This window comes from Rhinopithecus roxellana, chromosome 6 (genome assembly GCF_007565055.1).
Source record: "Rhinopithecus roxellana isolate Shanxi Qingling chromosome 6, ASM756505v1, whole genome shotgun sequence".
In the NCBI taxonomy this organism is placed as follows: Eukaryota; Metazoa; Chordata; class Mammalia; order Primates; family Cercopithecidae; genus Rhinopithecus; species Rhinopithecus roxellana.
In genome coordinates this window covers 134,353,767-134,642,124 of record NC_044554.1, presented here as the reverse complement: position 1 = coordinate 134,642,124, position 288,358 = coordinate 134,353,767, and the positions used below count along the sequence as shown (strand labels likewise).

The window sequence follows — 288,358 nt, the reverse complement described above, 5'->3', positions numbered from 1 at the left end:
TTCTAGCAATTTACTGACACAATTAATGTCAGGATGGACTTACTTTCTTGCACGCACATACACACGTGCAAGTTCTGTATTTGCCACCCCAAGCGCATGACTGCTGAATTGTGCTTTAAGGAACTTTCCATCACACCACGAACATGTCACATTGTTAGGTTCCTGTGATCACTGTGAGGAAGAGGAGGGGGAGGGGTCCACGGAGGCTGTAATGTCTAGACTCTTTCTTCCCTGTCTTCAGTTCACCAAATGTAGTTCAACCGTGGACAAAGGGGCTCTTTGAAGCGTCCTTTAAATTTTTAAAATGTTGTGTTTAGAGATAGGATTTTGCTTTTTTGCCCAAGCTGGTCTTGAACTCCTAGCATCAAGTAATCCTCCGATTCCATCCTCCCAAAGTGCTGGGATTACAGGCATGAGCCACCACACCAGGCCTATATTTATTTATTTATTAGTTTTTTGAAACAGAGTCTCAGTCTGTCACCCAGGCTGGAGTACAGTGGCACGATCTCAGCTCACTGCAACCTCCATCTCCCGGGTTCAAGCCATTCTCCTGCCTCAACCTCCGAGTAGCTGGGACTGTAGGCATATGCCACCACGCCTGGCTAATTTTTGTATTTTTAGTAGAAATGGGGTTTTGCCATGTTGGCCAGGCTGATCCTGAACTGCTGACCTCAAGTGATCCGCCTGCCTTGGCCTCCCAAAGTGCAGACATTACCGGCGTGAGAGATTACCGGTGTGAGCCACCATGCCCTTCCCCTAAATTTATTTTTTAATTGTCAAATTGTTACCAGCAGTGAATCCATATGGGTGTGCAACAACCTCAGTTCTTGCCTCCTCAAAAGAAAGAATTAGCCCAAGGGGGCATAAGGTAGAGTGAGAGGCCAAGGCAAGATTTACAGCAGGAGTGAAAGTTTATTAAAAAAGTTTTATGGCGAGAATGAAAGAAAGTAAAGTACACTTGGAAGAGGGCCAAGCGGACAACTTGAGAGAGTCAAGTGTGCTGTTTGACCTTTGCCTTTGGGTTTTATACGTTGGTATGCTTCTGGGGGGTTTCATCTCCTCCCCGATCCTTCCTTGGGTTGGGCTGTCCGCATGTGTGGTGGCCGGCCAGCACCTGACAGAGGGCGCATGTGCGGTATGGTTACTGAGGTTGTACGCATGCTCACTTGAGGCGTTCTTTCCTTAACAGCGCAGTGCTGCTGGAGGAAGTTTATATACCACTTAAACTCCGCCATTTTGCAACAAAACAAGGATAGGAGGTATAGTCAGGCTTTACCTGGAGACCTGGGTGGTGTTAGAGCTGAGCTCTAGGGCTAGCCCACAGAAGTTTGTAAAGTGACGCTAATTATTTAATTGGGCATGAGAAGCAGAAAGAACACATTACAGATTTCTGAGAGATACTGCATTTAGCCAGCTAGAAGTTCTAATTCATGGCTTCAGGGTGAAGATCTGGTGAGATAAGGGCATTGTGGGAAGGCAGGACCACTCAGCACAAAGCCAGGAGCCAAGGTGAGGGCTGGAGAAGCCAGGCAGGGGTCTGGGGGTTCACCCTGGTGGCGATGGAGGTAGGGGCTGTGGTAGCAGCTTTCTCTGGCTTGAATCATATCAGCCTACAGAAAATGGCAAAAGAAGGGAAATCGGAAATTTTAAGGGATTTGCCAGTTTTTTGTGAACTGTTGTGGTGGAAGCAGGGGCTATACGGTGGAGCTAAGAGAGAGATGCCCCTGACCCAGGTGACCAAGGGAGATTAGAAGGCAATGGGGCTTCCATAGGAGTTGTTACAGTAGTTAGGCAGATATGAGTAGGGCAGGAGCGGACCTCTGCCCGCACCAGGAATGTCAGGTGACCATCAGGCGACGGTCAAGCGGTTGTTAGGCTGTCTCTCTAAAATAACAATTGGTCGCAGCGCCAGGGAAAGGTTGTCTCCCAATAGATAGAAACACCTGAAATTGGTGATTAGCAACTTACCAATAAGATCTCAGGAGTTGGGTGACTATACCTCCTATCCTTGTTTTGTTGCTGATAAATAAGCTTTTAATTGATCTTGCAGAAAAATTATTTTTCTATTTTTTTTTCTCTTTTGCCTTCGTATCTTGAGTTGTGCCATGACAAAACACCACCAACCCCATTTTCCAAACCTTACATGGAGGTCCTCTTCCCCCTTCTCCCTGTGTGCCCAGCGTGGTGTGAAAACATAGCCTGAAGATATTCTCGCCAGCTTCTTTCTGTAAGGTTCCCCACCCTTCTCCATCAGCATTCTTAATGCCACAGGGATTCCTTCCAGCCCACTTTGGAGTGGTTTCCCTCAGGCCACAACATTTGCTGTTATTTTATGAATAAAACTTTACTGGCGCTTGGTGAACTGAACCAACAAGTACTATTTTTAAAATAAATACAGAACATAATACAACAGCCAGCAGTGTTTCTTTTTTTCTTTTTCTTTGTTTTTTGAGACGGAGTTCTGCTCTTGTTGCCCAGGCTGGAGTGCAATGGTGCGATCTCGGCTCACTGCAACCTCCGCCTCGTGGGTTCAAGCAATTCTCCTGCCTCAGCCTCTCAAGTAGCTGGGATTACAGGCGTGCGCCACCACGCCTGGCTACTTTTTTGTATTTTTAGTAGAGACGGGGTTTCTCCACGTTGGTCAGGCTGGTCTCGAACTCCCGACCTCAGGTGATCCACCCGCCTCGGCCTCCCAAAGTGCTAGGATTACAGGCGTTAGCCACTGCACTCGGCCCACTGGCAGCATTGTTTTCTAAAGGGCATTACAAACATTGCCCTGTTGGTATTAGTAAACATTTGTTTTAAAGGCTCAATTTTATCAGAAGAAACCTAGAAACAGAAACTGAAATGGTGTAAAAGGCTCTACCCTATGATTATTTGGTTTTCCCAAACGTAATTTTTTTTCTGGATCTACATACATTAGCTATTCTTTATTCTTTGAAAATAGCACTTTAACTTAGTGTAACTACCTAATCCCCATTTACTCATGAGATTTAGAAGAGAGGACCTCAGAAGGAAACGTTATTCAACTTAAAACAAAAATCACTAAGTAAATGATGCTTGAAGCAGATAAAAAACCAGCTAACCTACTTCCATTAATTAAGAAAGTAGAATCAATATACAAGTGTTTGCTAATTTTATTCATTTTTTTGGTCAATTACATTTATGATATTCAGTGATGTCTATTTACAATAATGTATGTGTATATACATATATATATATATGCAGACCCTTTTAAAGAACAGGTTCTATAATTCCCCAGATCCCAATATGGCCAACATAGCTAGCATATAGAATTCCTGATTTCATGGGTACTGTTTCCTAGGGTGAGATTAAAGTATAGCTAGTAGATTCAAAGATAAATATTAAGTGGAAAATATAAGTGGTAAACAGATATGACAAAAACCATGAGGATGGTACAAGAATGTCTGAAATTGGCTGGGCGCGGTGGCTCAAGCCTGTAATCCCAGCACTTTGGGAGGCCGAGACGGGCGGATCACGAGGTCGGGAGATCGAGACCATCCTGGCTAACGTGGTGAAACCCCGTCTCTACTAAAAAAATACAAAAAACTAGCCGGTCGAAGTGGCGGGCGCCTGTAGTCCCAGCTACTTGGGAGGCTGAGGCAGGAGAATGGCGTGAACCCGGGAGGCGGAGCTTGCAGTGAGCCGAGATTGCGCCACTGCACTCCAGTCTGGGCAACAGAGCGAGACTCCACCTCAAAAAAAAAAAAAAAAAAAAAAAAGAATGTCTGAAATTGAGAAGGCCCTGCTCTCTTTTTCATGCTGCTTAACACATCATGATTAAATAAATAGTGTGATGCCTGATCCTCATCCATCCTTCCTGCGTGTTTTTTCTTTTTTTTTGGAGACAGAGTCTCTCTCTGTTCCCCAGACTGGAGTGCAGTGGCTCAATCATGGCTCACTGCAACCTTCGCCTCCTGAATTCAAGCAATTCTCCTGCCTTAGCCTCCGGAGTAGCTGGGACTACAGAGATACACCACCATGCTTGGCCAATTTTTGTATTTTTAGTGGAGACAGGGTTTCCATGTTGGCCAGGCCAGTCTGGAACTCCTGACCTCAGATGATCCACCCACCTTGGCCTCCCAAAGTGCTGAGATAACAGGCGTGAGCCACTGCATCTAGCCCATCCTTCATGCTTTATGTCAAATGATCAGCCACAGGTATAGCAAGTTAACTTCGTGACTTGCTCACTGTACCCCGCTCTCTCCTGCAGAGCTGGAGCAGTGAGGCAGAATCCACCTGCTAGACTAATTGTGCTGTGTTTGGGTATCAGAAAAGGCCATGGAGCATTTATCTGTCCAGTGGCCACTGAGTTGATTTGGGTTTGTTTTGCTTTTAAGAAAGAGGAAGAGGGTGGTAGTGATCTCCTCTCCAAGAACCCTGAGCAGCTGACTTTAGGGTGTCACGGGGTCTTGCCGGCCTGGAAGCATTTCAACACCAGGCTCAGGCCCCTGCAGAGCAAATCCCATGACTCCAGTCACTGTTGTGCCAGAATTCTGTTGTGGGCAATTCAGTTTAAGTAAGCAAGTCTTGAAACATCTTTTTATGTTACAGGGATTTTATGGGAAGAGAGGCTTAATTCTGCAGGATTTGATTTACGTTAGTATTAATAATTTTTGATTGATTATTTTTTCTAGAAAGGGTATGAGATGACTTATGAAAATATATACAGGCTGGGTGTGGTGGTTCACACCTGTAATCCCAACACTTTGGGAGGTCAAGGTAGGCGGATCACTTGAGTTCAGCCTGGGCAACATAATAGCTGGGCATGGCGGTGCGCACCTGTAGTCCCAGCTACTCAGGAGGCTGGGGGGGAGGATCACTTGAGCCCAAGAGGTGGAGGTTGCAATTAGCCAATATCACACCACTGCCCTCCAGCCTGGGCAACAGAGCAAGACTCTATCCAAAAAAAAAAAAAAAGGAAAGAAAACATACACGATAAGATGAAGCTTTAGCCAAATGTATGAGAAAACAGAGGCAAAAGGGAAATGAGGACAGGAAAGAGAAAATGGAGCCACAAGTGGAGACTCTAACCAAAATGTGTGCTCTACGGGCTCTGTGCTTACTGGCAGTGCTAGCAGAGTTGGTTCTTAGTTTCCTAATAGCAAGATAATGAAGGCAGCAGTGAGCTCTGTGGCTCACAGTGTCCCTAATTTTTTTCTTTTTTTGAGACAGAGTCCTGCTCTGTCACCCAGTCTGGAGTGCAGTGACACAATCTCGGCTCACTGCAGCCTCCGCCTCCTGGATTTAAGTGATTCTTGTGCCTCAGCCACCCAGTATCTCGGACTACAGGCATGCGCCACCATGCCCGGCTAATTTTTGTATTTTTAGTAGAGACGGGGGTTTCACCATGTTGCCCAGTCTGGTCTCGAACCCCTGGCTTCAAGTTATCCACCCACCTCGGCCTCCCAAAGTGCTGGGATTACAGCCGTGAGCCACCGTGCCCAGCCGCTAGTACTTTTTTCCTGAAAAGAGAATACAACTGCTCAGGAGAAGGCTAAGCATTCTATGTGCTGAGATCAGAAATTTCTCATGTACATGTAATGCCTTCAAAAGGGTCCTCAGTGAATGCCTTTGGATGGACCACAGTGACTTTTCAGGGCTGTTTCATATGATGTCCTCTTGCAGAGCAGGGCGCTTCAGGCCATAGTGAGCATGGGAAATCAGTTCTACAGGGAACCAAGATGATACCCTTTGGGGACACATCTCAGCTTGTTAGCTGAGTGGGTTTTGGAGGGTCCGATGGATGGTCAGACCTATTATCGCTGAGCAAGCTCTGCAAACTCTTCAGCATCAGTGAGTTCAGGAAAGCATATGAATAACTGTTCTGGGCTTCAGTGCTGTATGCTTAAAGGTGCTGAGCGAGAGTCAGGGTCAGGACTAGCTGCATGAATTGTGAGATCCAGGGTAAAATGAAAATACTGGGTTCCTTGTTCAAAAGTTAGGAATATCAAGATGGTGACAATAGAGCATTAAACCAACCGAAGCTCCTTTCTACGAGTGAGGCCCTGTGAGACTGCACAAGTCACACCTCTGTGAAGCTGGCTCTAGACAGGAGAGATAACCTCATGAAAAGTCCAAGAACCTGGTGAGGACACAGCCTAAAGAGAAGGCCAAGCCAAGCTTCATTCTGCTGAGCCCCAGACTGCACACAGGTAATTCCCCAAGCTCCTGAAGACAATGTCTCTCAAATCCCAAACTCGGGTGTGTAAGGAATACTACTTTCTTTCTCATAACAAGTTAATTTTTGGCTCCACACCTCACATTACAAGGCTGACAGAAAAGTAAATGGGTAAACAAACCCCCACCACCAATCACATTGTAAAACCCAGTCCCCCCTGCAGTTTTTGCATAGAAAGCTTTATTATTTCAGTTATTCAGGGTGTTTCCCCATAATGATCTCCTGTAAGAAATATTGGGGAGAACAGGGACAGTGGCATGTAGCCCCACTTGGTCTAACAGAGTGTTTTAATGAGACCTGGAGGAGGAAGGTCAGTCTCTGGGTGACAGGCAGCCGCTAGTGGGAGGATCCTGCCCCATTAGATGCTTCTCTGCCACTTCAGACCCGGGTGGGCCCATCTCCGCCTCCCAGGCTAGATGTAGCCAGGCCCCAAAGCTTAGGACATTTACAGGAGGTCTAGAGCAGGAACCACCAAAGAATCAGAAACGTTCGTTCATTCAGTGCATGTTTATTGAATACCAGCTAGGTTAGGCACTGCTCTTGGGGCTAGGGAGACAGTCAAGAATAAAACAGACCCAAATCCCTGCTCTTGTGGAGCTTGTGTACTACTTATGGAAGACAATCTGTTTTTAAATGAGTCAACCATATTGTATCTAGGAAAATAATAAGTGCTATGTTAAAAAAATAAATGTGAAAGGAAATGGGTTATACTAGGTGTGGATATTACTGTTACCAATAAGGATATCAGTGACGATCTCACTGAAAATGGGCGTTTGGGCAAAATATGAAGAAGTCAGAAAGCGAACCAAGCAAATTCCTGGGGGAATGGTGTGTGGTGCACAGGCCCTGAGGTCAGAGGGCCTGGTGGGCTTGAAGCACAGCAGGAGACCGTGGGGACCTTGAGCAGAGTGGGGTTAGTACTAGGGGTTGAGGTCAGGGAGGGAGCAGTGGCTGCAGCAGGACTTGTAGAAGGATTAAGTGGCTTATTAGAGAGGAATGAAAATTGGAGTTTAATTTTGGACATTTGATATTTGAGATGTTTATTATCTATCCACATAAGTTAGGGTTAGGTTACCCATATGGAAAAAAATGGACATCAATCAGAAGTTAACTCTGATTGAATCACAGACCTGCATGGAACTAAATACAAAAGCTAAAATTACTATTAAAATTCTTGGAAGAAAACAGATGAAAGTCTTTGTGACTTGGTAGAAGGCAAGGATCTCCTATATAGAACAAATAAAAGCACGGAATTTTTGTACTAACTTGATAAATTGGACTTTATTAACATTTAAAACTCTTCCTCATTGAAAGGCACCATTACGAAAACAAAGAGACGGGCCAGATGCAGTGGCTCACACCTGTAATCTTTTCACTTTGAGAGGCTGAGGTGGTTGGATCGCCTGAGGTTGGGAGTTCAAGACCAGCCTGGCCAACATGGTGAAACTAAAAATACAAAATTAGCTGGGCATGCTGGTGCACGCCTGTAATCCCAGCTTCTCGGGAGACTGAGGTAGGAGAATTGCTCGAACTTGGATGACAGAGGTTGCAATGAGCCGAGATCGCGCCACTGCACTCAAGCCTGGGCGACAGAGCAAGACTCTGTCTCAAAACAAAAAACAAAAAACGAAAACAAAAAAAACAAGAAAACAGACAACCCAGAAAATGGGAGAAAATATTCACAACATAGAAAACTGTTACATCTTCATAATAAGACAAATAACCCTTTGTTTTTAAATGGGCCATCTATTTGAACAGGCACTCACACAAGGATGTATAAAAATGGCCAATAAGCACATGAAAAGATGCCAATATTATTTGTCGTCAGGTATCTGTAACTTAAAACCACCATGTGATACCATTACCCATTGATTAAAATGGCAAAAATTTTAAAATTTACCAGTACCAAGTGTTGATGAGGACGTGGAGTAATTAGACATCCAACCATTGCTTGTGGAAATGGTACAGCTGCTTTGTAAAAGTTTGGTGGTTTTGTAAAAAGTTAACCATGCACCTACCTCCAGTAAGACCTGGACTTTCCACTAGGTATTTATCAAAGAGAAATGAAAAGATATGTCCACACAAAGACTTGTCCACAAATGTTTATAGCAGATTTATTTGTAATAGCCAAAATCAGGGCGAGGGTGTGGACCCATCAACAGGTGAATAGATTAATAATTAGATATACCCACACAATGCAATACTGTTCAGCAATATGAAAGAGCAAACTTCTAATACACACAACAACATGGATCCATCTCAAAATGATGCTGAGTGGAAGAAGCCAGGCACACAAGCATACATATGGCATGACTTCATTTGTGTGAATGAAAACCAATCTACATTGACAAAAACATCGTTGGTCCCTGGGGCTGGGAGACCCGGTGCAAAGTGACACAAAGATGTTTTCTATTTTGATTGTGGTTGTGGTTTCATAGGTGTGCACAATTATCAAAATGGATTGAATGTATGTTTACTGTATGTAAAATAATACACAATGGAGTCAATGAGAAAAATAGCCAATTCTATAGGCCCCTTCTTGACCTCTCCCAGACAAGCTTTTACCCTTTTCACTCCAGACCTTTTGCTAATAGGCTAATGGGACCATAGACAAAGGTCTCCCTTTGGATCCAAAAAGGAGTATAGTAAGCTGGACAGTGGCTCTCAAGTTGCTGGAGTTTTTTGTGTTGTTTTAAGTACATCTAGGAACATTCTACTATGAGATCTGAGAAGGTTGTATCCTAGCCTAGAACACAGCCTGAGGCAAAAGCTTGCATGCTAATGTCTTACTGAAATATACAATCCAAGAGAAGCAGGAGTGATAGAAAAGGAGAGATGGGTCAGGAAAAGAGGGAGAACAGAGAGCAAGGGAAGGACTGCTGAGCTTGTCACAGCTTGCAACAAACACAGCAGGTTGCTCATTCTCACAGGACATCTCAAGAGAGGCCAGAGAAACCTACTGCATTTGAAACAGTCTGTTGTTGGGGAGGAAAGGCGAGTCACTTATCTGCTGGCTTCTTTTCATCTTCTCTCAAAATCCCCATGGGGCATCAGCTTCCCAATACTGCTCCACGTTGTGGAAGCCGAAGCCTCTGTCAGTGGGCTGTGCACATAGGCACTCCTTGGTCTGTGGTGGCCGAGTCTGTGGCCAGGGCTTTGCCACAGTGGGAGGAGTGGGATCTTTCACTGAGACCACTTAGGCTCAGAGGGAAGGTCACTAGGGTCAGCAGGTCTGGGAGGATGCCAGGCTGGTCTGGTAGAGTTGGGTGCCTACAGTCTGTGCACAGAAAGCTCCCTATATCTGGGTGTCTGGAGTTTCCAAAAAGGGTGATGGAACCAGAGGGACACTGCTGTGGTGGCGTTTCCAGACCCAGTGAGACTGACAAGAGTAGGTGCACTAATTGGAAACAACTTTACCCTCTTTTGAGTGTTACCAATTCTACTGGGTTGAATAGTGGCCCCCCAAAATTCATCTTCACCCAGAAGCCTGTGAATGGGACCTTATTTGGAAATATGCCCTTTGCAGAGGTAATCAAGTCAAGATGAGGTCAAACTGGATTAGGGTGGCCCCTAAATCCAATGACTGGCGGTGTTTTGGCCAGGCACGGTGGCTCACACCTGTAATCCAGCACTTTGGGAGTCTGAGGTGGGCAGATCACCTGAGCTCAGGAGTTCAAGACCAGGCTGGCCAACATAGTGAAACCCGCTCTCTACTAAAAATACAAAAATTAGCTGAGCGAGATGGTATATACTTGTAGTCCCAGCTACTTGAGAGGCTGAGTCACGAGAATCACTTGAATCCGGGAGGTGGAGAGAAATTTGGACAGAGAGACACAGACACCCAGGGGAGAAGGCCATGCAAAGCCAGAGGCAGAGATTGCAGGGGTACATGTACAAGCCAAGGAACACTACAGATTTCCAGGAGCCACCAGAAGCTAGAAGAGGCAAGGAATAATTCTTCACTAGGGCCTTCAGAAGGAGTATGGCCCCGCCAGTACCTGGATTTCAGACTTCAAGTCTCCTTGAACTAGGAGAGAATAAATTCCTGTTGTTTTAAGTCAGGTACTTTGTTATAGCAGCCCTAGAAAAACAACACATCTCCCACTACCATTAGTATCACATCCCCAGTGTGCTGGCTTACATCATCAGACAGAAGCCGGAGGACATCCCACAGGCTTCAGCCTGCAGACCCTAGGAGGAGGTGTAAAAAACTAAGGATGGATAATGTTTACTTTGGGGATTCTTGCTATCCGAAGAAAGAGGTCTAAGGCGAAGCAGAGCTAGGTAGAAATGTTCTTCCTTCCTAAGGGTTCTGGATCTGGGGTAGAGAGGAGAGCAAAGGAGAGACAGTGGAGAGATGGAACCCTGGATGCCAGGGGGGCCCCTGTCTGAAGTCAAAGACTCAAGGGGACTCCTTGACTTAGGAACGCCTCAACACCTTACCAGAAACCTGCAGCTCAGAGAATGCACTCTGTAAGAAATCAGGGAACGCTGGGATGTGTGGATTACTGGACTCTGAGCAAATGACTAAAATCAAGCATTGCACCCTGGCCAGAGAATGTGGACACCCAGTAGGGCCAGGAATGTACAGACTAAGAGTGTCAGAGTGACTGCACACCACCAGGTGGCTTAGCAGAGAGGGAGAGGGAGAAAACAGCCCACCTCACTCCCCGACCTCACCCCCACCCCTACTCCTACCCTGAGAGCTTTGCCAGGCCAAGAGGCTGCTTCAGGAGTGGACAGAGAAGATTGCCTGGGGTGAAGATTATTCAAGAGTAATTTGGATAATAGAAGTGTTCAGGCCGGGTGCAGTGGCACACGCCTGTAATCCTAGCACTTTGGGAGGCCAAGGCAGGTGGATCCCGTGAAGACAGGAGTTTGAGACCAGCCTGGCCAACATGGTGAAACCCTATCTCTACTAAAAATACAAAAATTAACTGGGAGTGGTGGTGCACCCCTGTAGTCCCAGCTACTCAGGAGGCTGAGGCAGAAGAATCACTTGAATCTGGGAGACAGGTTGCAGTGAGCCAAGATCTTGCCACTGCACTCCAACCTGGGTAATAAGAGTGAAACTCCATCTCAAAAAAAAAAAAAAAAATGTTCAGGGAAACCCTGGATGTGCCCAGGAAGTACACTTCTTAAAGGGTGCTTTCCCTTGAAGAGGGAAGCATAAATTCTGCTCACATCAGGCAAATATGTAGGGAATATTTTCTTCCTGTGAACATGAGTGCAAAGCTAGAAAAGATTCCCACACTTGCCCACTGGCCCCATCCTGCCCACTTCTGAGAACACAAGCTATTTCCAGAGCTCAGTAATACTACAAAGATTTTGTCAACAAGTAAACCAGAAACTCTAAACCTCTCAGCAACTTGTCAAAAGCATTAGCCAACGCTGAACACTGCCCCCCGCCCTGCCGCCACCCCCCATCCTGCAGAGGGCAGCTGGGAACAGCCAGGGACAGGGAGGACCGGGAGAGCCCCTAACTGCGGTGCGTTATAGGCTCTGAGCTTAGGGCCCATGGCTTTGTCAAGGGTCTTCAAAAATATTCATATTAGAACCCTGGAAAAGTATAGAGAGGCTCCAAATACAGAGAGACAACTGGGTAGAGGCAATTAATAAATGTTTGGGGAATATATTCCAACTTCGTCACTGTTACATTTAGTATTTACAAAAATTTCCTTCCATTTGAGGTGAGTGGTAGGTGGGATGGAAGGAGACCTACCTGGGGGTAGGGGTAGACATCTCCAGAGGCCCAGGTCCTTCCCAGGAAGAGTGGCCAATTGATCTAACTGATGGACAATGGACCTGTGCACAGTCCTACAGGGGCCCTCACTAGGCAGTGATAGGAGGTGATACTGGCTCAGGAACCATGCCCTGTGGAACTATGGGCATTAAGTGCTAACTGGAGAGGGAATAAATGGCAGCGCTAAGCATAGCTGTTTTTTCTGGTCCAGGATGGCCCCAAGTGACAGAGATATTGCTGATATATTTAGCCAAAAACATGGTTCACTAAAACTACCTATTCAGAAATTACTCAGACAGGCATTCCCTCTGATTTAGAGTCCATTAATTATTTTGTCTTCTGGAATGAGCCATCCAGCCTAGGGCAGTGTTATGACTGAATTGTGTCTCCCCAGAATTCACATATTGAAGTCCTGCCCTGCAGTGCCGCAGAATGTGACTGGGTTTGAAGATAAGATCTTTAAAGAAGTGATTAAGGTGAAATGAGGGCATATGGGCGGGCCCTAACCCAGGGTGACTGGTGTCCTTATAAGAAGAGACTAGGACACAGGCGTGTGCGTACATAGCGAGAAGGAGGCCATCTGAAAGCTAACGAAAGAAGTCTCAGAACAAACAAACCCGCCAACACCTTGATTTCATACATCAGCCTCCAGAACTGTGAGAAGAAAATTTCTGTGATTCAGGGATCCCAGTCTGTGCTTTGTTATGGCAGCCCTAGCAAACTAGTACAGGCAGCATCCTGGTGGCAAGAGATCACTTTGTTGGGAGCATCAGACATGCCTCAGGCAGGATCAGAAGTTGCACAGAGGCTTAGAGCTTGGGAGTAAATGGGTTTTAGTTTTCAGCTTCCCTGCTCAGGTCTACTAGCGGAAATGAAAACATCTAGGATCACTCCTTAGGGCTCCCAAGGACCCTCTCCTGGAGGGATTTAACGGAACAGAACCCAGGAGAGAAGAGACAAGGGACAGCCAAGGGGCATATTATTCCACACTCGTGGAGCTCAGGAACAGTGCTACCTATGGCACTTCCTATTGATTGATATTTGAGAAGAAGCCCAGGCAAAATGGATGCAGCTAGGAAGCCTTGCTCAGTGTGCAGCTAAATTGAGGACACATTCCAAGATGCTTATTGGCCAGTGGCCAAGGCCCCTCAGCCAGACCCCAGATGCCAGAAAAGGAGACCATGACCCAGGTAGTGTGCCCAGAGCAACAGCTGGGCAATTGTGTCTGGCTGTGAAATTCCAGTCCCAGGTCAGCACTGGCCAACAGGCTGCTGCACTTAGATGTTATAGCCGGGGAGGAACCTAGTCAGAGTACTGTTATTTGGTGAGGGAAGCAGGAGCCAGAGCCTGAGTTACTCTGAGAACATGTCCCCACAGCCTCTTACCAGCGGGGGAACTGGAGAATTGGTGGAATCCAGCCAGCCTCCAGACAGCAACAGCCTCATCAGAGTGCTGACAGTGTTCCGAGTGTACCCCCACCCACTCACCCTTAACCTCTGCAAAGAGAAGGTTTGGGACAATTAGTGGGTGGAGAGCCCAGTGACCCCCAGTTTTGGCTAGGAGTGGATCCCCTTCCCATAGAGTATCAGGGGCAACCAACCTCCTCCCCCAGAATCCTCAGAGGGCTGACTTCAGGAAGAAGGCAGCAGGGCTGGGTCAGTGATAAAGCTAATGTCATGGAAGGAGAGAGAAGTTTTCTGAGCAGGGAGGACTCCACTGTGCAAAGTATAGGAGCCAGGGACAGCTTCTCACAATGCGTATCAGGAAACCATCTCATTGCAACTGACCTACGACTGGCTCAGTGCATTCCAGGAGACCACCTCCCACGTGGCCCAGTAGGACCACCAGCTCTAATCTCACTAAACATGGGGCAGGGGCAGCCCCACCCTTTAAGAGTGGGGAGGTTGTGGCTAAAAGGAACTGTCTGTCCCTTTGCCCATTTTGTCCCTCCACCTCCTCCCCTGTCTGCTGGTGGAATGAGCATATCTTTCAGGATAATAATCTATAGGAGGTAACCAGTATTAGAAAGAGAGAATTTTGTTAATGTTGAAGCTACTCCAGTCTGAAGAATGGAAATATCTGTGTGGTCACCAGTCTTGGACACAAGGGCACAGCATGAAGCCAGCACGGGATGAGACAGAAAATGGGGGTTAGAGGTGGACCGAAGGGAAGAGATTACAAGCACCTGATGGACACAGACTCTCTATGGATTTGCCTCTTCTGGACAGTTCATATAAAGGGAGTCATACGGTGTGGGTCAAGATATGTGTCTAGCTTCTTTCATCCAGGGTAATGTGTCCTTTTTGTTTTTTGTGTTTTTTTGTGTTTTTTTGTTTGTTTATTTGTTTTTTGAGATGGAGTCTCGCTCTATCACTCAGGTTAATCTTGGCTCACTGCAACCTCCACCTCCCAGGTTCAAGTAATTCTTCTGCCTCAGCCTCCCAAGTAGCTGGGGCTACAGGCGCCCACCACATCACTCAGCTAATTTTTGTATTTTTGGTGGAGATGGAGTTTCTACTAAAAACCCATGTTGGCCAGGCTAGTCTCGAACTCCTGACCTCAGGTGATCCACCCACCTTGGCCTCCCAAAGTGTTGGGATTACAGACGTGAGCCACCACGTCTGGCCTCACCCAGGGTAATGTTTTCAAGGTCCACCCATGCTGTAGCCTGTGTAAGCTCTTCATTCCTTTCTATGACTGGAAAATAGTCCATGGTGTGGATATGCCACATTATGTTTATCTGTTCATCTGTTGATAGACATTTGGGTTGTTTCTACCTTTTGGCTATTGTGTATAGTGCTGCTATGAACATTCATGTACAAGATTTTGTTTAAACTCCTGTTTTCAATTTATGGGGGTATAGGAGTGGAACTGCTGGGGCATGTGGTAATTTTATGTTTCACTTCTTTTTTTCTTTTTTTTTTTTTGAGACGGAATCTTGCTGTGTCACCCATTCTAGAGTGCAGTGGCACAATCCCGGCTCACTGCAACCTCTGCCTCCCAGGTTCAAGCAATTCTCCTACCTTAGCCCCCCGAGTAGCTGGGATTACAGGCATGCACCACCATGCCCAGCTAATTTTTGTATTTTTGGTAGAGATGGGATTTTGCCACATTGGCCAGGCTGGTCTCAAACTCCTGACCTCAGGTGATCCGCCCACCTCGGCCTCACAAAGCGCTGGGATTACAAGCATGAGCCACCACATCCAGCCATGTTTCACTTCTTTAGGAACCACCAAACTGTTTTCTACGGCAGCGGCACCATTTTACATTCCCGCCAGCAATGTATGAGGTTTCCAATTTCTCTACATCCTTGCCAACACTTGTTATTTTCCATGTTAAAAAATTGTAGCCATGCTGGTGGCATGGAGTGGTATCTCAGTATCTCATGGTGGTTTTGATTTACATTTCCCGATGAATAGTGATGTTGAGCACCTTTTGTGTGCTCTTTGGCCATTTGTATATCTTCTTTAGAAACACGTATTCCAGTCACAGGTAACGTTTGAAGAGAGCATTTTGATTATATACCCTCAGACTAAAGACAAAAAAGAACTGTAGCAGATATTAAACTCTATTAGCAAGTTGGTTTTTCATACAGGGTTGAAAATTCTAAAACTACTTTCTTTATATTCCAGGGTTAAGCAAACAAATGTTTTGTTGTTGTTGTTGTTGTTGTTGTTGTTTTTGAGATAGTGTCTCACTCTGTCGCCCAGGCTAGAGTACAGTGTTGCGATATCAGCTCACTGCAACCTCTGCATCCTGGGTTCAAGCAATTCTCATGCCTCAGCCTTGCAAGTAGCTGGGACTACAGACACATGCCACCATGCCCAGCTAATTTTTGTATTTTTAGTAGAGGGCTTTGCCATGTTGGCCAGGCTGGTCTCGAACTCCTGGCCTCAAGCAATCCTCCTGACTCGGCCTCCCAAAGTGCTGGCATTACAGGCATGAGCCACTGCACCCAGCCACAAGCAAGTATTATATATATTGAGGATAATGAGAGTCACGTTTCTCACTTTTGAACAGTGGATTTACAAGGATGAAAAGGGGTAAGATTTGAATGAGTCCTGTGATATTAGATTGGAATTGAAGGTATTGGTGTGAATGCAAGATTTTTAATATAGAGAGAAAAATAGAATTACGTGTGGTGCAGATACACAGACACACACACAAATGACCTACAAGCAACGACACCCAGTAGCCATTAGCACACCTAGCACCAAGATCACAATTTCTAAATATCACACTGCACTGAGAATTAGGGCTCTTTGGGGAAATATTTGACTCCTTGGCTGGGCCAAGGAAAATACAAGATAAGCCTGGATCATGACAAAAAAGTAAGGGCTCAGTAAATCTTGGGGCCATTTCAAAAGAATGCAGGAGCTAGCTCAAAGAGACCCCACTGGCCAAATATAGAACAATTAAAATAAATAATCACAGTAATAAATTTTAACTCATCAAATAAAATAAGAATCTATCAGTCTAAAGAACAACAAAGTTGGAGGACTAACACTATCTGATTTCAAGTTGTATTATAGGCAGGGCCCAGTGGCTCATGTCTGTAATCCCAGTATTTTGGGACTCTGAGGCAGGAGGATCAATTGTGGCTAAGAGTTTCAGAACAGGCAGGGCAACATAGTAAGACCCCATCTCTACAAAAAATATAATAAAATAAATTTTAAAATAAAGATGTATTATAAACCTACAGTAATCAAGACAGTGCAGTGTTGGCAAAAAGACAAATAGATCAATGGAACAGAATAGACTCCAGAAATAGATCTATACGTGTATGGACAACTGATTTTTTTTTTTTTTTTTTTTTTTTTTTTTTTTTTTTTTGGAGACAGGGTATGGCTCTGTTGCCCAGGCTAGAGTGCAGTGGTGCAATCTTGGCTCATTGCAACCTTCACCTCCTGGGTTCAAGCCAACCTCCTGCCTCAGCCTCCCAAGTAGCTGGGACTACAGACTCATATCACCACACCCAGCTAATTTTTGTATTTTTGCTAGAGACAGGGTTTCTCCCTGTTGCCCAGGTTGGTCTCAAACTCCTGAGCTCAAGTGATCTGCCTACCTCAGCCTCCCAAACTGCTGGGATTACAGGTGTGAGCCACCATGCCTGGCCTGACAACTGATTTTTTTACTAAGGTGTGAAGACAGTTTAGTGAAGAAAGGATGGTCTTTCCAACAAATTGTGCCAGAACAACTGGGTATTTATATGTATAAACTGAACTTCGAGCTATACCTCATATTATATATAAAATGAATTCAAAATCAATTATTTTTTAAACAGCTCTGTTGAGGTATAAGAGACAATAAGCCATACACATTTAAAGTGTACAGGTTATATCCACACCCATGAAGAATGGCGTTGTCACTCAGATAAGGAAGACTGCAAGTACCAGTCAAGTTTCAGTTGCAGAGAACAGAGTCCAATCGAGCTACGCTAAGCAGTAGGAGACATTTTTGAGTATAAAATGAATTACAAGATCATTAAGAGGGCCAACAATATAGCTGCTAGACTCAGTATCCAGGAACAACTCTTGGAGACACATCACAAAGCTTGTCGCCAAGGGAACTGCTGTTCCTGCCACAATCAGCAAGCTGCCTCTGCTAAATTGGGAAGCCACCGCTCCCTCCACCAGCCTCAGAGTTGTACCACTTCTAGTGGGGTCTTCACTAACAAAACAGACACATATGTCTTGCCTCTCCTCCTCAATAAATCAGTTCCAAATTCAAGTCTCATGTCTGATTGTCAAAAGCTAAATGACAGGCCAGGCATGGTGGCTCACACCTGTAATCCCAGCACTTTGGGAGGCCAAGGCGGGTGGATCACCAGGGGTCAGGAGTTCGAGACCAGCCTGGCCAACATGGTGAAACCCCCATCTCTACTAAAAATACAAAAATTATCGGGGCATGGTGGTGGGCGCCTATAATCCCAGCTAGTCGGGAGACTGAGGCAGGAGAATCACTTGAACCCAGGAGGCAGAGGTTGCAGTGAGCCGAGATTGTGCCATTGCACTCCAGCCTGGGCCACAAGAGCGAAAAAAAAAAAAAAAAAAAAAAAAAGAAAGAAAGAAAAAGGAAAAAGAAAAAAAGCTAAATGACATCTGGAACCCTGGCAGCAAGGAAGTCTGGAAAATGTGTTTTTTTAGCTTTCTGGCCTCTGCAATATTGAAAGGCTTTTTTTTTTTTTTTTTTTTTTGAGACAGAGTCTGACTCTGTTGCCCAGGGCGGTGGTACAATCTTGGCTCACTGCAACCTCTACCTCCCAGGTTCAAGCGATTCTCCCGCTTCAGCCTCCCGAATAGTTGGGATTACAGGCACCATCAGGCTTGGATAATTTTTGTATTTTTAGTAGAGACGGGGTTTCACTGTGTTGGCCAGGCTGGTCTTGAACTCCTGACCTCAGGTGATCTGCCCACCTCAGCCTCCAAAAGTGCTGGGATTACAGGCATGAGCCACCACACTCAGCCATGGAAGGCACTCTTAGAGGGTGGTTGGGATAGATGTTGAGAGAGTTAGTCCACAATATCCGTCATGCTGCGGATGGAGTCAGTTTGGGAAAGAATATCTGGAGTTCAGTTTTGAACACTATAAATGTAAGGTGTCATTTCGATATATGACTAGAGCTGAGCAGTCGGCAGGGAAGTAAAATGCAGTGTAATGTAGTAGTAAGAGCACAGATTCTGGAACCAGTCTGCTTGGTTTCATATCATAGCTACATCATTTATTAGCTGTGTGACATTGAACAAGTATCTTAACCTCCCTGTGCCTGTTTTACCAGCTGTAAAATGACAATAATAATGTTATTTAATAACCATTTATTTCAGTATCTTCTCGAGTAATGTTGTTATGAGAAATTAAATGAGTTAATGTTTGTAAAGTGTTTAAAACAGTGCCTGGCACAAAATAATCAATGTATATGTGTTTGCTATGATGATAATAATACTAATAATAATTTTAATTAATAATGGTGTATTATTTTAATTAATAACCTAGCAAATACATATACACAATACACGCACTGCTTATTTTATTGTTGTTACTATTATCTATATATCTGAAGTTTAGGAAGAAAGACTAGGCTGGAGATAAACATTTTTGGGGTCACCAGCACGCAGCAGGCTTTTAAAGCCATGATACTGGATGAGCTCACCTAAGGAGTACATGTAGCTAGAGCAGAGAAGAGATTGGAGCACTGTGACATCCAGAGGTCAAGGAGATGAGAAGGAACTAGCAAGGAGACTGAGCAGGAGGGACAAGGAGAAGTGGGTTCCAGAATCCAGGAAAAAGGATTACAAGGATGAGGGTGACCAGCAGTGCCTGATGGTGCTTTTAGTTGAAACAAGATGAAGCCCGAGAATGGACCATCAGATTTGACACCATAAGAAGGTCATGGTGACGAGCTGTCCAATGGGAAGGTGGGAAAGAAACCCTGATTGCAATGGTTTCAAAAGGGGATCGGGGAGAGGGCGTGGAGGCAGCAAGCATGGCCATTCTTTTGAGGAGCTGCACTGCAAAGAGAAGCAGAGAGCTGGGAGAGTAGCTGACCAGCAAGAAAATGGAAACCTCAGTCCTACAACCACCAGGAACTGAATTCTGCTAACAAACATATATGCTTGGAACAAGACCCTGGGATCTAGAATGAACACAGCCTAGCTGACACCTTAATCACAGCCTGTGTGATGCTGAACAGAGGACCCAGTTAAGCTATGCTCAGACTTCTAACCCATGGAGATTGTGAGATAATGAATTTGTGCATTTCCAAGCCACTAAATTTATGATAATCTGTTATGTAGCCCCGGGTAACTAATACAATGACTAAGCATAATGCAATATTAAGGAATTATTGTTAACATGTAACTGTTGTAAGTTGGAGTTATGAAAAATGCTCTTTTTTTAGTGATGCATGTGAAAGTACTAAGGAAGTATCTGTGATTTGTTTAAAAATAAAGGTAAAGAAGGCTGGGCGTGGTGGCTCACATCTGTAATCCCAGCACTTTGGGAGGCAGGCAGATCACTTGAGGTCAGGAGTTTGAGACCAGGTTGGCCAACATGGTGAAACCCCATCTCTACTAAAAATACAAAAAAAATTATCTGGGTGTGGTGGCGCAGGCCTGTAGTTCCAACTACTCAGGAGGCTGAGGCACGAGAATCACTTGAACCTGGGAGACGGAGGCTGCAGTGAGCCAAGATGGTACCACTGCACTCTAAACTGGACGACAGAGCAAGACTCCATCTCAAAATAAATAAATAATGATAAAGAAATAAGTAGGGTCAAGTGTGGTGGCTCACGCCTGTAATCTCAGCACTTTGGGAGACCGAGGTGGGTGGATCATCTGAGGTCAGGAGTTCAAGGCCAGCCTGGCCAACATGGCAAAACCCTGTCTCTGTTAAAAATACAAAAATTAGCTAGGTGTGGTGGTGCATGCCTGTAATCCCAGCTACTCGGGAAGCTGAGGCAGGAGAATCGCTTGAACCGGGAGGCAGAGGTTGCAGTGAGGCAAGATCACGCCATTGCACTCCAGCCTGGGTGACAGAGCAAGACTCTGTCAAAAAAAAAAAGAAAAAAAAAAAGATAGAGATAAATAAAGAAAATGTGAAGAAATATGGTAAAATGTTAATAATTATTAATCCAGGTGATGGATATGCAGGAATCATTGTACTGTTTTATGTCTGAAATTTTCATAATAAAATGTAAATATACACATAATGATGTGTGTGTGTGGGTGTGTGTGTTAGAGAAAAAGTGAGGGCCTAGTCTTAAGGCCCCTTTTTCCTCCTCCTCCTCCTTCTTTATGTTGTTTCCTGATTGCCTTTTTAATTTACCTCCCTTACAGGTCTGTCCCCTTTTGGCCAGCTGTCTTTCTGAAGATTGTACCTCTGAGAGCATATTTTCATAATCCCCTCCTCATAGAAGTTGTATTGAGCCTTTAATCTCTAGCACTGTGTGTCATGGAATCTGGTGTGAGCTGACCCAGAAGGACAGCCACCTCCTCTCAGTAGGTCTGGGTGAGCCCCTGGGGGCTGAAGTGTCATTGTACAATGGCCCTTATTCACAGCAGGGCTGCCTTTCAGGGGGCCTGGTGTGCTCTCCTGGTGCCAACCCCAGCTGTCTTTCTCACCATTCTGAGCTCTCCTCTGCCACCTTGGCCCAGGCCTTAATTCTTTCTCAGAAATCCAATTCCTTCGGCAGAAGCCACGTGTTCCGCTCAGGCCCCATCTGACAGCTGTGGCCCCTGGCCCAACCCCACAGACATTCAGTGTTCCCTTTCACAGGCCCTGGTGTGTTCCTGCCAGAAAAGTCCACTTCCTTTACGATTCTCTTTTTCATGGTGTCACTTTTTTTGGCCTTGTGCATCATGCCAATTCCTTGCACACTTGATGAAAGGATTCGGGGCAGAGGACTTGAATCAATGGGGTCTTTTTATTTTTGAACATCAGTAAACAGCACAAATCAATTCAATGAGTTCAGCCCCCTCAGTTATTTTCGTGCTTACTGCGGTCTATGCCCGGCATTAAATCCCACTGAAAATGCCTCTTGTCATTGCCAGCTAATGAAGAATGTCGCTCTTTTTTCTGGGTTTGAACACACTCCAAAACATTGGCCTGAAAGATCAGTTTAGCACTGGAAAGCCCTGAATGTAAAATCTTTAACTTTCCCTCTTAAACAGTTCATTGACATTATTCTAATCATCTTCTTTCCTCTGCATTTTATTGTACTCACTGGCAGTACTTTGATCTGTTTGGTAGTGCAAAATGCAGTCATTTATTTTCAAGACTTAGGAAGATATGCCAAAATCTTTCCCACTGATTAAGTTACAAATTATATAATTAGAGATTAAAAGGCACAGTTAACCTGTTGACTTGTCATAGTTGTACCTCCATCAAAGTGGCCCCTTCTCACCTTTTTTGGTCATTCTCAATATCCAGGCCCAGAAAGGACAGTTCACAGCATGTTTAGTGGCACTAGCAAAGAACATAGACTGGCTGGGTGTGGTGATCACCCAGTGATCACACCCGTGATCCCAGAAGTTTGGGAGTCTGAAGTGGGAGGATCACTTAAACCCAGGACTTCGAGGCCAGCCTGGACAAAAAAATTTAAAATAGTGAGACCCTGTCTCTACAAAAAGTGAGCTATGATTAATATACCACTGACCATTTTTAGTCAGAAATGTGGAGGGGCATGTTCTTTTCTTTAAAAAAATGCATATATATATATATATATATATATTTTTTTTTTTTTTTTTTTTTTTTTTTTTAAGAGACAGAGTCTTGCTCTGTTGCCTTGGCTGGAGTGCAGTGGCGCAATCATGGCTCACTGTTGCCTCTATCTACCTCCTGGGCTCATGTAATACTCCCACACTGGCCTCCCAAGTAGCTGCAACTATAGGCGCACACCACCATGTCCGACTAATTTTTAAATTTTCTGTAAAGATGAGGTTTCCCCATGTTACCCAGGCTAGTCTTGAACTCCCTGGGTTCAGGCAGTCCTCACACCTCAGCCTCCCAAAGTGCTGGGATTATAGGCGTGAGCCACTGTGCCCAGTCTATACCAATTACCTGAGAAATAAAACCGCAAGAAAAAAAAATCCTGAAAAAAGTATTCAAAACAAAATCTGTATATTGTCCCCTGTAGTACAGAGTGCCTCATTTTGTTTATTTATTTATTTGTTTATATTTATTTTTGAGACAGAGTCTCACTCTGTTGCCCAGGCTGGGGTGCAGTGGGCGTAATCTTGGCTCACTGCAGGCTTCACCTCCCAGGTTCAAGTTATTCTCGTGCCTCAGCCTCCCAAGTAGCTGGGACTACAGACGTGAGCCATCATGCCCAGCTTAGTTTTGTATTTTTAGTAGATACGGGGTTTCACCATGTTGGCCAGGCTGGTCTCGAACTCCTGAGCTCAGGTGATCCACCCGCCTCGGCCTCCCAAAGTGCTGGGATTACAGGCGTGAGCCACCTGGTGGGCTGCCTCATCTTTAACAAAACAAAACAAAACAAAAAACTAAACTTTTGTTCCCATTTGAAGTATCAAGACATGAATTAAGTGGTGCAGGCAGGTGGCTTCACCAGATACTGCTAACATCTAGTGAGGCCCTCCTCACAGTGAGAAGGTTCAATGGCGAATTCTGGAACCAGACAGCAGGGATTCAAATGCCAGATCCAGTACTTACTAGCTGTGTGATCTTCGACAAATTACTTCTGTCTGTGCCCTAGTCTCCTCATCTATAAAATCGGAACAATTAGAGTACCTACGCCAAGGGGCTGTCGTGAGTGTGTAGAATGCTGTTATTGTCCAGCATATGAAAAGCAATCGTCACAGTCATCATTATGTCCTGGGTGGATGACAGTGACTTTCCCATCCAGCCTTCACAACGTTGCCAGAATGGTCTTCCTGGAAGTCTGCTCCTGTCCTTCCTCACATTCCTGCTCCCTAACACAGGATCTGCCTCTCCTGCTAGCAGGATGTCCCCAGGTGATAAACTACTTTCACTCAGAAGGCAGGAATGAGCAGGAAGCCCCCAGGTCACAACAGGAAACTGAGCTGCTTTTTCAAGATGTTCTTCAATTTTTTTTTTTTTGTTTTTTTTTTGTTTGTTTGTTTGTTTTTTTGGTTATTAACCTAGGTGAGGAGAGTTGAGTTCATTTCATTCCTCAGTTCAAGGTACATGTTTGTCATTAGTCAGCGTAAGTCCCTTCCCTTGCTTTATATTTTATTTATTCTCTTTTATCCACTTTCCTTACTCCCACATCCGCCTACCCCACCATTCTGCTTCCAAGTATTTGTTTAAAGGGAGTGTTGTGGTGGTGAATGCCTGACTTCAAGTTACACAGCTGATGAACGGAGTGTTCCCCACACAGTCTTAAGATCCATGCTGCCATGAGGACTTCTCATCTTCTCTTCTGACATCTGCCTGCAACTACCTGGTGTGCATCCCTATATTTCACTCTCTCCTTCCCAGGTGACAGACACCCAGGTTGCCTCCATTCATCCTCTGCAATGAACCAGGGAAAAGAAGGATTTCTCAGAAGATGGTACCAGGAAATCTTGCTACTATGTGGATAAAAATATAGCTGGATCCCCACCTAACACTCCATATAAAGTGAACTCTAGGTCAGGTCGATTAAAGATCAAAATATAGGGCGTAGAGGCTCACACCTGTAATCCCAGCACTTTGAGAGGCCGAGGCAGGTGGATCACCTGAGCTCAGGAGAGTTCGAGACCAGCCTGGCCAATATAGTGAAACCCCATCTCTACTAAAAATACAAAAATTAACGGGCGAGGTGGCATACACCTGTAGTCCCAGCTTCTTGGGAGGCTGAGGCACCAGAATCACTTGAACCTGGGAGGCGGAGTTTGCCGTGAGCCGAGATCATGCCACGGCACTCCCACCTGGGTGACAGAACGAGACTCCATCTTAAAAAAAAAAAAAAAAAAAAAAAAAAAAAAAAAAAAAAGGCCGGGCGCGGTGGCTCAAGCCTGTAATCCCAGCACTTTGGGAGGCCGAGACGGGTGGATCACGAGGTCAGGAGATCGAGACCATCCTGGCTAACATGGTGAAAACCCCGTCTCTACTAAAAATACAAAAAACTAGCCGGGCGAGGTGGCGGGCGCCTGTAGTCCCAGCTACTCGGGAGGCTGAGGCAGGTGAATGGCGTAAACCCAGGAGGCGGAGCTTGCAGTGAGCTGAGATCCGGCCACTGCACTCCAGCCCGGGCGACAGAGCAAGACTCCGTCTCAAAAAAAAAAAAAAAAAAAAAAAAAAGACCAAAATATAAAGCAATGAGATTACTAGAAGGAAATGTAGGTGAATGAATATCTCAGTGACTTAGGGAAAGAACCTCTCAGGCAAAACTTCAGATACATACAATTCCTTGAACATTTCTTCCATTCAGATTGGTTTTCCAGTTCTCTCTCACTTCTTGGTCAGCCCTTCTCAACGGCTGAGAGATTATCTTTTGTTTAAGGATAAAAGTGGAAGAAAATCAAAACCTTGAAGCCTGCATTTTCTCTACCTTCAGTATTGTGTCTTTTTTTTTCTTCTTCTAGGTTTCTCCTTTGCCCAGAACAGAGGTCAGCAAACTATGGCCGTGAGGCAAATCCAGCCCACCGCATATTTTCGTACAGCCTACTAAGAAAGGTTTTACATCTTAATTGGTTAAGTCAGAGAAAGCAAAATAAGAATAATATTTCGTGACACATTAACATTATGTGAAATACAACTCTGACTGTTCATGTGTTTGATTGGAACACAGACTGTGGATGGCTGCTTTCTCAAAACTGCACAGTTAAGTAGTTACGACAGAGACCATATGGCCCACAAAGCCAAACATATGTACTACCTGGCTCTTTGCAGAAAAAAAAATGCCAACCCCTGAACTCTTGTGTGCCCCTTGAGGATGGAAATCATATCCAATATTTGTCTTATTTCCCTGACTGCTCAGCACAGGGCCTGGCAGGTAATTGGTGCTATTTCCACCACTGTGGACTACTTTTGGTTTCAAGTAACAGAATACCCTACCGACAGGATTTTGGTTTTCATATAACAAGAACTCTAAAGAGAAAACTGGCACTGCTTCAAACTCAGTGGCGTTGGATCAGGGCCTTGAGTCAACGCCTCTTCCCCCTGCCCACATGGTTTCAGGATGGCCACAGCACCCATCTCCTTGGATCATTTCCTCATACAACCTTTGTTGAAAGACAGAACATGCACAGCAACATGTGCAAATAACTTGACCTAGTAAACAAGTCAAGGAGGAAAATAATCCTTGGAGCCCCAAAGCAGACTTCCTCTCATGGCATTAGCCAGGAGCGGATCACATGCTCCCTCACACTAGGGTCTGGACCCCTTCCCTTGAGAACTAGAGGTTTCCACCCAAAACTCCAGCAGCATCAGGGAATGAGGAATCAAGAAATGTCTTTGGGGTCGGCAAAGAAAAGTATCTGCCCCAAGGCTGATTAATAGGGAGGCTGATTTCTGACTTTTGAAAGACAACCCAGAAATTAGAACTATTTTTTATGCGCAGAACCAAATTTAATTCCAACCTCTCCTGAGATGGGTAACTCATTTTAAAATAAGATAATTTCTTGGTGGGGCACAGTGGCTCATGTCTGTCATCCCAGCACTTTGGGAGGCCAAGGTGGGCTGATCACTTGAGGTCAGGAGTTCGAGACCAACCTGGCAAACATGGCAAAACCCTGTCTCCATTAAAAATACAAAAGTTAGTGTGGGATTACAGTTGTGTGTCACCACACCTGTAATCCCAGCTACTCGGGGGACTGAGGCAGGAGAATCATTTGAACCTGTAAGGCGGAGGTTGCAGTGAGATTGCACCACTGCTCTCCAGTGTGGGCAATAGAAAAAGATAATTTCTTTTTTTTTTTTTTTTTTTGAGATGGAGTCTCGCTCTGTCGCCCAGGGCGCAGTGGCCGCATCTCAGCTCACTACAAGCTCCGCCTCCCGGGTTCACGCCATTCTCCTGCTTCAGCCTCCCGAGTAGCTGGGACTACAGGCGCCCGCCACCTCGCCCGGCTAGTTTTTTGTATTTTTTTTTTAGTAGAGACGGGGTTTCACCATGTTAGCCAGGATGGTCTCGATCTCCTGACCTCGTGATCCGCCCACCTCGGCCTCCCACATTGCTGGGATTACAGGCGTGAGCCACCACGCCCGGCCAAAAAAGATAATTTCTTCAAGTTGTTTCATATGGTTTTGAAACCATAGAAGCACAAAAGTTAGATGAGTAGCTTTTATAAGTTCTGGGTGGCCTTTTCTAATCAAACTCAATGTTCCACAGTCAGGACTCTTCTGCTGCTGAACAGTCACATGGTGTAAGGCTGTAAGTGGAAGAGTGTCCCATAGGCCTTGTGCAGTAAAAGCTCTGCTCTTCATCATCATGGTTGACTCATCAGGACCATCAGAGTCATCTCTTGCAATAGTTAAGCAATCAAACCTACAGTTTGAGCTATAGTAATGGCATATAACCAAAGTACACAATCAGTGTCGAAAAGGAAGACAGGGATGTGAACACACAGGTTCCCAGGAGACGCGGAGCCAGAGCGCAGCATGGGATCCCAGCCCTGGTGAGTCAGAGCCCACGAGCATGCCCTGGCAGGTAGCCCGTTTGATTCTCCCAGCTCACAGGTTGCATGCTTTGCCTGTGACCCTCTGCCTACAAGGCTCAGCAGATGAGCAAATGAAGGCCCAATCAAACAATAACTAACAAGAAATGCAACATAGGCCGGGCGCGGTGGCTCAAGCCTGTAATCCCAGCACTTTGGGAGGCCGAGGCGGGCGGATCACAAGGTCAGGAGATCGAGACCATCCTGGCTAACACGGTGAAACCCCGTCTCTACTAAAAAAATACAAAAAACTAGCCGGGCGCGGTGGCGGGCGCCTGTAGTCCCAGCTACTCGGGAGGCTGAGGCAGGAGAATGGCGTGAACCCGGGAGGCGGAGCTTGCAGTGAGCTGAGATCTGGCCAGTGCACTCCAGCTTGGGTGACAGAGCAAGACTCCGTCTCAAAAAAAAAAAAAAAAAAAAAAAGAAATGCAACATAACTTTTAAAATTGGATGTCTCAAAATGCATCCCAGCACTTTAGGAGGCTGAGGTAGGTTGATCACTTGAGACCAGGAGTTCGAGACCAGCCTGGCCAAAATGGTGAAACTCCATCTCTACTAAAAATAGAAAAATTAGCCAGGCATGGTGGCGGGCACCTGTAATCCCAGCTACTCAGGAGATTGAGGCAGGAGAATCGCTTGAACCTGGGAGACAGACGTTACAGTGAGCCGAGATCATGCCACTGCATTCCAGCCTGGGTGACAAAGCTGTCAGGAGAGAGAGAGAGAGAGAGAAAGAGAAAGAGAAAGAGAAAGAGAAAGAAATAAAAAGTGCCAACTCCATATACACCATGGAATACTATGCAGCCATAAAAAAGGATGAGTTTGCGTCCTTTGTAGGGACATGGATGCAGCTGGAAACCATCATTCTTAGCAAACTATCACAAGAACAGAAAACCAAACACCGCATGTTCTCACTCATAGGTGGGAACTGAACAATGAGATCACTTGGACTCGGGAAGGGGAACATCACACACTGGGGCCTATCATGGGGAGGGGGGAGGGGGGAGGGATTGCACTGGGGAGTTATACATGATATAAATGATGAATTGATGGGTGCTGACGAGTTGATGGGTGCAGCACACCAACATGGCATAAGTATACATATGTAACAAACCTGCACGTTATGCACATGTACCCTAGAACTTAAAGTATAATAATAAAAAAAAAATAAAAATAAAAATAAAAAAAAAAAGTGCCAACTTTACAGAGAGCTCTGAGATGATGGTTTTTTATACCTTTTTAAAATTTCCTTGCTCTGCTTGTTCCTTACCAGCGTTTCTCAACTTTTTTTCAGCCTGTGACTTTGGTGGAATCTGTCTCCCCACTCTCCCTGTCCTGCTCTGACCATCCCATCTGACCCAGGTATGAACACAGAGTCCATCCACACAGTCCTCCCCAAGAGGAACTTGGAGGAAGTAGGGGCGATGGTAAGAAATTACAGACATCTACGGGGCAAATAAAATACTGTTTGCATAAAATACTGATTGCAATTGCTTTGACCAATCAAGTGCGTAGTCCTGATTTTGTAGATGTTTCCTAATGTCAGAAGACTGCGAAGAATTGCTCAAAAGAGCAACAAAAAACATCTAAACTTTAAAACATCAACTACTGCTATGAACCAGCGTCTGTCTATATGTCCGGAAATTTAAATATAACCAAGAGGGTGCTGTCTGCATCAGTCAAATATTGCACCTTTTGTGACCTCTTGTTACCTGCTGCCCAACACACACACTCACTCACTCAAAAATCTTAATAGAATTTCCATTTTGTGGAGAATAGGTGGAAAGGAAGGGAGTCAAGAGAGCTGTGGCAGCTTCCCCCCATAGCCCTTTCCACCCTATCTGCAGGTTCCTGGATAGAATGACATGGGAAGCCCTGATGCTCGGCCCTAAATCTAACTCTGCTCAGAGGTTTGGCTCTGGAATGTCATCCTGTTTCGTTTTATACAGCTGTGCACACTCTTTACTGCATTGTATTTCTTTTGCCTCTATTTCCATATTTAGCGTTTACTTAGAGGTTCTGAGCAAAACTTCCATTTCATTTGCAGTCATTCCATTGTAAAGAATTAGTGAAATTAATATTTAGCTATAAATATTTGAGCTTTTGAATTCACATGATTAATAAAAGGGAAGTAAATAAATGTGCAAGAAAGTTATTGTCCAGGCCCAGTGAACTAAGAAAACTCTGAAGGTAGAGGGCAAGATGGGAAACTTCTGGAATGTAGCCTCTTATAAAAAAGGATCTGCTATAACAAGAAACAGTGTGTTGTTATATATATATATTTTTTTAAGAGTGTGTTTTTATATAGGAGAGCTGAGGTATATATCTCATTATATTTATGTAAATATTCTCTATGAGAGCATGTTCTAAACATTTTCAGAATTTCCCCATATAGACTAAAATCAGAGAACCTTGCTGCTCTTTATGTGCATGAAACTTTAATTTGTTTTATAAATTTCTTGTGAGAATAGGAATAGCCTGTCTTACTGAAATAAGGTCTCCAAGCCTCAACCAATTCATAAGAATGTTTCAGAGCCTACTCTATGCCTGGCCCTGTGGTGAGTCTGTAGATATTTCTGTTTAAATCATATCATCTTTAATTTAATGAATGGAAAGTGATTGGAAGATGTGATGCACTGCAAAGGAAGTAATATCAGGTATGTGGTATTCTTGTCCAAAACACATAACCTGAATCTACATCACACAACTCCAAAATGAAGGGCACTCTATTAAAAACCAGCCTATGTTCTTCAAAAATATTAATGTCATGAAAGACAAAGTTAGGAATGTTCCAAATTAAAGGAGACGAAAGAGACATGACAACAATATATAAAGCATGATCCTTGATTGGATCCCGAATTAGAGGGGGAATTGCTATAAAGCATGTTATTGGGATAATTGGCAAAATTTGGGGATTAGATAGTAGTATTGTATTAATGTTAAATTTCATGATTTTGATAACTGCACTGTACTTACATTAAGAGAATGTCATTGATCTCTGGATATAGCAGCTGAAGAAAATAAGAGTAAAGGAGTATGATGTCCGCAACTTATAGTTCATTATAAAACTAATAATAAGTATATATGCTTACATACACACATATATGTAAATTAGATATCGTGCATATGTGGCAAAATTTTAACATTGGTAAATCTGGGTAAAGGATACATGATAGTTCTTGTACTATTCTTTTTTTTTTTTTTTTTTGAGACGGAGTTTCACTGTTTCGCCCAGGCTGGAGTGCAGCAGTGAACTTCGGCCTCCCAGGTTCAAGCGATTCTCCTACCTCAGCCTCCTGAGTAGCTGGGATTACAGGCACCCACCACCACACCAACTAATTTTTGTATTTTTAGGAGAGACAGGGTTTCACCATGTTGGTCAGACTGGTCTCAAACTACTGACCTCATGATCCTCCCGCCTCAACCTCCCAACGTGCTGGGATTACAGGCGTGAGCCACCGCGCCTGGCCCTCTTGTACGATTTTTGTAACTCTTCTGTATGTTGGAAATTATTTCAAAATGAAATTAAATTTTATAAAATTGTTGGTACATACCCTACACTTGTCCTGAAATTAGTTGCCTTGCAAGATTTTACTCTTGGCTAACACTTAAACATTATCTTGAGCAAGGCACTGATGACTAGGTTGAGATCAAAAAGTTTTACAAGCAAGTTTTGCAAGATTTATTTCTACTTTGAAAAGAAAACTGGAGACGGACAGTCGGGTGTGGGGAGTGATCATTAAATCAATTATGTGTGATGGGAACTCCGCCTCTACATTTCCACTTCTTTATTGCCACTCCTGGGAAATTGGTCAGAGAAAAAAATACAAGATGCACATGCAAATATCTTCCCTGTGATACTCACTTTCCATAAAAATCAGGCACAGCCCTGTCCCCCGGCCCACTGGAGCGTGTCACCCTCAGAGCTGGGAGGCCTCAGCACTTTCCTGGGCCAGGGTTTCCACACCTTTCCCCGCTGAGAGAGGCCCAAGCTGTGGCCCCTCCAGAAGCCTTTTGTGTCCCTCCAGAACTGCGCCGTCCAATACAGTAGCTGCTGGCACATGTGGCTGCGAGCCCCTGCGATGAGCTGGTCTGAACTGTCATGTGCTGTCAGTGCAAAACTCACACTGGGTTTCAGAGACTTTGCGCCAAAAAAAAAAAAGATCTCAATAATTTCATATAGTGATTATATACTGCAACTACAATGTTTTAAATATATTGAATTGAATAAAGTACATTATTTAAATAATTTCAGCTGCTGCTTTTTATTTTTTATTTAATGTGGCTACCTGGAAATTTAATATCATTCACATTTCTCTTCCACTATGAAATAGTTAAAAAAAAAAAATCATATACGTGGTTCCCATTATGTTTGTATTGAGTAGCCCTCCCCAGAAGCAGATGAAACTGCACAGCCCCTTCCTCATGCCCTGGCTGCACACCCTGTCATGCTCTGAGAGCATCTCCCCCTGCTTCTCCAGCTGGCTGCTGCCTCCTACAGCACTACAGGCTCCACAAAGCCAAAAGCCTTGTTCTCCTTGGTCCCTCAGTTTCCAGCATTGTGCCTGCCATAGCTGATCAAGGGTGTTGCTGAGTTCATCAATGTTCATTCCTTTATTATTATTGAAGTAAAATTTATGTAACATTAATATTATATTAATATTAGTGCTATATAAATGTGTATGTATATATAAATTTATACATATATAGTACATTTTTTTTAATTGCTTTTCTAGAGACAAGGTTTCACTATGTTGCCCAGGCTGGAGTGTGGTGGGTATTCACATGGCTCACTGCAGCCTCCAACTCCTGGCTTCCAGCAACTGCCCCTGTCTCAGCCTCCCAAGTAGCTGGAACCACAGGTATGTGCCACCATGCCCAGCTATTATTAACCATTTTAAAGTAAACAATTCAGTGGCATCTTGTACATTCACAATGTTGTGATGCCACCACCTCTATCTAGTTCCTAAACATTTTTATTATTCTAGAATGAAATTCCATACGCATTAAGCAATTACTCTCCATTCCTTCCTTTCCACAGCCCCTGGCAATCACCAATCTGCTTTCTGTCTCTATGGATTTGCCTATTCTAGACATGTCATATAAATGGAATCACAGAATATGTGGCCTTTTGTGCCTGATTTCGTTCACTCAGCATCATGTTTTTGAGTTTCACCCATGTTATAGCATGTATTACTACCTCATTCCTTTTTGAAAATGTTCCTTCTTTTAATCATATTGTTCTCACTCACTTGGAGTGCTCTCTGCCTAGCCTCTTTTGTGCTTAGCCAATTTAACTTTTCATTTAAGAACTAGGCCGGGCATGGTGGCTCACAGCTGTAATCCCAGGGCTTTGGGAGGCTGAGGCAGGAAGATTGCTTGAGGCTAGGAGTTTGAGACCAGCTTGGGCAAGATAGTGAGGCCTCATCTCTACAAAAAAGAAAAAATTAGCAAGGCATGTTGGCCCACACCTGTAGTCCCAGCTGCTCACGAGGCTTGAGTCGAGGAGCTGGAGGCTGCAGTGAGCCATGATCATGCCTGTGCACTCCAACTGGGCAACAGAGCGAGACCTTGTCTCTCACAGAGCGAGACCTTGTCTCCAAAGCAAAAACAAAATAAACCATATATGTATATATGGTTTTATAGTAACTAAGTCAAGTTATACTTCTTCCATAAAGACCTCTCTGTATTCTCTATCTCTCTGCACTCCTGTAGTTCTGTCTTTATGACTTAGTTTTGCTGCCACATGATATTTAGGATTTATTTTTAAATACTCCAGTAGATAATGTTACTGCAGAAGGTGGACAAAACAAGATTGGCCATATATTGATGATCACTGAAGTAGGTGAGGAGTACATGGAAGTTCATTATGTTAGTCTATTTTTGTGTATGTTTGGAAATTCCTATAATAAAAAATTTAAATCATGTCTCATACTATGCCAACCTTGAGGGTTAATGTCTTATCTTCACAATGAGTGCCTATGCTCCTAAGATTGTTGTTCATGACTTGTAGATGATGGCTACTGTAGAAAAGAGGACCTACATCGGTGCTTGCTGAATTGAACTCTATCTTAGGTGCCAAAAATTCCATTGAGAACAGCTGGATTTAGGTATCAGAATAAAGATACAAGGTGCTATTCTAGCTTTTGTTTCCTGGCCTTTATTCTACAGTCAACCTCCTTTTGATTTCTGCTCTAGCTTCTTCTCTCATGGGCTTATGATTAAGCTTCAGTGAATGCCTGCAGTGCCCCTGCTCCAGTGTACTGGAGGCATTTCTGGATAGCCCATAGTTATCATAAAATGAAGAACCATCTGGGTATGGTGGTGCATGCATTTAATGCCAGCTATGAGAGAGGCTGTAGCAGAGGATCACTTGAGCCCAGGAGTCCCAGGAGTTCAAGGCCAGGCTGGGCAAAGTAGCAATATCCCATCTCTAAGTTAATTGATTAATTAACTGGAAGCCAAGTTTGCATTCAGATTTCTATGTTGGTCCCTCCCTTTTTTCTCACTCCATAGATCCCATTCTGCTTCTCCCACTATGTCTCCCTGTTCTATGGGCACTAAAGGTAGAAAAGAAAAGAGCACATTCGCCATTGCTTTCACATCTGCACAATGACTGTTCGTGTCTTACTCTCCTTCTACAGTGTAATTCACAGAAAGTAGTCTAAAAACAATAGTAGGATGAAATATTGTGATCATCCACATTTTTCTTTTCCTTTTTCTTTTTCTTTTTTCTTTTTTTTTTTTTTTTTTGAGATGGAGTCTCACTTTGTTTCCCAGGCTGGAGTTCAGTGGCTCAATCTCGGCTCACTGCAACCTCTGCCTCCCAGCTTCAAGCAATTCTCCTGCCTCAGCCTCCAGAGTAGCTGGGATTACAGGTGCCTGCCATCACACTCGGCTACTTTTTGTATTTTTAATAGAGATAGGGTTTCACCATGTTGGCCAGGCTGGTCTCAAAACCTCCTGACCTCAGATGATCCGCTCACCTTGGCCTCCCAGAGTGCTGGGATTACAGGAGTGAGCCACTGCGCCCAGCCATCATCCACATTTTTCTATACCTATTGCTCTTTGTCATTTCAAATGGAGCCAGTAATTCCATGAGAAGAGTCCTTTTTTAAAAAAATGTTTGCAGCCAGCACTCCAAGAAGAAAGCCCCTTTGCCTGCATCCAGTGTCAAATTCCTGCAGGTGAAAAAACAGGCTAAAAACACAGTAGCCATTGTCACTGCAAAGGTGACTGAAAAGGATGCACTAACCTTTGTGGGTTTTTTTTTTTTTTTTTTTTTGAGACAGGGTCCCACTTTGTCACCCAGGCTGGAGTGCAGTGGTTCTATCACGGCTCACTGCAGCCCCGACCTCTGGGCTCCATTGATTCTCCCACCTCAGCCTCCCGAGTAGCTGGTGCTATAGGCATCCACTACTATGCCTGGCTAATTTTTTTTATTTTTTGTAGAGATGGGGTCTCACTATGTTACCCAAACTGGTTTTGAACTCCTGAACTTAAGCAATCCTCCCGCCTCTACCTCCCAAAGTGCGAGAGTAATTTCAAAGCTTAGTAAACCTGGAAACAAGGCATTTTAATTACCCATTCATGCAGAGAATACCCAGACAGGAGAGACTGAAGAACTATACACAAAACAGAAGTCTCTGAGTCATTGGCTAATGCTTAAATCTGAAAACCATGACTCTGATTATGACATGTTAAAACGCCCACATTGGGATAGGGCAGTCACATGCACTGTCTCTCTCTTTGAACTGATTCCTCTACCTGTAGTTTGTTCTTGCCTTTCTGTTCTGCCAAATATCAAAGCTTTGTTTCAACAAGTCTGTAACCTGTGAGAGGTACTTTCTATCACTGCTTCCATCACATGCTTTCTTCAAAAATAGAATTTGTTGAGCTGGTGCAATGGTGTGCACCTGAAATCCCAGCGACTTGAGAAGCTGAAGAGGGGGAATTGTTTGAGCCCAGGAGTTCGAGTCCAGCCTGGGCAACATAGTGATACCTCATCTCTATAAAAATAAAAATAAATTGTTTTTACCATGTCATCTACTGTATAACTGTGCTAGACAGAATAATGGCCCCCAAAGATTTCCACATCCTAACCCCCAGGACCTGTAAATATATTACATGGCAAGGAGCAGATGAAGGTTACTAATCAGCTGGACTTAAGGCAAGGAGATGATTTCAGATTATCTAGGTGGGCCCAGTATAATCACGAGGGTCCTTGTGAGTGGGAGAGGGAGATGTGGGAATCAGTGCCAGAGGGCTACAATGCTGGAGACAGAGGGGCCAATGAGCCAGAAAATGTAGGCAGCCCCTAGAAGCTGGAAAGGCAAGGAAATCAATTCTGCCCTAGAGCCGCCCTGCCAACACTGTGATGTTAGTCCAGTGAGGCCATTTCACTCTTCAGCTTCCAGAAATGTAAGATCATAAATTTGTGTTGTTTTCAGACTCCAAGTTTCTGACCACTTGTTGGGAGAAAAGGATCTTAACTAATTTTTATAATCTTGCTTAGAAACACCAGTTTGAATTGAGCAATTTCTAAAATTAAAGATGTTAATTCCTTTTTTTTTTTCTTTCCCTGAAAAACTAAGGAAAAACATTTTAGTAGGAGAGTAATTTCAGAGCTTAGTAAACCTGGAGACAGTTCAAACACCAGTTTAAACTGAACAGTTCCTAAAATTAAAGATGTGAATTCCTTGGCAGCCTGCGGGGATTCCTGGGTGTGGTTACTGCCTGCCATTTCGAACATCTCCTTTCTGGTGGCTGCCTCAGTCCTCACAGCCCAAGTATCCCTCCTCAAGTCGGGACTGTGGCCACCAGGAGGAGTGTCAGAAGCCAAGAGAAGACAATTTGGGGCATTTCTCAAAAATTGACTATTTGCTTTCCTCAACATCATTTCCAAACAGAATAATTGTATCTGTAATTCCAGATAATTGAGATGTTTCCCTTTTCATTTCTCAATTGCCTTAAGGCCAGTTGATTAGCAACCTTCATCCTCCCGAACCATATAATATATTTACCAGACCTGGCGATGAGGATCTGAAGGGAACGATTTTTCCTTCTTTTTCTTTCTTTTTTTTTTTTTTTTGAGACGGAGTCTCGCTCTGTCGCCCAGGGTGGAGTGCAGTGGCCGGATCTCAGCTCACTGCAAGCTCCGCCTCCCGGGTTTACACCACTCTCCTGCCTCAGCCTCCGGAGTAGCTGGGACTACAGGCGCCCGCCACTGCGCCCAGCTAGTTTTTTGTGTTTTTTAGTAGAGACGGGGTTTCACCGTGTTAGCCAGGATGGTCTCGATCTCCTGACCTCGTGATCCGCCCGTCTCGGCCTCCCAAAGTGCCGGGATTACAGGCTTGAGCCACCGCGCCCGGCCTCTTTCTTTTCTTTTTTTTTTTTTTTAAGAGATGAGGTCTCACTCTGTTGCCCAGACTGGACTCAAATTCCTGGGCTTAAGCAATTTTCCCGCTGCAGCCTCTCAAATCACTGGGACTTCAGGTACACATCACTACACCAGCTCAAAAAATGATTTCAACAAAATATTTCAAACTTTCTTTACAGTATAATTTTATCTTTCCAAAGCAAACAAACAAGCTTGAGAATATTCTTTACCCAAAATGGCCCTGTCTCTGAGTCCTACACAGAGTTAACTACTTTATATATTGTCAACCATCGATTATCAGGAGACAGATTATCCAACTTGTAGTTCTTTGGAGTCAAGATCATTCTCTTGTTCTCTTATTCACCTCTGTCCAGCTGCCTACATTTTGACTCTTGTCCTATCCGTGCCCCTTCTCCTTGATTGTGCAGGGAAGGAAAAAAGACATAAAAGTTGATTTGATCATTGTGTCTCCCTAAACAAAATGAAGGTTTTGTTACAGAAGAGTTTAAAACTTCCAATTTATTTAGAGATGGAGTGGCTAATCTGGCCAGAAATATGAGCCATAACTGTGTCTGCAACAAAGGACAATAATACCTTTGAAAATGTTAATAGCCGGGCGCAGTGGCTCAAGCCTGTAATCCCAGCACTTTGGGAGGCCGAGACGGGCGGATCACAAGGTCAGGAGATCAAGACCATCCTGGCGAACACAGTGAAACCCCATCTCTACTAAAAATACAAAAAAAAACCTAGCCGGGCGAGGTGGCGGGCGCCTGTAGTCCCAGCTACTTGGGAGGCTGAGGCAGGAGAATGGCGGAAACCCGGGAGGCAGAGCTTGCAGTGAGCTGAGATCCGGACACTGCACTCCAGCCTGGGCGACAGAGCAAGACTCTGCCTCAAAAAAAAAAAAAAAAAAAAAAAAAAAAAGAAAAGAAAATGTTAATAGTAGCTTTTCCTTAAATTGTAAAGGTTTTTTTTTTAATTGTAAAAGTTATGTGTTTGTCATAAAAAGCAAATAGTGCTGTAGGCAGTTGAAGTGGGAAGATGACTTGAGGACAGGAGTTCAAGACCAGCCTGGGCAGCATAGTGAGACTTTGTCTCTACAAAAAATAAAAAGCAAATAAAAAATTAGCAGGGTGTGGTGGCGTATGCCTGTAGTCCTACCTACTTCGAAGACTGAGGTGGGAGAATCACTTCAGTCTAGGAGTTCGAGGCTGCAATGAGCTATAATCATGCCACTGCACTCTAGCCTGGGTAACAGAGTGAGAGCCTGTCTCTTAAAAAAAAGAAAAATGTTTTTAAGTAATTTAAAAAGCAAATAACTGTCTACATTATTCGCTTTACATTACATGAAACTAATAAGTATTTGCATTATTCCTTTACTCATCTATATTTAAAAATTGTTTTGTTTCGATTATGAATAATGTGTTCCCTTTGTTGTTTTCCCCTTCATATTTGCTTCAAAGGCTGTAAAAGGTACTCTACAGAGTTGTGTGCCACCTTAGGGATGGAAGTCAGCCACTCCTGCTGTATGGATTTTAGTTTCATAGGCTATTTCCATTCCTCCTTGACACACTGAACCATAAATCAATACCCCAAGTTTTACCCTCACCTGTACTGAAAATGGCCATGTGAATGTGAGTTTGAGAAAGGTCACATATGGTAAAGTTTTCATGTTGCCACATTTTCTGCATATTCTGTAACCAGGAATGATATGACTGTATAAATTTATGTTACAGACACACTTGTTTGTACATTTAATGCCTGCTTTCTATAACACAAAAAAATACACAGAACATTTTATGCAATTGGCCCTGAGTAATGCAACACATAAATGCTTTGAAAGCAGTTACCAAAAATTATGCAGGTTATTACAAAAGTTATATGGAATTGCACAGATATTCTAAATGTGCTTTTGAGTAAATTTCTCAGCTACCAGAGGCCTGGGCAGCTGTTTCCAGCACATCCTGGCACAACATTCATGTTATCATCCACTTATGTATTCCACAATTTCAAATGATTGATGATACACCTCCTCCATCTTTGCTTCCTCTTGGAGGAAAAAAATATACAAGCAATCACGAGCACAGGAGGAGGTGGACAACTACATCATAGGAAAGGATGCATAACTGTGAACTCTAAACATGAGCTGGGTGCTTCATGCAGTATAGGAACCAAGTAAGTTGATAATCAGTGAGGCTGGAGGATTGAAATTTTATTTGGTAAAGAATATTGAGCCAGACACGGTGGCTCACACCTGTAATCACAGCACTTTGGGAGGCCGAAGCGGGCAGATCACGAGGTCAGGAGTTTAAGACCATTCTAGCCAACACAGTGAAACCTGCCTCTACTAAAAATACAAAAAATTAGCCAGGCATGGTGGTGGGCACCTGTAATCCCAGCTACTCGGGAGGCTGAGGCAGGAAAATGGCTTGAACCTGGGAGGTGGAAGTTGCAGTGAACTGATATCATGCCATTGCACTCCAGCCTGGGTGACAGTGTGAGACTCCACCTCCAAAAAAAAAAAAAAAAAAAAAAGAATATTGAAATAAAATCTATAGGAAAAAACTCTCCTTGAATCTAGTAAATGTGGAATCACAAAATTGAAATAATGTGCATCTGAAAAGTGAATAAATAGATGCCAAGGAGTGACTCATAAGCACATGAGTTGTAAGAGGCTGAACTTGAGAGACCAGATCAGGCAATGCCGCTTAATACCATCACATGATCCTCCCCGAGGCCCTGTATTTAATTAAAATAGAGAGGGAGGCACTACAGATGCCAGAAGAACACTGTTGCTTTGGTGGATGGGCCCAGAGGAATTCAGAGTTAAACCTTGAGTGCCTGCGTCCGTGAGAATTCAGCATGGAATGCCTCTACTATTTCCTGGGATTTCTGCTCCTGGCTGCAAGATTGCCACTTGATGCTGCCAAACGTGAGTAACCCTCAATTTCTATGTTTAACCCATTCTCTGGCCATTGGCTGAAATGATGGCTAATAATATCCTCTGAACTAGAGGTTGGACTGAAGTTCTTCAGGAAGCATTCATCTCTGTCTCACTCATCTTTTCTTCTGCAAATTGTTGGGAAGGCTGAAACTACAGCAAAATGCCTCCAGCTCCATTCTTTGCTTTCGGCTCATGGAAAGTAAAAACCATGCAGCCCTTGTCTTGTGAAGTTTTTTTTCCATTGCAGTTGTAACCCATTCTTGCCAGACAGTAGTTGGTGGAGGGTTGGACAGCCTCCGGTCACAGAACAAAGCAACTCCATTAACTAAACTGTGTCCAGCTTCCATCCAAAAGGGTGGAGACCTCACGTGAAACGGGGTCTCCAATCTGGAGACAAACTCACGAATCTTCCCAGCCCAGAAGCTATTGCTCCTCCTGCGGGGCTTCCTCACAGACCTGCAGGAGCTTGCTGGGAGAGGAGCTGAAACCCGGGCTCTCTACCCTGGTCACGCAGGAGAGGCCAGGGCATTTTTAACAATACTGATACCCACGCAATGAAACCGGAATATTTGGGAGTGGGGTCAGAGGATCCTTGTTTTAAAAGTTCCTATTGGGATCTGCCTATGCAGCCACGGTCCAGACCACTGAGTCAGTGTGCAGATTCGCGAGAGGAAGAGAGCTGAGTCGCTGTGACCCTGGGCCTGGGATTGCGGGGACGGCACGGGGCGGGGGAAGAGGCCAGAGGCGCAGCGGCTTCTGCTCGGAGCCGCAGAGGCCTGAGACGTGGGCCGCACTCCGGCCCACAAGACCCCGCGGCCGCGCCCTAACCCTCGGGCTCCCGACTGCGACTGCAACCCGGGAAAACGCCTGCGTTTTTGGAGAGTAAGCCTCATCACAAGGAGCTGATCCGGTGTCGGCGTGTAGCACGTGCCGGGCCCGCAGTGCGCTGCGCTTCCTCCTAGCAGCCCGCGGAGCCCGGCGCTGTGATGGTCCCGCTTCCCACACGAGGACGCGGGCCACAGAGTGGGCAAGGAACTTGCCCCAAGCCACACAGCGGGTAAGCTGAGGAGACAGCCTTCCATCCTGACCTCTGTCCTTCCTGCCCAGGTTTGGGGTTGGACAGGCTCGGGCTTCCCGCCAGCCTAGGGGCTGGGTCTCCAGTGGTTTTGCTCCGTTTCCTCATTTCCTTCCAAACGAGGAGTTTTCGTTTCCTCGTTTGCAAAACTGGGTAATTGGGTTCTTGTGAGATCAGCTGCTTGGCGTGGGAGAGAGACATGCATGGTGGGGATTGTTCCTAAGGAGGCAGACCTGCACCCACACTTAGGATACCTCCCAGGACAGGCTCCTTTAAAGACGAAGGAACACGGAATAGACGAATAGACCCGATGGGGGACACTTGCCCTTATTCCAGCCTCTTTCAAGTCCACTTCGCTCTGCTCAATAAAACAGATTAGCAGGAGGCTGAATCCGCACTGTTAGCTCGAGAGGAGTCCTCAACCTCTTAAGGCAGTGTAACAAAAATCAGCCATTCACCGGGTTCACCTTGCTCTGGACTAAATATTCTGCCCAGAAAAAATAAGGGCAGGCAGAATGTAGCAGTGTATCAAGCACTAAAGACTTCCTGCCATTTTCCATTCGTAGCCCTGAAGGAAGGGGAAGGTGTGGACAAGGTAGCTGGCGGCAGCCCAGCCACCACCTCTCTGCTGGTGGACACAGCAAGGAGGCCAAAGTGTGGAGGGAGAGTCAGCTGCAGCACTGGGTGTGACCTCAATTTACCTTCACATTTTTGTATTTGTTGTAGAAATGGGATCTTACTATGTTGCCCAGGCTGGTCTCAAACTTCTGGGCTCAATCCTGCCTTGGCCTCCCAGAATGCTAGGACTACAGGCGTAAGCCACCTCATCTGAATGGGTTTATTTAATTTTTTTAATTTTTGCAGACACAGGATTTTGCCATGTTGCCCAAGCTGGTCTGGAACTCCTGGGCTCAGACAATCGCCCACCCTCGGCCTTCCAAAGTGTTGGGATTACAAGCATGAGCCATTGCATCTGGCCTTTATTTTTAAATTCAACTTTTTAGTGTGAGGTATTTATAGATTCACATACTGTTGTAAGGAATAATACAGAGAGATCCCCATGCACCCTTTACCCAGTTTGCCCCAGTGGTACCATCATGCGAAACACGGCATCACAGCCCAGATATTGACATTGATACAGTCAAAACACAGCAGAGCTCCATCATCAAAGTATTCTCATGCCCTAGTATAGCCAAATCCACTTCCCTCCTTCCAACCCTCACCCAGTTCCTGACAACCACTAATTTCGTTTCCATTTTTATCACTTTGTCATTTTCAAAATTCTATACAAATGGAATTATCCAGTATGTAACCTTTTGAGATTTGCTTTTTTTAAAACCCAACATAATTTCCTGGAACTTTATTGATTTATTGAAGTAACTGCATCAATAGTTTGTTCCTCTTTGTCACAGAGTAGTATTCCGTGGTATGGATGTACCACAGTTTGCTTAACCATTCACCCATTAAAGGACATCTGGGTTATTTCAGTTTGGGCTGTTATGAATAAAGCTGCTATAAACATTCATGTGCAGATCTTTGTGTGAATATCAGTTTCGTTTCTCTAGGATGCATGCCAAAGGGTACAATTTCTTGGTTATATGATAGTTGCATGTTTAATTTTGCAAGAAGCTAACAGAGTGGTTGTACCATTTTACATTTCCACTAGCAATGTGTGAGCGATCTAGTTTCTCTACATCCTTGTAAGCATTTGATGTTGTCACTGCTTTTTAGTTAAGTCTTACTGATAGGGATATAGTGATATTTCACTACTGATAATGATGTTGAATATCTTCTAGTGTGTTTATTTGCCACAAGATGAATGAAATGGTGAAATATCATTTCATTAATTTTTACTAATTTTTCTAATTGAATCCCGTGGTTTTCTTATAGTGAGTTTCAAAAATTCTTTATATATTCTAAATACGAGTCCTTTATTGGAAGTGTGGTTTGCAGATAATTTCTCCCAGTCTGTAGCTTGCCTTTTCATCCTCTTTCATGTCATGTTTCAGAGAGCAAAGGTTTTTTATTTTAATGAGTTCCAATTTCCTTTTATGGGTTGTGTTTGTGTCAAGTCTAAGAATTCTTGCCTAGTCCTAGATCCTGAAGATTTCACCTAGGCTTTTTGCTATTTTACAGCACCATATGTTGAAAGGCTATCTTCCCTCCATTGGATTGTTTTTGCATCTTTGTCTAAAATCCAGTCGGGCACTGTAGTGCTTGCCCGTGGTCCTAGCTAATCGGAAGGCTGGGGCAGGTAGATCACTTGAGCCCAGGAGTTTGAGTCCAGCCTCAGCAACATAGTGAGACCCCCATCTCTTAAAAAAAAAAAAAAAAAAAAAATCAGTAGCGCATGCTTGTGTGGATCTATTTCTGGATTCTCTCTTCCACTCCATTGACCTATGTGCCTATCCCTTGTAACTCTCCTTTTAAGTTTGTACTTTTCCTTGACTTCTGACATTTAAAATCAGAAGAGAAATCTGTGTTTTGATTATGTTCCTGGAAACAATAACTGTCTTTCAAGATCTGAGGAAGAGGAAGACTCTCTGGAACAGTGGAAAGAACTTGTCCTGGGAATTGAAAGATGTGAATCTTGATTTCTACTAAAGATGACCCTAGGTGAATCATATCATTTCCCTAGGCCTGAATTTCTTCATATATAAAATGAAGGGATTTGAACTAAATAATCTTAGTTCTTTTCATATGACTCAAGTGAATTTCCAATTACAAATATTTATTGATAAACACAAATGTCCTCCCCTCACTTATTATCTATTTCCAAATAGGAGCAATCTCATAGAATCACAGGACATTTGGCTTTTGTCATATTTGAAGGCCCAGATAATACACATGGCCTGAGGTCACACAGTCTGTTTAATAACAGAACCAAGGCTAGAAAACAGGTTCCATGACTCCTACTTCACTGCTCTTTCCCATTCTCTCTGCCTCCCGGAGAAGAAGGGAACGTGTTGCTCCCTTCTCCTACCAGAGAAGAGGAATAGAAGAAATAGGTCAGAGACATGCATCCAATATGGCTTCTCTGAGCACCCACTAAATACCACATCTCATGGAGGATCTCTCCCAGGATTTAAGAGAAGAACAAGACAGAGTTTCTGTCCTCCGAGAGTCTATAGCTAGGCCAAGACATAGAACCATAGAAATTAATTGGAGAAAAGTTTAAGACCATTGGCTGAGGAATACAGACAGTTGAGCTTTGGGCTGTAACAAAATAGGCTAAGACATTTATTATCTTGGTCAGTCCTGAGGTAAGCAGGACTAGAGCAATGGCTCAACAGTTTCATTGAGGGTTCCATTTCTTTTTATCTTTCCACTCTGACACCCTTAATGTGTTGACTGTTTCCTCAGATGTGTGTCCTCATAGTTAGATATGACTGTCATAGCTCTGGCCATCACATTATTACACTACCATCTCCAAAATCAATTCTGAGGAGGAAAAATTGAGTTTGTTCTCACATATCTCTTGTTATAAAGAAGGAAAACCTTTCTTAGAAGTTCCCAAAAGACTGCTTCTCAGCTCTCATTGGCCAGTATCAAATCATCTATCTGCTCCTGCCCAAATTGTAAGGAAAGCTAGGAAGTGATCTCTGGAATTTTGAACGGTTAGAGTAGAAACTCTGCCAGCAAAGGGAAAAAAGGAGGAGTGGTGTAGGCAGGAAATAGCTTCTTGGAGGCAACCAACCAGTCTGCTACAATTCTCAAAAGAGAGAGCATGTGACCACCAGGCTGGTCAGGCAAAGCAAAAAGACAGACACTAACTCAAGATTAGAAATAATTTTAAAAGAACTGTAATATTACAAGCCTAGAGCAATCACTCAGAACAAAATAAGTGAAAGAGGTGTCACTAACAAGCTAGTTGTAGAGATAAAATGGAATCCAAATATAACTCCAAAGAGTATAGGAAAAGAAGGAAAAAAAGAACAAGTGGAACAAATAGAAAACAAATAACAAGATGGTACACTTAAATTTCATCATATTGATCATTACATTAAATGTGAATTATCTAAACACTCCAACTAAAAGGCAGAGATTGTCAGACTGGATTTTTAAACATCCAATTACATGCTTTCTATGAGAACCTTACTTCAAATATAAAAATGCACAAAGGCTTAAAATGTAAGGATGAGTAGAAACATACATCAATCTAAACATTTTTTAAAGTAAAAGAATGGAAAAAGATATACCAAACACTAAGCATTCATATCAAAGTATTCTTTAGAACAAGGGATAATACCAGAGATAAAGAGCATAAATTCCTATTGAGAAAAGGGTCAGTTCATCAAGAAGCTGTAACAATTCTAAATGTATAGTATGCACCTGACAACAAAGCTTCAAAATTCATACAGCAAAAACTGGAAGAAGAAACAGGCAATTGGAAAAAACCACAATTATAGTTAGAGATTCCAAGATTTCTCTCTTAGTAACTGAAATAACAAATAGAGAAAATCAGTAGGAACACAGAAAACTCAAAAAACAGTATCCACTAGCTTGACATAAATGACATTTAAAAAGAAAACACTCTACCTAACAAATGTGGACTACACAAAGTTTATGGAACATTCACCAAGACCATTAAAAAGCTGCTTATCAGTAAACTTCCTGGTACTAGTACAGGTTGCTTGGAATCTTGAAGGCATTCCTGAGCCTGGCATTCCTTTAGCCAAGTGAGTAGTTCAGAATGGGAAAAAAAATCCAAAAATCTGAAGATTTTTGGCATCAGTGTTTTCCTAATGGTATTGTATCAAATTTAAATATTCAGAGGATGTGTATTGAGAAGCCAAGTGATGGCTAAAAAATATTGACTTTGAAAATTTTTCTTTGACTCATTTAAAGTTCATAAAGACATAGGGTCTGAATGCTTATAATCAAGATATTTCCAGTAGACTTCCTTTAAAAAACAAAGCACTCTCTGTTTACTTGATGCGCTAAATATATTATGTATGTGCTTTTCAACAGTAAGAAATAAAAAGTTTCTGTGAGGTGATTACTAAATGAACAATGGAATTTGTTTTTCGAATATTGATACAGGATTTCATGATGTGCTGGGCAATGAAAGACCTCCTGCTTACATGAGGGAGCACAACCAATTAAATGGCTGGTCTTCTGATGAAAATGACTGGAATGAAAAACTCTACCCAGTGTGGAAGAGGGGAGACATGAGGTGGAAAAACTCCTGGAAGGGTAAGTCAAAAGATTCAACCCAAACACCTGCAATTTCCTACTTCAGTAAGTCTTGTAGATGGTAAAGCCTTTTAGATCACATGGCTCACGTCATTTCCAAGAATGACAGTGCTCTCATTACCAAGTGGGGGGCACCTGGACTTGGCAGTATTTTCTTTAGTCCAACACTATCACTTCCTAAGCCACAAATAATCTCCTTAGAAATTTCCACATTGGTAGCTCTTGGAATACTTTTGAAGAGTGAGCAGATTTAGCTTTAAACCTATTTAACCAACCTGGGAATGGTCATCTTCAGAAACCCAGTCACCCCAAAGCCATTTTTACTGTCTCAAAGGTGTGGCTTATCAGAAACTGAAAATCTTTCTTTTTAGATAAAAGAATGCATCCTTCAGTCATTGGTTTTGAGATTTAAAAATACAAACGTTTAAAACTTGTCTCCTTAACCCAACTGAGCTGATTTGTTTTATTATCGTAGGTAAATGTTCTTGCTATGATTAGAGAATTCTTAATTGGTCTGATTTATTTTTTAATTTATCTTCTAGAGTGTTGTACTCTGAAAGCTTAAGTGAGGAATACAAAATATAAATTTAATATATTATAAAGAGGCATGTGGGTCCTCTGGTCCTTATTAATAAAGTTACCTCTAAATGTTTATGAATGAAAGGAGAAAGATGCTGGGTCATTGAGTCCCACTTTTTTTTGTCCTAGGAGGCCGTGTGCAGGCAGTCCTGACAAGTGACTCACCAGCTCTCGTGGGCTCAAATATAACATTTGTGGTGAATCTGGTATTCCCTAGATGCCAAAAGGAAGATGCCAATGGCAACATAGTCTATGAGAAGAACTGCAGAAATGGTAAGAACACAGTATTTTAAACTACTGGAGACCCGTTTTCTAAACCTTAATGGTCACAGGTGCTCCTGTAAGTGCCAGATGCTGCTCTCGTCCCTTGCCACTGCACTCCATGAGCTGGATAACAGAGATGGTGAGTGTGTGGTCCTACCCAGAGCCTTCATCAACATCAACGTCAGCCAGCTCTCCCCTGCTTGGAGCCCTCTTCAAAAGCCACATCGCCACCCCCTGCTTTTCCTTAGTGTCCAGTTGATTGGACAGAGAATACCTCGTTGAGTCTCAGATTTTGCTTTTATTACTTGGAACTCTTGGCTATTCAAAGAATAGCCAATTTGACAGATGTTTGCTGATCAGTCTAATTTCGGCTGACAAGGATTTCTTAAGCAAATGCTGTGTAGCTGGCACAAATGCTAAAATGTGTATATTTTGGTTTTGCTTTGCTCTTAGTGAAAGAAATAAGCTCCCTGTCCATGTTAAAGAGGACCAAAGGCGCAAATACATCAAGGGAAATTATCTTATCAGAATGGTACATGCTCAAAAAACAGAGCTAATGGCCAGGCGCTGTGGCTCACGCCTGTAATTCCAGCACTTTGAGAGGCCGAGGCAGGCGGATCACCTGAGGTCAGGAGTTCAAGACTATTCTGGCCAACATGGTGAAACCCCATCTCTACTAAAAATATAAAAATTAGCCAGGCATGGTGGCAGGTGCCTGTAATGACAGCTACTCAGGAGGCTGAGGCAGGAAAATTGCTTAACTCTGGGAGGCAAAGGTTGCAGTGAGCCGAGATTGCGCCACTGCACTCCAGCCTGAGTGACAGAGCAAGACTCCGTCTCAAAAAACAAAACAAAAAAAAACGGAGCTAATTATTGAGATTCTTCAGTCAGTAACAAGGCTATTTAATAATGAATTTATGATTTTATTATTTAGAACTTTTATTAAGCTGTCAATATATTCGTTTTTTATTAATTTTTTATCTTCCTGTGGGAAAAACATTCAATTCTGTATGGAAAATATTTTATATTTAACATGAATTAAGCATTTAATATTTCATAACATTTTTTTTTTTTTTTTTTTTTTTTTTTTTTTTTTTTTTTAGACGGAGTCTCGCTCTGTCGCCCGGGCTGGAGTGCAGTGGCCAGATCTCAGCTCACTGCAAGCTCCGCCTCCCGGGTTTATGCCATTCTCCTGCCTCAGCCTCCCGAGTAGCTGGGACTACAGGCGCCCGCCACCTCACCCGGCTAGTTTTTTGTATTTTTTAGTAGAGACGGGGTTTCACCATGTTAGCCAGGATGGTCTCGATCTTCTGACCTCGTGATCCGCCCGTCTCGGCCTCCCAAAGCGCTGGGATTACAGGCTTGAGCCACCGCGCCCGGCCTCATAACATTTTTTTCTCTTCTTTTTTTGAAACAACTTTTTTTTTTTTTTTGAGATGGAGTTTCACTCTGTCACCCAGGCTGGAGTGCAATGGTGCAATCTCGGTTCACTGCAACCTTTGCCTCCTGGGTTCAAATGATTCTCCTGCCTCAGCCTCCCAAGTAGCTAGGATTACAGGCACCCAATACCATGTTCAGCTAATTTTTGTATTTTTTGTAGATACGGGGTTTCACCATGTTGGCCAGGCTGGTCTCGAACATTTGACTTTGTGATCCACCTGCCTCGGTCTCCCAAAGTGCTGGGAATACAGGCGTGAGCCACCGCGCCCAGCCAGCGTTTGTCTTTCTATGCCTGGCTTATTTCACTTAACATCATGACCTCCAGTTCCATCCATGTTGCTGAAAATGATGGGATTTAATTCTTTTTATGACTAATATTCCATTGTGTATATATACCACATTTTCTTTATCCATTTATCTATTGATGGATACTTCATTTGGTTCCATATCTTGACTGTTGTGAATAGTGCTGCAACATAGGAGTACGTACATCTCTTTGATAGATTGATTTCCTTTCTTTTGGATATATTCCCAGCTGCCTCATATGGTAGCTCTATTTTTAGTTTTTTGAGGAACCTCCATACTGTTTTCCATAGTGGTTGTACTAATTTACATTCCCACCAGCAATGATATACTGTTAGTGATTTGTATTACCTTTTTTGAGAAATGTCTATTCAGATCTTTCACCCATTTTTTGATTAATTTTTTATTGATACATGATAATCATACACATTTCTGGGATACATGTAATATTTTGATACATGCATACAATTTATGGTGATCAAATCAGGGTGATTGGGATATCCATCACCTCAAACATTTATCATTTCTTTGTGTTGAGAACATTCCAAATCTTTCTCTTTATTTATTTATTTTTTGAGATGGAGTTTTACTCTGTTACCCAGGCTGGAGTGCAGTGGCGCAATCTCAGCTCACTGCAACCTCCGCCTCCCGGGTTCAAGCAACTCTCCTGCCTCGGCGTCTTGAGTAGCTGGGATTATAGGTGCGCGCAACACGCCTGGCTAATTTTTGTATTTTTAGTGGAGACAGGGTTTCACATGTTGGCCAGGCTGGTCTCGAACTCCTGACCTCAACTGATCTGCCCACCTCGGCCTCTCAAAATGCTGGGATTACAGGTGTAAGCCACTGCACCCAGCCGAAATCTTTCTTCTAGCTGTTTTGAAACATACAACAAATTGTTGTTAACTATAGTCACCTAGATTCAACAATTTTAGCACTTTGTCATATCTGCTTCTCTCCATGTATCTATAGCCATATGTAGATATAAGGATAGCTATATATATCTATCCACATCTAGAGAGAGAAAGAGGGATTTTAAAAATCATTTAAAGCATCAAAAATAGCCAAATATAATATGCAAACCTTGATTGGGGTGATAATGGTGTCAGGGCTATGTAGGAAAATGTTCTTATTCTTAGACATATGTGCTGGAGTCTTTACGAATAAACAGTCATGATGTCAAGTGTGTCCGGAAAAAAAACTACAGATAGAGTGTGTCAAAATAAAAAGATAAACTCTCAGTTTGATTTGAATAGGATTATGATTTGAAAACCCAATAGGAAGAAAAATACATTAAATGATATCTCTACATTGGACTTTCTTGAATAATTGCTTTGTATAAAACTTTCATTGAAATATAACAAATTCAGAAAAGTGCACAAGTCATAAGCATACTATTGGATGAATTCTACATATTAAGTGTTTAGTTGTCTAACTACTTTTAAAATAGTTATAAAAAATATGAAAAAATGTTTAATTCAGTGATGCACGCACATTGGGTTTTCTGAACCCAGATAACACTCATAGCTGGTTTCTTTCTCTGTTTAGAGGCTGGTTTATCTGCTGATCCATATGTTTACAACTGGACAGCGTGGTCAGAGGACGGTGATGGGGAAAATGGCACCGGCCAAAGCCATCATAACGTCTTCCCCGATGGGAAACCTTTTCCTCACCACCCCGGATGGAGAAGATGGAATTTCGTCTATGTCTTCCACACACTTGGTTGGCTTTTACAAACCCCTAAGCCTCTTCTTTACCTTTCCTTAAAATTTCAACCTTCTCTTTTCTTACTCTATAATTGGGAATGATAACACAGAGAGTTAATAGCAGTCACCCTGCTAACTTTCCTTAGCATGGGTGAACGGTGAGAGAGAAAAATGAAATCCTGGTTAACCTTGCCAATCTCCAGGACACTGAAGAGTTAAAAAGAGAGAAAAACTAAAATATTAAGCTCTTTTTCAAAAAAACAAAACCACTTTTTTTTTTCTGCCTAAAACCATAACAAGAAAAAATACTAACACTTATTTATTTGAATGGCACATGGAGGCTGGGCATATGGTTTACACCTGTAATCCCAGCACCTTGGAAGGCCGAGGCAGGTGGATCACCTGAGGTCAGGAGTTCAAGACCAGCCTGGCCAACATGGTGAAGCCCCGTCCCTACTAAAAATATAAAAATTAGCCAGGTGTGGTGGTGTGCACCTGTAATCCCAGCTACTCAGGAGGTTGAGGCAGGAGAATCACTTGAACCCAGGAGGTGGAGGTTGCAGTGAGAGGAGATTGAGCCATTGCACTCCAGCCCGGGCGACAGAGTGAGACTCCATCTCAAAAAAAAAAAAACAAAAAAAAACCAGAATGGCACATGGATGAGCATTCATTGATTTCTTCTTCTGTTTTTTTATGTTCTCTAGAGAATTTTTAAGATTTAAAGAAGCATGTGCTATTTATTTGTAGGAAATCCTCAGAAAAGATACAAATAAAAAATAAAAATTATCTGTAATTAACATCAGAGATTATCATTGTTAATTATTATGGTGTTTTCTTTGCTAGTATTTATTAAGTTCATTATTAAGATCACATACACATTTTTGCTTACTATCATGAGCATTTAATGATATGATTTTTTAAATTTTTATACATTGTTTTAATGGCTGCACAATATTTCATTGTGTAGAAATAAAATAACTACTGTTCTGCTTTGACCTAGCCCATTCTGTCTTTTTTTAAATTACAAATGGTATTCATTTTGCTTTATTACTGGGGAAATGATTACTTTTAGAGAAGCAAACTTAGCTTATTATCAATTAGGCTGCTAAATTCTTAGTTTAAAATGTCACTAGGTGCCACCTGACACTGCATATTTGAAAACTGCTACCAATTGAGCAGCCTCCAGATTTCTAAATGTTTCATCTTTCATCACAGATTAGAAAGCACTCCTCTTCCTTCAATTAACTTATTTACAAATCAGGACAAAATATTAACAATACATACCCATTGAGCAGAGTAAAGCTATGTCAAATATTATGCTCATCTATATAAACCAGTTGCCTTAAAACTGACTTATTTTTCACTGCCATTGTGACCCCATTAGCCAACTCACCAAACATTTCTTTGACTTGTCCCTCTCATGACAGAATTCTGACAGTTTGCATGGAGTCACTTATGTTTACTAACACTCCCAGACTCTTTAGCCTAGTAAACATTCCAATAACTTACCAGATCAACTGTCTGTCTTTAAAATCAACCTTCAGCCTAGAACTTGCTCTGTTGGTCTAACAAGACTGCCTTGAATTTCTGTCTCCCACTGAGGTCTCAGAGTTAACTGATATTCTCCCTCAGCTAAGTATGGTCTCACCTCTCAGAGCTGAAACTAACATTTGCTTCATGAATAACGCCTGAGAGACACCCCTTCCCCTTATAACTTCTGAGGGAACTACCCCTGCACCTCAAAGTGGAGGAGGATTCCAAATCACACATCCCTTGAGAGACCAGTATGTTTTTCTCACACATTCGACGGTGTGATAAATAGGGTCTTGAAACAGCCCGGTCTCGAAAGCATTCAATCTAAGATACCCAGTCAGTGACAGGTCTAAACCAGGCCCCCTGGCAGGATTAGAAAAGTTCTTGATTTGGGAATTATAGTAAGAGGAGTTACAGAGTTTTAAAATTTGTTTAAATGTCCTTGAGCCCTGAAGGAGAGGAATTACTTCCACCTGTTAGCTAGCAGGAGGGAGGGTTGGAGAAAGAAAAGGAATGACTCAGGGGTGTTCTAGAAAAGTGCCTGTGGAACCGCTCTATTCTGTTTTATGTCTGCCATCCTCTATTTCATCACTTACTGGATTTTTATTTTTATTTTTTTGAGACAGAGTTTCGCTCTGTCGCCAGGCTGGAGTGCAGTGGCATGATGTTGGCTCACTGCAATCTCCGCCTCTGGGTTCAAGCAATTCGGCTGCCTCAGCCTCCCGAGTAGCTTGGATTATAGGCTCGTACCACCACACCTGGCTAATTTTTTTGTATTTTAGTAGAGACAGGGTTTCACCATATTGGCCGGGATGGGCTCCATCTCCTGACCTCAGGTGATCCGCCTGCCTCAGCCTCCCAAAATGCTGAGATTACAGGCATGAGCCACCACGCCCAGCTACTTGCTGTATTTTTATATACAAATACTATTAGGAGATGGAGGATTCCAGTCCCCTTTTAAAAATCTGCTTAATAATATAGCGGAAATAGTAACAAAAATAAGGTAGGTTATTGGATAAATAATTTTTTAACTCTTCTGGACACCTCATCATTTTATTAAATGTATTTTCTGTAGGGAAAACATGTATTTCAAGTGCCAAATACTTAACACGAAAAGCATTTATTTGTAAACTAAGGGCTAACTGTATTATGCCACTAAACAGCTTTTTAAATTTTAACCAACTATATACAATTACATGTGTATAACTGTGGGTTTGTTTCATAAGATTTCACATTAAAATGAGCACCATCTCCCTTTCTGAAGCAGCACCATAGGCCCATCCTATTTTCCCTACTCAGAGCAATCTATAAATGGTTGTAGCTAGTCTTTAAGGAACAGCTTTCTATAATGATGATTTAATGCAGCCAATAACTAAAAATTTCCATCCTCCCAAAGGTCAGTATTTCCAGAAATTGGGACGATGTTCAGTGAGAGTTTCTGTGAACACAGCCAATGTGACACTTGGGCCTCAACTCATGGAAGTGACTGTCTATAGAAGACATGGACGGGCATATGTTCCCATCGCACAAGTGAAAGATGTGTACGTGGTAACGGGTGAGTGGTGTGAACTCTAACTGAGGATGAGGCACTTCATTCTGTTGACGTCAATGGGTTCAAAAAGAGTTAAGGCCAAGTGTTCGGGGTTACGTTACGATTCATCTGGGCCCCTATCTAAGCTTGTATATTTAATTAGTTGTAGCTCATCTGTTTTCCAGAATAGCATAGGAAACCCCAGATAACTTGCATGTGAAAAGGAAAATAATGCTAGATTATCCCTCATTTTAATATTTTAACCTAAAAGCATCGTCGAAGTCCTCCACTTACAATCAAGCAGTCATGCATTCTTTCTTTCTTTGGGGGATGTATATTTTAGATCAGATTCCTGTATTTGTGACTATGTCCCAGAAGAATGATCGAAATTCATCCGATGACACCTTCCTCAAAGATCTCCCCATTACGTTTGATGTCCTGATTCATGATCCTAGCCACTTCCTCAATTATTCTACCATTAACTACAAGTGGAGCTTCGGGGATAATACTGGCCTGTTTGTTTCCATCAATCACACTGTGAATCACACATATGTGCTCAATGGAACCTTCAGCCTTAACCTCACTGTGAAAGCTGCAGCACCAGGACCTTGTCCGCCACCACCACCACCACCACCCAGACCTCCAAAACCCACCCCTTCTTTAGGTAAGGTTTCGCAGTGATCTTTGAGGGGGGCTCCTTAATGGCTAACAAAATATTCACATAGGTCATATTATTAAATCCCTCCTTAAGGGGATATTGTAAGGACTCTGCGGTGATTACATTTTGTACCTGTTGATTTTTTTTTTTTTTTTTTTTTTTTTTTTTTTTGAGACGGAGTCTCGCTCTGTCGCCCAGAGTGGAGTGCAGTGGCGCAATCTCGGCTCACTGCAAGCTCCGCCTCCCGGGTTTTACGCCACTCTCCTGCCTCAGCCTCCCGAGTAGCTGGGACTACAGGCGCCCGCCATCTCGCCCGGCTAGTTTTTTGTATTTTTTAGTAGAGACGGGGTTTCACTGTGTAGGCCAGGATGGTCTCGATCTCCTGACCTCGTGATCCACCCGTCTCGGCCTCCCAAAGTGCTGGGATTACAGGCTTGAGCCACCGCGCCCGGCCACCTGTTGATTTTTTAAAGCAAATTTATCACCATTTTACATCTATAGAACACAGAAGAAGGGAGAATGTATTTAAAGTCACTTTGCAAATAGAATTCAGTGACTTATAGAAAGCTCTTTGACCTTCCTCATTTGCACTGGCCCCTGCTATGTGTACACACTCTGCTCTCTTCTAACCTGTCACATTTTTGTTTATCTGCCATTTTTTATGGCTATGAGAAGGCACAGTGGCACCTTATAAATGATCAGGCCGTTTCTATGTTCCTTCCTCTCCCCTGCTAATTTCTTTCCCTACCCTGCCCACACTCACCCAGTGTCCATGAAAACACAGCTGTACTTGAAAGCAATTTCCAAATGGTCCAAGAAAGAATGCAGCTTGAGAGTATTTCTGGGTTAGCCAGCTGCAGTGATTCCTGACATTAAAATTGTGCTGCATCGTATGTTTATTGTGGCACTATTCACAATAGCAAACACTTGGAATGAACCTAAATGTCCATCAATGATAGACTGGATTAAGAAAATGTGGCACATATACACCATGGAATACTATGCAGCCATAAAAAAGGATGAGTTCATGTCCTTTGTAGGGATGTGGATGAAACTGGAAACCATCATTCTGAGCAAACTGTCACAAGGACAGAAAACCAAACTCCACATGTTCTCACTCACAGGGGGGAACTGAACAATAAGAACACTTAGACACAGAGCAGGGAACATCACATACCAGGGCCTGTGGGGGGTGAGGGGAGGGGGGCCAGGATGGCATTAAGAGATATACCTAATGTAAATGACGAGTTAATGGGTGCAGCACACCAACATGGCACATGTATACATATGTAACAAACCTGCACGTTATGCACATATACCCTAGAGCTTAAAGTATATAAAAAAAAGATTAAAATAACTAAATAAAAATAAAACTGTGCTGCATATAAGACATGAGTAATTCAATACCACCCTGTATTAAAAGTCTGGGGACATTCAAGAAGTCCTTAAGAGTCCACTTTGGGTAGCACTGGCTTCCATCTGATTCCCCACGCTACCCCATGCCATCACCACCCTTTCCCCACTGGGCCAGTTGCACTCAGCACCCCAGGATCCCGGGGATAGCAGTAGGCTGACATCCTCTCACTGGTCACAAGAGGGCGTCATGGACCAAGCCCAAGACGGTCCATCATGACGTCTGGGGCTTCTTCTCTTGTTTTTACAAAATCTTGTTTGTTATAAATTATAAAGTTTTATAATAAGATGTTAGTAATAAAATGAGAGCTTGTTAAATCAAGCATATCTAAGTCAAGACAACACAAGTTATCACTGATTTTATCTCAAAAATGCTTTAAATTATAAAATTTATGCATGTTCCTTAGTAAAATTAAAACAATATAGATGTCTAGAGTAAAAAGCAAAAGTCCCCACTCATACTCTCCTCCCAAGAGTTAAACCCTGTTAATAATTGGGAGGATTTCTTTCCAGATCTTTGTCTATGCATTTATAAACATATACTATATATACACATAGGTTTGTTGTTTTGGTTGTGTAAACGGGTTCATTTACACAAGAGGGCTATTTATACTGTTTTACAATTTGCTTTTTTTCTAATTTAACAAACATTATAGACATCTTTCCATTGTTAATACATGTAAATCTATCTCACTTTATCCAGTGGCTGCATGGTGTTCCATAGAATGTATCTACTATCATTTATCTCACCATTCTTTTTTTTTTTTTTTTTTTTTTTTTTTTTTTTTTTTTTTTTGAGACAGGGTCTTGCTCTAACACCCAGGCTGGAGTGCAGTGGCACAATCTCAGCTTCCTGCAACCTCCGCCTCCTGGACTCAAGTGATCCTCCTGCCTCAGTCTCCCGAGTGGCTGGGACTACAGGCATGCACAACCATGCCCAGCTAATTTTTTTGTTTTTTAGTAGAGATGGGGTTTTGCCATGTTGCTCAGGCTGGTCTCCAATTCCTGAGCATGGGTGATCCACCCACCCCAGCCTTCCAAACTGCTGGGATTATAGGCGTGAGGCACCGTGCCCAGCCCACCATTCTTTTATTGATGGATGATTAGATTATTCCTAATTCCAACTACAACTATAACTGTATTGAACAACTTTAAACATATAGCTTCATTCAGCCAGGCACGGTGGCTCAAGCCTGTAATCCCAGCACTTTGGGAGGCCGAGACGGGCGGATCACGAGGTCAGGAGATCGAGACCATCCTGGCTAACACGGTGAAACCCCGTCTCTACTAAAAAATACAAAAAACTAGCCAGGCAAGGTGGCGGGTGCCTGTAGTCCCAGCTACTCGGGAGGTTGAGGCAGGAGAATGGTGTAAACCTGGGAGGCGGAGCTTGCAGTGAGCTGAGATCAGGCCACTGCACTCTAGCCTGGGGGACAGAGCAAGACTCCGTCTCAAATTAAAAAAAACAACAACAACAACAACAACAAAAACCATATAGCTTTATTCTAGTAATCCTTTAGGAGAAGCAATTTCTTTATCTACAAGTATTAATGATCTATCTTCTTTACAAAAAAGAGGACCAGGTATAAAATTCAAAATAAATTACAGATGCCTTTAATATTTAAGTTCCAGAACGGTAAAAGACTTAATGTTAGGTTGTTTAATTGTAGTCTACTTTGAATTTCATTTTTATTAAACTAGCTTGTTTTTCTTATAAACTATTTATATCATAGCATGTGTTAAAAATATATTTGAAGCCAATGAAAAGTTATTTAAAATTTCTGTTATAATTTATCCCTAGGTGAGATCATAAGATACAAACTAGCAGGCCAGGCACGGTGGCTCACATCTGTAATCCCAGCACTTTAGGAGGCTGAGGCAGGTGGATCACCTGAGGTCAGGAGTTCAAGACCAGCCTGGTCAACATGGTGAAACCCCATCTCCACTGAAAATATAAAAATTAGCTGAGCGTGGTGGAGAGTGTTTGTAATCCCAGCTACTTGGGAGGCTGAGGCAGAAGAATTGCTTGAACCTGGGAGGTGGAGGTTGCAGTGAGTCGAGATCGCACCATTGCACTCCAGCCTGGGCGACAAGAGAGAAACTCTGTCTCAAAAAAAATAAATAAAATAGAATAAACTAGTAACCCCTACAAGTTAGTTAAGTTTTATTGCAAAGGAAAGCTGCCTGGCTTTATCTAAAGATGTTAGATCAATCATAATCAACCCCAAAATGCCTTAAACTAGCATCTCTCTTAGGGAGAGCGAGAAGGGACATTTCTAAAAGGTCTCTTCCAGGGAGCATTTCCAGCTATACAGGCCATATTAAAGGGCTTGGATGACTATTATATTATTGTTTGGCCAAAAAATATGTTCTCTCTGCTTTGGTAAGTGGCTTCATAATAATGCACAGCCAAAAATAGAAATGAAATGCAAATGCAGGAGTGAGGTAGAAGCAAGTCGAAGAGGTGACTCAAGTAGGTGGGTTTAAATCCGATGGCAGATGTGTGTGTGCTATTTTTAAGTCACAGAATTCTCTTCCCTTAGCTAACAGTGCTATTATTCGTTTTTCAGACTTGTGAACAAATCTGAAAAAATAAAAAAACCTTTTGTAAGACTGATGCTAATTACTGTAACACTCTCTCTTTATATAAAATAACATCATATCATAGAGAACTTTCCTAGAGAATCAAGAGCTCTCACACCATTCTCTGGGCGACAGGGACATAAATACTGAATTAAAGATGAAGCTGACCTTCTTTCTCATCTGTCTTTTAAGGTGTGCGTTTCTCTCCATTAGCCCTTGAATCATACCTTGACTTTATAGACACAATGTTTGCAAAGCTCTATGTGCTTTTTTATTTTTTTTGAGACGGAGTCTTGCTCTGTTGCCCAGGCTGGAGTGCAGTGGTGCAATCTCGGCTCACTGCAACCTCTGCTTTCCGGGTTCAAGCAATTCTCCTGCTTCAGCCTCCCCAGTAGGCAGGACTACAGGCATGCGAACCACCAAGCCCAGCTAATATTTCTTTATTTTTAATGGAGACTAGGTTCCACCATGTTGCCCAGGTTGGTCTTGAACTCCTGGCCTCAAGTGATCCACGTGCCTCAGCCCCCCAAAGTGCTAGGATTACAGGTGTGAGCCACCATGCCCGGCCTCCATATGCATTTTAAAGGCATTCTATCTAAGGTAGAATCATTGACTTTTATTATTTGGTCATTTTTTAAGAAAATAAGTTTTATTTCATTTTTAGCACTAAAGTATATGCAGAGCAAGAGAAGTTTCATTTTAAAATATGGCAGGGTCATGATTCTGTGCTCTAACTTGACAACTAAATTCTGCCTGTCAAGAACTTCAAAATAAGAAATTGTATGGTTTTCTGGAGAAGAGCTACTGAACTTGAATGCCCCGCACAAACAATCCTATTGCTATAGAGTAGATCATTTGAATCTCAGGACAGTCAGAATGACTGTTTTGTCATTTCCAGAGGACCAATGTGAAACTCAGGGGACATTCCCAAGAGGCTGCCACAGCCCTTCCTGCTGGTAAACCACTGCATTCAGTCTAACACAGTGTCCAGGCCTTTCTGGGCTTTACCTGAGCAGCATTTCTCAAAGTGTGTGCCATGGAGCATTCATTTCTGGACCTGTTCTGAGAACTGCTCTGAGAAACCTGCTCTGGGCACAGGAAAATCACAGGGATGTTTACCCGCTGACGGTTCTGAGATGCCCTGGAGAAATCTCCCAGCCAGCTTCACTCACATGTCACTCAGTTAGAAATGCAGCTCTTATGAGGCTTTGATGTCCTTCCCCAAGACTGAGTCCGCTTCACTTATCTTTTGAAATTAAAAAGAAGATTATATTTTCAGTATCGTTATTTTCTTTCTAGACTTTTTTTTTTTTTTTTTTTTTTTTTTTTTTTTTTTTTTGAGATGGAGTCTCACTCTGTTGCCCAGGCTGGAGTGCAGTGGCATAATCTTGGCTCAGTGCAAGTTCTGCCTCCCAGGTTCATGCCATTCTGCCTCAGCCTCCCGAGTAGCTGGGACTACAGGCGCCCACCGCCATGCCCGTCACCATGCCCGCCACCATGCCCGGGTAATTTTTTTGTATTTTTAGTAGAAACAGGGTTTCACCACGTTAGCCAGGATGGTCTCGATCTCCTGACCTTTTGGTCCGCCCACCTCGGCCTCCCAAAGTGCTGAGATTATAGGCGTGAGCCACTGTGCCCGGCCTCTTTCTAGACTTTTTATCTTGCTGAAGGAGCAGCGAGGTCTTAATTAGAGCCTGTTAAATTGTAATTAATAGGGCATTAGATTCTTTGCTCTAATTATATTCAAGGCTTGTTTTTCAAAAATGTCTTGTATTCCCTCCTTTCCTTCCTCACATCTCTGCTCATCACAGTAAGACTTTTAGAATTTAGCTTTGGAGCTGTGAGACATCCAAACAGGGAAAGAATGATCTTTTCCCATATTACTGGAAGAAAGAAACTGTGATTTATTAAGTACTCCCTCTGCAGCAGTGATAAGCAGCAGGTTTTATATACTTTATCTCATTTAAGCTTCATAGTTCAGCCCCCAGAGGACAGCAAGTATTGTTCTTATTTTACAGATGAGCAAATAGAGACAAAAACAGATTAAATGATGTGCCTGTGGTCTCAAACAGCTAAAAACAAGGGGAACTGGAATTTGAGCCCAGAATACCTGCTTCCAAAATTAAAATATAACTTCATCTATTATGGCCAGGTTTATTTCTTCATGACCATTGTATCACACATTTTAATACAGTTTCACCCTTTAATTTGCTTCTTTTGTTCACACAAAATGTGAGATTATGCTTCCTTACATAATTTAGCAATTATAATACCTTATAGCTCTCACATCTGTGTAAATTATGACACATTTAGTTGAAATTTCTATAGCAATTTCATAGTATAGCATTCCTGATATTTTTCTAAAAAGCAAATGGCAAATGTTTAGATTTTTTATTATATCATGTGTATCTTTTACATTCGTAGCAACTACTCTAAAATCTTGTTATTCTAACACCCCAGGACCTGCTGGTGACAACCCCCTGGAGCTGAGTAAGATTCCTGATGAAAACTGCCAGATTAACAGATATGGTCACTTTCAAGCCACCATCACAATTGTAGGTAAGGCTGAAGATGAAGACCGGTGAGGAGGGATGTTAGACTCCACCTAGGGTCACCCGCTCCCTTTGCTAACTCTGAAGGGGTGGAGGTAGGTGGTAAGGGCACCCTCTGCTTGTCTAAGATGACACCACACATTCAAGAGCAAAGACCCTACTCATTTCCAAATTCCCACCTGCCTCCCTGGCCTTCCTTCCACATCCTGGTGGAAACAAGCCTACGGTGAAGGCCACATGCTAATGAGCCTGCCCTGGGCCTGTATTCCACCTCTGCAGCCCAGCCATCTGAATGGGATGTGTAGGGTAAAGGAAGGCTAGCATCAAGTTCCCACAACTTCCACTGTCTTCCCCTAGTTAATTTTCACAAAGTCACACTTGTATGTGAAAAGGGGAAAGAGCAGGCCACCACACATGACTGTGCATTTGGGCACAGCCCTAAGGCATACAACAGAGAAGACTGAGGGGAACGGAAGCCCAACCTGTGCTCACCGATTCTGGGAGTGAAGATGGAGGTGGAAGCCCAAGCAGTATCCCTTGAGTCCAAGCCGCTTGAGAAGCTGGCCAAGGCCTGAGCCTGGGGCTGCGTCTATCCAGGATTACCTTTTCCTGAAACACCTTCCAGGATGGAGTGCTACTTTCTGATGCACACACAGGCTCTAGAAACAAAAATCTAGGTTGGACTGAAAAACAGTTCAGTTTGACTTTGAAAATGCTGCATGGATATGTATCCTAAGCTACGGGGGTAGATTGCCAGATCTGGTAAGTTCCTGTATGGCAAGAAGGCTGTCTTCCTTTTTTAATTTTTTTCACTTTCTGATGTATTAAGAGCTGTACCTTAGTCCATTCAAGCATCTATAACAGAATTCCATAGACTGGGTGGCTTATAAACCAACAGCAGGAATTTATTTCTCATAGTCCTAGAGGCTGGGAAGTCCGAGTTCAAGGTACCAGCACATTCGATGTCTGGTGAGGGCCCACTTCCTGGTTCATAGATGGCAGATGGCAGTCTTCTTGCTGTGTCCTCATGTGGTGGAAAAGGCAAAAGGGTTCTCTGGGGTCACTTTCATAAGGGTATTAATCCCACACATGAAGGCTTCACCCTCATAACCTAACCACCTCCCAAAGGCCCCAGCTCCTAATGCTGTCACCTTGGGGGTTTCAACACATGAATTTCTGGGGGACACAAACATTCAATCTATACCAGAATGATTGTTTGGCTTTATCTGATTTCTGTTGCATTTTGATGTGTTTTTCTCTGGGGGTTATTTTGTTAGAGGGAATCTTAGAAGTTAACATCATCCAGATGACAGACGTCCTGATGCTGGTACCAGGGCCTGACAGCTCCCTAATAGACTTTGTTGTGACCTGCCAAGGGAGGTGAGTATATTATCTCCGACAGAGGCATGGGTCAAGTGAGGACCTCAAGTCTGAACAAAGGCATTGACCACCAGATACCTCTTTTAAGTTGATTTGAATTCCTATTTACTGGTAACCTTAGACAGGAAGGACCCTAGGAGGTGCTATCTAGCACACACGTGTTTTGCTACAGTTGAGCAATTGAGAAACCTTTAACAATTAAGCTGAATAATAATTATGATAACTGTTTGAACACTTAACTGAATTCTTAACACCTTATACCTGTTCTCATATTGAATCCTCACAACAATCCTATGAGCCTCCCCATTTTACAGATGAGGCAACTGAGGGCCCCAGTGGTCACAAAACTTGCCTACCAATGGAATGCTGGTAGCCAACAGAGGGCAGCTCACAGGAGAGCTCTTAAGCTTCCAGGAAGCTGCCTATGCTAACATTAATAGCAACGCCTGATAATCCTCTCTCTTTAGAATTTACAAAGCTCTTTCCAGTGCATTATATAATTTGGTTTCCTATGATTTGGTCATGACTACATGTAATAAAGTAAATACAAATGAATGAATATATAAATACTATATTGACTAACTAAATATACATTAACAAATCATTTGCATATAATATATAAATTACTTGATTAAAATATATATGTGTGTAAATACATAAATTAATCAGGAGAATGAGGTGGTATGAAGATGTGGCCTTATTTGGTAGAAAAGAAGAGCTAAGAAGCTCTCCACCTTGGGGAGAGGACCAGAATGAGGGTAAGGGTGGCAGAAAATAGAGTGAAAGCTGACCCAGGGAGTGAAGCTGCTGCCAGAGGCCTGGCTGGTGAGAAGAGGGACAATCCCCATCCCAGACCCCGGCCCATGAGCCCAGCATCACAGCCTGGTCTCTCCATCCAAGAAGGCTGCCATGAGATAGTGGTCAGGACAGCAAAGGCAGGTAGCCTAGCATCAAGGACAGATGAGTCAAACCTCTTCTGTTCAAGTCCCAGCACCACCCCTGGCTGCTTATATGACCTGGACTCATTAATCTCTCTCCCTGAGATGGTTTGTCATCTGTTAAACTGGGGTAATGTTACTTTCTTCAAAAAGCTATTGAGAGAGGCCGGGCGTGGTGGCTCACGCCTGTAATTTCAGCACTTTGGGAGGCCGAGGCGGTGGATACCTGAGGTCAGGAGTTTGAGACCAGTCTGGCCAACATGGTGAAACTCCGTCTCTACTAAAAATACAAAAATTAGCCAGGAGTGGTGGTAGGTGCCTGTAACCCCAGCTACTCGGGAGGCTGAAGCAGGAGAATCTCTTGAACCTGGGAGACAGAGGTTGCAGTGAGCTGAGATCATGCCATTGCACTCCAGCCTGGGCAACAAGAGCAAAACTCTGTCTCAAAGAAAAAAAAAAAAAAAGCTGTTGAGAGGAATAAGCAAGATCATGTCATATATCTAAAACTCAGAGCAAAGGTCTCTGAGGAAAGATAAATAAATAAATAAAACTCAGTGCCCAGCACATAATAAGTCCTGCAAAAACAACTGCTGCTGTTGCTGTTACACTTCTACAGGAACCTAGGCAGGGCCAACTATGGCATTTAATAATATGTCTGCCTAACACTCAAGCTATCTGCATCTTCGAACATTCTAGGGATTTAGAAGGAATGTAAAAGGAGTGAGCTGGGCTTCACGTGGTTTTCATCAGCCCCTTCCCCTGGGGAGATCATTTTTTTCTCCTCCACCCCAGGGCCTCACTTTCCTGAGGATGCAGAGAAAGGCATAGCTCAGCACACAGGCTTGCTTAAGAGCAAATCATAAGATTAACAATTTGGCATTTTATAGTTTGAGTAACAATGAGGTGGAATTCCATTTCACAGAAATGTAATGACTTTCCCTTTGTAAAATGGATCTGACCTTCCTCTCTCCCCCTCTCTGTGCCCTGTGCGCCCTCGCCCACCTCCCCTGTCGCAGCATTCCCACGGAGGTCTGTACCATCATTTCCGACCCCTCCTGCAAGATCACCCAGAACGCAGTCTGCAGCCCTGTGGATGTGGATGAGATGTGTCTGCTGACTGTGAGACGAGCCTTCAATGGGTCTGGGACATACTGTATGAACCTCACCCTGGGGGATGATACAAGCCTGGCTCTCACGAGCACCCTGATTTCTGTTCCTGACAGAGGTGAGGTTTGTTTTATGACCATATGAGCATTTCATACTGCAGGTAAAGTGTGTATCCCATACTAAAGCTATTTAGGCCTTTGTTGTCAATGTTTAATTTTATTTCAGTATAAAATTCATTGAACTCTTATTAATAAGGATCTGAGGACTGGCATTACAATCCAATAGCAAATCTACTTAGGGAAGTGATGAGACATCCCGTGAAATAGTGGTCAAAGAAAAGCCTTTTGATGAAGAAAAATCAGCTGTGATCATGGACCAGTAACAATGGGATATGATCACTGCACACTTGAATAGATTTGTATTTCAAGGAGAAAGTGTAAAGGCCAATATCAAAAAATAGCAATGTTCTCCAATGAAGCAACAACAAAGGAAAGGCTGATATCACATTTTCATGAAAATCCACCTGAGCAAAGATATGAAGCCTGGAAGAGAAATGAGACACAAGCTGTTCTCCTCAGTCCCTTCTAACTTACTATGCATCCTCTCTTTCCCTTCCCAAACTCCACTGAGCATTACGGGACACAGTAACAAACCAGCTTATTATTCCTCACATCTTCACCAGATAAACTACTCTTTTCCCTCTGAATGCTTGGAAAGGTACAACGTTAACAAAGAAGACAAAGGAATTTCATTTAGAAATTTGCATTTACTGGTGGCATCCAACTTCCCCCAACCTCCAAATTAGGGCTCTACCCTAATGGCCCTCACTAACTGTCACAGATAATCAACTTTGTTGTAAGATATTACTTGTGGCTTAGAAGAAGTGCTACGTGATAGGATGAAAGGGAAAGATTAAGTTGTATAGATATTACAGCAGCAGTCCCCAACCTTTCTGACACCAGGGATCTGTTTTGTGGAAGACAGTTTTTCCGTGGAACGGGGATGGTGGAGGATTGTTTCGGGATGAAACTGTTCCACCTCAGATCATCAGGCATTAGAGTCTCATAAGGAGCACGCAACCTAGCTGTCTCGCATGTGCAGTTCATGATAGGGTTTGCACTCCTATGAGAATATAATGCCGCCGCTGAGCTGACAGGAGGCAGAGCTTGGGCAGTAATGCTCAGTCGTTGGCTGCTCACCTCCTGCTGTGCGGCCCAGTTGCTAACAGGCTGAGGACCCCTACAGGTACTGGCCCGCAATCTGGGAGTAGGGGACCCCTGCATTAAAGCACTTACTTCACTCCTTAATTTGAGTATTGTCAGGTACAATCTAATAGCTCATTCACTTATAACCCCTTTGAACTTGAAGCCTATCTCATAAGGTAATATGTTCTTAAACATATATTTCCGGCCACAAAAACAAACAAACAAACAAAAACATATGTTTCTGGTTGGGCGCGGTGGCTCACGCCTGTAATCCCAGCACTTTGGGAGGCCAAGGTGGGCAGATCACTTGAGGTCAGGAGTTCCAGACCAGCCTGGCCAACATAGTGAGACCACATCTCTACTAAAAATACAAAAATTAGCCAGACATGGTGGCAGGCGCCTGTAGTCCCAGCTACTCAGGAGGCTGAGGTAGGAGAATCATTTGAACCCAGGAGGCAGAGGTTGCAGTGAGCTGAGATGAAGACACTGCACTCCAGCCTGGCCAACAGAGTGAGACTCCATCTCAAACAAACAACCAAACACAACAAAAAAATGTAAAACAAAATTTCCTCATTAATAATGCAGTTTTAATCCCATTAAAAGAAGAGTTTTAATCCCATTAAAAGAAAATAATCATACACCTAATTATCTGTGTGAGGGCTTGTTGTTGGTGATATCCAAGGTGCAGATTTAAAAGCAAAACCAACAGTGCAAGGGTGCCCTGCTTCCTGCCAGGGGGCGGAGGGTGGATCAGGGCCTGGTTGGGGAGCTGAGGAGGGTGGGGACTGGAGAAGGGAACTGAAACCTCTGCATCCGAGTGGCCATGGACTTTAAAGTCACCATCAGAAGCTGCTGATGTTATTCCTCCAGTGTTGCCACAGCTCAAAGGTTGGTTAGAATTACCTTTAGAGTCTTAATTCATTCTATTAAGCTTCCTCTGCACTGGCAAACCACTGATCTCTTATGTGAATTAGATGTTTAGACATTTGCTTTCCTTCAATTCTTCTTGTAGTGAGTGATAACTTTAGGTGGGACCCGAGTCATTTTCAAAAGCCAAATAAAGAAAGCTCAGAATGCCAGGCACAGTGGAACATACCTATAGTCCCAGCTAGTCAGGAGGCTGGGGTGGGAGGATCCCTTGAGCCCAGAAGTCCAGCCTGGGCAGCACGGCAAAACCCTGTCTGAAAGAACGAGAGAGAGAGCGAGCGAAAGAGCAAATGAGAGCTCAGAAGGAAAGTTTTTAATTCAGTGGGGATTGTAGCTTAATAGCTTGGGTTTCAAAGGCAGAATTTCAGAAATAGATCATTCTTCAAAGGCAAACCTATAGACTTTTAGCTGAAGTGACTTTTATATATCGATTCAATGGATATTCATGAAGCACCTGTAATTCTTTCAACAAATATCCCTGAGCATCTACTCCATGCTCAGCACAGTTCTAGGCAGAAGACACAGTTCTAGACAGAGTAGAAACCAAGACAAAGAAGTCCATGCTTCTGTGAGCAGTGACAGCTGTTAACAAGAAAAACTTTAAAGGTGGTGATTTTTTTTTTTTTTTTTTTTTTTTTTTTTTTGAAGCAGGGTCTTGCTCTGTCATCCAGGCTGGAGTGCAAGGGCAATCACGGCTCACTGCAGCCTCGACCTCCTGGGTTCAAGCAATCCTCCCACTTCTGCCTCCTGAGTAGCTGGTACCACAGGCATGCGCCACCATGCTAGGCTAATTTTTTAATTTTTTGTAGAGATGGGGTCTCACTATGTTGCCTCTGCCTCCCAAAGTGCTGGTATTACAGGCATGAGCCAGGGGGAGGGCACTCCTGTAAGGGGGCATGGAGGTCTGAAAGAGCAAGGGGAGTATGGCCAACTTTCAGGATTTTTAGCACAGCTGGAAGGTAGGTGGTGAGAGAGGAAGCTGGAGGCACGACCGCCTGATCACGGGAGCCCTTCCCCATGGTGGCGCTGCCGGATCAGCCAAGACCTGAGCAGGTGTCTCCAGGACGTGACATCTCCCCACAGGGCCCTTACCACAGTGTTCCAGACATGCTGACTCATTCTGTAAATAGAAGATAAGCTGACCCAAAGACTATGTATTATTTAATAGAAAAGATTACTGAAAGCCCAGAGGGAGCCATGTATCTTCTGTGACAGCTCCCTTCCTCATTTATTTAATGGCATTATAAGCGTCATGTCCTCTAGGTGGAAGACATAACTAATATGCTCTTGCTTCTGTTTTAAGACCCAGCCTCCCCTTTAAGGATGGCAAATACTGCCCTGATCTCCATTGGCTGCTTGGCCATATTTGTCACTGTGATCTCCCTCTTGGTGTACAAGTAAGTTTTTGGTTCCTATGCTTTATATCACTATACTGTGTGGTCAAAAGTGAATATATCCTATGTAAATGGGCCATTTTTCCCTTTTTTGTTTTTAAACATTTTGTGTGGGCCAAACTGGCCTGTTAATCTTGCTGTGGTTTGTTTTTTAATCCTAAAAATGCTACCAGATCTCAGTAACTTTACAAAATTATGTCAGCTTAATTTTAACATGATAATCTCAAATTATAGTGAGCAGGCACATTTCTTGCATGAAGAAGAATAAATAAATGTACTTTCATAAGACACCAGTGTCTTGCAAACATGTTAAGTGGAATGAATCCTTTTATACCTGACATGAAAAAGATTGTAGAAAGTAATATATTTCAACTGAAGATCTTTTAAAAATAACTAACCAACAGATTGTTTTCAGAAAACACAAGGAATACCAACCAATAGAAAACAGTCCTGGGAATGTGGTCAGAAGCAAAGGTCTGAGTGTCTTTCTCAATCGTGCAAAAGCCGTGTTCTTTCCGGGAAACCAGGAAAAGGATCCGCTACTCAAAAACCAAGAATTTAAAGGAGTTTCTTAAATTTCGACCTTGTTTCTGAAGCTCACTTTTCAGTGCCGTTGATGTGAGATGTGCCAGAGTGGCTATTAACCATTTTTTCCTAAAGATTATTGTAAAATAGATACTGTGGTTTGGGGAAGTTGAATTTTTTTATTGGTTAAATGTCATTTTAGAGTTGGGGAGAGGGATTATACTGCAGGCAGTTTCAGCCATGTTGTGAAACTGATAAAAGCAACTTAGCAAGGCTTCCTTTCATTATTTTTTATGTTTCACTTATAAAGTCTTAGGTAACTAGTAGGATAGAAACACTGTGTCCCAAGAGTAAGGAGAGAAGCTACTATCAATTAGAGCCTAACCCAGGTTAACTGCAAGGAAAGGAGGGATACTTTCAGCTTTCCATGTAACTATATGCATAAAACTGATGTAGTCCAGTTTCTAAGATCATGTTCCAAGCTAACTGAATCCCATTTCAAAACACACTTAGGAGCTCCTGATGGAACAATAACAGGCCCAAACCTCTGGTATGATGTGCACACTTGTTAGACTCAGAAAAAATACTACTCTCATAAATGGGTGGGAGTATTTTGATGACAACTTGCTTTGCTCAGCTGAGTTGAGGAATGATATTCATTCATTCATTTATTCCTTGGACATTTAGTTAGTGCTTTTTATATACCAGGCATGATGCTGAGTGACACTCTTGTGTATATTTCCAAATTTTTGTATAGTCGGTGCAAATATTTGAAATAACATATTATGACTTTCCAAAGGATGAGGTCCCGGGCTTTTCATGGCAACTTGCTCAGTAAGGATTTCACCTCTGTTTGTAACTAAAACCATCTACTATCTGTTAGACATGACATTCTTTTTCTCTCCTTCCTGAAAAATAAAGTGTGGGAAGAGACAAGACTTTGGTATTGTAATTATTTTTCTGATTCATCATTTGCTTTTCAATTACACTTACAGTTGTTTCTTTTTTATAGATGAGGATCTCCCTATATTGTCCAAGCTGGTCTCAGACTCCTGGCCTCAAAGGATCCTCCTGCCTCAGCATCCCAAAGCACTGGGATTACAGGAGTGAGCCCATTTCATTTATAGTTTTTGACAAGTAAAAAGTTGTTTAACAATGTCTCATAGAGCATTGATAATCTCATAAATATTTTTTACCTAAATACATGTATATATATATAGGGCTGAGCACAGTGACTCACGCTTTTAATCCCAGCACTTTGGGAGGCTGAGGCAGGCAGATTGCTTAAGCTCAGCAGTTTGAGACCAGCCTAGGCAACATAATGAAACCCCGTCCCTACAAAAATTACAAAAATTAGCAGGGCCTGATGGTACATGCCTGTAGTCCCAGCTGCTCAGGCGGCTGAGGTGGAAGGATCACTTGAGCCCAGGACGTCAAGGCTGCAGTGAGCCAAGATGGTGCCACTGCACTCCAGCCTAGGAAACAGAGTCAGGGTCTGTCTCAAAAAAAAAAAAAAAAAAAAAAAGATCTTTATATATGTGTGTGTATGTATATATATCTTTCACATATCTATATATATATGCAATCACATCATATGTGAAACTTCAAATAAAAGTTTATTGTGTAAATGTATGTAATCAGATCAATCTAAAATAAGAGATTTTCTATAAACAATTGTCCTGGACTCTTTGAGTAATCAGTATCATATTAAAAATAAAGGCAGGGGGTGGAATTCTAAGTCACAGTTTAGTAAACTTTTTCCATAAAGGGCTGGGTACTAAATCTCTTAGGCTTTATGGGCCATACAGTCTCAGTCACAACTACTCAACTCTCTCATTGTAGCATGAAAACAACTGTAGACATGACGTAAATAAAAGAGCCTGGCTGTGTTCCAGCAAAAATGTATTTACAAAAACAGGTGGTGGGCCAGATTTGGCCCATGGGACATAGTTTGCCTGTTTTACCCTAATAGAGACAAAATAGACATAGCAACCAAATGCAATTTGAGAATCTTCATTGGATCCTAGCTTGAGGAAAAAACAGCCATGAAAGATATTCGTGGGACAACTGGGGAAACTTGAGTACACACTGGATACCAGATGATATTATAGAATTGTTAATTTTCTTAAGGAATGGTAAAGGTATTGTGGGGATTAACATTTAGTCTAGGTTCTTCATTTCCTGCATGACCTAGAGGCCAAAAAAAATATAGCTATTTGTTCTAAAATCGCTTCCAAAGAGTATAAAATTTGCAGAACAAGAATTGAGATTTCCCTCCATTTCCATGATGACTGTAGGGCCATGGTTCTCAACCAGGGGTGATTTTGCCCCCTAGAGGACATTTGGCAATGTTTGGAGACATTTGTGGTGACAACTGGCCTCCGGTGGTTAGAGGCCAGTAGTGTTGCCCAACATCCTACAATCTACAAGACAACCACCACAACAAAGAATTATCTGGCCCATGGAGAGTGCGGTGGATCCTGCCTGTAATCCCAGCACTTTGGGAGGCTAAGGAAGGTGAATCACCGCAGCTTAGAAGTTTGAGAACAGCCTTGTCAACATAGCAAAAACCCCATCTCTACTAAAAATACAAAAATTAGCCAGGTATGGTGGCGCGCACCGGTAATCCCAGCTACTCAGGAGGCTAAGGCATGAGAATCGCTTGAACATAGGAGGCAGAGGTTGCAGTGAGCTGAGATTGCACCACTGCATTCCAGCCTGGGAGACAGAAGGAGACTCCATCTCAAAAAAAACAAACAAACAATTATCTGGCCCTGAATGTAGAACCACCCTACTTTGGAGTGACTACTGAAGCTCTGGGCATGGACATGAAGACAGAAGACTTTATTTGAATCCAGTCCTGCCACTGAAGTCTGAGTAACTCTGGGCAAGTTGTTTGCCCCTTCCTGAGCCTCTCCTTTCTCAGTCTCCTCACCTGTAAAGTGGGTATGTATGCCTCCTTGGCTACTTCACAGGGCTGCGGCACATCCATCTGCCCGAATGAGTGGGCGTGGGAGCACCCTGTTTATGGCATCATGGTATGTACTCCATGTGAGGCCTGAGGACGGAAGCAGTGTGGAGAGGCTGTATCATCTTTATAATGATTAGGAGGCCAAGACATTAAGTACCTAAAGCAGAAAAGTAATTTCAAACTGCAGCAGAATCGCCTGAAGTTTGGTTAACACACATATTGCTGGGCCCACACCCAGAGCTTTGAATTCACTTTTCTGGGCTGAAGCCCCTTAAGGCTTTCTGACAAGTTTCCAGATAATCCTGCTGCTACTGGCTGGAAGGAACTAACTTTGAGAAATTCGGTCTTGAAATCTGCTCTTCCCTTCCCTTATCAACAGGGGGTAGCAGAGAGCAGCAAATAGACAGTCATTCGGCGAGGAAGCAGTTCAAAATCCTCATCAAACCTCCATCAGTTTCAATCTAACAAGTGGCAGAAGAGAGGGCTGAAATAGTGAATTATTTAGATTTATATTATCCTTATGACCCCAGCAACAAGTCATTTAACTTGTGCTGAATCACAATTTGTGAAACGGGGGAAACAACCTAAAAGATAGTGGGATGACTTGATTAATGTTTGTTGAGAGTTAGAACTTCCGAAGACAATTGAAATGTGTAGGTAATAAATTATTCTGGGAATTTCTTATTCTTGGGACTTTTTCTAAATGTCTGCATTTTAAACACTTCTGACTCATTTATAAACATTGGTTGCCCTCATTGAATTTTCAATTGTTTAGTAGTTTAGAGGACAATACGTTCAATGCATTCATTACATCCAGAATGTATAGCAACTTCAAACCCAAGTGACGGTGTAAGGGCAGATGAGAAGACTGTCATCCAGGGGTGATGGCGACCACATTCTGATGGGGCTTTTGGTGGGGGAAAATCCTTTAAGGTTTTTTTTTTTTTTTTTTTTTTTTTTTTGAGGCCGCGTCTCGCTCTGTCACCCGGGCTGGAGTACAGTGGCCAGATCTCAGCTCACTGCAAGCTCCGCCTCCCGGGTTTACGCCATTCTTCTGCCTCAGCCTCCCGAGTAGCTGGGACTACAGGCGCCCGCCACCTCGCCCGGCTAGTTTTTGTATTTTTAGTAGAGACGGGGTTTCACCGTGTTAGCCAGGATGGTCTCGATCTCCTGACCTCGTGATCCGCCCGTCTCGGCCTCCCAAAGTGCTGGGATTACAGGCTTGAGCCACCGCGCCCGGCCCCTTTAAGGTTTTTTTTAAAGAATGGTTCCAAAGCTGTCGGAATAGTTACATTAAAAAATCAGAGTTCAGGGTTGGGCGCGGTAGCTCAAGCCTGTAATCCCAGCACTTTGGGAGGCCGAGGCGGGCGGATCACGAGGTCAGATCAAGACCATCCTGGCTAACACGGTGAAACCCCGTCTCCACTAAAAATACAAAAAATTAGCCGGACATGGTGGCGGGCACCTGTAGTCCCAGCTACTAGGGAGGCTGAGGCAGGAGAATGGCGTGAACACGGGAGGTGGAGCTTGCAGTGAGCCAAGATCGCACCTCTGCACTCCAGCCTGGGTGACAGAGCAAGACTCCATCTCAAAAAAAAAAAAAAAAAAAATCGGAGTTCAGGCTGGGCGCCATGGCTCACGCCTGTAATCCCAGAACTTTAGGAGGCCAAGGCAGGTGGATCACCTGAGGTCAGGAGTTCAAGACCAGCCTGGCCAACATGGTGAAACCCTGTCTCTACTGAAAATACAAAAACTAGCCGGGTGTGGTGGCAGGTGCCTGTCACCCCAGCTACTCGGGAGGCTAAGGCAGGAGAATCACTTGAACCCAGAAGGAGGTTGCAGTGAGCTTACAGTGCACCATTGCACTCCAGCCTGGGTAACAGAGTGAGGCCCTGTCTCAAAAAAAAAAAAAAAAAAAAAAAAATATCAGAGTTCAGCTCCCAGGAATCACCCCTTGCAGACTGATTTCAATCATTCAACTATCATTTCCTGGGCACCAGTATGTCCCAGGCTGTGGTCTAGGAGAGGACTCAATAGTGACAGGAGAGACAAGGACTCTGTTCTCATGGAGCTGCGATTCCAGACTAATGTAACATGTCACTGCACAAGTGTCACTGCAGGGAGAGTGGTAAACTCTGACCCAGAGGCCCCCATCTTGGTCAACCCCACTGGCCTCAGCTTAATCCTCAGGGACAGTTCCTCTGCTGCTTAGAACTGAACAGCCATTCCTATTGTCCTTGAAATTCTGGAATACATTTTCTTTGAAGCTCTCCCATAGGCATTTTGGAATTTGGGTAGCTTAATGGTATTTTAATATTTAACCAATTTTTATTCTATGTATAATTTTCTCACAGATGTCATGTCATCTGACTAATCAAAATGTTTCTCCAGTTTACAATGTAATTGCCATAATTAATTGCATTGTACAGGTTTGTTGTTTTGTTTTATTTTGGTTTGTCACCCAGGCTGGAGTACAGTGGTACGATCTCAGCTCACTACAACTTCCGCCTCCTGGACTCAAGCGATTCTCCCACCTCAGCACCCCAGAGTAGCTAGGACCACAGCTGTGCACCACCACACCAGGCTGATTTTTGTATTTTTAGTAGACACAGGATTTTGCCATGTTGACCAGGCTAGTCTCGAACTCCTGAGCTTAAGTGATCCACCTGCCTCAGCCTCCCAGAGTGCTGGGATTACAGGGATGAGCCACCATGCCTGACCCATTGTACAGGTTTTAATGATGCAAATTAAGTATCAAGATTTGGGCTTATTGAGTCCTTAATTTTAAAATGTTTATTTATTATTATTATTATTATTATTATTATTATTATTATTATTTTGAGAGCGGAGTCTCGCTGTGTCGCCCAGGCTGGAGTGCAGTGGCGCGATCTCGGCTCACTGCAAGCTCCGCCTCCCGGGTTCCCGCCATTCTCCCGCCTCAGCTGGGACTACAGGCACCCGCCACCGCGCCCGGCTAGTTTTTTTTTTTTTTTTTGTATTTTTAGTAGAGACGGGGTTTCACCGTGTTAGCCAGGAGGGTCTCGATCTCCTGACCTCGTGATCCACCCACCTCGGCCTCCCAAAGTGCTGGGATTACAGGCTTGAGCCACCGCGCCCGGCCTATTTTTTATTTTTTGATACAGAGTTTTGGTCTTGTCACCCAGGCTGGAGTGCAATGGCACAATCTCGGCTCACTGCAACCTCCACCTCCCAGGTTCAAGTGATTCTCCTGCCTCAGCCTCCTGACTAGCTGGGATTACAGGTGCCTGCCACTACAACCAGCTAATTTTTGTATTTTTAGCAGAGACGGGGTTCCACCATGTTGGCCAGGCTGGTCTCGAACTCCTGACCTCAAGTGATCCACCCACCTCGGCCTCCCAAAATGTTGGGATTACAGGCATGAGGCACCATGCCCAGCTAAAATGTTTATTAAAATAAATTCCTTTAGAGCAAATAAAAAAGAGCCACTGATGAGAATGTGGCAGAAGGATTTTGTGGCTGTGGATATGGTTTCGAAATTTGATTTTTGGAAGTGAGTAGAGGAAGATAACTAGGACTTACATTGAGAGACCTGAGCCGCAGCAAGATGTCTTAGCTGGGTGACCTGAAGCCAGTCATTCTCCCTTTTCTCCACTGCAGCCTCCTCATCTGCAAATTGGAGGCAAGGAGGCGGAGAGGGAAATTAAACTGGATGAACTCTAAAGTCTCTCCAGGTTCTAATGGAGAGAATAATATTACCCAGTTTCCTTATAGAGATGTCAGGAGGATTATATTCTAAATCAGGGGTTGGGAAATTGCAGTCTACAGGACAAAGCCAGCCCTTTGCCTATTTTTGTATGGCATATAAACTAAATATAGTTTTCATATTTTTAATGGGTTGAGGAAAAAAATCAAAAGAAGGATATTATTTTGTGACACATAAAAATGACATAAAATTCAAATTTTGGTGTCCCTAAATGAAGTTTTATTGGAACACAACCACGTTCATTCATTACATGTTGTCAGCCACTGCTTTTGCATTGCAGCAGCAGAGTTGAGTAGTGTGACAGAAACTGCATGGCCTGGAAGCCCTAAAAATGTTTCCTATCTGGCTCTTTACAGAATGAGTTTGCTCGTCTGTGTTCTAACGCATGCTGGACTCCACTTTGAACTGAATTGGGAAAATAAGAAATATTTAGAGAACTTCGATTATGCGAGATGTAATTTTCTTTTTAAAAAAAATTTCTTTAAAATTTTTTTTTTTTTTTTTTTTTTTTTTTTTTTTGTTGAGACGGAGTCTCGCTCTGTCGCCCAGACTGGAGTGCAGTGGCCGGATCTCAGCTCACTGCAAGCTCCGCCTCCCGGGTTTACGCCATTCTCCTGCCTCAGCCTCCCGAGTAGCTGGGACTACAGGCGCCCGCCACCTCGCCCGGCTAGTTTTTTGTATTGTTTTTTTTTAGTAGAGACGGGGTTTCACCGTGTTAGCCAGGATGGTCTCAAACTCCTGTCCTCGTGATCCGCCCGTCTCGGCCTCCCAAAGTGCTGGGATTACAGGCTTGAGCCACCGCGCCCGGCCTTTTTTTTTTTTTTTTTGAGACGGAGTCTCGCTCTGCTGCCCAGGCTGGAGTGCTGTGGCCGGATCTCAGCTCACTGCAAGCTCCGCCTCCTGGGTTTAAGCCATTCTCCTGCCTCAGCCTCCCGAGTTGCTGGGACTACAGGCGCCCGTCACCGCGCCCGGCTAGTTTTTTGTATTTTTTAGTAGAGACGGGGTTTCACCGTGTTAGCCAGGATGGTCTCGATCTCCTGACCTCGTGATCCGCCCGTCTCGGCCTCCCAAAGTGCTGGGATTACAGGCTTGAGCCACCGTGCCCGGCCTAAAATTTTTTTTAGGGGTTTCACCACATTGCCCAGGCTGGTCTTGAACTCCTGGGCTCAGGTGATCCACCCACTTTGGCATCCCAAAGTGCTGGGATTACAGGTGTGAGCCACTGCACCAGGCCAATTTTCATAATAGAGCACTTTGATCTCCTACCCTCAATTTCATGTCACGTTCATTATTCTGAAGTGATGACAAATGTTGTATTATGTACCATAATAAGCTAAGTGTACATTGCTAATGAATTGCCATAGAGGGATGTCATAAAAGACCTTTCTGAAGAAAACAGTTTCCAAGAATCCTCTCAAGAGCTTATACAAATAGGAGAATCATAACACAAGGAAGAATGGAGAATTTCATACATCCCCAAAAGCACCAACCATAAAGAAAAAGATTGATATATCTGATTATGTCATCATTTAAAAGTATACAAAGGGCCAGGCGCTGTGGCTCACACTTGTAATCCCAGCACTTTGGGAGGCTGAGGCGGGCGGATTGCCTGAGCTCAGGAGTTCGAGACCAGCCTGGCCAACAAGGTGAAACTCTGTCTCTACTAAAATACCAAAAATTAGCCAGGTGTGGTGGTGCACACCTGTAGTCCCAGCTACTCAGTAGGCTGAGGCAGGAGAATCACTTGAGCCTGGGAGGCGGAGGTTGAGTGAGCCGAGATGGTGCCATTGCACTCCAGCTTGGGCTACAGAGTGAGACTCCATCTTAAAAAAATAATAAATAAATAAAATGAAAGTATATGAAAAAGACCACGCAAACTTCTGTTTGAAGAAAAGAAACACAGAATTCTCATACACTGCTGGTGGAAATGCAACATGGAATAACCACTTTGGAACCATTCAGCAGTTTTTTATAAGGTTAAATATGCACATACCATAACTCTTAGGTATTTAACCAAGAGAAATAAGGTATATGTTCATACAATGACTTGTACCCAAGTGTTCACAATAGTGTTATTTCTAATAGCCACAAACTAGAAACAATGTAAGTTTCCACCAACTGGAGAATAGATAAATTGTGGTATATCCATATACTGAAATTCAGTCATGCACTGCATAAGGACATTACATATATACAACAGTGGTCCCATAAGATTATAATGGAGCTGAAAAATTCCTATTGCCTAGTATTTACAATATTATACTTTGTATCATTTATTTTAGAGTGTAGGGTGTATCATCTATTTTAAAAGTAGACTCCTTCTACTTATTAAAAATTTTAAAAAGTTAACTGTACACCAGCCTCAAGCAGGTCCTTCAGGAGGTATTTCAGCAGGAGGCATTGTTATTAAAGCAGATGACAGTCCCATGGGTGTTACTGCCACTGAAGACCACCCACTGGGACAAGATGTGGGAGTGGAAGACAGGGATGCTGATGATCCTGACCCTGTGTAGGACCGGGCTAATGTGTGTGTTTGTGCCTTAGTTTTTAATAAAAAGTTTATTAATGTCTCTTGGCATTGTGTTTTCTTTTTGTTTTTGAAATGGAGTCTCTGTCAGCCAGGCTGGAGTGCAGTGGCATGATCTTAGCTCACTGCAACCTCCACTTCCCAGGTTCAAGTGATTCTCCTGCCTCAGCCTCCCAAGTAGCTGGGACTACAGGCATGGGCTACCACACTCAGCTAATCTTTGTTTTTTTAGTAGAGATGAGGTTTCACCATGTTGGCCAGGCTGATCTTGAACTCCTGACCTCAAGTGATCTGCCCACCACAGCCTCCCGAAGTGCTGGGATTATAAGCATGAGCCACTGTGCCCAGCCACTTGATGTTGCTTAAAAAAAAGCTTAAAAAGAAAAAATAAATAAAAATCGTTAAATAGAAAAAAGCTTATAGAATAAGAATAGAATTTTATAATATTGTAATTTTATTTTATAATACTTACAATATCGTAATAATTTTATTATTACAAAAGAGTCAAAAAGGGCCAGGTGTGGTGGCTCATGCCTATAATCCTAGCACTTTGGGAGGCCAAGATTGTTTGAGCCCAGGAGTTTGAGACAAACCTGGGCAACATGGTGAGACCACATCTCTACAAAAAATACAAAAATAAGCCAGGCGTGGTGACACGTGCTTGTAGTCCCAGCTACTCGGGAGGCTGAGGTGGGAGGATCGATTGAGCCAAGGATGAAGAGGCTGCATTGAGCTGTGATCACACCACTGCACTCCAACCTGGACAACAGAGTGAGACTCTGTCTCAAAAAAAAGAAAAAAAAACCTGTTAAGAACAGTTCTTTGGGAGGGCAAGGCAGGTGGATCATGAGGTCAGGATTTCAAAATCAGCCTGGCCAAGATGGTGAAACCCCATCTCTACTAAAAATACAAAAATGAGCCAGGTGTGGTGGCAGTCACCTATAATCCCAGCTACTCGGGAGGCTGAGGCAGACACTTGCTTGAACTTGGGAGGCAGAGGTTGCAGTGAGCCGAGATGCACCACTGCTCTCCAGCCTGAGCAACAGAGTAAGACTCCATCTCAAAAAAAAAAAGAGCTGTTAGAGGGCCAGGCTCATGCCTGTAATCCCAGTTCCCAGCACTCTGGGAGGCCGAGGTGGGTGGATCACCTGAGGTCAGGAGTTCAAATCAAGCCTGATCAACATGGTGAAATCCCGTCTCTACTAAAAATACAAAAATCAGCTGGGTGCGGTTATGGACACCTGTAATCCCAGCTACTCGGGAGGCTGAGACAGGAGAATCACTTGAATCCAGGAGGTGGAGGTTTTGGTGAGCCTAGATCATGCCACTGCACTCCAGCCTGGGCAATAGAGCGAGACTCTGTCTCAAAGAAGAAAAAGAACTGTTAGGGAAGTGCAAACTACTATACAGTGAGACATCATTTCACACCCACCAGATTGCCAAAGATGAAAAAATATCTGACAAAATCAAGTGTTGAAAGAAAGTGCAACTCTGCTGTTGGGATTTTAAATTGAAACAGTGGCTCTGGAAAATAATCTGGCATCATCTGGTGAAACTGAAGACATGCATGCCTAGGATCCAGCAATCTCACTCGTAGGTAGGTAATGCCCCAGAGAAACCCTTGCACATGTGTTCCAGGGGACACACATAAGACTCAGAGCAAATGTCCATCAACAGCAGAATGGATAAGTCAGTTGTGATATGCAACGGAATATGTTTTGTTTTGTTTTGTTGAGACAGAGTCTTGCTCTGTCACCCAGGCTAGAGTGCAGTGGCGCCATCTCGGCTCACTGCAAACTCCGCCTCCTGGGTTCAAGCGATTCTCCTGCCTCAGCCTCCCAAGTAGCTGGGATTATAGGCATGCACCACCACACCCAGCTAATTTTTGTATTTTTAGTAGAGATGGGGTTTTACCATGTTGGCCAGGCTGGTCTTAAACTCCTGACCTCAAGTGATCTGCCTGCCTCAGCTCCCAAAGTGCTGGGATTACAGGCACCCAGCTGATAGGCAATGGAATATGAAGTCATATTCTAGTGAAAATGAATGAGATGACAGCTATAAGCACCAAGAGAGAAGACACTCACCAACATAATGTAGACAGAAAAAAGCAAGTTGCAAGAGTGCATACAATATGATACCATTTATATAAAGTTTTCAAAAGCATGGAAAGCTAAACAATATGGGGATATATACAAACATGTGTAATAAGCCCATGGATAAGAAGGCCAAAGAATTACTACGTAAAATTCAACACGGTGGTTGTCTCTGGAAAGGAGGAATGGGGTGGTGTTGGGGGCAGCACTGGGTGGGATGGGGAGCTTCAACAGCATTGTCGTGTTTCATTAAGTTGACTGGTAGTTCTTCTTTATGGTTATTCTTCTTTATACTTTACCTGCATGCTATATGTATTCTTCAGTAGTTTTCCAATATTACTTTTTATGTGGAATAAAAAAACCTCTAAAAACTTTTAAAATAAAGACAACTCAACAACAACAACAGCAAAGCTGGCAAAGGTTAGTGAACAGTTTACAAAAGAGGAAATCCAAAGCCAATGAACGTATGAAAAGATGTTCAACACCAGTAATTAGGGAAATGCAAATGAAGAAAAAAAGATACGTCAACAATCAGCCTTTGGTAAGTTAAGATCATGTTTAGGTAAAACTTTGAAATATTTAAAACAATATCATAAATTGTTTATGCACACATGTGAAGTTAAAGAATAGAAACATGCAGGGATGGCACACATCAAATTCAGAGCAGTGGTTGGGCACAGTGGCTCATGCCTGTAATTCAAACACTTTGGGAGGCCATGGTGGGCTCATCACTGGAGCCCAAAAGTTCGAGACCAGCTTGGACAACATGGCAAAACCCTATCTCTACAAAAAATAAAAGATTAGCCGGGTGTGGTGGTGTGTGCCAGGTGTGGTGGTGTGTGCCTGTGGCTATGGGAGGGTGAGGTGAGAGGATCATTTGAGCCTCGAGGTCAAGGCTGCAGTGAGCAGTGTTTGTACCACTGCACTCCATCCTGGGGGACAGAGCAAGACCTCATCTAGAAAATTAGAGTAGTGGTTATCTCTGATGATAGAGAGAGGCATAGCATGAGGGAAGAATGTGAGGGGCTTCAGCTGAATCTGTAACATTTTATTTCTTTTTTTTTTTTTTTTTGAGACTGTCACTCTCTCTTCCAGGCTGGAGTGCAGTGGTATGATCTTGGCTCACTGCAATCTCTGCCTCCCGGGTTCAAGTGATTCTCATGCCCTAGCCTTCAGAGCAGCTGGGATTACAGGTGCCCATCACAACACCCAGCTAATTTTTGTATTTTTGGTAGAGACGGAGTTTCACCACGTTGGTCAGGCTGGCCTTGAACTCCTGACCTCAAGTGATCCTCCCACCTCCGCCTCCCAAACTGCTGGGATTAGAGGCGTGAGCCACCACGCCTGGCCTCTGTAACATTTTATTTCTGAAAGATAAAATAATTAAAATAAAAATTTGCTGGGCTGAATTTTTAATAATTTTTTAAAAGAACAAGTTAATGACTATCATTTCATTCCTTGTGAGTCTGAACAACCTAATATGAATACAATTTAAACAATTCCATTCAAGGCCGAGCGCAGTGGCTCATGCTTGTAATCCCTGCACTTTGGGCAGCCTAGATAGGTGGATCACCTGAGGTCAGGAGTTCGAGACCAACCTGGCCAACATAGTGAAACCCCATCTTCACTATAAATACAAAAATTAGCCTGGTGTGGTGGCACACGCCTGTATCCCCAGCTACTCAGGAGGTTGAGGAAGAGAATCACTTGCACCCAGAAGGCAGAGTTTGCAGTGAGCCGAGGTCACACGACAAAGCGAGACTCTTTCTCGGAAAAAAAAAAAAAAAAAAAACCAATTCTATTCAAGACTGTCTAGAGCTTCTTGGCCTTTTCCTGTAAAATCTACCCCCCAACTTAATGACGTTATTTCTGGTTGGATTCACAATGACTGTTGGTGGCTGACTCAGAAAATTTACTTGGCCTCATCTTTCAAATGAGAAGGCTGGACTTCTGCAAACCTGGAAGCTCCTAACAACAGGTAGCCGAGAAGCATTTCACATTCAAGGGTTCCTCGGAGTGCTTACAGCAGCAAGCTTTGCTTTGGCAACAGAAGGCTGCTTCAGCAACAGAAGGCTGCTTCAGCAGGTGAGCTGTGCTTCAAAGCTCCCAGCTGCTGCCTTCCTTCATTTTAATGCTGTATGAAAATAGCTGCTCACCCATTGGTCCTGGGCCCCATAGATATCAAACATGTCCTGAGGGGACACTTGGCTCAAAAGCCAGTGACATTTTGATTCCACTCCCAGCCTGCGTCTTCCCTAAGCAACTCATAAGGTTACTGAGAGGAGCAAAGCAAATATGTTCACCAATACCATTTCATCCCCTGAGGACTGGGTTAAAAATGCTCTTAAATCAAACTTGTCCGATCAGTGTCCCACAGGCCACATGTGACCCAGGACAGCTTTGAATGCACCCCAACACAAATTTGTAAACTTCCTTAAAACATTTGACTTTTTTTGCGATTTTTTTTTTCTAACCCATCAGCTATCGTTAGTGTATTGTATGTGCGGCCCAAAACAATTCTTTTTCCAATGTGGCCCAGGAAAGTGAAAAGATTGGACACCCCTATCTTAAATGATGGACTCTTTTATGAGACCTTTAAGTAATAAGTCCTTGTATGTTGTGTTTTCCTTAACAAACAAAATCTCTTTTCTCGATAACATTCTTCCATAAGGCTATCAATCTAGATCTGTATTATATAGTAATGAGGCAGGAGAATAGGGAATTAGGGTAACCAAAGGTTAAGGGAGAAGCAAAAGACCAGCAGGTGCAGTTCTAGGCAAGATTAGGCAGCAGACAGGCCACATTCTCACTCCTGTGATGAGACAGAAGGTTCCACTTCAGCCTCTGATTAACTGCTGACGAATCTCCACTTTAGCCTCTGATTGGTCACGGGCCAAACCTTCATAGAGTGTAACCAATCAGAGGTCTCTAATGGGCACCTAGGGGTGTTACCAAATACTTTTAGCTTAATAAAAACCCTTAGGAACATTGTAACGGGAACTCTTCGACCGCTCGCTCTAGCCTGATTCCACTCTGTGAGTTGTACTTTTGCTCCAGTAAGTCTGTGCTTTCCTGACTTCGTTGTTTTGTCTTTTGTTGCTTTGTGCGTTTTGTTCAACTCTTTATTCAAGACACCAAGAACCTGGACCATTCACAGTCAAGACTTTCCATCCAGTAAAAGTAAAGTCCTCTAAACTGTTTCCCAACTCCCCCTCTGTCCCCCGCCTCCCTCCCCCGCTCCCTTCCCTCCCTCCCCTCCTCTCTCTCCCCGCTCCTCCCCCTTCCCCCCAACTCCTCCCCCCTACCCCCATATCCTCCCCCATCTCATTGATTTCAAGGCCATCTTTTTGTTGTTGTTGTTGTTGTTGGAGAGAGTCTCACTCTGTCGCCCAGGCTCACTCACGCCTGGAGTACAGTGGCGTGATCTCAGTTCACTGCAACCTCTGCTTCCTGGGTTCAAGTGATTCTCCTGCCTCAGCCTCCGAAATAACTGGGACTACAGGCATGTGCCACCACACCTGGCTAATTTTTATTTTTTTAATTTATTTTTAGTAGAGATGGGGTTTTGCCATGTTGCCCAGGCTGGTCTCCAACTCTTGAGCTCAGGCAATCTGCCCACTTCAGCCTCCTGAAGTGCTTGAATTATAGGCATGAGCCACTGTGTCCGGCCTCAAGGCCATCTTTTTTATTTATTTTTTATTTTTACTTTTGAGACAGAGTTTCTCTGTCGCCCAGGCTAGAGTGCAATGGCACAATCCCAGCTCACCGCAACCTCCGCCTCCCGGGTTCAAGTGATTCTCCTGTCTCAGCTACCGGGTAGCTGGGATTACAGGCGCACACTACCACGCTTGGCTACTTTTTGTATTTTTTAAGTAGAGACGGGGTTTCACCATGTTAGCCAGGATGCTCTTGAACCCCTGACCTAAGGTGATCCGCCCACCTCGGATTCCCAAAGTGTTGGGATTACAGGTGTGAGCCGCTGTGCCTGGCCAAGGCCATCTTTTAAAAGGTAACTTTGGAGGCCAGGCATGGTGGCTCATGCCTGTAATCCCAGCACTTTGGAGGCTGGGGCAAGCGGATCACAAGGTCAGGAGTTCAAGACCAGCCTGGCCAATGTGGTGAAACCCTGTCTCTACTGAAAATACAAAATTAGCCAGGTGTGGTGGTGGCACATGCCTGTAGTCCCAACTACTCTGGAGGCTGAGGCAGGAGAATTGCTTGAACCTGGGAGGCAGAGGTTGCAGTGAACCGAGATCACGCCACTGCACTCCAGTCTGGGCAACAGAGCCATCTCAGGGGGGAAAAAAAAAAAAAAAAAGTAGCTTTGGAATTGTTAAGCCACTATTAAGAAGCCTTCAGTGGTCCCCCATCACCCACAGGGAAAATCCAAACTCTTGGGTGTGGCTGTCTGCAGTGGCAGTTGGGAAGCACGACCTCTGTAAATACTAAGTGCCTTCGTTCATATGAGGATTTAAGTTTTGCCCTAAATCCTTCCTTACCTAGTAATGCGCCTAGAGCAAGAGGAGACAGGTGTTCCAACAAAGGCCCGGGGCCCTGTACTAGGGATCAGGCCCTGTATATGATGCACCTCGCTGTGTGTGGCAAGGCTGAAAAGGGCCTACAGTCCCTCTGCCTCTGCCCCACCCTCCCTCTCCACCCTCAAGCCCCACCACTTCCTGCCGGAACCCTGTCATCTGGCCGTTTGGCTGATTCACTCTGCCTTGCACCAAACATGTCCCCTTCCTGACTCCAGTATTGGGGCTCTCTCACTGTTCTCTCCACGCTCCTCCTCTCCCACCTGGCACAAAGTGCTTTCTTCTGTTTTCAACAAAATGCCTATTGAGTACCTACTTTGTGCTGGAGTCTCTAAGCTTTTTGCACACAATTGGAACAAGTTTGGTTTTTTGTTTTTTTTTTTTTAGGTGGATCCCAGTGACTATGGCTGCATAACAAACACCCCCAACTTAGTGGTGTAAACAACTGCTTTATTATGCTCACAGGTTCTGTGTGTGGAGGATTTGGACAGGGCACAACAGGGATGGCCCGTTTCTCCTCTACAATGTCTGAGGCCTCAGCTGAGAAAACTCAAAGCTGGGGCCTAGAATTATGCAGACACTTCTTCACTCATGTGTCTGGGACCCAGACTGGGATGAATCAAAGGCTGGACTCAGTTGGGACCATTGACCACAGCATGCACGTGGCCTCTCATACTTGTACTTCTCACTTGATGTGTTCTGAGAGTGTCCCCAGAGGGATGACTAGAAAGACCTAACTGGGGCTGGGCGTGCTGGCTTATGCATGTAATCCCAACACTTTGGGAGGCCAAGGTGGGTGGATCACTTGAGCCCAGGAGTTCGAGACCAGCCTGGGCAATATGGTGAAACCCCATCTCTACAAAAAACTTAAACTGGTCGGGCGTGGTGATGCACGCCTGTGGTGCCAGCTCCCGGGGAGGCTGAGGTAGGAGGATGGCTTGAGCCTGGGAGGTTGAGGCTGCTGCTGCACAGCCTTTCCAAGTCTAGACTTGAATGCCATGTAGTGTCACTGAAGCCATGTTTTATTGGTGGGAACACTCCCAAGTCCAGGTGTAAGGAGAGGAGACATAGACCCCACCCCTCAATGGGCAAAAGTGTCAAAGAATTAGGAGTTATGCTTTTAAGTGGCCACAAGGCATCATTCTACTGTGGTGTACACTGTTATTTTTCTACTTCAAACGTTTGTGTCTTTTTCTTCTTCTACATGGTAAGCCCAGTGAAGCCAAAGCCTGGGTATTCCTGGAGTACCTACCTGGTCAGCCCCTTTTGATACAGAAAACCCTTCAAAGCCATCTAATTCAATTCCATCATCATTAAATGGTGGCTCCAGGGCAACTTGCTGATTGACTGCTATTTAAAGGCCACAAATGCAAACTTTATTTTTTATTTATTTATTTTTTTGGAGATGGAGTCTGTCGCCCAGGCTGGAGTGCCGTGTTGCAATCTTGGCTTACCCATGTTCAAGCAATTCTCTTGCCTCAGTCTCTTGAGTAGCTGAGACTACAGGTCTGTGCCACCACGCCCAGCTAATTTTTGTATTTTTTTTTTTTTTTTTTTTGAGACGGAGTCTTGCTCTGTCCCCCGGGCTGGAGTGCAGTGGCCGGACCTCAGCTCACTGCAAGCTCCGCCTCCTGGGTTTACGCCATTCTCCTGCCTCAGCCTCCGAAGTAGCTGGGACTACAGGCGCCCGCCACCTCGCCCGGCTAGTTTTTTTTTGTATTTTTAGTAGAGACGGGGTTTCACCATGTTAGCCAGGATGGTCTCGATCTCCTGACCTCGTGATCCACCCGTCTCGGCCTCCCAAAGTGCTGGGATTACAGGCTTGAGCCACCGCGCCCGGCCAATTTTTGTATTTTTAATAGAGATGGGGTTTCACCATGTTGGCCAGGCTGGTCTTGGACTCCTGACCTCAGGGGATCCACCCACCTTGGCCTCCCAAAGTGCTGGGATTACAGGTGTGAGCCACTGTGCCCGGCCAAACTTTAGATCTCTAGCTAAGATTTTCTTACCTGATTTACTGCTGCAAGTAGAATAGCTGTTCTAGTTAAAACTCCTGACACCCAAACCCATTGCAGCTTCTGCAGAAGATCTTGTAATCAAGTGGGTAGGGAACCTTGGACAAGCATAGCTCAAGGGCCCCACATTGGGTGGGGTGCAGTGGATCATGCCTGTAATCTCAGCACTTTGGGAGGCCGAGGCAGGCAGATCACAAGGCCAGGAGTTCGAGACCAGCTTGACCAACATGGTGAAACCCCATCTCTACTATTAAACAAAAAAAATAGGCCGGGCGCGGTGGCTCAAGCCTGTAATCCCAGCACTTTGGGAGGCCGAGACGGGCGGATCACGAGGTCAGGAGATCGAGACCATCCTGGCTAACACGGTGAAACCCCGTCTCTACTAAAAACTACAAAAAACTAGCCGGGCGACGTGGTGGCGCCTGTAGTCCCAGCTACTCGGGAGGCTGAGACAGGAGAATGGCGTGAACCCGGGAGGCGGAGCTTGCAGTGAGCTGAGATCCGGCCACAGCACTCCAGCCTGGGTGACAGAGCAAGACTCCGTCTCAAAAAAATAAAAAATAAAAAAAAAAAAAATAAATAAATAAATGAAAATTAGCTGGGTGTTGTGGCGCGCGCCTGTAATCCCAGCTACTCATGAGGCTGTGGCAGGAGAATCGCTTGAACCTGGGAGGCAGAGGTTGCAGTGAGCCAAGATCGTGCCACTGCACTCCAGCCTGGGCGACAGAGCAAGACTCTGTCTCACAAAAAAAAAAAAAAAAGCCTCACATTTAAACTCTGTTGCTACTGGAGGATCCACTTTTGATGTGGTAACCTAGCAGAGAAGAGCAGAACCAGTGTGAAAACAAAGGCAAAATAATGCAGAGTTCAAGTCACATTTGTGTTCTAGCAAGGCAAAAGCCTCTGTATTGGCTTTTTAGCCAGCTGAAAACGTATTTTTTGGAATGTTTTCCCACCGCCATTATCTGTACAACCTAGAGCCTGAACATTTTGGGGAATACAAATTCCAGACAGAGAAAACTTGAGGAAGGGAGTTGTCCTTGAGAGAAAACACTGGCTTAGAATTCTTCTCAATTGAGGATTTTAAAAAACAGGATGACCTTGAATTGAACGTCTTACAATCAGTGCAGGCCACTCTGATTCGCTCCAAACTTGGAGGTCTCATTCACAGCAGTCTCTTGGTGGGGCACATTGCAAAAATATTATAACAGCGGTTGTTGCTATAACATCCCCCTAGAGACTGTTTGGGTCTTAATTAGATCATAACATATTATTTCCAAACTCTAAAGAGAACAAATAGCTTTTCTCCACATTCTTGCCAACTTTCATCTTTTTGATATTAGCCATTCTAACAGGATGAGGGGTCGTCTCATTGTGTGGTTGTGTGGTGTTTTTTTTTCCTAATTGACATAGTGTTCCTGTCTTTTTTCCCCGCAATTGTTGTTGTACTTTTAATTTGCATTTCCCTAATAATTAGTGATGCTGAGCAGTTTTGCATGAACCTGTTGGCCATTTGTATGTCCTTTTGTGAAATATCTGTTCAGGTCCTTCGCCCATTGTAAAAATCAGGTTTTCTTGCTATTGAGTTGCTTGAGTTCCTTTAGGGGTTAATATACAAAATGTTTACCAGATGTGTGGTTTGCAAATATTTTTCCTACTCTGTGGAGTATCTTTTCACTTCATTAATTGTTTATTTTGCTGTACAAAAGATTTTTAGTTTTATGCAACCCCATTTGCCTATTTTTGCTTTTGTTGTTTGAGCATTCAAGGTCATAGTCAAAAAAGAAGAAGAAGAAAAATCCTTGACTAGATTGTAGAGCAAGCTTATCCAACTTGTGGCCCACAGGTCACATGCGGCCCAGGACGGCTTTGAATGAGGCTCAACACAAGTATGTAAACATTCTTAAAACATTACGAGATTTTTTAGGCCAGGCATGGTGGCTCATGTACTTTGGCAGGCCGAGGTAGGCAGATCACCGGAGGTCAGGAGTTTGAGACCAGCCTGGCCAACATGGTGAAACCCTGTCTCTACTAAAAATACAAAAATTAGCCAGGTGTGGTGGTGTACACCTGTAGTCCCAAATAATTGGTAGGGGCGAGATCACGCCACTGCACTCCAGCCTGGGCAACAGAGCAAGACTCTGTCTCAAAACAAACAAACAAACAAACAACAAACTGAGGTTTCTTTTTTTTTTCTTTTTTCTTTTTTAGCTCATCAGCTATCATTGGTGTTAGTGTATTGTATGTGTGGCTCAAGACAATTCTTCTTCCAATGTGGCCCAGAGAAGCCAAAAGATGGGACAGAGTTTTTCCACTAGTTTTTCTTCTAGCAGTTTTACAGTTTCAGGTCTTACTTTTTAAGTCTTTGACCTATTTTAAGACTTTTTTTTTCCACGGTATAAGATAAGGGAGCTGTACTTCTGATATTGTCACCTTGTTCCTGACTAGCGGCTGTAAGCGCCAAACAATAACAGAGGGCCAGACAGAAATGGAGTGCCCTGGCCGGGCGCAGTGGCTCACACCTGTAATCCCAGCACTTTGGGAGGCCGAGGTGGGTGGATCATGCGGTCAGGATTTCGAGACCAGCCTGGCCAAGATGGTGAAACCCCGTTTCTACTAAAAATACAAAAATTAGCCAGGCACGGTGGCAGGTGCCTGCAATCCCAACTACTCGGGAGGCTAAGCCAGGAGAATCACTTGAACCTGGGAGGCAGAGGGAGGGGAAGGGAAAGGGACAGGAAGGGGAAGGGAAAGGGAAGGGAAAGGGAAAGAAAGGGAAGGGAAGGTGCGTCCTTGGAAGCCACACACACCTCTCTAGGACTCAGGCTCGGAACTTTTCCCAGGGAGCTAAGGCAGCCTCTTGATATTTTAATAAAGCTGAATATGCATCAGCCTGTAGTGTTCCTAAACTCATTAGCTACACTTCTCAGAATTTCTTTGCAGTTTGGATTTGTGAAACCACCAGGCAGACAGGAGAATTGATTGGCTGTAACTGATTGGGAATGAATGTCTATTGTCAGATGCTTTCCTGAGGTGTGACCAAAAAGTTTGGAGTAGTAAAAGCCAAGGTCAAAGTTCCAGCTTGACCTGCTGTGTGAGGTGTCCCCTCACCTCCCTAGGTGGAATTAATCACTCTCACCTGCCTTCCCAGATCTTGGGGATCCCTACTGTGGTGGAAATGTTCCTTCAAGGGACTTGCCCCCAAACCACAAGCTCCCCAAGACGCACTGGCAGAGGAGGCAGGCTTTGTTTCTTTCGCCCAGCCCTCCAGAGTTCAGCAGCCAGAGGTTCTCCTCACCTGTTACTCACAATGACTCAAATCTCACAATAATCCCAAAATGGAGGAACCTTATAAAACTGGGATAAGAAAATGAAAAGCAGAAGTTTTACTGGATTGTCAGCAGAGCTGATCAAAAGAAATTGGAGGCCCTTTAGAAATCAAGTTTTGGCAGAAAGAAAACCACCCAAGGTCTTGTCTTATGACACAGTGGGGAGTGGGGCTGTGCCGTACCTGTGAATCAGTGTTTACTATCACAGTTCAGCTCTGGGGACAAAACACTTCACAGGCTGTGGTAGATATGGCAATAGAAACCCATGGACTTCTCCGGGGGTTCACGCCATCACTGTGGGATTCCCCTGGCCTGGAACATCATCCCACAGCACCTCCAAGTTGCATCTCTTTAGGGGTTTCCATTCCCCCCAAGTCCATTGTAAAAGGGGCCGCCTGAAGTTGGCTAATTTGGGGCCCTGTAGTCCACTCTCCTTACCGCTGCCTCAAGACCCAGGTCTGTTCAAATAGCACCTCTCTGCAGAGACTTTTCCAGCTGTGGGGGAGGATTGCTGCTGTGTACCACAGCACATGGGCTCTCCTCTTTCAAACACAATTACACGGTATTGATGACATTTAACCATTATCTCTCCTACTCTATGGGAGCTCCCTGGGTACAGTTACTATGTTTTGTTTATTTATTTATTTAGAGATGGAGTTTTGCCCTTGTTGCCCAGGCCGGAATTCTATGATGCGATCTCAGCTCACTGCAACCTCCGCCTCCCGGGTTCAAGTGTTTCTCCTGCCTCAACCTCTTGAGTAGCTGGGATTACAGGCACCCACCACCATACCTGGCTAATTTTTTGTATTTTTAGTGTCGGCCAGGCTGGTCTCGAACTCCTGACCTCAAGTGATCCACCCACCTCAGCCTCCCAAGGTGCTGGGATTATAGGTATGATCCACCGCGCCCGGCTGAGACAATGTTTTATTCACCTTTCCTCTCGCTGGCCTTAGCCCAGTGCCTGGCACAGAATGTTTGTTCGCTTGAACCTTGGTGAGGCACCTTGGGAGAGTGGATCACAAGTCTACGCAGAGTGACCCACGACCTGCAAAGCCCACCTACCAACATTGGGGTGACGAGAGGGGAGTGCAAGTGGGGCTGGTGGGTCTGTGGGTCCCTACCAATTCCTAAGGCTGTGGGAAAAACAAGTCTGGCTCTGTGACAGGGCCCAGTAATCCAAGCGGCCAATGTGAGTGTTTAGAGGCACAGCTTCAGAACAAACAACGGCTGTGAAAGCTGAGGAAACGATGCTGCAAGGGATGGGAGTCACAGCCTGCACTTTGGTTCCACAAATAGAGTGGAGAAATGGTGGAGGAGGGGCCTCCTCACATGGGAACCTCCTATGGGAGGCTGCAAGCAGTGCTCTGGGATGCTCACAAACCACAGGCTTGGTGCCCTGAGAAGCCAACAGCTCATCTCATCGCAGGCCTCGGTGTCTACTGCAGGCTGCTCTCCCTGCCCTTACAAGCCCGGAAGACATGCCTGGCAAACCCACACAGAACATCTGAGCAGACAACACGAACCCCACAGCCCCAGGGGAATTTGGGGTACAAAGAGTTAGTACCTTACTCCTAGGTTTATAAAATACAAAGTCCCTATCTGTCTTCTCTTTAAAAGGATTTTGTCCTCCTCCCAATGAGATTTACAAAGTGGGGGACAAAATAATTTTAAAAATATAAAGATACAAATCCATAGTATTTACAATAGATTATAAGAGAGGTCATTTTAATCCTGGCCCTTCCTTCTGCAAGGTCTCTGTAGGGCAGAACCAGTACAAAGGCAGTGGAAATCCAGGAAAAAGGATTAAGTTTACATGAGGTGGGAATATTCACCAGCAGCTACAGCTGCCCGGTGGTGGAATGGGCTGTCCTGTGATGATGGGAAGGGTAAGCTGAGGCTGTAGGGTGAGCAGTGATTCCAACATTTTAGTTATAATGAATTTTTGTCATAAAATGTATGACTCTTTAAATGTCTATTATTGAGCTGGGCATGGTGCCTGTAATCCCAATACTTTGGGAGGCCGAGGTAGGAGGATTCCTTGAGGACCAGCCTGGGCAACATAGCAAGGCTCTGTCTCTACAAAAAGAGTTAAAAATTAGCCAAGCATGGTGGCATATGCCTGTAGTCCCAGCTGCTCAGGAGGCTGAGGCAGGAGAATCGCTTGAGCCCAGGAGTTCGAAGTTCTAGTGAGCTACGATCATGCCACTTCCCTCCAGCCTGGGTGACAGAGACCCTGTCTCAAAAAAGTCATTCAGTACATGCATGACAAAGAGCTACTTGAAACTAAGCCACACTTTTAAATTTTTATTGAATTGCAATCTACACCTATTTGCTGTGAGGGACATGCTTATTTGACAATGTTTGATGCACATGTGGATTTGAGGGTCCTCTGCTGTCAAAAGGGGGTTAATGGTCCACAGATGCATAATAAATTCATGCATGGAGTAAGCAGAGGCCGGAGTGATAAGCTTCCCAGTATCAAAACTATATAAATTTAGTCATTTATACATTATGTGCCAGTCCTGTAACGTGTGATGTTAAGGACCCGATGGTCCAGTATGGGCACATCAGGAAGCTTGTGCAATCTCTCTTTAGCCCTTGGGACTTTGTATGGCCCAGCCTGCTCTGTACTTCCTACCTCTCTGTTCTCTCTGAAGCAAGGTCCTGAGGTCTGTGTGGTATCATCTCCCAAAGTAGGCCCCCACCTTCTCCCCAGCCCCTGGGGCTAGCTACAGAGAAGGTGTTTGTGACTGCAGCTTCTCACCTTCCCATGAAGCCCCAGGACACAAATTTGGGAACCTTTTGACTCTGCTGCTAACACAGCAAATAGGAGGCTCCCAAATTAACACACCAGGGATGTAATTAGGGTCTGTAATCAGGAAGTCCTTGTACTCATGGATTGTAGTTAATTTATAATTCCTGACTCTCTCAGGAAGTTGCTTTTGGCTTAAATCCTCTGGCTCCATACCCCAAAGGTAATGATTATCAAACCACCCCCGCTTCTGATTCTGCCTTGACTAAGCAACCAAGGTCTGAAAACTATGTCCGAGCCCATGAATAGATGGCAGTTTTGGGGGAAAGGGGCATTTTGCATTTCTGAGAACCTCTCTAATTTTCCTCAGGTAGGAAATATGACCTGTAAAAATGGATTTTGGTCATTAACATTAAGGACATATATAGTGCTGGCAAACCTTGTCTCTGAAATCACAGATGATGAGAAACTGTTGTTTGGAATCATTTCAATGGGAATGGAACGTCCCGGTCTTGCCTGAAGACTGGGCATGGGGGTCATTTCACATCATTCCACACAAAGACACAGCTTCAGCATCAATCCTCCCCGGGGGCCAGCACTCCATATTTATCTTAACTTTTATACGTATAAGGAACAAGGACCCTGAGTCTGTTTCTCAGCCCTGCTGCTAATCAGAATGTGACGTTCCTAGTGAAGCCTAAAATAATGTTTTTAATAGGACATGATTCTCCCCAAACCACACGACTCTTGTGAGTGACTGACCACTGACATCTCCAGCCCCTGTGAACATTCTCCTGTCTCCTGAACAAAGATTACTGAGAAACAAAATTCCTAAACTTCCCGTGCTTCAGGACTACCCAATCCACAGCTGACCCCACTTCCTCTGGTCTCAGACTCACTGAGCATAAGCACAAGCCCTAAACAAAGCCTCTTCTAGTCCCTCTTCCTGAGCTTCTCCTCTGTCCTCCATAGCATGCAGTCTCCCTTGCTACAGCAAGTTAATAAAACTAACTTTGGGCCAGGTGTGGTGACTCACACCTGTAATCCCAGCACTTTGGGAGGCAAAGGTGGGAGGATCACGAGGTCAGGAGTTTGAGACCAGCCTGGCCAACATGGTGAAACCCTGTCCCTATTAAAAATACAAAAAAAAATTAGCCAGGCATGGTGGTGCACACCTGTAATCCTAGCTACTCAGGAGGCTGAGGCAGAAGAATTGCTTGAACTCGGGAAGTGGAGGTTGCAGTGAGCTGAGATTGCGCCACTGTGCTCCAGCCTGGGTGACAGAGCAACTCAGGAAAAAAAAAAACTTTGACCACACGTGTGTTCCTGGTTGTCTTTTTCTGATGGGCTTTATCATAATGACTGGGTTCAAGCCATTTCCTCTCCATGAGGTCAGTTTGTAGACAGATACTAATTTCCATATGATTACTACATGCCAAGCACTATGGTATATAATTTGTGCTACATATTTTATTCAAGTTTTTGAGACTGTGAAGAAAGTATCATTCCCTCATTTTACAGATGAGGAAACTAAGGCTCAGATTAAGAATTTCAATGGTACACTGCTAATGAACAGAAGAGGTGGAATTAAATCTAAGTGTTTTCTAGTGGGGTATCATGCAATCAAACATAGTAAATATTAAAGACATTTATGAACAAAGGGATGAGGGGTTTCTGAGGGACCATCTGAGAGAGTAGGGGGGAGATATATTAATGCTTAAGGTATGTCTTACAGAGTGAGTCTGAGTTTGTCATATGAAAAAATGGGAAAAGGGTGCTCTAAAAAGAGTCCTGGCCAAGCACAGTGTCTCACACCTTGTCCCAACACTTTCGGAGGCTGAGGTGGGTGGATCACTTGAGGTCAGGACTTTGAGACCAGCCTGGCCAATGTGGTGAAACCCCGTCTCTACTAAAAATACAAAAATTAGCTGGGTGTGGTGGCACATGCCTGTAATCCCACCTACTCGGGAGGCCGAGGCAGGAGAATCGCTTGAACTCTGGAGGCAAAGTTTCCGGTGAGCCAAGATGGTGCCACAGCACTCTGGTCTGGGTGACAGAGTGAGACACCATCTCAAAAAAAAAAAAAAGTATATGCAAAGCGTGGCACTGAAAGATATGGTGAGGTTGCCAGGCATGGTGGCTTGTGCCTGTACTCACGGCTCCAGGGGGGTAGATTGCTTAAGGCCAGGAGTTTGAAACCAGCCTGGGCAACATAGTGAGATCCTGTCTTTAAAAAAATTAAAAATTAGCTGGCCATGGTTCCACATCCCTGTAGTCCTAGCTAATTGGGAGGCTAAGGCAGGAGTTACTGCTTGAGCCCAGGAGTTTGAGGATGTAGTTAGCTATGATTGTGCGACTGCACTCCAGTCTGGGTAACAAGAGTAAGACCCCATCTCTTAAAAAAAAAAAAAAAAAAAAAAAGTATGGTGAGTTTGAAAAATAGCAAAAAGCAGAGAAGTGAAAATGATTGTAGTGGATAGAAAGGCAGCATGGAGGCTGAAAAGAGTAGAAACAGACTGGAGACAGGAAAGCCAGGTAGGAGGCGGTCTCTGTAATCAGGCAAGAACTAACGAGGGTTTGGACTAAGGAAGAAACAGTGGAAATGAAGACAAGAAGCTGGACTCACAAAAACATTTTGGAGGTAACATAAGCAGGATTTTGACAACAGAATCGTTTGTTGTATGAAGATCCTGGACTGAATGAAATCCAGGATTTGGGAGATTTGAAGGGATGATGACCCATTAAATGAGCTGGCAAATACAGGTGGTAAAGCAGGTCTGGGATGTTCAGAGAAGGGTGGGAACACAGAATGGATGCCAAAAGCTGGGAGAAACGCCAAGTTCATGCCTATGGAAAAATGGAATTGAGGATGGAGCTAAAATTGGACTGAGGAAACTTAATCTGTAATGTCTTTCTTCTTTTCAGAAATACCTTGAAGTGATTGTACATATCTGGTGTGATATATACAAATGCTTAATTTCTGTATTTTTAAAAAAACTTCCCAAAATTAGTGCTTGGAATTATTTAAAATAATATAGCAAACATTTTAGGAGTGCCTGCTATGTGTCTGGCACTGTTTCAGGCATTTGAAATATTTGCTCTCTATGAAGCCTGCCTTTCAGCAGTTAGCAGGCCTGGAGTTCAGAAGCCAGAAACTGGCTTCTGATTCTGACACGGTCAGTAAGTGTATGACCTGGGCAAGTTGCTTCCCTGCTGAGCCCCATGCCCCCCAACCCCCCTCCCGCCCCACCCACCCCCACCCCGCGCACCCAGGATCTATTGCAGTTCTCAAGTCCAATGACTTAATACCGCAACGGTACCTCAGAATTCCTCATTCTCACAAAGCTGGTCCCCACAGTGCCGCCCCTGGGCGTGAACTCCTCCATACGGGGATGTAGATGGGCTGGCCTAAGAACGGTTTCCAAATGGTCCTTTACGCCTCTGCCTCCCACCCTACTCTAGCCCAGGGTAACAGATTTTCCTCGTGGGATTTCAAATTTGCAAGCGAATCTTGAATATTTTTTAGTAATGAGAGAGGGTAGATTATATGTCCTAATCCCAGCCTAATCAGATTAACAGCAACTTTTGGACATTTAGTACTAGGAACTGTTTTAGGTGCTGTGGAGAGAACAGTTAAAAATGAAACAAAAATTATTGCCTTTATGAGGCTTAGTGGACAGAGTCCAAAAAAGTGACAACGTAGTGCGCCACTACGACACAAGGTAAAGCAAGCTGGGCAAGCAACACCAGTTCTTTATTCCTGCACGCCCTAATCCCCAAGTAGCTCTTCCGGGTCACTGCCGTCTTCGCCGGCTCCAGACTCCGCCCATGGCCCGTCCTTCAGGCCTTGACTCCGCCCACGCATCTGACGTAGAATTTCCAGGCCGGGCTCCCTGAAGTGCCACCCACCAGCGCAGCCGACGCGAGGCTGCTGCTATGGGGTCGAGCGGCTGTGTGGCGCGGCTGCTCGCGCCACTAATGTGGCGCAGGGCGGTTTCTTCGGTGGCGGGGTGCGCGGTTGGAGCTGAGCCCGGGCTTCGGCTGCTGGCCGTGCAGCGGCTTCCCGTAGGAGCAGCGTTCTGCCGGGCTTGCCAGACCCCAAACTTTGTCCGCGGCCTGCACAGCGAGCCTGGCCTGGAGGAGCGGGCGGAGAGGACGGTCGACGAGGGACGCCCAGAATCGGACGCGGCAGGTACGGGCGTGGAGGAGAACGAAGGCGATCTTCTCGGGGCAGTCTGGAGTCAGGTCCCAGCCAAGGTGGCTCTGGGTTCCCCTCTTTGTGCATTTCTCTTGGAGTCACAAAACTCCTGCACATCCAGAGCTGGCAGGGACTTCAAAGGTTGTTGGCGCCAACTTTCCCTTTTCACAGTGAAGAAACTGAGGGCAAGAGATGAACTGCAAAATCCCAGCCTCCCGGATGGCCACCTCCCACCCTTGGCATCACAGTCTTACCGTCCTCACCTCCTTTCACTCTCTTCCTAGGATCCTGGAAAATGGGTTTGTGGGGACTGTTGGGGCTTGAGGATTCTGAGGAGCTAGGGTCTGGGTGCGAAGGGGTGCGTAGGAAGCACCAGTATTAGATGGGTCCAAGTTAATATCCTCTAGTTATTGCTGACGTTTTTAGAAACTTAGGAATGATAAACAGATTACATCTAAGAATGCAGAGTATGAGAGGGAGAGGCCTTAGTGGACTTAGCTACTAGGTCCTTTGGAGTCGGCTTTAGAACTTGGGCGAGCTTTAAATTTGCAGCCTGTAATACTCCAAGCTGAAGATCAGAGTATCTAAATCTTTATGGGGAAAAAAATTAGATTTTCACAGGTAACAGTTGTTAATAACCCAGTGGCTTTATATGAAAACTTAAAGGTTCAAAATAATAATTACATAAAAATGTAGCTCTTTCAGTGACTGATCTTAGGCCACAGTAATTCTGCTAGGCCTCGGTTTCTTCATCTCTCAGTTGAAGGTTGTGGACCAGGTATTTCTAAGAGCCCTTCCAGCTCATAATTCTGTGACACGTTATGACCGAGATTCAATGTAATATGCTCCAGGATATCACCTCCTATCCAATTGTGGCACTGTTTTTCTTTGTACGGCATTTCTGTGTTTGTGGTGTATTGCTCCTTTTAAGTATTAGTGAATAGAAAGTCATTTGTCACTGATGTCTGGTTCTACTTGCATATGGTTAATGGTGAAGGATGTATAGTGGCTCTGCGTAATCTGAGCACTGACCATAAAAGTTGAGCAGTGCTATGATACTGCTGTCTAGGTTAAGCTTCCAGGAGGCCTTTTCCCTGCTGTCTGTAAAAACACTTTGGATCTAAACACCCTCATGGAGGAACAGTCAGCTGCCGGCATCTCTGGGTGCATACAGGTGTATCTGCTTGGCCGTCTTGATACAAATAACTGTTTGTGCATTTCAGATCATACTGGTCCCAAGTTTGACATCGATATGATGGTTTCACTTCTGAGGCAAGAAAATGCAAGAGACATTTGTGTGATCCACGTTCCTCCAGAAATGAGATACACAGATTACTTTGTGATTGGTAGTGGAACTTCTACCCGACACTTACATGCCATGGCCTTCTACATTGTGAAAATGGTAGGATGCTTTCTTTTCTCTTTTGGACCATTAACTGAGTGGGATAGTGACAGTGCATCAGGCCAAGGAGCAACACTTCATCATACAAAGTTACAGAAGAAGCCCACATTTTCAGAATTTGCATGAATTCATTTTATGTTCTTTGATAGTGAAAGGTATGGGAACAAATATCCAGCCCTGTTGAGTTAGGATATTTCTAATTCTTTTCTCTTGTGACCACAAGGAAGATTTTTTTTTTTTTTTTTAGTTGAGACGGAGTTTTGCTCTTGTTGCCCAGGCTGGAGTGCAATGGCGCGATCTCGGTTCATGGCAACCTCTGCCTCCGGGGTTCAAGCGATTCTCCTGCCTCAGCCTCCCGAGTAGCTGGGATTACAGGCATGTGCCACCACGCCCGGCTAATTTTGTATTTTTAGTAGAGACAGGTTTCTCCATGTTGGCCCGGCTGGTCTCGAACTCCCGACCTCAGGGGATCCGCCTGCCTTGGCCTCCTGAAGTGCTAGGATTACTTGCATGAGCCACTGCGCCCAGCCGGAAGATAATATTTTATTACCCGAGGCAAGCTAGAAGACACTATAACCAGAGGGAGCTCTAGAGGCAGTATCCATTGCGGTAGCCACTAGCCACATGTGCCTATTTAATTATAAATTAGAATATAAATTCAGCCAGGCGTGGTGGCTCACGCCGGTAATCCCAGCACTTTGGGAGGCTGAGGCGGGTGGATCACCAGGTCAAGAGATCAAGACCATCTTGGCCAACATGGTGAAACGCTGTCTCTACTAAAAATACAAAAATTAGCTGGGTGTGGTGGCGTGTGCCTGTAATCCCAGCTACTCCGGAGGCTGGGGCAGGAGAATCATGAACCTGGGAGGCGGAGGTTGCAGTGAGCCGAGATCGCACCACTTCTCTCCAGCCTGGTGACAGAGCGAGACTCTGTCTCAAAAAAAATAAATAAAATATAAATTCAGTTCTGCAGTTATATTAACTATATTTCAGATGCTCAATAGCCACGTGTGGCTAGTGGCTACCATATGGGACGGCCATAAAGCATTTTCATAATTGTAAAATGTTCTATTGGACAGTGCTGGCCTGGAGTTTAATTCAAATATTTCAGCATGCCCAGTGTTCCCAAGCACTGTACGGGGTATTGGGAAGGTAAGAACAAAAAAGATCTGTAGTCCTTGCCCTTACAGGTCTAGTTGAGGAAAGAAAGGGGGATTGTTTTCCAGTTGCACTGAATATGAATCAGAATGAGGAAGAAACTACTTGGAAGCCTCCAGCTGACTCTGGTACCATTCCACAGGGCCATCATACCTTTCTTAGTCTGTTGAGAATTGGTCATAGAGGAGGCAGTTAAGACCAAAAGAGTAGCCGAGATTGTATAGAGAACGGTTGTAAAATAAAAAGGTGGGGACTGTACACAAAACCCTGGTGCAACATGACAGAGCAGAAGAAGATGCTAAAAACGTGGTAATTGGAGAGATAGGAAGAGAACTAGGAAAGTATAAAGAAGAGATATAAAGACAGCATACCAGGGTCTCTATCAGATGTAATGGTGGGATAGAGTAAGAAGACTTAGTGACCATTGGACTTGGGGATGTAAAAAGAATGGGAGGTTATACAGAGAAGCTTGTGTGAAAGAGATAGATAGAAATAACCTTTACAAAGATTTTAGATGAGGAGAGAAATGCAAAGGCAAGAAAGTTTTGTTGTTTGTGGTAAAATATATATAACGTAAAACCTACCGTTGAATCTTTTTTATTTTTATTTTTGAAACAGAGTCTCACTCTGTCGCCCAGGCTGGAGTGGAGTCTCGCTTTGTCACCCAGGCTGGAGTGCAGTTGCTCGATCTTGGCTCACTGCAACCTCCACCTTCCGGATTCCAGTGATTCTCCAGCCTAACCCTCCTGAGTAGATAGGATTATAGGCACCCGCCACCACGCTCGGCTGATTTTTCTATTTTTAGTAGAGATGGGGTTTCACCATGTTGGTCAGGCTGGTCTCCAGCTCCTGACCTCATGATCCGCCCACCTCGGCCTCCCAAAGTGCTGGGATTACAGGCGGGAGCCACTGTGCCCCGCCCATTTAGTAATTTTAAAATGTGTTGTTCAGTAGCTTTAAGTACCTTCACATTGATGTGCAATCATTACCACCATCCATCTCCAGAACTTTTTTCATCTTGCAAAACCGAAACACTGAACTCATTAAACAATAACTCCCCATTTCCCCTTCCCTAGGCAGCTACCATTCTACTGCCTGTCTCTATGAATTTGACTGCTTTTTAGTATCTCATAAGAGTAGAATCACACATTTGTGACCGACTTATCTGACTTAGCATAATGTCTTCAAGGTTCATCCATGTAGCAACATGTGCCAGAATTTCCTTCTTTCTTAAGGCTGAATAATACTCTGTCTTATGTATATACCACATTTCGTTTATCCTTTTATCCATTGATGGACACTTAGATTGCCCACACCTTTTGGCTATTGTGAATAATGCTGGTACAAATATGGGTATAGAAATACTGTTCATGAGGCTGGGCGCAGTGGCTCATGCCTGTAATCCCAGCATTTTGAGAGGCTAAGGTGGGTAGATTGCTTGAGCTCAGAAGTTTGAAACTAGCCTGGGCAACATGGTGAAACCCCATCTCTACAAAAAAGACAAAAAATAAAATAAAAAGATTGGCCAGGCTTGGTGGTGTGTGCCTGTAGTCCCAGCTACTCGGGATGCTAAGGATCCCAGCACTTTGGGAGGCCAAGGCAGGTAGATCACCTGAGGTTAGGAGTTCAAGACCAGCCTGGCGAAATGGTGAAACCCTGTCTCTATTAAAAATATAATAATTAGCTGCATGTGGTGGAGGGTGCCGGTAATCCCAGCTACTTGGGAGACTGAGGCAGGAGAATCGCTTGAACCTGGGAGGTGGAGGTTGCAGTGAGCCAAGATCGTGCTGCTGCTCTCCAGCCTGGGTGACAAGAGCAAAACTCAGTCTCAAAAAAAAAAAAAAAATTGTTTATGTCCTTGCTTTTAATGCTTTGGGGTATGTGCAAAGAAATGGGATTGCTGTTTCATACAGTGATTCTGTTTTTAATTTTTGTTTTTTCTATTCACCAGCCTAGCACAAAGCTGAATGTTTTTAATTTTTTGAGGAGCTGCTGTATTCTTTCATAGTGGCTACACCACTTTACATTTCCTCTAGCCCTGCAGTTTCCAGTCTTCACATCCTCACCAACACTTATTTTCTGGTTTTGGTAATAGCCATCCTAATGGGCATGAAGTGATATCTCATTGTGGTTTTTATTTGTATTTCCCTAAGGATTAGTGATGTTGAGCATATTTTCTTTTGCTTATTGCCCATTTGTATATGTTCTTTGAAGAAAAGTCCTTTGCTTTGTTTGTTTGTTTTAAAGAGACAGTGTCTCACTTTGTTGCCCAGGCTTCAGGGCAGTGGTGTGGTCATAGCTCACTGCAGCCTGGAACTTATGGGCTCAAGTGATCCTCTCACCTCAGCCTCCCAGGTTGCTAGGACTAGAGGAGTAGTAGTCGTCAGATTCATAGAGACAGAAAGTAGAATGGTAGGAGTTACTCCACAATGCCCAGCTAATTTTTTTTTTTAGAGACAGGGTCTCACTATATTGCCCAGATTCTCTGCCCATTTTAAAATCAGGTTGGTTGTTGTTTTGTTGCTGAGTTGTAGGAGCTCTCTATATGTTCTGGGTATTAATCCTTTATCAAATATGTGACTTGCAGATGTTTTCTGCCATTCTGTGGGTTGCCGTTTTACTCTTTTTAGAGTGTCCTTTGATGCACAAAAGTATTTAATTTTGGTGAAGTCCAATTTCTTTTTTCTTCTGTTGCCTGTGTCTTTGGTATTATATTCAGTAAATAATTGCCAAACCAGTATCATGTTTTCCCCATTTTCTTCTAAGAGTTTTATAGTTTTAGGACTCCTGGTTAGATATTTAACCCATTTTGAGTTAGTTTTTGTGGACGGTAAGGTTTTCCATGTGGACACGTTTCCTCAGCACCCTTTGTTGGAAGGACTGTCCTTTGTGCATTGAATGGTCTTGGCTCCTTTGTTGAAAATCATTTGACCATATGCACAAGGGTTTATTTCTGTTCTGTGTATTCTGTTTCATCAGTCTGCACGTCTGTCTTTTTGCTAGTTTCAGACTGTTTTGTTTACTATAGCTTTGTTCTAAGTTTTGAAATCAAGAAATACGAGACTCCAACTTTCTTTCTTTTACAAGATTGTTTTGGCTATTTGGGGTTCCTTGAGAGTCCATATAATTTTGTTTTGAGATGAAGTTTCGCTTATGTTACCCGGGCTGTGGTACAGTGGCACAATCTCGGCTCACAGATTCAAGCAGTTCTCCTGCCTCAGCCTCCCAAGTAGCTGAGGTTACAGGTGCCCGCCACCATGCCCAGCTAGTTTTTTGTATTTTGATTAGAGATGAGGGTTCGGCATTTTGGCCAGGCTGGTCTTGAACTCTTTACCTTAGATGATCCACCTGCCTTGGCCTCCCGAAGTGCTGGGATTACAGGTGTTAGCCACCATGCCTGGACCCATATAAATTTTAGGTTGGATTTTTGTTTCTTCAAAAAATATTGTGATCTTGATATAGATTGCATTGAATCTGTGGACTGCATTGGGTAGTATTGGCATCTTTACAGTATTGTCTTCCCATCCATGAATATGAAGTATCTTTCCGTTTACTGGCATCTTTAAGTTCTTTCAGCAGTGTTTTGTAGTCTTCAATGTACAAGTCTTTTGCTCCTGTGGTTAAGATTATTCTGCTAGGCTGGGTATGGTGGCTCATGTCTGTAATCACAGCACTTGGGGAGGCCGAAGCAGGCAGATCACCTGAGGTCAGGAGTTCGAGACCAGCCTGACCAACATGGAGAACCCTCATCTCTACTAAAAACACAAAATTAGTCGGGCGTGGTGGTACATGCCTGTAATCCCGGCTACTTGGGAGGCCGAGGCAGGAGAATCGCTTGAACTCGGGAGGCGGAGGTTACTGTGAGCTGAGATTGCGCCATTGTACTGCAGCCTGGGCAACAAGAGCAAAACTCAAAAGAAGAACGTCTCAATTTAAAAAAAGGATTATTCTGTTACTGTAAATGGAATTTTAAAAACTTTATTTTCAGGTTGCTCATTGTTACTGTGTAGAAATATGATGGATTTTTGTGTGCTGAATTTGTTTTTTTTTTGAGACGGAGTCTCGCTCTGTCGCCCAGGCTGGAGTGCAGTGGCCGGATCTCAGCTCACTGCAAGCTCCGCCTCCCGGGTTTACGCCATTCTCCTGCCTCAGCCTCCCGAGTAGCTGGGACTACAGGCGCCCGCCATCCCGCCCGGCTAGTTTTTTTGTATTTTTTTTTAGAGACGGGGTTTCACCATGTAAGCCAGGATGGTCTCGATCTCCCGACCTCGTGATCCGCCCGTCTCGGCCTCCCAAAGTGCTGGGATTACAGGCGTGAGCCACCGCGCCCTGCCTGAATTTGTTTAGTAGTCCTAACTGGGCTTTTTTTGTGGAATCTTTGGGCTTTTCTACATGTCAAGTTGTATTGTCTTCAGAGATAATTTTACTTCTTCCTTTCCAATTTGGATACCCTTTTTTTTTCTTGACGAATTGCTCTGACTAGAACTTCCAATACTGTGTTGAATAGAAGTAGGAAAAGCAGGCATACTTAGTCTTATTCCTGGTCTTACAGGAAAGCTTTCAGTCTCATCATTGAATATATTAGCTGTGTGCTTTTGTTACATGGCCTTTATTATGTTGAAGTAATTTCCTTTTATGCCTACTTTGTTGAGTGCTTTATTGTCATAGGGTATTGAATTTTGTTAAATGCTTTTTCTGCATCAGTTCAGATTATCATATAGATTTTTTCTTCATTCTATTAATGTGGTGTTATTGCATTGATCCGTTTTTATATGTTGAACCACCTTGCATTCCAGGGATAAATCCCACTTGGTCATGGTCTATAATCCTTTTAATATGCTGCTGAATTTGGGTTGGTAGTATTTTGTTGAGAATTTTTGCATCAAATGTTCATCAGGGGTATTGGTCTTATGGAGTGAGTTAGGGAGTGTTCCCTGCTCTTCCATTTTTTGGGGAGAATTTGAATATTGTATTCTGGTTTAAATATTTGGTAAAACTTGCCAGGGAAGCTGTCTGGTCTAGGACTTTTGTTGACAGATTTTTGATTACTGATCCAATCCCCATACTAGTTACGGTCTATTGAAACTTTGTATTTCTTCATGATTCAGTTGGTAGGTTGTGTTTCTAGAAATTTTGCTATTTCATCTAGGTTACCCAGTTGTTTGGTGTACAGTTGCTCATAGTACTCTTACAATCCTGTTTCTCTAAAATCAGTAGTATCACCTCTTTCATTTCAGATTTTAGTTGTCTTTTTTCTTAGTCATTCTAAGAACCAAATCCTAGTTTCATTGATTTTGTCTTTTTCCTGCCCTAATTATCATTTCCTTTGATTTTGGGGTGATGTATATGACATGTCCTTTGTCTCTTTTAAGTTTTTACTTAATGGCCATCTTGTTTGATATTAGTATATCTGTCTTAACAAAAGAACTGAACACATTTATAGGATGACAGTGTTCCATTAACATGTCATGAAGGCAGATGAGGTGAAATCAGTGGCACGGAGACAACCTGGCTTTATAAACAGAAGGTAGTATCTGCAGTCCCTAAAGGTGAAGGGAAGCTGGGAGGAACACAAGTGATGGATGTAGGTGGGTACCACATGCTGACTGAGCTTTTTCAGCCTCAGAGGCACCTTGGTGATTGAATCGGGTTACCCTCTCAGAAGGGCTGGGGCAGGAGAATTCAGGGGAGAGGTGAAGGTGGATAAGATTTAGAGGGAGAAATAGTTTCCCTAAGTTATTCATCACAGGGCAAAGTATAGCAATGAGAAATGGGTAAGATTAAAAAAACAAACAAAAACCAACAGACCTTCAGCAAGAACAGGCTTCCCCCTTCCCCTCTCCCTTTAATAAACCATGTGGCTTTTTTGCAGTACAAACACCTGAAATGTAAACATGACCCTCATGTTAAGATTGAAGGGAAGGACACTGATGACTGGATGTGCGTGGATTTTGGTAAGTTATTCTGGCATATTTTATAGGTAACTGATGGTACTACACTAATCTTGAGTTTTCAGTTGCAAAAGGATTGAGATCAAATTGATCAATGTATTCCCAGGTAAGATTTTTGAAGTGTGTTTAAGGTAACAAAAGTTTTTTTAGTTAAAATCCAGGTGGTCTTATTCACATGTAGAATTTTCACCTATCCAAGCCAAAATACCCTAGATCATGCGCACCTGGAGGAAGATATATACTACATGGTGTGTATCTACTAGCCATACAGATCAGGAAGGTGGTGGACAACAGAGTAACATAGTAGAGGCGGGAGAGATTCCTTAGTAGTGGTAGAGGAAGGTTTGGGGGCTGGGGTGCATAGATGAGGATGAGGTTATTCCAGGCACAAGAAAAGAGCAGAGGACTAGAATTTTGAAAAGGTCTAACAACTTTTGGGTATTAATGTGTACATAGTTTCAAAGCACCTCCCAACAAGATACTGTTTACAAAGGGGAAAACATAGCTGTATGTCAAGAACTGAGGAATCTGAGATTTTATTCTACTGGTAAGCTAATAAGTTGTCCCGCCAGTTTTCATGGATACTGTTAAAAGCCAAGACTATTAGAGGGTTATAGACAAAGGACAGTTTATTACTCACAGCAGTAGCCAGCATCCATTTTGCACTGGTTTCCTAAGTTCTGGATTCCACAGGGCAACACAGGCCAGATGACACCAGCACACACAGTTGTAAAACAGGAACTCAGATGAGGGTGTCTGGGCTTTTTTGTAACTGGCAAGAAGCAGGGCTACCTTTGCTCTGATGGTTTCTCACTTTTGTCGCTATTAACTGTTTTGGACCAGGTCATTTTGCACGTGGGGTGGGGTGTCTCTTGTGCAATGGTAGGATGTTTAGCAGTATCCTCCTTTCCAATTGTGACAATCAAAAATGACCCTAAACATTACCAATATTACCCAATTGAGAAATGCTGCTGTAAGCAAAGCTGCCCTTTGCCCTGGAGGGAGGCAGTATCTTTCTGTTAAGAATATTCACAATACAAAACATTCATGGAGGCCGGGCGCGGTGGCTCAAGCCTGTAATCCCAGCACTTTGGGAGGCCGAGACGGGCGGATCACGAGGTCAGGAGATCGAGACCATCCTGGCTAATACGCTGAAACCCCGTCTCTACTAAAAAATACAAAAAAACTAGCCGGGCGACGAGGCGGGCGCCTGTAGTCCCAGCTACTCGGGAGGCTGAGACAGGAGAATGGCGTGAACCCGGGAGGCGGAGCTTGCAGTGAGCTGAGAGCCGGCCACAGCACTCCAGCCTGGGCCGCAGAGCAAAACTCCGTCTCAAAAAAAAAAAAAAAAAAAAAAAAAAAAAAAAAAAAAAAAAAACATTCATGGATAGAACAAAATGCAGTCAGTGTTTTGCACAAAAGATGTGCGTAAGTGTGTTATCCATGGAGAACTGTCACCGAAGAGAAACCTGACCACCTTTAGTCTCTTTGATAAAGTTACTATCACCAGCAATGTTATATATTGATATATCCCTCCTATAAGGCACACTGAGAAAGGCATAGCATCACTTCTGTGGTATTTTTACCAGGATGAGGTCCACAGTGATGCTCATCTGGGAACCACACTTGAGAACCACTGCTCTATTCCTAGTTATACTAGCCAGTGTGTGTTGTAAGGTAAAAATAAAAGCAAATGAACTATTCCTTCATTGTATCTCTTGTCTGTCCCTGATAGGCAGCATGGTGATTCATTTGATGCTTCCAGAAACCAGAGAAATCTATGAATTAGAGAAATTATGGACCCTACGTTCTTATGATGACCAGTTAGCTCAGATAGCACCTGAGACGGTACCTGAAGACTTCATTCTTGGAATAGAAGAAGATGATACTTCATTTGTGACTCCAGTGGAGTTCAAATGTGAATAAAATATTTTATGCACTGCTTTAGTCATTTCAGATTTGGATTGAGTCACTTATTGGAAAATACAGCTCCTAAAGCCTGTCTCCTTGGTTAGGCTGCTCTTAGGAAAGGCTTGTCTACTTCATGGGCACTCCTGCTAAATGACATGCAGAGACTGTAGATAAGTGGGCTAATACCTGCAACCAAAAATCAGTACACTCTACCCAAAACTTATGACACGCTGCCTTTATCCTAGAAATATCAGAATTTCCTGGAGTTAGTTAGCACTGGCTCCTGTGATTGAGTTCTCTGCTCAGATTTTTATTAATTTAGCTTAAATGTAAATCTTAATCCCGTTTAATGGAATGGCAAAAATTTTAGAAAGTAACATAAAATGTACCACCAGCCCACTGGTCCTATTTTTATACTTTTTCTTTGAGGTGATAATATTCTTCTAGGAGGACTTCTGTAACCCTTCCACAATACTCCAGTAACTAACAAAAGAAAGTAAACAAAGTGTTAGGAAAAACTCTGAAAGCTCTAGTTCTTAGTTCATATGCAAGAGTATTATCAAGGTTCACATTAAGTACCATGGCTGGACATGGTATAACAGAAATCCGTCTATAGAGTTTGAAAAACTCATTCAGAATGTTCACATAAAATTGAAAACCAAAAATAAAATGTACTACACAACAAGTTGCACCTAAATGATGAAAAACTTTATTCTGCGTCAAGATACCTGGAAAATGAAGCTGCATTTGGGGCACATTATACATGAGGAATGATCCATATATGGTGAGTACAAAACTCAATTATAGAATTATTTCTTAGCTAGTACCAGATACTCCAAATTACAAATGCTTAAGTAAAAGTAAAATATGATTTGCCATACTAAAAGGCTAGAAGTGAAATATGACAGAATTTAAACCAGCAGATATAAATGCAGCACCTATGTGTATATTTTTAAAAAATGAAATATTGGGGAAAAAAAATATTGAGAAAAGCTCTGGCCTTAAACACATCTCACCTGAAATCCAACCAGAAAGCCAGTCCATGATTTTAGCAATTTTAATTCATTGTATGAAAAAAAAAAATTATGAATGCTAGGAGAATCCAGTGACAAAAAGGGCACTTTTTTGGTTAAAACTACAAAAGAAACTTGTTTTGTGAGAACATTAAGGAAAACATTTTAAATCATTTTCAAAATGTCTAATTGATATGATCTTCAGAAAAACAGTCTGTATAGAAATTCATCTTAAGAATGAGGCAGTGATTTTTTTTAAAGGGATATATATATATATCCTTTAGATCAGTGTAATATGACTGTGATCATCTTACAAACAAAACTCAAAATCAATTCAGAGAGCAGCGTGGCCTTGGAGACCACCCACACCCAACACAATTGTACACACTGGGCTTTGCTGTCAAGCTAAGGAGTGAGCAAATGAGTTTGGTATCAAAGGTCATATGTTTTCATAGTCATTCAAATTATATCCCAAAAACTTTTCTTTTATTCTCTATCTTTTGACTTTTTTTTCTTCAAAGAACTGATTGCAGAGTATACAGAAATCCTGCTATAATTATGTACTACTTTAGGTGGAGTCTAATTTTTTTTTTTTTTAATTTATCAGTGCTTAAAAATCTTCAAAATACTAGTGAGGCTCATGACAGTGCTGGCTGCATGGAAATGTAGCCTTTTGTTGCCTTTAAACACTGTCACACCATCTATGACTGTCCCATTGGTCTGAAGTGTACTGGCAAACTAAGCATCCTGTAAGACAAGCTAAAGCTTGCTTTTTGCCAATTAGTTGAAAGTCCTGCATCTCTTCATTGATGCACTTTCTGTAGGTATTGATAGTCAAAAGCACAAAGCATTTATTATGCATTCAATCATGTAGCTAAACAAAAAACTGAAGTCTCCTGAAGCCATTTAAACCAGCCATTCCAAAACCTCCTGCCACCACTTTGTTAGTACCATCAAACACTTTCTCAACTATAAATGAAAGAATAAATGGTAGTGCTGCTCTCCAGATATTAGGCACTGCTCCGTATCTTTGAACATTTGATTTTTTTACCTAATAACTGTGTCAAAAGCCTCAAAAAACCCTGAAATTAATTTTCCAGCTTTACTGTCACCAGCCAGAAGTAAAATTCTTAATTTGCCTGTTAGCTGATTGCTGTTAAATTTTAAATTTATTTTTTAAAAAACGGTTGGACTTCTATCATTATAAAGTATATAAAATTTTCAAAAAAAAAGGAACAATTTTGCTTTTCATTGTATTATTGAATACCTGAGGTAGTTGAGTAAAAATGCACATTTAATACCCCTGCCAACACCATTCAGCACTTCCCTTAGGTTACTCATGTTAGTGTTAGGTAAAAATAAAACTGAGAACAGTTTTTCTATGCTAATGGCTTAACATTTAAGTTCCTGTGATAATTATTCTGATCCAATTGTAACAACTGGATTTAGGAGCAATCTATTTGATGAATTTAGTGAAAGCATCATTAAGCCAATTTCTGGCATTATGGGGGAATATTAAGAATAATTAGAATATCTGTTATACTGTGAGACTACAACAAAGGGAAGTGCATAGAGCTCTTCTCTTTCCCTCCCTCCCCTACCCTTTTTTTTTGTTTGTTTTAAAGCTGGGTGTCATACATTTCAGAGAGCATAAAGTATACATTCTCACAGAGACAGGAGTTCAAAAGTTGCCTGGTCCTCAGAAACAACTGGCTAGGTAAAAACTTGTGCATGTGATTCTGGATAGGGGGTCAGCGCCCGTCTGTTGGTTAAGCAATCTGTCTTTGGTTTGGCATCTGCCTCTGTGGTGGGCTGTTTCCTGAGCCTTTACTTCCGTCTTGACTGAGGTGGTCCACTTTGCAGAGCCTTCTGTTGTTGGTGCTGCTTTACCTGAGTCAGAATTTCCTGAATTTTTCTCTGGGCAACCTGGAAAAGGACAGAGCTTTGAAATTCTACTTGATCAAAAGCTACTAAAAGTTATTGTACCCCCTCATTTCAACAATTTCAAATAGAAATCCATTTGATGATTAAAGATACATACTAGTCAGTTTGCTAGTAGTCTCTGAAATCACCTGCTAAAAGGGAGATGAAAAGTCTTAATCATCAAACAATCTTAACTAATTCTATCAGGTAGGAGCACCTGTGGGAAAATTGCTTCCAATTGAGAAAGATACAAAAGCTTATCCATTTTAGAGCCCACTTGCCTGGCAAGCATAGAAGTGACCAGTTATTTTGACAACCACTTGGTCATTCTCATCAGGTGTCTGGTCACGAGGGACAACAACTTCTGCACTTGACAAATTCTGAAGTTCATTCACCTGAAAGAGAGAAATATAAATCACATTAAGTGGCAGTTTTAAAAGCTTACTTCCTGAGCACTTACTGTGTGCCAGACACTGAGGTATGTATGGCTTTACAAATTTCATTTAGTCCACTAGTAATTCCATGAGGTTATTAGAATTATCCCCATTTCAAGGTGATTAAGCCTCATCCAAAGAAATTGATTTGTCTAGTTACACAAGTGAATGGCAAAACCAGATTCAGATCCTGAGTCTGATTCCAAAGTGTATGTACTCAGTCACTTCAAAATTATAAATAGCTTTGAAACCCACTTACAAGTTATATGTATTAGAAACTAGAAACAGTTTGCTTTTTTTCCATTACACATGTAACGAGCTGTAGATGAAATTCTTAAAATTCCTGTTAAGTGTCTGTTCAATAAAAAGCTAAAGTTCTATCAAGAGAATGTTAAATGCTCTTTATAAATATAGGACAATCCTCTCACACACAGTGATCTGAAAGAGATGCATTACTTTCACTAATAGCTGGCGCCAACACTCAGACAGGAAACAAAAGGCAATCTTCTCCAAACCTTGGTCAAGATGATCCTGCTTTTTATAAATTAGCCAAAATTCGGGGACTTGGAACTCCTAAGTACCTTTCAACGCTTTCCCTTTCATACCACTGCACAGGTTTTGCTGAAGTACTTGCCGTTTTGCCTCCTTTTCCAATAACTCTGCCAGCAGCAAAGGATGGCACTCTGATATGAGCTTCAAGTTTCACCTCTTCCTTAGGACTAACAAAGTTTTCTTCTTTAATTTTTCCATAAATTCTTCCCTGAGCCTACAGATTAAAACACATCCTATTAGTGTCATTCATCTATGAAATGGAAAAGGTCAGTTAACTCGAAAGTGGGATATCCCAAATCCAAGTGGGATAGCCCTTTGCAGTGACACATCTACATTTCATAGATTATTGAAAATAACACAGAAGAGAGCAGTTAGGAAGTTCTAAAAGGTTGACAATAACTACTACCCATCACAGTAGAGGCAACTGAATGCTTGGTGGAAGAAGGATAAGCCATATTCTTCTGACGAAAATAGTTAAAGGCAATTAATAGCCTAATAAAAATAAATTTTTGTGGGCAAATGGCCATTTGTACTAAAATTGTGATAGGTAAAACTTCTCGTGCTGGCCATGAGAAATTAATTGCATTTTTCTTTCCTTTTTTTTGGAGATGGGGTCCTTCTGTTGTCCAGGCTGGAGTGCAGTGGTGTAATCATAGCTCACTGCAGCTTCAACCTCCTGGCCTCAAGCGATCCTCCCACCTCAGCCTCCTGAGTAGCAGCTGGAACTACAGGCATGCAACATAACACCACACCTGGTTTTTTTTTTTTTTTTTTGGAGACGGAGTCTTACTTTGTTGCCCAGGCTAGAGTGCAGTGGCACGATCTTGGCTCACTGCAACCCCTACCTTCCAGGTTCAAGCAATTCTCCTGCCTCAGCCTCCCGAGTAGGTGGGATTACAGGTGCCCGCAACCACACCCAGCTAATTATTTTTGCATTTTTAGTAGGCATGGGGTTTTACCATGTTGGTCAGGCTGGTCTCAAACTCTTGACCTCAAGTGATCTGCCCGCCTCAGCCTCCCAAAGTGCTAGAATTACAGGCGTGAGCCACCGTGCCACTAATTTTTATAGAAATAGGGGTCCTGCTATGTTGCCAGGCTCATCACAAACTCCTGGGCTCAAGAGTCCTGCCGTGGCCTCCCAAAGTGTTGGTATTACCAGTGCACGCCACCACACCTGGTCTCATTTTTTTTTGAGCAAAAGAGACTGAGAACTGCAGAGTCAGCTATGCCAGGCTCACTAAAAGTCAAGCTCGTGTCTACATGGGCCAGTTAGAAACCTGCTGAGAAAAATGTTTTCAATTTAAATGTGTGTCATACTCTTAGAAGGGTGGTTTTTCCTTTGAATATTTCAAAGAGGCTACAACATCAAGACAAGACACTTTTTTTTTCTTTTTTGAGACAGAGTCTTGCCCTGTCATCCAGGTTGGAGTGCAATGGTGTGATTTCGGCTCACTGCAACCTCCGACCCCCGGGTTCAAGCGATTGTCCTGCCTCAGCCTCCCGAAGTAGTTGGGATTACAGGTGCCCGCCACCACACCCAACTAATTTTTTGTTGTTATTTTAGTTGAGATGGGGATTCACCGTGTTGGCCAGGCTGGTCTTGAACTCCTCACCTCAGGTGATCCACCCACCTCGGCCTCCCAAAGTGCTGGGATTACAGGTGTGAGCGACTGTGCCTGGCTTTAAAAAAAAATTTTTTTTTAAGAGAGAGTCTCTTTCTGTCACTCAGACTAGAGTGCCATGGTGTGATCTCAGCACCCTGCAACCTCTGCCTCCTGGGTTCAAGCGACTCTCCTGCCTCAGCCTCCCAAGTAGCTGGGATTACAGGCACCCGCCACCATGCCCAGCTAATTTTTGTATTTTTAGTAGAGATGGAGTTTTGCCATGTTGACCAGGCTGGCCTCGAACTCCTGCACTCAAGTGATCCACCCACCTAGGCCTCTCAAAGTGCTGGGATAGCAGGGGTGGATCACTGCACCTGGCCAAGAGACTTCTGATATTTAGAGTCCATACATCCTATCACCTACTGCATGCAACTAGAAGTTACATATAAACAACCTATTACATACAACCATTAGTCAGCAAAGGAGAAAGGAGCCCGAGAGTTGGTTTGACAAACTGCCAGGGTAAACCACAAAAAACAACAGTACCCAACACATGTTCACTGATTCAGAAAGCTGAGCTCATTTTAGGGCATTACAGACAAATTTTGTCTTGATACCCTATATTCCATTGATCCTTAATGCCTCAGGGCAATGATGTAGATATTACTATTACTTAACACAGTCAAAAGCACACTAGGGATATATACACTATCCTCCAAAACTGAAGTTCTTGAATTTGTAAGAAAAAATATGGGGTAGGAGGTTTACCATTCCTTAGATCTCTAAAATAAAACATTCAGTTAGCATTGTCACCAATCACATAAATGAAATTTAACCACTATGGCTTAAGTGTTAACATTTAAGTTAACTATAAAACATGAGTTTTATGGCCGGGCGCGGTGGCTCAAGCCTGTAATCCCAGCACTTTGGGAGGCCGAGACGGGCGGATCACGAGGTCAGGAGATCGAGACCATCCTGGCTAACATGGTGAAACCCCATCTCTACTAAAAACTACAAAAAACTAGCCGGGCGACGTGGCGGCGCCTGTAGTCCCAGCTACCCGGGAGGCTGAGACAGGAGAATGGCGTGAACCCGGGAGGCGGAGCTTGCAGTGAGCTGAGATCCGGCCACAGCACTCCAGCCTGGGTGACAGAGCGAGACTCCGTCTCAAAAAAAAAAAAAAAAAAAAACATGAGTTTTATTAGAGAATACAGGGAAAGAACTTTGAAGTTCCTATTATACAAGCATCACAGGAGTTGCAGGACTGTAATTCCACTTATAAGAGTAAAAGCTCAGCACCAAGAAGAGATATGTTTGTATTTATCTTTTAAGATTTCAAACTAAAAGTGACCCTGAAGGTTTGGGATAGGAAGCAGTTTTCAACAATTCTGAGTTAAGATTTGAACTGCCTGGATCATAAGGCTGCTCTGAAGGAATACATTTCTTCGCATTATTTTCTTTCTTCACCTGATCACTCAGAGCTCAAAGCACCTCCTTCGTTTCCCATTCTTCCCGCAAATGAAGTGAAAGCAGCTTTGGATTTTTAGTGAAAAAATGGCCCAGAGAAAATAGAAGTCAAAGAAAGTGATTTTTTGTTTGTTTTTAAGGGAGAGAGGCGGGGGGCGGAGAGAACTATATGCACTGTTACTAGTTACTGTCACACTTTAAGGCTAAGAAAACTAAGGCTTGGCCAGGGGCACAGTGGCTCACTCCAGTAATCCCAGCACTTTGGGAGGCCAAAGTGGGCGGATCACTTGAGGTCAGGAGTTTGAGACCAGCATGGCCAACATGGTGAAACCCCATCTCTACTAAAAATAAATTGGCCGGGCATGGCGGCACATGCCTGTAATCCCAGCTACCGGGGAGGCTGAGGCAGGAGGATCGCTTGAACACAGAAGGCGGAGTTTGCAGTGAGCCGAGATCATGCTACTGCAGTCCAGTCTGGGCAACAGAGTGAGACTCTGTCTCAAAAAAAACCAAAAAAACAAAAAAGAACTATGGCTTAAGGTTAAATAATTGTCTTCTTACTACACAGCCACTAAATGTTCTAAGACAAGATACCCATACTAAATTTTATGGGAGAAATCATACACTAAAAGGAATATATTCATGAATTTGGCATGGTCTTAGTCTGATTCATCCATAGTCTGCTGAATACCCCTAGCATGTTAGTTTTGTGCTGCCCGTGTGTTAGGCACTTTTCTAAACATTTCATATATTGTGTAAACCTTAAACTACCTTAGGATGTAGGTGCTCTTATCTCTGGTTTTACAGAAAAAGGTTAAGTAACTTGCCCAATGTCATACAAGGCAAATGGCAGAGCTAGGATTTGAACTAGCAGCCTGGCTGCCAAGTCTCTGCTCTACCACCTGTCAGTAGACATTGAAAGGCACACTGCAGCCCCAAAGACCTCAAATTCCAATAAACGTGCAATGGTTCATACCAGGACAAATGCTACAAGAGCTCCTGCCATTCCTACCTCTAAGATCCCAAGGATTACAGAGATTTGTAGAGAGTCTATGGGCAGGGTCTAACAGAGATAATCCAAGGGTAAGAGGAAAAAGGGGGCATTTTAATTCAAGGCTAGGGAATCTCAGGGACAGGAGAGAAAACATCTGAAAACAAGTTTCCAAGGCATATTAACCTGGCAGGTTTGTAAATTTTAAGGTCTCACCTTAGCATAGGATTACAAGCCATTGAGCAAAATTCACCTTTGAGAGACAGGTAAACCCAGCAACCAGTACAGAACTCTCAAAATTAAAGACTTTTGGTTAATTTTGAAATATAATTTTGAGTATGATTCTACTCTGCTCTTAGATAAGAATTTCCATTGACTCTTCTGAGATTCAGACATATTTAAGGGAGACGCCAGGTTATGGAGTACTTGTGCATTTGTTACCTGTGGACATAGCACATACCTTGAACTGAGCCTCTGGTGGTCCAGTGATAATCACCATCCTCACTTTAGCATCTGGTGCTTCTGCTGGAGCAATCTGTAACAGACCCAACCAGTTATGATACTTTGAGGTATCACTGATAGCATCTTGGGCCAACCAGCCTAACATTTTCACGTGATTGGCTGAAATGCAGAATTAAACCCTTCGTGAAGGAAATTAGGGAGAGGCAGCAATTCCTGTGGGTTCACCATTTAGGCCGCCCTCCTACTATATACTATATACTTACTCTGTGCCTGGCCCTAATGGAGACCTCCACATGTAGTCTCTCAGCTAATCCTCACCACATCCTGATAAAGTATTACCTCCACTTCACAAATGCGGAAATGGAAGGCTGGAGAAGTTGAGTTACCTGGACCATGATCACACAGCTAACAGAGCTACAGGGAGAGCTGGGTCTGTCTCCATTGTCCGTGTTCACTACACCAGTGGTGCTCAAAGTGTGGTCCTTGGCCCACTTGCATCAGAGCTCCTTGGGCTTCCTGTGTAGGCAACACACTCTAGGAGTCTCTGTACCCTAAGTTTCAAGGATACTGCACACCACATGCCTTTGTCTGTCTGAGGCAGGGTCTTTTCTGTGGCCCAGGCTGGCATGCAGTGGTGTGATCATAGCTCACTGCAGCTTCAACCACCCAAGCTCAAGTGTTCCTCCCACCTCAGCCTCCCAAGTAGCTGGAACTATAGGTGAATGCCACCATGCCTGGCTAATTAAAAAAAAAAAATTTTTTTTTGTAGAGATGGGATCTCACCATGTTGCACAGTCTGGTCTTCAACTCTTGGGGTCAAACAATTTGCCTGCTTTGGCCTCCCAAAGTGCTGGGATTACAGGTGTGCGCCACCACACCTGGCCAACCTTTATTTTCCTTAAATAAGGCATCAAAATACAGAATCTTCAGAACACAAAGTTATCTATTATGGCAGACACCATTAGTTGTCCTCTGGTATGTTACCTGCTGTAGTTGCAAAATGTTTAGCTGACTGTGCATAGCCTGTATTTTGCCCCTTCAACTTCATCTGGCCAAGTTCTGGGCAATGGAATATAGGTAGAACTATCCCATAGCAGCTAACAAGAAACTTCCGTAGGAGAAAAGCTCTTTATGGTGTTCTCCTCTCCTACTGTCTGGACAACAGACCTGATTCTTGGAGCACTGAATGGTGTCATCTGGAACCATGAGGGACTAAGGCCATACCTGGGGAAGGTGACTTGGAAGGAACTTAGGTCCAAGGACTTGGAGGGGCAGAGTCAACACCCAGGCCTGATGCTCACCTCCAGACTGTGTTTTCTGTACAGAGAAGTTAGCCTCCTTGGTGTGAGCCACTGTTGTTTGGGGTTTTCTTCATATCCTTATGTAACCCTAATAGGGTCTTCTACATTCGATTCAAATTATAAAGTGGCAAGATGATTCATATTTCTGTAACTTACTTAAAGAACCAGAGAGCCACAGCTGGTAGAAGAGTACCTTAATTGAAGCTCCAGCAAAGCGAGAAAGCTGCTTGATGTGCTGGCCCTGCTTGCCGATGATGGCACCGACTGATAGAGCCGGGATAAACAGATGAACAGTCTCCGTTTCTGATTGCTGTTAGAAAAGAAAGCCAGGACATGCATGTTTATTTGCTACAAATCAGGCTTTTGTTAACATTAGCTTTAGGATGGACACCTTCTCATGCAGTAGGAATACTAGGAAAGTTTAAGGAAAAGCTACCACAAGAAGTTGACAGGAGCTTACCTAATAGATCAAGAAGATCTCATATAGTCATCCTGAAAACAGTGGTATTTAAAATTTCACTTTTCTCTACGGTTTCCTTAAACTTTAAAATGTCACTGAGTTATGGATTTAAAAGATACGTAGATGTTGTAAAGTTTAATCATATTAGAATAGAGGGACATGGTTGCATTAAAAATTAAGTAAGATCCCCCTACCACTCTCAAGGTAGATTCTTAACAAGTAAATGAAATTCTGGGCTACATATCAAACATGACAGCACTCAAGGACGCCAGCTCCACACCTTATCTATGTAGGTTTCACTCCTTAAACACACACACAGTGAAGTTTTAGAGAAAAGCTGAATTTTGTTACATATGACCAAATTGTATGAAATCTTACCACTGTCATTCAATAGTTATCACATCCAAGTGCAGGACAGGATTAGGAGAGAGCTAATTCACTTTAGTGGTAAGATGCCATAAGATGCTTTCCCACAGAATTCCTTATTCCTTCCATCTGTGCCTTTGGTTTTTTTTTTTTTTGAGATGGAGTCTCACTCTTGTCGCCCAGACTAGAGTGCAATGGCACAATCTCGGCTCACTGCAACCTCCATCTCCCGGGTTCGAGCTCTTCTCCTGCCTCAGCTTCCCGAGTAGCTGAGATTACGAGCACTCGCCACCAGCCCGGCTTTTTTTTTTTTTTTTTTTTTTTTTTGTATTTTTAGTAGAGAGAGAGTTTCAGCATGTTGGCAGGCTGGTCTTGAACTCCTGACCTCAAATGATCCACCTGCCTTGGCCTCCCAAAGTGCTGGGATTATAGGCGTGAGCCACTGCGCCTGGCCCCCTTTGCATTTTATATGTGAAGAAATTAGAAAATATTCTGAAGGCTAACTCCTGAAAGGTTCTTCATAAATGGATTTTATCTGTGTACCTCATTCCTTCACTACTTCCCACTTCAAGCCAGTTGTGCCCTTCCTGACTCTCTTTTCAAATAGTCCTTGCAGGGATAAAGGACACATTTACTCAAGAGTTCACAGTGACTGGACTCCTAAAAAGGCCAATTTAAGGTTCAGTAATGTTACCAGTCAACTAACAGTTCTAAAGTGCAGAAGCAGTGCACATAATTTATGCATTTTCTACTGTGTTTACCTTCTAACGATATAGTAAGAAAAACACTTCCAAGGATAGTTCCAAGACACATATTACAAGAAATAGTTTGAAATGGGCCACAACTGAAGAAGCCAGTAATACGCTTTTGTTAAAAAAAAAAAAGAAAAGAAAAGAAAAGAAAAGAAAAAGCCAGGCACAGTGGTTCATGCCTGTAATCCCAGCACTTTGGGAGGCCAAGGTGGGTGGATTGCTTGAACCCAGGAGTTTGAGACCGGCCTGGGCAACATGGCAAAACCCCACCTCTTCAAAAATTACAAAAATTAGCCAGACATGGTGGTGCTTGCCTGTCGTCCCAGCTACTTAGGGGAGGCTGAGATGGGAGGATCACTTGAGCCCAGGTGGTTGAGGATGCAGTGAGCTGAGATCACATCACTGCTCTCCAACCTGGGTGAGAGTGAAACTCTGTCTCAAAAAAAAAAAAAAAAAGAAGAAGAAAGAAAGAAAAAGAAAAAACCCACTATGTATACCCAATCAGCAAATATTTCTAGAAATATTAGAAGATATTTTGTCTTACACAACTTATACATGAATTACTTAACACTTTCATGGGATTCTCTTGAATCTTAGATTCCTATTGCATAATACTATAAATTCAGCTCCCAAGTACTCAAGTTAACCCATCAGTACTGTAGTATGTATTATACACACAGCCATAAGACAGCTCCTAATTTCTAATTTTTTAACCTAAACACTTTTCTGAAATTATTTTCTTTTTTTGAGACAGTCTCGCTCTGTTGCCCAGGCTGGAGGGCAGTGGTGTGATCTTGGCTCACTGCAACCTCTGCCTCCCACGTTCAAGCGATTCTCCTACCTTAGCCTCCTGAGTAGCTGGGATTACAGGTGTGTGCCACCACGGCCGGCTAATTTTTGTATTTTTAGTAGAGACAGGGTTTCACCATGTTGGTCAGCCTGGTTTCAAACTCCGGACCTGGTGATTCACCTGCCTCGGCCTCCCAAAGTGCTGGGATTACAGGCCTGAGCCACCAAGCCTGGCCTGAAATTCTTAAAAAGTCTCGAACAACAGCAGACAACAGTTTTGCTTTCAAAAATCTCAGCAACTAGGTTGAAATCTTTAAAATTTTAAGCAGTTTTCAAAAATCAGCCAAAGAAAACAGTAACACTGGGCTATGACAGCTTTACTAGATGTAGAAACCAATTTGTGCCATTTAATGTCTGACTACCAAATGACATCATTCTTCCCACACAGAGATCACTAGTGGCACTGACAGTTCCAACTTTTTCCTGTGAGCCCAGAGCAGAGGCAAAGAGCAGAGCACTAGGCACCATAAATCCATGGAGAGATACTGATCACCAATGGCAGAATTCCGCACCAGACACACAGGCTGTGCCACTCGCTTGTCCCCCAAAGCAGACTTACCAGGAGGCCATTCCGTAGGTCAGTTTACTCGCCCTGTTTGGTAGGAATTTTAATCGTGTTTATTTAAATCTGAGAGTCTGTCTCTCTAGACTCCCACCTATGATACAGGTAAAAAATCAATCCCACTCAAAAGTAGTTGGGCCGTATCCTTTCTGCTACCTCATTTGTTTACATTTTTCAAGAAAAATCTCTACTATCATCTTAAATCTTTAAAGGAAAAATTCAGTTAATTGTTTACCTTTTTTGTTTGTGTATATTTTTCAAGAAAAATCTCAGCTAATATCTTAAATCTTTAAAGGAAAAATTCAGTTAATTGTTTACTTTTTTTTCTTTTTTGAGACAGTCTTGCTCTGTCTCCTAGGCTGTAGTGCAGTGGCACAATCTTGGCTCGCTGCAACCTCCGCCTCCTGGGTTCAAGCGATTCTTCTGCTTCAGCCTCCTGAGTAGCTGGGATTATAGGTGTGTACCACCATGCCCAGCTAACTTTTGTCTTTTTAGTAGAATTGGGTTTCATCATATTGGTCAGACTGGTCTCCAACTTCTGACCTCAGGTGATCCACTGTGCCCGGCCCTTAACTACTTTTTTTAAACAACTTTAAGCCTTTGGTTTCCTCTGAAGAAAATATTTTTAACAAAAACACTCCAGAAATAACAAACGGGCTGGTTCTTTGAATGTAAGGAATAACTTTTTCCTATTTTCCAATAAAATTGAAATGGGAACGGATACCTAGACAAGAGAAAAATTAAAGTACAACAGTCTGCTAACAAATCTGAAAATATCAAGAATTCATCTAGGAATTACCAAGGTTAATCAGAAAAACTTATACATGAACAAGTAATTTAGACTTCTACAATCAACTACCTACCTAAAGTAAGTGCTACACCCAAACAGCTTCAGTAGTTAGTTCTTTCAAGCCAAATGCTCAAGAAGAATGACAGAAGCCCAGTGAAAAGAGAGACATGGAAAACCAGAAAGGTCAGGCAGACATATTCCATAAGTTTAAAAAATGTACTAAAAATTTTAAATAAGAAATGGATACAATAAATAACATCCTAATTTGCTTTTTTTTTTTTAACCTTAACTTGGATATCTTCTCATATCACTCAAGCATCCCTACTGCATTTTGACAAGAGTATTTCTTCAAATAGATACACCACAGCTGATTTCTCTTACCTACAGTGTGTATGCATAGTTTCCAACTTCAATGTTTCAATAAAATCTTGGTACATAAAAGTTGTGCCCTGTGTAAATACCTCTATTGCACATGTTCTTAGAAGTAGAACTGCTCAGTCAAAAGGGCCTGAACATTTAAAATTGCTAATTATTATTAAATTCCCATATAAAAAGGCCCCTGCTCAGTCCATGGAATTCCAGTTTCTCCATTCCAGTAGAACTCCAGTTAAGACATTTATGATACCTTTGAATACTGCCTTTGTTTTCACACAAGAGTAGTGGATGCTGAGATAAAAACTCAGGTTGAGGCAAAAATAACTCTGACAAGGGTGAGTGTATGCAGCACCCATGTGGCAAGATCAGTTTGTGTCTCCTCTGTGTGAGGTGCGGTGCATGACCTCATTTGTACCCCAAAACAGATCCAATTTCTAGAAACTAACAACATTCTCATTTTAGAGTTGAAAAAACTGAGCCAGAGAGGTTAAGTTATTTGCCTGAAGTCACACACCACCTGGTGGAGCCAGGATTCAAACCTGGGTTTCTCTATCTCCTAAGCCGGATTCATAAACCAGTATGAAGCTCTCAGTGGGTACAGATATGCTTTAAAATAGAGCCAGAGCTGCCAGGCATGGTGGCTCACGCCTGTAATCCCACCACCTTGGGAGGCCAAGGTGGGCAGATCACAAGATCAGGAGTTCGAGACCAGCCTGGCCAACAGTGAAACCCCATCTCTACTAAAAATACAAAAAATAGGCCAGGCATGGTGGCAGGTGCCTGTAATCCCAGCTACTCCGGAGGCTGAGACAGGAGAATTGCTTGAACCTGGGAGGCGGAGGCTGCAGTGAGCAGAGATCGCACCATTGCACTCCAGCCTGGGTGACAGCACAAGACTCCGTATCAAAAAAAAAAAAAAATACACACACACACACACACATATATATCTCCAGAGCTGTCAAAAATATACATGAAAGCTCTAAAGAAAAGTACCCACTAGAACTGTCACTCAAGGGGCTGCCTCCCCCTGTCCTCTCACACTGACCTTGGTATGACTTCCTGTGAGTCAAAAGAAATTTCTTTTGCGTAGTTGGCAAAAGCTTAAACCTTTGATCATCAAAACGCTAAAAAGGGCATCCAGAGACAGTCTGTTATTTTTATTTTGAAAAATAGGGGTAGACTGAAGATTAAGAACTGAAAGCAACAACTGAAAGCAAGCAATGTTGGCCAGGCTGCTCTTGAACTCCTGACCTCAGGTGATCTGCCCGCCTTGGCCTCCCAGAGTGCTGGAATTACTCAGGTAGTTCTTTATAGCGGTGTGAAACTGGACTAATATATACTAGGCATATGGTCTAGAATCATACGTTGCTTTTTCTTGTTTCGTTTTGAGGCAGAGCCTTGTTCTTTTGCCCAGGCTGGAGTGCAGTGGTACAATCTCGACTCACTGCAACTGCAACCTCCGCCTTCCAAGTTCAAGCTATTCTCCTGCCTCAGCCTCCCGGATAGCTCTAATTACAGGCGCATGCCACCATGCCCAGCTAATTTTAGTAGAGACGGGGTTTCACCATGTTGGCCAGGCTGGTCTTGAACTCCTGACCTCAAGTGATCCGCCCACCTCAGCCTCCCAAAGGGCTGGAATTACAGGCGTGAGCCACTGCGCCCGGCTGCTTTTTCATAAAAGTGAAAGGCATGATTTATACTAAAATGATTCCTTCCTTTCTTTAATAAATTTATTGACATAAAATACATGTGGTATCATGATGATTTGGCATTGTCTGTCAACTTTAAAAGTTTGTGCTCTTTGACTCAGACGTTCTATTACATAAATTCTTAGAACTATTTGTACCAAGACACAGAAGTTTATGTTTAAAGATCTGATTGCATCGTTACATGAATTAGTGAAAAACGGAAAACTGAACTTTCTGAAAATCTTTATAAAGCACCTTCAGATAAAGCAAAATAACTGTCAGGTGAAGACAAAGGAATTGAAACTTTTAAGTTGCAAAGTATCTTAAACCTGCATATGGTGGTGTGTACAGATGAGACAGAGCGAGACTTCGTCTCAAAAACCAAACCAAACCAAACCAAACCAGAACAGAATGAACAAACTACCCAAGAATGGGTAATTTATAAAGGAGTTTAGCTGGTCATGGTGACTGACACCTGTAATCCTAGTACTTCGGGAGGCCATGGTGGGTGGATCACCTGAGGTCAGAAGTTTGAGACCAATGTGGGCAACATGGTGTGAAACCCCGTCTCTACTGAAAATACAAAAATTAGCTGGGCATGGTGGCATGGCCTGTAGTCCCAGCTACTCGGGAGGCTGAGGCAGGAGAACTGCTTGAACCTGGGAGGCAGAGGTTGCAATGAGCTGAGATTGCACCACTGCACTCCAGCATGGGCGACAGAGTGAAACTGTCTCAGAGGAAAATAAATAAATAAATAAAAAGTTTAATTGACTCAGTTCCACATGGCTGGGGAGGCCTCAGAAAACTTACAATCATGGCGGAAGACAAAGGGGAAACAACGCACGTCTTACTTGGCAGCAGGAGGGAGAGAGACAGAGTAAGGGATGGGGCAAGTGTCACACTTTTAAACCCTTAGACTTCATGAGAACTCACTATCACAAGAACAGCAAGGGTTCCCCGTTGGATCTGCCCCCATGATCCAATCACCTCCCACTGACAAGTGGGAATTACAATTCAAGATGAGATTTGGGTGGGGATATAGCCAAACCGTATCAACTAGCTTCCTACAAATGAAAATCATTTAAACTCTATTCCTTCCTTTATATCTTCAACCCCCATCATATACCTCTTATTTATGTAAGAGTTAACCCAAAATTCAATTCATCATCTCTAATCACCCACCCATCTCTAATCATTTGTTTCTTCAGCACCTGTATAAACAGATGTACTAAATTTGTACCATATTGTTTACAACTTGGCAAAGTTCTCTGGCATACCTCATGTTTTCTAGGATAATGTAACACACTGCAAGTATTAATATAGCTGTTAGTTAAATGAAATCTCCCTTGTGGCTATTTAGCAGTTTTAGAACACATACATCAGAGGAGGACTTGCCTTCCTACTAAACTATTATGTGGAGATTTGTGTTAGGGCCTGTCCTGCACAGCTTGGCCAGATCACTTCTGTTTCTCTTCATCAACAAAGAACACAAAATAAAATCATTTCATTCTTCACTATTTAAGTCAGAAGAACAGCATCTCTCTTTGGAAGATACTATGTAACTCACAGCCCCCAGTGTGTCACACAATTACCATATGTCATTTATCCCTTTATGGCCTTTTTTATTTTATAACTGGATAGACCAATTGAATTAATGCCAACACTGACTATAAACTGTGCTCAATGTTAGCATTACTTCATCATTGTATCAAGACCATTAAGTTAATCTTGACCATTTTTTAAAAAATTAAGGGTTGGGGCCGGGCGCGGTGGCTCAAGCCTGTAATCCCAGCACTTTGGGAGGCCGAGACAGACGGATCACGAGGTCAGGAGATCGAGACCATCCTGGCTAACACGGTGAAACCCCGTCTCTACTAAAAAATACAAAAAACTAGCCGGGCGAGGTGGCAGGCACCTGTAGTCCCAGCTACTCGGGAGGCTGAGGCAGGAGAATGGCGTAAACCCGGGAGGCGGAGCTTGCAGTGAGCTGAGATCCGGCCACTGTACTCCAGCCTGGGCGACAGAGCGAGACTCCGTCTCAAAAAAAAAAAAAAAAAAAAATTAAGGGTGGGATCTAAATATTTTATCTCACTAACAACGTCCATATTATGTTCTTCTGAACAATATACTTGGGGGAGGCTGGTAGTGATAAAGACCTTTTCAATGATCAAACTAAACCTAATGTGTAACTTTCCCAGATTTACCCCACAGTATTTCGTCATGACTGTAATTGTTTGTTTCCTGGGCCTTGTTCCAAAAATAATTTTATGCTGCTTATAAAATACACATAATCTGGAAAGATAAAACAAAGGAGGTGAAAAAATAAGAGCATAGGGACCTGAACACTCAAGATAAGATGAAGCCAAAAATGCTATTATACAAATTTGGTTTTAAGCTTCCTCGCAGCTAATTTTTTAAAAAGTTAGTTGCATGATTTCCCATGACTATGAGAGAAAAACGATTCATTTACTTATTAAAAATGACTATTCCTGGTACTGGTTTCAGAGAGCAACTCCTCAATATCCCCAGAGAACACTCATGTAGCAGCATCCCCCTCAGAGTGAAAGCGTGGCCTAAACATGCATGTGTCTTAGCCTGGAACACGTCCAAGGCTGCTGCTGTGAGAAACAAAAACAAAGTTATCTTTCTGACATAGTGATGAAGGGCTGTCCATGTTCTTGTTTTGCTGATGAGAAATAACAAACCCAAAATGAAGATTAAGCATAAACTTAAGAGAAATGTTGTGTGAAGCTTTGGAAAAGGAATGGTGGCCAGCAGAAAAGGGTCAAAAGGACCAATATGTAACAGAAAAAAAGGGCACATATATGAAGAATCAATGTGTAGACTTTAAAATGTCCTATCCTGGAATGAAAACAGAAGCAAGAGAATTTGTCAAATAGAAGCAGCAGAGTTAGAAGCAAACTAAGTGTTTTTCCACACCAGGAGATGCTGCCCTGGAATGACGGACAATGATGTGTGCTGTTGGCAATCATGTCTTAAAGAAAAGTTGACTCATCAGATGTCTGAGGCTTGGTGAAGACATTTCTGGATGTCGTCCAATTCCCTTTGCTCCAATTTCCTATCCACAAAGCATCTTCTTAACCAAATATTACTTTTCAAGAAAATTTTCCTCTGGGAATGTAAGGCAGCTCACATTAATATGCTGTCAACTTTTGCCAATCATTAAATTGGCTCTCTGGTACAATTCATTCTTATGTGGGATTCAGAATAAACCATGAGCCGTGTTCTGTGCCTCATGCCTGTAATCCCAGAACTTTGGAAGGCTGAGGTGGGCGGATCCCTTGCAGTCAGGAGTTCGAGACCAGCTGGGCTGATATGGTGAAACCCCATCTCTACTAAAAGTACAAAATTTAGCTGGGCATGTGCCTGTAATTCCAGCTACTCAGGAGGCTGAGGCAGGAGAATGGCTTGAATCTGGGACATGGAGGTTACAGTGAGCCAAGATCATGCATGACACTGCACTCCAGTCTGGGCAACACAGCGAGACTGTCTCAAAAAATAAAAAAGAAGAAATCAAGACTATAATAAGCCTATCCTAGAACAAGCCTGTGTCAGGATTTGGACACCCCAAATAAGCAGATAATTTAAATTTTTACTTGCAAAACTCAGCAGGCAAAGCAAAAATTATAATAAGCCTTTTTCACCTGTGCATTTAAGTCTATGAGACCTAGGATGGAAAAGGCGCATTAGCGTTACCCAGTCTTGTTACACATTCCTTCCATTTAAGTTAAGGTCTAGTTGCATTGTCTGAACCTTTTCTTGGATACATTCTTTGGGACCGAAGGATGTTCACAGGACATAAGCTGCTTCCCAATGGATTTCTGCCAAATGCCTATCAGCAAAACTTCTTTTGGACTTCTTGGCAGACTCTGAACTATGGCTTGAAATAACAGAAGAACAAAGCTGCTCAACTGAAAGTTTGCATAACTGGTGAAGTCTGCCAATGAGTAATTCCTAATCATCTATCGTGAAAACATAAGTATGAGCAAATAGTAAGGTTAAGTGTATTTACTTTGTGGGGAAGAAAATTTAAGACATCACAAAGGCATGGAGACATGTATGCCAGCCAACACGACCGGCCTCCAGGAACCTGGAAGGATGCCAGCGTTTCCCTTTGGCTTGTAAAATAGATATCCCTGGGTTTTTTTTTTTTTTTTTAAATGGATTTAGGTCTGGAACTGAAACTAAGTTTACTCAACTCCATGACCTGAACAAAATATTGAAGTCCCTAACAAACAAAAAAAGGCAAAGAGAAGTTTTTTGCCGTAACTAGATAACTGAGGCTTCTCGGAGATAATAAATGTGCACGGTAAGTTACTTACTTAGAAACTGTTTACTGACAAGAGTTGCACCCACCGTGAGAAAGATTAAGAGACTCCCTGAAACAGTCATCTGATTTAAAAAATTGCCTCCAACTCGTAATTTTTTTTTTTTTCCACAGGGTCTCACTCTGTCCCAACCCAGGCTAGAGTGCAGTGGTTCAATCATGGCTCACTGCAGCCTTGACCTCACTTGCCACCTCAGCCTCCCAAGTAGCTGGGAAAGGCACAGGCCACCACCCCTGGCTAATTTAAAGAAGTTTTTTTTTGTAGAGACAGAGTCTCCCTATGTTGCCCAGCCTGGTCTCAAGCAATCCTCTCACCTTGGCCTCCCAAAGTGCTGGGATTACAGGCATAAGCCACTGCGCCTCGCCCTTTGTTTCTTAGAGTACCTTAAGCCTAAAAAAGTGCTCATCTCTCTTGCCTCTTTCATAAGCAGAAAGCTAGCCATTTTAAGGTTACACTATCATTCTGGAGACTTCTGAGAAGACTCCAAAGAGGCTATCAAAACTATGAAGCCAGCAGCCCGTGGGCTTACTTCTGCCAACCCAACTGCATGCTGCCAAGACCATCCAGCTAAGGCGACATGCACTATGCCAATTCCAGCTCTTGCTTGCTCTGCTTCACTAGCTGCCAATTCCTTCTTCCCTACTGTTTGAGCATTTCTGAAAGGCGCGTTTCCTGTCATTTATAAACTCGAAGTTTGCCAGTTAAGTACTGCATAAGCCAGCTGCTCGGCAGGAACTAGAGACTTTTTGTCTGTTGGAAGAACCAACTCTTTGGCTCTAGGGGGCCTCAACCTGGCAGGTTCTGGGAAGAAGAGAGTATTGTGGGGGAACTAGTGGGCAAAGTTCTAGAATGGAATAGAGGCAAGGGATTTATCCAAAGAGATGCATCATTTCTACTTTCATGCTACAAAGCAGGAATGAGAAAACATGAGTAGAGAAATGAAACAACTCTGAAAGAAAAAGGAAGTAGTATATATTAAAAAAAAAAAGAAAAAACAGATTCTTTGAAATATTTAGCCATCAAAACCTACTTCTTGACAGGCAATATACATTTAAAATAAAAGCGGAAGTTCACTGTTAACCTACAGGGCATCAAGGATAAACATGATCTTAGTACATAATCTGTGATAGCTTCAAAGGAACAGCAAGCTTCTCAACAGCAAGTATAGATACCAGAATGCACTTCAGGAACAGTTTAAAAGTGCTGAGAGCAAAATGCCTGTCGATCTTTAACTTTCTAACCCAGTTTTTTTTTTTAATAACATCATAGACCCTCACAAACATAAAATAGTATTTTATTTATTTATTTATTTTTTTTTTTGAGACAGTCTTGCTTAGTCACCCAGGCGGGAGTGCAGTGGCACGATCTCGGCTCATTGCAACCTCCACCTCCTCGGCTCACTGCAACACCTGGTCATTATCATTGCTTCTTTTTGGCTTCACTTTTCTTGCTAAAGAATAGGCTGGCTGCAGTGGCTCACATCTGTAATCCCAGTACTTTGGGAGGCCGAAGTGGGAGGATCACTTGAGGTCACGAATTCGAGACCAGCCTGGCAAACATGATAAAACGCTGTCTCTACTAAAAATACAAAAATTAGCCAGGCATGGTGGTGCGTGCTTGTAATCCCAGCTACTCATGAGGCTGAGGCACGAGAATCACTTGAACCCAGGAGGTGGAGTTTGCAGTGAACCGAGATTGCGGCACCACACTCCACCCTGGGTGACAGAGCAAGACTCTGTCTCCAAAAAAAAAAAAAAAAAGAAGCAATGATAAGCAAAGAAACTGGTAAAGCTTTGGGAGATTTATTGCCTTTAAAAACAATAGTTTATTTGTATTTCAAAAAGTGGTGACCTCTAGGTACACAAAATAGATAAGTATTAGTGATCTGGTTTTAGAAAAAGAACAAAGTCTAAAAATAGTGAGGGTGAAGCTATTCCAACTAAGTACTTGCAACCACCCCCTACCACCCGCAACTTGAAGTTTAATACTCAAACAACACTTGTTAAAGAATTGTTCCCCTAAACATTAAGCCAGAAGATTGCCTGGCAGCTGTTTGAAAGTAGAATTTACTCTAACTGTATCTAAATTGTATCCAGGGACAATATGATTTTCTGAAAAACGGTGTTTTCTCTTTATTTAGATGAAAATAACCACAGGAATGGGAATCTGGAATATGGAATTTTCTTCTCCAGAATTTAGACTCTGCTTTTTGAGAGAACTTAAAAGTTTGCTTCCTCTCTTCCAGGATCTGGGAGGCTCCTTTAACAGGCAATAGTGCCAAACCCAGTGAGGCAGACAAAAGCTGTCCCCAACATGTATTTTCCTCTAGTAATAGACCCTGTGTTTAATGGACACATTGCTGCCCCCACATAGGGATTGTTTCCCAGCTTCTCTTGCAGCTACACACAGCCAGTGGTATGTTCTGGCCAACATGAGGCCAACAGAAGTATGAAAAGCTATCCTCAGGCAGTGTCCTTAAATAAGGATGCTGCCAATTTTGATCTTTTATCCTTCAGTTTGAAATGAGGTCTCACCAGGCTGGACTCAAATTCCTGGGCTCAAGCAATCCTCCCACCTCAGCCTCCCCAGTAGCTGGGACTACAGGTGTCTGTCACCACACCCAGCAATCCTTTATCCTTCTTGTTGGCTAGAAACAGACCCAATAGTTGGAGCTTGAGCAGTTATCCTGGGCCAGGGAATGGCACATAAGGCAGATAGAAGCACCAGTCCTGAAGGATATGGTGGAACCACTTCCAGTCTTGGATTGTCTACCCTTGAACTGTTGTCATGAAAAAGGAAAACTAATCTAAGCCATTTTTTTTCTTGTAACAATACATACCCAAACCTAATCCTGATACATGTCGTATGCCAAAATAGAGTTAGAAGGGTAAAAACAGATATATGGCAACATCCCACAGAGGTTTTTGGCATGCTATTTCCTACGAGTTGGGATGGCAGGTGGTCCAGAGAGAAAGGTGAGTTTTTTTCACTCTTTAAAGCATAGAACAAGGTAGAAAAAGGGATATGCACAACTAGCATGTATTTGTGCTTATCCTAAACTTTTTCTCCCTTGCAATTGGTACTGATAGAAAATGTTCTTTCCAACATTGAATCGCCCCTCCAAAGACTAGTAAACATTCTTTGTAGAACAGTAGTTCTTAGCTGGGCATGATGGAGTGTGCCTGTAGTCCCAGCTACTTGGGAGTCAGAGGTGGGAGGATCACTTGCACCCAGGAGTTCAAGTCCAGCCTGGGCAACATAGTGAGACCCCATCTCTTGAAAAGAACAGTTCTTGACAATAAATGGGTAGCAAAATACTCCTGATGACTTTTATAAAACTATACATTTCTGAGCTTCCACTTGCTCCCACTGAGATTTTTATTTATTTAAGTGGGCCATAGGTTCTTAACTAATTAAACAGTTGTTGTTAGCCTTGGCTACACATTGGAGTCATCTAGGGAGCTTTCGAAATTGATACCTATGCCTCACCCCTGGGGATTTTAATTCAAATTGTCTGGGGTAATTATAATTTAATTATAGGAAAAACATTTCTTTCCCCTTAAGGCAGGGAATAATTAATGCTGAACTTTACAGATTGCCAATGAATGTAAAATAAGAAATAAAAACAGTAATATATGGTTTAGGGAAATACATGATTTGGGTAAATGATTTAGGAAAACATTCAGTTATAAATTTGAGGATTCCACTGTATCATTGCCTGGAATACATGTAGAATAAAATATCCACTGGAATTCTACAAAGAACACAGATTGCTAAGACTGTCCATATTGTATTCCTTTAAGAATGCGAATTTCCTTTGCCTGTCCTGGAAACCACCAGACTGTTACATGTTTGCAGCTCTTGCCCTGTTGCAGTGTTTTTACTGTTGGCAGCTTCTGCAACTTCTGTTCTCATTTGCTTCTTCTAATTGCACCTATTTGATTTAGCTTAATGACTCAGGAGAAGCAAGATGACCTATTCCAGTAACATCTTCCTTACATTTACTCTTGGCTCAACTTCCATTAAGTAAACATCACTGACCTCCTCCTCCCATTCTTAAAACAAAACTGCCACTGACTTAAGTCATTCAGACATTTAAGACTGTAGAAGTGCTTGAGAAATACAAATTCTTAATATGATCTCACTTCTCTCAAAGCATTCTTAATTTTTCTAACATAGGAACCTGATACACAGAACTGTATCAGAAAAATGACTAATTCCAGAGAATATGCAGTCTTATCTAAATATTTTAAAAATAGTCACCTACAAGTTCACTTTAGGAATTTTGGCTACTGAAGCATCCATGTAAGTGTAAAAGACTGATGTCCAAGAATGTTCTATTCTGTGACCACTTGTAATGTGAAAAGCTTTGTTGATTGGAACGTGTCATCAGTATGGAGAGAAAAAGAGTTAAAGGGACACCTCAATTTACAAACTGGGAATGAAAGGAACAGAGAGGTTAAGCAACCCACCCAGAGAGAAAGCTAATTTAGGGGAACGAGCAGAAATGTGGGTTAGATACGAGCTTTCCTAGCAGAGGTACTTCACATGATCAGCTCATTGTACCTTTTAGTAAGTGTCATTTTACACAGAAGTGCTGGGGACACACCTGCCCTAAACCAATCCTATAACACACATAAATTAGTGGACATGTTCAAAGTTAAGTCTCTAGATATACTCTCAGATTCCTATTTTAGGCTCATACTCCCCTATTCCTCCTTAAACCGTTCATATTATTTAATTCTATAGAAACTAGAAATGTGTGACTTAAAGTCTTTAGACACAAAGCTTCTAGTTCCGTTTTTTTTTTTTCATTACACAGGTGAGAAAACAAATCCAGAGCCAAGAAGTCTGACCTTCAGTGACACAAAATTGTGTCAGAGGCAGTGGGCCAGACCTGGGCTCTGACTTTAGGGTTCTTTCCACCAGTCCCCTTTAGCATCAAGGTACAAACATGCCAGCCACTTCAGGGGATGTGTAATGAATCTGTGCACACTTCACTTGTAGCTGAAATTTTGATGGCTATCCCTCTGTCTGTTACATGATTTCCAGGCCAAAACATACTAGAAATGGCAGGTGAATTGCAGGAAGGACAAGATGCTGCTGACAGTAAAGGCAGAAACAAACACAGCAAGAGGGCAACTGCTTAGAACCCCATCAGTTTGGTGGGTTCAAGGACGGGAAAAGGAAATTTTCATTTTTAAAGGGGTAAAAGGGGCACAATCTGAGTCATCTGTATTTTCTGTACAATTTCAATGTCATTTTACTCTACATAGTTATTCTAGGTAGTGATACAATGGAATCTCCAACCTGTTCCACCTAGACATTCTCCTAAATTGGTGTAAGAGGTATCACTCAAAATATTAATATTAAATAAGAGAGCCAAACAAAAAGGGAGAGATATAAAAACAAATTCATGAAGGAAGATCCAAGAATGTCACATGAATACCTCCAATTATCATGGATAATGCAACTGAATTATTAACTACTTTCAAAATAATTTATTCTACCAGCTGTCTGCTATGCTGCGATTATTTTCATACCATCACTAAGTCTCCTATTTCTGACCTCAAGGAAACTGCTATTCTTAAAAAGCAAGTATAAAAGGTTTCTTCTTCTTCTTATTTTTTCCAGATGGAGTTTCGCTGTGTCGCCCAGGCTGGAGTGCAATGTCGTAATCTCAGCTCACTGCAACCTCTGCCTCCTGGGTTCAAGCAACTCTCCTGCCTCAGCCTCCCAAGTAGCTGGGATTACAGGTACCTGCCACCACTCCGGCTAATTTTTTGTATTTTTAGTAGAGATGGGGTTTCATCATGTTGGCCAGGCTGGTCTTGAACTCCTGACCTCGGGTGATCCTCCTGCCTCGGCCTCTCAAAGTGCTGGGATTCACAGGTGTGAGCCATGGCACCTGGCCTAAGATTTCTTTCTTTTTTTTTTCTTTTGAGACGGAGTCTGGCTCTGTCACCCAGGCTGGAGTGCGGTGGCCGGATCTTAGCTCACTGCGAGCTCCGCCTTCCGGATTCCCGCCATTCTCCTGCCTCAGCCTCCCCATTTATTTCTTATATAACATACCTCTTTACAAAATAAAGAGCTGTTTAACATATGCACATGCATAAACAATATAATTGTGCACAAAACTATCTTATCTCATTGGTTTAAAAAAGTGCAAACACTCAACATGGAAAACACACACAGTCACTCCTGACCTTGCAAAGCCATTGACTTCCAGGTGACAAAGACTAAAGAAGCCTTTAAAAAATCTTTTCCTTTAGTATTTAATAATTACTGGCCACGTGGTAGCTCATGCCTGTAACCCCAGCACTTTGAGAGGCCAAGGCAGGCAGACCACTGGAGGCCAGGAGTTTGAGATCAGCCTGAATAGCATGGTGAAACCTGTCTCTACTAAAAATACAAAAAAAGTAGCCAGGTGTGGTGTGGCACACACCTGTAATTCCAGTTACTCAGGAGGCTGAGGCATGAGAATTGTTTGAACCCGGGAGGTGAAGGTTGCAGTTAGTCAAGATTGTACCACTGCATTCTAGTCCGGGCAAAAGAGTGAGACTCTGTCTCAAAAAAATTTTAAACCACCACCATAGCACATGTATACCTATGTAACAAACCTGCACATTCTGCACATGTATTCCAGAACTTAGAAAAAAAAAAAAGAAAAAAAAATTTAAAATAAAAACAATTACTAAGTTTCTTCCCCTGCCACCTCAAAGTCCCAAACTTTTCCTGTGATATTTGAAAACACATGTTGACAACCCTACTATCCAAAAGCTTCAAAATAATCCCATGTCTACTCCACAAAGGGCCAAATAAAAAGGCTCCATTAGCAAGAACTGGAGAGCGTATGTTGGCTCTAAACAGATGATCACACGGGGTGGTCTAGGTTTACATTAAGATTTTGCCCCATCACAAAGAAAGCCAAGGCCAGTTATCTTACCTCAAACTGCGGGTAGGGAGGAGTCATGGCTGAAGGGGGCCCTGAGGTGGGAGGTGGCATCCCTGAAGTGGGTGGGAACAGACCCAAGGCGTTCAGATTTAATCCAGGAATTAAATGTGCTTGAAGCTGCAACAGTAAAAAGGCCCCTTAATTTGACAATTAAAAGAATCAAGGGAAAGTTAGCATTTTTAAGTGACGGTATCCAAACTGTTGATCTCTTATCTAATAAAGAAATCATCGCATAACTCAAACTTAAAGTAGATGTTCCATGGGACTTTACTTGAGTACATCGTTTACATCTGTTTATATCCCTTGGAATTTTAAAATCTGTGTGCTGGTTTGCCCCTCCTTGGTCCACAGCTGCATTAAGATATCTCAAGGGCAGCTTTCCTTTCCCTTATGAGTACAGGGCTTAGACACAACTGTATTCTGCATGCTGTGGGCAAACTAAATATAGACTAAAAGTCATGTATCAATCTTACTTGAAGAGGTAATCAAGTAAGATTGGTTCATTGAAAAGCAAACCAGCTATTAAGAGATCTTTACTCGTTGGGTAAAACTTAGCAACCCATGGGTCTAGAGGCCTCTAAGTTGAGCCCTCTGGAAATCGGGACCCATCCCCATGTAACTACTGCAAGTAAACATATCATTGGAATGCATATAGGAGCCTTAAAGGGGATTTTAATTTGTTTAATTTTTTAAGGGTTGAGGATGTAATACAGACGGTGGGAGATTTGAGTGTACTTGAAAATCTTTTTAAAAGGCCTAAGGGGGTTAGATTTAATCCCAGTGGATTCCAGAACATTTGGAGCCAAGCAGTGAGAATTGAAGGAGGTTGGCAGGAAGTCACGTGGGGTGTAAAATGGCGAGCATTCTAGGCTCTTCTCACAAACGCAGTATTTTCATATTTCCCTCGTCTCAGGTTTTGTGTTTCAGATGACTGGCCCAATTGAAAAACAAATTACTTTTTTAAATAATTTACTTTAAAATTTAGGACAGGCTTTTGAAGTGTTCCATTTTCAGCACCATTTCACTGATTAAGGAATGTCAGCAATTTGCTTTAATAGCCTCAGATGCACTACACAGATTGTTTTATCAATTGAAATTCTTGTATCTCTCCAAGGTTTATATGGGTAACCAAGTAAGTTTTAAACCTGTAATCTTAACATTAACTTTTATATGCATTATATCTATTGTAATCCTAATAAGCATGCAAGGTAGGCAGTAGTCCCATTTTACAGATGAGTAAACCGAGGCTCAGAGAGACTGAGTAAACCATCTAAGAGAACAGAGTTGCAGCTCATAAATGGTTCAGTTGTGATTCAAATACAGTTCATGTAACATTTCTCCTATATTAAACTCTCTCAAATTAACATTGTAAGAGAGGTACTATATTAACCTTTGTAGGTAGATACTAGTCTTACTTCAGAGAGAAGGAAGCTAAGGCTCAAAGACTAAATAATTTGCTAAAGTCACAGAGACAGCAAAGCTTAATGTCACAGCCAGTATCTTCCCTATAGTATCCCAGGGTACTTGCTGAGGTGCTAAAAATCAACTAGAACTACTTCTAATGATAATGCCACAAAATAATTCAATATTAATGCAGTTAAAAACATTGTTTTAACTATTTGTTAAAATAAAGACATGCCCTTCATAACAAAACTAACATTCATAGAAGCAATATCATTTTCATAAGACTCCCTGATTTTCTTCATGATCTCTTCCTCAGCTTTGGCACATGTCTCAACATTGCCTTTAACTGTAATGGTGCGTTCTGGATTATACAGCGTCAATTCCTGCAATCTGCAGAATGAAAAAGAAGGGAAAGAAAAAGAATGAAAATTGGAGGAAGACAGTTAATAATTCAGCCACAGATGGCAATTAAAAACAAACTGTGGAGCCTGGTAATATGTAAAAGTGGGTGGGGTAAAACATGATGGGAAATGAATAAGCCCCAAAAGACATAAATCCAAAACTGTAAAGCTGCAAGACAGAAGAAAATACTTGCCCTCCCATCTTCTCAAGTAAAGATGACTGGGTACATAGAGTTCATTCAAGTCCATGTTTTAAAAACACAGCTTACTTTTCAACTGCTCATAGTTGAACCATTTTCACAATTTAACAGTGAACTGAGAAATGACTGAACAGATGTATAGTTTTTGAGGAAACCAAATACCCTAAGTACATAACCTTTCATAAGTATGTTCCTAGTCTGCACTAACCAATTCTAGGCATAATTGGCATTCTCGTGCAATTGCATTTTCTGGGTCACCAAGCAAGGAAAAAGCATGGAAATATTCCAAAAACACAAGCCAGAATTCACATGTCTAAACTTAGTTTTTACCAGTTGTTTTAGAATTTAGATTGAAGTAGGCTGGAGGAATATCAATCCATCTTGACTAAAATTTAAAATTCACTCATGGCCATTTAGACAACAAAAACGTTAGATAGCGGCAGGAATATTCAGAAACTCCCTGCGGGACCTAGGTCCTGCTGAACCTCCAAAAGCCACTGAAAATCATACCTGAAAACACCTAAGCCTATGCTGGTCAACAGCCTTGAGAGGAAGAGCAATGGGAGACATGCACCATGGAAAACAGAACGAAGTACATAAATTGAGAGGATACGTATTATTGGTACAAATCTCCTGCATCTTCTGGAAGTTCTCATTTTCACTACTAGTGAAATGTCACAGGCTAACCTTGAGCCACATGAATGCGAAGTTATTCCTTAACATTTTCCTCAAACCTGCTAAAAATGTAAACATTTATATAATGAAGACTATTTCTCTTAGACTACTTTAAAAAGAAGTCTATAATTCTAATTCAGTCTCAACCTGGACCTACCAAGCATTTTGTATTACAGTTTTAAAAAGAGCTGCTTCTATAATAACTTTTAAGATTTTTTGCTTTTAAAACTCTCCCCTTTCTAGGGGTAAATTTAAAACAAAGTAGTATTACTTATTGTATTTACCACTTTTTTTCCCCTTTATTTATAACCAAACAGAAGTTTCCCGCTTCCTTGCTACCTTCTTTGAAACTCCTTGTACACAAACACTGTGCAGTCTTTCCCCTACCATTCTTCCTCAGTTCATCAATTTTTTCCCACCTTTTTGAGTACTCTGATTGAAACTAAGAATGGCCACCCTCAGAAAAAGAAAAACCTTTCCATGTAATTTCAGAGCATCCACAGATTCTAGGTGTGGTAGCCTGTCTCCATGGTGACTCCCCGCCACCCAGTTATCTGTAGTCCCACACATATATACCGAATAGGGCTGACTTGTGTAAACAACATTAGAAAACTGGTAAAGTATAACTTCTGAGGCTATGTCATAAAAGACATTGCAGTTTCCATCTTGACAACTGCCATGTCTTGAGAACACTCAAGCAGCTCTGTGGAGAAGCCCATGTGGGAGGAATTGAGGCTTTCTGTCAATAGCCAGCATCAACCTGTCAGCAGCATCGTGAGACCCCAAGCCAGAATGACCCAGCTAAGCTGCTCCTGCATTCCTAACCCACAAAAACTAGCTGAGCAGTTAATGTTCTCATTGTCTTAAGCTGTCAAATGTTGGGATAATGCATTACATGACAATGGATAATAAACTGGGTTATATATTCCAACTTTAGGAATAAACGTCATAAAACATAGTTAAGACTGCATTTAGAAAATATGAATGTAAAGCATTTGGTTCCTTCTGCCAGAAGCAGATAATGCTTTCAATACGGGTCAGAAACCTAACAGGCAGCAGGCTATATTTGAGAAACCATGTGTAAGTACAGCAGCACAGGCTAGCTGAAGCAGCTGAAGCTGAATACACAACATGCAGCTTAGAGTGTTTGAAAGTTTTCTTATTCAAAAGCAAAGGAGCACTCACGGAGATATCGTGATTTTAGTGTCTGTGTCCTGCTCAATTTTTTTAAGATTTCTTCCTTCTTTACCAATAAGACGGCCAACAAAGTTATTATGAGCTAAAATCTTCAAGGGGATCTCTTCTGTGCTGTAAATAGAAAAGTGGTCATAAAATTAGAGTAAGTAAACCTATTCTTGGGTAAAAAGACAATATTCACTCATTAAACATTTACTTCCCACCTACCATCTGGGAAGCACTGTGTTAGGTACAGCTTAAAACTTGCTGACAATTGGCCAGCATTCTAGCAATGCATGAATAGAAGGGGAGAAAAAGTACAGAAGTTAACTTCTAAAACAGTTTTTCTTTTATTCAATTCAGGAAATATCTTCAGTGATGGAGTCTCTTACTCAAAACCACATTCCTAAACCCCTACTAACAAAACACAACATACAAATAGAAAACAGTACCATCCAGTACAAATATACACCTGGAGATATGTGCATAATTTATATAAGGAAACAGAAGAAACAACAGTGGTTACACTTTGGGGGAAGGGCGTAAGAACAGGAAGGGGAGCTTTCATTTTTCGTTTTGTAGCTTTCTGAATTTCCCAGTCATATATATATATAACTGTTTAAAATGTCATTGCGGCTGTTCCTTTTTCTTTCTTTCTTTTCTTTTTTTTTGAGACAGAGTCTCCCTCTGGCGCCAGGCTGGAGTGCAGTGGCACGATCTCCGCTCACTGCAACCTCCACCTCCCGGGTTCAAGCCATTCTCCTGCCTCCACCTCCCAAGTGCCTGGGATTACAGGTGCATGCCACCATGCCCAGCTAATTCTTGTATTTTTAGTAGAGACAGGGCTTCACCATGTTGGCCAGGATGGTCTTGATCTCTTGACCTCATGATCCGCCCGCCTCGGCCTCCCAAAGTGCTGGGATTATAGGCATGAGCCACTGCACCCGGCCTATTTTTCTGTATACTAAAATAATTCTTTTTAAAAATTTTTACTTTAATAATTACATTCTTATAACATGGCACCCACATATAATATTACTAAAACATATTTAAAGTTCTCTACAGGTTAAGGTTGGTGATGAGGTCCCCACACTAACTCTAGTGCCTTACTCTGGATTCTGCTTTCAGTGCAGCGCTGTTCTGTACGCTAAATGTGGCACAGAACCCAACCTTCACTCAAAGTTCCTGTGGAAGAAATATTTAGAGTTCCTGCCTCCATTACCCAGATAAATCTCCAGTTTGCCTTAGAAGACAGTTAGGCACTTCCCACCTCCACACTCCCTGCTGCGCCAAGGTGGGGCCAGGCAGAGGACAAGGACAGAGCTCCAGTGAGCTCTGAGTAAAGGATGAGTCAAGATTTGGGGCTCTTGTCTTGGGTTAATCCAGGGTATTTCCTGGTCCTAGGTTCCCCAAGCTGCCTTCTTCTATAGCTGCACTTCTCCTCCCCGTTATCACCACTCACCTATGTTCAAATGTGAATGAACATATTTAAATATTAAAAGACATACACTTCACAACCAAACCAACAGTGCCAGCCACTGTAGCTCATCAGGTATCATTTCCCTGTTTGTTGGCAATTCCCAAGAATTGTGTCAGAGATATCAAAAATACAACAGCACAAATATCAACCTCTTTCACAGGACAATTTTCTTTACTCACAATTTTATATCTTGAGCTTCCTTATGCATAATCTCCAGAATAGACTTACAAGCCGCAGAGGTGCCTTCAGGTGTAGAGAGGATGGTAATTGACTTCTCAGCAGCCCCTGCATTTTCTTTACGGTGGACATCGATTCTGATAGTGGGTGCAAGCAGGGAGGAAAACCAGAGCAGTAAGCGTGTATTCACAGTGGAGTCTGTAATTATCAACTGCAAAGTCATAGGGCTTCAGGGCAAAGCAGATGACTCACTTCCCTCAAGAGCATAAACTTTCAATAAGCTGTCAACATCAATGCCTTAGGAGGCAAGTTTTAATTCTAGGAACACTCCCCTTTCTCTTTCCTCAATCCAACCAAGCAGGGACATCTTTTCATTCTACCCAAGCTGTTTGTGCTTACAGCTTCCTTTCAGATGCCACAGAACAAATGTCTCATGACAAAGAGCCTGGATTCAATCTGCTCTAAAACAAATAGGAACTGGAGGGCATGCCAAGAGAGGAGCTGGAATCCCACAAGCCAAGTTGAACTGCTTATTCTGCACAGTGTATCACTCTTCATTCATTGGATGAGCAGATTTCACCAATCTGCTTCCCCCTTTACAAGGTTCTTCCCACATTTTGCCTCCTTGATAGAGGAAAGTCTGCAACGAACAGTGATAGGAATGGAACCTGGACAGATGACAATTCTACTTCAAGAAAAGCAAGTGGTCGATAAACTCAAAATGATGTTTAATTTCACTAGTAATTATACGTCTGCCAGTTAAAAGAATGTCATTTTCTTCTAGACTTACAGAAATTGAGATAGAAAAAATTAAATATGGCCGGGCGCGGTGGCTCAAGCCTGTAATCCCAGCACTTTGGGAGGCCGAGACAGGCGGATCACGAGGTCAGGAGATCGAGACCATCCTGGCTAATACGGTGAAACCCCGTCTCTACTAAAAAATACGAAAAACTAGCCGGGCGACGAGGCGGGCGCCTGTAGTCCCAGCTACTCGGGAGGCTGAGACAGGAGAATGGCGTGAACCCGGGAGGCGGAGCTTGCAGTGAGCTGAGAGCCGGCCACTGCACTCCAGCCTGGGCGGCAGAGCAAGACTCCGTCTCAAAAAAAAAAAAGAAAGAAAAAATTAAATATGTGCAAGATGATGGGTAACAGGGCACACTCAACACTTTTGCCAGGAGTACAGAGCAAACTGGTTCAGCAAAATATTGAGCACCTTGTGACTCAAGAACTGTACTTCCTGTAATATCTACTCCTAGTAACATCTACAGATATAGTCTCATACGTGGGCCAAGAGCGATGTTTCTTACCCTTGGCACTAATGACTTTTTGGGCCAGATTCTTTGCTGTGGGTGGGGTGTCTTCTGCATTGTAGGAAATTTACTAACATCCCTGGCCTCTACCTACTACTAGATGCCAGTAGCACACCTCTCTCTCAACTCTAACAGCCAAAAATGTCTCCAGACATTGCCAAATGTCCATGGGGGTTGGGGCAGTGAGATGATCATTTATGGTTGAGAACCACTGGCATGGCAAGGTTCCGTTTCTGACAGATAGAAAGTTACAATTATCTAATTGCAGGAAGAGATGGTTAAATGTAGGAAGAGATGGTTAAGTAACAGTATATTCATATCATACAGATGTTTTTGAAAATGTGGTAAAACTACAGGTACCAACATAGTAAAAACTCCTTAAGTGAAATAATGCAATTCATATCATGACATGATTTCTTTTTTAAAGTCATACATGTTAGTAGATACAGGCAACAAATCCTATAGATACATCCCCAACTTACCAATGGCTATCCGGGTGAGACGAATGGTAACTTTTTAATTTACATATTTATGTTTTGAATTAAATATAAGTCTGCCGTTATTTAAAAAGTACAAGAAAGAAAATCAGCTACTCAAAAATGTGTGTTTTTGGGAAAATTAAGTATTTGTTGAGTTCCTCTGGCCACTCAAACACTTAGAAAGACCTAAATAACTCATGGCCGTGAGAGTGACCACTTGATCATGCCAATAAAATCAAGGTTTGGCTTTCATTTTCCTAAATGTTTGGTTGAAATCTAAAGATTTACCTCAAGAGTAAAAGAAAACTAAAAATCAGGGCAGGAAACAAATTAAGGGCTACCTAAAAATAACTAATAAAAAAATAGTGTCTTAGGTAACAGTCCCAATCTTAGGAGTCTTCTTCCCAGCTGCTGTTTCAATCCCCAGTCACTTTCAGTGATGCGTGTCTTCCAGTAACACATTAGCATCCCTCTTTGCAGTTTATTTCCACCCTTTCACTGTGCCTCGATTACTAAACTCCGATCCCCTGAGAGAAGGGAATGTGGCTTTGGAGATTAAAGTGGCCCTCTGAGACCATTCCAGAAACAGAGGTTCTGATAATGACTAATTTCAATGTCAAGAATTAATTAAATCCCCTGGCAGAGCTCTGCAAATGAATCATCGGATATAACAAAGATTGCTTCCCTTCCCCATCCCCATTTTCCTGCCCTAAATAAAACAAACAGTTCAATTTAAGTCACAGCTCTTTCATCTGACAGAGAAATGAATAGCTCGAAAAGGAACAATTCTAATCTGCTACATGACAAGGAAGGGAAGCCATATAATGAATTTCTGCAGGTAACAGTGGATCAAGAGAAGCAAGAAGCCCTTAAATTTTAAGATAAAAGCCAAGCCGATTGACTAGGTTATGGTCCAATTGTCTTTCCCACTCCTACATGATGAGGTCAGGGCCATTAATTTTGCATTCAGGTAACCAGCACCCAACATCTCCTGCTTCAAAGCAGGGGAAGGCAGGATCAGATGTCACTGCAGGGAGCAGGTGGGTATAGACCACCACTTAGTACAGTTCTTTTTGGTTCTGCATGAGAAATGGGTCAGCTAGTCCAATGCAGGCATGGTGCCTATGATGAATACGCATGCACTCTTAGGCCTGCTGGAACAAACACAAAGTATACACAGCGGTGTAGTTCTAACTTTTAGGGAAAGATTAAGCTTATTTCGTCGGATCACATTAAAAAAAAATCATTCTCCTTTCTGAATTTAAAAGGCAAAATAATCTTGTCATTTCTGTAGCTGGCCCAAGGCTTGCAGAATGGTATTTTTGGATACAACCTCTTCTTCCCAGCACATTCACAGGTTCTTCAGGAAAAACGGTAGTAACAGGCCCAGAGATGTGCCCTGTAGCACGTTACGGAGCTAGGTGTGGGGGGCGGAGCTTGTCACCAAGCTTCTCTGGGTCAAAAAATATCCACATACTGTACAACAGCATGGTTTCTAAAGCAAAACAACTAACATATAATGCATGAGGACTGAGAAGTATCTTAGATACACGTGAAGGGCTTCAAGCATAATTCACATGTAGTCATTTTAGTCATTTGACAAATAGAAGATCCTTCTATGCAGCAAGGCCCTGGCCTTGGCCCTGGGGCTACAGTAGTAAATAAAAACAAATAGTTCCTGCTTTCTGCTCATGATAATTAGCTCCAACATTTGGATGGGAATCTTCCAATCCCTTAAAGCCCACCAATTAAAAACATCAAAAAATATCCAGAAGAAAAAGCCATTCTAATCACATGGCTTAATCACAGGAAAAATTTGGACAAATAAGATGAACGATTCGAGTAAGGCAAGACCGAAAAATCATCTCTGTACTGAGGCCACAAATAAAACGGATTGGACCCAGAAAACTACTTCTAAAAGCAATGAGGGGAGGTGCGGGGTAAGGGGTGGCACAGAGAACAACCTAGAAGCTGCCTGTTTTCCAGAGCCTCCCCAACCAGAAGAGGATTAGGTATCATTTGTTTTCCATTCATGTGTGAAAATCTGAGGTTCCATTTGAGACTGAGGATTAGCTCCAGATTTATATGAAATGAACACCAAGATACTGTAAGATTTTTACATATTTCCCAAGTACTGTATAAGGAGGCCTCATGGCTGCGTTCAGAAAGGCACCAAGTACCAGAACGACACACTGCTAAGATTCCAAGGGGAATTCTCCTGAACACCCACCATACACTCAGCATACTCACTTAGACTGGGTCTGTTTGGTGATGTTCCGAATGGTGGCACCTTCTTTGCCTATGATGGCTCCAACAAATTGGGTGGGAACCAGCAGGCGCAGAGGCAAATCACATGGTTTCTGCTTGGACACAGATCCTGGAGACCCCTGCCTTGAGGAGCCCCTCTGCCCAAGCCCCCGGCGACCTCGGGGCTGTTGCAAGGGGTTTTGCTGGGCGGCCATTTCATCAGGGATATAGGCTACTTTCAAGGTGAAATTCTCTAACTGAAATCCATTCAGTTTGTCTAGTGCTCTGAAAGTTGAAAAGGGGCAGGTTTGGGAAAAGGAATCAGTCTATACGATACATCTTTTAGCAAAGCAACACCCATCTCTTCTACTCAGCATTACTAGCTAAAAACTTCTGAGTAAAGCCCCAGCACAAGCAGCAAACCTGCAACACACATAATCCTCCCCCTCCCCGCCCCGCAGCACCACCACCTGCACACATTTTCCTTTGAGACAGGTGCAGTGGGGAAAAAGGTCACAAGTTTCCAAAGGGAACTTATGAGCCATCTACTAGTGAAAAATAGAAAAACAAAAAACATTTTGTCAAACTCTTGGTTAGGTTTAACCCATAAGGTTATTAACAGTTTAGAATAGCTAAGCAGCAAGAGAGAAGCAAGTGGGCTTCTTGCCTTGGCTAATGTTTCCAAATCACAGTGGAAGAGACATTAGAAATATATACCTTTTTTACTTCACCCTCTAAAATGTGAAGTATTTAAAACCATTTTAAGAAGCAGTGGACAAATATCTCTAAATCATTCACAAACTATCCTGAATATTAAATTCTACCAGTCACACTCAGTACCTATTATGAGCCAGTCCCTGAGAAAATAGTGGTCCCTGACTTTGTGGTTTATGATCTGTTTGGGGCAAAGAGGCAGGGGTGGTGATAAACCAAAAAAAGAGAATTACTTTCTAATCTGCCCACTCTACCACACTATTTTGGGAGAGTTTCTCTCTTTTTCATCTGTTTTTTTTTTTTTTTTTTTTTGAGACAGAGTCTTGCTGTGTCACACAGGCTGGAGTATAGTGGAGCCATCTTGGCTCACTGCAACCTGTGCCTCCAGGGTTCAAGCGATTCTTGTGCCTCAGCCTCCTTAGTAGCTGGCATTACAGGCGTGCACCATCACGCCTGGCTAATTTTTGTATTTTTAGCAGAGATGGGGTTTCACCATGTTGGCCAGGCTGGTTTTGAACGCTGACCTCAAGTGATCTGCCGCACTGGCCTCCCAAAGTGCTGGGATTACAGGCATGAGCTACTGTACCCAGCCTCTTTTTCATTCTTGATCTTTATTTTAATACACAAGAAAACGTGCCCAAATCTTGAGCATAAATCTCAGTGAATTTTCACAAGGTAAACACGCTCATCCAGATCCAGAACTAGAAAACACCAGGGCCCCAGAAGCCCCACCAGTACCTGCTTCTAGTAGTTACTGCCCCCCTACCCCTTGCAGACTTCTAACACCATAGATTAATTCTGCCTATTTAAAAATTTTATGTGTGTATATATGAGTATACATATGTATTCTCTCATATCTAGAAACTTTTATTGTATATTCATCCAAATTGTTGTGTTCTATTTTCTGGGTTTGTTTTGTTTTGTATTCATTTTTTGTGTGTGTATGCTATTTGGAGAAGAGAAAATAATAAATTAGTAGAGAGGATATAGCCCAGATTTCATGAACATACACCTAATAATACATCCCTTTCTAACTCCCCAGTGCACAACAAAATGAAAAACAAAAAGAAAGAGGTCCCCACATTTCCCAGTGTCACACAGGTTCTTTGCTCAGATTCTGTTCCAATGGCCCTGAGTTTACCCCAGGTGGGAAAGAAAAATAGGCATAAAATGGTCTCTTTCTAGTTGCTTGGTGTGGTCGTTTCCGGCTTATATACTGCTTTACTTGCAAATCTACTCTCAATTCTTGACTTAAATAGAAAAACGGGGGTGGAGTGGGAGACAGTTCTAGCACCAAAAAGGTCACTGAGGGCTAGGACCTGGAAGGCAGACCCGGGCAAACAGAGGGCTCACTGACATTCTCCGGCCCAGAATGATTCTCGGTTTCTCACTTCAGTCCTCTATCACTGTCCTACCTTCTCCGGCACATGAATGAACTCTATTGTAAAAGATCAGTCATGCAGAAAGTAGCAAGTGGTTGCTCTGGCACCATCACCAACCCTCCAAGGCCCTTCCCAGAACTGCTGCTCACTGCCATACTTCTACAAATGGACCAGTCCTTTCTATATGTTTACAAACACATGTATTCATGTTCAGTACCTTCGTTAAAAGCATAATTGGGGTTGTGATGTACATTGCTCTGTGGCTTCTTTTTAAATACCATGTCTTGGGATATTTCTATGTGATTTCTATGTCAGAGGGCATTCTTTTCATAAGCTTCAGAGGGTGACAGCTGGCACATGCCACATTTACTTTGCCAATACCTTGATGACAGACCCCTAATGCTGTGCTTTCCTCCTGCCCCTTTTTCCTTAAGGGAATGTGGATTAAGGGCCCTAAAATATTGTGGTTATTTCTAAAGGAAGACAACAACTGATAAATTTTAATATTTATGGTGTATATTTGTTAGAAAAAGTTGGAGTTGCAGAAGAGTCAATCAACTACAGATTCTTTCAAAACAGCTTTAATTTTTTTTTTTTGAAACGGACTTTTGTTCTTGTTGCCCAGGCTGGAGTGCAGTGGTGTGATCTTGGCTCACTGCAACCTCCACCTCCTGGGTTCAAGCAATTCTCCTGCCTCGGCCTCCTGAGTACCTGGGATTACAGGCACATGCCACCACCCCCAGCTAATTTTTGTATTTTTAGTAGAGTTGAGTTTTGCTGTGTTGGCCCAGGCTGGTCTCAAACTCTCGACCTTAGGTGATCCACCCACCTGGGCCTCCCAAAGTGCTGGGATTACAGGTGTGAGCCACCACACCCGGCCTTAAATGTTTTTAAAGTCGGGAATAAACAGATCATTGAAGGTTCTTTCAAAAAATCAGGAAACCTGAACCCACTGAAGGCATCAACTACATCTAGGCATAAAAGGTAGTCTAGACTTTTTCATTACAAATGGCGTATTGCCAGCTTCAGAAGAGAGTAAGTATATTTTGACTAGTAAATTAAGTCATTAATGTTACAAAAATGGTAGATAACTTTCTTCTTGACTGAGATAGACATATACAGATAGATATCATTCTCCCTGGGGTAAAACCAAGGTATACACATCAGTTACCAGATGCTCCTATATTCTAGAACCATCTAAATAGTCACATGTATCACAAGAAACAACTTTTTAACTTGGCAAAAACTAACTTCTAATTTTTATTGTGCTGCTTTAAAAAGATTTTTCCTTGTGGGGAAAAGAAAAGATTCTCTCACTGAAGAGGTCAGGTGGCCTGGGGCTCTAGTCCCCAGTGTGCCTTCTGGGCCCCAATGGCTAAAAACTAAGGCTGTTCCAGACAGAATGCAGACAGCCACTATTGTGTGTATCTTACTATCTAACTGCCATCTAAGCAGAGTTCCTGACCCTCAAATCACAGTGCTCCATCCACACTCAGACACAACTGAAAAGGTACAGGAGGAAACTAACTGCAGAATGGTGGCTTTCTCATGCCTGCAGCTCCTAAATTACTGAATTTAAGTCAACTACTAGAACCTTTCTGGGCACAAGGTTTATTATTCAGCTATGTCATATGGTGATCTGCTGAGTTCATGGGGAAAAAATTTTTAGTATTTTCACCAAACCCACCGTAAATGCAAGACATGAGATGAACTGTCATAATTATTTGACACACATGTATTCAGGGTTTTTTTGTTTTGTTTTTTGAGACGGAGTCTCACTCTTTTGCCCAGGCTGGAGTGCAATGACGCGATCTCGGCTCACTGCTACAACCTCAGCCTCCTTGGTTTGAGCAATTCTCCTTCCTCCTCCTCCCAAGTAGCTGGGATTACATGTATGTACCACCACACCCAGCTAATTTTTTTTTTTTTTTTTTTAAACTAGAGACGGGGTTTCACCACATTGGTCAGGCTGGTCTCGAACTTCTGACCTCAAGTGATCCACCTGCGTCTGCCTCCCAAAGTGCTTGGATTACAGGCGTGAGCCACAGCGCCTGGCCAGGATCCTGTGATTACTTGACTCTTTGCTCTTGGTGCTATTTTAAGGGTTGCTGAGAAGGTGCTGAGCAATTTTGCCAGTTGGTAGAATTTAATTGTATTGATAAGAAGTTTACTGGGGTGAGGTACAGTGGCTCATGCCTGTAATCCCAACACTTCAGGAGACCAAGGTAGGTGGATCACTTGAGGTCAGGAGCTCAAGACCAACTTGGACAATATGGCAGAACTCTGTCTCTACTTAAAGTACAAAAATTAGCCAGGCATGGTGGCCTTCCAGCTACTTGGGAGGCTGAGGCATAAGAATTGCTTGAATCTGGGAGGTGGAGGTTGCAGTGAGCCAAGACTGCCCCACTGCACTCCAGCCTAGGTGATGGAATGAGACTTTGTCTCCAAAAAAAAAAAAAAAAAAAAAAAAATTGTTCATTGGGGTAGATCACAATTTAGAGCTGAATGGGCCTCAATAGAGACAATAAGTAGTTCAACTTGAGGAGGAGGGAGAAAGAGAAAGAAAAAAGGAGAAGAGGCCGGGTGCGGTGGCTCAAGCCTGTAATCCCAGCACTTTGGGAGGCCGAGACGGGCGGATCACGAGGTCAGGAGATCGAGACCATCCTGGCGAACATGGTGAAACCCCGTATCTACTAAAAAATACAAAAAACTAGCCAGGCGAGGTGGTGGGCACCTGTAGTCCCAGCTACTCGGGAGGCTGAGGCAGGAGAATGGCATGAACCTGGGAGGCGGAGCTTGCAGTGAGCTGAGATCCGGCCACTGCACTCCAGCCCGGGTGACAGAGCAAGACTCCGTCTCAAAAAAAAAAAAAAAAAAAAAAAAGAAGAAGAAGAAGAAGAAAAAAGGAGAAGAAATGAGACCCAGACAAGTTAAACGTACCCAAGAGTCCACACATACAGATCTGAATAATGAAAAAAGAATACGGACTAGAGACCAGAATTCTAGGCCAGCTTGAACATTAAGTAACCACGTTATCCTCCAAAGGTCATTTTCCTGTTTGGCATTAGCCATCTCCCTAATAAAATTAAAAGATTAGATTCATGGTCCCTTTCAGCTCTCAAATTTCATGCCTGGCTGGATGCAGGAGCTCACACCTCTAATTCTAGCACTCTGGGAGGCCAAGGAGGGAGGATCACTTGAGTCCAGCAGTTTGAGATCAGTCTGGGCAACATAGTGAGACCCCGTCTCTTAAAAAAAAAAAAAAAAAAAGTTAGGTGGGTGTGGTGGCACATGCCTGTAGTCCCAGCTACTCGGGAGGCTGTGGTGGGAGGACTGCTTGGGTCCAGGACGTTGAGGCTACATTGAGCCATGATTGTGTTACTGCACTCCCAAGTCTGCCTGGGCAACAGAATGAGAACCTGTCTCAAAAAATAATAAAATAAAATAAATAAAATTCCATGTCTAAAAATCTCTTTTTTATTCCCAGATGTCACCCTGTATATAATACAGGGTCCTCACAAAATGAGGTTTAACCCATTATTGAAAAGTCATAAATTCAATGATCTCCTTGTACCAAGAATAAGGGGTTGACACAATTCAGCAATCATTATTGAAAGCCTGGGTAATATGATTTTAAGGATGTACTTTAATGAAATAAATATGGACGAAGCCCAAATGTAGGGCTTCATGACTAAATTGGTTCTAAAAACAAAACGGTATGGGCAAATGCCCTAGATGATGCACAACAGAAGATGGGACAGGTAAACTGTGGTGAGGATCCAACACTATGCAGAGATTAGAATCAGTATAAATACACTGAATGAAAAACACACAAAACTCTGCAGAATGATCTTTGTAATTCTGAAAGTTACAATGCATGGGACAAAGTCTACAAAACTATGGCAAATTTAACAGTGGTTATCCCTGAATGGCAAAAAATCCCTTTGTCTCGCTGCTTTATTTCTTTTTTGAAAATAAGTCTTTTATTTACATAATTGTCAAAGTTTAAATGGGAATTTTCTTACCGTTAGCCACTGGCCAAGTTGCTTCAAACACTTCTAACCATAACCACATTTACCTTATACAGATCTTCACAGTGATACAAAGGAACTGCAATGATAGTTTCTTTTTTTTGTTTTTTGTTTTCTCTTTTTTCGAGATGGAGTTTTGCTCTTGTCGCCCAGGCTAGAGTGCAATGGTGTGATCTCGGCTCACTGCAACGTCCGCCTCCCAGGTTCAAGCAATTCTCCTGCCTCAGAATGATAGTCTTAAAGTATGAATAAACATTGCTATTCCCTAACAAAAATAAACATCAGAATTAACCCCAAACAAAAGAAAGTGTAAGAACTCAATGTCTACACATTTTCTAGGGGGTTATTTCTTTGTCATACATGACAAATCCTCTCATGAGTAATGTCTGTCCTTGACTGTCTTATCTCAACATCTCTGGAAGAGAGAAGGAAAAAGGTGAGCCTCTCTTGCTCTGAGGAGCAAGAAAAGGTGCATTCACTAAACACATACTTCCATTTTTAATGAAACTATTTAATGAATTTGAAATTTAAACTTGTCAAATTTTTATTTTAATAATTCAAGACTTAAGCCTAAAATGAACACATGTATTAATATTTTCTAGAATATGTGTGCTATTAACCTTTGATTTATTTTAGCCACAAGGTGGCAGGAATTTCCATGTTAAATTCTGTCTTAAAGACATAGCCATATTTGAGGATTCCTCTTAAATGATATTCATAGAGCTTTAAGTAACAGGCAGCTACAACCATGTTAAAACTAGGTCCCTGGCTCCTCAGCATCAGTGACCAGCCATCACTGGAAAGGAAGTATACCAAACAATAACGGGGGCAGCAGCAGCAATCAAACATGTTGGAAAAATACTTAATAGCTGCTAACTTTTGAGCTCTGACTACCTTACCTTATAGGTATTATGAAACATGTTTTGGAGGCATTATCTTAGTTTTCTCAGTAGCCATATTAGCTAAAGACTATAGTTATTCCCATTTTAGAAATGAGGCTGAACCATGACAGACTAACTTGACCAACGTCAGCTAGAACAGTGGTGGCACACAGTCTATTCCAAGAAACTGGGCTCCGGAATTGAACTCAACCTCCAAGTTCACTTCACAAGTACATCAAGGTCACACAGCCTTCCAAGCAACAGATGTTACAAAGAGAAAACTGAGAATTATCAAACTAGCCCTTTTACTTAAAGATTGAGCTTTGGGTGGCCTGCCAAGGAAGGCATGGAGAAATGACACCAGGCTGTCATGTTTGGAGCCCATGGAGCAGGCCTATAGGGTTCACTGGAAGTCCTCAAAGTCAGTCCTGGAAGGACCAGACTTTCCCAGGCTCAAGCCTCTTCAAACTGCTCCAAGCAGCCCAAACCAGTGGGTTAAACTATAAATACATGCATATATGCACAAATATTTGTTTCTCTTTAATCTTCACTTTGTAGCTGAGAAAACCGAAACTCAGAAGTCGAGGTTACTAAGTCAGGGCTACCTGACTTTGGAGTTTACACTTCTCTACTACAACCAATGCCTCTCAAATAAAATTAATTCTCCTCACAGAATGAAAATATATTCCATATCCCTTTTAAAAGCTTATTAGAAAACTCTAATAACAATTTTTGTAACACTGTAACACAAAACTGAGTTTTCTACTCCTTAGATCAGTTAACTTTTTAAATACCTCATTGCTTTCTAATTCTCTCCATCTTTGAATTCTTGCAGAGGGAATGAGAACAATATTCCTATAAGGCCACTTGACTGCCAGGAACTAAAAGTAGGCAGTCCCTCTCCAAATATTCTTATTGGCAACTTTTGGTCAGTATTTAGTATTTAATAGGTGTTAACTGACTGAATATTAGAACAAAGGATATGAAGACTACTTCCCTAATCGAAATGCCTAATTTATTTAAGTTACCTAATTACTAATTACACAATTCCTAACAGCCTTTTCCTTCCTCCTTGGGATCAATGGAAGCCTACCTATCTCTTAACAACCATGCTAAAGAATTTTGAGAACACCAGGGTGTCTACATTCAGTTTGCTGTCATGGTTAGGATTCTTTTCAGCAATAATTCTGCCTTGACTAGCCAGTCTACCTTTCCTGTGCTTGCAGTCATAATGCTTTGTTTGTTTGTTTTCAAAGAAGGAAGGCTAAATGTCAATTACTTTATCCTTACCAAAATCTTATGCCTCTTCAAAGCTATATAGCTTATGTCTCCAACTTATGTTCTCCCATTCAACTAATTAACTGTTAAATAAGCATTTTGTTTCCCCTTAGCTAATTTAAGTTTTCAAATAAGGCCACAACAACAGGCCTCTGACAATCTCCAAATATCCTTGGGTTTATCACATTATCCCGTATTTTCCAACAGGGACTGGGCTCTACCAAATATTCAATATAAATCTTTGTAAAGTAAAACACGGCCAGGTGCAGCGGCTCATGCCTGTAATCCCAGCACTTTGGGAGGCTGAAGTGGGCAGATCACTTGAGCCCAGGAGTTCAAGACCAGCCTGGGCAACGTGGTGAAACCCCATGTCTACAAAAAATACAAAAAAAAAAAAAAAAAAAAAAAAAAATTTGCCAGTCTCATAACCCAGCCTCAAAATAAATAAAAATTAAAACACGATGGAGCCTCTACTTTCTCAATGCCCTCACTTTTATCCCTCATTCTACTGAGGGTATAAAAGGTAAAATTTTCCTGGTCTTCTTACATGATACAACTGAAGAACAAAATTAGTCAAAAAAAGAAGAGAAAGAAAAATCAATTTGTTTTATGACTCATACCACAATTTCCATAATGTCTGAGACCTTATGCAAATTGCCAAAAATTTTTAAATGAACAAAGGATACAAACAGAAGAAATAACAGAATGTGTTTAAACATATTAAAGCCTCCAGTCTCACTTATGGGAAAAGTGAAAATTAACATGATATATCAGTTTCACATACTAGATTGGGAAAGTGTGATAAAGTCCTGTGTTGGGGAGAATTGGAGAAATGAACACCCCCACAACGCTGAAGAGAATTTAAACTAGCTCAAGCTCTACAACAAAATTTAAAGTGCAGTTCTACTTCTGGGAATTTATCATACAGATACATGCTTGCATACACATGACACGCAAAAAGATTCACTACAATATTGTTTATAACTGCAAGAGACTAGAAACAACCTAAATATCCAAACTGCAATTAATCAAAGTCATGCCATATCTGTACAATCAAGTACTATGTAACTATAAAAAATATATTTATATACACAAAACATTCCAATGTTATGGTATCATTTGTGTAAAAGCAGGAATAGATACATGTAACATTTGTTTTCCACATGGTTATCTCCCAAGAGATGAGGTAGTTGGGGAGTAATACTAGGAGGAAGATTTGTACTGTGTGCATCTTCAAATCTTTTATATTTTGAACCATGTGAGTGTTATTGATTTTACAAATAAAGTTCCATTTACCTTATACACATTTCCATCTTCTTCTCAGTCTTATCTTTCCTTTCATAGTCCCTCCCGAGTGAGTACTGCTTTTAGTAACCTAGATGAGCTCCTACTCTTGCAGCTTGTTTTACCTTTCCCCTTCAGGGCTCAGAGTCAGCCAGTGTGGTCTTTTCTTTCACCTTTCTGACACAGAGGACAGTCAGCCTGCTCCTGCCAGTATGGTATCTGGAGGTAGTTCAGGCTTCCATAGTCACCTAACACCCAGTGCTGTGCTACTGAGCACTTTGTATGCCATTCTTTCATGTTCATATTCTGAGCAGATCTGTTAAAGGCCATAAATTTGTGGGACCCCTATTTCTCTCTCTAGTGCTCAATTTATTAGATCATTTCAATTAGATATAGAATTATCTTTTCCTAGGGGAGACTGTTTCATCTGTAAAGTAGTGCCTGTTTACTGCATTGGAATATATTTTTTCCCATAAATCTAAGAGCAAATTACACTGATCCAACATCTGCATGCTCCTAAATGACAATAGTAATCAGGTAATCAGTGAGTAAGAAGACTTAACATTTAACACTGTTGTTTAACACATGATCCAACTTACCAGCTTTAGATAAAATAGCAGTAATATATGTGTCATACAAGACTGGGAGAGGGTGAGAGACTTTATGTTATTTGGCAACAATACCAAGGCCCAGAGTTTCTGCAAATAGGGTGTGATTTAGTTTCATACTAGACCACTCTATTATTGGCATTAAAGATATATTGAAAATGTAATATAACTTTAACCAATGTAGATTCTTATTAGACATTCAAACTTAAAAAGAAAGGCACGATTAAAGGGTCAAACTTTGTAAAATAAAGCTTCTCTCTGCCACCCACCAGCCCTTATCAATTGAGAAATCCACAAAATATGTTACTGTACTTAACTTAGTTATTATATAAAGATTAAAAGTTTCAAGCTGCTTACTGTCTAGCTTGGTCCTTACTGGAATAGGTTACATTTACAACTGCAGTTTCCGAGTCAGTGTTCACTAGAGGAAGAGAAAAACGAAGAAAATAAAAGTTAGTTTTCTTTCTACTTCCTTCCTTTTACAAATTTGAAAGCAATTCAGAAGACATGTACCTTGCTCACAGCTCTCCACCACTCCATACTGGACTAGTAAACTATCCAGCACCTATCAGGAGGGGGAGAGAAAATTAAAAAGTTTGAGTTTCCCAAGTTATTATCAAGGGCAGGAATATGTCTTAAAATCACTAAGTAATTGTGATGGAAAAGAGCCAAAAAATTATCTGGGGCTTTGGACTGCCGAACTAAGGGATGGATACCACAAATACCACACTCAGACTTGTCTCTTCTGCCCTCTCCTAGATCCCTGACATTAATCTCATTTCCTGGGGCTAACCCAGAAGTAACATTGGCTAAGCAAAGTATGCAAAGCCACAGCTGCCTGGTTCCTGAGGCTGAAGGAGAAGGAGCATATATTTCTCACACATACACAAACACATCATCATATTTTCTCCTTGTATACAAAGTCACTAGATAAGGGACCAAGTTAAAAACTAAAGTTTAACAGGGTGTGGTGGCTCGCACCTGTAATCCTAGCACTTTGGGAGGCCAAGATGGGAGCATTGCTTGAGGCCAGGAGTTCGAGACCAGCCTGGTCAACATAGTGAGATCCCATCTCTAAAAAATAAAATAAAAAGAGAAAAAAACTAAAGTTTTATCTATAATATGTTATTTTCCAAAGGACTTCCTTTACAGCTCTAATGGTTCTTACAGAACAGATTGCTCAAGGCAGGCTAGCAAAATGAAGACAGCACAGTGCATACTCTACCTGGAGTCGAATTTAAAGCCCAACATAAACACACAGACAGCAAAAGTATGAAATGAAGCGAACATTTCTTAGTCTACACAGGGTTGGGAAATGTACAATCTGAAGCTATCTATGTTTTCACCATCTTTCCTGTAGCTGTATTATAGTACACATGTTATCCAAATGGAGAGGCTGTTAAAACAGTAACTAAGTTTATTATAATATCAACTGCAGATATATGTCTTGTCAATATAAACCAAATTCAGGTGTCCTTAGCTTCTAAGCGCTATAGCAAAACAAAGTAAGCTTCTGTAAATAATAGCAAACTACTTACTCATCAATTTGACTACAAATTTTCTTATTTATTTATGAGACAGGGTCTTGCTATGTCACCCAGGCTGGAGTGCAGTGACATGATCACAGCTCACTGCGGCCTCAACCTTCTGAGTTTAAGTGATCTTCTCACCTCAGCCATCCAAGCAGCCAGCACTACAGGTGCACAGCGCCACCCTCAGCTAATTTTTAAAATTTTTTGTAGAGATGAGGTCTCACTATGTTGCCCAGGCTGGTCTCAAAATCCTGAGCTCAAGGAATCCTCCTGCCTTGGCCTCCCAAAGTGCCGTGATTACAGATGTTAGCCCTAGCCGAACTGCAAAGTTAAAAAGGCTGTTCCTTGAAAATGTTTTTCAGGTGCCAGGAAACAGTAAACCATTAGAAAACAAATTTTTATGATAATTTACTACTAAACTTAAGCAATTTCTTCTAAAGGAAGGTTTATCTTAGGTGGTATATTTTAGGCTTTTGTCTACTGTTTCCAGTTTGAAACATATAACACGGTTTGTCTGGGGTGAGCTTTTGTTTTTAGTTTTGGGACAGGGTCTCACTGTCACCTATGCTGGAGTGCAGTGGCACGACCATACCTCACTGTAGCGTCAATCACTGGGCTCAAGCAATCCCACACCAGCTTTCTGAGTAACCAGCACTACAGGTGCATGCCACCACACCTGGCTAATTTTTAAGTTTTTCGTAGAGATGGGGGTCTTGCTATGTTGCCCAGACTGGTCTCAAACTCCCAGATTCAACGGATCGTCCCAGCTGGGCCTCCCCAAGTGCTGAGATTACAGGCGTGACCCAGCGCCTGGCCTGGTTTTTCTTTTAAATAAGGTTAATACCTATTTATGAGTGAAATGCCCTTTCATTTATTTTTATTTGGTAAATTTCCTTTGCATGAGGTAAACTGAATTTTTATTTGGTAAATTTCTTTTGCATGAGGTATACACACAGAAGCACATTAATCTTTGTCTCTGATTACAGCTATTGTTAACCACAAAAAGACATTCAAATATTTCATGAGTGAAGTGAATACTTTAGAGGAGGAAATCCTGGTATATCTTATAGGAAGGGTACTCTGTAAAAGTGCTTGGCTGTTTTATAGGTGAATTTGCCATATGATGTTGATCACAGACTCATTTTATAAAGGCCAAAAATTAAGAAACCTCTCACACTGCCATTCAAAGAGAAAATATACAACACATAATTCCTTAAATTAAAAACAAGGATGGCTGGGCACGGTGGCTCATGCCTGTAATCCCAGCACTTTGGGAAGTCGAGGAGGGTGGATCACCTGAAGTCAGGAGTTCGAGACCAGCCTGGCCAACATGGCAAAATCTCATCTTTATTAAAAATACAAAAATATTGGCAGGGCACAGTGGCTCACGCCTGTAATCCCAGCACTTTGGGAGGCTGTGGTGGGCAGATCACGAGGTCAGGAGTTTGAGAGCAGCCTGGCCAACATGGTGAAGTCCTGTCTCTACTAAAAATACAAAAATTTGTTGGGCATGGTGGTATGCACTTGTAGTCCCAGCTACTCAGGAGGCTGAGGCAGGAGAACTGCTTGAACCCAGGAGGCAGAGGTTGCAGTGGGCTGAGATCATGCCACTGCATTTCAGCCTGGGTGACAGAGCAAGACTCTTGTCTTTAAAAAAAAAAAAAAAAGAAAGAAAGAAAGAAAAAAACCCACAAAAAATTAGCTGAGCTTGGTGGCAGGTGCCTGTAATACCAGCTACTCAGGAGGCTGAGGCAGAAGAATTACTTGAACCTGGGAGGCGGAGGTTGCAGTGAGCTCAGACCACACCATTGCATTCCAGCCTGGGAAACAGAGCAAGACTGCATTAAAAAAAAAAAAAAAAAAAAAAAGGAGGGAGAGGGCAACCCTAATTTTCTAAACAAAAATGAAATTTTTTCAATATGAAAAATGTTTTACTCCATACTTAAGTCAGAATTCTAACAAATTCATTCCACCTTCAGTAATGAAGGCAGAAGGAAAAGAATGCCTACCATCAAAATTTAGTTTTTAAATGAAAGCCACACTAATAATAGTAGAGCTTTATAGCAACTTGGATGGAGGCAGGGGTAGCAGAGGGGTTCAGGGAGTAGGGGGTAGTTGCCAGTTTAATATGTCATTTAAAATTTAGCTTTTAGGGCCAGACACAGTGGCTCATGCCTGTAATCCAGCACTTTGGGAGGCCAAGACAAGTGGATCACTAGAGGTTAGGAGTTTGAGACCAGCCTGGCCAACATGGTGAAACCCCATCCCCACTAAAAATACAAAAATCAGCCAGGTGTGGTGGCGCATGCCTGTAATCCCAGCTACTCAGGAGGCTGAGGCAGGAGAATTGCTTGAACCTGGGAGGTGGAGGTTGCAATGAACTGAGATTGCACCACTGCATTCCAGCCTGGGCAACAGAGCAAGACTCTGTCTCAAAATAAAATTTAGTTTTTAAATAAAAGCCACACTAATAGTACAGCTTTATAGCAACTTGGATGGAGGTAGGGGTAGAGGAGGGGTTTAGGGAGTAGGAGATAGTTGCCAATTTGTTTAATTAAACATCCTTCTTAATTCTTCTGAAAAGCAATTTGTTCAGTAATTAAGTATATTAGTCTCCACACAGATTACCCTATGCCACCTTAACTTTTATTACTCTTAGAGATAACACTACAAAAGTTAAACACCTGTGATCTATAAACAATACCGACTAAACCTACAATAATGCCAAGGCAACAAATATTCTTTAAAAGCTACAGTGCCAAAGTGATAAATATTTATATACACACATACATACAACGATACAGATAACCTGTATCGTTTATATGTATACAAACTGTATCATATAATCATATAAATGATACAGGTGAACTTTTTAACTTAAAAAATCAGGGGACAATCCTTTCATGCTCTTCCTTTCCAAGTTAGGCCTGGTAGAATGGCTTCTACAAAGAAGGGTTGTGAGAAGAAGGGCCGCTCTGCCACCAACAAGTTGATGACCTGAGAATGCATCATCAACATTCACAAGGGTATTCATAGAGTGTGCTTCAAGAAGACTGCCCTTGGGCATTCAAAGAGATCTGGAAATTTGCTAAGAAGGAGACACGTGTTCACAGACACGAGGCTCAACAAAGTTGTCTGGACCAAAGGAATAACGAATGTCCTATACGATAATATGTGAGCAGCTGTCCAGGAAATGTAATGAAAATGAAGATTCGCCAAACGAGCTCTATATTTTGATTACCTGTGTACCTATTACCACTTTCAAAAATCTATAGTCAGTCAATGCGGATGAGAACTAGCCACTGATCATCAAATATGTTAAAGTTATAAAACCACACACACACACACACGAAGAAATATACATTAAAATTTTCACTGCATATATTCAAAACAAAATTGCTTGTATAGTTAAACATTTTATTCCTAAGAACAGATAAATGCTATTGGTTGTCAACTTCTGTGTAGGTAAAGTCTTTTTTTTTTTTTTTTTTTTTTTTTTTACAGCCTTACTCTATCACCCAGGCTGGAGTGCAATGGTACAATCTTGGCTCACTGCAACCTCTGCCTCCCAGGTTCAAGTGATTCTCCTGTCTCAGCCTCCCAAGTAGCTGGGATTACAGGCACAAGACACCACACCCAGCTAATTTTTGTATTTTCAGTAGAGACAGGGTTTCACCATGTTGCCCAGGCTGGTCTTGAACTCCTGACCTCAAGTGATCCACCTGCCTTGGCCCCCAAAGTGATGGGATTACAGGTGTGAGCCACCACACCCGGCCATGTAAACTCTTTAGAAAGGTAACTAGAAACTACAATCCTGTGCACTTTTTTAAAATGGTAACTTTTATTGTCTGTAAATAATACTTCAACAAGCATGACCTTAAAACAAACAAACAAAAAAAACACAAACAAAAAGCCTCTAATCCTTAGAAGAAATAGGTGCAGAATCAATCCTGGTACCTAGCTGTGAACAAATTTAACACAACTTAGGAGATTTTACATACACCCCATAGATGGATTTCAGTGGATCTTTGATGTCTTACTCAAAGTTTCATGTACAAGGTTTGGAAGTAATGACAACAGAATAGGGAGAGGGCTGTCAATAGCCTAATAAGATTTCCAAATCTCAAAAGGATTTCCAACCCCCAAAACGACTTGAACTGTACTACAGTAACCCCATCAATCTTAAGGCAGGCCATTATCTGAATATGCTCTTTTATGTCAAGGGCTACCAAGTGGTATCATGCCACTCCAGCCTCCTGAACTCTCAAAGAATAAATACAATTTACACTTGATAAGTTCTGACATTTTGTCTTTTTTATTTTTTTATTTTTTTTTTAAAGACAGAGTCTCACTGGAGTGCAGTGACATGATCTTGGCTCACTGCAACCTCCGCCTCCCAGGCTCAAGCCATTCTTGTGCCTCAGCCTCCTGAGTAGCTGGGATTACATGCACGTGGACCACGCCTGGCTACTTTTTGTATTATAGTAGAGACAAAGTTTTGCCACGTTGGCCAGGCTAGTCCTGAACTCCTGAGCTCAAGTGATCTGTCTGCCTCAGCCTCCTAAAGTGCTGGGATTACAGGTGTGAGGCACCGTGCCTGGCCGCATTTTGCTTAATTCTGCATTAAACAGGAAGACAGTGTTCCTGTTACCTGTCACATAAACTATTTATGTGCCTGTTTTTGTCTCCTAGATTCTTATCCCCTCTTGGTACCATTAATCCTTCTATGTCAACCACAAATATTTCTTTTAAACAGTCTTAAAGGCAAAAAAAAAAAAAAAAAAAAAAAAAAACCCCAAAACAAATAAAAAAAACACGAAAAAAACCCAAAGAGCCTTCCACTGTATGTTTCCAACACTTTCACAAGTTCCCATACCTAAATAAAATCCTAAACCAGAAAGGAAACATTTCTCTATGCTTAAGTAAGTTTAAATTCCAGTGACAGGGGAGGGAGGAGGGGTATAAATGCAAAGTAAACCCTCATAGAAAATGTCATTCTTGAATTCCCCCCTATTATGTATTTAGGACGTGAAAGCCTCAATGTTCAGCCTTTTTAAAAAAAAATATTCATCCACAGCTAGGTGCAGTGGCTCACGCCCATAATCCTAGCACTTTGGGTGGCCGAGGTGGGTGGATCACTTGAGGTCAGGAGTTTGAGACCAGCCTGGCCAACATGGTGAAACCCCATCTCTACTAAATATACAAAAATTAGCCGGGCATGGTGGCATGCACCTGTAGTCCCAGGTACTTGGGAGGCTGAGACAGAAGAATCCTTGAACCCGGGAGGCAGAGGTTGCAGTGAGCTGAGATTGCACCACCGCACTGCAGCCTGCGCAACAGACTCCATCTATTTAAAAAACAACAACAACCACAAAGTTCATCCAAACGTACAAACAGTACAGAAAGAATCCCATGAAAAATGCAAAGATTATCAGTTCCTGAATGTAGTAGTACAAAATTAAGATCACTCATAATAGTCTGAAGTAGAAACAACCTGAACGAATGCTTACTGACGAATGGAAACAAAATGTGGTGTATTTGTACAATGGAATAGTATTCAACCATAAAAGGGAGGTACTTATACATACTGCAACATAGACAAACCTTGAAAGTATTATGTTACCTTGTTAGTATAGTGGTTTTAAATTAAAAAAAAAAGAAAGAAAAGAAGGCATTATGCTAAGTGAAAAAGACAGTCACACAAAACTACTTATTATATGATTTCATTTGTATGAAATGTCCAGAATAGGGAACTCTACTATAGACAGAAAGTAGATTAGTGGTTTCTATGGGCTGAGGAAAGTGAAAGTGGAGGGCGATAAATGTTTATTTTGAGGTGATGAAAATGTCCTAAAATTGTGGTGATGGTTGCACATTATCTATTAACATACTAGGCTGGGAAAATGGCTCACACCTGTAATCCCAGCACTTTGGGAGGCCCAAGAGGGCGGATCACTTAAGGTCAGGAGTTTGAGACTAGCCTGACCAACATGGAGAAACCCCTTACCTACTCAAAATACAAAATTAGCTGCGCGTGATCACGCATGCCTGTAATCCCATCTACTCAGGACACTGAGGAGGAGAATCACTTGAATCCGGGAGGCAGAGGTTGTGGTGAGCTGAGATGGCACCATTGCACTCCAGCCTGGGCCACAAGAGCAAAACTCCATCTCAAAAGAAAAAGAAAGAAAGAAAAAAAAAAACTTAAAAAATTAATTGAATTGTACACTTTAAATGGCCAATTGCATAGTATGTGAATTATATCTCAATAAAGCTGTTAAAAAAAATACTAAGAGCAACTTTACCAGGTAATGGCCTAGTTTTGCATTTTAAACTTTGAAGTATTATTTATCACTTCTTGGCCTTTTGGCCAAGAATCATAAACAGAACCAGCCTAGTCTGGTTTAACTTTGTGTGACAAAATGGTGATTTGTTCTTCAGTTGCCATGGATCCCCAGGTTGTAAGTTCTGTAACCTGAGCCTGTCCAGATGAACCACACATGCAACCACAAGCAGAACCTAAGTGCCTGGACCGAGACAGGACCAAATGAAGACGTGGACACCACATGACGTGATCCATGATCCAATCAGATTGAGTCCTGGTATCACCTCCTGGTATGATCCAGTCAGATCACACCTCCTGGCATCACATCACTATAAGATTCAATCAGATCATACCTCATTACCCTCTGTCTATAAAATATGTCTCAGCCCCCACCTGGGGGAGACAGATTTGAGCCTGACTGTCTCCTTGCTTGACGGTCTTACCATGAACTTTTCTCTTTACAAAAGAACCTATGCTTTGGTGTTTGGCTTTCCATTGCACATGGGCAAACAGAACCAGTTTGGTTCAGTAACAGTATCATTGAAATACAGGATAAACTGCATGAAATTTGATTCACTTTGACATTATGTATACACTAATGAAATGATCACCATCATGACAAGTTTCTTCATGCCTCTCTTCAATCTAGTAGCCTAGTTTACTGACACATACAGAGATCACTGCAACAAAGACAGTTTAAAAAACTGTCTTTGACCTGCAATGTGATCAGATTTCCTCAGCCACACACCAGTTACATTCCCACCTCCCTCACAAAACTGGCTGTATTTAGCTGGTACCACTATGGGCGTGAGGTAGATAATTTATGTTCTGCAGGTAAGCCTTCTGCTGACTGCTTATTCTTTATACCCACTGCTCAAGTCCCATCACTCCTGGGCTATCTGAACCGAGTCTGATTAGTATGCGTGCCTGTTGTCTAACACTCTATGACTATATCCTCCTGCCAGCAGTTACTACCCTTCTGTGGTTTCGAACTGCCATTATAATTTGTCCAAACTTCAACATGGCATAAAAGGTTGTCAGTTACTTGGTACTACTTCTCTCTTCCATATATTCAATGTACTTCCCACACCTATGCTCCAGTAACACCCCCAAAACTTGGTAAAGTGCTTCTCTCGTCATCTCCCTAATGCCCGTTCTTGGAAGTCAAAGCAATGTCACTTTATAATCTCTTTCCTGATCTTTATTTTCCCGCTAGTGATTATTAACCACAGTGATGTGATTGTCAGGTGTGTCACAGTAATGTATTTTTCAGAGTCACACTGACTTCCATGCTTAAGCTGGCAGGGAATTTATAATACATACGATCTTAGATTCCAAATCTTTTTTATTTGACTATGTTACATTTGCCTTATGTGTTTCAGAAGATGGAACAACAATGTTGGGCATTATAGTCTGTGCACCAATCTATATCCTGAAAGTCTCTCTGGAAATGGGTTACTCCTTCAATGTGGCTCTAAAACAGAGCTGCACGATCCCATAAACCTCATGAGGGAAGGGGCCATGTCTTACCTTTGAACCCAGTGCTCAGGATCAGTGATGAACAATAAAAGGTTAAAAAGGAGTCACATTTTTATGTTCTACAGGGCAAAGGAAACTAGTTCTAGGTTTCTTTTTCTTTCTTTCTTTTTTTTTAAGTACAGAGTCTCGCTCTGTCATCCAGGCTGGTGTGCAGTGGCGTGATCTCAGCTCACTGCAACCTCCACTTCCTGGGCTGAAGCCATTCTCCCACCTTGGCCTCCTGAGAAGCTGGGATTACAGGCATGTGCCACTGCGCCCAGCTAATTTTTTGTATTTTTAGTAGAGACAGAGTTTTGCCATGTTGGCCAGGCTGGTCTCAAACTCCTGACCTCAAGTGATCTGCCCACCTTGGCCTCTCAAAATGCTGGAATTACAGGCATGAGTCACCGTGCCCAGCCAGTTCTAGGTTTCTTTAAAAGTCCATAATAATATAAGCAAACGGGTATTCATCAGAAATTTATACAAAAGATGTAGAAGTGGAACAAGCATTACAAAAATCACATTGAGATTAAAGTATTAATAAAATGCAAAGCGGGAGAGTTAATGCTCACTTGCCCCAACAAACATCTTGCCAACACACACACACAGACACACACACACACACACAACCTTTCAAACACCAAAGCCAATCTCAGTCACTGGGGAGGGGTTTCTAGAAAGGAGTCACCTTGACTACCACTCACTGCAACAAGAGAGGCAAAAAGTCTCCACAGAATCACCCTTAGAGCTAGGAATATGGAGATGAAGGGAACATCCTCCAAACAGCTAAGCATATTTTATAGAAACAGGAACTACTTATCTGTTATCGGTAAGTTCATCTCAGGAACTGTTCTTTTACATCTATTTGTGAGAAATGGCTATATTACAAAATGAAGAACAATCTGTATTGCAGGTTCCAAATAATCATTTCCAGTTAAATATTGATATATAATTCCAAAACAAAATAAAGAAATATCCACCTTAATGTATATTTCTCTAAAATGTTACCATCGTAATTACTTGGATAACACTCAAACCATTCCTCACACTGCTGTGAAAATGACTGTCAAGTTGAGAAAGCCAGCACCACAGACCAGACCATTAAAAAGATCCTAAACCATGCTGCATATCCCCTTTATCATTGAAAACCCCAAAGGGAAGCTCAGCCTTTATCATACCAACTTTCTAGCAAAGCCTCCCAACTTTCTAGCCACCTTCAACGCTCACGAGTTAGATCCTCTAACATGGGGAGATGATGCTTTTTAGGACTCCTAGGAGTCATGTGATCAGAGCCTCCAAGAGAGAACAGTCCAAGTTACAATCTGGTCACACTGACCTCTGAAGTCACAGTGGAAAAACTGAATCCACAGCTTAAGGGGCTTACATTATGTTTCTCTTGGGCAGTGCTGAACTAGACTGATTTTATTTTCATTTTTAATTTATTTTTTATTTCAATAGGTTTTTGGGGAATGGGTGGTATCTGGTTACATGAATAAGTTCTTTTTTATTTCTTCTTTTTCTTTTTTGAGACGGAGTCTCACTCTGTCACCCAGGCTGGAGTGCAAAGGCATGGTCTTGGCTCACCACAACCTCCACCACCCGGGTTCAAGTGATTCTCCTGCCTCAGCCTCCCGAGTAGCTGGAACTGCAGGCACGTGCCACCACCCCAGGCCAATTTTTTTATTTTTAGTACAGACAGGGTTTCACTATGTTGGCCAGGCTGCTCTCGAACTCCTGACCTCATGATCTGCCTGCCTTGGCCTCCGAAAGTGCTGGGGATTACAGGTGTGAGCCCCTGTGCCCGGCCTACATGAATAAGTTATTTAGTGGTGATTTCTGAGATTCTGGTGCACCCATCACCCAGGCAGTGTACACTGTACCCAATGTGTACTCTTATACCTCACCCTCCTCCCACCCTTTCCCCCGAGTACCCAAAGTCCACTGTATCATTCTTACACTTCGTATCCTCATAGCCCAGCTCCCACTTATGAATGAGAGCATGTGACGTTTGGTTTTCCATTCCTGAGTTACTTCACTTAGAATAATATGGAACTAGACTGATTTTAAAAGCTGAGCTGAACAAGTCCCACCCTACTATAAACTCTAAGAGATCCCTAACGAGTGCCCTGAAGGCCCTGTGTCCCACTCATCCTTTAAGGCCATTCTCTTCTCTCCAACCACACCAGCCTTCATTCAGTCATGAATCAGGGCTGCTAACATTTGAGTGCTTTCTGGTAGCAGCATTGTCCCAAATGCTTCATCTACTTTAACTCAAATCCACACAATCCCACGACACAACATTATTCCATGTTATAGATGGGTAAACTGCAGCACAGAAAAGTTCACAGTGTCAGAACCTGGACAGATAAATGCTGGAGAAATGATTCAAACTCCAGCTCACAGATTCCAGAGCCCAAACTCTTAATTACTTGGTCTAGTAAGTTGCCTCATTTCCCTATCCAATTTAAATAAAAAATAAATACACAGATGGAAACCAGTTCAATCCTTACTTGGCCATCACTTGCACTGGAAAATCAAATCTGTCCGTTGGCCGGTTAAGAGCTTTATTAACTCCCGTGTATCCCTAGCTTATGTTCCAAGTACTAAATACTATACTTCTATACATCTCAGTAAGAAGAAGGCATTAGCCAGCATTAATGTGTGCTACATTTTACTCACAGAAATACTCATAAAAACATTCAAAATAGTTCAACGTTAGGTGGTTTTTGAACCACCTGCTTTCAAAACAGGGACTTCCTCCGACCCCTAGAAGAAACCACTGTTGGTTTGGTGGGGTCTCTCCAGGTGTTTCTAGAAGTGTGTGTCACATGAAAAGACGCTCTGCACCATTAGCCATTAGAGAAATGTAAATCAAAACCTCAAAGAGATACCACTTCACCTCCATTAGAATGGCTATAATTTTTTAAAAAGAAGGAAAATATTATGACTCAAGGGACATAAAAAGAAAAATAAAAGGAAAATAATGAGTGTTGACACGGATGTGGAAAAATCAAAACCCTCACACATTGCTGGATAAAATGGTGCAGCTGCTATGAAACACAGTACAGCAGTTCCTCAAAAAGAAATTAAAAATAGAACTACCATATGATCCATCAATTCCACTTCTGGGTATTGATATGGTTTGAACGTTGTGTCTTCAAATCTCATGCTGAAATGTGATCCCCAGTGTTGGGGGTGGGGCCAGGTGGGAGGTGTTAAGGTCATGGGGGCAGACCCTTCATGAATGGCTTGGTGCCATCCTTGAGGTAACAAGTGAGTTATTGCTCTGTGAGCTCACATGAGATCTGGTTGTTTTCAAAGAGCCTGGAACTTCCTTTTCTCTCTTGCTCCCTCTCACGCCATGTGACATGCCCACTCCCCTTTGCCTTTCACCATGAGTAAATGCTTTCTGGGCCTCACTAGAAACTGAGCAGATGCTGGAGCCATGCTTGTGCAGCCTGAGGAACTGTAGCCAAATAAACCTATTTTCTTTATCAATTACCCAGCGTCAGGTATTCCTTTACAGCAACATAAATGAACTAACCAAGTATATATACAAAAGAACTGAACACAGGGACTCAAAGAAGTATTTCTACACCCATGTTCACAGGAGCATTATTCACAATAGCCAATAATTGAAAGGTGAAAGCATCCCAAGCATCCTCTGACTAATGACTGGATAAACAAAACATGGTACATATAAACAGTCATCCCTTGGTATCTGTGAGGGATTGGTTTCAGCAACCCCCTACCTTGGATACCAAAATTCACAGACGCTCAAGTCCCTTATATAAAAATAGTATAGTAGAGGCTAGGCATGGTGGCTCACGCCCGTAATCCCTGAGCTTTGGGAGATCAAGTTATCACTTGAAGCAAGGGATCACTGGAGGCCAAGAGTTTGAGACCAGCCTGGGCAACATAGGAAGACCTTATCGCTACAAAAATAAAAATAATTAGACAGGTGTGGTGGTGAGTGCCTGTACTCCCAGCTACTCTGGAGGCTGAGGTGGTAGGACTGCTTGAACCCAGAGTTAGGAGGATACAGTAAGCTATGATCACGCCACTGTACTCCATCCTGGGTGACACAGTGAGACTCTGTCTCCAATAATGATGATGATGATGATGATAAATAAGTTTAAAAATAAAATGATTTTATATTGTGTGAATTTCTCAATTTTTAAAAAGGTATGTGTATATGCTCATATAGTCACATATATACCCAAAGAACAATATTTGTTGAGTTTTAAATTTTCATACTAGAGTGTCAAATACTGTTTTAAACGTTTTACTAATCCATCTTATTTATGCCTCAGAATGTAGCAATTATCCCCATTTCATATATGAATAAACTGAGGTCGATTTTAAGTAACTTGCTTAAGAATGACATTCCTCACCTTGCTACCCTCCACCACCACCCCAATCTGTCATCTTGGTGATACATCCTTGTTGGTAAATGCAAACCTTTGGAACTGCCACGTGGAATTTCAATAGCTGGGAATCCCGGCTATTGACCTGCTATCTTTCTTTCATTCCACCCACTTCAGGCATAGGATTCCCCAACATGCCACACAGTCTGGGGAGAGTCGAGCAAAGAACTAGGACAGCACTAACTGCCCAGGCCCCTTTCTAGGCTTTTCGCCTCTAAACCAAAACACAAAGGCTAGAGAATCCTAGAAGCAAACACCAGTTTCAGTAACTAACTGCTTTAGCAGAAAGGCAGGACTATCACTCCAAAGAGCCACAAATTACTAGAGAAAAAGGGAAAGAGAGCAGTTCAAAACAAAGCTTAATTACAACTCCAACATAATTCTGGTAAAATCACAGAATAAGAAGTGAATTTTCTAAATGAGGTGAAAAATGTCCAAGATTATATGGCTTCCAAAAGCAGTAGCAGACCATCCCAGATGCTGGCATTTTACCCACTACTCCTATTTAAAGCTTATTTAAAAAGTAAGAATAAAAGCAACTGGAGGAGGAGAAGAGGTAGATTCCAAAGTCAATAATGATACGAATGTTTCCTACAAGAATTAGTCCTTCAGGTGTGCAGCAGTTATCCTTCTGGCTCTATGGGGCCTTATAATAAAATTCCTAGACCAGTTCAATAAAGGGAAAAAAGAAAACTCAGAATCTCTCACTACTGACTTATGCCATAGAATTGAATTTAGCATGAGCAGTTCTCAACATCCCATCAATAGGTGCAGTTAGGAATACCAGACTACATGAAAACACATGATTTCGTAAAATTGACTTTAAAATACACAAATAATTTTGGGAAAACACAACAGCTCCCCTTGCAAAAGGGCAAAGGAATCACAGCTAACAGATGCTAATATCAACATACAGTGCTAACAAGGGATCACTGGAAGAAATCTTAAACTTTGCCAGGAGAAGTGTTAATTGAGACATTTCTCAAAAGAAATTTGGCAATTAAAAAAAGCCTTGAGGCCAGGTGCAGTGGCTCACCCCTGTAATCCCAGCACTTTGAGAGGCCAAGGCAGGCGGATCACCTGAGGTCCAGAGTTCGAGACCAGCCTGGGCAACATGGTGAAACCCCATCTGTACTAAAAATACAAAAATTAGCCGGGCATGGCAGGCACCTGTAATCCCAGCTACTTGGGTGACTGAGGCAGGAGAATGGCTTGAACCTGGAAGGCAAAGATTGCAGTGAACCAAGATCACACCACTGCACTTTAGCCTGGGCAACAGATTAAGGCTCCATCTCCCAAAAAGCCTTGAGGCTGGGCATGGTGACTCACACCTACAATCCCAACACTTTGGGAGGCCGAGGCAGGCGGATCGCTTGAGTCCAGGAATTCAAGACCATTTTGGGCAACATGGCAAGACCCCATCTCTACAAAAAATATAAAAAATTAGCTGGGAATGGTGGTGCATGCCTGTAGTCCCAGCTACATGGGAGGCTGAAGCAGGAGGATGGCTTGGCCCAGAAGGTCGAGGCTGCAATGAGCCAAGATCAACCTGGGCAACACAGCAAAACCCTGTCTCAAAGACCAAAATTAACTAACTAAATTAATTAATTAATTAAAAGCCTTGAAACATTGCTAATCTTTGACCTGCTAATTTTATTTCTGTTCAATTGTCACTAAAGAAATCAGCAGGAATGTGCATGTAAATTTATCCAGATATGTTCACAACTGTGGCAATTGTTACACGACGAATGGTTAATTACCAATTACACACAGAACAGAAAAAACATCCATTATAAACTTAATGAGTCCAATTACGTAACATTTACAACAAAATTTTTAAAAAAAACCTTGTGCTAAAAAGAACAAAAAAAATAAAATCTTTGTGCTTCAAAGAACACTATCAAGAAAGTGCAAAGACATAGATAATGGGAGAAAATATTTGCAAATCATACATCTGATAAGGGACTTGTATCTAGAATATACAAAGAACTCTTACAACTCAACACTAAAAGGCCAAATAACCCATTTTTTTTATGCACAGAGGAAGTGAATAGACATTTCCTCAAAGAAGATATATAGATGACTAATAAGCACATGAAACAATGCTCGACATCATTAGTCAGTAGGGGAACAGAAATCAAACTAAAATGACCTATTGCTTCACACCCACTAGGACGGCTATAATTGAAAAGACAAATAATAACAAGTGTTTAGGCAAAGGATATAGGGAAACTGGAACCCTCAGACATTGTTGGTGGGAATGTAAAATGGTACAGCCTCTTGGGAAAACTGTCTGGTTGCTCTTCAAAAAGTTACCATATGATCCAGCAATTCCATTCCTGGGTATACACCCAGAGAACTGAAAATCTATGTTTACACAAAAACATGTACACCAATGTTCAGATTGGACATTCAATGGAAACAACCCAAATGTCCATCAACTTCTGGATGGATAAACATCCATTCAATGGAAACAACCCAAATGTCCATCAACTGATGGATGGATAAACAGTAAGTGGTATATTCACACAATAATTATTACCCAGCCATAAAAAGGAATGAAGTACCTACTAAAATCTGGCTGCACCTTGAAAATATTATGCTAAGTGAAGAAAGCCAGACATAAAAGGCCATATAGTGTATGATTCCATTTATATTAAATGTCAAATCTAGAGACTCAGAAAGTAGATTAGTGGTTTCTAGGCCCTGGGAGGAGACTGGAAGATAGGAGAGGCAAGTGACTGTTAATGGCCATAGGGTTACTTTTGGGAGTAATTAAAATGTCTTAAGATTAGTGCTGATACTTTCAAACCTTACAATATAATAAAAACCACTAAATTGTATGCTTCAGAAAGGTGAATTTTATTACATCAAATATAGTTCGATTTTTTTAAAAATTAAAAATCTTTAAAACAGGATATAAAATTATACATGTAAGACCCAACCATGTTGAAAAATGCCTAATCATTAAACTGAACTATTAGTCATGGAATAATGTTGCCACTGGGAGAAAGACTTTTTCTTTTCACTTTTCATGTTTGCTACAAGGAGTATATAATTTTAGAATCAGAAAGAAAATGAAAACAAATATCAAATCTGAATTATATTGGCCTTTAGATGGTTTTAAAAAAAAATGCCAGGAAAATAGACATTTCTCTTTTTTTCTTTTTTTTTTTTTTGAGACAGAGTCTTGCTCTATCGCCCAGGCTGGAGTGCAGTGGTGTGACCTTGGCTCACTGTAACCTCTGCCTCCCAGGTTCAAGCAATTCTCCTGCCTCAGCCTCCTAAGTAGCTGGGATTACGGGTGTGCACCACCATGCCAGGCTAATTTTTGCCTTTTTTTTTTTTTTTGAGACAGAGTCTTGCTGTCACCAGGCTGGAGTGCAGTGGTGCGATCTCAGCTCACTGTAACCTCTGCCTCTTGCATTCAAGCCATTCTCCTGCCTCAGCCTCCTGAGTAGCTAGGACTACAGGTGCATGCCACCATGCCCAGCTAACTTTTGTATTTTTAGTAGAGGCAGAGTTTCACCATGTTGGCCAAGATGGTCTCAATCTCTTGACCTTGTGATCCACCCACCTTGGCCTCCCAAAGTGCTGGGGTTACAGGTGTGAGTCACTATGCCTGGCTTTCTATTCTTAAGGCTCCCCTGGGAGAGTACTGGAGAAACACAATTGAATGCGCAGAGCCAAATGTATGAATTATTTGGAGACCAGGCAGAGGAAAAAAAGATGCTTACCACACCAACTCATTGTGGCATATTGAACACACTGCTAGGCAAGGTCAGAGTTCTATGGAAGACAGCGGACTAAGGGAGTCCCTCCCTCCATTAGCATTTGTTTCCTATGACTGACATGTGTTTCATAATAAGTTCAGCTGCTTTTGAACAACGGGCAGACAAATTACCAGAGTGTTACAAATGTCCTTGAAATTTTCTCCTTCTGAAATTTATTGGTGGGGTGGAGCAGGTAGTTCTACAAGGCAAACCAAGGTTCCCTCACACCCAGTGTTGCTGTCTCAGCTAGTGTGTATTCAAGATAAAGGCATTTTTTGATTCCAGCCATGTTCTCTTATATCTGCTGTACTTAAAAAACTGCTTAAGACCACGAGTACTGCTTTTGGTCCAAAATTCTATTAATCCAACTATTCACTCAGATCCTATCCCTCAGATGTGATCCCACTTCATGTTGTTTAGAAAAGATTTGGGTACCAATTTGGATAGCACCTACTGTGAGTGAACTGGGACTGGAAGCAGGCATTCTCAAGTAATTTTAAAGGTTTCAATGAGTAACAGGGGTCCATTAATCAAGGAGAAGTTATGGTTAGAAGAAGACAGTTAACTGCAAATCTTTTAGGAAATCAATTCTATAAAACAGTAAATTGACCTCACAGAAGCTCTATTCACCAACCAAGTTCACCTGGAGTTTAAAGATATTACAAAACAAAATCTCAATTTTCTAGTCTTCAAACTGCTCCTCCTCATGTGTCTGCTTCTATCCTCAACCACAGGATTCCCAGAGTTGTGTCTGCAACTCGCCACTCCCAGTCCATACTTGGTTTGGAACCTATATGCTCTTATAGCTTGTATTTGGTCCCTACAAAATATACATCCATGCATTGGCTATACACGGGGCAATTCCATGCATCTCTTATTGTTAACAAGTGAAGTCTTACACAGGTGCATTTAAGAGGTCAAGCCATGGTCAGCTAACTGGTGAGGGGTCGGGGATGCAGAGAACTTAAGTGTCAACTTCTAAGATGGATTGGGAAAGTTGTAATTTGGAAATGTCTTTAAATATAAAAAGGCTATTTCAAAATTAATGTTCAGCTGTGAATATAAAACAATACCCACTGCACTGTGAATTTTGAGCTAAAAACCTTGGAAAATGCCCACCATGCCTCTTTTTTTTTTTGAGATGGAGTCTCGCTCTGTTGCCCCGGCTGCAGTGCAGTGGTGCAATCTTGGCTCACTGCAAGCTCCGCCTCCTGGGTTCACACCATTCTCCTGCCTCAGCCTCCTGAGTAGATGGGACTACAAGTGCCTGCCACCACGCCCAGCTAATTTTTTGTATTTTTTAGTAGAGACAGGGTTTCACTGTGCTAGCCAGGATGGTCTTGAGCTCCTGACCTCGTGATCCGCCTGTCTCAGCCTCCCAAAGTGCTGGGATTACAGGCGTGAGCCACCGCGCCCGGCCTACTGCCCACCATGCCTCTTGGCCGATGAGTGGCATCCATGCAGTTTAATATGGTTCGAGACTGCCATACATTATTCTCATCCACTCCCAACTGATTCCCTACTAACTACCTTTAAACTAGAATACACTAGGTCTTCTTACTTCTATAGGATACAATCCCTGATCACCCCAGTCTTGGTTAACTCCCTGTACTGGGATGAATAGTGCCCTTTAAAAATTCACCAGTACCTGTGAATATAGCTCTAATCCAATTACTAATACCCTTTTAAGAGGGAAATTTGGAGGGACACACACAGGGAGAACACAACGTGACCACAAAGGCAGAGACTGGGATGATGCAGCTACAAGCCAAGAACAGCAAAGATTGGGCACAACCACCAAAGGCTAGGAGGAAGGCTTGCCAGCACCTGATGGCGACTTCTGGTTTCCAGAACTTTGTTTCAAGTTTCCTAGTTTGTGGAAATTAGTTACAGCAGCCCTGATAAATTAATACACCTCTCTCCCATCCTCCATAGTAAGCACCCACCTCCAACCTAATCCAGGGGCTTGTCTTTACTTTGGAAGGCCATTCACTTGACCATGTCTGAATTAGACTCTACTTCATGGCTATATCTAGAACGGGCCCTAGCACACAGCTGTAGACTTTAGGACTCCAACACAGCAATGGAGAATCCCTCCTCCCAGCAGTCTCTATATCCACACAGTAATCAGCCACCAAACACACTGGATTCTTCACACACATTATTCCACTTAGTCATCTGAACAACCTTCAAAGGCAGATATTAACCCTGTTTTCAAGATGCAAAAACTGAGTTTCAAAGAGGAAAGGCCACATGCCCAGCGGGACAGGAAATACATGAAGAGTCAGGATTTGAACCCACACTGTGTGACTCTAAAGTCAGTGCTCAACAGGCTACCCCCGTTTCTCAGAAAGTCACCACCTTGTATGGAAAATGAGTCTTCAAAAGCTCTTCATACCAGCAAGCGCAGAAAGTTGATAAATGTTGAAGCTGGTTGACAGTTACATGAGGATTTATTATACACTTTCTACTTGTATATGCTTATATGTTCATTATAGTGATGGCTGATTTTAAATTTTTAAGTTAAATTTTAATTTTTTGTTTTTAGATGGAGTCTCACTGGGTCACTCAGGCTGGAGTGCAGTGGCATGATCTCAGCTCACTGCAACCTCCGCCTCCCAGGTTCAAGCAATTCTCCTGCCTCAGCCTCCTAAGTAGCTGGGATTACAGGCATGTACCACCACGCCCAGCTAATTTTTGTATTTTTAGTAGAGATGGGGTTTTGCCATGTTGGCAAGGTTGGTCTCGAACTCCAGACCTCAAATGATGCGCCCACTTCGGCCTCCGAAAGTGCTGGGATTACAGGCTTGAGCCACTGTACCCGGCTTTAAAACTTAATTTTTAATGTCAAAGTCCAAAGTTTAAAATTAACAATAATCACTGGGCAAAGATGTAACATTTACACTGTTCATTAAAACGTCAGTATGCGACCTGGTGCAGTGACTCACACCTATAATCCCAGCACTTTGGGAGGCCGAGGCAGGAGAATCACTCAAGCTCAGGAGACCAGGCTGGGCAACATAGGAAGATCCCATTTTTACAAAAAATACATTAGCCAAGTGTGGTGGTACACTTCTGTGGTCCCAGCTATTCAGGAGGCTGAGGTGGGAGGATCACTTGAGCCCAGGAGGTTGAGGCTGCAGTGAGCCATGGTTGCAGCATCGTACTCCTGCCTGGGCAACAGAGACCCTGTTTTTAAAAAACAAAACCAAAAAACTTCATTATGTAATGCACTACAGGTTATTATCTCAATACAACAAAACAGGTTGGCAGAATAGCCACTCCTGCATCTTTCAGAAAACACTGTAGTTTGAGTAAAATGAAATTTGATCTTACCAGGTTTTTTTTTTCCAAGATAAAGTTTCCTAGGATTTCAACTGTATCGTAAGAGAAATACTCTCTCATTGTTTAACATATTTTATAGACAGAAGCAGTAAAATTGCTAAAACCAAATTCAAGCACTACATTTGTTAGAATTTTAATCATGACCAAAAGTTCAGCTAAATACAAATTCACTTATATCACAATCAGTGCATCATCTGCCATCTCAATAACTATCCTCCTACCATTACTTTTTATCCAATTGCTATGCGCCTTATGGTAAAACAAAAATGGCCTTGCCCATTAGTGACACCTCAGACAAGTAAGTATAAAGATCAAAATTCTAGAACCCCATAACAAACTCAATACTTAAGCAAGGCTGGGTGTGGTAGCTCATGCCTGTAAATCCCAGTGCTTTGAGAGGCCAATGCAGGGGTGGAGGGGTAAGGGAGGGTAGAGATTTGCTGTAGCCTAGGAGTTTGAGACCATCCTGGGCAATAAAGAAAAACCTAGCTCTCCTCCCGCAAAAAAATCAATCAATCAATCAGCTAGGTGCAGTGGCTTGCACCTATAGATGCAGCTTCTTGGGAGGCTGAGGCAAGAGGATCATTTGAGCCCAGGAAAGAGAGGTGGCAGTGAGCTATGATGGCGCACTCCAGCCTGGGTGACAGAGCAAGACTCAATCTCAAAACAAACAAACACACCTAAGCAAAGCTATGTGTAGAAACAATATAACTACATTGATTATTTTGATAAATTAGTCTTTAATACTAATTATTCAAATACAGTGAATAGTGATGGAAGTGTAGAGCAAAAATCAGGACACGAAGGCTGATGGATTTAGATGTTTATATGCAGGCTAACAAGCAAGTATATGAATAACTTTTACAACTCAATAATAAAGAGAAATAATCCATTAACAGATTGGAAAAATATCTACTCAGATTATTTGTCCAAGAAGATATACTACAAAAGGTCAATAAACACATGAAAAGATGCTTCATATCATTAGTCATCAGGGAAATGCAAACGAAAACCACAAAAGGATACCACTTTACACTCAGTAGGCTATAATCAAAAAGTCCAATCATACCAAGTGTTTGCATAGAAAATGAAGAGATTAGAACCATCTTACACTGCTGGCAAGAATGTAAGATGGTACAGTCACTTTGGATAACAGTCTGGCAACTTCTCAAAATGTTAAACATAACGTTACTATGTGACTCTGCAGTTGAACTCCTAGAAACATACCCAAGAAAAATGAAAACACATGTTCACACAAGAAATTATACATTAATATACATAGAAGCACTACTACAGCCAAAAAGTGGAAACAACCAAAATGTCCATAAACTGACGAACAGATAAACAACATGTGGTATATTTACGCAGTGGAGTATTACTCAGCAATAAAAAGAATAAAGTCTGGATACAGGCAACAACATTGAAGAACCTTGTAAACACTTTCCTCAGTGAAGGAAGCCAGACACAAAAGACGACATATTATATGACTGCATTTATATGAAATGCCCAGAATAGGGAAATACAGAGAAAGATTAGCAGATGCTTAGGACTAAGTGGGGTGGGATGATGGGGATTCAGTGCGGGGGGAAAGAACAGGAGAGCGATATCAGAAGGGTGCATAATTTGAGGTGATAAAAATATTCTAAAATTAACTGTGGTAGTATGTATTTGTGAATATACTAAAAACCACTGAATTGTACACTTTAAATGGGTGAATTGTATGGTATATAAATTGTATCTCAACGCAGTGTAAGAAAGCCTTATTTATAAGAATGAGACTGAAAACAATTTATACAACTCCAACAAAAGAAATAAATTAGTCTTTTCCAATTATGCAGCCCTTTAAAAAGAATGGCCATAAATGGATCTTTATAAAACACCTGGTAGGGCCTGAGGAGGTGGCTCATACCTGTAATCCCAGCACTTTGGGAGGCAGAGGCAGGCAGGTCATTTGAACTCAGGCGTTCAAGAACAGCCTGGGCAACGTGGCAAAACCCCGTCTCTACAAAAAATACAAAAATTAGCTGGGTGTGGTGGTGCATGCCTGTGGTTCCACCTACTCAGGAGGCTGAGGTAGGAGGATCGCTTGAGCCTCAGAGGCAAAGGTTGTAGTGAGCCAAGATCACACCACTGTACTCCAGCCTGGGTGACAGAGTGAGACTCTATCTCAAAACAAAACAAAACAACCTACCTGGTAGGTTAGGTGTATTAAATGAATTTTCAACTTACAGTATTTTCAACTTATAGTGGGATTATCAGGACCATAACCCTTTATAAGTTGATAAGCCATCTGTAAAATCAAACATTAATGCCCTTCTTATAGAAATTAAATTTTGGCAGTAACCAAATAGTCTCTGGGAGTTTCTCTATAGAAGTGTTTCGATTAATAAATGAAAGAATAATAGAATTGGAAAATGACCTTGTTGCCTCCCTTTATGAAATAATGGAGCTCTCAAATCTATGGCTGCTAATTACAAAAAGAGAAAACCAAGTATGTACTTCCTGACAGAAGTCTGTACTACCATCTATGAAGTATTCTTGCTTAAAGAGAAACAGGGGAGGTGGAGGGGAGGGAGAAAGAAAGTGAATCTGAATATGCCCAAACCTATTGTGGTTCTCAATCTTGGCAGCACAGTAGAATCACCTGGGGAGCTTAAAATACTGACGCCTGGATCCTAACACTAGAAATTCAAATTAGTATGACACATAGCCTGGACGTTAGAATTTTTAAAATTTAAGGTTGAGATCACTACTCTAAATCTAACCACCAATTCACAAGAATCCAGAAGACTGAGGAACATGCACTATACTTCAAGGATGAAGTCAGTCAACCTAAACATGACAGGATAAAAGAGTTTCTTCAACAAATGGGGCGGGGGTGGGAGGGAAGATAAAACAAGAAAGGAATGGGAACATAAAAGTCAAGACACTTAAATCGACTAACTGCAAAATATAAACCTCACCTGGATTCCCCCTACCACCCACCTCTTTTTTTTTTTTTTTTTTGGAAAGAGAGACAGGGTGTTGCTACATTGCCCAAAGTTGTCCTGCCTCAGCTCCCCAAAGTGCTGGGATTACAGGCGTGAGCCACCACGTCCAGTCTATTTAGATCCTAATACAATTTTTCAAATGTGAACCAACTAAGATATTTGAACAGACTTCATGGTTTATGAGAATATTTTATATGTGATGATACTGATTTTTTTTAAACCTATATCTTTTAGAGATACATGCTGAAATAATTTCTAATGTAATTACTTATCTAAGATTTGTTTTAAATTATCTGATAGAGAGAGGTGGGATAGATATAGAGAAAATGAGATTGGCCTTAAGCTGGCAACTGAAGTTAGGGAATAGGTACACAGGGAGATTTATTATACTATTCTCTCTACATTTATAAATGCTTAAAAATTATCCATTTTATAATGTTTTTAAAAATGTGAAACATTGGCCAGGTGTGCTGGCCCACGCCTCTAATCCCAGTGCTTTGGGAGGCCAAGGCAGATGGAGTGCCTGAGCCATTCTCCAATAAAAGTAACCAAAGCTCCTTAGACAAACAGCTATTTCAAGGACTGAAGCAGGAATTCTAGAAGATAATCCTGAAATATCTTGTAGTGCCAGAAAGTACGTACTCAAAAAGGAAAAACCAATCGCAACCAACCAACAAAAAACCACCACACAGAAACACACAATGATGGAGTGACCAAAGGGACACAGGAGCCCCCAACAGCCAAAGCTGGAACATCAGAGCAGCAAAATAGGTGAAGTAGTATTAGACTATAGCCCAGAGTACAAAATAAATGTCCACAAGCCAAATGACTGAATAAACAGGGAAGATTGAGCAGATCTCCATGGAGAGAATTCCAAATAATTTATGTAGATGGTCCACCCTCAAGGAGATAGAGCATAATTCTCCACTCCTTAAGTGTGGGCTGTGCAAAGTATTGGCAGGGAGGGGTGGTGGTGCAAACTACCATATACTATTTCATCCAGGTGATTAAGGTTAACATCAGTGGGCCGGGTGTGGTGGTTCACACCTATAATCCCAGCACTTTGGGAGGCCAAGGCAGGTGGATCACCTGAGGTCAGGAGTTCGAGACCAGCCTGGCCAATATGGTGAAACCCCATCTCTCCTGAAAATACAAAAATTATAAAGGCATGGTGGCAAGCACCTGTAATCCCAGCTACTGGGGAGACTGAGGCAGGAGAATGGCTTGAACCTGGGAGGTGGAGGCTGCAGTGAGCCGAGATCATGTCACCACACTCCTGCCTGGCCACAGAGCAAGACTCCACCTCAAAAAAAAAGAAAAAAGAAAAAGAAAAAAAGAGAGAGAGAGAGAGAAAGAGAGAAAGAAAGAAAGGTTAACATCAACATCAGTGGTAAGTCGTATCGATTGTATGTACCCTTGATATAATGAGAATGACATTTTATCTGAAGTCTTCCTCCTAGAAAGTCCATAAACCCAGTCTAGTAATGGGAAAAACTTGACACAAGTTCCAACTGAGGGTCATTCGACAAAATACCTGATCAATATTCCTGAAAACTGTCAAGATCATCAGTAAGGAGGAGAATTTAAGAAACTGTCGCAATCAGTCAAGAGGAGCCTAAGGAAAAATGACAATGAAACAGTGTCCTAAACAGGATAATGGAACAGATAAAGGATATTAGGTAAGAACTAAGGAAATCTGAGTAACAATATGGAATGTGGTTTATTATAAACCATGAAAAAATAATTTGGTTCTTTAATTGTGACAAATGTGCCATACTCAAGTACGATGTTAAAAACAGAGAAGACTGGGTCTAGGGTGTGTGGGAACTCTACACTATCTGTACTACTTCCCTATAAACCTATGGCTATTCTACAATTTGTTTCAAATTATCTGATTTAAATTATCTGATTTTAAAAAAGGAACAAAGCACTGATAACCTGCTACAGTACACATGAACATTGAGAGCATTATACTAGGCGAAAAAAGCCACTTGGTATGTGAATATCTCTCAATAAAGTTATTATAAACACACACACATACTCACACAATGAGATACTACACACCTATGGCAAGGATGCAGAGCCATTTCAGACTGGCTAAAAATTAAACCACCAAGTGTTGTCAAGGACTGGACCTGCTAGTGAGAACATAAAGTGGCACAACTAGTGTCAAAAGTTTAGAATTTTTTAAAAACATTAAATATATGATCCAGTTATTCCACCCTTGTGTATTTATCTGAGAGAAATGAATATACCAGGAAGAAAAACTTTCTCCTTTATCAACTTAGGTTCAGTAATTGAGGGCCTGCAAATTCAACTGATAATGCACAGATGAACAGGAGAAAAAAACCAAAACTTTTTCATATATGGAAGTACACAAAAGCAGTACTCCAAACAGCTAAAAAAGGGAGTTTACAAACCCAATTAACTGGGGAAAAAGGATATGGGAGGAAAGGCTTCTATGGGAAAATAAATGGATTTCAAGGGGAACAGGAGATACATTTTGTGGTAATGTTTGTTTATGCAGGTAAGAGTGGTCTTCTCCATTTTTTTTTTTTTTTTTCACGCCAAGAACATTCCCCAAGAGGAGGCTGCTAAAAATCCCCTATTCCCAGAAGTTTCTGCCTTTAGTTAAATTAAGGAATTTCTGATTAGGCTTCTTTCTGCATCTGTTGAATCTCAAATGTCTTTAGTTTAAAATAATCTTCATACTATCTCTGGGGGTTACAAGTAGGTCCTCACAAAAAGCAAACATCCATATAGAGACCTACACATAAATGTTCATAGCATCTTTACTTGTAGTAAAAACTGGAAACAGCCCAAATGTTCATCAACAGGTAAACAAGTAAATTGTGGTATATCTATACAACAAACCACTATTCAGCTATGAAAGGGAATGAATGAGCTATTGACTCGCGCATCATAGGTAAATCTTGATGGTTTCACATGTGTATATGTATGCCAAAACATATCAAAATGTTCACTTTAAAGATGTGTTTATGTCCATCATACCTCAATAAAGCTGTTTTTTAAAAAATACCTACTAATTCAACGACTTAAGTTGTTACAAATCAGAACAAAAGTGAGAATTATTCCTTTTTTTTTTTTGAGATAGAGTCTCACTCTGTCACCTAGGCTGGAGTGCAGTGGCACTATCTTGGCACACCGCAACCTCCACCCCCCAGGTTCAAGTGATTCTCCTGCCTCAGCCTCCTGAGTAGCTGGGATTACAGGCACACGACACTACATCGCCTAATTTTTGTATTTTTTACTAGAGAAGGGGTTTCACCATATTGGCCAGGCTGGTCTCAAACTCCTGACCTGGTGATCCACCTGCCTCGGCCTCCCAAAGTGCTGGGATTTACAGGGGTGAACCACCACACCCGGCTTACTCCCAATGTTTAATGTGTGAAAAGGCTTAAGGTTCAAGTGAGAAAAACAAAAGCAGGAAATTACATGCAATATATTCAGTACTTTTTTTTTTTTTTTAATTACAAGACTACACAGATGGGAAAAAGAAATTGGATGATAAATCTTTAATCAACACATTGTAACTGTTTGCCCAAAAAGTGTGAAGAATATCAGACATATACAGTTGGAAAAAAGAAGCCATGAATAGAACTGAGAGTCAAAAATAAATAGGCTGGGTGTGGTAGCTCATGATCATAATACCAGCACTTTGGGAGACCAAGTCAGGAGGATCCCTTGAGGCCAAGAGTTCAAGACCAGCCTGGGCAACATAGCGAGATCCCTTGTATTAAAAAAAAAAAATTTAGCTGGGCATGGTGGTATGCACCTGGGAGACTGAAGCAGGAAGATCACTTGAGCCTGGGAGGTCAAGGCTGCAGTGAGCCGTGATTGAGCCAGTACACTCCAGCCTGGGCAACACAGTGAGACCCTGTCTCTAAAATACACACATACCCACATACACACCCCTTTGACTACTGGTCAAAGATAGGCAAATATGCCAAGTGAAATGACGATGCTAGTTTTTGCAGACAAAATTGGCTAATATTTTGAATTATGTTAGCGTGAAGCATGCTGGGGAGGATATGGAAAAACAATGTCTTGTCCATTAGTGGGGGAAAGTATAAAGAAGCGCAGAATTTCTATAAAAGTTTCGGTAGTATCAAATAGCCTAAAAATTCACTCTGATCTAATTCAATTTGTGTGTATACCTGCATAGAAGTATGAAAGGTAATATGCCAAGACATTTTTGAACTTTACTTTCCAAATTTTATTCAACGAGCCTGTATTACTTATAATGGGGAAGAAGTATATTTAAGTCATTCTTTAACAGAGACTTCTGAAAAAAAAAATCAGTTTGAAACCAAAATACCAACTAAACAAGAGTAGATCTGTCCCTTCACTGACCAAGACAAGAAGACAGATGAAGCCACTGAGCTACAGGGAAGCAAAGAGTGCCGCTAGATTGGGGTAAACCACCACAGCTCTGTTAGGGGTAGCTGGTGGGAAGATTCAGACAGCAGGGCAACCCCACTCCAGGACCTCCCACTTGTGCACATGAATGAAATCCCTCACATGCCAGTTAGAATTAAATACAAAACCCATAACAGCACAACCACCTTTACCCCCTTTCCTCCCTCTTCATAGCTTATGTATAGGCAGTACAGGAATGCCAAGGCCACAACTCTACAGCACAAAACTTTCACTTTTGAAAAGACAGCCAAAAACTTCACAGTTGTTTCTGTCACCTTGGATTTGTTGTTGCTTTTTTTTTTTTTTTTTTTTTTTTTTTTGAGACGGAGTCTCGCTCTGTTGCCCAGGCTGGAGTGCAGTGGCATGATCTCAGCTCACTGCAATGTCCGCCTCCTGGGTTCAAGCAATTATCTTGCCTCAGCCTCCCAAGTGGCTGGGATCACAGGCACCCACCACCACGCCAGCTAATTTTTTGTATTTTTAGTACAGACGGGGTTTAGCCATGTTAGCCAGGGTAGTCTTGAACTCCTGACCTCAAGTGATCAGCCCACCTTGGCCTCCCAAAGTGCTGGGGTTATAGGCATGAGCCACTGTGTCCGGCTTTTTTTTTTTTTTTTTTTTTTTAAGAGAGATTCTTACTCTGTCACCCAGGCTGGAGTGCAGTGGCATGATCTTGGCTCACTGCAACCTCCACCCCCCGGGTTCAAGCGATTCTTGTGCCTCAGCCTCCTGAGTAGCTGGGATTACAGGTGTGTGCCACTACATCCAGCTAATTTTTATATTTTTAGTACAGACAGGGTTTAGCCACATTTGCTAGCCTGGACTCGAATTCCTGACCTCAAATGATGTGCCTGCCTCGGCCTCCCAAAGTGCTGGGATTACAGGCATGAGCCACTGTGCCCAGCCTTGTCACTGCCTTTTCAAATCTCAGTTGTATGGTCTGACATAGCCGTAACCCATCCATGGCACTCTCACTTTTCAGGGGTGCAAGGACAGCTTTAATAGCTGTAATGGGTTTAGACACTCAGACTTTCTGATCTATTCCTGGAAGCCAGTGCTGATTAATTTTTAACTTCTTTGGAACTGAGCCCCAAACAAAACATGAAACTGGGACTTATATTACAATGACTAAGGTACTACTACAGACATCTACTTAGAATCAAGTATCACCAAAGAAAGGCAGAATAACCTGAGAAATGTTTCATCCAAAAGATTGCAAATGAAAAAGTTTTAAAATGATAAAAAGCACTGACCATTGTCTGTAGACAGACCCAGTACACACCCTAGTTGAATAAATTGTATCACAGAAGGTAGAACGGCAAGATCAAAATGAGTAAGAACTTGAGGCAAGGGGAAGGAATGTTTCTGTTTTTACAAGTGAATGTTTATGAACCACCACTTTTAGTCCTTATTCTTCAATGCATTTAGTTCAAGAAACAATAAGTAAATTGCTAAGCATCTGAAACAAAATGAAAAATTGAACAACCCAGCAAGTCTCATTAATAGCTCTTCTAGAATATTAATGACATAAAAGATAATGCACCCAGATTAAAATGCACAATACTGGTGTCACCTGCTACACACCCTAACCAACACAGCTAACCTACAGAAATTATTTAAGGTTAAGTAGTAAAGAAGGAAGAGACTGCTCTTCTCTACATTCATGAATGCTGTAAACTGATGGCCAATACTGCCCACAGTATGGCAGATGTGGCCAAAATGACGGCAGAACCATCAGTCCCTTCCTCACCAACCCTGATGAACCAAGACTTCCTCAAGCTTAGCTAAGCCTCAAATGAGAAAGGCAACACTTTCTGCAAACATGTCAGAGTGCTGGATAGCACAAAGGCTGAGTTCAAGAAAAGGCTGATTCAGTAAGTAGTGCTGTCACAGATAGAAAACCATTTGGAGAAAAAAAAAAAGACAAGGGCAGTTAATCATCCCATATATCAACAAAAATATACAACTATTAATGATAGTTACCCTCTGAATGGTAGGATTTTAAGTCCTTTTTTCTGTTTTCTAAAGTGAACACAAACATCTTTTTTTTTTTGGAGACAGGGTCTTGTTGCTCTGTCACTCAGGCCACAGTATGGTGGCATGATTACAGCTCACTGCAGCCTCAATCTCCCAGGCTCAAGGGATCCTCCACCTCAGCCTCCCAAGTAGCTGGGACTACAGACGTGGGCCACCACATCTGGCAAATTATTGTCCATTTTTAAAGAGATGGGTTTTTTTTTTATTATGTTGCCCAGGCTGATCTTGAACGCTTGGGCTCAAGAAATCCTCCCACCTTGGCCTCCCAAAGTGCTGTGATTACAGGCATGAGCCACTGTGCCTGGCCAAAAACATTTCTAATTTTAAAAAATTAAAGTGAGTGGCATATAACTCCCAGTTGCTATAAGATAGCCACTGGTCAATTTCTTAGGAGTTCCTAGAGGACACTCTGATATCTGACTTCCTTAGGGGACACTCAGCAAAGTCTCATTAGCTTCCTTGGAATTAACCCACCTTTGCTTCTGTGATACAAGAGAACTTGCTTTCATCCAACTCAAGATGTCTTCTGCCTGCTGGAGTGGCCTTCCAGAAGGACCCTTTCCCTGCAGAACTGTGATCGCCTCACCAGTGATCACTCAGAATGGTCCTTCACACTAGTACCAGGCAATGTGGTTAAATCAGACACCTCATTCACAAAAGCCTCCCTCCCACACATACCTTGTAACATGTAAATCAATAATAAGTTATTATTAACAACTAAAAGCTAGTTCAATTGTAACCGATGATCATCTCATGCCTAAGGAATATGGGCATGTGATCTTCTATTCACTGAACAAATGTCAACAAATGTCAAGGACAGCTAAGATTCCACCCTGCAATAAGCACAGTTTAGACCTGTAGCGAGGACTATGTTCAGTTCTGAACCCTACTCTAAGGGACACAGAAACTGTGCCCCCAAAGGGAAACAGGCTGAGAGGGGCCAGTGGAGGGGAATCTGGGAGGGACAGACGAGTGGTCTGGAGAGTTTCTCAGACAGACAATGGACGATTTGAATGTGCTCTCTTCACACATTGGGAGAATTTTTATATTTTCAAAAGAGCTAAAACAAACATGGAGGTGGAAATGAACAGGCTCTCAAAAGATCATCTAGCCCGAGAGGGCCAATCACGTTCATTTTGCATGCCAGCTGCAAACAACTGGTTGTGATGATCCACAGCCTGTGTGAGAAGGATTCTGTGGCCTAATCTAGGATCAGTGAGAAGAGTCTCTCCTTGAGAGTCCCTCCTGCTGTGGAAGGAAGGAGGCTGAACAAGTACCGTGAATTCCCAGCAGTGACCTTCGCCAGTGGCCTGGATACTGAAGAGGCCAGTACTGAAGAGTTATTAAGGGGTACACAATCCACACATGCTTTCAAGACTTTCTGATAAGGCAAATAAACAATAATTCCTACAGTGTGTATGCCATAATCTTTCAGATAGGTATATGGGTTGTGTGATTTTTAAAAAATTTATCAGTGTTAAAGGTTTCTAAAGGTAATCTAGTTCACACAAGGTCTTCCAGCTACAGACACACCTGCATGACTTAAAAAATCCCATTTTATCCCAAAATGATAAAGCTATTTATAATCAACAAGACTTTTTAAAATATCCACTTTGGGAGGCCAATGCAAGCAGACTGCATGAGCCCAGGAGTTGGAGACCAGCCTGAACAACATGGCGAAACCCTGTCTCTATAAAAAATACAAAATTTAGCTAGGTGTGGTGGTGCGTACCTGTAGTCCCAGCTACTTAGGAAGCTGAGGTAGCAGAGTCGCTTGAGCCTGGATGGTCGAGGCTGCAGTGAGCTGTGATCATGCCACTGCACTCCAGCCTCGGTGACAGAGGGAGACCCTGTCTCCCCTGCCTCTACCCTCCCCAAAAACAACAACAACAAACCATGAGAGAAAAAGCCAGGAAAAATTAAGATTGAAAATAAATTGATATGAAGTTAGTGGTGAAGTTAAATATTCTAAAAATAAATAGTAGAGGTGACCCTTAAACTCAGTAGAAGACAACACCAAGGCAAACGCGGTCAGTGAGAAATTATGCAGGCTCCATCATGCGCTACAAAGCTGTCTCTAGTAGCCAAAGGGAGCATATAAGCAAAGATCCTCTTTTTAAACATTAATTAAACAGCATGTCAGAATAAAATTCCTACCATACAGAAACAAAGCTGTGACAAAAGAAAGGTTTGCTCGTGTTTAGTTAAGCAAGAAAGAAATTAACATGATGAAGTCATGTCTTTCATGGGAAAGATATCATGTAAATTATCTGAAGTCAGAAATATTTGTTCAGCTGGGCAACTTCAAGCAGTGGTAAACAATACTGGATACTGCAAGTGCACAGAACATGCTCAGAATTGATGGGCATCAGATTTGCTGAGAAAGGAGAACATGAAGTAATGATGGGTGTAAGCTCAGAGGAGCTTAGCATTAATCCACCCTAATGAGGCTGGCATCTAGGGGCACAGCCTGCTCAATTTCACAGCCATAAGGAGCATCCCTCACTGATGCTTCTGACTTCTTTGTGACTCATTTTTTCAACACTAAATGTCTGAGGTTTTCCTTAACATTTTTTTAATACGAAACTGAACTTCCCCCAAAGGAGAAAGCTGAATATTATGATCAACTACTATTAGAAAGCCTAACCGAAACAACCTGAACTATTTAAAACAAGTAACCAGATCAAGATAAAACACCTGCAATATACTTTCCAAAACATCTGATCCCTGCTAGTGAAGGGATCATAGCTGGCACCAAGATTTCCATTTGCCACCACCAAAAAATAAAAAATAACATAAACAAAAAACAAAAACATTTTTTAAGAACTTCAGTGATTTCTGCATCAATAAAACTCAATGACCTGGGGCCAAGTGTAGTGGTTAATGCCTACAATCCTAGCACTTTGGGAGGCTGAGGCAGGAAGATAGCTTGAGCCCAGGAATTTGAGACCACCCTGGGCAATATGGCGAGACCCCATCTCTACCCCCCAAAAAAGAAAAAAATAATTAACTGAAAAACCAACAGGCCGGGCACAGTGACTCACGCCTATAATCCTAGCACTTTGGTAGGCTGCGGCGGATGAATCACTTGAGGTCAGGAGTTCGTGACCCGCCTGGCCATAGTGGTGAAACCCTGTCTCTACTGAAAATACAATAATTAGCTGGGCGTGGTGGCAGGTGCCTGTAATCCCAGCTACTCGGGGGACTAAGGCAGGAGAACGGCTTGAACCTGGGAGGCAGAGGCTGCAGTGAGCGGAGATCACGCCTCTGCACTCCAGCCTGGGTGACAGAGCGAGACTCCATCTCAAAATAAATAAATAAATAAATAACAAAAAATACAAACCTCAGTGACCTGAGACAACAAATTTATATCCTATTTTCTTATACCCACCCCCTCACCCCACCCCTACACAAAAAAATCCAGTGAGTTATTTTTTTAAACCGAATAACCCATTACAGAGTTGAAAAAATTCCCAACCAATACACGTTCAGTGAGTGAATACTGACCAGCAAGTCCACACCAGCCATTGTTCTGGGTCTTTGATAACATGGGAGGACACAGCCCTACCCACCTTAGCTCTGATGTGGGAAATAAACACAAGTCAGAAGACAATTAAATATAAAGTGCTTGCTTGGGGATAGGGGGGCAGGGAGGGGTACACACTTATAGTCCCGGCACTTTGGGAGGCAAAGGAGGGAGGATTGCTTCAGCTCAGGAAATTGATGCAGCAGTGAGCTATGATCTCACCACTGCACTGGGCAACAGAGAAGACTCTTGAGTTTTAAAATATGTCTTTACACACACACACACACACACACACACACACACAAAATGCTAAGTCAAATAATGAAATCACCCAAAATAGCTGGAATTACTGGCAGATGGCGTAGCAATAAACCTAGTTTTCTGAAGAAAAAAACACATACATGAGAGAATGCAAGCCTACATGCTAAGTGCTACCATAGTGTTAGGTATGGGAGAAACACAGGAGAGATGTCTAATCCAAGAGTGGCAGGAATGACGTCTAAACTGAGGGCTAAATAATAGGTGAGAATCAAGAAAGATGGAAAGGATCCAGAACAAAATAAGACTGTTGGGGGGGGAAAAAAAGAGAGAGCAAATGGATTCTTGGCAAAGAAAATGTATGCAAAAAGCCCTGAAGCTAAGAGAAGGATGGAGTTGAGGAAGTAAAGTACTTCACAGTACTGGAGCACACAGCATGTGAATTTCAGCCAAAGGACAAATGCCTCCAAGAAAAGTCAATTCACAGTGCAGCAGGGCAAGGGACTTGTCTTATTTGCTGGTTCTCACACTGACCCTGAAAGGACTTTTTTTTGTTAATCCCATTTTCACAGATGGGAAAGGGACTCTGTATGATTGTCACTTTTACCCAAAGTCTCATAGCCAGAAGAAGTTGCCCTCAAAGTCTCTACCCCATCTTTCCATTCGACCATTCTGGGGCTTGAGGTTCAGACCCAGAAACCCCATACCTCTGCCTTAGAGTTTAATGAAAAGTGTGTCTCCAGGTTTATGTGGAGAATAACCAAGACCTCGGAAACATTTAGTGAAAACCAGAGCTAGGAGGAATCTGTTTTTTTTGCGAGTCCAGAGAAGCAGACTTGGATAAGACATCAAAGTTGTCTTGTGCAGCAGATTCTCCTCCAGCACATAGTAGGCACTATGATAAATTCAAAAAGGCTTCTAAGAAGAGGCAGAAGCAAGGACAGGGAAGGAGCTCAGCTCCACAGCTCAGGGAGGGTGACAGAATGGCCTAAGGCCCAGGAGAGCACTGTGTTGTCAACTGCCAGGGTCAAGCCTGAGACAGGAGCTATGAACTAGCACCGTCTGGGCTCTGATGTTGCACTGCTGCCATTTCCTCTCAGGTCTCAAAGGCACCAGCTACTAACTGGCCTTACACCAATACATGCCTCCTTCTATCTTGTCATCTCATAATAGGAATGCTGCATCCCCTATGTGAAATGACAAAATGTATTCTGCATAGAAATCCCTCTAGGTACTGAAGAACTTTATCTTAATGTATTTCACCACTGGGTATTTATAGTCCCCACTCTCAAGGTTGTGGTCCTATTACCATTTATTTGACACTTGAGTGCTGACTACACTGGTGGTAAATTGAATAATGGTCCCAAATATATCTACCTCCTAATGCTTTAAATCTATGAATGGTACCTTATATGGCAAAAGGGACTTTGCAGGTATAATTAAGTATCTTGAGGTGGAGATATTATATGGGATTACCTGGGTGAGCCTGATGTAATCATGGATCCTTGCAAAAGGGGCAAGAGAGGAGGGAAAGTCAGAGAGAAGGCAATATGAGGACAGAAGCAGAGGCTGAAGTGGTATACTTTGAAAGAGGAAACCATGAAAGCCAAGGACCACAGCCAGGCACTAGAACCTGGGAAAGGCAAGCAAACGGATTCTCCCCTAAGACTTCCAGAGGGAGCCAGTTCTCATGACAACCTTGACTTTAACCCACTGAGACTGATTTCAGACTCCTGGCTGCTAAAACAAAAATTAATTTCTGCTGCTTTAAACCACCAAGTTTGTGATTGTTACAGCAGCATAGGAAACTAATATACCTATTCTTATTTTATGTTAGCATGTAAATTTTCTATACCACCAGTCATATTAAATTGCTCTAAAAGAATTTACCTCTCCTCCACCTAAAAAAAGTGAAGCAATATTGATCAATAAAACAAAAGCAGAATGTTGACTATTATTAAGGTCGGTAGATGGAGGTTCAGTATACTATTTTCTCAATGTGTTTAAAAAGTCACTTTAAAATTCCTAAGGAAGGAATCACATTTCTACACCATCTCCCACTGAGCCGTATGAGCCAGTTTTTTTGTCCCCCAACATTGGAACAAGTTGTTATGTCTTTAGTTCAATGCCACACCAGGTCCTTGGTTAGTAGATAAGGGACACATGGTATAAAAAGTGTGCATCCTTAAACATGTTTTCTAAACATGTTTTCTAAGAGGCACACAGGAGCTGAGCAACTAAACATTTGTGTTTCCCATATCTTGTTTCTCCAGGATAGTAAATCATGTATTAAAACAGTTCTCCAAAGTATTATATTACTTTTTGCTGATCACAAATAGGCAAATGCATCTAACATGATCTGATTTCTAATGCAATTCAACTCTGTGAAAGTCTAAAACAAAATATTAGGTTGGTACAAAAGTAAATGGAGTTTTTGCCATTAAAAGTAGTATCTCTAAGCTATATAATAAGCGGGTGGTTTTGGACTGAGAGAGCCACAGCTGACCTTGTCCTGCTCCTCCAGGGTAACATTTTGAGGACAATGCTATCAGAGGTTCTTCATAGCTTAAGTACTGTCTGCCACACCAACACTGCAACCAAAAGGGGCCATTCTAAGGCTGACCCAGCCTCAGAAAGCAAGGCACGTGATAAGATCACATCCTTCAATCTAATCTGGCTGTACTTGTTACACCCACTGAAAATTAAGAAATACCTAGATGCCCGAGAATTTCCATTTCACACAAGAACAACTTCAAAAGCCACCTCATGACTGAGCACGGATCCAACCATAAATACTTACACAAGCACGCACCAAAGCCAACCATATGCATCGCAGCATAATGACTGTGTGTAAAATGAGTCAGCTGGAGGAGCAGAAGTATTTAAGATGCTGTCAAAACCCTACTTTTTTGAGATGGAGCCTCACTCTGTTGCCTAGGCTGGAGTGCAGAGGCACAATCTTGGCCCACTGCAATATCTGCCTCCCGGGTTCAAGTAATTCACATGCCTCAGCCTCCCGAGTAGCTGAGATTACAAGCATGTGCTACCACACAAGGCTAACTGTTGTATTTTTAGTAGAGACAGGGGTTTCACCATGTTGCCCAGGTTGGTCTCAAACTCCTGACCTCAAGTGACCCGCCTGCCTCCGCCTCCCAAAGTGCTGGAATTACAGGTGTGAGCTACCATGCCCAGCCCAAAACCCTGATTATTAAACCATGATTGAAGAAATTGTCTCCCTTTAAAAATTGTAACTTTTCTGCTGCTACAGAGTAACCAAAAGTAAGGACACCAATTATATTTAAGATTCAGTCACTGTGGCCAAGTAGTAGGACCCCTTCCCAGCAGTACTTGCCTTCACACAGACCCACCAGAGAAACAGTTGCAGGGCCCCTGCTGAGGGGTTTCACCAACAGCATCACCAGCATGAACTGCCAGGAGTTTGATAATCCAGAACCCTTCCTGCCTTGTTATAGGAATTGTCTTCCATCATTCAAACTCACAGTACAAAAAATACAGCAGGAAGTCTTCTGAAATTAAGGTTTGAAAAGTCACTGCTATGCCGGGCGCAGTGGCTCACGCCTGTAATTTCACCACTTTGGGAGGCCAAGGCAGGTGGATCACCTGAGGTCAGGAGTTCAAGACTAGCCTGGCCATCAAGGTGAAACCCTGTCTCTACTGAAACTACAGAAATTAGCTGGGTGTGGTGGCAGGCACCTGTAATCCCAGCTACTCGAGAGGCTGAGGCAGGAGAATCGCTTGAACCCGGGAGGTAAAGGTTGCAGTGACCAAGACTGCACCACTGCACTCCAGTCTGGGTGACAGAACAAGACTCATCTCCAAAAAAGTCACTGCTTCCCTAGCGGCTGGCATGAAGCAAAATGCAGTTTAGGCTGGGCACGGCAGCTGAAGCCTGTAAAGCCTGTAATCCCAGCAATTTGGTTGGTTGAGACGGGTGGATCATCTGAGGTCTTGAGGTCAGCAATTCAAGACCAGCCTGGCCAACATGGCAAAACCCCATCTCTACTAAAATTACGAAAATTAGCCAGGCATGGGGGTGCGTGCCTGAAGTCCCAGCTACTCGGGAGGCTGAGGCAGGAGAATCGCTTGAACCCAGGAGGTAGAGGCTGCAACGAGCTGAGATTGCGCCACTGCGCTCCAGCCTGGGTGAAAGAACAAGACTGTCTCAAAAAAAAAAAAAGGGAAAAAAGAAAAATGCAGTCTAAGTCCAAAACCACCTGCTTAATACATAGCTCAGAGATATTTTTAGACTTTTAGAGTTAAGTTGTATTACAAAGCAGATCATCTAAGATGGATTTACCTATATGTGATTAGCAAAAGTAACATATACCTTGCAGAACTTCTGCACGTTTTTACTGCATGACTTCCTATCCATAAGTATATAAAGCTAAGAAGAAATAAACAACTTGAGTTATGCCTGCTAAACTACTTTGCAAATTTCTATCATGGATAAAAAGGGACTGCTGATGGTAAAGGCAGTCTTAAGTTCATTTCTATCATTAAATGATAGTTTTTATAGAAAGTGATACTTGTGCAAAACAAAGGAGGTGATGGGAGTAAAACATTTGAGCTTTTGGCCAAGAAGAGGGGAACTTACACCTTCCATGGGAAAGTATTTTAGGAACATACCGTCATTTTGGGTGACTGAGGGGAGAGAAAGCAGAGTGAGATGAAGATAGAGACCACATCATGACAAGACAAACTTACAAGTGGAGATCGAGCATTTACAAATTTTTATAGCAGACTGACAATAATTTTATGTCTGTTGAATCTGATAATAAAAATCAGCTTGTCTGTTGGCTGACATTAAAATTTCATTGTAATAATTTATTTTCACTGTATTTTACAAAGAAGTCAGTGATCAATTAGAAATTTAAAAATAACTGGTCGGCCGGGCGCGGTGGCTCAAGCCTGTAATCCCAGCACTTTGGGAGGCCGAGACGGGCGGATCACAAGGTCAGGAGATCGAGACCATCCTGGCTAACACAGTGAAACCCCGTCTCTACTAAAAATACAAAAACTAGCCGGGCGAGGTGGCGGGCTCCTGTAGTCCCAGCTACTCGGGAGGCTGAGGCAGGAGAATGGCGTAAACCCGAGAGGCGGAGCTTGCAGTGAGCTGAGATCCGGCCACTGCACTCCAGCCCCGGCGACAGAGCGAGACTCCGCCTCAAAAAAAAAAAAAAAAAAAAAAAAAAACTGGTCATTCAACACAGTTGAGGAACGAATGATTTAGAAAAGTAATTCTTTTTTTTTTTGAGACGGAGTCTCGCTCTGCCGCCCAGGCTGGAGTGCAGTGGCCGGATCTCAGCTCACTGCAAGCTCCGCCTCCCGGGTTCACGCCATTCTCCTGCCTCAGCCTCCCAAGTAGCTGGGACTACAGGCGCCCGCCACGTCGCCCGGCTAGTTTTTTGTATTTTTAGTAGAGACGGGGTTTCACCATGTTAGCCAGGATGGTCTTGATCTCCTGACCTCGTGATCCGCCCGGCTCGGCCTCCCAAAGTGCTGGGATTACAGGCTTGAGCCACCGCGCCCGGCCTAGAAAAGTAATTCTTAATGGAGAAACCTTCACCCCTTAAGGAAGTGGTTTTAGAAATCTGTGGATCTTTTGGGGTTAGGAAAAGGGTCCTTTACTAATATTTGAGAGCCACAGACCAGGTATGTCACACATCCTGAGGTGTGCAGTACAGCTTCACACAATAAAGAGAAGTGGCCTCATGTCCTGCACAGCCTTTGAAGGTCTTTGATATTCAGATACAGAGGAAACCCATTTATCTGTCCCTATAACCTGACAAAATATTTATTGCTCAGTTTTCATATATACTGTATCTTCCAAAACTGTATCATGTAAATCAAGATACTATTATATTTTGGTCTGCTCATCACTGTAGAAAACCGCTAAACCGAGAGCACACAACTTTGCATTGCCTGCATATTACTCCTGTCTCAACACCAGTATTGGTCCACTGAGGATTATTCTACATATGGTACAAGCACTTGGTCATTTCATTATAACTAAACTCTGATCATGCCTAAGTATTTATGTACTAAACTTTTTTTGTATAAATAATTTTTATGTCACCTTTCTGGTATTACTAGGACATTATATTGATTTTTAAATTATATACATATATAAGTGGGTTATATATTCTGTGAATTTCACTTAGAATTGTAATTGGGACATTACATAGGAGGAAATTATAGATCTCAATAAAAACACTGATGAAATAGGTGCTAAGTCATAAATGTGTAGGTGAACTTGCAGAAGATATTAGAAGTCACCCTTATTTCCACGTTTGAGATGACAGAAGTATATACAGCTTAGATACAGTAGCAGGTAAAAAAGGAGGTTCTGCCTAGCTTAAATCCCAATTTAGCCAATGGTAGCTGCAAGACCTTGGCAAGTTTTTCCATTTCCCAATTACTTTTTTTTGTTTGTTTTTAAAAATAAGAATAGCCCTATTCCCTTCCTATATCTAGGGTTGGTTCTAAGAATATAAAAAGAACGAGAATCCATCTAGAGAGGTACTTGGCCAGGCACGGTGGCTTACGACTATAATCCCAACACTTTGGGAGGTCAAGGCAGGAGGATCACTTAAGCCCAGGAGTTTGAGACCAGCCTGGGCAAGACCCCGTTTGTTTAAAAAAAAAAAAAAAAAAAAAAAAATTTTTTTTTTTTTTGTTAAATTAATGGAGCATGGTGACGTATGTGCCTGTTGTCCTAGCAACTCGGGAGGCTGAGGCAGCAGGATTGCTTGAGCCCAGGAGGAGTTTAAGGCTGCAGTGAGTAGTGATCGTGCCACCTCACTCCAGCCTCGGTGACAGTCTCGAAAAAAATCAAATGGAAAAAAAAAGAGGTTCACATATTGCTCTGCTCATAATCAGCACAACCCACATGTGTGATATTAAGTTAATCTAAAATGCAAAGGCAGAGTACTAAAGAGAAGGAAATGAGCTAAGAATATGACAGTAGGCATAAAAATGAGTGAAAGATAGACAAATCAAATGTAGGTCTTCTTTTAAAAAGGAATCTGAAATATCAGTCATTACCATTAGCCAGAGTAAGCTAATTAAACAATTTCAATTTTTGTATATATACCTGGACACATGTGAGAGTCTAGGGGTAGTGGATACAAAACAAGAAAAAAAATCTAGCAAGATGAACACAGAAATCTCTATTTGGGTTGATAGTCAAGCTCTGAAAAGCATCATACACCCTCAATTCAACCAACACTTAACTTACTGAGCACCACCTTTGTCTACCAGATTGGAACAGAAAACTAAGGAAAGGTATCTGTGAATATATACAATACGCATCTAGGAAAGATTGTAGTAAATTATAGCCTTTCTCATCCCCACATGGAAAGTAATACTGAATAGTAATTACTGAATAGTAATATTGTGTTTTGAATAAGACAAAATAGGCCATTCAGGAAATCAAAATACAGCGGGTAGGCGGGGGGCCTTAGTACTGAGGCAACCCTTGCTTTTCAGGTTGCTGATAATAAAATTAGGAACAGCATTAATAGTGCCCTGTCATTCCCAATCGGTTTACTGTTCTAAAACCCTACCAGGAGACTTTGCCCTCTCCAGTCTTAACCTGGTATATATTGTTCATTAAAACTGGAGGTAGAAAGATAGGAAAAGAACAAGTGAAGGTTTTTATATACTTAAATTTAAAATGATGAGCACTGCATACACATCTCTAGTGCTGAGTCACATGGAAAAAATTGAATACGCATTTCTTTTAAGATGGTAAAGTCCTGTTTCAGTCTTAATTCAACCAAAAGTTATCTACAAGAATAAATTTAAAAGCAAATTACTTATGAGCAGTTACTCCGTTCTTGAGAAATAAAAGATTCAAATTCACCTCTTTCTAAATTTAAAGGCACCAAAAAACAATATTCAAAGAAACAACTTAAACTTTAGCTCCAGGTTCTAGATCCAGACAAATTTCAACAGGCACAACCCACCTTGTTTCTCCCACTGAAAGCAGTTATAAAATCTGGACCGAAAGTATCAAACAATAATTTGAAGACTCAAAGTAAAGATAGCAGACAGATTGGGAACTCCATAGTACTACAGAAGCTGAAGTGATTTGCTTCCTTTTTTTCCCTCTGCTATGCCCCAGCCTAGATTCAGTAGCAAAAAACCTGCAAGTTGTTAGTGCACACAGACAGATCTCAGGAAAAGCCTTGTAGTTTGGGCTGGAGAAGCAAGAAAGAGGAACGGGATGCACAGCAGGTGGTGAGAGGAGGTGAGCAGGCCTAACTGCCTGAACCCTGCCTCCTGTCAGATCAGCGGGGGCAACATTAGATTCTCATAGGAGTGCATACCCTACTGTGAACTGCGCACCCAAGGGATCTAGGTTGCATACTCCTTAAGAGATTCTAACCAATGCCTGATGATCTGAGGTAGAACAGTTTCTATCCTGAAACCACTCCCCTTCCCCCACCATGGAAAAATTGTCTTCTACGAAACCAGTTCCTGGTGCCAAAAAGGTTGGGGGACCACTGATCTAAAACACCAACGGGACTAAGAAGCTATAGTTCCAAGGGGATGGGTTGAACCTGTTTGCTTCTTTTCCTTCTGTTTCCCTCTCGTTAGCCCTGGACACGTATACAGTTACAGGAAGTACACAGCCACGCAACGTATCTAAGGCCCTTGCTTTTCTGATTAGAGAATCAAAAAGGGAAGCCTCAGGGAAACAAAATACTAATCGTGTCTGGAATTGGTTCCTTCCAGTGGGTTCTTGGTCTTGCTGACTTCAAGAATGAAGCCGCGGACCCTTGTGGTGAGTGCTACAGTTCTTAAAGATGGTGTGTCTGGAGTTTGTTCCTTCAGATGTTCAGATGTGTCCAAAGTTTCCTCCTTCCGGTGGGTTCGTGGTCTTGCTGACTTCAGGAGTGAAGCTGCAGACCTTTGCAGTGAGTGTTACAGCTCTTAAAGGTGGCGCATCAGGATTTGTTTGTTCCTCCCGGTGGGTTCCTGGTCTCTCAGAATTCAGGAGTGAAGCCGCAGACCTTCGCAGTGAGTGTTACAGCTCTTAAAGGCAGGGCGGACCCAAAGAATGGGAAGCAGCAAGACTTACTGCGAACAGCGAAAGACCAAAACTTCCACAACTTGGAAACGGGACCCAAGCTGGTTGCGACTGCTAGCCCAAGTGGCCAGCTTTTATTCCCTTATTTTGCCCCACCCACATCCTGCTGATTGGTCCATTTTACAGAGCGCTGATTGGTGCGTTTTTACAGAGTGCTGATTGGTGCATTTACAAACCTTTAGCTAGACAGAGTGCTGATTGGTGTGTTTACAACCCTTCAGCTAGACAGAAAAGTTTTCCAAGTCCCCTCCTGACCCAGAAGCCCACCTGGCTTCACCTCTCAAAACCATGGAGACAGAGGAGTTCATTCAGCTTCAACATCACCAAGTTATCAGAAATCAATAAAACGGATAAACCTCTGCAAGGCTGATGAAGATTGTGAGAGAACACAAAAATTACTAGTATCAGAATTAAAAAGTGGAGATATCACTAGCGACCCTACAGACATTAAAGGATAAGGGAATACTACAAAGCTTTACATAACTTGTCCATTATGATGTAAAGTTATTTTAAAAAAAGGAAAAGAAAAAAATAAACAACTTGGATAAAATTAACCAATTCTTTGAACACTACAAATGACCCAAGATGAAATAACCTGAAGAACACTATAATTACTGAAGATATTGAATTTGAGCATTAAAAAAGGGGCAGGGGGAACTGGGGCTCACGCCTGTAATCCCAGCACTTTGGGAGGCTGAGGCAAATGCATCACCTGAGGTCAGGAGTTCAAGACCAGCCTGACCAACATGGAGAAACCTGTCTCTACTAAAAATGCAAATATTAGCTGGGTGTGGTGGCACATGTCTGTAATCCCAGCTACTTGGGAGGCCAAGACAGGAGAATCACTTGAACCTGGGAGGCGGAGGTTGTGGTGAGCCGAGATTGGGCCATTCACTCCAGCCTGGGCAACAAGAGCAAAACACCATCTCAAAAAACAACAACAACAACAAAAAACTTCTGAGAGAAATTGTTCAAGTGGTTTCACAGGTGAATTGTATCAAACAATTAAAGAACACCAATTCAGCACAATCACTTCCAGAAAACATAAGCATGATTTCCCAACACATTTTAAGGCTGCTACCCTGGTAAAAAAATCAATGACAATCCAAAAAAAAACAAAAACAAAAACACTACAGACCAATATCCCTCATGAGCAGAGACACAATAAGTCCTCAACAAAAATGTTAGCAAATTAAACCAAGCAATATCTTAAAAGAATAAAATACCACAATAAAGTGGAGTTTATCATAGGAATGCAGGGTTGGTTCAACATTTGTAGGGGTAAAAAGTCAATGTAATTCATTTACAGCCCAGAAACTACATGATAATGTCAATTTATGCAAAAAAAGCATTTGAAACAATCCAACATTCACTCATCATATAGATTGTCAACAAACTAGAAAGAGAAGGCAATGTCTTCAACCTGATAAAGAGTATCTACAAAAAACCCATAGCTAACATTTTATGTAATGATGAAAGACAGTGTTTTCTCACAAAAACTGAGGACGGGTAAGGATGTCGACTCTCATTAGAGGTCCTAGACAGTACATTACAGCAATAAAAGAAAAGGCACACAGACTATAAAGGAAGAAATAAAATTATGCCCATTTGAATACATAATTGTCTAAGTAGAAAATCCCAAGCAATCTATTAAAAAATAAAAAACAAATTTTCAGAACTAGTAAGTTTAGCAATGCCAAAGGATATAAGGTCAACACACAAAAATTTAAAATATTTCTACATACTAAAAACAAGTAGAAGTCAAAACTTAAAAAATAATATTCACCTACTGTTTAGGAAAAAAAACCAAAATAACAAGTGTTGGAGTGGATGTGGAGAAATTACAACACACTTGGACACTGTTGGTAGAAATGTAAAACGGTACAGCTGCTATGGAAAACAGTATGGCAATTCCTGAAATAATTAAAAATATAATTGCTGTAACATCTTTTTCACTGGTTTATTCAAGGATGGGAAAAGAAGAATTGCTATAACATCCAGCAATCCTACTTCTAGGTACATACCCAAAAGAATTGAAAGCAGAGTCTCAAAGAGATATTTGTTCACCTACATTCACAGTGGCATTGAACACAATAGCCAAAAGGTGGAAGCAACCCATATACCCATGGACAGAAGAATAAACAAAATGTAAAATACGCATATAAAAGAATACTACTTAGCTTTCAAAAGAAAATTCTGACACATACTACAACAGCGGTCCCCAACTATTTTCACACCAGGGACTGGTTTCATGGAAGACAGTTTCTCCACGGACAGAGAGTGGGGTTAGGGGGATGGTTTCAGGATGGAACTTTTCCACCTCAGATCATCAGGCATTAGATTCTCCTAAGGAGTGAGCAACCTAGATCCCTCAACGTGTGCAGATCACAATAGGGTATGCATTCCTATGAGAATCTAATGCCACCATTGATCTGTCAGGAGGCAAAGCTTAGGCAGTAATGCTCGCTCACTTACCACTCACCTCCTGTGGTACAGCCCAGTTTCTAACAGGCCACAGACAGTATACCAGTCTGAGGCCTGGGGGTTAGGGACCCCTGTGCTACAACATGGGTGAATAGCATACTAAGTGAAATAAGCCAGTCATAAGAAGACAACTTAGTAAAGTTGATAATTATTCCAAAAGGGTTTTTTTAACTTATTACAATCCCAATAAAAATCCCAACAGAATTTTTGTGTATAGACTTACTGGTTCTAAAATACATATGGAAAAGCAAAGTAACGACAATAGCCACGATTCTGAAAAACAATGAAGTTGAAGGAGTAATACTATTCAATTTTAAGACTGACAATATAAAGTCACAGTAACCAAGAAAGTGTAGTAGCAAAGGGACAGACATATAAATTAATGGGAGAAAAGAGTCCAGAAACAGACCCACCCAAATATGGTCAATTGATTTGTAACAAAAGTGTGAGGGCAATTCAATGGAAAATGAACAATATTTTCAATTTATGGTGTTAGAATGAAACATTTACATGCAAAAAATAAAACCACGGCCTGTGAATCATACATTACATAAAAATTAACTCAAAATGCACCATAGGTTTAAGACAACAGGAGAAAACCTTCATAACTTTGATTTAGGCAAAATGTTTTTAGACAGGACACCAAAAATACTATTCATAAAATGAGACTGGCAGAAATGAATACACTGAACTTCATTAAAATTTAAAACTTTTGGCCAGGTGCGGTGGCTCAAGCCTCTAATCCCAGCACTTTGGGAGGCCAAGATGGACTGATCACCTGAGGTCAGGAGTTTGAGACTAGCCTGGCCAACATGGTGAAACCCCGTCTCTACTAAAAATACAAAAATTAGCCAGACATAGTGGTGGGCGCTTGTAATCCCAGCTACTCAGGAGGCTGAGACATGAGAATCACTTGAACCCAGGAGGCGAAGGTTGCAGTGAGCTGAGATCGCACCATTGCACTCCAGTCTGGCTGACAGAGCAACACTCCATCTCAAAAATTTTAAAAAAATAAAGATATGAAAGAAAAAAAAAAAAAAGGCCGGGCGCAGTGGCTCACGCCTGTAATCCCAGCACTTTGGGAGGCCAAGGCGGGCGGATCACAAGGTCAGGAGATCGAGACCATCCTGGCAAACATGGTGAAACCCTGTTCCTACTAAAAACACACAAAAAAAATTAGCAGGGTGTGGTGGTGGGCGCCTGTAGTCCCAGCTACTCGAGAGGCTGAGGCAGGAGAATGGCGTGAACCCAGGAGGCGGAGCTTGTAGTGAGCCCAGATCACGCCACTGCACTCCAGCCTGGGCAACAGAGCCAGACTTTGTCTCAAAAATAAAATAAAATAAAATAAGAGAAAAAAAAGAAAAAAAAATAGCCAGGTGTGGTGGTGCACACCTGTAGTCCCAGCTACTCGGGAGACTGAGATGGGAAAATCACCTGAGCCTGGGAAGTCGAGGCTGCAGTGAGCTGTGATTGCGCCACTGCACTCCAGCCTGGGCGGTAAGTCAAGATTCTGTCTCCATCAACTAATGAAGGGCATGACGACTTTTAAGATGATCATATCCAGAAAAACTATAGAAGCGCAGGACAAAAGTCCACGCAGCACAGCACAAAGGACGTAGGGTAAACATGGAGGGAGCAGGGTGGGGTGAGAAATGCTTGCCTCATATACCATTCATACATACTGGTTGTAGGGAACTCTGGTATTCCCCCTGTACACCCATCACCAGATTACTTCTAATGATGTGAAGTTTGGCCCATCCCAGAGCAGCCATGCATGAAGAACTCTACTGTCCACAGTTCTTTAAACAGAGAACTTTACTAATAACTTCCCCAAGGAAGTTCATTCATCACTCGTAACCATACATTACTTCCAGACCTGGGGAGGATTCAGTTTCTACTGGCTTTACTGTCAAGCTTTTCAGAGGCATGTTGAAACCAATGATACTGGAAGAAACAGAAACAACCCTTTGGGAAGAAGTTTTCTGTTAAAGCAACCTGATTGACAGTAGACATTAACACTTTCCAGCTGCATGATCCTGGACAAGCTACTTCACCCCTCTGTACCACCACTGCCTTAACTGTACAGTGGGGACATGGGACTGCTGTGAAGATTAAAACATGTTAATTCAGTGCCTAGCACGTAAGTGCCTAGTGTCAGCTACTTACTGGCCAAGTGCTCAAAGTCAGGCCACTGAGAAGAAGAAAGGCATCTACCGAGAACACGCAGTTTATCTGCTATTTATTTAGAACTCCAAGCTGTCTGCTATAAAGGCAACCTTTAAATTGGTTATTTCTAATATTTAACATTTCTGACTCCCATTACTTCTTGCTCGCTCATGAATAATCTCAACATCACTGTTTCTACAGATGTTTTCCTCTGTTGAGTTAAAGCACCTCACGGTGTTAGCTTTACATCCAATTACACTTAAAACTCTTCTCAGCCAGGCATAGTGACTCACACCTGTAATCCCAGCACTTTGGGAGGCCAAAGTGGGGGGATCACCTGAGGTCAGGAGTTCAAGACCAGCCTGGTCAACATGTGAAACCCTGTCTCTACTAAAAATGCAAAAATTATCCAGGCATGGTGGCACACGCCTGTAATCCCAGCTACTCAGGAGGCTGAGGCAGGAGAATGGTTTGAATCCAGGAGGTAGAGACTGTAGTGAGCTGAGATCACGCCATTGCACTCCAGCCTGGGCAACAAGGGTGAAATGCTGTCTCAAAAAATAAATAAATAAAATGCTTCTCAAATTTCTATTTGACATTCATTCCTGTATCCATACGGACCAAGTAGCACCTAACACAGCACCAAAAACAATCAGCAGTTGGACAGAAGATGAATGACAGTTCCTGCCTTTAAAGATGCCAACATCCAGCAGGTTTGTCACCTAACTCACTCCGTGGCCCCTGCCCACTCTCTTCCCCAGGAAGTCATCCACCTCCCCAACAAACCTCAAGACAGCTTTCCATTCTCAGCACACCTTCATCCAAGGCTTACAGTGGGGTTTCTCTGAGCTATTTTATGTTAACTATGGTATTGTTTTGTTTTTCCTCCAGACTAGATAACATGGCATCACTACTTTCCCACTTATTTCTTTTATTTATTTATTTATTTATTTATTTATTTATTTATTTATTTATTTATTTATTTTAAAGCAGAGTCTCGCCTGTTGCCCAGGAGTACAGTGGCACAATCTCAGCTCACTGCAACCTATGCATCCTAGGCTCAAGCAATTTTTGCGCCTCGGCCTCCTGAGTAGCTAAGATTACAGGCATGCGCTACCATGCCTGGCTAATTTTTGTATTTATTGTAGAGATAGGGTTTTGCCATGTTGGCCAGGCTGGTCTCGAACTCCTGGCCTCAAGTGATTTGCCTGCCTCAGTCTCCAAAAGTGTTGGGATTGCAGGCCTGAGCCACTAAACCAGGCCTACTTGTTTCTTCTAAATAAGGAATACTTGGTTTCCCTTCTTTGACCAGAGACTCACTTAATATTCATCTTCCCAGATTAATTAAGTCCAGGAAAAAAATCAAATATGCAAGTGTTGAAGTAAAACCAAGAAACGTTCTGAATTTCTAGCAACACTGTGATTTTAAAGTATGTATTCCCCATAAGTACCTGTCAGACCACATATTCAAATCTTTGCTCGGAAAACAGTCATTCCAGTCATGAGCGATGTGGGGGCCCCACGAGCATGGAGAACCTAACCTGGTGATGCAGGTGACTAACTGTAGCACAGGCTGTTTCCCCACACAGTAAACATGGGGAAATATTGTTTCACCTTCCTCATCAGCCCCCAGAATGACAACCTTGCCTGCCCTTTCCTCTAGGACCACCTCATTTACTTAATGTCTTCCTTTACATAAGATCTTATATGCTTCACTTCAGGGAAGGTAACCCCAGCTTTGGGCATTTTTTTTTTTTAGACAGAGTCTCACTGTTGCCCAGGCTGGAGTGCAGTGGCGCAATTTCCGCTCACTGCAAGTTCCGCCCCCTGGGTTCACGCCATTCTCCGGCCTCAGCCTCCCCAGTAGCTGGGACTACAGGCGCCCGCCACCACGCCCAGCTAATTTTTTTTGTATTTTTAGTAGAGACGGGGTTTCACTGTGTTAGCCAGGATGGTCTCGATCTCCTGACCGCGTGATCCACCTGCCTTGGCCTCCCAAATGCTGAGATTACAGGCATGAGCCACCATGCCCGGCCTGGGCATTTTTTGAGTACTTATTAGGAGTTTTGATTCTTTTGACTGGACAGAAAGAAATAAGAAAATAACATTTGGAGAAACTGAGAAATCATTTCCTTAAGACTCTGGCCTTTTTTTTTTTTTTTTTTTTTTTTTGAGACAGAGTCCCACTTTGTTACCTAGGCTAGAGTGCAGTAATGCGATCTTGGCTCACTGCAACCTCCGCCTCCCAGGTTCAAGAGGTTCTCCTGACTCAACCTCCTGAGTAGCTGGGATTACAAGCTGGTGCCACCACACCCAGCTAATTTCTGTATTTTCAGTAAAGATGGGGTTTTCTCCATGTTGGCCAGGCTGGTCTCGAAATCCTGACCTCAAGGGACCCACCTGCCTTGGCCTCCCAAAGTGCTGGGATTACAGGCATGAGTCACCACAACTGGCCCCATTTATTATGTATTTTTTACATACAAAAAGACATTCCTGCCGGGTGTGGTGGCTCATGCCTGTAATCCCAGCACTTTGGGAGGCTGAGGTGAACAGATCACTTGAGGTCAGGAATTCCATGACCAGCTTGGTCAACATGGTGAAACCCTGTCTCTACTAAAAATATAAAAATCAGCCGGGTGTGGTGACAGGCACCTGTATTCCCAGCTACTCAGGAGGCTGAGGAAGGAGAATTGCTTGAACCCAGGAGGAGGAGGTTGCAGTGAGCCGAGATTGCATCACTGCACTCCAGCCTCAGTGACAGAGCAAGGCTCTGTCTCAAAAACAAAACAACAACAAGACATTCCTTAAATTTAGAAAATGGAGCCCACTTGAGAAATTGAGTAGGCAAAAGAAAAAATATCTAAAGGTGTTTAACATCAAATACTCCACTAGGACTTTCTCCCAAAGTCCTACCCTTATTCACTCAAGGAAGGGCTCTCAAATCCTCCTCCTAATGTACGCCTCCCTTGTGGCATCTGAATGTCCACATCGTTGTCTGCTGGGACTATTTCTGTGGAGGAGCCCTTCCAGTTCTGGTCACACTGAGTCTACTCTTCAGGTACCTCAGGCAAAACAGTGACAGATGGATGAAAAAACATTTTCTCTTATTTCTCTGCTATATTCCATATATTTGGGAGAAAACAAACCTACCTAATTCTCTAGCAGTGAGTCCTTCAAAAAGTCTCCCGCCAGGTGCGGTGGCTCACACCTGTAATCCTAGCACTTTGGGAGGCCAAGGCAGGCAGATCACAAGGTCAAGAGATAGAGACCATCCTGGCTAACACTGTCTCTACTAAAAATACAAAAAATTAGCTGGGCATGGTGGCACGCGCCTGTAGTCCCAGTTCCTCAGGAGGCTGAGGCAGGAGAATTGCTTGAACCCGGGAGGCGGAGGCTGCAGCCAAGAACTGCTTGAACCCGGGAGATCGTGCCATTGCACTCCAGCCTGGGTGACAGAGCAAGACTCCGTCTCAAAAAAAAAAAAAAGTTATCGTCTCCCTGTATCTCCATGTGCCATAAACATTTAGCAGAATCCAGTGCCCACCCATAAGTGCTTTATCATCATCTAAAACTAAATGGTTAGAAACTGTTTAAACCTGCTTGACACAGCATGTAAGATATGCTGCCCAGAGAACTTGGGGAATCCCCTTCTGATCATTTAGTAGTATATGGTGGTATACAGATAACATAAATAATGAAGATCTAACAGTAACAGAAAGGTAACACTCCAGCTACAGATCTTACAAAACGCCATGTCACGAGTGTTTCTGCTGTGGTCCCAGATTCTATCACCTCTTCAGTGACTTCACAGAATCTAGCTTACAAGATGACTCCTAGAATTGGGGGAGGAGGGTGTTTCACTTCAAGGTTAGAGGTTTGCCTTGATATTAAGCTCTCAGTTCCATCAGACAGACAGGGTATATGAGGCATTAGGGCAAACAAAGAAAAATAAGCTCTCAGTTTCAAATGTGCTTCTCAGCTTTGTGATGCTGGGTGTAGGACTCTGGACTCTAATCTCTCCTTTGCCAGCTGTTACCTGTTAGTTTCTGCCAATAGAAGGCACCAGAGGGGTACTAGAAAGCAGGAGTCGGGGTAGAGACGACATGCTCTTGCCCGTCTGTCAGTCGGCATCCCCACACCCACAGGTCCCGTCCATCAGTCGACATCAGTAGGCCTTGTCAGTCGGCATCCCCGTAACCGCAGGTCCCTGTCCATCAGTCGGCATCACCGCATCCGCAGGTCCCGTCCTTCGGTTGGTATTACCGTACCACCACATCCCGTCCATCAGTCGGCATCACCCCATCTGCAGGTCCCCATCCGTCAGTTGGCTTCACCACATCAGCAGGTCCCGTCCGTCAGTCGGTTTCACTGCATCACCAGGTCCCGTCCGTCAGTCGGCATCAAAGCATCACCAGGTCCTTTAACTATCAGTCGGCATCACCGCACCACCAGGTCCCGTCCACCAGTCGGCATCACCACACCACCAGGTCCCGTCCACCAGTCGGCATCACCGCACCACCAGGTCCCGTCCATCAGTCGGCATCACCGCACCACCAGGTCCCGTCCATCAGTCGGCATCACCGCACCACCAGGTCCCGTCCATCAGTCGGCATCACCGCACCACCAGGTCCCGTCCATCAGTCGGCATCACCGCACCACCAGGTCCCGTCCATCAGTCGGCATCACCGCATCAGCAGGTCCCGTCCGTCAGTTGGCTTCACCCCATCAGCAGGTCCCGTCCCGTCAGCCGGCATCACCATATCAGCAGGTCCTGTCCCTCAGTCGGCTTCACGCATCAGCAGGTCCCACTCGTCAGTCGGCATCACCGCATCCGTAGGTCCCTGTCTATCAGCCGGCGTCACTGAATCAGCAGTTGGTTACATCCTCTAGCTCCTCTGGACACTCAGAACAAGATTTATAACTCCTCTCTCTTCCCCCCATCCCAGGCGCCAGCCACAGTCAAGGAGCTGCCATTGCTCAGAAATCTGAGTCTCAGGTGCTCAGGGCTCTTCCCTCCAAGTCTCTAGGATCCAAAACCTCAACTTCCTCTTTGGCCTTCCAGCCCTCAGGCCGTGGCTGCTCCTTAAAGTTACTACTCTGGATTCTCTTTGTTCTTTCGCCTTTCAGCACCTGTATGATTCTCCCTGGTGAAATACCGAGGGTATTATCTGTGCTCCTGCCTGGATCTCACTGAGACAAGCACAAAACCGAAGGCTGAGAGCTGGTGAATTTGTTGTTGTTCTTATTATATCATAGTTAAAACATATTGTGTACTTATATGTACCAAGCACTGTTTTAAAGGCTTTAGCACGCATAATCCTATTTAATGCTCAAAGCAACCCAATGAGGGGGCCACCATCATCACCCTTGTTAGAAACGAGGAAAATGAGGCTCAAAGAATTTAAAAAAACTGTTCAGAGATCCCATAACTAGATCACACAATGAGAAAGTAGTGGAGCTAGGACATAATTCTGAGTCTGACCTCAAGGCTGCCCCATTGTTAGAAACGAGGAAAATGAGGCTCAAAGAATTTTAAAAACCTGTTCAGAGATCCCATAACTAGATCACACAATGAGTAAGTAGTGGAGCTAGGACATAATTCTAAGTCTGACCTCAAGGCTGCCCCATTTCCTGCAAAATAAATAAATAAATAAAATAATAACTCTAAGGCTTTTTTTAGGTGCTCCACGCTGCTTCACAGGGCTATTTACGTTGCTCACGAAGAACTTACTATAGTGCTTTTTTTTGTTATCCTTTTGAGTCTTACTCATAACAGGCCTCTTCCCTTTTTTCATCCCACTGCTCCTCTAGCAAAACAGTATCATTTGTCCTGTGGAATATCCCATATTCAGGACATGGCTAGTTGTTTCCTTGATGCATCATTTAATTTGTCCCTCTATCTTCTGTATTTCTTGTAAACTCAAAGTTAGATTAAGACTGAAGCCAGTTGAACCTATTTAGATAAGACTATTTTCTCTGTGGTGACATGTATATTCTACTGCATCAAAGTAGAAGGCACATAATGTCTGCTCATTCCACTTTCAGTGATTCTAAGATTAATTAGGGACTCAAAGCCTAATCTTCCATTATAAAAGTTGTCCGAAACTGCAAAATTATCACTGTTTATAATAAGGCTTTGGCAGAGAACAAGTGGCATATCCAGCGTGAATAAATAAAACATATACAGGCTGGGTACAGTGGCTCACGCCTGTAACCCCAGCACTTTGGGAGGCTGAGAGGCAGGTGGATCACCTGAGGTCAGGAGTTTGAGACCTGCCTGACCAACATGGTGAAACCCCATCTCTACTAAAATTACAAAAAATTAGCCGGGCGTGGTTGGTGGGATGCCTGTAATCCCAGCTACTCGGAAGACTGAGGCAGGAGAATCCCTTGAACCTGGGAGGCGGAGGTTGCAGTGAGCCTAGATTGCACCATTCCACTTCAGCCTGGACAACAAGAACAAAACTCCATCTCAAAAACAAACAAACTAAACATACAAAGTGACCCTTCTAGAAAAGGAAATAGTGTTCCTTCAAGTCTTTAAGGAAGAAAAACACCTAACAGCAGCAGCTCATCTTATTCCTCTCAATAAAATTGTTTTTGTTGATCAATATGTAAACAATCATTAAATTTTTAAAGGGAGTCAAAGGTGAAGAATTCCAAAGTCTAGTTCCAAGCATCTTACGATTCAGTATGTGCTCTTAATTAATTTTATCTTGCATGCCCATATTTGCCCATTTGAAAACAGAGATAACCCACTAACTTGACACTATCTCAAAGGACAGTAAGGAGAGTAAAGTGAAATACAAAAATTAAGAAAAGTTAGATATGGCAAATATCCAGAACAAGGGAAAATGCAATAAACTAAAGGCTAAATTCTCTAAATTTGAAGAGATTATGAATGAATTAAAAGGAAACTCTGCCCATAGCAGACATGCTAGTACTCTAATAATTTACTTAAACTTGGTTTCTACCATTTGGCTATTTCATAGAAAGCTACATTACACTAGATGTAGCTCCTGAACAAAAAAATCATATTAAATTACATTTTAAATCATATTTAATATGGCTCATCTTAAAATAAGGGGATCAAACTAATAATCTTGCTATTACAACACTTGAGGACCTATCCCCCAAGCTACTGAATTCCCTAAACAAATGTTAATCTAAAACAGGAACATATAAAAAGTTTAATCTTATAACCCACCGCTTCCATCTATAAAGTATATTTTTAGTGCATTATATAACTTGCAATATATTCAACATATACCAAAAACCAACCCCTTCCTGCAAAACTTAATCTCAATAATATTGTTTTGAAGATAAATATTCTCAGCACTAACCACTTGTGACCGAGAAACCTTGGAGAATCAGACTTAGATCAACTTCCCTCAACTTCCCACCAAAGTAACCTTTTAACCAAACAGAAGACTAATCTAAAACACACATAACTAGTTACTCTTGATTTTTTTTATATTAGAAATACATAAAAGCTAAGCAGTTTCTCTGCACCACCCTCTCCAAGGTGAGTTTTTAAAACTTTCAGGTTCCATTGTCTGAAGAATCAAAAGACATTTTCTTTTAGCCCTTCAACTACAGGTGTCTCAAATTCTCACCATGACATCATGATTATGCTTTGGAAATTGCTGACACAGGCTATTCAATTGTGCTAAATAGTTTGTGTTTGTGCACATTACACAATCAGTGCAGTGCCACCATCTGAGCAAAAGGAAGCAGAATAACATCTTAAAATAAAAGCACAAAGTAGCAGGTATTTGTTGTTTTAAAACTTTGCCAAGATAGGAGCTTCATATTTAAATACAATTGGCAAATTCATCAGAAAGAACTGAAATGAACAAAATCCTTTTGGGAAGGGACTGAATGAGAAAGATTACCTAGTTACCCAAGAATATATTTCAATTTTTGGTTTCTTATCCCAAAGAGCAGATTTTTAAAAGATACACTGTGCCCTTACGAAGAAAATCCCACACTAAGACATGGGTCATAAGAGAAGAATTTTATGTTCTAGCACACCCAAGAGTTGAGGAAAGGAGAAAAAGCTTTGAAAAAACTAACAGCAATAGGTTTCCATACTTAGATCTTAATTTTAAATATAGAAATTCTTACCTCCCACTGTAAGTGAGGCGGGATATTTCGTATCTGAAGTTTCCGAATCCTGCAGAAGAATTAAAACGTTTTTTAAAAGAAAAACAAAACATAAAAGCAAGACAATAATAGCCAACATGGAAGTTTAGAAATTACTTAAAATATTAACTCTATATTAATTACAAACCAATATCTATTAAGAAAATACAGCCCAAGAAGGAAAAGCAAAGAAGCAAAGTCATAAAATGCAGAGACCATTTGGAGATCCAGTATTTATTGGACTGTTATGACTTATTTTAAAAGTCACTAAAATTGGTAGACAGAATGTTTAAAACACACTTATCTGATGACTACATTCTAAGTTCAAATCCTTTAGCTTCAAATAAGGCATCCCAGGACACAAACAAGGCCTTAGTCCAGGTGATCTTACTCTGACTGTCACAGCTAAGGAGTCCATAGATAAAACTCAGGGAAATAAAAATGAGGTGTGGGTGGGAGGAAATTACACATTTATCTTCACTATCCCCTAACTGAAATTTAACATGTCCTTCAATTATGAATGCTGGCACTAAACCACAGAATTACAGTACTTGTAATTTTGACATCAATATAAATCAGATATTTTCATACCACATTAGACTGTTGAAGATCTTTAAATATCATCTACACTCATTACTGTGAAACTTAGATGTGTTGCTAGAACTTGTTACTTATTATATTAAGCACCTATCACTGAGTTTTAACATTCTGCTAACTACGTTTCAAAATAATTGGTTTCCTTTACAATCCTATGTATTTTATGCATTTTAAGACATCCTAAGACCAGGCACAGTGGCTCATGCCTGTAATCCCAACACTTTGGGTGGCCGAGGCAGGTGCATCACTCGAGGTCTGGAGTTTGGGACCAGACTGGTCACGTGGTGAAACACCGTCTCTACTAAAATTACAAAAAAGTAGCCAGGCATGGTGGCAGGTGCCTGTAGTCCCAGCTACTCCAAAGGCTGAGGCAGGAGAATCTCTTGAACCTGGGAAGCAGAGGTTGCGCTAAGCCGAGATCGCATCACGGCACTGCAGCCTGGGTGACAGAGCGAGACTCCATCTCAAAAAAATAAAAAATAAGACATCCTGAAACATAAGAAGAGATTCAGAGGTTTCAGACTGCGAAAGTAGTACACAGTAGAGAAAATGTGAAAAATCAGTACCTTAGTTCAAATGCCCCCCACACATGTATATACATACGTATAAGGGAAGGAAGAGGGTGATGCAAGTAACACAACTGTATGTTAATTGTATGAGACCATACTATAGAAGTCACATGCCAGTCACTTCCTTTGAAGGAGGAAGGATTTAGTCAACTAGCTATTAAAAACAAAATAAAACAAAAACTAGCAACAGAGCCTGACATTTCAAGTGAAATAAATTACTTAACTTCTACAATTAGAACTATAGGACAGGACTTGTGGCTCATGCCTGTAATCCCAGCACTTTAGGAGGATCACTTGAGCCCAGGAGTTCCAGACCAGCCTGGACAACAAAGCCAAACCCCATCTCTACGAAAATCTTTTAAAAATTTTTTTAAAATTAGCTGGGCATGGTGTTGCGTGCTTGCAGTACCAGCTACTCAGGAGACTGAGATGGAAGGATTGCTTGAGACCAGGAGTTCAAAGCTACAGTAAGCTGTGACTGCACCACTGCAATCCAGCCTGGGCAACAGAGTGACACCCTGTCTCAAAAAGAAAAGAGAAGAAAAAAGAAAAAGAAAAAGAAAAAATAGAAAAAAACAAAAAACTATAGTGAACTTTTCTTTCCAGGTCAAATAATCCACAATTTTGAAGTATCAGAGCAAAACACCAGTTTAGTCCAGATTCATAGCCTAGTTTAGTCCTTTGCCTCTTCCCTTTCCCCAAAAGAGTGAGAACAAACAAAATACCACAGCTGCCATTGATCCCTTCGAGAACATCAAAGAAAATCTAGATTAACTAAACTCAGGTACAGCCTGTCTACAATCATAAAACGGAGGAGGAAAGGAAGAGAAGCACTTTTACGTTATTTTCATGACAAAGTAAAAGCACAGTTATCAGGACAAAATATACCAAAGAGATAAAAGAGAATGCCAGTTTAAGAGAGAAAAAAAAAAAAATCCAAACTATAGCTAGTATAAATTTACAGACAAAATGCTAGTTTGGGATTTGTTTCAAAATAACTCATGTGGTAATAACTGTTAAAGCTTCAGGACAGGTACCTCTCTGCTTTTATGTAAGTTTTATAATTTTTCTTTTTTTGTGTGTGACAACAGTCTCACTCTGTCGCCCATACTGGAATTCAGTGGCACAATCTCAGCTCACTGCAGCCTCTGCCTCCCAGGTTCAGGCAATTCTCCCACCTCAGCTTCCTGCGTAGCTGGGATTACAGGCATGCGCCATCACACCCAGCTAATTATTGTGTTTTTAGTAGAGATGGGGTTTCACCATGTTGACCAGGCTGGTCTCAAACTCCTGACCCAAGTGATCCGCCCGCCTCCACCTCCCAGAGTGCTGGGATTACAGGCGTGAGCCACTGTGTCAGGCTGTATTTTCTATAAAAGGTTTAAAAAATATACCCTAATAAAAAGATCTGTAATTCATAGATTTCACAACTGTTATATGTTGCTTCAGTTAAAAGAAAAATTGCCGCCAGACGTGATGGCTCACACCTGTGATCCCAGCACTTTGGGGGCTTAGGTGGGTGGATCACCAAAGGTCAGGAGTTCGAGACCAGCCTGACCAACATGGAGAAACCCCAACTCTACTAAAAATACAAAATTAGCCGGACGTGGTGGCACATGCCTATAATCCCGGCTACTCGGAAGGCTGAGGCAGGAGAATCGCTTGAACCCAAGAGGCAGAGTTTGTGGTGAGCCAAGACTGTGCCACTGCACTCCACCCTGGGTGACAGTGAGACTCAAAAACAAACAAACAAACAAAAAATAAACAGTGAGTCTCAAAAAAAAAAAAAAAAAAAAAAAAAGTTGCTCACACTATATTTACCTGGCTAACGAAGGTATGATTTACTACATATATGCAATTACTAATCTGGTTTGTTTTTTGTTTTTGTTTTTGTTCTGTTTTGAGATGGAGTCTCACTATGTCGCCCAGGCTGGAGTGCAGTGGCATGGTCTTAGTTCACTGCAATCTCTGCCTCCTGGGTTCAAGCAGTTCTCCTGCCTCATCCTCCCGAGTAGCTGGGACTACAGGTGCATGCCACCACATCCAGCCAACTTTTTATAGAGATGGTGGCCTCGCTACGTGGTCCAGGTTCATCTTGAACTCCTGGACTCAAGCAGTCCTTCTATCTTGACCTCCCCGAAGTGCTGGGATTACAGGCTTGAGCCACCATGCCTGGCCCTATTCTGTTTTAATCAAGTATCTAACACAGTAAGGATTTGCAGCAGTGTTAAGAAACTAAGTATTCACCTCCACTGGCCTCATTTTGGAGGGTGTATATATTACCAAAAAATTTTCCCAAAAGTACACATGTAAATATACATGGAGAGTTCAGGTTAATTAGCACATGATCATACACATTACAAAAATAAATATTCACTTCACAAATAGGATACTATCTTTCGTTCATTAAGAGTAATCCAGGCGGTACACAGTGGCTCATGCCTATAATCCCAGCCCTTTGGGGGGCCAAGGTGGGAGGAGTGCTTAAGACCAGGAGTAAAATTAGCCTGGCATGGTGGCACACGCCTGTAGTCCTAGATACTCAGGATGCTGAGGTGGAAGAACCACATGAGCCCAGGAGTTTCAAGTTTCAATGAGCTATAATCATGCCACTGCACTCCAGCCTGAGCAACGGATTGAGACCCTGTCTCACACACACACAAAAAGCAATCCATTTGCCATGTTTTCCCAAAGACTTCTTAAGAATCTCATACTCAAGGATCCCATGGATTTTCTACCCACTCTTCAAAACGTACATCCAACACCCATTTAATTACTGGAAGTTTGAATGTTACTCCAGAATAATTATTTCCCTTAAATGGTTTTCTAGCTTCCCTTACCTGATACTCTTAAGTGTCATTTTAGACAAACATCTGAGTTATTTTTATGCAGTGTTTTGCTTTGTTTTTCAGATGGGAGTCTCGCTCTCTCACCCAGGCTGGAGTGCAGTAGCGCAATCTCAGCTCACTGCAACCTCTGTCTCCCAGGTTCAAGCAATTATCCTACCTCAGCCTTCCTAGTAGGTGGGATTATTAGATGCCCATTAATTTTTGTATTTTTTCTTTTAGTAAAGATGGGGTTTCACCATGTTGGCCATGCTGGTCTCAAACACCTGATCACAACTGATCTGCCTGCCTCAGCCTCCCGAAGTGCTGGGATTGCAGGTGTGAGCTGCTGCGCCCGGCCCTGCAGTTAGTGTTTTGATATCTAGAATTGTTCTTTCCCATTTGTTCAGTAACTAATCTTAAACTGTGTGATGTTTACCTCTGGCTCCTAACCCTGTGCTCTGCCCTTATCAGTACAAGAGCCGAAATTCTCAACATTAACAGGAATGAACCAAAGGCATGAATTATAATCATCCAGCAGAGATAAACACAAACTTCTGGCATGGAAAGAACTGGAGAAAAATCTATCTCAGTCAGCTATACAATTAAAATACTCTACTGCTTCTTTGGTTACGTTCCATCTGAGATTTGAGAATTAGTTTATATTTGGGTTTGATTCTAAATACTTACAAGTCAAGAAAAGGTATTAATATTTTAATAGAGTGTTTCTATCATACTGATTACCAAGTCATTAAAGTTCAATTTAACTATCAGCAAATAAATTAGTGTTTCACCACCTCCTAAAACACACATAAATACATAGGATGCACACTCCATAACAACAGGGACTAATTAGGTTATCTTGTTCGTTGCTGCATTCAGAGCTTGAACAGTGCTTGGCATCTGATAAGTATTCAACTGATAGTTAAAATCTGTTACAATATATAGACTGGGGGAAAAGAAAAAAAGACTCACAGAACCACCATCCAGAAACTCACATTTCGAATGATTTTCTTATAGCTTATAAAGGGACCAAGAAAAACAACTGCCACGCATTTCTGAGAATGGGAAAAAAAAAATTGAATTATTTAAGCACTTGCATTATTTTTAAAAATTCAGGCTGGGCACAGTGGCTCATGTCTGTAATCCCAGCACTTTAGGAGGCCAAGGCAGGCAGATCACGAGGTCAGAAGTTCAAGACCAGCCTGATCAACATGGTGAAAACTCGACTCTACTAAAAATACAAAAATTAGCTGGGCTTGGTGGTATGCGCCTGTAATCCCAGCTACTCAGGAGGCTGAGGCAGGAGAACTGCTTGAACCCGGGAGGCAGAGGTTGCAGTGAGCTGAGACTACACTACTGCACTCCAGCCTAGGAGACAGAGTGAGACTACGTCTCAAAAAAAAAAAAAAAAATCAACACAGTTTAAGGGTTTCCCCCACCAGAGGGGAAATAGGGTAAATTTTAGTTCTCAGGCTAATAGATTAAAAATTTAAAGGCCAGGTGCAGTGGTTCAAGCCTGTAATCTCAGCACTTTGGGAAGCCGAGGTGGGGGGATCATGAGGTTAGGAGTTCAAGACCAGCTTGGCCAAGATGGTAAAACCCCATCTCTACTAAAAATACAAAAATGAGCCGGGCGCAGTGGTGGGTACCTGTAATCTCAGCTACTCGGGAGGCTGAGGCAGGAGAATCGCCTGAACCCAGGAGGTGGACATTGCAGTGAGCCGAGATCGTACCACTGCACTCTAGCCTGGGCGACAAAGCAAGACTCCATCTCAAAAAAAAAAAAAAGAAAGAAAGAAAGAAAGAAATTTAAAAACTGCCCACTCTGCTAGAAATATTATTATGAAAATTCAATAATCATTTATTAAAAGCATGTTTAATTCCAAAAGAAAGAGTCAATAGTAGGCCTGGCAGGGTAGCTCATGCCTGTAAACCCAGCACTTTGGGAGAACTGCTTGAAACCAGGAGTTCCAGACCACCCTGGGTAACAAAATGAGACACTCCCCCCTCCAACAGCCCTGCCTATCTACAAAAAAATCTAAAATTAATTTTTAACAAGCATCAATAGAGCAGCTCATGTAGACTCTGAAGGGCATCTTCAAGATCTTTAGTAATCGATGAAACTGATTTAAGTTGATTTTAGAGAAATCTAATTGACACCAACTAGAGAAAGTGAGCCTCCATATACCCATCACCTGTTCCAATTAACGAATATGATAATCTGATCTTGTTTATTCTATACCCAAACCTGTACTAAGTCTCCCTTACATAGCATGCCATGCTGAAGTACTCCAGTAAACAACAGTGAAAAATAAGGAGCTTTATTTCAACATAACCACAACAGCATTATTGCCCCTAAAAGTGATTAGCAAAAGTTCCTTGTTATTAGATATCCAGTAAGTGTTTATTTCCGATTGATAATAACTATCTTTTTACATGAGGTTTGTTCATATCAAGATGCCAACAAGATACACACAAGCATACAGTTGATATGCTGATATATAATCTTAGGTCTATTTAATACAAGTTTCCCTTCACTGCTTTCTTCACATTTATGTAATGGTCCAAAGTCAAAATCCTACACGATTACTCATTCTGGATTTTACTCACTGCATCCCCCTTTGTATCGTTTTAATAATTGTTTACTACATAGAATTAGATATATAATAATGTGTTTTTTCTGAGACAGGATCTTGCTCTATTGCCCAGACTGGAGAGCAGTGGTACAATCAGCTCACTGCAGACTCAAACCCCTGGGACTCAAGTGATCTTACCATCACAGCCTTCTGAGTAGCCGGGACACAGGTATACGCTACCATGCTCAGCTAAATTTTTTGTACAGATGGGGTGTCGCTACATTCCCCAGGCTGGTCTCGAACTCCTGGCCTCAAGCAATCCTCCTACTTTGGCCTCAATAATATATAATTTGTTTATATACATAAGACATCTATGAACCCACCTCCAATAATTATAAGATAACTGAAGATAACTGGACGTCTCTCCCCCAACCCTCCTCCTCCCAGAATATAATTATCACCCCTAATTTTTTTATTCTCATGCTTTTACAACAGTTAAAATCTGTTAAAACTGATTTTTTTAGCCGGGCATAGTGGTGCATGCCTGTAGTCCCAGCTACTCGGGAGACTGAGGCAGGAGGATCAACTGAGCCCTAGGGAGGTCAAGGTTGCAGTGAGAGGTAGTGGTGCCACTGCATTCCAGCCTGGGCAACAGGGTGAGACCCTATCTCAAAAAACAAACAAAAAAAACCCTGACTTTTAAAAAGTAGACAAAATGCTGCTAGCAGTCCTTAAAAATGACCAAAATCGGCTGGATGCAGTGGCTTGCGCCTGTAATCCCAGCACTTTGGGACGCCGAGGCAGGCGGATCACCTGAGGTCAGGAGTTCGAGACCAGCCTGGCCAACATCGTGAAAACCAGTCCGTACTGAAAATACAAAAATTAGCCAGGCGTGGTGGCACAGGCCCGTAATCCCAGCTAATTGTGGGGGGCTGAGGCAGGAGAACTGCTTGAACTCAGACGTTGCAGCAAGCTGAGACCGTGCCCTTGTACTCCAGCCTGGGCAATAAAAGCAAAACTCTGTCTCAAAAAAAAAAAAAGGCCAAAATTGCCAGAAATGGTTGGGGGGGGGAATTTAATGAGCAAAACTTAATACTATCTAGTCAGTACTCAAATTTTCCTGATTAAAAAATATCTTTCTTAACAACTGGTATGTTCAAATCAGTATTCAGATTAAGATCTATATGTGGCATTTGGTTATGACTCTAGTCTTACAACCTAAATGTTGCCCTTTTTCTTGCAACTTATTTGGATAAAAAACCTAAAATGCTGTCCCTTGTCCTCTAGCTTCTCACTGCCTGGAGTTTGCTAGTGACACTCCTGTAATAGTGTTTAATACATTCCTCTGTTCCCTATAAAGTTGTAGTTAGATCCAAAGGCTCAACTTGGTTTCTCTTGTTTCGTGTTTGGGAGAGGCAATATTCCATAGGGAGTGTTCTGTACTTCCATGGGAGTTGTTACCTCTGATGTCTTTCTGTGACGTTGGCAGCTACTAGTGATCACTGCCTAAATCCATTATTTCATTCAAGGTTGAAAATCATGATTTTCTCATTCTGTCATGCCTTCTGTATTTTTTAGCCAGTTATTCCATAAAGAACAAGTGTCCCTCATCAAATATTTGGATGCTCTGAAGCATACTAAGTACAGTAAAGACAGGATACTTTATTCTTTCCCTTCTGTAGCAGATGGTTTTGTGCTTCTTATCACATCACCTGACTCACTGCTGTGGTGGACAATCAATCCCACACACATTTCAGTTGTCTTGCTTCTTTCCACCTGTAAGCACATACCTTACACAAGGCTGCTTCTTTATCTCAGGGCTTTCTCCAAAACCTCTAAAGTACAGGAGCAGCCCAGAAACACTGGACAGAGAAAATCCTTAAGAAGAACACACATAGGCTGGGCATGGTGGCTCACACCTGTAATCCCAACACTTTGGGAGGCCGAGGCGGGCGGATCATGAGGTCAGGAGATTGAGACCATTCTGGCTAACATGGTGAAACCCCATCTCTACTAAAAATACAAAAAATTAGCTGGGCATGGTGGCGGGCGCCTGTAGTCCCAGCTACTCAGGAGGCTGAGGCAGGAGAACAGCGTGAACCCGGGAAGTGGAGCTTGCAGTGAGCTGAGATTGAGCCACTGCACTCCAGCCTGGGTGACAGAGTGAGACTCCGTCTCAAAAAAAAAAAAAAAAAAAAAAAAAAGAAAAAGAACATTTATAAATGTAGGTGTATGAGGGTGGGGGCAGGGAGCTGTATGAGGGTGGGGGCAGGGAGCTCCAATTTTTCAGATGGATAAACCTGGGAGGCATTCTGCGAATTTCCTGGAGATCCCGTTTCCCTACAGGAAACTCAATAAAGTACCTATCATTGGCTTTTCCTAACTCCCCAATTCATTCTCCCCCTTCCCTCACTTCTTCTTGAAATTATCTCCAAAATAAACCAACTTTGGCAAATCCCTGTCTCAATCTCTGCTTTAAGAGGAGTCCAGGATGGGCACAGTGGCTCACATCTGTAATCCCAGCACTTTGGGAGACCATGGTGGGAGGATCGTGGGAGGATCGCTTGAAGCCAGGAGTTAGAGACCAGCCTGGGCAACACAGCGAGATCTCGTCTCTACAAAAAAATTAAAAACTAAAAAATTTTGCCGGGTGTGGTGGCTCATACCTGTAATCCCAACACTTTGGGAGGCAGAGGCAGGCAGATCACCTGAGGTCCAGAGTTCAAGAGCAGCCTGGCCAACATGGAGAAACCCCATCTCTACTAAAAACACAAAAATTAGGCTAGGCACAGTGGCTCACGCCTGTAATCCCAGCACTTTGGGAGGCTGAGAAGGGTGGCTCATGAGTTCAGGAGTTCAAGACCAACCTGGCCAAGATGGTGAAATCCTATCTCTACTAAAAATACAAAAAATTAGCTGGGCGTGGTGGTGGGCATCTGTAATCCCAGCTACTCAGGAGGCTGACGCAGAGAATTGCTTGAACCCAGGAGGCGGAGGTTGTAGTGAGCTGAGATCGCACCAATGCACTCCAGCCTGCGTGACAGGGCGAGACTCCCTCTCAAAAAAAAACAAAAAACAAACAAACAAAAAACAACCAGGTGTGGTGGTGCACACCTGTAATCCCAGCTACTCGGGAGGCTGAAGCAGGAGGATCACTTGAACCCAGGAGGTGGAGGTTGCAGTGAGCCAAGATCGTGCCACTGCACTCCAGCCTTAAACACAGAGTGAGACTCCATCTCAAAAATAAATTTTTTAAAAAAGGCTGGGAGCAGTGGCTCATGCCTGTAATTCCAGTACTTTGGGAGGCCAAGGCGGGCGGATCACAAGGTCAGGAGATTGAAACCATACTGACTAACACCGTGAAACCCCATCTCTACTAAAAGATACAAAATATTAGCCAAGCATGGTGGCACGTGCCTATAGTACCAGCTACTCAGGAGGCTGAGGCAGGAGAATCGCTTGAACTTGGAAGGCAGAGGTTGCAAGTGAGCTGATATCTCACCACTGCACTCCAGCCTGGGCGACAGAGTGAGACTCCATCTCAAAATATATATATATATTTATTGGCTTATCTTTGATGCTGTATAAAAGAAAAAATATTTATATATATTTACATATATATATATTTAAAAATTAATGGGCATGGTGGTACGTGCCTGTAGTCCCAGCTACTTGGGAGGCTGAGGTGGGAAGACCGCTTGGGCCCAAGAGGTTGTGAGGCTACAGTAAGCTATGACTGTGCCACTGCAGTCCAGTCTGGGCAACAGAGCAAACCTCTTTTTCTGTTTTTTTAGGGGAAAAAAAAAAAAGGGGGAGTCCAAAGATATTATTTCAAATTTTTCAGAATAATGTGTTAGGGCCCTGACATTACCCAAAGACAACCAAATATTTCATTCCTTCAGTATCATTATTAATTCAGTCATAAATATTTTGCTTGTATCTATCTTTTTTGATGCTCAAATTGTCCCATCTTTGGCCAACAAAACAGCCTCTTCATGTTGGCTCCTTCATCTTTTGATGTTACTCCAATAATATTTGTGAGCACTTCTGCTTTCTGTTATGATGTGATATTCTAGGTTTAGCTTGTATGTTTCTTGCCCCCGTCTTTAATCAGCCTTATCAGCATGGATCCTTGATCCCTTTTAGTCAGAAAAAGTACAGAGAGACTACAATCTGGTCACTAGAGGTGCTCGTTGTTATTAGATTGGTCACTGCTTCCAAGCCAGAGCTAGAAAATACACTTGGAAAGAAAATAAACCATGCATTCATACTGATTATTTCCATCTCAAATTTTGGATGACTGGAATTTCTCAGAAAGTCTCTTATATTTGCATATTTTCTTCCACTAAAAACTCTGACAAAAGATAGAAATAAGAACAAAAAAAAAGTGCGTTATGTTTATCATCTCATTTAGCCCTCAGAGTCTGCACTTTACAGATTAGGAAACAAAGGCAGAAGTAATTTAATTTGTCTGAATACACACACAGCTACTGTGTGGCAGGATCAGAATATATATTTGAGCATTCTGGCCCCAGATTCTATCCTCCTAACTATACTCTATTCGGTCTTACTGATTTCACTTATAATCCAACCAATAGCATAACCATATCAAATAACTTCAGAAAAAAGTACAGATTGCATATTAAATTCAAAAGATAAAAATATATGCTAATCCTAAGCAATATTTTCCCTTTACACCTTAGCTTTAAACCACAATAACTTACATTTGGCAACTCAATATTGAAATTAAGTGGACAAGCTTACATATTAATACCAAGAAAGGAAGAAGAGAGGTAAGGCAACTATGAGGAAAACACAACTACTTAGTTGCCTCAAGGTATTATAAAGATTATATACACAGGCACTTCAGGTACTTCTGAAGCTAGTCATATCAAGTCCCAATGCAAGACACAAAACTGTATTAGATCTGCAACCTTTCATCCAAATTACCTGTAAGTCCTGGATGCACCTTTATCTTATTCCTCTGGAAAACGCTCTGTCTCAGCCCTTTCCTTCTATCAACACTTACACACAAATCAAGTGGGAATCACTGCTTTCCTACTTTATAAGACAGATACTGATATAATGCTGCTAACACCTGCTGATGACAGGAGGAGAAAACCAAGTCTAACTTGTAACATGTTCTTCTTTCGGTTTTTTTTTGAGATGGAATCTCGCTCTGTCGCCCAGGCTGGAGTGCAGTGGTGTGATCTCGGCTCACTGCAACCTCCACCTCCCAGGTTCAAGCAATTCTCCTGCCTCAGCTTCCCCAGTAGCTGGGATTACAGGTGCATGCCACCAATGTCCAGCTAATTTTTTGTATTTTTAGTAGAGACGGGGTTTCACCATGCTGGCCAGGCTGGTCTCAAACTCCTGACCTCGTGATCCGCCCACCTCAGCCTCCCAAAGTGCTGGGATATCAGGTGGGAGCCACCACGCCCAGCTGCCTTATTTCTTATGCAAAAAAACTGAAACACAAGGTTTGGATTTGGACTGGTATTTTCAAGTAAAAAGCCAAGCCTTGTGGCTCAAAGCCGTCTAGTGCAGGCTTTCCAACCCGCCACTTGGTGGCACTCTGTACCGGCTGCAAATTTTCATTCCAGCTGTGCTGAACTGAACCTATGTCCAAAGAGGACTTCGTTCAGCCTGGCTAATTTCAATATGGCTATATTGTAACTACACCTATTCTTTCTTGGTTTATACAGTTAAGAATTAGCTCTTTAAAAGGTCAACCTCAATTTTCAAGAAGTTTAATACTGTACTCCAAGTAAATACTTGGGAAAATAATCAGTCTTACATTCCTGGTCTAAGTGTCAACTGGCATAACTATGCCTCATTGCTGACTTGGCAGTGTCTTATCCTCTAACTCAAGAATTATCTCTCTTACATCATTTCCTCAGGTTAAGTTGTAACATGCTCAAAGGCTTAGCTGTCTGTAAATAGGGAGAACTAGGAAGAACCTAGAGGTCCAGGAAAAAGGGATTCAATTACAACACACAGAATGAAATCTCATGGAGACATTATAAATATGAAAGAATATTTAATGAGGACATGTGCCTGTGACACTGTTCACTGAAAAAAGTGCATCACTGAAAGAGAACATGGAATATGATCTCATTTTAAAATATGTGTTTTTATCACAAAAAGAACATTCCAACCAGGAACAAAATGTACGTATCTGTATATACACATGAACATTAACAGAAATAAGGAAGGGAGAGCATTAAGATACTGACCGTGATGAGACCTGGCTGGTAGAATCATCGGCAGTTTTCCATTTCTTCCAGCCTTTGTGTTTTATAAAATGAACTTTACTAGTTGTTGAGGGAAAAATAAGCTATTGTTTCTAGCCAGTAGTATAATATCAGAACGAAACCAAGAGGAAAACAATTCTAGATTCCAACAGTTCTAACTAGCTCTGTGACATCGGTTCTCCCTCCCCATATAAAATTCCTATAGATTTTATATAGCAGAAGAAACTAGATACTTCAGGTCAGTCTTAAGTATCTGTAAAAGTGGAAAGGAGGAAACATGACTTAGGAATAACACAGGTAGACCCAAGTCAAAAATCCCTATGAAAGATGGAATTGCATCTAGTGAATCGACAGAGCGTCACAGGTACTCTAAAGAAAAGCATACTTACTGCAACAGTTAAAAAGAATGCCAGATTCTAGTGAACTAAATAGTGGACGGAGGAAGGAAGAGAAAAAACAAAAAAGATTAAGTACAAGGTTCCCTACACTGTAAAAGTAAAGAGACGTCCTTCAAGTATGGTCTGAGAACCACCTATGTTAGAATCAACACAAGGGACTAATTGAAATGCAGATTGCAGGGCCGCAACACAGACTTAAATCATAATTTCTGGGGGTGGGGCAGGGGAACTTGGCCACACACACACACATACACACAAACACACACTCTCTCTCTCATGGATTGGTAGCCACTGTGGTATAGTTAACAGGGCAAGTCTCATAAAGGCAAAATTATTTGCTTCATTCACTGTTGCATATTCCATTGGTTAGCAGATTGCTTAGCTCATCTCAGGCAATTATTCAATATTACTTAAACAATGAGCAAGGGAACAAAGTCTTTTAACATCACAGTTCTAAGTGAGAATCTAAACATGGTTTTTTCCATTATCCCCAGCTCCCAGATCTCCATGGTAACAGCTATGTTTTAGTCCTGTTAACTAAAACTAAGAGGTATATTTTATCTTTTACATTTGCACATCTTATCTCCATCTATATAGTACAATCTGACAGCCAGACATGCATGGATGAAAACCTGACTGACGCCATGGGTATGCACTGGAAGAGTCCAAAAAAGACTGAATGGTTTTCTACATACTCTCTTACTACTATTGTTTGCTTGCATTTACACACTGCCATGTATTTCTTTTAGAAAATTAAATGTTCCTTGAAGAAACATAGTCAAAGGTCAAAGTTTTTACACTCCTTAGGATATGTGCAAGTTAGGAAAACCTAACACTGTTTGAAAGATAATTGATACAGGTACACATCACCACACCAGGCCTTTGTTTTACTTCTTAATGTGACTACTAGAAGGGCACACACATCTTCATATAGAATTTCAAACAGGAAAAAAACAAACAAAAAAACAGGGCACAAACTAATCCTTGATCCCTAAATAATCAAAGATTTTTATAGTCTTCAAACGGAAATTTTAACTAAGTAAATGTGCTTAATTTTTTAATTTTTAAAAATTATTATTATTATTTTTGGAGACCGGGTCTCGCTCTGTTGCTCAGACTGGAGTGCAAATGGCATGATCTCTCCTCGTTACAGCCTCAACCTCCAAGGTTCATGCAAGCCTCCTGCCTCACAGCCACTCGAGTAGCTGGGACTACAGGCATGCGTCGCACCCAGCTAATTTTTGTATTTTTCGTAGAGCTGCAGTTTCACCATGTTGCCGAGATTGGTTTTGAACTCCTGGGCTCAAGCAATCCACTTGCCTCGGCCTACCAAACTGGTGGGATTACAGGCATGAGCCCTTGCGCCCAGTCTGTAAATGTGCCTTTAAACTAAAAAGTCATCACCAGTATTACAACCACAGAAACACACGCACTTCAACAGTTACTATTTAAACAAAAGCCCCATTGCCTGTATGACCTAAAAGCATAGCTCTTTCAAAAGTCTTAATATTAACACAGTATAGTAAATTGCACATATCTTCCTTAAAAATTACAGTGGTAACAAGGGAATAAAGAACTTGGATATAAAACCTCTAATATGCTTGAGTCACACTGAAAATTAATTATTCCCATATTTTTCCATAAGCTAAAACTAGCTTTATAAATATCATTACTTTTTTTCCAGCAACAAGATATTTTTAAAGTGATTTTAGAAACCGTACATCTTAAACTGCTCTGTCCAATAAAGAAGTCACTAGCCACATGTGTCTAACTACTTGAAATGTGGCTAGTCTGAATTGAATTGTTCTGTAAGGATAAAATACATACAGATGCTGAAGATTCAATACCAAAAAAAGCAAAATTTCTTAACAATTTATTATACTGTTACATTTTAGATATATTTGGTTGTATATAATAACAATTTTTTTTTTTTTTTGAGAGAGGGTTTTGCTCTCTCGCCCAAACTGTAGTGGCACGACCATAGCTGACTGTAGCCTCAACCTCCTGGGCTCAAGCAATTCTCCCACCTCAGCCTCCCAGTCAGCTAGGACACAGGCACACATCACCACACTGGGCCTTTGTTTTACTTAATGTGGCTACTAAAAGGTTAAAATCATATATATTTAGTTCATGTATTTCTAATGAACAGAGCTTATCTAAAACTAATTGATTAAATTTAATTTGTCAAGGGAATTTGAAGAACAATCAAGAAAAAGTTTTAGGCCAGGCACAGTGGCTCATGCCTACAATCCCAGCACTTTGGGAGGCTGACGAGGGAGGATCATCTGAGGTCAAGAGTTCAAGACCAGTCTGGCCAACATAGCGAAACCCATCTCTGCTAAAAATACAAAAATTAGCCGGGCATCATGGTGGCATGTGCTTTAATCCCAGCTACTTGGGAGGCTGGGGCAGGAGAATCGCTTGAACCTGGAAGGCAGAGGTTACAGTGAGACAAGATTGTGCCACTGGATTCCAGCCTGGGCGACAGAGTAAGACTCTGTCTGGAAAAATTAAAATTAAAAAAAAAAAAGAAGAAGTTTTATATGGAATACTTATTTTCCACATAAAAGTGATCGTCGCTAAGTGAACTGTACCTGCAAGAAGAGGTGTTTTAAGATTACTAAACTTTTAAAACTGCTGTATTTTGAATACGAGGTATGTATACATTAACAGTTTTTATTTCATATTACTGCTAAGTGGATGTGGTTCTTAGACAAGGCAGATCCTTGGATTTGTTTTTGTTTGTGGGAAAGTTGCAGCTGATCATTATCAAATTACACCATCTTCTCATCAACTTTAGAAACTATAATAATCTCACCACCTGAAAGTTTGAAGACTGTTTCCCAGAGGTAGAGTTATACAGCCAGACTTGTTTATATTTCCATTTTTAATGTTTTCTACAAGTAAATAAGCAAATAATTGTGCACAAGAAACTCCTAAGTATGAGAATTCTGTTTCACGCACTCTGAGAACTCCAATGTATCAAGAAAACAAAACAGGTTGACAAGTTTGATCGAAATATTTCTGCCTGACATTCCTCATCCTAGGTAACTCAATCCTTTCTTTTCTCCCAAGATATAATTTTACTAGGCTTTGTAGATAACCCTTCTCCTAGCAGAAAGCATAATGCAAATGCAATAATACATTACCAGTCTCCAATAGTAGCAAATTGTTCCTGCTTACTAAGCTCTTTTTCCTTCTAGTGAGATAGAATAGGTCTGTTTACTACACTTAAGGACAAACAAGTTAAAAAAAAACTTCCACTTAAGTGCAACATGCTTCCCCATCTATATCAATATTTTCACAAATTTGAACTCAGTCACATTAATCCATCATTTCCTTGAATGAATAAAACCTTGGACAAAGTATTAAAATCTTCCCGTTTCTCACCTATGACATATTTGCCAATTAAACACAAAAATCCTGAAAATGGGCCGGGCGTGGTGGCTCATGCCTATAATCCCAGCACTTTGGGAGGCGGAGGCAGGCGGATCACGAGGTCAGGAGATGAGACCAACCTGGCTAACATGGTGAAACCCCGTCTCTACTAAAGGTACAAAAATTAGCCAGGCGTGGTGGCGGGTGCCTGTAGTCCCAGCTATTCGGGAGGCTGAGACAGGAGAATCACTTGAATCCGGGAGGCAGAGGTTGCAGTGAACTGAGATCGCAACACTGCACTCCAGCCCAGTCGAAAGAGCAAGACTGTCTCAAAAAAAAAAAAAAAAAAAAAAGCCAGACGTGGTGGCTCACGCCTGTAATCCCAGCACTTTGGGAGGCCGAGACGGGCGGATCACGAGGTCAGGATATCGAGACCATCCTGGCTAACAAGGTGAAACCCCGTCTCTACTAAATTAGCCGGGTGCGGTGGCAGGCGCCTGTAGTCCCAGCTACATGGGAGGCTGAGGCAGGAGAATGGCGTGAACCCGGGAGGCGGAGCTTGCAGTGAGCCAAGATCACACCACTGCACTCCAGCCTGGGCCACAGAGCCAGACTCCGTCTCAAAAAAAAAAAAAAAAAATCCTGAAAATGATGAAGTCTCTAGACCTATTGTGTCCTCTGAGAACAGAATTACACATAAAATTACACCACAAAAATACTGTCAGCAACATCCAGACCTGGGAAACTCTCCAGCACAAACATCTAAGGTTTTTTTGTTTTGTTTTTTTGTTTTTTTCTTTTTTTTTTTTTTTTGAGTCTTGCTCTGCCACCCAGGCTGGAGTACAGGGGCATGATCTCAGCTCACCACAACCTCTGCCTCCTGGGTTCAAGCGATTCTCCTGCTTCAGCCTCCCGAGTAGTTGGGATTACAGGCGCCCACCACCACGCCCAGCTAATTTTTTTGTATTTTTAGTAGAGAGGAGGTTTCACCACGCTGGCCAGTATGGTCTCGATCTCCCGACCTCGTGATCCGCCCGCCTCAGCCTCCCAAAGTGCTGGGATTACAGGCGTGAGCCATAGCGCCTGGCCTTTTTTTTTTTTTTTTTTTTTTTGAGACAGTCTCACTCTGTAACCCAGGCTGGAGGGCAGCGGTGTGATCTCAGGTCACTGCAACCTCCACTTCCCAGGTTCAAGAGATTCTTGTGCCTCAGCCTCTGGAGTCACTGGAATTACAGGGGTGTGCCACCATGCCCTGCTAATATTGTAGTTTTAGTAGAGATGGGGTTTCACCATGGTGGCCTGGTTGGTCTGGAATTCCTGACCTCACGTGATCCACCCACCTCGGCCTCCCAAAGTACTGGGATCACAGGCGTGAGCCACCATGCCCGGCCAACATCTAAATTTTTTAACAAATAAATTTCAAAGTGAAAAAAGGAGGGGGGAATCCTTGACATTAAGAAAACAAAACCTATCAACCAATCATAATGGAAGAAACTTATTTAAATCCCAATTCAAATACAATGGAAAAAACTAATGAGGAAAACTGCAATATTTAATATCAGTGAGTTAGTGTCATGTTTTTAAATATGTAATGATATTGTCTATGCTTTTTAAAAGTCTGTCTTTTAGAGATACATGCTGAAGAATTAGGAATGTAAAAAGCTTGCTATCTTCAATTTGTTTTGAAATAATTTGGGGAGGTGTGGCATTGAGGCACAGAGATGAACCAAAGCCAGTCATCATTTGGTGATTCTTGAAGTTAAGTGATCAGTATAGGAAGATTTATTATACCATATCCCCACTGTGGTACTTTTAAAATTTCCACTGTTTTTCCCTACTCTCTTAAATTTAGAAGTCATAATCTATATAAATGTTAAATTCCATTAAAATCAAACTCTCGGCTTGTTAGTACCAAGAAGGAAGTTTTAAGAGAAAAATATAATTTAACCTTACATGACTATCTGGTAGTAAAGAGATGTTAAATACTTGCCATGCACAAAACCTGAGATGACATAAGTATTTCCTATACCGCAAAAAAACTAGAATTTTTTTAAGATTGTTGCGTTAGACTGTTAAATCTCCTTCCTTTGCCTAGGAGAGGACATTTGGATTCATTTTGCTGCAATAACCATAGTATAACTTCAAATATAGGATATTGGTCAGTCAGTGGCTCACATCTGTAATCCCAGCTCTTTGGGAGGCCGAGGTGGGTAGATTACCTGAGGTCAGGAGTTCAAGACCAGCCTAGCCAACTGGGTGCAACCCTGTCTCTACTAAAAATACAAAAATTAGCCAGGCGTGGTGGTGGTGTGCACCTGTAGTCCCAGCTATTTAGGAGGCTGAGGCAGGAGAATTGCTTGAACTCAGGAGGCAGAGGCTGCAGTGAGCCTAGATCGCGCCACTGCAGATCTAGGCAGAGGCTGCAGTGAGCCTAGATCGCGCAACTGCACTCCAGCCTGGGCAATAGAGCCAGACTCTGTCTCAAAAAAAAAAAAACAAAACAGAAAAGCAAATATAGGATACTTTCTAAAGTTTGTTATATAACTTAATGTATATTAATAAAATTACCCGCCAGTCACGGAGGCTCATGCCTGTAATCCCAGCACTTTGTGAGGTAGAGGCAGGTGGATCACCTGAGGTCAGAGGTTCGAGACCAGCCTGGCCAACATGGTGAAACCCCGTCTCTACTAAAAATACCAAAACTAACCAGGCATGGTGGCAGGCACCTGTAATCCCAGCTACTCAGGGGGCTGAGGCAGGAGAATCTCTTGAACCCGGGAGGCGGAGGTTGCAGTGAGCCGAGATCGCGCCATCGCACTCCAGCCTGGGGGACAAGAGCAAGACTTGGTCTCAAAAATAAACAAACAAACAATCTGGACTGTTCACTTAAATGAAATCCTTTGTTACATTAAGACAATTCTGCACAATTCACATTTATGCCAATTCTGATGAAAGCAAAAGAGCTGCTGTAAATGAAAAGTTACATCTTTTAGCCAGCAAAACAAAGTAATTAACATACAGGAAGCTTAATCATTTCTGGATTATTTCTGCCACAACTGCAATTTAACAATAAACTTTAAAATTTCACCAATATTGAGAACAAAAGTTAAAAACTATTCAGTAACTCTTTATGGGTAAAGCCATACCAAGTACTTGAGATACATTTCCACTGTACTCTTACACCAAACAAGTGAGGTCAATTTAAGACTCCCATTTTACAGATTAAGGAAATAGCCTCAAAGGATTATTTTAACCAAAGTCAAAAAGCAAGTCAACAAACAGCCAAATTCAAACTCATACCTCCAATGTCCATGCTACATCTACCTTTATCTTAGAGGTACACTATCTGGCTTCGGTGTAAATAAAACCCACTTGCACAGATATTCAGGAAAATTGTTCAATATAATAACAACATGAATCCCAATCTCCTGGAGGAAACACTAGAAATTATCAAACTTACTTTCAAATTTTAATTTTTTTGAGACAGAGTCTCACTCTGCTGCCCAGACTGAAGTGCAGTGCCACCATTTCAGCTCACTGCAACCTCCACCTCCCAGGTTCAAGTGATTCTCTTGTCTATCTCCCAAGTAGCTGAGATTACAGGCACCCACCACCATGCCTGGCTAATTTCTGTATTTTTCGTACAGACAAGGTTTCTCCATGTTGGCCAGGTTGGTCTTGAATTCCTGAGCTTAAGTAATCCGCCCCCCTCGGCTTTCCCAAAGTGCTGGAATTATAGGCATGAACCACCAAGCCACTACACTGGACCACATACAAATTTTATAAAGGTCACATCAACATAGATCATTTCAAGGCAAATATCCAACCTCAGCCACCATCTAAGATAAATAAGGCAAATAAGTACACTAACTGACAATAAAAGATTCAATGCATATGATGTTTCAAGAAGTTCCCTTTGACCAGCCTGCGTAACTTAGCAAGACCCTGATTCTATTTTTAAAAATTTTTTAATTCCTTTCTACTGGGAAGTCATTTCAAGGACCCCACACGCTTATAATGGTTGTTAAACTGATAAAATAATCTTTAAAAGTTTAGTTAAATAAATTTAGTTATAATAACCCTAGTTGTGGTCCTTTAAAACTTCAGTAACTATGTCACACTTCCAGTTAAATTACATTCTCAGAAAAGATGACAGATTTCCAGTAAAAATAATGGTAAAATCTACTTAATAAACTCGTAAGACTGAGATGCTAAGAAAATTCAATGATTCGGCCAGGCGCGGTGGCTCACACCTGTAATCCCAGGACTCTGGGAGGCCGAGGCGGGCGGATCACGAGGTCAGGAGATCGAGACCATCCTGGCTAACACGGTGAAACCCCATCTCTACTAAAAATACAAAAAATTAGCTGGGTGTGGTGGCACATACCTGTAGTCCCAGCTACGCAGGAGGCTGAGGCAGAAGAATCGCTTGAACCCAGGAGGCAGAGGTTGCAGTGAGCCGAGATCGCACCACTGCACTCCAGCCTAGGCAACAGAGCAGGAATTTTTTAGTTATTCCAAAAAAAAAAAAAAATTAGCTGGGCATGGTGGCGCGTGCCCTTAATCCCAGTTACTAGGGAGGCTGAGACAAGAGAATCACTTCAACCCAGGAGGCAGAGGTTGCAGGTGCAGTGAGTCAAGATCATGCCACTGCACTCCAGCCTGGGCAACAGAGAGATTCCGTTTCAAAACAAAGCTTTATAATTTGAAAAAACATCATAAATTAGATCTGTTTTTAACAATCTATATAAGGTATTACACTTTAGTGGGATGGGCCTTAACACCTTGTAAAAATGTTGAAATCAGTGTTTTGGAAATGCGTAAGCTTTAAAAATATGTTACACAGCCAAGTACTTTAATAACTGCCTGAAAAAGACTAGGAGAAACAAGCGCAAACATAAGCTATCCGGACAGACTGTCTACTGGGGGAGCAGCACACCAGGACTCCAACACACCCCTAACCACCAGCCACCTGTCCTCGTATCAGGTCGTTTTTATTTTTACACAGGCTCTACTAGGGCTACAGAAGGACCTAAGTCAAAGTTTTAGCTTTTTTCTAAGAGGTCCTATATCATATACATACACAAATTTAAGCCTACTCTACTGACGATTAAACCTTGAACACGAGAATACAATATCAGTTACAAGCATTTGGGATTATGAATCCCTCCTCTATAGATTTATCTATCAGACATCATTTAGTTAATTACCTCTATGTTTACAACTTTAGGTATCCTGGGACTTGGGAAGGCTTTAAATACATAAATAACTAAAAAATTAGTTGCAAAAATCCTACTAGCAGAAAAGAATAGGAAGTAATATACTGGAAGTATTTTTTGGTCTACCATTTCAAGAGCCTGTATACTCAGAATCATGACAATTATGAGACTGAATAAATAGCATCAAAACCACCAGATCTGATTTACTCCTAACAAGACACACATCTTAAGATGGGAGGATCACTTGAGGCCAGGAGTTCAAGACCAGCCTGGGCAATACAGTGAGATCACATCTCTACAAAAAATAAAGACACATACGTTCAGACCAGGCAATGGTGGCTCACACCTGTAACCCCAGCACTTTGGGAGGCCGAGGTGGGCGGATCACAAGGTCAAGAGATCGAGACCATCCTGGCCAATATGGTGAAACCCCATCTCTACTAAAAATAGAAAAATTAGCTGGGCTTGGTGGTGCGCGCCTGTAGTCCCAGCTACTCGGGAGGCTGAGGCAAGAGAATCGCTTGAACCTGGGAGGCAGAGGCTGCAGTGAGCCGAGATCACGCCACTGCACTCCAGCCTGGAGACAAGAGTGAGACTCCATCTCTTAAAAAAAAAAAAAAAAAAAAAAAAAAAAAAGACTTGCAGAACCTTAACTGCTCCCACCTCTTCCAGAAATTGCAAATTACCTAATCAGAGAGTGTGAAAACTCAGTCCAGCTAAGCATTTAAAGTGACTGCCAATTATGAGAGTGGTTAAAAATATTATACTTGTACCATTCACATAAATCTGTTCTTAAATTGAATAAGAGTACTATAAAATGTTAATTTTTCTGGCTGGGTGGGGTGGCTCACACCTGTAATCCCAACACTCTGGGAGGCAGAGGCGGGCAGATCACCTGAGGTCGGGTGTTCGAGACCAGCATGGCCAACATGGAGAAACCCCGTCTCTACTAAAAATACAAAAAAATTAGCTGGGCGTGGTAGCGCATGCCTGTAATACCAGCTACTCGGGAGGCTGAGGGATGAGAAGCACTTGAACCCAGGAGGCAGAGGTTGTAGTGAGCCAAGATTGTGCCATTGCACTCCAGCCTGGGCAACAAGAGTGAAACTCGGTCTCAAGAAAATTTTTTAAAAAGTTAATTTTTCTCTTTTAAAATTGTAAGTTAATGCTTTTCTGTCTCCCTAGCACCTAGGCATAATGGATGTCATTGGCAGGGCTCAAAACATAAGTTGAAAGAAAATGAAACTTCAAATAAGCAATAGAAATCAAACTGCAAACATCAACAACGTTAAATTGTTGTTAATGTTTTTTTTTTTTTTTTTTTTTTTTTTTGAGACGGAGTCTCGCTCTGTCGCCCAGGCTGGAGTGCAGTGGCCGGATCTCAGCTCACTGCAAGCTCCGCCTCCCGGGTTCCCGCCATTCTCCTGCCTCAGCCTCCAAGTAGCTGGGACTACAGGCGCCTGCCACCTCGCCCGGCTAATTTTTTGTATTTTTTAGTAGAGACGGGGTTTCACCGTGTTAGCCAGGATGGTCTCGATCTCCTGACCTCGTGATCCGCCCGTCTCGGCCTCCCAAAGTGCTGGGATTACAGGCTTGAGCCACCGCGCCCGGCCAAATTGTTGTTAATGTTTAAGGCAGATTTATCAGCTGTGTACAGATTAATGTCATCTTAGGTTTTATGCAAGGTCAATAATACAGAATAACATTCTTTTATTTTTTTTGTAGATGGAGTCTTGCTGTCGCCCAGGCTGGAGTACACTGGCCTGATCTCAGCTCAGTGCAACCACCATCTCCCGGGTTCAAGCAATTATCCTGCCTCAGCCTCCCGAGAAGCTGGGATTACAGGTGCCCACTACCACGCCCGGCTAATTTCTGTATTTTCAGTAGAGACTGGGTTTCGCCATGTTGGTCAGGCTGGTCTCAAACTCCTGACTTCAGGTGATCCACCCACTTCAGCCTCCCAGCTGGGATTACAAGCTTGAGCCACCGAGCCCAGCCTGTTTCCTTCATTTTTAAAATAACAAGAAATAACATATTATACTCAGACTTTGCAGAGACCAATCTCTAGATTTTAAGAGTTATAGTTTCCATTTTAATTTATAAATATTCATTTTAGATGTTTTGATGTTATTTTACTAAAATATTCATCTAGTCCTTTGATAAATTCAGAGATTTATGGTGGCAGTATGTAAACCAAATTAAAATGTACCATAAAATCAGGTAACTAGAATTTTATGTTTAATCAAACCATTTGGAAGCAGTTTTGTGAAATTTCAGTATCTTAAATTATGCTGGCATTAAACTTATTTTGAAAAAGTTAAATATTAATACTGAAACACAAATCATCCACAACCGAAAGTAAAATATATCAATCAGATCTACATATTTAAACATTACAGTGATTTTTTTTTTTTTTTTTTTTTTGAGACGGTGCCTTGCTCTGTCACCCAGGCTGGAGTGCAGTGGTGCATCTCGGCTTACTGCAAGCTCCGCCTCCCGGTTCCGGCGATTCTCCAGCCTCAGCCTCCTGAGTAGCTGGGATTACAGACGTGCGCCACCACTCCCAGGTCATTTTGTATTTTTAGTAGAGACAGGGTTTCTTTTTTTTTTTTTTTTTTTTTGAGGCGGAGTCTCGCTCTGTCGCCCGGGCTGGAGTGCAGTGGCCGGATCTCAGCTCACTGCAAGCTCCGCCTCCCGGGTTCCCGCCATTCTCCTGCCTCAGCCTCCCCAGTAGCTGGGACTACAGGCGCCCGCCACCTCGCCCGGCTAGTTTTTTTGTATTTTTAGTAGAGACGGGGTTTCACCGTGTTAGCCAGGATGGTCTCGATCTCCTGACCTCGTGATCCGCCCGTCTCGGCCTCCCAAAGTGCTGGGATTACAAGCTTGAGCCACCGCGCCCGGCCGAGACAGGGTTTCTTCATGTTCATCAGGCTGGTCTCGAACTCCCAACCTCAGGTGATCCACCTGCCTCAGCCTCCCAAAATGCTGGGATTATAGGCATAAGCCATTGTGCCTGGCCTATTTTTGTATTTTTTAGTAGAGACGGGGTTTCGCCATGTTGACCAGCCTGGCCAACATTGTGAAACCCCATCTCTACTGAAAACACAAAAATTAGCCAGGTGTGGTGGCAGGCACCTGTAATCCCAGCTACTCGGGAAGCGGAGGCAGGGGAATCTCTTGAACCTGGAAGGCAGAGTGAGACTCCATCTCAGAAAACATAATAATAATAAGCAAAAATAAAAAATAAAATATGCAAGATTTTCTGGGCTGGGCGCAGTGGCTCACGCCTATAATCTCAGCACTTTGGGAGGCTAAGGAGGGCAGATCATGAGGTCACGAGATTGAGACCATCCTGGCTAACACGGTGAAACCCCATCTCTACTAAAAATACAGAAAATTAGCCAGGCATGGTGGCACACGCCTGTAATCCCAGCTACTCGGGAGGCTGAGGCAGGAGAATCACTTGAACCCAGGAGGTGGAGGTTGCAGTGAGCCAAGATCATGCCACTGCACTCCTGCCTGGGAAACAGAGGGAGACTTCGTCACAAAAAAAAAACAAAACACAACACCATTAGAATTAAATTTAGAGCACTGAACATGTTCCAGTTAATACAATGTGTCATGCATATGCTATTTAAAAAGACTGCTCTGAGGTTTTCAGAGGTTTGGGGGTTTTGTTCTTTCCTTATTTTTGGTTAAACGTTGCACAACACATTTCTTCTTTCCATCATAATTGGGGTAAACCACATGCTGGAGTTTCCTGAAAATCAGAAAAATCTTTAACAAGTACTAATAATGAAATCTAAGATATCATTAATATCCTATCAGTGACAAGATATTTAAATAGGTTATAATGTATTATTGGCCCACATATGGGTGAATATACTCCTAAATCAAGTCCGCTGTTTTAACAGTATTTAACATATCACATTACTGTAGTTATTCCCTATCCCACCTTCCAAAGAACCTTTAAAATTGCTTTTTAGGTCAGGTGCGGTGGCTCACACCTGTAATCCCAGCACTCTGGGAGGCCAAAGCGAACGTATCACTTGAGGCCAGGAGTTCAAGACCACCCTGGCCATCATGGTAAAACCCCCATCTCTGCTAAAAAATACAAAAATTAGCTGAGCGTGGTAGTGGGTGCTGGTAATCCCAGCTACTTGGGAGGCTGAGGCATGAGAATCACTTGAACCTGGGAGGTGGAGGTTGCTGTGAGTTCAGATTGCACCACTGCACTCCAGCCTGGGTGACAGAGTAAGACTCTGTCTTTAAAAAAAAAAAAAAAAAAAAAATTGCTTTTTAAAAACAGTGAGGTATTTGGGTTCGGTGGCTCATGCCGGTAATCCCAGCAATCTGAGGCCGAAGCAGGAGGATCACTTGAAGTCAGGAGCTAGAGACCCATTTGAACAACACAGAGTTACCATCTCTACTAAAAATTTAAAAAGAAAACAATTAACCAGGTGTGGTCTCAGCTCCTCAGGAGGCTGAGGTGGAAGGATCACTTCAGCTCAGAATTTAGAGGCTGCACCGAGCTATGATCATACCGCTGCATTCCAGCCTGGGCGGCAGAGTGAGACCCTGTCTCTAAAAACAATAAGCTGTGGTGCTAAGTTGTATTTTTTCTAAAAAAAAGCATACATTCATAGATGCTTACATATACATGCAAATGTTCCCTAAAGGAACACAATAAACTGCACAGTAGCTGCATTTAAGGAAGTTTGAGAAAAATAAATTATTTAAATTTTGTCATGTGCAGTATTTTTCTAAAACCTTCCAAGCTTTTTAATTAATTTAGAAAAAACTACTTTTACTTAGTTCCTGTGGGTGTTTTGTATACAGTGTATAGTATTACTTAGTATAACTAAGTAAAACTGCTTTTACTTAGTTCCTGTGAGTGTTTTTTGTATACGGAAAACAGCTTAAGATTCCATTAGATTTGTTTCAGTATGTACATTATTCATCAAGAGACCTAAGAATAGATAGGAACGCTGAAGAAGGGTATAACAATGCTTTACCAATATTGTTATAGATAGCACATCAAAATGCAAGAGACTGGGGAAAAATGCATGATCATGAGCTAAAGTTAGACCGGTATGGAAAAAATAACCTGCAGGTAATTAACAATTACCATAAATGACATATACAACATATAATAGTTATGTTTAAGTAGAGGGCAGTATCTGAATTTAAGGCAATGCATCATGTATACAAAAAAAGACCTTACTTTCACTAGTTGTAAGATATCCCCAGAAAGTATTAGATTTATTACATTTAGGTAGATAAGTCTGTAATAAGTATAAAGCTGCTCGTCTAAAATGAAGCACAAAACAAATTAAAAGAAAAAATAAAATGAAGCACAAGAAAGATTTCATCTTTGAAATTAGATGATCATAATCTTTGGACATTAGATGGTCATAATCATCTTTCCATCTGTGCTGAATCATTGCCTTCAGAATACCACCACCATGTTAATACACTTGCCTTTGAAAAACCTCATTTCCACAGTCCGAGCAATAAAATAACAACTGTAACATGTTATAATCTATGCAGTAAGATTCCATGAGTCTAATATTAAAATAAAGTAAATTGGGGAAAGTAAAGTTTATTCCACATAATAAGTGTAGACGCCCAGCGTGGTGGCTCACATGTGTAATCCCAGCACTTTGGGAGACCAAGGTGGGTGGATTACCTGAAGTCAGGAGTTTGAGACCAGCCTGGTCAACATGACGAAACCTCATCTCTACTAAAAATACAAAAATTTAGCCAGGCATGGTGGCAGGCACCTGTAATCCCAGCTATTCGGGAGGCAGGAGGATCACTTGAGCCCAGGAGGCAGAGGTGGCAGTGAGCCAAGATGGCACCACTGCACTGCTTCCTGGGCGACAGAGCAAGACTCTGTCTTGAACAAAATAAAAAATAAATAATAAATGTAGAAAAAACAGAAGTAGAAAGCCACCACCATTTGACAGCCACTATAGTAGCAGTAACAGCTGCTGACAAGAATCATCAATGGGTGCTAAAATTAGTGAAAGTATTATGAGAGACATAATCTTTACATTGTCTCAAAATATCTCCCCACAAAGTTCTTATTAGAAAGGAAAAAAAGTAACTTTATCCTGAAGAAACCTGGCAGACACTACTCAACCAATTGGTCAAAGTTACCACCACTACTGGAACAAAAATCAATAAGCACTATATGCCTCTAGATGAGGTGCACTGAAAGCAGTATCACTTCTGAGGAATTCCATCAAAAATGCCTCACCTGGTGCCAGGCATGGTAGCTCACACCTGTAATCCTAGCACTTTGGGAGGCTGAGGCAGGAGGATCACTTGAGGTCAGGAGTTCAAGACCAGCCTGCCCAACATGGTGAAACCGCATGGTGATGTGGTTTTTCAGATTTTAGAATCTATCTAAAAATAGATTCATCCTACTCATGTCTATTTGTTTTCAGCAGTCCTTAACTATTTATTCTAAATGCTTTATCTTTTTAAAAATATATTTTAGAGACAGGGTCTCACTCTGTTGCCCAGGCTGGAGGGCAGTAGCATAATCACAGCTCACTGCGGCTCACTAGGCTCAAGCAATCCTCCCACCTCAGCCTCCCAAGTAGCTGGGACTACAGGCACGCACCATCACACTTGGCTAATTTTTTATTTTTTGCAGAAATGGGGTCTCACTATGTTGCCCAGGCTGGATTTTTTTGTTTTGTTTCCTGAGGTGGAGTCTCATTCTATCACCCAGGCTGGAGTGCAGTGACCTGATCTCGGCTCAGTACAGCCTCCACCTCCTACGTTCAAACGATTCTCGTGCCTCAGCCTCCCTGAGTAGCTGGGACCACAGGCACACAACACCACACCCGGCTAATTTTTTTGTATTTTTAGTAGAGATGGGGTTTCACCATGTTGGCCAGGCTGGTCTTGAACTCCTGACCTCAAGTGATCTGCCCACTTTGGCCTCCCAAAGTGCTGGAATTACAGGCGTGAGCCACTGCATCCAGCCACCCAGCCTGGTCTTGAACTCCTGAGCTCAAGCAATCCTCAGGGCTGCAGTTTCCCAAAGTGCTGGGATTACAAGACTGAAACATCACACCTGGCAATATTTTATCTTTCATACACTTAGATTTTTCTTCTTTTTATTTAGAAATTCTGACATTTTTTCATTTGCTTCTCTATACCGATTATCTTTTTTTTTTCCCCATACTGACTTCCCTATTGAGGCTAATATGCCATGAAATTGCATAAAATCCTCACTTGCTCTTGTTATGATGTAAATACATATTCTCAAGAAAACCTGATACAGATTAGGCGCGGTGGTTCACGCCTGTAATCCCAGCACTTTGGGAGGCCAAGGCGGGTGGATCACGAGGTCAGGAGATCCAAACCATCCTGGCTAACACAGTGAAACTCCGTCTCCACTAAACATACAAAAGATTAGCTGGGCGTGCTACTGGTTGCCTGTAGTCCCAGCTACTCGGGAGGCTGAGGCAGGAGAATGGTGTGAACCCAGGAGGCAGAGCTTGCAGTGAGCCGAGATCGCGCCATTGCACTCCAGCCTGGGTGACGGAGCGAGACTCCATCTCAAAAAAGAAAAAAAAAAAGAATATATGTGTGTGTGTGTGTGTATATATATATACATGATACATTTTTTTTTTTCTTTTTTTTTAGAGAGAGTCTCACTCTGTCACCCTGGCTGGAATGCAGTGGCGCAATCTTGGGTCACTGCAAACCTCCGCCTCCCAGGTTCAAGAGATTCTCGTGCCTCAGCCTCCTAAGTAGCTGGGACCACAGGCATGCACTACCACACCTGGCTCATTTTTTGTATTTTTAGTAGAGACGGGGGTGGTTTAACTCTATTGGCCAGACTGGTCTCGAACTCCCGGCCTCAAGTGATCGATGTGGCCACCTCAGCCTCCCAAAGTTCTGGGATTAAAGGCATGAGCCATTACACCCAGTCACTTGATCTAATTTCAAACCACACACATTAGGGTGGAGCAGCCATTCTCAAAGTATGGTATAAGGAATCCCTGACACACTTTCAGGAAGTCCAAGAAGTTAAGACTATTTTCCTAATAACACTAAGATGTTATTTGCCTCTTCTGCTGTGTTGTATTTGCACTGATAGAGCGAAAGCAATGATTAGTAAAGCTGCTGGTCCTTAGCATGAAGCAACACAGTGGCACTGAACTGTACTAGTGTCACTGTATTCTTCGCTGGCATTTGCAGTGAAGAATTATGCAAACTGTTTAAAAATGTCCTAATCTCAACCCTTGAGTATACATCCTTTTATGATCTGTATGAAGAAAAGGGAAGTATGCATAAAGCACTTCTGCTACCTATCCCGGTTGTCTGCACAAAAAGCACTGTGCAGTTGTTTGAGGTGCAAGATGAACCACTTAAGCACCATTTCTACCTGAAGGAACTACAAGCAAAATGTAGTCACTTAAAAGCTTGAGTATCTGGCAGATATTTTCTCAAAAAGGAATAAAATGAGTCTGTCACTTCAGGTAAAACTATTTTCCTTAAGTATTTGTTGCCAAATGACTAAATATTTGAGCTTTAAAGTAAAAACTAGTATTTTGAAAAGCTTCTATCTATTACCAATGAGCTTTGACAGCCTCCCAATCCTCATGGATAAAGATCCTTTCCAAGTATGAGAATCAATGTGTTTTTTTTTTTGTAACAAGTACAAAAAAAATTCACTGATATTTCAGATTCCACAATGAAACTAGCCTTTAAAAAAACGCCACTAAGTTGGTGTTACAGCTCTTTTAAAATCTGTCCAGCAGGTGGTTTCCCGGTCTTTACCAGTAAGCCCCCACCCCCACACATCTGCAAAAAACCTACCACTTGTAGCTGGGTGCAGTGGCTCACGCCTGTAATCCCAACACTTCAGGGAGGCCGAGGCACGATGATCACTTACTCGAAGCCCAGAGGTTCAAGACCAGTCTATGCAACATAGTGAGATCCTGTCTCAATTTAAATTAAAAAAGGAATTTTTTTTTAAACTATCCCTTGTCATATTTTGATGTAGGACCAAAGAATATCTGTAATTATTTATACTCCTTCCTTTTCTAACTACATATCCATATGTGGCTGGATTTTCTTCATATGCTTCAATCAAAACAATACAGGACAACAAACTGAATGCAGTAGTAGTTACGAGTTCCCAGTTGCCTCTTAGGCCAAACAAAGAAACTTACAAAAATGAAAACAGTTCTCTTAAGTTTTTTAGGGCCAGACATGGTGGCTCATGCCTCTAATCCCAGTACTTTGGGAGGCTGAGGTGGGCAGATTACTTGAGGTCAGGGGTTTAAGAACAGTTTGGCCAACATGGTGAAACCCGGTCTCCACTAAAAGTACAAAAACTAGTCAGGCGTGGTGGCGCACGCCTGTAATCCCAGCTACTCGGGAGGCTGAGGCAGGAGAATCACTTGAACCCAGAAGGCGGAGGCTGCAGTGAGCTGAGATTGCATCACTGCACTCCAGCCTGGGCAACAGAGCAAGACTCTGTCTCAAAAAAAGTTTTTTAATTGAAAATTTTATGTTAACATGTAATGGGTTTATTATAAAACCTCCATCATTCCAGGAGGCTGAGGCAGGAGAATCGCTTGAACCCAGGAGGTGGAGGCTGCAGTGAGACGAGATTGCACCATTGAATTTCAGCTTGAGCAACAATAGCTAACCTCCATCTCCAAAACAAAACAAAACAAAACAAACCTCTATCATTCCTTATAACTGCTACAAAATACGCCACAGAATATATTGTTAGGGCTGGGTGCAGTGGCTCATGCCAGTAATCACAACACTTTGGGAGGCCAAGGCAGGCAGATCATTTGAGGTCAGGAATTCGAGACCAGCCTGGCCAACATGGTGAAACCCCATCCTACTAAAAATACAAAAATTAGCCTGGTACGGTGGCAGGTGCCTTTAATCTCAGTTACTCAGGAGGCCGAGGCAGGAGAATCACTTGAACACGGGAGGCAGAGGCTGCAGTGAGCCAAGATTATACCACTACACTCCAGCCTGGGCGACACAGCAAGAAAAAAAAAAAAAAGGGAATATATGGTTAGAATAGGGTATGTTTTCTTTTTTCCTTTTTTTTGGTTTTGTTTTTTGAGGCGGAGTCTCACACTGTCGCCAAGGTTGGAGCACAGTGGCGTGATACCGGCTCACTGCAAACTCCACCTCCTGGGTCCACACCATTCTCTTGCTCCCAAGTAGCTGGTACTACAGGTGCCCACCACCACACCCAGCTAATTTTTTATTTTTAGTGGAGATGGGGTTTCACCGTGTTAGCCAGGATGGTCTCCATCTTCTGATCTTGTGAGCCAGCTGCCTTGGCCTCCCCAAGTGCTGGGATTATAGGCGTGAGCCACCAAACCAGGCCAGAACAGGGTATGTTTTCTTTTGATGGCCATTTAGGTTATTTCCTATTTTTAACTATTAAACAATATGGAAAAAACACTTATGTCTTTTTGCCAAGTATGTCTTTGTAACAGAATACTACAAGTGAAATTGCTGTTATGGAGAAAGGCATTAAACATGCCTCAAAGTTACAAATAGTTCAACATTATTTTAAAGTGCTTATTCTTTCCTTTTAAACATGGGTTCCGCCAGGCATGGCGGCTCATGCCTGTAATCCCTAACACTTTAGGAGGCTGAGGTGGGTGAATCACAGTGTCAGGAGTTCAAGACCAGCCTGGCCAACATGGTGAAACTCCATCTCTATTTAAAATACAAAAAATTAGCTGGTCGTGGTGGCGGGCACCTGTAATCCCAGCTACTTGGGAGGCTGAGGTGGGAGAACTGCTTGAACGCAGGAGGTGGAGGTTGCAGTGAGCTGAGATCATGCCATTGCACTCCAGCCCAGGCAACAGTGCGAGACTCATCTCAAAAAAAAAAAGGTGGGGGCGGGGGTGAGCGCAGTGGCTCACACCTGTAATCCCAGCACTTTCAGAGGCTGAGGTGGGTGGATAACAAGGTCAGGAGATTGAGACCATCCTGGTCAATATGGTGAAACCCCATCTCTACCAAAAATACAAAAATTAGCCAGGCATGGTGGCACAAGCCTGTAGTCCCAGCTACTCCAGAGGCTGAGGCAGGACAATCGCTTGAACCTGAGAGGCAGAGGTTGCAGTGAGCCGAGATCACGCCACCGCACTCCAGGCTGGTGACAGAGCTAGACTACATCTAAAAAAAAAATACCATGGGTTCACCGGGCACAGTGGCTCACGCCTGTATACCCAGCATTTTAGGAGGCTGAGGCGGGCAGATTACTTGACGTCAGGAGTTCAAGACCAGCCTGGTCAACATGGTGAAACCCTGTCTCTACTAAAAATACAAAAATTAGCTGGGTATTGTGGCACCGGCCTGTAATCCCAGCTACTCGGGAGGCTGAGGCACAAGAATCCCTTACCCGGAAGGCGGAGGTTGCAGTGAGCAGAAGGTTGCAGTGAGCCGAGATCATGCCACTGCACTTAAGCCTGGGTGAGAGCAAGACTGTCTCAAACAAACAAAAATAAGTAAACATGGGTTCTTGCTGTCTTACACAGGATGGTCTCCCAAAGTGCTGGAATTACAAGCATGAGCCAAGCACCCTGTCCTTAAAGCACTTTTAACAAAAAGAAAAAAGGAAGGACTCTTAGTATTGTCTTCCTTTACAAAAATTTCCTTTCTACAACTCAAAGATAGGCAATTATAAAATGTCCCAAACAGTAAAATTAGAGCCAGAGATCTTTTTTGCTTGAAAAGTAGACAATAGTATCAGTTTCAGATTATCTGTACAATACCTGTTAAAATGTGACGTGTAATATAGTACAACCTAAGAATTCTGTGTTTTATGGACTCTCACCTACTAGAGACCACTTTTACCAATTCCTGCTTGGCGATTTGGATGGAGCTCTTTTACAATATTGCTGATTAAAACTGTGCTTACAGATGACACAAAGCCATGAGGACTGGGTTGTCTTCCATGTCACTTAGTTGAAAGGTATTCTCATTTTAAGTTCTAATAGATACTGCCAAATAGTGTGCCAAGAAATCTTTGCCAATGTACTCTCTAGCTATACGAGTGGCCATGCCTCCACAACCTTGCCAACACCAGATACTGCCAATCTTATTCATTTTTTTCAACCTCATACGCAGAAAATGGCATTATAGTTGGTACTTCCCTAATAACTAGTTAGATTAGGATTTTGTTTGTTTGTTGTTGCTTTTTGAAATAAGATCTCACTATTGCCCAGCCTGGAGTGCAGTGGTACAAACCTGGGCTCAAGCCATTCCCCCGCCTCAGCCCCGCAGTTAGCTGGGACTACAGGCACGCACCACCATGCCTGGCTAATTTTTGTATTTTTTGTAGGGACAGTGTTTCACCATGTTGCCTGGGCTGGTCTCAAACTCCTGAGCTCAAGCGATTCACCCACCTCGGCCTCCCCAAGTGCTGGGATTACAGGCATGAACCACTGTCCCCAGCCTAGATTGGGTATCTTTTTGTACACAGATTGACTTTTCAGCTATCCCCTTCTGAACTGCCACTTCTCATCCTTTGTCCATTTTTAAACTGTTTCTACCTCTTTGGAATAAGGAATTCATCTCCTGGTCTATTATTTCCTTTAAGTATGATCTCTCTTGTTTAAGATAATTCCATAACTAAACACATTTTAGGGATTCTAAGATCCATGCACCTAGATATAAAACACCAATTCTTAACTTATTCACAGTGCATAACCCGTATTTTGCAAAGAAATGTGAAACATTCCTACGTCTCTGTATACATGAAACATAAACCATAAACCATGGGGTCATACAGGAACAGGCACATCCATCCCCCATTTTCCACTGCCACATGGTAAATACACAAACTTATTACTGAGACAATATCACTTAAGTATCAGATAATCCAAGAAGTCCTTTACAGACATCATCATTTAATTCCCAATAACCCTCTGCAATAGGTTTTATTATCCTCATTTACAGATTTTAAAAACAGAAATCTCAGAGTTTTATCAGTTTGCACAAGGTCACAGGGCTAAGCAAAGGTTCCTGCTGAGGCCTGTGTAGCTCCAAGCAAGATGCCACTGGCCCACCCTACCACTGTGCTGTACTGCTGTCCCCAAGTTTAGGTAGTAGTACGTGCACACAGAAGCGTCTATCACATTTTTCTCCAAAAGTTCATTACATCACTTGGGATGTCTCTAACAAAAATCATATAATACTAGGAGCTTTAACCAGCACCACTGATGACTGTCTCGCCACAGCTAACCTTAGAAAAATAACATGGGCCGGGCGGGGTGGCTCACGCCTGAAATCCCAGCACTTTGGGAGGCCGGGGCGGGCGGATCACGAGGTCAGGAGATCCAGACCATCCTGACTAACACGGTGAAACCCCGTCTCTACTAAAAATATAAAAAATTAGCCGGGCGTGGTGGCGGGCGCCTGTAGTTCCAGCTACTCGGGAGGCTGAGGCAGGAGAATGGCGGGAACCCAGGAGGCAGAGTTTGCAGTGAGCCGAGATCGCGCCATTGCACTCCAGCCTGGGCGACAGAGCGAGACTCCCTCTCAAAAAAAAAAAAAATAATAATAATAATATGGGCTCAGTCAACCTTATTATAAGATTCCTAGTCCTGTATCACAATTTGCCTTAATTACCCTGTCAGAGGATACCCTAAGAACAGCTGCGAATTCCATGAAATGTTTTGGGAGCATAGCCAGTCCCATGCTTATGAAGTACTGAAGAGGCAAAAAAAAAAAAAAAAAAAAAAAAATTCAACAAGATCTCTGGTGAGCGTTTTCCAAAATTAACCTGGGCATCGGTCTTTCATGATATCCCAAATCAGCATTTGCTAAATGGCATGAACTAAACTACTTACCATTCTGGCTAACACAGTGAAACCCCATCTCTACTAAAAAAAACAAAAACAAAAACAAAAACAAAAACCTAGCTGGGCGAGGTGGCAGGCGCCTGTAGTCCCAGCTACCCGGGAGGCAGGAGAATGGCGTAAACCCGGGAGGCGGAGCTTGCAGTGAGCCGAGATCGCGCCACTGCACTACAGTCTGGGTGACAGCGCGAGACTCTGTCTTAAGAAAAAAAAAACAACAACAACAACAACAACCACTTAGCTCCTTAAGTTAAAACAACAACAACAACAACAACAACAACAACCACTTAGCTCCTTAAGTTAAACACATCAAGAATGAGAACAATGCAGTCACTCCATCATGCACCCAGGCTGCTCTAGCTGCCCTCTTCGCTCAGACTCAATCACTATCCTGCCTCACACTCCAGCCTCTTTAATCTCAAACAGCTTGTAGTTCCCACACACACCCCAGGATGTTTCACACTTACATGACGTGGCTCCTGCTGTCCCTTCTGCCTCTTCCCTCCTGGGTGCACATGGTTATTAGCCTCTGCCTATTTCCACATCCCTCTCTGAATGTATTCCTCATTGGTAACAGGCTAAGCCTAATAATGCCCCCTCCTCATATATTTCTGGGGCATCTCACATATACCCTACGTACGACATTCACAACTTCTCTTTACTGCAGAGATTTTAATCCACCTTTAGGATCACTACCACAGTGAGCCACCAATTACTACTGGAAAATAAAAAGAATGTCACCCAGGAATTTAGACAGAACAAAGTGAAAGCCACTGTACTCCATGTCTTTCTTCAGGACAAGGGTCTTAATCTTTTTTTTTTTTTTTTTTTTTTTTTTTGAGACGGAGTCTCCCTCTGTTGCCCAGGCTGGAGTGCAGTGACACGATCTCATTTCACGGCAAGCTCCACCTCCCGGATTGGAGCCATTCTCCTGCCTCAACCTCCTGAGTAGCTGGGACTACAGGCGCCCGCCACAACGCTCGGCTAATTTTTTGTATTTTTAGTAGAGACAGCGTTTCACTGTATTAGCCAGGATGGTCTAGATCTCCTGACCTCGTGATCCATCCGCCTCGGCCTCCCAAAATGCTGGGATTAGAAGTGTGAGCCACTGCGCCCGGCAGGGTCTTACTCTTCTTTCTAGCCCCTGAAACCTAGCATAGAATCAACTATGAGCACAGGCACTTAATCTATGCTTGTTAAACTAAAAATTTACGTAAGGAATTAAGTCATTTCTGAAACTGAAAAAAAGCAAAAATAGGTAAACTAGCACACAAGAAATATAGAAACTAAAAATTTCAACCGCACTTAACTCTTCAAAGAAAAAGCAAGAGCTTCTCCATTTTTTGCAAAACCAGCTGAAAAAAAGAAAACCACATCTGGGGAGAGCTCAGTCACTTTTCAACCAGCTTTTTTTGTTATTGTTTTTTAACCACTATTACCACAGGTTCTCTTAACTAGATTCTTTCATTATCTGCCCTGCTAGGACCAAAAGCTGAGTAGCACCTTCTTTTGGAAACTAATTCTTAATCAAATTCCACCTCAAAATGTGGACCTTCTTGAAGTTTCCTCCACAAGAAACTACTGTTAGTTTCTGAGGTAGGATGCAAAATTTAAGGTGCTAAGTACGGGAGAGCATGAGTACTAGACATCTTAGCTATAAGGTATCAGAATTTCATCTTTACAGCTTTTTACTTAATTTTTATATACAAGGGGCACAAATGAAATGGGCAGACTTCTCAGAGTTAGCATATCCATGATAGAAGAGTGTGTTCCTACAATTATATAGTCCTCCATGTTTGATGAGACAGTTCTTAATCAAACGGTCTCACTGCATACTTCATTGAAAGAAGCTCTTTGTTGTCAAAATTATAACTAATCATGACAACATAAGAAATTTAGTTTTGGGGCCAGGCACAGTGGCTCATGCCCTTAATCCCAGCACTTTGGGAGGCCAAGGCGGGGAGATCATGAGGTCAAAAGATCGAGACCATCCTGGCCAACCAACATGGTGAAAAACCCCGTCTCTACTAAAAATACAAAAATTAGCTGGGTCTAGTGGCACATGCCTGTAGTCGCAGCTACTTGGGAGGTTGAGGCAGGAGAATCCCTTGAACCCGGGAGGCAGAGGTTGCAGTGAGCCAAGATCACGCCACTGCACTCCAGCCCAGGGGACAAAGCAAGATTCGTCCCAAAAAAAAAAAAAAGAAAGAAAAAAACCCCGAAATTTAGTTTTAGGTTTTACAGAGCGCTTTCAAATTTAAATGTCCACATATTTTGACATAACAATTCCCAGTTTAAGAATTTATGTTATAAAAATTCTCAACCAGGGGCTGGGCATGGTGGCTCACTCAGGTAATTCTAACACTTTGGGAGGCTAAGGCAGGAGGATCACTTGAGGTCAGGAGTTCGAGACCAGCCTGGCCAACATGGCAAAACTCCGTCTCTACCAAAAAAATATAAAAATTAGCTGGGCGTGGTGGCACACACCTGTAATCCCAGCTGCTCAGGAGGCTGAAGTATGAGAATCCCTTGAACCCGGCAGGCGGAGGTTTCAGTGAACAGAGATCGCACCACTGTACTCCAGCCTGGGCGTGACCAAGACTCTGTCTCAAAAAAAAAAAAAAAAAAAAAAAGTACAAACTTCTCAACCAGAAGTCTGATGGCATACACGTAAGTACACTTGAATAAAGTTACTATGGAAAGGACAGCTAAATTATTGCACACCTATGCTGAACAATGCATCTGTTGGTTAAAAAAGAACTATTTGTACCTACATTGAAGATTCTTCAGGATACATTATTTAGTAAAAGCAAAAATTGTAAACAGCATGATTTCATTATTATATTCAAAGATGTTTGTGGACACGTGCATAGAGCTTCTAGAAAATATACAACCAGTGGTAAGTAAGCCCTGGGAACTACTAGAGAGAGTGAGGACTGAAAAACATTTTTTACATTTTATGTATTTTGAATTAATCTGAATGTGCACATATGTAAAAATTATCAATCTGTTTAATATTTATACAGTCTGTTGTATCTATGTTGTATCTGAACAAAAAAGGTAATACATGCTCAATGTAAATTAAAAACACACCACCCACAGATTATTAAGAGTCCACATCCCAAAAGAGAACAAAGATCTTCCATGTTTCTGTTAATCACCGTCAAATCTAATCTATATCCATCCAGCTTCCCCATCTGAATCTCAAGGATAAAAATACAGCGGCTTCCATTGGAATGACTACTGGGTGATGTTGTATGCATCCTTTACACACATTGTCCAACAGGATCCTATGAAGCATCACTTCCATTCTAACCTCCCAAGACCTCAAATTCCTCATCCTCAAACTACATCATACATTTAGTAAGTGGAGCTGGAAATCAAGCCCAGATCTAGACCTCATATCCCACAAAACAAGCCCAGATCCAGACCTCATATCCCACATCCTCCTGGCTTTTCCCTTGGTTCAACAAGGACACATATGGCAAGCAACCAGTCTCCTCATCGCAAGGTTTCAGCACAGTTTCTCCTTCCTACTCTCCTGATCCTCAGCAGTATCTGACATTCAAGACATTTTTTTCTGCAAGTCAGGGTTATACCAAACTTGATAACAAGCTGAGACAGACAGACACCGTAGACTCCACTCCAGATACCTCTACCTCTTGCAATCTAAGTACACATCCCCAGGAACCACAATCAGCCTCCTGAGACAAAGCCGTGACATCTACCTCTCTATGCCCTCTTGTCCTAACCTTCTATCCTTAGGTCCCTCTCCAACTTCTCCGCAATCCACTTATATTATGATGAAGCTACTAAAAAACACATTGAAACCAAAAAAAAGTCTCATTTTTCTGTCTTAAAACAGGATATCCAAATGTTTTTATTCTATAATAAGCCCCAGAGAGCAGACTACCTGTATACTAGTCTTTTTCCTAAAGAAAGAAGATAAATCAACCCTTCAAAAAAGGCAAACAAGATTTCCGTACTTAAGAGAAGGCAAGAAATAGGACATCTCTGCTCTGACTTGCCACTGCAAACATGATTGGGCTCCTGTGCAAGCTACTTTGAGTATGTGAGTATGTGGACAACTTAAATGGGAGGGATGAAGTCAGGCAGAGTTGTAGCACCTGGTAATGGGTTCCCGTGATTATCTGGAGGGCCTCGGGCAGGCAGATTCTCCCAGGGTTCTATGGAGAATCCTTTGGTAAAGCATCTATGGTGCTATTTCATTTTTATAAGTTTTCCTTTCTTATAATATTTAAATACATCCTGGAAGTAGTACTCTATTGATCAAAAGACTTGCATAGACAGCAGGAAAGTCTCGAAAGGAGTTATTCAGAACAAGTCACCTATCTCAAAATCAACTGATCTTAACATATCACCCAATTTTTGATTAATGGTTTTGGTCACAAGACAGGATTCATAATTGGAGAAGCATGCTACTTTGCCAAGGACCACTTTTTTTTTAGTGTAAAAATGAAGGAATTTAGTTCCTCCCAAAAGATTTCTTGTATTTCTTTTAGCAAAAGTTTTATGAACAAAATGGAAGGAATACTTAATTTATGCTAGTGTCCTAAAATAATCATGATAAAGGTATTTTAAACCTGGCTCATATCCATAAACGTTTTGGCCAAGAGTTTCAACCTCTGCTTGTCAAATCACGCATTTAGTCCACCACATAGAAGAACTGGACTTGGGGCTAGATGCAGAGACTCACGCGTGTAATTCCAGCACTTTGGGAGGCCAAGGCAGGCAAATCACAAGGTCAGGAGTTTGAGACCAGCCTGGCCAACATGGTGAAACCCCATCTCTACTAAAAATAAAAAAATTAGCCGAGTATGGTAGTGTGCGCCTGTAATCCCAGCTACTCAGGAGGCTGAGGCAGGAGAATCACTTGAACCTGGGAGGAGGAGGTTGCAGTGAGCTGAGATCGTACCATTGTACTTCAGCCTGGGCAATAGAGTAAGACTCTGAATCAAAAAAAAAAAAAAAAGAAGAAGAACTGAACTTGGTCTACACTCTTTTGGAACCTAAGATAGGTTCAGACAATTTCCCCAATGTTATGTTAATAAGAAAGCAGAATGACTTTGTAAGAAAGTGAAGGCCAGGCACAGTGGTTCTCATCTGTAATCCCAGCACTTTGGGAGGCCGAAGTGGGAGGACTGCTTGAGCCAAGGAGTTCAAGACTAACTTGAATAACACAGCAAGACCTTGTCTCTACTAAAAACTAAAAAAAAAAATTAGCCAGGCGAGGTGGTATGTGCCTATAGGTGCCTGTAGTCTACACCTGTGATCACTGTACTCCAGCCTGGGCAACAGAGCGAGACCCTATCTCAAAAAAAACAAAAAAAAAGTGAGCTCACACTCACCAGAAATGTTAAAAAGTACAAGAGTAGATCAACTGGCCAGGCACGGTGGCTCACATCTGTAATCCCAGCACTTTGGGAGGCTGAGGTGAGCAGATTACCTGAGGTCACGAGTTTGAGACCAACCTGGCTAACATGGTGAAACCGTGTCTCTACTAAATATACAAAAAAATCAGCCAGGCGTAGTGGCGGGTGCCTGTAATCCCAGCTACTCAGGAGGCTGAGGCAGGAGAATCTAAGTCAGGAGGCAGAGGCTGCAAGTGAGCCAAGATTGCCACTGCACTCCAGCCTGGGCGACAAGAGTGAAACTCCATCTCAAAAAAAAAGAATAGATCAATTGTCATTTGTCACAAACAAGCCTTGTCCATTGAGTCAGAGGATCTACTAAGGAGATTCTTACATCTCTAACAGATACATACTCAGATATTTCTAGAAACAAAGAAAATGCCAGGTGCGCTGGCTCACGCCTGTAATGCCAGCACTTTGGGAGGCCAAGACAGGCAGATCACCTGAGGTCAGGGTTCAAGACCATTCTGGCCAACATGGTAAAACCCGTCTCTACTAAAAACTATAAAAATCAACTGGGCATGGTGGCACACACCTGTAGTCCCAGCTACTCAGGAGGCTGCAGCAGGAGAATCTCTTGAACCCGGGAGGCAGAGGTTGCAGTGAGCCAAGATCACACCACTGCACTCCAGCCTGGCAACAGAGCAAGACTCTGTCTCAAGAAAATAAATAAATAAAAAACTAATGAACAAAAATTGAATAAATGAATTCTGAAAGAAAGGTTATGTCCTAGGTTGCTCCAAAATTTGTAAATCTTTCTCCTTCTATTTACAGCAGAGCCAGAAGGCCGAGATTTACCACCACCCCCACTCACTTATTCATTCATCTACATCACTCAGTGGTATTCTACACAGCTGATTACACCCTCCTTCTCCACAGGCTTTCTTCATTTATCTTCTAGAAACAGTTTGCCCTGCTTGCTTTCTTCTACTCAACTGTCCTTCCTCACCCTCCTTTGCTGGTCTCTCCTTCATCCTAGAGCCATAGGCTCAGTCCCTTGATGATCGTGTCCAATTCCATGGTTTCAAATGCCACAAGCTAATGAAGTCCCCAAATGTCACTTCTATGTCCTATCTCCCCCCGTGCTCCAAATTGATATATCTGCCTACTAACTTTCTTCACTTAAATTTCTAGTAAGTATTAGAAACACCGTATCAAAACCAAAGTTCCTGTTTTCTACCCAATAATCTGCTCCTCTCCCAATATTCTCCATTTTGGTAAATGGCACCATCTTCCACCCAGTTGCTCTGGCCAAAAAACAATCTTGTCATTCTTCACGTTTCTCATACACCTCAGCTAATCCATCAGCCAACAGCAAATCCTGTTGGCTGTTCCTTATGGCTATACAGAGAATAACTACCACTCATTACCTCCAAAGCTAATAACATCATCTCCTGCCAGAATATTACAACAGTGCTAAATGCAATTTTCAGGTATTTTCTGTTCCAAGCATTTTGAAACCACACTACTCCACTCTTCCTTCAATTTGTGGAAGATGACATACAAAGATAGCCACCATCAATTCCTCCCTCTTGGTACATGCATGCCACTCTACCAACTAAAGATGGAGTTTATTTCCATATCTCCCCTGAATCTGAGCTGGCCTGATGACTTGCCTTAATCAATAGAATGGGACAGAAGTAATGTGCCAATTCTGAGCCCAGCCTTTAAGAAGGCTAGCAGTTTCCATTTTCACTTAGGGTAAAATTAGTCAACTGTGCCAGGAAAAAAAAAAAACTCCAGCTTCTTCTGAACAATAAGATACCATTTGGAGAAAGGTTACAAAGACGGCCAGTTACATCAGCAAAGTTTCCCTGGTCCTTTTAGCCCAGTTTAGTAAGGGACCTGAGTGATACATGTGGATCAGAAACCACCACCTAACAGCCACAGAATGAGAAAGAATAAATTGTTCTGAGCCACTAAGTTTTGGGGTGGTTTGTTTATGCAGCAACAGATAACTGATATACCATGACCACAAGAGAATCAGCTTCCTAAACAACTAATGATAATGCAATAATGCCAGACATTCTAAAGACTAGGCTCCTTTCAGCTTATAGTTCAATAGATTCCTCTAAGAATATTTCTTTTTTTTTTTTTTTTTGAGACAGAGTCTCGCTCTGTCACCCAGGCTGGAGTGCAGTGGCGCGATCTCGGCTCACTGCAAGCTCCACCTCCCGGGTTCAAGCCATTCTCCTGCCTCAGCCACCTGAGTAGCTGGAATTACAGGCACCCGCCACCACTCCCGGCTAAGTTTTTTGTATTTTTAGTACAGACGGGGTTTCACCGTGTTACCCACAATGGTCTCGATCTCCTGACCTCGTGATCCGCCCACCTCGGCCTTCCAAAGTGCTGAGATTACAAGCCTGAGCCATCGCACCTGGCCCAAGAATAGTTCTACAATAACTTTAAACTATTTCCTAATCAAGTTAAGTGGTCTCAGGATAATTCTCTAAAATATCTATAGTTTATGTATTCCCCTTCAGGGCAATAAAATTCACATAATATGTCAATATTTATAACTGTGTTTATTTACCAATACTGAATACTTGCCAAACAGCAATTTCAAACCATGATAAATTACACCCTTAATTTTAATGGAACACTCAAAACTACGGATGCTTGCCACCAGCCTTCAAGCAAAATCCTGGCAGTCCAAGCCAATTTGTAACATCAGAATTATGGGGCTGAGATCTTAACTAAGAATACCAATCCTACCCCTTGGTCATTGCTACCACACTGCCACCTCCTGTCTTATGACACTGGAAGCCTGAATCAGAGGCAACAGTCGATAAAGGAAACTCAGCTAAGAATAGCACAGCTAACCATCTCGTCTTTCCGCCTCTCCTTCCTCCCAGACCAAACCAACCGCCAGAGTTACTGAATGGCTAACTCACACCTTCCAAAAATTAGTTATTGCTAGAAAAGTTGCTGCCTGGATGCTGCTAAAAACAATTATAATGGAGTCACTTCAAATACATGAAGGCAGTTCGACAGCTTCACTTTAACACAAAATCCCAATCCTATAACCACACATTAACTAAACTGGTGTCGCTCATAGGAGTTTCAAAGCATGGCAAAGATCATTTCCCCCTTGCTGACTGCATGAAAGAGGTACACAGGCAGAAACAACAGAGCTACAGAAAAAAAATTTTAAGTCAAGCTCCTTACAGGAAAAACCCCAGATCTCTCTAATTCCAAAAGATATTTTTAAGCCTTAGCTGATAACCTATTTATTTTGAGCACAATGGCAAAACCTCAGAACAAAATACTATATGCCCCTTGTAGTTTATCATAATGGCATCTGGCCTGAACAGAGAATGTAACTGATCACACAAATCAAAGGGAAAGCCAGAAACAGAAGCCAAGATTCTCAATTTCCACTGGCTCCAGGCACATGTCATGTTTCCATAACATCTTCCTCAGGGTTACTGCGGACAGCTACACAGTAGATGCATCTAATTTTTTTTTTTTTTTTTTTTTTTTTTGAGATGGAGTCTCGCTCTGTCACCCAGGCTGGAGTGCAGTGGCCAGATCTCAGCTCATTGCAAGCTCCGCCTCCCAGGTTCACGCCATTCTCCTGCCTCAGCCTCCCGAGTAGCTGGGACTACAGGCGCCTGCCACCACGCCCGGCTAGTTTTTTTTTTTTTTTTTGTAGTTTTTAGTAGAGACGGGGTTTCACCGTGTTAGCCAGGATGGTCTCAATCTCCTGACCTCATGATCCGCCCGTCTCGGCCTCCCAAAGTGCTGGGATTACAGGCTTGAGCCACAACGCCCAGCCGCATCTAATTTTTTTTAAAAACTCTTATTAAAACCAAAGTAAGAAATCTTTCAAACTCTCTCAATTTGTTTTGAGAAAATATGAAATCAGGAAAAAAATCTTTTCAGCTACAACCACTTAGGCAATCCCACACTGATCTTAAACTGAGCACTCCAAAGATAACCCAGTTTATAATTATTTAACCAGCCAAGAAAGCTTCCTAACATTCAGAACCTCAAGTCTCTCCATGTGTGAGAAACTTTCCCGAATCACAAGATTCACCTGAGCCACACACTGATAAGGAAGGAGTACCACTGCTATTCATACCTGTGTTTAGATGTTCTATATTAAAAACAGCTTTTATTGTCCTAAGACTTTGAAGTCGGTGGCAGCATTGAAGGGTCATGTGCCCTGGCTAATAGGCACGTTGCTGGTCCTGACACTAGCCTATTCTATCCTTAACACCTATTAAAATGCAACACTAGCTTTTAAATAGCCACTTAAAGTAAGATACATTTAAAACCCCAATGACTTTTATAAGTTCTACCCAATTTACATGTTAAACACAAGACTAATATGGAAATAAGTTCTTCACTTTCTTTTTTGCATTTTCCCCCGATTTTACTGTGGTAAAAACACATAAAATTTACCATCTTAATCACTTTTAAGAGTACAATTAAATGGTGTTAAATACATTTATAGTGTTGGGCAACCATCACTGTTTTTTTTTTAAGTAAACAAACAAAAAAGAACGTTTGAGCTTAGGCACCATAGTCCGTTTTAAAAGATCTTGGCCGGGCGCGGTGGCTCAAGCCTGTAATCCCAGCACTTTGGGAGGCCGAGACGGGTGGATCACGAGGTCAGGAGATCGAGACCATCCTGGCTAACATGGTGAAACCCCGTCTCTACTAAAAATACAAAAAAAAAACTAGCCGGGCGAGGTGGCGGGCGCCTGTAGTCCCAGCTACTTCGGAGGCTGAGGCAGGAGAATGGCGTAAACCCAGGAGGCGGAGCTTGCAGTGAGCTGAGGTCCGGCCACTGCACTCCAGCCCTGGCGACAGAGCAAGACTCCGTCTCAAAAAAAAAAATAAATAAATAAATAAAAGATCTTACCCTAAGTTAGCCGGGCATGAAGGCGCGTGCCTGTAATCCCAACTACTAGCAGGGCTGAGGCAGGAGGATCACTTGAACCTGGGAGGCAGAGGTTGCAGTGAGCTGAGATCATGCCACTGCACTCCAGCCTGGGCAACAGAGTGAGACTCTGAGGGGGGAAAAAAAATCCTACCCTAAAAGGAAGAAAGAAATAAAGGATCCTGCCTAGAAAAACATTAACTATAATATCCTATTTTTTTCCTCCTTTCTTCAAATGTATTTGTTGCTACACAAAATCCTAAACAATGCCAACAGCTAAATCGTGAGGAAGTTTCATAAAAATATGCTTAGGTTCTTCATCACATAGGAAGCAGCAACAACAAAAAGGTTAGGTTCTGAAAAACTGAACATATGAAAAATTATTTTCATAATTTAAAAAAGTCAAGGAAATTGAACTAAAACCACCATCCTCTCAGTTCCCCAGTGTCAGCAATTTTCCTCTTCCCTCTCCCATGCCCAACAGCCCACAACATAACAAAAAAGGACATCAGTGCTATTTACATAATCACATAGGGGCACAAACAAGGCCCCACAGGATACCAGCAGCTCTTCCAACCAAACTCAGCTACAACATTTCCAAGTACCAACTATTTTCCATACCCACCCTTACCTCCAAGGTGGAGGGAAAAAAGTTGAGCCTATACTTCGGAGCCAAAGTCTTCATGTTCTATGGCTTTTACATTTAGAATAGAAAGTGCAACACTATCACAGATATTCAGTGCAATCTTCTCTTTAGTCCAGATGCAGGAGACTTCAATGTCTGTAAAGTAACTGCTATAATCTTCCCCAACTGAGGGGTATCTGAATGCAGAAAAGCCACATTCCTTCCACATTCCCTTGAGACCTCAGTAATTGGGAGCTAAGCTTGGTCTGAACCAAATTCAACCTTACTCCTCCCTGAAAGGGTCCCCCCGCCAAGCTCCACTGGAAGTCAAAGCTAGATCAGCCTGCCAAGCCTCCAATCACCTCCTGGGCCTGCTCCCCTATTTAGTCAGCGCAAGCCCATTCATCCATCTCAGCGTGCATTCTCCAGCACCAGGTTCCTGACATGCCTTGTATATCAAGTATAAAGGTCACTGGTGCACATGTGGGTGTGCCTGCCTCAGATGCCCACATGATGATGGGATGGAATGAAATGACTGCTAAGCAGAAAGAACTCCACCCTCAAGTCTAGCAGGCTTGGCAAGGATTGGTTTGTGGCATTCAACTATCAGAGCAACCCCCATCAGTCAGTACAACCTCTTGACCTTCCCTTAGGTGCTGGGCATGTTGTCACCCTGATGCCTTCTCTGCCTGCTTCCAGAGCCTATGAAAATGGTGGAATAGTCCAGATATGAGAAACTGCATCACAGCTCCAAGGGTCAGTTAAAATAATTGTAACATAGATTTCCAGGGGCAGAGAAAAAAAGTTTTTTTTTTTTTTTTTTTGAGGTGGAGTTTCACTCTTGCTCAGGCTGGAGTGAAGTGGCATGATGGCTCACTGCAACCTCCACCTCCCCGGTTCAAGCAATTCTCCTGCCTCAGCCTCCCGAGTAGCTGGGTGGGATTATAGGCACCCCCTACCACGTCCGGCTAATTTTTGTATTTTTAGTAGAGATGGGGTTTTCACCATGTTGACCAGGTTGGTCTCGAACTCCTGACCTCAGGCAATCCACCCACCTCGGCCTCCCAAAGTGCTGGGATTACAGGCATGAGCCACGGCGCCCGGCCAAAAGCTCTACTTTTAAGACATTTCAACACAAGCAAGGAACATGACTGCTCTATCAGTAAAAGAAATCTCCAGTGTTCTCATCCCTGTTTACTTCGTTAGTAAGATAGTACTGTATCACTTAAAATCCTGAGCATTTTAATGCTAGTGAAAAATTAACTTAAAAATTTAATCTACATTATTAATAAACTGAAGATACATTGATAAATACTTGCTGTCACTGGTGACACCTTATCTTATGTGCTTTCCTAAAGAGGAACTCCTGTTTATTATAAAGTAACAAGTAACTAAGTATATATATGCTTTTGGACTAAGCAAAAGCCTTTAGGAATAAAACAGGCAGTTATTACCAGGTAATGTTTTTAAATTAATCCCCTACACCTGGGGAGAAATTCCCATCAGCAAAAGAAAAGCAGCAGGTGAAGGCACAGTCATCTGTATTTACATGTAGCTTAATGAATTGTAAAAATCCAAAACATTTAATTTTTAAATTTAGAAACTCCCAAAAGTTAAAATGCCAGTACTTGAGGCACAACCATTTGCTTATTTATTCAACATTTTAACAAAATTAAGACACACTGACCAAACATAATAACAACTAGAATTCGCAAAATGTGCTTATGTTTTTTCCCTAACTAATTCAGGCTATGGCTTTAAGCTTCTTTTTAGGGGAATATAAATTCTCCCTCGATTTTCAATTCTTGTTAAACCAAGCTCAATTTATATGAAAGTAATGTGACCCCTACCAAACTTCGCAATTAGAACAATCTATCCGGTCACTCAAATCCCTTTCAATTATCTTAATGAAATTTAAGCATGAGAACAAGAAAAATCCAAACCAACTCATCTTTAGAAACAAGATTTGTGAAAATGCTTTGCCTGGGAAGAGAGCTGGAATCTACACAGGCATATAGATGACATGTTTTGTAGCCATCTATTTCTGCACAGCACCAGTGAAATGCATAGCAAACTCTCCTGCTCTCCAGCACACACACTCTCACCAATATCTAACCAGATACACGCAGTCCTGATTTAAATTAACTTTCAGCTTATTGTTTGGCTCAGGTTGGGAGTTGGGAGGATGGGAGAGGGGCAGGCAGAAACCCTAACCCCATCTTGCAAAACCCAGAAAGGCTCAGAGGCCCACCCCGGTGCGACTGGGAGGCAGCAGTGCCTTTCCAACTGGAGTTAGAGCCGGAACCTATGGTGTGAGTTGGCTGAAGGTTTTAAAAAATAAAACAAAACAAAAAAATAGAGCAGGAATCTGGCCGGCTCTAGCGAAAGGAAAGGAGTCTCCACTGCTCCAAAGGGCTTCATAAGAAAAAGAAAAAGGGAAAGAGCCATGTCTCCAAAATGCTTCAGAGGCTAAAACAATCTGCAAACATTCTGTAAAGGGACATACTACACACATGATCTCGGAGACGAGAAATCCCCCTCCTTAAGTAGCACAAAATCTTCCTGTCTTCATTCTTTTGGTGGTTGTAAGCAAAAATGCACCCAGGAGGAGTGGGGTGGAAAGCGGGAAGGCAAAGGTGCTGACTGCAAGAACCTGTAGAACTTTGGAGTGACTAAAAGGCACTTCGGGGCCGGAGAGGCCCCGGCGTTTACGCACGCGTTCCAATATCCCGGGCGAGCTCACAGGGCAGAGGCAAATTCCCCTCCAGTCGGCCGCGCCCACGGCCTCCCAAACCCGGACAGAAAGGCGCGCCCCCCGCGTGTCCGCAGCTGCTTTCGCCTCTCTTGCTCCTGGAGGGGTAGGGGAATCATCCGCTGCTTCCCAGGTCCTGCAGACTACCCCCCGAAACTGCTTGTTGCGACCCATTTCCCGTAGGAGCAATTTGACCCGCTCTGACCGAGGACATTCAGCTGTGAGCTTCCGAGAGATTTTGTAACCAATAACCATAATCCCGCGGCAGAGGCCACAGACAAGCTTTCAATTCCTACCCAGCATCATCAACACACACACACCCCCTCCACAAACTTAAAAGCAAGGGGAAAAGACCAGAACACGCCACACGGCAGCCGGGTAAGCACCAAAGGACAAGAAGTTCTCAGCTGAGTCTCTCCACCCAATAACGGAGTGAGAACAGAATCGGGGGAAACAGAAGCAGCAGCTCACCTTTGCCTTTTTGGGACCGAGTGCTCAACTTCTATGGGTTTCCCGTGCAGTTCTATTTTACCTGCGGACACACAAGAAGTGAGAGACGGTCGGCCGAGTTTAGCGGCTCTCCCTGCCCGAAAGACCCGCACAGCCCAACTGGCGACACAAATGGCCTCCTGAGGCCCCCGAAGGGTCCCCGAGACCCAGACGCGGCTCCAGACGGAGGGAGAAGCCGACCCCCTCGGGCGGCGTGGGCATTTAACTCGCAGATGGTTGAGGAGCAGGGTCCGCTGATGGGCCCACTACTTGGGTATCAGTCCAGTCCCCAAGCCTCCCCACCCACCCCTGGGGGCCACCAACACGAAGCCCGCAAGAGGGACACGACCCATCTTCTCACCGCCCTGGACACGCTCCACAGGACAGACTCGGGCAGGGGGTTCCCCTGGCTTTCTTCAGGAAGGGGCGCCCTGGCCCTGCCCTCTGCTTCAGCCCAGACCCGCCGGGAACACTCAGCAGTGGGCTTGGGGAGGACAGGGAGTGGCGGGAAAGGGTCGGGGACGGCAGGGGAGACCCAGAACGGGAGAACTGGCAGAGGCGCAGCTCGGCTCAGGCTGAACCAAGAGCGAAGGACTGCGAGGCGCCCGCACCACGTCTGAGTTGATTAAAAGGGAAGCCGAAAAGCACGGGGCTCCCATGGGGACCCCAGCGCAGCCTTCCCCCGGGCGTCCCGCCCCGCCCGGCACCGTCCCTCGCCCTGGCGGAGCCCTACCCGGAGGCCGCAGCCCCGCGCCAGGGCCCGGAGAGCTGCGGGCGGCCCGGTGCGTGGCGGCGACTCCCTTCCAGGCGACCAGCCGCCCCCGCCCACCTGCCCCTATCGCTCGTCTGACCGGGGGAGGTGGAACGGGGAAACCGGGCACACTCTCTCCTCCCGCTGGGTGGGGAGGAAGCGCGGGGCCGCCTGTGCGAGGCACCAGCCCCGCGGTCTCACTCGGCAGCAAGGTCGAGGCCACTTTCCGTTCTCCACGGCCGGGGTTTCGGGGCGCAGCACAGACAGCGCCGTAAATAACGACCAAGGAAAGCAGGAAGGAATGAGACACAGGCGGGCATTCTAGCTCGGCCCCCGAGGCCCAGCGTGCTGGGGCCTGGAGCACGCGCCTGGGCCCAGGCGGGGCGCCGGGGAAGCGCGCCTCCCCCAGCCCCGCGCCCCCCTTAGCCAGCGCCGGGGCTTTCTTGACAGCGCGTCCGCCCTCACCCAACAAACCCCGGCCGAGGAAGCAGAGCCGCGGGCCGGAGTGGGAGCCGAAGCTGAGGAGAGCCCCGGCCCCCACGCGCGTGGGTGTGGGCGCTGAGGCCTCACCCCCGTTCCCCCAGCGCGCCGGGCCTGGGGCCCGCGGAGCCACCCCGGTGGGTCTGGGCGGGCGGTGCAGGGCTGGGGCGAGAGCCCGGGTGGGGCCAGGCCCGGGCCCACCTGAAAGCGCCTCGATGGCCTTGAGGGCCCAGCTCTCGTCCGGGCAGTCCACGAACGCGTAGCCAGTCTTCACCAGGAAGGGTCCCGACACCGGGATCTTGGCGTCCTTGAAGATACTTTCTAGGTCCGAGGGGGCGGCGTTGTCGCTGAGGTTTCCGATATACAGTTTGTTCATTGTGAAGAGTGGTTGTTTAAAAAAAAATTAACGAGAAAAACGAAAAATTAAAACCACCCACGGTGATGGATGGATCCAGCTGGTTTTGTTCCCCTCGTCTTCTCGCCTTTAAAATACACAAACACAGTAAGAACCAAGCACAAGAATGAGGAGCGAAAAATCAGATCCGAGGCTTGTTTTTCCTTGTCTAGATATGTTTTAAAAGAGAAAGAAAAGAAAAAGCCTAGCTACAACCCAAACGCATCCACCAGTCTTCCTAAGTCTGAGAAGGAGGCGGGATTAGCAAGAGAAAGGAGGAGGAGGAGGGGAAAAAACTACTTTTTGTCTCTTCCTCCCCAACCCCTTTGGCTTCGGCCAGCGGACTGTGAAAATATCACACTACGTGAGGCAGGCGCCGCCTCCCCATAAAAAACCCAGAAGGGTGACTGGCAGGAGGGAGGGGAGAGGAGGAGGAGGAGGGATGAAGGCGCAGGAGGCGGAAAAAATCCGCTCCGAGTGTCCGGCTTTTTGAATGAGCCACGTGTTCAAACTACAAATCAACGTCTCACGTGAGGAATCCCAGAGCCTCAATTAGAGTGGGTTTCGGAGGAAAAAAAAAGCGAGCGAGAGGAAGAGGGGGAGGGGAAACGAGATTGGGAGAGGGACCCTGAGAAGGGGGAGGAGGAAGAGGGAAAATGCTAAAGGAACCGCAGCCGGCACCGAGGGGAGGGCGGCGCGGGGCGCTGACGGTCAAAACTCGAGTTTGGAAAGGGTTATCTGGTCTGGGCGGATCCTGGGAGGGAGGGCTGGGATATTGATTTTTTTTTTTTTAATGAGGAAATGGGTAGAGGTACTAACAGGCAATTCCTCAGCTCTAGTTACCGTAGTTTTAATCATTCGATTTTTCAGAATAGGTTATTAACAACAAAACCAGAGTCACAATCCCGAACTCGCCTGGTGGCTTTAATGGCATTAGAAGTGTAACCCCGGCAAAGCCGCAGGCACGTTTCTAAGGCTGGCAGGGACGGAAACGCTGCGAGGAGGGGTGGGGGACTGGGTGAAGGGGATAGGGGGTAGTGGCAAGACAGGCGGGCGACGCACCCCACCCTGTGCGCCATTCTCGGGCCCCGGGCACCCCGCGAGTGGGGGCGGCCCGGGCCCGGGGCGGTGGGGGATGGGAGCCCGCAGCGTCCTGGGCGGGTGTCTGGGCGACACCTCCTCCGCCTCCGCCTGCGCTCGCGGTGGCTCTCGGCTTCGCGTTTGCCATTGGTTGCGCGATTCAGAAAAGGCTCCAGGATAAATGAGGCCGGGGGCGGGCTTGGCCACTGGTGGGGGAGGGGAGTGCAGGGGCGGAGGTTTCTAGCTAGGGGCTGGGGTCGTCGGGGACCTGGGCCGCTGGAGGAGAGAAGTCAAAGTGGGAGAATTCGGTACTTAAAGGGAAATCCTCTCTTCCTGCAGTTTTTAAAGGGGGAGGAGTGGAGCAGGCTGGTACTTTTATTTAAGTAATTTTAGTTGGAGAACTTGAGACTTAAAACTGGAAGACCGTCCTGCGTTACCCCTAGGTGGTATTCGTATTTGAAAAACTGTTCGAGCCTCTTTCTGCCTCTTTTCTGCCTACATTTGGCCATGAGAGCCATACATAATTTTCTCTGTATGTAATGAGTACAATGGTGGTTGTTGGGGGAAGATTTGGGCCCGGTGGAGCCTTTGTGGGCCAACAAAATGTAAACTGGAGACGAGCAATACGGAAACGAAGGCAGTGCTGGGGTTCTAGTGGAAATCTCCAAGTGTCGTTTAATGATTGTGTACTCCACTCAAAGGTTTCATTTGCACTAGATAGTTGTGTTTTTAACAGGTATATTTTTAACACGTATTCTATGGAAAAGATATAAAATGCTAATTCTTTAAGTGAAATAAATTCTATATAACATGAAAATATAGACAAGAATCTTTAATGACTTGGTACTCTTACTGGTAGAAAAAAGGTATCCTAAACAGAGGAAATATTGTGATTTACGCTGGAAACATCTTCGATAATTGATAAAAGCTTCTCTGTCAAAACCGTTGTTAGCATTTTAAAATATGTATTTTTCATTTAAAAGATGAATGGTAGATTTAAACATGGGAATTACTGCATGATATAAAGAGTATTTACATTTTGTCTTTTAAAGGGAACTTACTTTGTAATTTTGTGTTAAGGAACCGGAAGGTGTCAGATCATCCATTTTAAATGCAACTGTTCTTTCTTACAGGTTTTTCTTTCCTGCCAAGCGAATCCAACATTTTAAACGTAAACACACTTTCACAATATTTGACTCACGTTTAATGAAATGTTGTTACTTTATAAAATAGGGGGACAGACGTGTTTTTGTGTTACAATATTTGGAACTGAATTAAGAGCTCAGCCTTGAAAGAACGTTTTGGTAAAATTTCTCTTTAAGTTTATGGTTAGGTTTAACTTTTTTAAAGCTTTTTTTTTAAAAAAAAAAAAAAAAAGAGAACTTTAGTTTTAAAAAAGAAAAGATGTATTCTTTCTTTTGGCTTCTGTGGTATGCAAAATGTAAATATCAAAAATTATGGATTTATTTTAAATGTACCTGTTGTAGAAAAGCCATTTGGAGAAATGTTCTTCATTCATTCATTTGGCAATATTTGCACTTCTCAGTATCACTGTAAATTTTACAACCTGTTGATCATTTAACTTTTAGTAATTTTTCATAAAAACAAATTGTGTGTGTTCAGTTTGCTTCCAAAATCAATTGAACCATGGCTTCCGGGTTGACTGTATTTGCTCTTACTAAAACTGAGACCTAAGGAAATATCTACTTCTAAAGCATGGAATAAATTGTTTATTTTCCATAAATACTAGTCCATGCTTGTCTGGCACTATCAAACAAATCTTAACAGCTGGAATTTAAAACAAGTGTATGTTTTGATGAAATATGTTCCTGGGACTCCTGTTAACCTCATCTGTGTATTATTGTAACAAACTGGATAGTCCATCTAGGACCTTAAAAACATACATGAGTAATATAAGCTCAGACATCAAAGAGAGGTAGATGCAGTCCACTCCACTTCCAGTCTCCAGTCATTTAAGGGCTGAGTCAAAAGATCTTAGGTAGTTTTCTTGCACTAGCACTTCAAGTACAAAGATACCTTTGGTGAATTTTCAAGAATGAATATAAAATCAATTTAACTTCCAGGTCTTTTTTAATGAATCTCACACAAATTAACTGGTTATAGGCTACTTCAGCTTCTTCCTGAAGCAGTTGTAGCTCCTAATTAATGTGAACTCCACGAAGAAAGAACTCCCACCTTGTGTGTGCTCTAGGATGCGGCTGAGTCTTTCCAGTTGCAGACTGTTTACTCTTTGGACAGCTGCATCTCCTCCTTATCTGCTGAACTGAGGACTGTACAAATGTTTCTTTTGGGTCAGCATAATATTAAAGCATAGCTATGTTTAGAAGGCCAGTTACCGTTGCTGTACCCACACGTCAGGGGCAAAGGCTGAGTGGGCAGATGGGGGGAAGGGGCTGACACCCCTCCTCACGCCCGACTTGGGACCAGCCTGGAGTCTCAAGCCGAATCCCCTCACGCGGGTGGGCACACAATGCCTGGCGTGTCGCTTGGGCCTCCTCGGAGGTGCTTTAACAGGCTCTTGCGCTTTTGATCGGCCCTCCTGGACTCTGATCTGTTTAAACCAGGGGCGTAGTAAGTGGTAACCTGGAGCTGCCCTCTCCTTGGAAGCTGCCTGCATATATCTTATTGTTTAAAATAAATAAAAATGGTGCCCCGGGAGAGAAGATGGGGTTGTTTCCTTTTTCCTCTGGCTCTGCCCTGAGAAAGAGGGCGGGATCCTCACAGCTCAACACTGGGGAGGGTCTTTCGTCGGCAGCCGGCTCGCCTCGGAGGGCCTGGACCACTGGACCGCCCTTTCCCGGGGCCCTACCGCGGGACCGCGGGCTTCTGGGTCCTCCTGGGGCTGCGTCCATATGTGCGGAGCCGTGTGGCCGGGGCCCTCGCCGCGCCACCCCACTTGAGTCCGCCCGCCAGCGCGGGGACGCACTGGGCAGCGTGGGTTTGGCGATTCTCCCGCACCTCCGGTCTCAGTTGCGTGTGTGCGCGAGGGATTCCGTGGGGCTCAGGGATGCTTGGTACCCACTGGGGAGAATCCCTCGCCGAACCCTGCGGGTCTGCCCGGGGTAGGGCGGGCCGCGAGACTGGCGCGCAAAAGCGGGTACAAGGCGGGGCTCCCGCGCTCCCCGGGGCCGGCTTGCCGAGTCCAAGTTGAGCAACCGGCGTCGAGAGAGACACCGCCCCTGCTGCGGGCGGGGGCCTCTCCTCGCTCCCGATTGGCTGACGGGGGGAGCCTATCGCCGTGGGCCGCCTCCGCCAGAGCGGTTTGCTGGTTTCCATTCATTGGCCCCGGAGCCGCCCCTGGATTTCCATCTTTTGTGGCGCGAAAATAACCCTTTGCTCCCTCGTTGGTTTTGTTGAGGTTGAGAGGTGGGATTGTGTTCCCCTCTGCTCGCTCTCGTTTTTCCTGCCCTTTAACTGCTCGCCCCCAGCCCCAACCCCCAAGGAGGAAAGAGGGAGGTAACGCTGAGGAAGGGTGGAAAGCAGTTCTGCGTCCGTGGGTGGAGCCCGCCCCTTGGCTGACCGCATGGTGCCCGCACGGTCCCCTCCCTTCCCCCAACGTCCAGCGCCCGGAGGTTCTGGATTTGCGCCATGCTCAGCAGCTGGAGTCACATCTTCGTTTCCCTGCCCATTTCCAACATCTTAGAGTTTATACGTCCTTTTTTACTTAAAACAACTACAACCAAATATGTTCTCAGGTACCTGAACTTTTCTGGGCTTCTAGAGTAATCGACTCGCCCTGCCCCCTCCCTTCCTAAACCCCTTTGTGGTCCACAGGGTTGTTTTAAGCAAAATCAAACAACCCCTCCAAAAAAAGCAAACGAAAAATTCCGGGTAAAATCAACTATGCTGAGACCACGTTTTCGTTGAAGCTGCCCTAAGACCAATGAAGCTGAGACCGACCTTCAAGGATTAACGATTTCTGTAGCTGAAATGTTCCAATTTTACTGACGTTTGGTGGAGACGGTGAGAAAAAATAAATATGAATTTGACTTGGAAAAGCACAAAACAAACGAAATAATCATATTTAATTTGATTAACTGAAAAGGCAAACAGCTACAATGGTGTATACTAGGTACTGGTGTCTTTGGTGAGTTTGTAATTATATACATAAATTGCTGTTGGTTTCATCAAAAATACAGATCAGAACTCTGGCTATGACAAAAAAAGAAGGAAGTATAAATTTGTTTGGTATATCTAATTTCATAACAGACTTTACTAACCTTTAATTATCTGGAGAAAAGGAAATGTACCAGTTAAGAATATAAATTAATTTGTTGGCAGATAATTGTTCATTTTTTGTCTTGACAAAATACTCGATTTGGTTAAAAACGGTAAAATGATAATTCTTCAGTAAATATTTAAAACTTTGAGAGGATTGGTTTAAATCAGAGAGTTCAAAGATTTTCTGTGTTGTTTACTCTTAGTGATGTTACATCCTGTGATGTTACATCTTCCTCTAAGTGCTTTTGAAAAAATTATTAGTTCTGTTAGTCTCTAAAAACTAAAGTAACATAAATTGCCATGTACCAAAATTTTAAAACAAATTTTAACAACTGAATTGGTTAGTAAAGAAAAACTACTTTAAAATAGAAGTAATCATTAAACATATTTTATTTACATTTATATAATTCAACTACATTTCACTAATGTGGTTGATAGTATTTTTGAACTTGTCATGTAAAATTATTCATCAGAAACATTAGAATAACTTAGAAATGGTTTGAGTTGAATAAATTAATTAAAACTTAAGGACTGAATTTGTAGTATGCTAAAGATTATAGAGTTAATAATTTAGATAATCCTTTATCACCTAAGAAATTTAAATTATGAAAATATGATTGTGAAATGATTCTAGGTTGGAATTTATATATTCAGTTATTTTTTATTTTGGAAATGATACAGTAGAAAACTATTGAGGAATTTATTAGAGAAAATTGTAATTGTAAAAATAAAAAAAGTCAAAATTAATCATTTAGACAAGCCAAAACTCTAAAACCTGGGATATTTTTTAATGTTTTATCAAAATCAAAGATTTATACAATCAATATTTTAAAAAAACAAACAAAAAACTGTTCTGTTTGACAGAAACTGATTTTTTAAATTTTCAACTACTGAGTCAGGAATTGGAATTTTTATCTGGTAAACATTATCCATAGTTGTTAAAGTAGTAGATAAGCCTGAGTACTTTTATTGGAATTATATCCTGTGTTAATACTACTTCACTTAGGTGAAAACTTTAAAATACTCATTCTTCTGGAGGAGGGGTGGGAAGGATGAGACCTTCACTGAAGACTCTTTGGTGATTAGTGTGTACATATGTATTTGCAGACCAGCCATAGAAAACTGGGTAGGCGTTTGTTTATAGGGGGAGGGGTCTGGGGAAACTGAAAAGATTTGGGTATTTAATCTTGTTTATTGGTTGCAACTCATTTATCCTGCAGGTTTCCTTGCTCAGTGTGGAGGGAAGAGGGTAGAGAGAGAATGTATTAACTAATGGTGTAAAATGGGAAAGTAATCCATGCATGAAATCCCACTGGAAAGAACAATAAAAACCTACTCTCCCCACTAAAATAATCTGAAAACGAAGCACATGCTGAGGTTATAGCTAGTTTTCAGCACTCTCTAACACCTACATTTAAAAGACACATGCTAGGTTGCTGTGTTCATATTTGGACCCTTTGTTTTCTTGACCATTTCTATTCCAGAAACTCATTCCAAACATCTCAGGAATTAAAGGTTCTTTAATAAAACAGCAGATCTCATGACATATATTTAGATATAAATTAACTCTTTCTAGTCTATCTTTAAGGTAAATTGATTAATGCTTCATGCTATCTATAAATGTAAAGTTAATTTTTAGATGTACTGAGGCAGAATAAATTTTACAATTCCTTACTTGCAAGATGATGATAGATCATTACCATTCCCATTTGGATTCATTAAAATTCATTCCTTCTTGATTTTAGTTTACATTTTGGTCCTAAGCTATTCTCTAGCATGATGATCCTAGCTTTAAAGAGGGAAACAGCAGGCTAAGTGAGGGGTTTTTGCTTTTTGTTTCTATTTCAAAATATCTCAGCTGAAGTTCATAAAGAATCTGAGAGCATAAGATATAGTAGACAAAAACAAAACTTAATCATCTTTCTCAAAATCTATACTGTAAAAAAATTTGTCCTGAAATTCATGCCTAACATGCGTCTATTGAAACATGGACTTTTTTTTTTTATAGAGGATTGTTTAAATATAAACACATGTATATTCTTAATCTGTGTATATTCTTAATCTCCAGTGTGATTGTTGGCACTATCACATTGGGGATTAAAAATATACAGAGAGAGAGAGAGAATTTTTCTTGCTTTTTCTCAACTGACTTAAATTTAGTGATCAATTATTTCTAAGTTGACAGTACTAGTGCCTTCTTAAAGGCAAAATTTTGTTTGAACTGAGGTTTAATTTAATATCAATAATTGGACCTGACTGATAATTTCCACTTCTTGATTGATTTTGTTTTGGCAGTGGGTGGGGGGGGGGGTCTTGTGTCATTGAAGCAGTTTTTCTGTTTTTTTAATTATTTTTTCTTTGTAGGGTAAACCATTTATATATTATTTGTAACTTAAAATCTTTTTCCTAGCATTTTCCAAGGTTTGAAGAATAATTTGAAAGTAAATCTTACTTTTAAGATTTGAATAAAGACTTTTTAAATTGTGTACAATATAAATAAATATGAAATATTTTGTCTTTTAATCATCCATTAAGCCGAAATAACTGCATGGTTCCTTTTTTATAAGTAGCCTAAATCTAATCCAGCTATTAGAAATCTAATTACTAAAAAAGATACCAACGACGTAACAATTCATAAAAGCCAAAAAAAATCAGTTTTTGTTATAACAGAAATAGATACTGTTTCTATCATCTGGTGAACATTTTGTTATTAGACAATTAAGTACAGAATGATGTTACCATGTTTTGTTTTCGTTTGTTCAAAATTGCCTAGAATTTTGTTCCTTGACTCTGTTACCATATATCTGATGGTAATTTCTTTGCTTTTGTATTTCTTCGCTACCAAGATTCAAATGATATCTTTGCTTTTCATTTAAATAAGTATCTATAAAAAGCCAAATAGAAAATAAACTAAAACATCAAAAGTTGTAGTGTAGTACACTGTAAGTGCTTATTTCTGCAACCATAGTGATATATTCAAATTTTATTTTAATCCCAAGTCAATATAGTGGCTTTTTGAAAGAGATTAAATTGAATTTTGTTTTAAAAATTAATACAGCAAAAAAAAGTCAAGTAGATGTTTTAATTCAGTGAATAGACAATAGGGCGAAAGGTAACATTACTCTGTTCCCTCAACAACAACAGATCTTCCAGTTGAGGGCAGTTTTGTCGGGTATGGAATGCACTCAGTGTGTGCACTTGGACATGTGAATATATGCACATATTTCTGCTGAGAAGCCCTTTAGAGAGATTAGTGAAGGAGCAAAGCAAGATAGAACTTGTGTTCAAATTCTGAGGTTGCAGGTTAAAACAAGCAAGGCAAGCACTACTTTTAAAGTGTTTTCTTAACCATCAGAATACTTGAGTATGATGTCTTTAAAGCTGGGGAGATAAGACTAACAGTATAGATTGAACTGAAATTATGATGCTACTAGTATATCACCATTAGAACTTACATCATACAAATATGTTTTCCATTTTTTAATCTTTCTATAACTCGTTTTCTATTTAAAATATATGTAGTTAGTATTATACGTATAAAATATCGATCAATATTATTAAAACATAAACATAACCAGTTTAAAAATTGGTAGGAGTAATACGAGTCACATATTTTGAAGTTAAATTTATTTCCAAAGCATGAAGTTATCACAAATCCTTTCTGTTGGATTGTTCTACCACTTCTATTTGTGTACATTATCCATAATAGATACATTAATCAAAATAAACAGTGTTATCTGAGAAAATGTCTCTATAAAAAAAAGAGCCAAAGATAGATACTGGTCTGTTCTTGTCGTGAAAACAACAATGGTTTTTGAAACTTAAATAAGGACAGAAAACTCAGATTTAAGTGAAGTGTGAGTCCTGTTATTTACTGTCTTTATTTGGGGTTAGGAGAGCTGAGATTAAACTGTAATGTTGCTTCAGGAATGACCACCAACAAAGTTTTAAGTTGCTATAAATGAAGAATGTTCTTTCAATCAAATGATAGCCCCTTCCTGTTATTCTTTAAAATAATTTTTCTTATTTATTAAATATTCTTAAATTATTTCATTGCAAAGTGAGGGAGAGTCATATTGTATTAGGATAACCAAACATTTTTAACACTTTGAGCCTCTAAATGGATGAAGAATGCCCATTGCTTTTTAAACCAAAACAAAAACAAGTTTATCTTTGTTACAATAAGTGATGCATTTATCTTCTTTCTTTACCTATGGCAATGTTCTGCTAACATAGTAATAAACTGAGTTGCTCTCTGGGTGTGGCAGTTAATAGAAATAAACATATTACAGTGAAGCACAGAGAGGATATATAAGCAACAAAAAATAAAAATATCAGATTTATGGAACTCTTGATTAAGCTAAAATTTAGAGTATCTTACAACCAAATCCAGTGATCAAGCTTACAGTCTTTAAAACCTGTAACAAAGTAAAAACTTTAAAGTATTGTTAGTATGAAGTTGTTACTAATTATGAGAAAAATCTATTTGTGGTTTCGTTTAATGTAAGTTTATATAATATAAAATACAATTATTTTGCTTTTAAAGTTTTTTTCCCATGTTTCTTTCACGTAAATTCAAAAACGTGAAAGTTAAACTGAGCCAGGCACGATGGCTCATGCCTGTAATCCCAGTACTTTGGGAGGCCGAGGCAGGCACATCACAAGGTCAGGAGATCGGGACCATCCTGGCCAATATGGTGAAACCCTGTCTCTACTGAAAATACAAAAATCAGCTGGGTGTGGTGGCACGTACTTGTAGTCCCAGCTACTTGGGAGGCTAAGGCAGGAGAATTGTTTGAACCTGGGAAGCAGAGGTTGCAGTGAGCCATGTTTGTGCCACTGCACTCCAGCCTGGGCGACAAAGCGAGACTCCATCTCAAAAAAACAAAAAGAAAAAAGAAAGTTAAACTGAAGACTGTTAAAGTTGTTTTATAAAAATCAGATATCTGTGGATTAAAATATGGTCCTTTTCTAACTTTTCCATGAAAGCTTGGAATATAACCTATTAAAAGCTAACTGACAGCCGGGTGTGGTGGCTCATGCCTGTAATCCCAGCACTTTGGGAGGCTGAGGCAGTCGGATCGCCTGAGGTCAGCAGTTCGAGACCAGCCTGGCCAACATATTGAAACCCCATCTCTACTGAAAATACAAAAATGTAGCTGGGCATGGTGGCACGCACCTGTAGTCCCAGCTACTTAGGAAGCTTGAGGCAGGAGAATTGCTTGAACCTGGGAAGTGGAGGTTGCAGTGAGCCGAGATCACAACACTGCAAAAAGCTCATAAAAGAAGTTTTGCTGATTAAAAAAAAAAAACTTACAGGTAATGTAAGGACATTGGAGATTTTGATTGTATATCTATATGTAGCTGATTAGAGGTTGTATATTCACAAATTCATTTTGAAAACAATACATTTGAAGAAAATTGCCACTTTGGCATTATCAAAGTGATTCTGCAATGTAAAATGAAGTAATAGACTCTGGATTTTGAATCCTGCTATGGACATACCAATGTAAATATGCAAATATAGTCTTGTTTTCAAAAGCCAGGCTAGAGTGCATGTTAAGAAATCAGACTCTGACGTAAAGGGAAGTCAAAGTGTTTAAAGCACTTGTAACAGGAAAAGAACGCATACATAACTGGAAGGTATCTTCTGGTTACATCCACTACAGTAAATAGTAACAATTTCTCTAAAATATAATTTTGATAGTTAAGATTTTATCTTTGGAAGTGTATGCTTTTAGCACTTTTTATTTAATGAAAAGAGAGATTGAGGCAATGTGTGTTACAACCTAGTACTAGAAGACTCAAAGTGGAAAGATACAATATCTACCCCTTTTGTTTGTTTGTTTCTGAGACAGAGCCTCCCTCCATGGCCCATGCTGGGATGCAGTGACTTGAACACAGCCCACTGCAGCCTTGAACTACTTGACTTAATTAATCCTCCCACCTCAGTCTCCTGAGTAGCTGGGACTACAAGGCACGTACCACCATGCCCAGCAATTTTTTTTTTTTTTAAATACAGTGTCTCACTATATTGCTCAGGCTGGTCTTGAACTCCTGAGCTCAAACGATCCTCTTGACTCAGCCTCCCAAAGTGCTGGGATTACAGGTGTGAGTCACCACACCTGGCCCTATTTAAATATATTCCAAATTCTTAGATACTTTGGATAAGGAAGTTTGGTGGGTTTGTTTGTTTTCTGTTTAATAACTAGGGGATTGTACATTCTCTTTTACATGACTTTCATTTGAACTTGTTTCATAAAGATGTTTCTATAATTTGAAGGCTAGACAGATTATTAGGGATCTACTAGATACCCATTTACCATTGAGGCCAAGGAAGGTCAATGCAGGCAGACACACAGCTAGTTCAGTGGCAGGACCAAGATGTGTTCATCACCGAAGGACATGATAGAACAACGCAAGGGAGAAGTAGTATGTTTTTCCTATTTTTGGTAACAAGAAAACAGACCCAAGATGAGGTTTGCCCAGACACAAAATCATTACCTTCTTAAATAAAACACCTACATTTATGCTTACCAGGGGTTCTGCAAGTTATGGAAAGCTTAAAGGTTGAAAGTTTTGATGGTGGAGGAGACCTTGAAAAAAATCACCTGTTTTACCTCAGTAACTTCAGTCAGGATCTCGTTTAAACTCGCAAACAGGTAAAATCAGTTCACTAAAAGGCTGCTAGGGAAGAAATCCCATGATTTATTTAGCCTGTGATCTCTCTGCTGGCTCTCAAAAGCTTGATTTAAGGCCCAGCTATATCAGAATCGCTAGGTAACAAGGAATCTGCTTGCTTGCTTGCTTGTTTGCTTTCTCTCTCTCTCTCTCTCTCTCTCTCTCTGTCTCTCTCTCTCTCTCTTTTTTCTTAGACAAGATCTCACTATGTCACTATGTTGCCCAAACTCCTGGCCTAGGGTAGTCCTCCTGCCTTGGCCTCCCAAAGTGCTGGGATTACAGTCCTGAGCCTCCGTGCCCAGCCAAGAAATCTGCTTTAACAGTCACCTCACACACTCCTAGTGGTAAGGTAAATTCTTTCTTATATCAAACTTGAAAAATGTTATGCTCTGATTTACTCCAGATTACCAGTCGGCGGGGTTGAATTTTATTATATTTTTGCTTCAGTGAAACATCGGAGGCTGGGCATGGTGCCTCATGCCTGTAATCCCAGCATTTTGAGAGGCCGAGACAGGAGGATCACTTGAGCCCAGGAGTTGGAGACCAGCCTGGCCAACATGGTGAAACCCCATCTCTACCAAAGTATAAACATTAGCTGCGCATCCATAGTCCCAGCTACTCAGGAGGCTGAGGTAGGAGGATCGCGTGAGCCCGGGAGTTTTGAGGCTGCAGTGAGCCGAGACTGAGCCACTGCACTCCTGCCTAGGCGACAGAGAAAGACTCTGTCTCAAAAAAAAAAAAAAAAAGGGGAAAAGGGCACATGTCATCAGGACTTCCTGGGGCTGGGACTTCACAGGCAGCAGGCATCCTTCAATTTCAAAAATGTATTTTAAAAAAGGGAAAAAAGAAAAATACCACGGGGTGGAGGGACTGTGTATTACTACTTAATATTTCTTACCTAAGTTCACATGAAGCACAAGGGTCTGAATCTTTTTTTTTCTTTCTTTCTTTTTTTTCTTTTTTTGAGACGGAGTCTCGCTCTGTCGCCCAGGCTGGAGTGCAGTGGCCGGATCTCAGCTGACCAGCCTGGCCAACTGGCGAAACCCCATCTCTACTAACTGTACAAAAATAAGCCGGGCGTGGTGGCGGACGCCTGTAATCCCAGCTACTTAGGAGACTGAGGCAGGAGAATCGCTTGAACCCGGGAGGCAGAGATTGCAGTGAGCTGAGATGGTGCCACTCCAGCCTGGACAACTAGCGAGACACCGTCTCAAAAAAAAAAAAAGAAAGAAAATGTATTGTTTTACTTGGATTGTTGAAACAAAGTTCTTACATTTGTCCAGGACGTCGACTTGTGTTAATGGCTGGCATTAATAAGGGATTCCTTTACAGGGGATAGTTTTTTCTTTTCTTTTTTCTGCTTTCTCTACAAACTGTTACTTGGGACTCCCCCTACTCCTATCTCCTAAGGAGTTGAAGAACCACTGAGGGAATTGCAAGCCCAAGCTCTCACCCCTAACTAGATACATGAACTGAAAAGTAAGACAGTCACAGTCCTTGGCTGTGCCTTTTTTTTTTTTTTTTTTTTTTTTTTTTGAGACGGAGTCTTGCTGTGTCGCCCAGGCTGGAGTGCAGTGGCGAGATCTCAGCTCACTGCAAGCTCCGCCTCCCGGGTTCGTGCCATTCTTCCGCCTCAGCCTCCGAGTAGCTGGGACTACAGGCGCCCGCCACCACGCCCGGCTAATTTTTCGTATTTTTAGTAGAGACGGGGTTTCACCGTGTTAGCCAGGATGGTCTCGATCTCCTGACCTCGTGATCCGCCCACCTCGGCCTCCCAAAGTGCTGGGACCACAGGCCTGAGCCACCGCGCCCGGCCTTGGCTGTGCCTTTGAATTAGAAGCTGCTTTTCAATAACTTCATTTACCTGTCAATCGGTTTGTCTTCCTTCCTAAACTGTGGATGCTGCCCTGGTGCTTGTTTTGTGTGTGCGTAGCTGATGTTGCTGTGACCCTGGGTCGGTTTTCTTCACCTCCCGGGCCTTTGTTTCCACAGCTGTAAAAAGAGTTAAACTACTTCTACCACCCTTTCTCTTTTTCATCGCACGAGAGCACTGAGTGGTTTTCAACAGGTATTGGTGGAATTTAGTTTTCAGAAAAATGACTAAGACTGGAAATATTGATAAAATGATTGGACCAGTTTAGAAAGTACTATAAAATGCAAGAGAGAAAGGTATGCTTGCTTGACACCGGAAAATAATGCAGGGAGAGATAATTTGTGTCCATATAACCAGGATCAGAGACAGAGAGAAGGAAAGAAAATTTTACTCAAATAACACGGCTAGGTAAGTTTGTGGGGAAAGCAGGAAAAAAAAAAAATCTATTCCCTGTAAAGGAATCCCTTACTGGCCGGGTGTAATGGCTCATGCCTGTAATCTCAAAACTTTGGGAAGCCGAGGCGGGTGGATCATTTAAGGCGAGGAGTTCGAGACCAGCTTGGCCAATATGGCGAAACCTTGTCTACTTAAAAAAAAAAGAAAGAAAAAAATTACAAAAATTAGCCAGGCATGGCCGGGCACGGTGGCTCACGCCTATAATCTCAGCACTTTGGGAGGGCAAGGCGGGCGGATCGCGTGGTCAGGAGATGGAGACAATCCTGGCTAACACGGTGAAACTCCGTCTCTACTAAAAATACAAAAAATTAGCTGGGCGTGGTGGCGGGCGCCTGTAGCCCCTTGTACTCAGGAGGCTGAGGCGGGAGAATGGTGTGAACCCAGGAGGTGGAGCTGGCAGTGAGCCGAGATCTCACCACTGCACACTAGCCTGGGCAACAGAGGGAGACACCATCGCAAAAAAAAAAAAAAAAAAAAAAATTAGCCAGTCATGGTAGTGGGCACCTGTAATCCCAGCTAATCCGGAGGCTGAGGCAGGAGAATCGCTTGAACCCAGGAGACAGAGGTTGCAGTGAGCCAAGATTGGGCTACTGCACTCCAGCCTGCATGACAGAGCGAGACTGTCTTTAACAAAAAAAAAAAAAAAAAAATTATCGGGCTCAGTAACTCATGCCTGTAATCCCAGCACTTTTGAGAGACCGAGGCAGGTGAATCGCTTGAGGTCGGGAGTTCAAGACCAGCCTGGCCAACATGGCGAAACCTTATCTCTACTAAAATACAAAAAGTTAGCTGGGTGTGGTGGTGCACACCTGTAATCCCAGGTACTAGGGAGGCTGAGGCAGGAGAATCACTTGAACCCGGGAGGCGGAGGTTGCAGTGAGCCGAGATCATGCCACTGTACTCCAGCCTGGCAACACAGAGGTTGCAATGAACCCACACGGTGCCACTGCACTCCAGCCTGGGCGACAGAGTGAGACTCTGTCTCAAAAAAAAAAGAAAAGAGGCCGGGCGCGGTGGCTCAAGCCTGTAGTCCCAGCACTTTGGGAGGCCGAGACGGGCGGATCATGAGGTCAGGAGATCGAGACCATCCTGGCTAATACGGTGAAACCCCATCTCTACTAAAAAATACAAAAAACTAGCCGGGTGACGAGGCGGGCGCCTGTAGTCCCAGCTACTCGGGAGGCTGAGACAGGAGAATGGCCTGAACCCGGGAGGCGGAGCTTGCAGTGAGCTGAGAGCCGGCCACTGCACTCCAGCCTGGACAGCAGAGCAAGACTCCGTCTCAAAAAAAAAAAGAAAAAAGAAAAGAAAAAATCATTTACTCCTATGATTTCAATTTTTCTTTTTTTTGAAATGGAGTCTTGCTTTGCTGCTGCCCAGGCTGGAGTGCAGTGGAGTGATCTCGGCTCACTGCAACCTCCACCTCCTAGGTTCAAGGAATTCTCCTGCCTCAGTGTCCCAAGTAGCTGGGACTACAGGCGCATGCCACCATGCTGGCTTTTTTTTTTTTTTTTTTTTTTTTTTTGAGACGGAGTCTGGCTCTGTCGCCCAGGCTGGAGTGCGGTGGCCGGATCTCAGCTCACTGCAAGCTCCGCCTCCCAGGTTTACGCCATTCTCCTGCCTCGGCCTCCCAAGTAGCTGGGACTAGAGGCGCCCGCCTCGTCGCCCGGCTAGTTTTTTGTATTCTTTAGTAGAGACGGGGTTTCACCGTATTAGCCAGGATGGTCTCGATCTCCCGACCTTGTGATCCGCCCGTCTCGGCCTCCCAAAGTGCTGGAATTACAGGCTTCAGCCACCGCGCCCGGCCTATTTTTGTATTTTTAATAGAGACGGGGTTTCACTATGCTGACTAGGCTGGTCTTGATCTCCTGGCCTCGTGATCTGCCCGCCTTGGCCTCCCAAAGTGCTGGGATTACAGGCATAAGCCACTGCACCCAACCTAGATTTCAGAATTTTAAAATATGAATTTGATATAGCACTTTGTTTATTGCAAAATGTTTATCATTTTAAAAAATATTTTTACACTTGTCTCTTCTATTGGAGTCTAAACTGATTAGCAAGGTCTGATTTATCTTTGTATATAAGTAAACTCCATGAGGGCAGAGATTTTTTTGGTTTATGTTGTTCACTGCCACTTTCCCAATACCTTAAATTGTGCTTGGCCCATAGTAAATACTTAGTAAATATTTGTCGAATGAATGTGTCATACTGTCTAACATCAAGCCTTCCATGCTGCAAGTCTTTAGTATGCATTGTTGAGCATACAAATGTTGGAGTTTTTTTGTGCAAATACATTCTCCACCCCACAAAAGGCATGTGGTGACCTTGTTTGAAAAAACAACAGCAACAACAAAAACCCCGTTACTCTGGGATTGAGAACATAGACCAATTTTTCAGAACTAAAATATCTTGAAGCTTTATGGTTTCAGTTATCTAAGGGTGATGAAAAGTTTTGGTCATAATTCAGTATCAATACATCCATGTCAGATACGGCATCATGAACTTTTATTACTTCATATACGGACTACCCTTTTTTTTTTTTTTTTGAGACGGAGTCTCGCTCTGTCGCCTGGCCTGGAGTGCAGTGGCCGGATCTCAGCTCACTGCAAGCTCCGCCTCCCGGGTTTACGCCATTCTCCTGCCTCAGCCTCCCGAGTAGCTGGGACTACAGGCGCCAGCCACCTCGCCCGGCTAGCTTTTTGTATTATTTTTTTTTTTAGTAGACACGGGGTTTCACCGTGTTAGCCAGGATGGTCTCGAACTCCTGACCTCGTGATTCGCCCATCTCAGCCTCCCAAAGTGCTGGGATTACAGGCTTGAGGCACCGCGCCCGGCCCGGACTACTCTTTAAGAAAATAATAATAGAGACCTGGCACAGTGGCTCACGGCTGTAATCCCAGCACTTTGAGAGGCTGAGGTGGGTGGATCGCCTGGGGTCAGGAGTTGGAGGCAAGCCTGGCCAACATGGCAAAACCTGTCTCTACTAAAAGTACAAAAAAAAAAAACTTAGCCAGGTGTGGTGGTGGGTGCCTGTAATCTCAGCTACTTGGGAAGCTGAGGCAGGGAGAATTCCTCGAACCCAGGAGTCGCAGGTTGCAGTGAGCCAAGATTGTGCCACTGTACTCCGGTCTGGGTGACAGATCGAGACTCTGTCTCAAAAAAAGGAAACAAAAGAAATAATAATAGCAGAACTTTATTTAAAGGAGATTTTGAGGCTTACTATGGATCATTATTTTCATTTTGGCAACATATACCGAGTTAAGGCTGGGCACCGTGCCTCACGTCTATAATCCCAGCACTGTGAGAGACTGAGGCAGGCAAATCACCTGAGGTCAGGAGTTCGAGACCAGCCTGGCCAACACGGTGAAACTGTGTCTACTAAAAATACAAAAATTAGCTGGGTGTGGTGACACAAGCCTGTAATCCCAGCTACTTGGGAGGCTGAGACAGGAGAATCCTTTCAACCCAGGAGGCGTAAATTGAGCCGAGATCATGCTATTGCCCTGTAGCCTGGGTGACAGTGAGACTCTGTCTTAAAAAAATATATATAGATAGATATAATAATATTACATATTTATATACATATTATATGTATCTATATATGTATCTACATAGATATACATATTAACACAAATATATACATATATGTATATTTAATATACATATTATATATATTATTAACATGAGGTTTTTACGATATCCTATTTGAAGAGAAGAAATGGCAAAATTGACCTGAAAATCTAAACTCCTCGAACAGTAATTCTTGGGTTGAAAAGTAGAGTTCGGCAGGGCGCTGTAGCTCACTCCTGTAATCCCAGCACTTTGGGAGGCCGAGGTGGGTGGATTACCTGAGCTCGCGAGTTCGAGACCAGCCTGACCAACATTGGAGGAAACCTCCCCCACTAGAAATACAAAATTAGCTGAGCATGGTGGCGTGCGCCTGTAATCCCAGCCACTCGGGAGGCTGAGGCAGGAGAATCGCTTGAACCCAGGAGGCAAAAGTTGTGGTGAGCCGAGATTGCGCCATTGCACTCCAGCCTGGGCAACAAGAGCAAAACTCCCTCTTTTTTCTTTCCTTTTTTTTGGAGATGGAGTCTCACTCTCTCGCCCAGGCTGGAGTGCAGTGGCGTGATCTCGGCTCACCGCAAGCTCCGCCTCCCGGATTCACGCCATTCCCTTGCCTTGGCCTCCCCGGTAGCTGGAACTACAGCGCCCACTACGGCGCCCTGCTAATTTTTTTGTATTTTTAGTATAGACGGGGTTTCACCGTGTTATCCAGGTTAGTCTCAGTCTCCTGACCTCGTGATCCGCCCCCTCGGCCTCCGAAAGTGCCGGGATTACAGGAATGATATCATGTAATTATTAAATGAAATTCTAGCAAGTTATATGTATTTCACCTTCTATTTTAAAAGAGCTGTAATTCCAGATAGCAAAATATATGTTTTGGTTATGGGATACTCTTGTTTTGAGATGGGGCTGGCTGTGTTGCCCAGGCTAGCCTCAAACTCCTGGGCTCAAGCAATCCTTCCACTTCAGCCTCTTGAGTATCTGGGATTACGGAGACAACACCACATCAGGCTGGGATCTTTCATTCTTACATTTCTTTCATGATGGGTTACATGAAATAGTTAACACTATTCAAAATGTGGTGAAATGTCATAAGGTTTCATTGTGTTGTTAGCTACTTAGCTAACAACAACAACAAAAGATTTATATAATCCCTAGATTGTAAAAGTTGTGACTATAGCAGATATATTTTTCTGTTACGACATTAATGTACCGCTTCTCCGAGAAAACACCAAATGGCGGATGCCGCCCGCGCAGCGGGCGGGGGCGGGCGGGGGAGGCGCCAGAGGCCCCGGGGGCCCTGGGAAGGGAAACCGCTGTGGCTTCCGCGGAGGGATTCGGCAGTGGCATCGGGATCCGGCAGTGGCATCGGGATCCGGCAGTGGCATCCGGATCCGGGTCACGGCTGTGGATGGGGCCCAGGCCGGGGTCGCGGCCGTGGATGGGGCCCAGGCCGGGGTGGTGGCCGTGGATGGGGCCGTGGCCAAGACCGCGGAGCTCGCGGAGGCAAGGCCGAGGATAAGGAGCGGATGCCCGTCACCACACTGGGCCCCCTAGCCAAGGACATGAAGATCAGGTCTTTGGAGGAGGAGATCTATCTCTTCTTCCTGCCCATCAAGGAATCTGAGATCATTGACTTTCTCCTGGGGGCCTCTCTCAAGGACGAGGTTTTGAAGATTATGCCCGCGCAGAAGCAGTAGATCCGCCCGGGCCGGCCAGCGCATCAGGGACTACAACGGCCACGTTGGTCTGGTTGTTAAGTGCTCCAAGGAGGTGGCCGCCGCCATCCGCGGAGCCATCATCCTGGCCAAGCTCTCCATTGTCTCCATGCGCAGAGGCTACCGGGGGAACAAGATCGGTAAGCTGCACGCCATCCCTTGCAAGGTGACAGGCCGATGCAGCTCTGTGCTGCTGCGTCTCATCCTGTCGCCCAGGGGACACTGGCATCGTCTCAGAGCCTGTGCCCAAGAAGCTGCTCATGATGGCTGGTATCTATGACTGCTACACCTCAGTCAGAGGCTGCATTGCCACTCTGGGCAACTTTGCCAAGGCCACCTTGAATGCCATCTCTAAGACCTATAGCTACCTGACCCCCGACCATCTGGAAGGAGACTGTATTCACCAAGTCTCCCTATCAGGAATTCACTGACCACCTCCCCAAGATCCACACCAGAGTCTCCGTGCAGAGGACTCAGGCTCCAGCTGTGACTACAACAAAGGGTTTTTATACAAGAAAAATAAAGTGAATTAAGCCTGTTACTGTCAAAAAAAAAAAAAAAAGGCATGAATGTACTGGGTATGATTTGAACTGGATTTGTTTCAAGCCTACAAGTCTCTCTCTCTGATAAGTGCCATCAAAAAACACTGGGTGGCTGGGCGCAGTGGCTCACGCCTGTAATCCCAGCACTTTGGGAGGCCGAGGCGGGCGGATCACGAGGTCAGGAGATCGAGATCAGCCTGGCTAACACGGTGAAACCAAGTCTCGACTAAAAATACAAAAAATTAGCTGGGCGGGGTGGCAGGCCCCTGTAGTCCCAGCTACTCCAGAGGGTGAGGCAGGAGAATGACGTGAACCCGGGAGGCGGAGCTTGCAGTGAGCCGAGATCCACTGCACTCCAGCCTGGGCAACAGAGTGAGACTCCGTCTCAAAAACAAAACAGAACGGTGAAATAATGTTTACTTAATTTACTCAACACATATTTATACCCCAAAAGGAGTCTTGTGGAGAACAGAGATGGATGCGTACTGTGGGTCCTTGCCTGCCCCTTGAGAGGCAGCATATAAATGTCATTCATGTTAACTTACGTGTGGAAAAGTACCCAAGCTGCTCTTAGCTTTCTCCCTCCTCCTCCTCCTTCTTCCCCTCCCTCCCTCCCTTCCTTGGTCCCTCCCTTGCTCCCTCCCTCCCTCCTCTCCCACTCTCCCTCTCTCCCTCCTTTTCTCCATTCCCTCCTTCCTTCCTGGCTAATCAAGTGAAGCAGTGGGAGTGGAGAAGGAACTGAGAAGTCTATAACTGGTTGTGATCAATTAGTTGTAAACACCACTGCACTCAGACCAGCCCTTAGTTTTCTCTAATGTCTCATTTTAAAGCTTTTGTTTAGGAATGTATCTAAATCTTTTTTTTTTTTTCTTGTTTTTGAGACAATCTTGCCCTTGTCGCCCAGGCTGGAGTGCAGTGGCACAATCTCGGCTCACTGCAGCCTCTGCCTCCTGGGTTCAAGCGATTCTCCTGCCTCAGCCTCCAGAGTACCTGAGATTGTAGGCGCCCACCACCACACCTGGCTAATTTTTGTATTTTTAGTAGAGACGGGGTTTCTCCATGTTGGCCAGGCTGGTCTTGAACTCCTGACTTCAAGTGATCCGCCCACTTCGGCCTCCCAAAATGTTGAGATTACAGGCATAAGCCACCATGCCCAGCCAGGAACACCTTTCAGAATCTGATGAAACCACTTAACTTTCCTTAGAAAAAATACACACAAGGCCAGGGGTGGTGGTTCATGCCTGTAATCCTAGCACTTCGGGAGGCTGAGGTGGGTGGATCACTTGAGGTCAGGAGCTCTAGACCAGCCTGGCAAACATGGAGAAACCCCATCTGTACTAACAATACAAAAATTAGCCAGGTGTAGTGGCGGGCGCCTACAATCCCAGGTACTCTGGAGGCTGAGGCTGGAGAATCACTTGAACCCCAGGAGGCAGAGGTTGCAGTGAGCCGAGATCGCGCCACTGCACTCCAGCTTAGATGACAGAGTGAGACCCTGTCTCAAAAAAGAAAAGAAAAGAAAAAAAACAGGCCGGGCGCGGTGGCTCAAGCCTGTAATCCCAGCACTTTGGGAGGCCGAGACGGGCAGATCACGAGGTCAGGAGATCGAGACCATCCTGGCTAACACAGTGAAACCCCCGTCTCTACTAAAAAAATACAAAAAACTAGCCGGGCGAGGTGGCGGGCACTTGTAGTCTCAGCTACTTGGGAGGCTGAGGCAGGAGAATGGCGTCAACCCGGGAGGCAGAGCTTGCAGTGAGCTGAGATCCGGCCACTGCACTCCAGCCTGGGCCACAGAGCCAGACTCCGTCTCAAAAAAAAAAAAAGAAAAAAAAAAAAACAAAAAACACACACAAATGCAAGCACATCAAGTTCTGAATGTATGTTCAAAGGGTTATGATCTCTCTTAAAGTTTATCCATTACCCCCTAGCCATGGACCCTAGTTAAAACCCATTTCCTTAAACTAGCTACTCTAAAGAATATCTTATTTTAGAGGGGATACAATCATTACATAGAAAGTTGAATTAGATAATTTTAAGACATTACTCAACCTAGAGATAGGTACATTACTAAAGAGAATAAAAAAGCAGAAAGATTGACTACTTTTTTGGGGGGGGTTTTGTTTGTTTTTGAGACAGTCTTGCTCTGTTGCCCAGCCTTGAGTGCAGTGACATGATCTCAGCTCACCTCAACCTCTGCCTCCTGAGTTCAAGCAATTCTCCTGCCTCAGCCACCTTGGGTAGCCGGGATTACAGGCGCCCACCACCATGCCTGGCTAATTTTTTTGTAGAGATAGGTTTCACTATGTTGGCCAGGCTGGTCTCGAACTCCTGACCTCAGGTGTTTCACCCGCCTCAGCCTCCCAGCCTGGGATTTCAGGCATAAACCACTGCACCCAGCCCAATAAATAACTTTTAGCAATCTTCCCACACCTTAAAATTAACTCTAATTGCATTTTACTGTGGAAATTGTAGAGCATTTTCTAAATCTCTCTCTATAGACTAAAGGCCATAGAATGAAAATTGTTTCACTAAAGGCCGTAGAATGAAAATTGTTTCACTAAATAAAATTTTGGTTATGGCTGGGTGCGGTGGTTCACTCCTGTAATCCCAGCACTTTGGGAGTCTGAGGGGGGCGGACCACAAGGTCTGGAGTTTGACATCAGCCTGGCCAATATGATGAAACCCTGTCTCTACTAAAAATACAATTAGCTGGGCATGGTGGCGGGCGCCTGTAGTGCCAGCCACTGGGGAGGCTGAGGCAGGAGAATCACCTGAGCCTGGGAGGCAGAGATTGCAGTGAGCTGAGATCGTGCCACTACACTCCAGCCTGGGTGACAGAGCAAGATTTCATCTCAAAAAAAAATAAAAAATAAAAATTTAGTTAGCACTTTGTTCTCTCATGACACACGTCTGTCATCTAAAAGTACAGTAGGCTGGGTGCAGTGGCTCACACCTATAATCCTAACACTTTGGGAGGCCAAAACGGGAGGATGGCTTGAAGCCAGGACCAGCCTGGGCAACATAGAAAGACCCCGTCACTACAAAAAAATTGAACAATTAGCTGAGAGTGGTGGCAGCACCTGTAGTCCCAGCAACTCTGAAGGCTGAAGAAGGGGGATGAACTGAGCCCAGGAGTTAGAGGCTGCAGTGTTCTGTTTTGTTTTTGTTTTGACACAGGGTCTTGCTCTGTCACCCAGGCTGGAGTGCAATGGCGCCATCTCGGCTCACTGCAGCATCCGACTCCTGGGTTCAAGCAATTCTCCCACCTCAGCCTCCCGAGTAGCTGGGATTACAGAGGTGCACCACCATGTCCAGCTAACTTTTGTATTTTTAATAGAGACGGCGTTTCACCATGTTGGCCAGGCTGGTCTCAAACTCCTGACCTCAGGTGATCCACTCACCTCCACCTCCCAAAGTACTTGCATTACAGGTGCGAGCCACCGTGCTCGGCCGAGGAGGCTGCAGTGTTATGATCACACCACTGCATTCCAGCCTGGGCAACAGAGGAAGACCTTGTCTCCCAATAAATAAATAAAAGAGTAAGTCTTAGTTTACAGAGGGCTTAATTTAGTTAACTTTTACTTAAAATAGAATTTAACGTTCTTTTTTCACACCAATTCAGTCTGTTTTGAAAGTCAATTCATAGAATTGACTTAAATATACTCGGTACTAAAGAAGTTCTAAGAATAACTTATATGGAAAGATTTCTGCTTTGTAGCTGTCAAAACAGATTACAAACTAATGTATCCTTTATTGGACTTGTGCTACAAAAAAAAATTGATGTAAACCCTGTGTACATTTAATCAAAACATTACAATATTACTCTGAAAGTGGTGAATTTTGGCCGGGCGCGGTGGCTCAAGCCTGTAATCCCAGCACTTTGGGAGGCCGAGACAGGCGGATCACAAGGTCAGGAGATCGAGACCATCCTGGCGAACACAGTGAAACCCCGTCTCTACTAAAAATACAAAAAACTAGCCGGGCGAGGTGGCGGGCGCCTGTAGTCCCAGCTACTTGGGAGGCTGAGGCAGGAGAATGGCGGGAACCCGGGAGGCGGAGCTTGCAGTGAGCTGAGATCCGGCCACTGCACTCCAGCCTGGGCGACAGAGCAAGACTCCGCCTCAAAAAAAAAAAAAAAAAAAAAAAAAGTGGTGAATTTTTTGTGTTCAAAGGAAGATTTTGTTTAAAAAAAAAAAGTCAATTTTATGTGTATTAACTAACCTCAATAAAGCTGATTTTAAAGAGGGGCATAGGTGGGTCCAGTGGCTCATGCCTGTATTCTCAGCACTTTGGAAGGCAGAGGCAGATGGATCACTTGAGTCCAGGAGTTTGAGACCAGCCTGGGCAACATGGGGAAACCTGGACTCTACAAAAAATATACAAAAATGAGCTGGGCATGATAGGCATACATCTATAGTCCCAGCTACTTGGGAGGCTGAGGCAGGAGCATCAATTAAGCCTGAAAAGTGGAGGCTGCAGTGAGCAGAGATCCCACCACTGTACTCCAGCCTGGGCAGAGAAAGACACAGTCTCAAAAAAAGAAAAAAGGAAGGGGGATAGCCAGGCGCAGTGGCTCACGCCTGTAATCCAGCAATTTGGGTGGCTGAGGCTGGTGGATCACCTGAGGTCAGGAGTTCAAGACCAACCTGGCCAGCATGGTGAAATCCTGTCTCTACAAAAATACAAAAATTAGCCGGGCTTGGTGGCGCATGCCTGTAATCCCAGCTCCTCGGGAGGCTGAGGCAGGAGAATTGCTTGAACCCAGGAGGCAGAAGTTGCGGTGAGTGGAGATCACGCCACTGCACTCCAGCCTGGACGACACAGCAAGACTCCGTCTCAAAAAAAAACAAAAAACAAAAAACCCAGAGGGGATAGAAGAATGGCTAACAAATGATTGTATAATACCCTATGATTGAAAATGAAATTATTTTTTAAATCATGTTTTAAAAAGAGTTTTAAAAATGACTGGGTGTGGTGGCTCACACCTGTAATCCCAGCACTTTGAGAGGCCGAGGCTGAAGGATCACCTAAGTTCAGGAGTTTGAGACCAGCCTGGCCAACATGGTGAAACCCCATCTCTACTAAAAATACAAAAATTAGCTAGACATGGTGGCACGTGCCTATACTCCCAGCTACTCAGGAGGCTGAGGTGGGAGAATCACTTGAATCTGAAAGGCAGAGGTTGCAGTGAGCCGAGATTACACCAGTGAACTCCAGCCTGGGTGACAGAGCCAGACTCTGTCTCAAAAAAAGAATTTAGCAGGGCACGGTGGCTCAAGCCTGTAATCCCGGCACTTTGGGAGGCTGAGACGGGTGGATCACGAGGTCAGGAGATCGAGACCATCCTGGCGAACACAGTGAAACCCCGTCTCTACTAAAAAATACAAAAAACTAGCTGGGCGAGGTGGCGGGCGCCTGTAGTCCCAGCTACTCGGGAGGCTGAGGCAGGAGAATGGTGTAAACCCGGGAGGCGGAGCTTGCAGTGAGCTGAGATCCGGCCACTGCACTCCAGCCTGGGCGACAGAGCAAGACTCTGTCTCAAATAAAAAAAAAAAAAGAATTTAAAAAGAAATACCCCAGATCATGGCTTGAATTTAGTTATGTCTTTTCAGTCTCCTTTAATCTGAAATACTCCTGTCTTTATCTTTTATAATATTGAAATTGTTTAAGCTCCCAAGTCAATTATTTTACAGACTACTTCTCAATTGGGGGGTATCTGATTTTTTCTGATTATAGCAGTGATTATACTTATTTTTTGTGAAATATCACCAATGTCTTTAGTGCATCAAGAAGCACATGATATCCATTATTCCCATTACTGATGATATTAACTTTAATCCCATGGTTTGATATGCCAGGTTTCTCCAGTGTAAATTTACAAAGCATTTTTGTTTTGTTTTCTTTTTTTTTTTTTTTTTTTTTTTTGGAGATGGAGTCTCAGTGGCGTGATCTCGGCTTACTGCAACCCCTTTCCTACTGCAACCCCTATCTCCCAGGTTCAAGCAGTTCTCCTGCCTCAGCCTCCCTAGTAGCTGGGACTACAGGGTTATGCTGCCACACCTGGCTAATTTTTTTTTTTTTTTTTTTTTTTTTTTTTGAGACGGAGTCTGGCTCTGTCGCCAGGGCTGGAGTGCAGTGGCCGGATCTCAGCTCACTGCAAGCTCCACCTCCCAGGTCCACGCCATTCTCCTGCCTCAGCCTCCCGAGTAGCTGGGACTACAGGCGCCCGCCACCTCGCCCGGCTAGATTTTTGTATTTTTTTGGTAGAGACGGGGTTTCACCGTGTTAGCCAGGATGGTCTCGATCTCCTGACCTCATGATCTGCCCGTCTCAGCCTCCCAAAGTGCTGGGATTACAGGCTTGAGCCACCGCGCCCGGCCAATTTTTTTATATTTTTAGTATACCCATGGTTTCACTGTGTTGCCCAGGCTGGTTTCAAACTCCTGAACTCAGGCAATCCGCCTGCCTCAGCCTCCCAAAGTGCTAGGATTACAGGTGTGAGCCACCGTGCCTGTCCCAAAGTTTTTTCTTATTTGTAATAAATAGCTTGTGAAGATATATTTTCAGATTATATAAATTCCTTGTTATTCCTGAATTTTTTTTTTGTTTGAGATGGAGTCTCACTCTGTCACCAGGCCCAGGCTGGAGTGCAGTGGCACTATCTCGGCTCACCGCAACCTCCGCCTCCCAGGTTCAAGCGATTCTCCTGCCTCAGCCTCCCAAGTAGCTAGGACTATAGGCGTTTGCCACCACAACTGGCTAATTTTTTATTTTTAGTAGAGATGTGGTTTCACCATGTTGGCCAGGCTGCTCTTGAACTCCTGACCTCAGGTGATCCACCGGCCTCGGCCTCCCAAAGTGAGCCACCACACCCGGCCTATTCCTGAAATTTTTATGTACTAGTTTTAGTACCCATCAGAGACTTTCCTTATCAACTATTATTGTTGTGGTTGCCAAATAATAACATATAGTTTTTTTACATTTATATATTAACCCACCTATAATTTGTATTGTTGCAATATTGTATGAGGCAGGAGTCTAAATGTATTTTCTTTCAAATAGCCATATACCATCCTTTATTGATTTGTCATTTTCCCATAAAAATAAAATGCCACCTTTATCATATAAGTACGCAAGTTTTCTTTCCTTTTTTGAGACAGGGTCTCATTCTGTCAGCTAGGCTGGAGTGCAGTGGCACGACCACGGCTCACTGCAGCCTGGATCTCCCAGGCTCAACTTACACGTCAGCCTCCTGAGTAGCTAGGACTACAGGTATGCACCATCAAACCCAGCAAATTTTTTATTTTTTGTAGAGATGGGGATCTCACTATGTCGTCCAGGCTAGTCTTGAACTCCTGAGCTCAAGTGATCCTCCTGCGTCAGCCTCCCTAAGTGCTGGGATTACAGGCATGAGCCACCACGCCCAGCCCATGTTAAGTTTTCATAGGTACTTGGATCTAGTCTGGAGTCTATTCCTGATTGTTTATTCATTTCTAAGTACATTCTTCCATGTGATCTTTGGAACTATTTCATTGAACTTCCAGCCCCCAGTCCCCAAATCTTGTAGGGACAACTATAAACTGTTTAATAAGACCTTTCCCCTTCTGTGTAGGAATTTGGCCTTTCATTAAATTTCTAGTTGTTTCTCTGGTACCCTGATAAGGAGAGTATGTCAACTATGTTACAACATTGCTTGTGGTAAAAATGATTT

At 42.7% G+C, this 288,358-nt stretch overlaps 3 protein-coding genes and 2 non-coding genes across 5 annotated transcripts; 4 read left to right on the top strand and 1 right to left on the bottom strand.

Annotated features, from left to right (window-relative positions):
* The first annotated feature begins 39,073 nt into the window (after positions 1 to 39,073).
* Positions 39,074 to 68,628, top strand: GPNMB (glycoprotein nmb). The gene is made up of 11 exons (XM_010353056.2): positions 39,074 to 39,372; positions 45,503 to 45,655; positions 46,364 to 46,507; positions 49,787 to 49,960; positions 52,874 to 53,032; positions 53,352 to 53,672; positions 60,123 to 60,221; positions 61,492 to 61,594; positions 63,549 to 63,757; positions 67,075 to 67,168; positions 67,581 to 68,628. Exons 1-11 carry the CDS (start codon positions 39,303 to 39,305, stop codon positions 67,738 to 67,740), a joined length of 1,686 nt encoding a protein of 561 aa, XP_010351358.1. The 5' UTR covers positions 39,074 to 39,302; the 3' UTR covers positions 67,741 to 68,628.
* Positions 68,629 to 95,439: 26,811 nt separating this feature from the next.
* MALSU1 (mitochondrial assembly of ribosomal large subunit 1) lies at positions 95,440 to 107,776 on the top strand. Its single transcript, XM_010353055.2, has 4 exons — positions 95,440 to 95,849; positions 97,079 to 97,257; positions 104,288 to 104,369; positions 106,102 to 107,776. The coding sequence occupies exons 1-4, from the start codon at positions 95,594 to 95,596 to the stop codon at positions 106,290 to 106,292; spliced, it is 708 nt and encodes a 235-aa protein (XP_010351357.2). The 5' UTR covers positions 95,440 to 95,593; the 3' UTR covers positions 106,293 to 107,776.
* On the bottom strand, positions 106,964 to 260,847 carry IGF2BP3 (insulin like growth factor 2 mRNA binding protein 3). Its single transcript, XM_010353052.2, has 15 exons — positions 260,293 to 260,847; positions 258,843 to 258,903; positions 208,961 to 209,009; positions 153,411 to 153,462; positions 153,255 to 153,318; positions 142,723 to 143,004; positions 138,686 to 138,820; positions 137,036 to 137,158; positions 134,829 to 134,964; positions 133,162 to 133,287; positions 116,218 to 116,334; positions 114,722 to 114,796; positions 110,282 to 110,413; positions 109,495 to 109,608; positions 106,964 to 109,216 (listed from the first exon to the last, which is right to left on the bottom strand). The coding sequence occupies exons 1-15, from the start codon at positions 260,465 to 260,467 to the stop codon at positions 109,118 to 109,120; spliced, it is 1,740 nt and encodes a 579-aa protein (XP_010351354.1). The 5' UTR covers positions 260,468 to 260,847; the 3' UTR covers positions 106,964 to 109,117.
* LOC115898490 lies at positions 187,127 to 187,197 on the top strand. Its single transcript, XR_004058217.1, has one exon. It is a non-coding gene; the product is annotated as a small nucleolar RNA SNORD65 (small nucleolar RNA).
* Positions 239,550 to 239,614, top strand: LOC115898459. The gene has a single exon (XR_004058190.1). It is a non-coding gene; the product is annotated as a U7 small nuclear RNA (small nuclear RNA).
* Positions 260,848 to 288,358: the final 27,511 nt, after the last annotated feature.

Excerpts from the sequence above, each read along its gene's own strand:
- IGF2BP3 (XM_010353052.2), bottom strand. The coding sequence starts at position 260,467 with ATGAACAAACTGTATATCGGAAACCTCAGCGACAACGCCGCCCCCTCG. Across the intron at positions 133,288-134,828 it reads ATGATATTGCTTCTATGAAT|CTTCAAGCACATTTAATTCC; the intron begins GTTAGTTTTGTT and ends TTACTGTTGCAG. Across the intron at positions 116,335-133,161 it reads CTCCCTACCCGCAGTTTGAG|CAATCAGAAACGGAGACTGT; the intron begins GTAAGATAACTG and ends CTTTTCTAACAG.
- MALSU1 (XM_010353055.2), top strand. The coding sequence starts at position 95,594 with ATGGGGTCGAGCGGCTGTGTGGCGCGGCTGCTCGCGCCACTAATGTGG. Across the intron at positions 95,850-97,078 it reads CCCAGAATCGGACGCGGCAG|ATCATACTGGTCCCAAGTTT; the intron begins GTACGGGCGTGG and ends TGTGCATTTCAG. Across the intron at positions 104,370-106,101 it reads CTGGATGTGCGTGGATTTTG|GCAGCATGGTGATTCATTTG; the intron begins GTAAGTTATTCT and ends TGTCCCTGATAG.
- GPNMB (XM_010353056.2), top strand. The coding sequence starts at position 39,303 with ATGGAATGCCTCTACTATTTCCTGGGATTTCTGCTCCTGGCTGCAAGA. Across the intron at positions 63,758-67,074 it reads GATTTCTGTTCCTGACAGAG|ACCCAGCCTCCCCTTTAAGG; the intron begins GTGAGGTTTGTT and ends TTCTGTTTTAAG. Across the intron at positions 67,169-67,580 it reads ATCTCCCTCTTGGTGTACAA|AAAACACAAGGAATACCAAC; the intron begins GTAAGTTTTTGG and ends GATTGTTTTCAG.